The 250,171-nt window shown below is 36.2% G+C and overlaps 1 protein-coding gene and 1 non-coding gene across 3 annotated transcripts; one reads left to right on the top strand and one right to left on the bottom strand.

Annotated features, from left to right (window-relative positions):
* Positions 1 to 15,021: 15,021 nt before the first annotated feature.
* LOC150098289 (PIH1 domain-containing protein 1-like) lies at positions 15,022 to 227,356 on the bottom strand. 2 transcript variants are annotated; one of them, XM_090405512.1, is made up of 9 exons: positions 227,220 to 227,356; positions 214,123 to 214,281; positions 194,004 to 194,121; positions 156,887 to 157,030; positions 103,343 to 103,439; positions 62,543 to 62,678; positions 52,135 to 52,278; positions 46,345 to 46,442; positions 15,022 to 15,391 (listed from the first exon to the last, which is right to left on the bottom strand). In XM_090405512.1, the coding sequence occupies exons 1-8, from the start codon at positions 227,301 to 227,303 to the stop codon at positions 46,380 to 46,382; spliced, it is 945 nt and encodes a 314-aa protein (XP_090261638.1). In that variant the 5' UTR covers positions 227,304 to 227,356; the 3' UTR covers positions 15,022 to 15,391; positions 46,345 to 46,379. The 2 variants fall into 2 exon arrangements, with proteins under 2 accessions (XP_090261638.1, XP_090261640.1); XM_090405514.1 differs by lacking the exon at positions 46,345 to 46,442.
* Positions 90,966 to 91,038, top strand: TRNAI-AAU (transfer RNA isoleucine (anticodon AAU)). Its single transcript has one exon. It is a non-coding gene; the product is annotated as a tRNA-Ile (tRNA).
* Positions 227,357 to 250,171: the final 22,815 nt, after the last annotated feature.

The following is a 250,171-nucleotide window of genomic DNA, read 5'->3' as shown; positions in this document are numbered from 1 at the left end:
CCAGGTCTGGCAAACAGGATGGGTGAGGCAGACATTGAAACCCAAGTAATGTACTATCTGTTGGGTTTCATGAGCTGTGTGAGCTTAGGCCTTCAAAAGCAACATGCTGCTTCTAAGATTATTGCAGCATTTTTCCTTCAGTTCCCTCAGAGCTGTTGAATGAATGGCTGTTGTAACAGAGAAAGTTCTTGAAAGTTTTTCTGCTTGGTTATACTATAAATTAAAGATACCCAGAAATTATATACTTGATTTAATCCCTTATCCAAAACAAGTTTGCACCTGAACTATTTTAAGGACTGGGGCAACTCGTATAAAGAAGCTTATGACTTCACATAATTCTCGTAGACAGGCTTATATGTTGGTTATGCATTATTAAAACACTTATGGAATAGAACAACGTAGTTAAGGATATAAATTAAATTAAACTTTAATAAATATTTTCCGATATTTCGGCAACGTCACGTTGCCATTTTCTAAAGGAACTTACAAAAAAGTTACGTGCACGTAGGCACTACAACACAGAAACTGGGAATGAAGAGATGAAGCTATTGTTCTCCTAACAGTCCTGATGGTGCCCTCTAGCGGGCTAAGTAGGTGTTCTTGGCCGTTGGGCTGAAGGTCTGCAGATGTAGGCCTCCCAAATTTGGGGCAGTCGCATACAACCAAATTTGTTGAGGTTTGGAGAATTTCTTAGGGCTGAGGCTGATTCCATAAAGAGTCTTTCAAATTTGTATTTGCTACGGTGTATTTGTAATACGGTGGAAGAAAGCTACCGTATTCTGTGGTGTGTATCCAGAGCATGGGCCGCAAGCCCAGAATGACTGTATTTGTGAAAACGGATGTAGTCCTTGTGTTCCGAAATTCTGATATTCGCTGTCCTGCCTGTTTGGCCAAAGTAAGACAGTTTACAACTGCAAGGGACCTGGTAAACACCAGGTAGGTCTTTAGTGGAGCAGATAAGGGATGCCAATTTTCTGTAAGGTTTGTAGCAGGAGGTCAAGTCATGTTTTTTTAGGATTTTGGTAATCTTTTCCGAGGTGCCTCGGATGTAGGGAATGGTGATGGATTTAGAGTAATCCTTGTTGTGTGTGTGTGTGGGGGGGGAATCTGTGGTTTGTAGGTTCTAATATTTTTTGGATTTTTTTTGGGGGGGGGGGGGGGTAGCCATTGGCTGAGAAAGTGTTGAGGATGTGATTTAGTTCAGTGTTTAGGGCCAAGTCGTTTGAACAGATTAGTTTAGCCCTGTTGTATAGTGTTTTCACTACTCCATATTGTTGTGGGGGGGGGGATTGTTGGTGAATGTATCTGCCTGTATGGGTGGGTTTTCTGTAAACTGAGAAAACCAAGGATCCATTAGGCTGGCGGGTGACTAGTGTGTCTAGGAAAGGGAGGCTGTTGTTTTCCTCTTTTTCCAGAGTGAATTTGATTCTGGGGTGTTGGTTGTTTAAGTGTGTTAAGAAAGAGAGAAGTGTTTCAGAGCCATGTGGCCAAATAGCGAACACATCATCATCGTAGCGAAGCCATATGGTTGGTTTTTGTGGGGCAGAGGCTAAGGCTTTTTCTTCAAAGGTCTCCATAAAGAAATTGGCCAAGGGTGGGGAGAGTGGTGAACCCATGGCTGTCCCCTCTATTTGTTTGTAGAATTTTCCCTGCCAAACGAAATAGCCTGAGTTCATTGTGAACTGAAATAAGGCTGAGATATCGGGAGAAAATTTAGCTTGGATTAGCTCTAAAGTTTCCTTGAGTGGGATATTTGTAAATAAAGAGGACACATCAAAGTTGACCATTATGTCAGTATGTTGGAGTGTAAGGGTTTTCTATGCTGGCTTTGAAATGGGCTGAGTTTTTTATGTGTGATGGTGTATTGCCAGTATAGTGTGTGAGCTCTTTGGCCAAATGTTTAGCTAATTTGTATGTGGGGGAATCAATGCCATCCACTATGGGACGTAATGGCACATTTTCTTTGTGTATTTTTGGAAGGCAGTAAATACAGGGAGGGGATAGAGTTAAATGGCTTTATCAATGCCATCCACTATGGGACGTAATGGCACATTTTCTTTGTGTATTTTTGGGAGTCAGTAAATACAGGGAGGGGATAGAGTTAAACGGCTTTAATCTGTTGGTAACTTCTACAGGCCAAGAAGTGACTCTCTTAAGGAGCCTGTGAAGTTTTCTAATTTGAGAGTTGGTGGGATTGTAATTGATAGGGAGGTAAGTAGCCCAATCTAATAGAAGAGCATTCAGCTTACCTGTGTAGCCCTTTTGGTTAAGTACTACAGTTGCATTTCCTTTATCCACTTTGGTGATAACTAATTCTTTATTATTCTTCATTTCCTGTAGAGCTTTATATTCCTTGTTTGTTATGTGGGTTTTTGGTGGTCTTGCTTTGGAAAGGACACAGGCTACATCCAGTCTTACACTGTTGGCGACTTGATGTGGAAGGTGGCGGATTCCGTGCTCGATCTGGATCATAATATCCTCACTAGGTATTTTATTGGGAGCAATGGCGAAGTTGTGTCCACGTGACAGCGCATTGAGTGCTTCAGGCTTCAGGGTGACGAAAGAAAGGTTGATTACCGTGTTGGTAGCAGGTTTTGGAAAGACGGTAGAGTTCTTTTTTAATTTTTCGAACTTTTTCATCTGTCGGCCTCGTATTTTTTTAAATTCTTTTTCGGCAGCGGTACATGAGACATCATGTAAAATCGACCAAAGTTCATGGTTCAAAGTGCGTGAAAGCTCATCTTCGACGGCACGAATAGCTTCGTTAATGTCCGCTAAGAGCGACCGCGTGGCGGTGATTTGTTTGCGTAGCAACACGTAGCTAGCGTGGTTATATATTCGGAGAGCTTTTTGTGACACAAACCGGTGCTTAAATAATAAGAGTCTTCCTTTGAATCTTGTTCCTGCGTATTTATATAGTTCTGAACCTAGCTTATCTTCTCCAGGCGATTTTCCGTTTCTTGTTTCTTTCAGGCTGATTTCTAATTCTTCTTCAGTTATTTCCTTTTCATTTTCGTTAATTGTTTGCCAGTTGTCTTTTTTAAAATATTTGTCTGTCCACAGTTCTGTGTGGTAATTTAGAAATTCTTCTAATTTCAATTCAGTGTTTAATTTTATGTTTTCTTTGGTATCTGCATTTAGGTGTTTCAAAATCTTATATACATTGGGTCTTATTTTATATAAATCATGTTCTAAATTAGAAACAAATTTATTCCATGATTCTCTATGTCTTTTTCTGACTTCTCTTTTAGCTATGGCTCTTATTCTTTTATATTCTATTTCATCTTCTAATCTTTTACTGCTTAACCATTTGTGATAGGCTTCTTTTTTCTTTTTGATTATTTCTTTGATTGTATCATCCCAGATCTTCAGTTTTTTTTCTTTTACTGAATTTTTTGGTCTTTCCTAAGCTTTCATTTGCTGCTGCATTTAGTATCGTTTTTATATTAAGCCATTCTATTTCTATTTCTTCATTTTGTTTTATTTTATCTAGATACTGGTTAATTCTTTGTTCATATAGCCATTGTACATTTGTGTCATTCAATAGTCTAGTTTTATAAACAAATGTTTCAATTTTTCTTTCTGTTCTTGTTACTTGTAGCCATTTAGGTGGTAATCTTAATTTTATTTTAACAAGGAAGTGGTCACTGCTTATTTCATATCCTCTGTGAACTCTAACATCTAGTGAAAATTTTGATGTCTTTTCATTTAATATGAAGAAATCTAATATTGATTTCCATCCTCTTGCTGCCCAAGTATATTTATGTATGTCTTTATGTTTATAGAAGGAATTCATTATTTTTAGGTTATTATAAACTACAAAGTCAATTGATTTTTTACCATTTCTGTTTAGAGTGTGTTCTCCATGTATTCCTATATTATTATTAATTTTAACAACGTAGTTAAGAATATAAATTAAATTAAACTTTAATAAATATTTTCCGATATTTCGGCAACATCACGTTGCCATTTTCTAAAAGAACTTACAAAAAAGTTACGTGCACGTAGGCACTACAACACAGAAACTGAGAATGAAGAGATGAAGCTATTGTTCTCCTAACAGTCCTGATGGTGCCCTCTAGCGGGCTAAGTAGGTGTACTTGGCCGTTGGGCTGAAGGTCTGCAGATGTAGGCCTCCCAAATTTGGGGCAGTCGCATACAACCAAAATTTGTTGAGGTTTGGAGAATTTCTTATGGCTGAGGCTGATTCCATAAAGAGTCTTTCAAATACGTATTTGCTACGGTGTATCACTGTAGCTTTCTTCCACCATATTCTGTGGCGTGTATCCAGAGCATGGTCCACAAGCCCAGAATGACTGTATTTGTGAAAACGGATGTAGTCCTTGTGTTCCGAAATTCTGATATTCGCTGTCCTGCCTGTTTGGCCAAAGTAAGACAGTTTACAACTGCAAGGGACCTGGTAAACACCAGGTAGGTCTTTAGTGGAGCGGATAAGGGATGCCAATTTTCTGTAAGGTTTGTTACAGGAGGTCAGGTCACGTTTTTTTTAGGATTTTGGTAATCTTTTCCGAGGTGCCTCGGATGTAGGGAATGGTGATGGATTTAGAGTAATCCTTGTTGTGTGTGTGTGTGTGTGGGGGGGGGAATCTGTGGTTTGTAGGTTCTAATATTTTTTGGATTTTTTTATTTTTTTGGGGGGGTAGCCATTGGCTGAGAAAGTGTTGAGGATGTGATTTAGTTCAGTGTTTAGGGCCAAATTGTTTGAACAGATTAGTTTAGCGCTGTTGTATAATGTTTTCACTACTCCATATTGTTGTGAGGGTGGGGGATTGTTGGTGCCTGTATGGGTGGGTTTTCTGTAAACTGAGAAAACCAAGGATCCATTAGGCTGGCTGGTGACTAGTGTGTCTAGGAAAGGGAGGCTGTTGTTTTCCTCTTTTTCCAGAGTGAATTTGATTCTGGGGTGTTCATCTCTTCATTCCCAGTTTCTGTGTTGTAGTGCCTACGTGCACGTAACTTTTTTGTAAGTTCCTTTAGAAAATGGGAACGTGACGTTGCCGAAATATCGGAAAATATTTATTAAAGTTTAATTTAATTTATATCCTTAACTACGTTGTTCTATTCCTTAAGTGTTTTAATAATGACTTCACATAATACAAGTTGCCCTAGTCCTGAAAATAGTTCAGGTGCAAACTTGTTTGCTTACACTTGGATAATGGATTAAACTAAGTATATAATTTCTTGGTATCTTTAATTTATGCTGCTGTAACAGTTTCACCTTTTTTTGTGGTACCCGGTACCTCATCCTCATCCATATTCGAAAAGACAAATCCAGAAGATATATCCTGTGGAGGCCTTATCTTTTACGATCTCTTGATATTCATCCTCACTTTCCTAACCAAATCCTGATATAAGCAAGCAAAATATCAGTCCCTCATAACCAAAGCTTCAATCACTCTGTTTATTCTCAATCATTGCACCTCTAATAATTCAATCCTCATACATCTGAGGTACTCACAAATCCCTTGTTACCTCTTCCATGCTAATCTATAATTTTTCTCATTTCACTCCTCATGCACTTCATCTCTTGCCAATGCCAATCTGAAATCTTCAATCACTTCTCACTTTCATTCATGCTGTCCTACCATGCCAGTCGCAGTCTCTTTTTCACTGCCTTTCACATCACTATCTGTACTGCATATTATCTTACCATCAGTCCCATATGCTATCACAATGTCAACTACATTCCCTTTTTTCCCCATCAGTCTCACATGCTGTCTTATCATTACTATCAGGTGTATAGTCTTTCTCACATACTATCTTACCATCAACCATTCTTGCTTCTGCTCACAGATACCTCACAGTCCAAAAGCATGTTACACTTCATACATATCTTCAGTCTCTCATCTCTCCTGTTCAACCTCCTCACAGATATTCTCAACAACTCTCTAAGCATATATATTACATTCACAGCACCTTACCAAGTTCGAAAAATCAACACTGCTTACATTCATCTTTTGCACCGATCTACATCTCATTGCCACACACAAAGAAACATACAGAAATTAATTAATATACAATCTGAACTCAACTGTACATAGCTACCAGTCACAACTGTAACACAACAAAATTTAATTAAAAACTACTAATATCACACATAAATATAAAATTTAAACCTATCGTTCTGTAGCACACTGAACAACAATCTTCCTATCTTTGCCACCTGGTGGTTTACTCCTAAACAAATCCATTATACAACTAGGTTCATTAACTAAACTCAATAACTACTGTAACAATTTTGGCATGAAAATCAGTAATAAAAAGATGTAACCATAAAAGAAAAAAAAGAAAAGAAAGTAATAAAAAGATGAAAAATATGAAAACAGGCAGGAACATAAAAAACTTCTGCTGCTGTACTCAAAAGATTCCTATCTATCACCATCCACCCCTTCCAATTCCACTGATTTTGTGAGTGGAAGACTTATTAAAAAAGTAAAATATCTGAACTATTTAGGTACAATTTTTAGCAAAGATGGCAAATGGAATATGGAAATATACAGAACAAGCAAAGCAAGTATGGTGGAGTGTCAGTTGAATAAATTTATACATTGAATAAGAGAAATGAGCCAAAACACTGAAAAGTTATTGTTATTATTATTACGGGCGACTAAAGGGAGTCCTTAGACTCATCGAGGGAGGTCCTAAACATCATGTTCACACAACTATTCGACATTCTCACAGTATCTATCATACCTTGCCTTGAAAGCATTCACTGTCATAGCACCCACAACAGACGCTGGCAGCTTATTCCACTCATTTATCACTCTAAAAGTAAAGAAACCAGCTCTAACACCCTTGCTAACCACACTCTTGCCCACCTTCCATAGATGTCCCCTAATTCTCCCACCACCAGTTGTGATCTCAAAAATATCCTCTGAATTAATCCTATAGAAACCCTTTAGCAATTTGAATGTCTCAATCATATCTCCCCTTTTCCGCCTATCAACTAATTTCTGCAACCCACAAATCTTCAACCTGTTCTCATAAGGTTCATTCCATAGACCTGCTATCATCTTGGTCACTCGCCTCTGGATCCTCTCCACCGCTTCCCCATCAAGAAGAAACCTCGGTGACCAAATCTGGGCACAGTAGTCGAGATGAGGTCTTATCAAGGCTCGGTACAGAGGTACAATAACTTGCTTGTATCTATGCTCATCAAAGTATTTTTCAACAACCAAGTGAGTTGATGAACTGATTTAGCCACTTTTGCAATGTGCCCCCTAAACTTCATCTCCCTATCCACCAACACTCCCAAGTCCCCAGTTTCATCAATCTCATGGAGTACAGTTCTGCCAATGTGGTATACTGCTGCTAATCTTTTCACCCCAAAATGCATAACCTTACATTTTGTCACATTAAATTAACATCCATTCTCCTTAGTCCAGAACTCCAATCTATCCAAGTCTTCCTGCAAGATTTTGACATCTCCTGCATTCACTATTGCTCTACCTAACTTTGCATCATCAGCAAAAAAAATGAACTCTTCCCCTTAGATCCTTCCCTATGTCGTTAATGAACAAATTAAACAGCAGTGGTCCAAGAACAGAACCCTGCGGCACACCACTAGTCACAGGCCATCTTTTGGACTCTAATCCTGAATAAACTACTCTCTGATATCTCTCCATCAACCACCCACCTATCCATCTCACCAACCCTATATCCATTCCCATATGTTGTAGTTTATGGATTAGAATTCCATGCAGTATCCTGTCAAAGGCCTTAGCCAGGTCCAGTAGTATCACTGTAAATCCATTACCCTTATCCAGTTCAGCCATCACTGTGTTATAAAACTTGAGCAAGTTACTGAGGTATGATCTACCCTTCACAAAGCCATGCTGTCCCCTGTACAGTATCTCATTATCATCAATCCATTCCTGTATTTTTCCCTTGACTACTTTCTCCAAGACCTTGACAACGACTTCTGATATGCTGATTGGTCGGTAATTTGCAACAGTAGTCTTGGATCCTCGTTTATGCAGTGGAACTATTTTCCCCCTCTTTCCACACCTTTGGGACTAAACCAGACCCAAGACTCAGATTAAGCAATATAGTCAAGGGCACTGATAAGTTTTTAGCCGCTTCACGTAAGACCCGTGCTGGTATATACCATCCAATCCCACAGAACCTTAATTTCACATTAAGGTTCTGTAAGAGACTATTCACCTCCACTTCATTCATCACAATTCCCATATAAACTAATGGTTCCTTCATTTTTTCGATGTCACCACCTGGATGATATACTCTTACAAAGTGCTCGCTCAGTAATTCCACTATATCGACTGATTCAGTGATCTCCTTATCATCGTCATTCCTTAAAATCATTCTGCTGTGTATGTTTTTTTTTTTTTTTGCTTGCAGCATATTGAAAAAAACTGTTTGGGATTCTCTTTAGCTTACATAGCTAGTTTCCTTTCATAATCTGCTTTTGCTTTTCTTACCACACTCGTTACCCTTCTGGCCTATGCTTTATACTGTTCGTGTGCCTACAGGTCACCTTTCTCTTTAAATTCCCACCACAGTTGTTTCTTTTTTTTGCGGCTCAAGCTTTATGGTGTTATTCATCCATTTAACCCCTACTTTCTAACAGATAAGCTTAGGTGTTGATGGTTATTCATGACTTATTTCTTATTTTTCACGGTATAAACAACACCACAAACACTTTTATCAACAAAGATGTTTGATTAATGCTGATATTGCACTGATTTTCAACTCTGCATCATCAGAGCACAACACACTTGTAAACGCGACAGTGAGTGAGTGAAACAATGTAATTGCAAAAAACAAAAGATCTAAAGTCCTATTTCTTGGCACCCTCTAGCGAAAAAAAAAAAAAAAAAAAAACCAGCAGTTATCCTCGAGTTTTTCTTAGGATAACCGTCTCCCAAATTTTTGGTAAATTAATGCAACCATATTTGTTAAGGTTGGGAGAATTCTTCAAAGCCATTGCATAATCTTTCAGATCTACAACGACTCCTAAATAGCACATTCGTTTTCCTCCATCTAATCCTGTGTGAAGGAGTGTCCAAAGAGTGGTCTGCCAGTCCCGACTTGCCATAGTCATAGTAGCGAATGTATCTTTCTTTCTTTTTTTCTTTTCTTGCTAGAGGGCGCCCAGAAATAGGACTTTAGATCTTTTGTCTTTTGCAATTATATTGTTTCACTCGCTCACTGTCGCGTTTACAAGTGTGTTGTGCTCTGATGATGCTGAGTTGAAAATCAGCGAAATATTAGAGTTAATAAAACATCTTTGTTGATAAAAGTGTTTGTGGTGGTGTTAATACCGTGAAAAATAAGAAATAAGTCATGAATAACATGAATAACCATCAACACCTAAGTTTATCTGTTAGATTGATGATTCTGCATGGAGAAGATATTGTATACAAAGCGCGACGGTTTGGTAAGTTGAAACTGAAATTGTCCAGAAAATTGAACAGGTTAGCCTTCCTTAAACGATGCCGCGACAACGATATAATTCCACCTTTTCTGAAATTCAAAGAAAAGTTGCAATCGGCAAAGGCACATCGTATTTATCGATGGGCGAGTTTAGCGCTTCTTTGAGAACAAATCGCCGCTACTCGCATAGCGCTTAGTAAGCTAAACAGCTCTATCACAGCTCTACAACAAGAACTAATAAACGTGTTAAATCCTGAAATATTGGACTGTCCTACAGCATATCTCCGAAGTTGCAGCAAAAAAAGAATTCACAAAAGTAAAAAGCAAACACCTAAAGAAATTTGAACTCCTACAACAGCACCAACATACGAAGTCCCGACTGCAACTTCAACGAGACCACGAGGTCGTAAACCTATCGTCGGAAACACTCACTGAAGAAGCCAAGAACGCTCTCAGTCTAGGGCATAAATTTGCCATCACGCCCAAACAAATTCCTAAACTAGAAATTATGATGAAAGTAGAACGGGGTATCCACGATCTTCCTCCAGCAATGGCCAATAACGTGCGACTAGTATAGCAAGTATTATAAACAAGGCGCTAAGCCTCCAAAAAGCAATATGCAATGTAAGCAAATAACTGCCCTAAAAAAAGTTATATAATAATAAAAATATTATGATTACACAAGCCGATAAAGGAAATGCAACAGTTATCATGAATAAAGAAGAGTAAAACAGAAAAATGCAAGATCTCATATGTGACAGTTCCACATATCAAATTATACATCGAGACCCTACGATGTCTCAAAAGAAAAAAGTCCGAAAATTACTGAAAAAAGTGACATCATGGCCCAAAGAAATCATTAGGAAAATAAAACCAATTCATGTTAAACCACCTCGTATTTATGGATTACCAAAAATCCACAAAACTAATATTCCCCTACGCCCCATAGTTGATAGCATAGATAGTCCCACATATAAACTGGCCTGGCATTTAGCCAAGTCGCTTGTCCCTTACTGGCAACTCCTCTACTTTTGTAAAAAATTCAATCCATTTCAAAACACTGGTTAAAAATCTAATCCTAAAAGATTCAGACATAATGGTTAGTTTCGATGTCACCTCCTTATTTACCAATGTACCACTTATAGACACTCTTGATTTAATCAAGTCTAAATTTCCCCCAGATATTTTTGTATTATTTCAATTTACCATGAATGCAGGTTACTGTACATGGGGGAGGAGGAGGAAATTCTATAAACAGATTAATGGTACTGCTATGGGTTCGCCCCCCCTCTCTCCCCCATTAGCAAATTTTTACATGGAACACTTTGAAAACAAAGTACTTACCACAGCTACATACAAGCTACAAGTATGGTTACGCTATGTAGATGATGTGTTTGCCATCTGGCCCTATGGACAAGACACTTTGGATGCTTTTGTCACCTACCTAAACAGCCAACATCCCAAAATTCACTTCACAGTAGAAAAAGAATCAAATAACTGTTTACCATTTCTTGACACATTAGTCAGCCGCCATTCAGATGGATCACTATCTTTTTCTATTTACAGAAAGCCTACACACACAGGAAGATACCTACATAAACAATCACATCATCATCCAGTCCAACAGTACGGCATTTTAAAAACACTTACACACAGAGCCATTTGTACTAACGATACAGCTGTGACCACTGAACTCCAATACCTGCGCCATACATTCTTAGCCAACGGCTACAATCCCTACAAAATAGATAAAATACTACATAGGCCCATTACTCTGCCCTCCCCTAATACACAAGAATACAACATGATCATTTCTATTCCCTATATCAGAGGTACATCGGAAAAGATAGCCAAAGTATTGTTGAAACATGGCCTTTGCACCACTTTCAAAGTTCATGTCAAGATGGCAACTCTGATCCGCTCGCCTAAGGATAAACGTCACCCTTTAGCACACCTAGGAGTGTATGAAGTTCCATGTGACTGTGACTTGGCCTATTATGGGCAAACAGGAAGATCAGTGAACATCCACCTGGAAGAACATGAAAGATACATTCGCTACTATTACTATGGCAAGTCGGGACTGGCAGACCATGCTTTGGACACTCCTTCACACAGGATTAGATGGAGGAAAACGAATGTGCTATTTAGGAGTTGTTATAGATCTGAAAGATTATGCAATGGCTTTGAAGAATTCTCCCAACATTAACAAATATGGTTGCATTAATTTACCAAAAATTTGGGAGACGGTTATCCTAAGAAAAACTCCAGGATAACTGCTGTTTTTTTTTTTTTTCTCGATAGAGGGCGCCAAGAAATAGGACTTTAGATCTTTTGTAATTATATTGTTTCACTCACTCACTGTCGCGTTTACAAGTGTGTTGTGCTCTGATGATGCAGAGTTGAAAATCAGTGCAATATCAGCATTAATCAAACATCTTTGTTGATAAAAGTGTTTGTGGTGTTGTTAATACCATGAAAAATAAGAAATAAGTCATGATTAACCCCTACTTGTTTTAATATTTGGACCTTAGGTATACAATCAGCCATAACCTCCTGTAAATTCTCCTTGAACATTTCCCATGCTCTATCGACATCCAGCCCTTGCAGTTTTACATGCCATGGCACTGATCCAAGCAATCTCCTAAGCTTGTCATACTTGCCAGCACGGTAATTCCACCTATACCCTGGCTTAATCGAAAATTTCACACCTTTAGTCACCTCCCAGGTCAAGACTTTATGATCACTCTCACCAATAGGCGGCAACATGGTCATATTCATTACAGTCAAATTCTCAGATGCTATTACCAGGTCAAGCACTCTCAAATCCCTAGTATTTTCACTTACATGCTGTCTCAGATAGTTATCCCTTAATAATTGAATAAAATCCATTTCCTTCCTCACATGTGTCCTCTCCTCCTTCCAATCAATGTTACCATAGTTGAAAATCCCCATAATAATTACCCTCCTTCCACTCATTTCATCAATTTGTTTATGCATACTATCTCCACCATCTATTCCATCACCTGGTCTATAGCAGCATCCAACTATATATTTTGTTCTGCCAGTCTCAATCTCACACCAAATAGCATCAAATGAGCTCTTTTTTTACTATCCTGCAATACAACTTTAATTCTCCTTGGCTGCAGTTCATCAGTTATCATCAATAACACTCCCCCCCCCATTTTATTCTCTCTGTCCCTCCTAAGCACACTAAAACCTACACATTCTATCCCACTAACTATATCATCTTCTGTCAGCCATGTTTCACTAATGCCAATAACCTGTGGCGGAAGAGCCAATCAAGGCAAAAAATTCTTCCTTCTTGTTCCTAATACTCCTAGCATTAGTATACATGAAATGCAGAGGTCCCTTTGTCCCACCCCTATCTTGATGCTTTATTCTAACTATCCCATTCCGATTTCTTGTCCTTAGTACTGGCTTGGGTACATTATATACATTCTTACACTCAACTGTCTCACTGATGTCTGCATATCCACCCCCCCCCTCCTTGGTAGTTCTAGTTTCCCTAGTTCTGCACATCCATTTTCACTTCATTCAGGAACACTTTTTCCAGTCTCCGCACACCAAATCCATTCAGATGCAGGCCATCCATCTCGTATAAATCCTTTCGCCCATCAAACTCATTCCACACGTCCATGAATTCCACACCACACCATCTGCATAACCTGTGCATAAAGTCATTTGCGATTATGGCCCTCCCTCCTAAACTCCTCTCTGTCATATCGCGGCAACAGACTTACCATCCTAACTCTGTCACTCTTTCCTTTCGCTACCTTTAACAATACTTTAAAGTCCTCTCTCATAAAAAATTAATCTCCTTTCAATTCATTCTTACCCACCACAACTATCAATTCTTTCACCCTCTGTTTTTGCGCTCTAATACTCTCACTTACATCCTTAAATTTCGCACCCGGTAAGTACGATTTAGTTAAACTCCCATTTATCACTTCTCTTAATAACAAGTCACCATACAACACTCTTTCCTTCATTTCAGAAACTCTCCCACTCTTATGCTTATTTTTCCTTTCAAACACTTGTTTATTTCCGTTAGCCGAGGCACTCTGGAAAGAGTTTTGCAGGTGCTCTAACTCTCGCTGTGCACTGTGTATCACTGCACACAACCTAGCAATCTCACTCCCTACAAATAATTCCTCATTTTTTTCATCATTTAAACCATTTTTTCTCTCTCTCTCTGTATAGTTGCTTTCACTCTCTCTTTGATCACCACTCTCATTGCCATCTTGTACAACATCGCAATTCCCTAACAAGCCACTATTTTTACTCACATTCTGGCTTTCTTCAAAACCATAACTATCTCATGACCTGACACATACTTCAATTCCTCACTTTGTTTACACTTTCTGCACATTTTTCACTATTTTCATTCACATTCATTCTGGCTTTCTTCAACCATAACTATCTCACGACCTGACACATACTTCAATTCCTCACTTTGCTTACACTTTCTGCACATTCTCCCACCACTATCACTTTCCATCCAAACTCCAGCCTCTTTCTGGAATGCATACATCCCACACACATCACATTGGACAAACTCCCTCACACTGCAGTTTTTGAACAAAGGTGTCGTATTTTTGGATGCCATTACCTTACGTCGCATTGGCGCCATGCGCTATTCTATGAAACGTATTGTTAAAATACTAAGTTTAAATAAAACGTAATTCACACCAAAATCACACAGACACAACAAGCTACCAAAAATAAACACTACTACGTTAAAATTTAAACCAATATTCCCATTTTCACTCAAAATTATACTTAAAATTATATTTAGCTTACGGGCGCTCTCTGAAAACGCTACACACCATGTAGCCCTCTGTTATACACAAGACAGTGTTCAAACTAATTTTAACCTATGAATCTGAGTGCTGGGTTAAAAAGATAGCTGTTAATTGAAGACTTAAAAGCACAGACAAGGAAGGAACTTGATATTGTTAGCATTCGGGAATGCGTGAGTAGAGCTAATCTCAGGTCACTTAAACAAAATGGGGAAAAGAAAGATTAGAATAGCAGATGTCTAATGATAGTATGTAAGGAAGAAGACCAAGATCTAGGTGGACTGATGCAATTAGAAGTGCCTCAGAAGAATCAAATACAAGATCGGACAATACTGGATTCCTGCTAGATAACAGATTTGGAGAAAATCTGTTGATAGAAAGATATGAATAATGTAAATATATTATGTAGTACTCTCATATTATTCCCCCATCTCCACTAACAGCAGGAATCTAATGCTGATGATATCCATATATGAATGAATCAATATTTCATGTAAACACACACACACACACACACATATATATATATTTGAAATTGCATATTTTTAAAACTAATAATTCATATCCATGTGGAAACCACTGTAGTTCTGATTTATTTTATTGCTTTCGTACATTTACAAGTGTAACTGCGTACTTCTTAAGTCTAAAATGCTTAACTTTTCCTAGAATTAAAGAATATGCATATCTTTTTTTATATATATATATATATATATATATAATGCAACTATTTAATAATTTGAGAAATTTCTTAGCTTATCATAAATAAAACATACTGATAATTCTCCAATAAAAAGTATTTATCCTCGTTCTCTGTTTAATTTTTCATCTTATAAATACAAAATGTACTAATGCTGTTTCTTTTCTTTTTTCTTCTGTATATTCTTCTTTATACATATCTATCTGGTTGTAGTTGAACTAAACTGTACACAGCTATACAAACTCATAATAATTTAATACATTTTGCAAATTCATCCAAGTGAAGGTCAAAACATGCAAGTTTTTTCCAAGATGGAATCTACAGAAATTTTGTACACTCCTCATTTTGTTTCGTTGTGTTTTTGGAAATGAAAAGTCTTCTTAAAATGCTTTCACAATACTATCTTCATACAAGCTTATGTTTCAGATTCTTGAATGGTAAGAAGGACAAGTATTAGATGCTAAGAGAAAGAAAGAGAGAGGTTGGAAAAAAATAAATAAATAAACAAAATTTCAAAAAATAATAAGTGTTAAAATACAAATTTAGTGCTATCTATTTGAACAGAAGTTAAGATGTTAAAGAAAATTAAGATTAATCCTTACTAATTGTATTTATTAGTAGTATATTATTATATGATACCTCCAATGAATCCAAGAACTCACTGTGGGAGGGACCTCCCAACTCATCACTTTCTTAGACATTAAAACTGTGTAGAATGCCAAGAATATATATTAAAAAAATTAAAAAAAAACTAAATGGAGAATATTGAAATAAATGGAAAACAACAGTCAAATTTTAAGAGACCATATGACAAAACACGAAGAAAATATGGATTGCCTGAGTCAAAGAAGTAGGTGCTGATTTGTCTGAAAATATAAGAAAATAACTTCAGGACTGACACAGAATGTTAAAGTGTAGTCCACAAAAAGAAGAAGAAGAAGAAAAAATCATATTAAAAATTCTTCTTCTTTCAGACTTCTCCATTTGTCAGCAGCTGTTCTCTGTGTTTTTTCTCAAATTCCACTCTTCAAGATTATGCCAATCCTTATCCCATAAGCCTCTTTTCTCCACTCTCACAATGGTCCCATTTCACATAGCCCTTGGTCTTACTCTTTTTCTCTTTCTGGGAGGCTGGATTTGACCAGTTTATAATTCTCAATGACCATTGTTCTTCTCTCCTTTCTTTTAGTGTTACACGGTGATCAGCATTCATTTTCGAAATTATGGATTTTACAACCGTGTTATAGCTAATTATTTTTATTATCCCGATGTTTCGATCTTCATATCAAGGTCATCATCTGGAGCATACACAAATATACAAGACAAGCTGAGTTACATTACAAACCGTAAGCTAGAGAAACAATGATTTCATCACATTATTCTACTGGCATGACCTCTAGTGAAAAAAAAAAGAAAATTATAAATTACATCAAGCTAGATTTAATTTAAGATAACATCAATAAAAATTTTTTCTTTTAGATAGTTTTCTTTCAGTAACAGTGACATCCTATTTTTAGTATTACAATTGTTATTTTTGATTTAGGATCCTGGATTTTCTAGTCCTGATTATAGTTGTTCTTAGAGAGGAAGGTTCCGTGGGTCGAATATATGCCTTCCATATGTATGAGATTTTTAGACCTTCATTATTGTTCAGATCGGGATGGCTGATAATGATCTCACAGGCTTCTTTAAATTTGCATTCATATCATGTTTTGGAGTGATGTAGACAATTAGTGCTTTTCCAGTCAATTCTATGTAAGGTGTTCAAGGGCATGATCCGAAATTATTATATTTAATGTGTCGTTTATGTTCTTTATGTCTGATGGGAATTGTGTGTCCTGTTTCTCCTATATATAGTATGTTATAGGTGCAATGAATACAGTATACTCCAGGGTGGGCCAGCGGAGGAAGTGGGTCTCTGGATGAGTTGAGTAAGCTTTTTAATTTTGCGGGGGGGTTAAAGGTGGCTTTGAGGTTGTACTTTTGTAGTACTGTTTATTTTGTCTGATGTCCCTTTAATGTAGGGAATGGTTATAGTTTTGTTGTAGTCTGGTTTGTCTTTGTTTTTCATTGAGGTTTTGTAGAGAATTTTGTTAATAGTGTACCCATTTTTTTGGAAAGTATTGCTGATTACTTTAAATTCGTCTTTCAGTGCCTGTTCACTGGAGCAGATTTTCAGAACCTTGTTTTTTAGTGTATTGATGACACCTAGTCTTTGTGTTGGGCAATGGTAGGAGTTTATGTGTGTATATATATATATTGGCCAGTACGTGTTGGTTTTCGGTAAACCATGAAGGAAAGATTGCCAGAAGGAAGACGTGACAAGTGTATCTAGAAACAGAAGTGTGTTTTGTTTTTCAATCTTAATTGTGAACTGTATGCGTTTGTGTTGTTTGTTTAGGTGGCTAAGGAATGTGCCTAGTGTCTGGCGACCATGGTACCAGATCGCGAAAACATTGTCAACGTATATAAGCCAGACTTTGGGTTTTAAAGGGGAAGAACTTAAAGCAAGTTGCTCAAAATGTTCCATGTAAAAGTTAGCAATAGGGGGCGATAATGGCAAGCCCATGGGTGTGCCTTCTTTTTTGTAGGTAGAAAGCATTTTGCCATACAAAATAACCAGAACGTAATACATGCGCAAAGAGTGCCGTGATATCTGGAGGGAAATTGTTCTGTAAAAGAAGGATTGTGTCATTGATTGGGACATTCATAAAGAGGGCAGAGACATCAAAACTGACTAATAAATCATATTTTTCTAGTGTAATGTCTTTGATGATGTTTATGAAGTGTTCTGCATTTTTGAAATAGGAGGGGGAATGGCCTACCAACTCCTTGAGTGTTGCTGCTAATTTTTTGGCTAAGTGATAAGTCGGGCTATCTATCCCTTCAACAATAGGCCTTAGCAGTGTGTTTACTAAGGCCTTTGAAAGAGGGATTGTGATAGGATGCCATGTTTGTTGCAGATCTATCTATTCAGCAATGACATACTGACATGGAAGTGTAGGTAGTAAACTGCAAGTGATACCTACAGTGGATGACACACCACACTCACTGAATATGACCACTGGATGCTATGAAGGTTAATTACGTAAAAATTCATAAAAATTAAATAATTAAATAAATTTATAAAAAAATAAAAATAACCCAAATATTGATTGGTAGCAGTAGAATCTTGAGAAGAATGAAAATGTCTTAATTGAGCTGTTGTGGGACAACTTCCTCCAGCAGCATGTGACAGAAGGAACTCGAGGTCAAAGAGTGTTAGATTTGATTATAGTGTCAGAGGGCGTTTAAGTTAAAGACGTAACTGTTCTGCCTCTGGTGGTGACAGTAATCAAGGGGTACTCACTGGGGAAGTGAATATGAATGTTTCATTTAGAAAAGGTTACATGCTGAACTACAAAGCAACAAATTATGAACAACAACAACCGAGTAGTTTACTGAGTTCATTGGAATTGGATCGGTTGCTGGATGGGAAGAATATCAACAGTGAGTGGGAATCATTTAAACAATACTTAAATGATGCGATATCAGAATGTGCCCTGAGAGTTTGAAGAATAAATAGGGTAGGAGTTGGACGTGTAATCATATTAAGCAAGAGATTCGTAAGAAAAGGATGATGTGAAAGGAATACCATGTGATGATGTCCGTTATGAAAGTTATAAGCAGCAAGCTAGTCACAACTGTTGTACGGAAAGCAAAGTCTGAGTATGAAAAGAAACTGGCTCTGCATGATAAAGACAACCCACAAGAATTCTATCATTATGCTGCAAGTAAAAGAAAAAATGAATATGAAAGAATAACTCTTGTAAATGCAGATGTCGTGAGGGTTACAGACGTAGAAGAGCTTGTTCACAACTAATGAGTGTCCATTTTGTTCAAAGCTATCAACCTGGTGTACATGTCATTGAGTTCGCTGCTACCTCTTCACTGGATGAAGAAATGTAGGTGTATGAGGACGAAGTATTAGAGTTGTTGCACAATCTGAATAAGAATTCAGCAATAGGGACTGATGGGATATCAGCACATGTGCTAAAAGAGTGTTCAGCTGAATTGGCTACTCCTTTGATCAGGCTGTTTAATACGAGTCTCAGAACAGGGAAAGATTTCACAGGAATGGAAAGAATGTATAGTAATTCCATTGCACAAGGCTGGCACAAAGACCGATGTATCCAACTATCAACCAATTAATATCTCATGGGTGGTAGCAGTGAAGATTTTGGAAAAATTGGTTAGGGCTCACATTCAGAAATGGATTCACAGTGAATCTCTGCTTTGCAATGAGCAACATGGGTTTATTAAGGGAAAGTCATGTTTTAGTAACTTACATTCTATAACAATGTTACCATTGAACTAGACAAAGGGAATGGATACACCATGATATTTTGGATTTTGCTAATGCTTTTGACAGAATACAGAATGGTAAACTGTTGCATAATGTGTTATAGAATATTAGCATGGATAAGAGAAAGGCTGACTGACAGATATCAAAAAGTGGTATACAGGGGATGTGAGTCTGCAAGGTTTAAGGTAACAAGTGGTGTACCACAAGGATCAGTGCTTGGTCCACTGTTATTCAAACTGTACACTGTGAAATCTTCCTAATGATATTGGGAAGGATTTGACAAGCGACATACAACTATTTGCTGATGATGCAACGATAGGTAGGGTAACCAGGAATGCTGCTGATATGCAATACTTGCAGAATGATTTGCATAGGCTGGAACTGTGGGCATGGGAAAATGGATGTCAGTAAATGTAAAGTCATTCACTTCAGTGTGATTAGATATCCAATGCCATATTATATTGGTGGGATTATGCTACAAGAAACTGATGAGGCTAGGGATCTTGGATGCCTAAGAAGGGTTTGATGGCAAGATTTTTCTCTCATAGGTGCATGATTGGAATGAATTGCCATTGGATGTTGTGAGTGCAAGCAGTGTGAATGAATTCAAGAATAAGTATGATAGCTGGTGTGTGTAGTATGTGGCCTCCCTTGATGAGTCCCTGACTCCCTGGAGGTCTCTAATAATAATAATAATTTACTAAAATAAAAGAAATAATGCTGGATCTAATATCCACTTGATTTTTATAAATAATAATAATAATAATAATAAAACAACCATTCATCAGCGTACACGTTGAACGTAAAATTCCAATATCAACTGGAACACAAATCTGCACAACACAACAACGTACAGAACCGAGGCTTACAACATGGGATTCTATAGTAGGACTGCAATGTGTAAGCCATACATTAACCAAACTAACATTCAATGTCATCTTAGTAGCACAAAGCGTGTGTACAGTGGGACATGAAAGTTTGAAAAGCTGTGTTATGGAGTGACATATCACACTATACCCTCTACTGAGCAGATGGATAGGTATGGATGTGGCAGATGCCTGGTGAAAGTATCTTAACAGAGTGCATAACTGCAACTATGAAATTTGGAGTTGGTAGTATGATATGGTCCTGTTTTTCCTGGTTTGGGCTTGGACCTCTGTTTGTGGTGCCACAAACACTGAACTCCAAGAGGTATCTGAACATTCTGGATAATGCAATGCAATTCTCCCTGCTTTGTGGCATTTCTACAGAAATGACAATTGTCTCTTTCAGTAAGGCAATACACTGTGTCATAAGGCTGCTGTAACTATGTGGTTGTTATTATTATTATTCATGACACCTTCAAGGAGTCCAAAGACTCATCATGGGAGGACACCTACTGTACAACTCTCTGTGTCCACCCAACACCACACTAGAATTTTTTGTCTGTAAATTGCATGCGTTCTGAAGGGCCAATTTGTCTGTATGTGTTATGTAACGTATCCCCCCGAGTTTCTGGGAGAAAAAGCCCCCTACCTCCGTATGAGATTGTCTAACTCACCTTCAATTGAAAATGTCCATATAAAGATTCCTCCCATCACAATGAGAAAAGAACTTAGGCCTTTTCTAATCAAAGGGCCAACGTACCGTCGTTCTTCCAATTGCACTATGGAGGTGTTTGATTTGTAGACATGGATGTCAATGCAACTGACTGACCTCCACAGAGCCCTGAACTCAATCCCAATGAACATTTGCAGGATGAACTGGAGCATTGGTTGAGGTAAAGGAATGTCCACCCCCACAACAGTCCAGGATCTCATTACATGCCTACAGGAAGAATAGTTCAAAATTCCTATTGATCCATTGCATGCTTGTGGAAAGTATGCCCTGTAGGATTGCTACAGCCACTGCAGTGAAAAGAGGTCATACATCTTATTAAGGCGGGCACCATGGCTATTTGTTCCTCACACTATGGTGTCCATTGATGTCTTTCCAAGCAGCATGTGCATGTATGATGCAATGGATTTTCTCAGTTATATGACATAATTGAAGAAATTTAATAATTACAAAAAATACTATTATTATTTGAAAGCACAACTAGTTTCATCTTCTTATATGACTTCATAGAGTTTATAACATGAAAAGAGAGAAACAAAAAATATACATTACAAGAGAACAGCAGCTGCAAATTAAAGCCAAGGTTATGGAAAAGGTATACTCATCATGATGTTTTCTTAATTTGGAGACATGGACCAGATTCCTTACAGGAGTTCCAGAATGAGCCTCTGTAGATCAGTCAATAAAGACATAGCCTTTCTTTGGTCAGAAAGACCCCGGGTTCGATTTCTGTCAGTGACATGAGGAACCTTTATCTGGGAGACAAATCTACTCCTTCGACTAAAGGTGAGTTAGTTGGTCTCAGGCCAGTAAAGGGTTAAGCAAGTTTGAGTGCAGTTAGTAGTTGGAAGGGGTTCATTTGATGCTGTTGGCACACTCTCCCTCGATAAGTCTTTGGATTCCCTGGAGATGTCACATAATAATAATACGGAGGAAGGGGGTGTTTTCAGCCAGAAACTTGGATTTTTCGTTCCCTAGAACAGGTAAACTGGTCCCATGAACACACACACATGGATTACAGTCATGAATACGTCCTAGCCATGCCCGGATAAAATTGGGGGGGGGGGGGGTTGAGGAAAGCAATGGTGAACTACCCTGTAAAAATCTCACCAGGAATACTTTGTGGGCAATGCCTACAAAGTCACCTACAGTAAGAAACGAATGAAAGGGAAAACCAACCAGTTCCAGGACCATCTCAACAATCAACATTCAAGAATGCAATTTATCTTGGAATTAGAAATTAATAATTCTCTCCCATTCCTGGATTTCAAACTCACTTGTGTGTCAGAAAACTGAAAATCTCTAGTTATAGAAAGCATGTATTGGATTTTCTATAAATATAACTGAAGCTTTTGGGGCAGATAATCATGCACAATCTGACCATTATCTACATCAAAATCTTGGCTTCATTTCTACAATTAGATAAACATGCTTGCTCTCTCATCAGTGAAGAAGAGATCATCAAAGAACTATAGTTTCTTCTTACAACCTTTAAGAAAAATTGTTATCCTAAACAGACTGTTAGTAAGCTGCAATTTAATCCTCCTTTTCACAGTACTGAAAATAGTATTGATGTAAAAGGCTTTATATATCAAAGTGGAGGATTTGAATGGTTTTGAAAGCATATGATGTGAGGTAGAGGTGGCCAGAACGGGACATTTGGTGAGATGTTGCCACAAACCAGGGAGAACAGAGGGTGGGGAGTAGGTGCCTGGGCAGTTGAGCTTGGCAAGTGCAAGAAGAATGATTGTTATGGGAGATTTTAACAACAGTATAAGTTGGGAAGAGGAAAATGCATGTAGTAATAAGGGGAGGGAATTTCTATAATCATTGAGGGACAAATGTCTTAGGCAACATGTAACAGAGGGAACAAGAGGTTCAAGAGTTTTGGATTTGGTCACAGCATCAGAAGAGCTGATAATAAGTGAGATGACATCTCTCCCACCAGTTGGAGAGAGTGACCATGCAGTTTTGATTTGGAAGATGAATAGACATGCAGGTGTATCAAAGAAAAGGAAACGTATGTAGAATTATAAGGCAGGTGATTATAATAGTTTCAGATATCAATTTGGGGCAATTTCATGGAGGGTGAAATTGGAAGGCCAGGATATCATTAGTGCTTTGGAAATTGTGAAGGAATATTTGTTAGCAGCAATAGCAAGCTGTATTACACAAGTGAAGAAGAGGACAGAATTTGGTGTAAAGTGGATGACAAACAATATCAAAGAGGAACTGCAATTGAAAAAGAAATTATGAAAGAGATATAAGGAGAGGGGGGTGGAGAGCAGATACACGAAGAATATAAGACGCAGGCCAGGGGAGTGACCAGTATGGTGAGGAAGGTAAAACTGGAATATGAGAAGAGATTGGAACTAAGATCCAAAGAAAATCCTAGGGAATTTTTTAGCTATGTGGCCAGTAGGAGGAGAAATGATTGTGGAAGAATGACACTATGGGAATAGAGTGACTGATGCAGAGGACACAGTGGAGTTGTTCAATGAGCATTTGAACAACTCCACTGTGTCCTCTTTGTTGGAGTATTTCATCCTGGAGAAGGTTTTAATACTAGATATATAGGGCAGGTTCAGGGTTTAGAGGAGAGTGTATTCCAAATACTGAGTACTCTGGATACCAGTATAGTTGTGGGATTAGATGGTATTTCATCATGGATTTTGAGAGAATGTGCTAAAGAACTGACAGCTCCGTTGACCTGGCTCTTCAATGAAAGTCTGGGTGCAGGAAAGGTAACCGAGGAATGGAAGGAAGATAAGATAGTGCCGCTGCACAAGGGTGGTAGCAGACTGGAAGTGTCTAATTATAGGCCAGTTTGTGAGTCATTAGTAGTTGTTAAGATCTTGGAGAAATTAGTGAGGACTATATACAGTGTCGGGCAGATGAGGGTAATGTTATCTGTGAGAATCAACATGGATTTGTTAAGGGGTGCTCTTGCTTTATAAATATGATTGCCTTTTATAATAAAGTGACAGGAGCAGTTGATGAGGGAAAGGTATATAATGCCATTTTTTTGGATTTTGCAAAGGTGTTTGACAGGGTGCCACATGATAAGCTGATATTTAAGTTGCAGCACATGGGTTTAAATGTCAGGTTAGTCAAATGGATTCAGGATTGGCTGTCTGATAGGTATTAGAGAGTTGCATATGGTGGGGCAATATCAAGGAGGCAGAAGATTACAAGTGGGGTTCCACAGGGCTCAGTACTAGGTCCTGTATTGTTCAAACTTTATATCAATGACATTGTCAATGGGTTGCAAGGGGAGATTCAGTTGTTTGTGTATGATGTGAAGCTGGGATGGGTTATCAGTAATAGTGAACATGTGGCAGCCCTGCAAGAGGATTTGAATAAACTAAACAGGTAGGCAAATGAATGGGGATGTCAGTTTAATGCAGCAAAATGTAAAGTCTTGAAGTTTGGGATCCATCGATGAGAGGATGCATACGCAATTGGAGGAGGTATACTGGGGGAAGTAGGAGAGACATGAGATCTGGGGGCGGTGACTGATAGAAAACTGAAATTCAGGAAGCATATTTCAAAGATGGTGAAGATAATCCCGGGGATTGCTGCAATACTGAGAAGAACACTGACTTGCAGAGATAAAAGAGTTATCATTCCATTGTATAAGACTATTGTGCTCAAATTTCCCCAGGATTTGAAGGGGATAAATTAACTGTGGAAAGGGTACAGAGGCAGATAACAAAGATGGTTTCAGGACTGTACAATGTCAGTTATGAGGATCGACTAAGGGAATGTGGACTGCAGAGTTTGGTGAATAGAAGAAGGAGAGGTGATATGATTGATAATTTAAACTGTTGAGAGGCAGTTACAAGGTAGACATTGGGGGAGTTCTTTCACTTGGTGGAACTGTGGGAAGGAGTGATGACAAGGGGCCATCCCTGGAAGTTACAAAAGGAGGCTGTGAGCAAGAGGGTGAAGAGTGGTTAGAGCAAGAATGGTCAATGAGTTCAAGGAGTGTATGATAAACTTTGTGTTCCCTAAGTAAGATCTCTCACGATGAGTCTTTTGACTCCATGGAGGCCTGGATAATAATAATAATAATAATAATAATAATAATATATCTACCATATGTAAACTCTGTTTCACAAAAGTTAGTTAAAATTCTCAAGAAATTTAAAATCCATACTTTTTTTTACTTCATCATCATCATCATCATCATCAAATTCCTGCCATGTACCCTCAAGGGGTGTACAGGATATGACAGTACTACATGAAAAAATTACATCATTACTAACTTCCTATCTACAATTTTCCTCCAAATCAGTCTGTTACTTGTCAAGACTTCAACATTATCAGATCTTATATTTCTATCGTCTAAGGCACTTTGTACCGTATCAATCCACCTATATCTTGGTCTTCCTCTGGGTCGTTTTCCTGCCAACCTGGCAGAGAACACTTGTTTTGCTAATCTTTCCTCTCCCATTCTATTTAAGTGACCATACCATCTGAGATTAGCTCTGCTAACACATTCCTGGATGCTGACAATGTCAAGTTCTTTCCTAATATCCTCATTTTTAATATGATATTGCCATTGATGCCATCTGTTCACGCCTCTAATCTTTCTCAGAACTCTCATATCTGCGGTCTCTAGTCTTTGGTCAAGTGTTTTACTTCTGACCCAGCTCTCAGATCCATAAGTTAAAATTGGTTTGAACACTGTCTTGTATACAGCTAATTTAGTGTTCCGACTAATTTCTTTCTTATTCCATATGAATTTATTCAATTGACTTCCCACGATACCAGCTTTGCTGATTCTGTTGTCTATTTCTATATTTAGTTTACCATCTTCAGTAAAAATTGTGCCTAAGTAGCTGAAATGTTTTACTTGTTCCACAGGTTCTCCATTCACAACACAGTTGACATTTTCAATGATTCTGCCTATTTTCATTGTCTTTGTCTTTTTATTGCTGACCTTCATACCATATCTATTACAACAGCTATTCAATTTAGTCAGAGAATCTTGCAGACTTGTAGCGGATTTATTTAGAAGTATAACATCATCCGCATAAAGCAAAGAGCTGACATTAACATCTCCAATTTTGATATCAGGTTTAATACCACATTCCTTCATAATGTGATCCATATAGATAATGAATAACAGAGGGGATAATGTACATCCTTGTCTCACACCAGATTTAACATTAAACCATCTTCCTGTACTTCCTTCAATTCTAACTGCTGACTCACAACTCAAATAAAGACTGAGTATTGCTTGATATAATGCCCCATTGACACCATATAACTGCAGCGTATTGAATAGCTTCTCTCTTGGCACCTTGTCATATGCCTTTTCCAAATCGACAAAACTTAAATACAGATCTTTGTTATATTCCCATGCTTTCTCGACTATTTGTCGTAAAGTGAAGATCTGATCCTGACAGCCTCTATTTGGCCCGAATCCAGCTTGTTCTTCACCAAGCTTTTCTTCCACAATTCTTCTCAACCGTTTCTCAAGTATACTTGCATAGATCTTGCCAGGAACACTCAGTAGGGAAATACCTCTGTAATTCTCACATTCAGTTTTATTTCCCTTTTTATATATGGGTACTATGAGAGCTCTACTCCAATCATCGGGAATTCGTCCCTCTGTCCAGGCTTTCTGAACTATGCAGTGCAGCCACTGTAAGACTCTTATACCACCATACTTCAGCATTTCTGGTCGAATATCATCTACTCCTGCTGCCTTTCCACATTTCAAGCCTTTGATGGCTTTTTCTACTTCAAGTATGGATATGTATTCCTGACTGCATGCCTGGTCAGTGTTTTTTATCACTGTGCTGTCATCACTGCTTGTTTCATTTAGCAGTTTTTCAAAGTAATTACTCCATACTTCAAGGATATCTTTTTCTCCTGTTTTCATTTCACCTTTATCATCTCTAATTCCTTTTACAGCACTCTTTCCTCCATTCCTAAGCTTCTTCAACAACCTCCAGAATATTTTGCCACCTTCTTGATATTTATTTTCTATATTCTTGCCAAAGTCCTCCCATGACTTTTGTTTAGCTAGTTTTACACACTGTTTAGCTTTCTTACATTTGTCTCTGTATTCTGTAAGAGTAAAAGCTGACTTATTTGCCAGGAACTTTTGATATGCTTTCTTCTTTTCCTTCACTGCCTCTTTAACTTCCTGTGTCCACCAAATCTTTTTTTTACTTGTCTATTCAAATTCTCTTCCTTATTTGGTACACCTAAACTGAAACATGACAGAATCAAGTATCTCGAAGTTTATCATCTTTAGTGTAACAGCAATATACCCTATTTTGGTCAGACAGAGAAATCCATTGATTTGCATAAGAAAGAGAATGTGAAATATATCATGTATGGCAGAACTAAAGCTAGCACATTATCTACTCACATTCTTAATTCTGCTCAGCTTAATGACAAAGATTCAGAAAATTCAATCAGAAAACATTTTAGTTGCTATGATGAGCATGAAAGAATTGTGGCATACATGATATCATGCCCAAGTGATGTGCCCAACAATATTATGGGATGAAGAATGCCATCATTTGTACGTAACACATTTCCAAGTTAATTTATAACTGTTGTTCTCTTGTCATGTATATTTTTTATATTTCTCTTTTCATGTTATGTACAAGATGAAATCTTCTAAGATGATGAAATTATAAATTAAAGATACTAAGAAATTATATTATTGGTTTTATCCTTTATCCAAGTGTAAGCAAACAAAGCTTGCACCTTAAGTAATTTCACAACCGGACTACGGGGTGCTTAAGGGTCAAAGCTGTATAACTGAGAGGAGACATCCACATAGCCTTTAAAGGAATGTGAAGAACCGACCAGGGCTTCTGACTTAATGTGCAATCCTCACCTTCTCGTGGTACACCCTGTTGGGTATCTACCTGGATACTGAACGAAAGAGGATGGGCTGGCAATTTGGGGATTTAGCTGACCAAATTGTATTCTTATTGGTTAAACCAAAATACAAAATGATGGTACAACATGAAACATTTCACACTGGTTGGGGCTTCACCCGGTTAAACAAGCCCCCCCCGTTGTTTTCTCCAGGGAACCAGGACCAACAGCGAAAAGTCAGCTACTGGAACAAATCTGAAAACACACCCCAACTCAACATCACCAGAGTTAAAGATCGGTACTATCAACATAAGAAGCCTGAATGGCAAAGAAATGGAGTTAACGGAGGAATTAGATAAGTACGATCGACATAATAGGGGTGACTGAAACAAAAAAGACAAAAACTGGTGAGATCTTTCTGAGCAATAAATGCAAAATGTTATATTCAGGAAATGACAATCAAGGAAAAGAAAGAGTAGCCATAGTATTCAACACAAAATACGAGGCTCATCTTCTTGAATGGCAGGCAGTGTCAAGTAGAGTGATTTGGGCAAATACCAGAATGGGGAACTGGCCAATGAGACTTATTTGTGCCTATGGTCCCACGGAAGGTTCTACTAAGGTAGAAGTGGAGGAATTTTTTGATGCTTTAGAAAAGCAACTGACACAATGAAAAAGGAAAAGTTGGTCCTTGTTGGGGATCTAAATAGCAGAGTAGGAAGTGATTGTCAGACATACAAAAATGTTTTGGGAAAATTTGGAGAAAAGAGCAAAGCTAATAATAATGGCAAATACCTGTTGGATTTCTGCTCAGGACATGGACTGGTTATTACTAACACCATGTTCCAACATACGTGTGTAGAGGCTTAAGTGCTGTGAGGACATCATGTTGGAGGCTTAATGGATTTTTTACAACACTCAAAAAGAATTAAAATAGAATTTAATACTTCCTATATTTTGTCCTAGTCACTAGGACATCTACGGGGATTACAAAAACAATTAATGTAACATATACACAAATACCAAACAATACTGAGCCTAACCACGTGGGTGACACTAAAGTCCTATCTAGGTAGAGCGCCCTCTAAGGGCAGTAGTAGGTGGCCTGGAATGTAAGGCGGGAACTCTGGTGATGAGTGTTTCCCAAATCTTCGGAAGCTTGATGCAACCGTATTTATTGAGATTTGGTTGGTTTTTGAGAGCTGCTGCTGATTCTAAGAAAAGTCTCTCTTTCTTGAATTTGCTGTGGTGGAGCATGGTGGTTTTCTTCCATGATACCCCGTGGGTTGGGTCCAAAACATGGTCAGCCAAGCCTGAATGGCCATAGTTGTGTTTGAAGATGTAAGACTTGTGTTCCTCTAGACGGATGGATGCTGATCTGCCTGTCTGTCCAAAGTACGCCAGCTTATAAGAACAGGGTACTTTGTAAACTCCAGGCAAAGAGAGAGGAGGGAGCTGTTCTTTCGTAGAACGGATAAGGGTAGCAAGTTTGCAGTGGGGCTTATATGCTGTGTGTAGGTTGTACTGTTTTAGTATCCTGGCTATTTTTTCGGATGTGCCACGGATGTAGGGTATGGTGATGGCATTTTTAAATTCTTGTTGACGAGAAGGACGGGGAATGGGGGAGGAGTTGATTATTTTTTTGATACTGTGATCGCTGTAGCCATTGGAGAGGAAAGTCCAGTGGAACCGCCCTCACTACTGAGCTTAACCACATACACAGCACTTTCCTCTCCAATGGCTACAGCGATCACAGTATCAAAAAAATAATGTAACAGACTGATTTGGAGGAAAATTGTAGATAGGAAGTTAGTAATGGTGTAAATTTTTCATGTAGTACTATCATATCCTGTATACCCCTTGAGGGTATAAGGCAGGAATTTGATGATGATGATGATGACAACTGGACTACTTATATATAGAGGCTAATGACTTCACATCGATTGCCTTAGTATCCCATAATGCATTGCACATAACCTTACGGATATGTATAATGCTATGCATTATGGGAAGGATCACTACCCAGACCGGTTTTGAACTTTATTGAGGTCCAGAGTATTTTAGTAATAAGGTGTGACACGTTTTGACTACTTATAGATGGAAATATGACTTTTGTTAGATCCTGAATGAAGAACTTGGAAAAGGAAACTATTCATTCAGGATTTAACAAGTTTAATATAAAAGCTGAAGGAAAAACTTGCACTCCAGCAGAAAATAAAAGAAATGATTAAGTCTGTGTAAGAATATATGTTCCCTTCATGTAACATTTTTATGATTCAATGTTGTCTACTCAAAATTGTTAAGTAGAGAATTTATGTGTAAATATTAATTTCATTGAGACAATTTTGTATACAGTAAATCACTGAGTAAGTTGTAAACAGTAGTCCAAAGGTTGCGTGCGAGCCGTGCAGGTTAAGCATAAGGCCTGAGGCAATGGCATACGCGGAAGGTAACTTTAGTTTGCTTTCCGGGAAAAGAGCACTCCTAGAGGAGAAGGAGAATACGGGATCAATCAGGGGGCAAGATCGAGAGGCGGCGTGTGAAAAAACGCAAGAAAAAAGAGGGCACAAGAAGTAGGAATAAAAGGCGTTGCATATCGTTTTTCAAGGCTTTTTACTCCTGGGATTTTGATCTTTTCGGTTCGAGACGTACGTGAGACGGGGCAGCGATGTCGGATGGAGAGCCTATTCCTAAAGCACTGAGCTTTAGGAATAGGCCCTTCGTTAAATATCCCATTGGAAAGGATCAGCGACCGTCTCCTTAGAAGTAGCAGCAGATACGAGTATGTCTGGCAGCTAATCAAGGACAACGCAGAAACAACACCAGGTGCGAAGTATAGCCTAATGAGATGACAACCAGACCCTACATGTGGACGCGATGGAAGTATCGAGTTGTGCTTAACAAAGGTAGACAGAGGGCAGTCCTGATTTCTGGCATAGAGTTGGTAAAGTACAGAAATTTTTTTATATGTTATTCAGTTGCTTTAGAGGAAAGAAAGTAGTTGTGTAATGGTTGAAGTTGGGCTGTTTACTAGTGAACTTTAAGTGATTATTCTAATTTGTAATAGCTGGTCTCCATTAGACAAATTGTCTTGGAACGATAATATATGAGTTTGAAAGAATTCAATATATGAGACTAGTGTAGCAAATAGAATCTGATTGGAATTTCTTTAATGTTAAATCTGTGTATATTAATGAGTAACTTATGGATGAGAATTATTGCTTATATCCTTTGTCTAGTATTGTTTAGTATGACATTAGAATTAACTTAGTATGAACTGATTTTGCATGACCTTGAGTCCATTAAATGTGTGATATATTATAGTTGTAATGTGTCTTAAGATCAAAATAAACATGTTTCATTTTATACCTGAATTTTGCCTGAATATGAGATCAAACTACCACTCATAAAATCTGAACCTAAGCGGGAGGGAATTGAAGGTATATAGAGTTAGATTAGAGGTTACGACTGCTAGCTGAAATTTACATAGCCTTAGTAACGAGTTTTGTTATTGAACATATGCACGAAATTCTGGGAATGTCTCTCTGAATAAGAGTCCCTTCTATTATAGGATATTGGCTGGCACAGCTCAAAAATATAAATTTGTCAATATCCGAAAAGCAGACAGTCCCAAAATAGATAACTCTTAGGTCCGATTGTAAAATAGAAGAATAGTGATAAAAAGGGATAATAAAAGTAAAATATTGGAGAAAGCAACAACATAACACTTCAACCTTTCTTTTAGGCTTGCACGGTGATCCGAATGCATTTTTGGAAATTATGGAGACAACTACCGTGTTTGAATAAAAACTTTAGTTTACTATTACTAAAATTTTACAATTCGACGTTTCGACCTTTATGTCAAGGTCATCTTCTGGAGCGTACAAATATACACAGGAAACAAGCTATACTACAATCAAACTGGTTTGTTAAAGACACTGACCAACCGCTACAACAATTGTTGGCCTGACCTCTGGTGAAAAAAAAAAATAAAATAAAATAAAATAAATAAAAAAATCCAAACATGCTGACCAGTAAGCAAACTACATCAACAAATGGTCAGTGGAAGCTACCCGATTTCAAATTTTTCAACAAATGTGGTAAAAATCTCCCATAATGCAAAACTTATCTCCCATCAGTACTGGGATTTTCTACTTGTCTCTGATAAGGGTCTGTAAAATCTCATATAAATGCCTTGTTTAATATGTTCGCTTTTACAAGTTTTGTTTAGTGAGAAATAAGTTTCTGTTATGCTAAGTTATTCAGTATGCTAATTACATATGCTGTATTATTCAAACTGTCTTGTGACATAAGAATTGTAATAATGGCAGACGTGTGTGATGTGGAGTTTCGCTGTGAATCTCAGGATTGGACATGCATACTGTGCATGGAAAATTTTGTATAAGAACTGTTGTCAGTAAGACAAAGAATGAATTCGGCAGAAAAGTACAAGAAATTGATGGGAAAGTAAGGACATCATCATAGGAAAACAAGAAGAGGCATGCAGGAGAGCAGAGCCAGGTAAGATATGTACCCTGTGCAGTTTAAAGTTTAAAGAATGTCAGAGAACCTTTTGGAGTTACCTTCCAAGAGTAATGAACTGTACAGCAAATGTATGCTGAATAAAAGGCAAGTGAGAAATATTTCTCAGAAGTAATTCGAAATCCGAAGTGAAAGCTCAGGAAATTGTAAATATATTTGGACTGCTCAAGTAATATATTCCTGTTTGTTTGTGATATATTCCCATTGTTTGTGAGACCTTTTTCTATGTCTAATACAGTCAGTCGAAAGACAGATATGTTAAAACTAGCTATTATATGGTCAAGTGAGGTTACACGTGTTGAAAAATGCTAATTCTATTGATTGAATTAATTTGGAGCTATTACTAAAATTTGTATAGAATATGAGAGAGATTTGTTTGAATTCATTAATGTTAACATTTAAAAAATCATCATCATCATCAAATTCCTGCCATGTACCCACAAGGGGTGTACAGGATATGATAGTACTACATAAAAAAATTATATCATTACTAACTTCCTATCTAAAATTTTCCTCCAAATCAGTCTGTTACTTGACAAGACTCCAACATTATCAGATCTTATATTTCTATCGTCTAAGGCACTTTGCACCATATCAATCCACCTATATCTTGGTCTTCCTCTGGGTCGTTTTCCTGCCAACTGGCAGAGAACACTTGTTTTGCTAATCTTTCCTCGCCCATTCTATTTAGGTGACCATACCACCTGAGATTAGCTTTGCTAACGCATTCCTGGATGGTGACAATGTCAAGTTCTTTCCTAATATCCTCGTTTTTAATATGATATCGCCATTGATGCCATCTGTTCACGCCTCTAATCTTTCTCAGGACTCTCATATCTGCGGTCACTAGTCGTTGGTCAAGCGTTTTACTTCTTACCCAGCTCTCAGATCCATAAGTTAAAACTGGTTTGAACACTGTCTTGTATACAGCTAATTTAGTGTTCCGACTAATTTCTCTCTTATTCCATATGAATTTATTCAATTGATTTCCCACCATACCAGCTTTGCTGATTCTGTTGTCTATTTCTATAATTAATTTACCATTTTCAGTAAAAATCGTGCCTAAGTAGCTGAAATGTTTTACTTGTTCCACAGGTTCTCCATTCACAACACAGTTGACATTTTCAATGATTCTGCCTATTTTCATTGTCTTTGTCTTTTTATTGCTAACCTTCATACCACATCTATTACAACAGCTATTCAATTTAGTCAGAGAATCTTGCAGACTTGTAGCAGATTTATTTAAAAGTATAACATCATCCGCATAAAGCAAAGAGCTGACATTAACACCTCCAATTTTGATATCAGGTTTAATACCACTTTCCTTCATAATGTGATCCATATAGATAATAAATAAGAGAGGGGATAATGTACATCCTTGTCTCACGCCAGTTTTAACATTAAACCATCTTCCTGTACTTCCTTCAATTCTAACTGCTGACTTACAACTCAAATAAAGACTAAGTATTGCTTGATATAATGCCCCATTGACACCATATAACCACAGCATATTGAATAGCTTCTCTCTTGGCACCTTGTCATATGCCTTTTCCAAATCGACAAAACTTAAATACAGATCTTTGTTATATTCCCATGCTTTCTCGACTATTTGTCATAAAGTGAAGATCTGAACCTGACAGCCTCTATTTAGCCTGAATCCAGCTTGTTCTTCACCAAGCTTTTCTTCCACAATTCTTCTCAACCGTTTCTCAAGTATACTTGCATAGATCTTGCCAGGAACACTCAGTAGGGAAATACCTCTGTAATTCTCACATTCAGTTTTATTTCCCTTTTTATATATGAGTACTATGAGAGCTCTACTCCAATCATCGGGAATTTGTCCCTCTGTTCAGGCTTTCTGAACTATGCAGTGCAGCCACTGTACGACTTTTATACCACCATACTTCAGCATTTCTGGTCGAATATCATCTACTCCAGCTGCCTTTTCACATTTCAAGCCTTTGATTGCTTTTTCTACTTCAACTATGGGTATGTATTCCTGCTGTATGCCTGGTCAGTGTTTTTTACCACTGTGCTGTCATCACTGCTTGTTTCATTTAGCAGTTTTTCAAGGTAATTACGCCATACTTCAAGGATATCTTTTTCTTCCGTTTTCATGTCACCTTCATCATCTCTAACTCCTTTTACAGCACTCTTTCCTCCATTCCTAAGCTTCTTCAACAACCTCCAGAATATTTTGCCACCTTCTTGATATTTATTTTCTATATTCTTGCCAAAGTCCCCCATGACTTTTGTTTAGCTAGTTTTACATTTTAGCATGTTTTGCATGTTTAGCATTCTTGCATTTGTCTCTATATTCTCTAAGAGCACAAGCTGACTTATTTGCCAGGAACTTTTGATATGCTTTCTTCTTTTCCTTCACTGCCTCTTTAACTTCCTGTGTCCACCACGGAGTTCTGATTTTTTTATCCTTGCAGACAACCTCACCACATGCCTTTCTGGCAGAATCAATTAATGTTTTCTTCAGAGTTTGCCACTGAATCTCCAAGGTTTGATTCCTGTTCTCAAACTATTTCATTTTCTTTTCAATAATCTTTCTGTATTTTAGTCTACAGTTCACATCTGAGAGCTGCTCAACTTTTATTCGCTTTAAAACTTTCTTACATGTTATTCTTTTCAATACGAAATTCAATTTTATCCTGCTCAAGACTAAACAGTGATCACTTCCAATTTCAAATCCTCTGTACACTCTAGTGTCCTGCACCAGGGAGAAAACATCACTATCAACAATAACATAGTCAATGAGACTTTTCTTATACCTAGCGTCTTCTCTCCATGTGAATTTGTGCACATTTGTATGTTGGAACATGGTGTTAGTAATAACCAGTCCATGTCCTGAGCAGAAATCCAACAGGTATTTGCCATTATTATTAGCTTTGCTCTTTTCTCCAAATTTTCCCAAAATATTTTTATATGTCTCATAATCATTTCCTACTCTGCTATTTAGATCCCCAACAAGGACCAACTTTTCCTTTTTCATTGTGTTAGCTGCTTTTTCTAAAGCCTCAAAAAATTCCTCCACTTCTACCTTAGTAGAACCTTCTGTGGGACCATAGGCAGAAATAAGTCTCATTGTCCAGTTCCCCATTCTCATATTTGTCCACATTACTCTACTTGAGACTGACTGCCATTCAAGAAGATTAGCCTCGTATTTTGTGTTGAATACTATGGCTACTCCTTTTTTTCCTTGATTGTCATTGCCTGAATATAACATTTTATATTTATTGCTCAGAAAGATCTCACCAGTTTTGGTCTTTTTTGTTTCAGTCACCCCTATTATGTCGATCTGGTACTTATGTAATTCCTCAGTTAGCTCCATTTCTTTGCCATTCAGGCTTCTTATGTTGATAGTACCGATCTTTAACTCTGGTGATGTTGAGTTGGGGTTTATTTTCAGATTTGTTCCAGTAGCTGACTTTTCGCTGTCGCCCTGGTTTCCTGGCGAAAACAACGGGGGCCTTGTTTAACCGGGCGACGCCCCAGCCGGCATGAAATTTTGTCATGTTGTACCATCATTTTTTATTTTGGTTTAACCAATAAGAATACAATTTGGTCGGCTAAATCTCAAATTGCCAGCCCATCCTCGTTCGTTCAGTATCAAAGTAGATACCCAACAGGGTGCACCACGAGAAGGTGAGGATTGGACATTAGGTCAGAAGCCCTGGTCGGTTCTCTGCATTCCTTTAAAGGCTATGTGGAGGTCTCCTCTCAGTTATACAGCTTTGACCCTTAAGCACCCCTACTTAAGCATGACAGTATACTTGAATTGTATATTTATAAATATCATGTATATTGATGAGAATAATAAACATTGTCAATTAACATTTAAGAAGGATGAAGACTGTTCCAAAGGGCAGCAGTGGAAAGGATAAACAAAGAAGTGGAGGAATTTGTTCTGTAGATTTAGAGTTGAACTGTGAGAGAATGCTGGTTAGCTGCTGCTGTACATGTTTGGATGGACAAGAGGGTGAGAGAATTATTGATGTAAATTATGATGAACAGTTGCTATAGAAGTATTTATAGAAGATGCAGGTTGCAGAGACTGAATGACTGCAAAAGTGAGTGGAGTGTATTAGAGAGAGAGAGAGAGAGAGAGAGAAGATCAATCTAACTGCTCTTTTCTGTAGACTCCAGTATTTTCATGGGGATCCTAGGGGCACCACCCTAGATATGAGAGCAGTATTCAATGGTTGGGTGGATTTGGGATTTGTATAGTGTTAAGAGCTGTTCAAAGTTAAAATAACACTTCAAGCAAAGGAAAATCTAATTTTTTGGATGCAGAGAAGACAACAGCAGTGATATGTTTGTGCCATGAGAGAGATTAGAGGTTAGAGTTATTCCAAGAAAGTGAATCTTATCTTGAATACAGATTTGAGTACTGTCAAGGGTAAAAGTAGAAGAAGAGGGTTCTCTTTTGTGGGAAATAATGCAGATGCAGAGCTGTGTTTTGCTGGCATTGAAGTCAATAATGTTATCCAACACCCCCACTGATGAATGCTTCGAAGGTCAGAATTTAAGGTAGTAGACATTACATTTCTGGTGGTTGTGGTGATTTGTACTTTGCAGGGTTTGTCAAACAAAAAGAAGGAGTGTAATGTGCTGCCATAAGCAAAACTGTGTACTGAATTAGCAGTCAACTGAAGTAGACTGTTTATGTATAGAAGGAAGCGAGCGAATGAGAGAACAGAGCCTTGTGCAACCCCAGCATTACTTTTATAGATGGGAGTTTTCCTAATAGGCCTTTGTGCTAAACGCAGTCAAAAGCCTTGGAGATGTTAAAATAACCACCTGAGATTCACAAAACCTTTCCAAGTGTTTGTCCGAGACGGGTGATATAGGATAGTAGATCCCCTGTTGATCAACAGTAAAGGAATCCATACTATCATTAATTACATGAGAGTCTTCATGTTAGAGTAGGAGTTGATCATTGATAGTTCTTTCCATTACTTGAGAAAGAACTGAAGCGAAAGAAATTGGATGGACGCTTGAAGATAAGGATTTGTTATCCTTCTTAGGAATAGGTTGTATATGGGCTAGTTTCCAGACTGCAGGATAAATGCCGATGGATTAAGAAAGTGTTAATAGGTGACATAAAGTGGGAGTCAGTTCTGGAGCACAGATTGGTATCCAAATGGCGCAAAATTTTCTGATCTCTTTCTGGCAAGAAATCAAATGTGGCATTGAATGTTAGGTGTTTTAAATGGTTGGGAGCCCATTTATCATGATCAGCTATACAAGAGTTGGAGGAGAAGTAGGAAATCAGCTGATAGCTTTTGCTAGAGCCCAGAAGAATGCTTGCCATTTGAGCAGGATGCAAGATTCTTTTTTGCAGCTATTATGGGCTTTGTTGTGGGTTGTATAGGAAGTTTTGGATGCAAGTCAATTGTGGTATGCCTGACTCTTCTTTTTGTACAGCCTTGGCACACTTGTGGGAGAACCAAAGTTTAGATAAGGGAAGAGAATTTAGGGTGGAGCGGGGAATAAATGTTTCCATGCCAATGAGTATTATTTTGTTGATTCTTTCTGCACACAGTTTTGGTTCAGGTATATCAGAAACAGTAATCTGGCCAAGGAAATGAGGAGAAGAAGTTGCAAAGATCATCCTGCTTTGCTTTCTGGTAATGTCATATAACACATCGATGTGAGTGTTTGTGATATTCCATCATCATCATCAAATTCCTGCCATGTACCCTCAAGGGGTGTACAGGATATGACAGTACTACATGAAAAAATTACATCATTACTAACTTCCTATCTACAATTTTCCTCCAAATCAGTCTGTCACTTGTCAAGACTCCAACATTATCAGATCTTATATTTCTATCGTCTAAGGCACTTTGTACCGTATCAATCCACCTATATCGTGGTCTTCCTCTGGGTCGTTTTCCAGGCAACCTGGCAGAGAACACTTGTTTTGCTAATCTTTCCTCTCCCATTCTATTTAAGTGGCCATACCACCTGAGATTAGCTCTGCTAACGCATTCCTGGATGCTGACAATGTCAAGTTCTTTCCTAATATCCTTATTTTTAATATGATATTGCCATTGATGCCATCTGTTCACGCCTCTAATCTTTCTCAGGACTCTCATATCTGCGGTCTCTAGTCTTTAGTCAAGTGTTTTACTTCTGACCCAGCTCTCACATCCATAAGTTAAAACTGGTTTGAACATTGTGTTGTATACAGCTAATTTAGTGTTCCGACTAATTTCTTTCTTATTCCATATGAATTTATTCAATTGACTTCCCACCATACCAGCTTTGCTGATTCTGTTGTCTATTTCTATATTCAATTTACCATCTTCAGTAAAAATCGTGCCTAAATAGCTGAAATGTTTTACTTGTTCCACAGGTTCTCCATTCACAACACAGTTGACATTTTCAATGATTCTGCCTGTTTTCATTGTCTTTGTCTTTTTATTGCTGACCTTCATACCATATCTATTACAACAGCTATTCAATTTAGTCAGAGAATCTTGCAGACTTGTAGCAGATTCATTTAGAAGTATAACATCATCCGCATAAAGCAAAGAGCTGACATTAACATCTCCAATTTTGATATCAGGTTTAATACCACATTCCTTCATAATGTGATCCATATAGATAATGAATAACAGAGGGGATAATGTATATCCTTGTCTCACACCAGATTTAACATTAAACCATCTTCCTGTACTTCCTTCAATTCTAACTGCTGACTTACAACTCAAATAAAGACTAAGTATTGCTTGATATAATGCCCCATTGACACCATATAACTGCAGCGTACTGAATAGCTTCTCTCTTGGCACCTTGTCATATGCCTTTTCCAAATCGACAAAACTTAAATACAGATCTTTGTTATATTCCCATGCTTTCTCGACTATTTGTCGTTCCCTGGGGGAAGAAATCTGCACTACATTGTGATCTCAGCTGCCGAGAGGGCAGACAACATTCACAGTATACTTAGACAGGTCACTGGTGAGGAAGAGATCCCAAGTGTTTGGGGAGTCGTTGCGATTTTCGGTTCTTCTGGTGGGTATGTAGACAAAATTTGTGAGATCATTTCTGATTGCAAAAGCCTAGGCCTAGGAAGCCAAGCTAGTGGTGTGTACATTGAAGTCCCTGAAAAAGATGACTTCACTATTTGGAGAGTGAGATTGAAGAAAATCAACATTTAAGAACTTATGAGAATACAATTCTTTTCATCCCTGAGTTGCCTTAGCTTGTGGTGCATAGTGTAGTGCAAGCTAAGGCAACTCACTGATGCCAAGGATTCTCTTAAGGATTGTATTCTCTTAAGCTCTCAGGTCAACTTACAAAACTTTCATAGTTTCTACAAACATTTGGCTTTGAAATAATGTTGGATCTAGTATCCACTTTGCTTATGCAATTTTACATCACCAAAGTAAAGCCTTATGGCTTGTTGTTTTAGTAAGAAACAATTTATAAGTTTTAAATTGAGCACTGTTCTCAGTAACATGATGAAATCATATGCTGTACCGTACACATTATGGTACAGTCACTTATTAACCGCAGGAATATATCGTCATCATCAAATTCCTGCCATTTACCCTCAAGGGATGTACAGGATATGATAGTACTACATGAAAAATTTACATCATCACTAACTTCCTATCTATAATTTTTCTCCAAATCAGTTTGTTACTTGTCAAGACTCCAACATTATCAGATCTTATATTTCTATCGTCTAAGGCACTTTGTACCGTATCAATCCACCTATATCTTGGTCTTCCTGTGGGTCATTTACTTGACAACCTGACAGACAACACTTGTTTTGCTAATCTTTTCTCGCCCATTCTGTTTTAGTGACCTTACCACCTGAGATTAGCTCTGCTAATGCATTCCTGGATGCTGACAATGTCAAGTTCTTTCCTAATATCCTCGTTTTTAATATGATATTGCCATTGATGCCATCTGTTTACGCCTCTAATCTTTCTCAGGACTGACATATCTGCAGTCTCTAGTTTTTGGTCTTTGGGCAAGTGTTTTATTTCTGGCCCAGCTCTCATATCCATAAGTTAAAACTGGCTTGAACACTGTCTTGTGTACGGGTAATTTAGTGTTCCGACTGATTTCTCTCTTATTCCATATGAATTTATTCAATTGACTTCCTACCATACCAGATTTGTTGATTCTGTTGTCTATTTCCATATTTAATTTACCATCTTCACTAAAGATCGTGCCTAAGTAGCTGAAATGTTCCACAGGTTCTCCATTCACAACAGAGTTGACATTTTCAACGATTCTGCCTATTTTCAATGTGTTAGTCTTTTTATTGCTGGCCTTCATACCATATCTATTACAACAGTTATTCAATTTAGTCAGGGAATCTTGCAGACTTGTAGCAGATTTATTTAGAAGTATAACATCATCCGGTTAAAGCAAAGTGCTGCCAATAACATCTCCAATTTTCATATCATGTTTAATACCACTTTCCTTCATAATGTGATCCATATAGATAATGAATAACAGAGGGGATAATATATACATCCTTGTCTCACACTAGATTTAACATTAAACCATCTTCCTGTACTTCCTTCAATTCTAACTGCTGACTTACAACTCAAATAAAGACTAAGTATTGCTTGATATAATGCCCCATTGACACCATATAACTGTAGCATATTGAATAGCTTCTCTCTTGGCACCTAGTCATATGCCTTTTCCAAATCGACAAAACTGAAATACAGATCTCTGTTATATTCCCATGATTTCTCCACTATTTGTCGTAAAGTGAACATCTCATCCTGATAGCCTCTATTTGGCCTGAATCCAGCTTGTTCTTCACCAAGCTTTTCTTCCATAATTCTTCTCACCAGTTTCTCAAGTATACTTCATAAATCTTACCATGAACACTCAGTAAGGAAACTGCTGTAATTCTCAGATTCAGTTTTATTTCGCTTTTTATATATGGATACGACAGCTCTACTCCAATCATCGGGAATTAGTCCCTCTGTCCAGGCTTTCTGAACTATGCAGTGCAGACACTGTAAGACTTTTATACCACCATACTTCAGCATTTCTAGTTGAATATCATCTACTTCTGCTGCCTTCCCACATTTCAAGCCTTTGATGGCTTTTTCTACTTCAAGTATGGATATGTATTCCTGACTGCATGCCTGGTCAGTGTTTTTTTTACCACTGTGCTGTCATCACTGTTTGTTTCATTTAGCAATTTTTTAAAGTGATTACACCATACTTCAAGGATATTGTTTTCTCACGTTTTCATATCACCTTTATGATCTCTAACTCCTTCAGCACTCTTTTCTCCATTTCTAAGCTTCTTAAACAACTTCCAGAATATTTTACCACCTTCTTGATATTTATTTTCTATGTTCTTGCCAAAGTCCTCCCATGACTTCTGTTTAGCAAGCTTTACACAGTGTTTAGCTTTCTTATACTGTATTTGTCTCTGTATTCTCTAAGAGTACAAGCTGACTTATTTGCCGAGAACTTTTGACATGCTTTCTTCTTTTCCTTCACTGCCTCTTTAACTTCCTGTGTCCACCATGGAGTTCTGATTTTTCTATCCTTGCAGACAACCTTACCACTTGCCTCTCTGGCTGAATCAATTAGGGTTTACTTCAAGGCTTACCACTGAATCTCCAAGGTTTGGTTCCTGTTCTCAAACTTTTTCATTTTTTCTTCAATAATCTTTGTGTATTTTAGTCTACAGTTCACATCGGAGAACAGTTCAACTTTTATTCGCTTTAAAACTTTCTTACATGTTATTCTTTTCAATATGAAATTCAATTTTATCCTGCTCAAGACTAAATAGTGATCACTTCCAATTTCAAATTTTCACCATTTAATATCAGAAAATAATTTCCATTTAATATTTGAAAATATTAAATGGAAATTTCCAGAAATAAATAATTCATAAGTTTCAAATTTGATTCCAATACTGCAATAGTTCTCAGTTATCAGATTGACTATCACAGTATTGGGTTCAAATAACCCTCATTTTACTTAATGATGATCCCAAAGCGCAACAGTAGTGAAGCTGGCAATTCGGATATGCCAAAGAGAAGCCATAAAGTGCTTCCTTTTAAGTGAAAAGGTGAAAGTTCTCGACTTCATAAAATAATGAATAAATAAATAATTTAAAAAAAAAAACAACATATGCTGAGGTTACTAAGATTCCATTCACAGATAACTTTTATGATAGTGTGCTGTTTTATTTAATAGAACATTATATCAAGCAATACCGTGATAGCCAAAGTCGACAGACTTTATTTTAGTTGTAAGTCAACAGTCAGAATTGACTGAAGTACAGGAAGATGGATTCACGTTAAATCTGATATCAGACAAGGATTTATATACATTTTCTCCTCTGTTATTCATTATCTATATGGATCACATTATGAAGGAAAGTGGTTATTAAATCCGATATCAAAATTGGAGATGTTAATAAATCAGCTCTTTACTTTATGCAGATGATGTTATACTTCTAAATAAATCCGATACACGCCTGCAAGATTCCCTGATTAAATTGAATAACTGTTGTAATATATATGGTATGAAGGTCAGCAATAAAAAGACAAAGACAATGAAAATAGACAGAATCATTGAAAATACCAACTGCATTGTGAATGGAGAACCTATAGAACAAGTTAATCATTTCAACTACTTAGGCATGATTTTTAGTGAAGATGGTAAATTAAATACAGAAAAAGACAACAGAATCAATAAAGCTGGTATGATAGGAAGTCAACTGAATAAATTTATATGGAATAAAAGAGAAATTAGTCAAAACACTAAATCAGCTGTATATAAGACTGTGTTCAAACTAATTTTAACTTGTGGATTTGAGAGCTGGGTTAGAAATGAAACACTTGACCAAAGATATGCGAGTCCTAAGAAAGATTAGGGGTTTGAACAGATGGCATCAATGGCAACATTATATTAAAAATGAGGATGTTAGGAAAGAACTTGATATTATTAGCATCACAAAATGTGTTAGCCGAGCTAATCTCAGGTGGTGTGGTCACTTAAACAGAACGAGAGAGGAAAGATTAGCAAAACAAGTGTTCACAGCCAGGTTGGCAGGAAAGAGACCCAGAGGAATACCAAGATATAGGTTGGTAGAAATATAAGATCTGATAATGTTGGAGTCTTGACAGGTAACAGATTGATTTGGAAGAAAATTGTAGATAGGAAGTTTAGTAATGAAGTAAGTTCTTCATGTAGTACTATCATATCTTGCACACCCCTGAGGGTACATATTAGGAATTTGATGATGATGGGTCTTAAACGATTCCTATGCAGTGTTTGGGATTACATTTTCAAAATGGTTGTTTACAGAGTTTGATTTCCTCATTAGTATCCCTTCTCTGTAATTGCCTATCCACGTTTCTTTTCCAGTTTTTTTCTTAACTGCCACCTTTTCGTGCATAGAACAGATCTGGCTGGGTTCATACCTGTGATGTACGCTGATGCTTTCCAACATGCTTTTTACTGTTGATATAAACACTGATCAGCTTGTCAAGGTATTGCAGGTCACGTTTATTAAGTGCAGGAATTTCGTTCAGTATCTCTGTGTGATTGTGGACCTGAAACAGTAACACCTGACATTTTTTTTTTTTTTGGTGAAAATTGCACTGTTCAGCAAGCCTGCAAATGTTGTCATATAATGTTGCATTACTTTCTGAATGAAAGTGTTGTACTTCTTATTTTCTGCATTGTTCATGTCCCAAACTGATGAAGCATGTTAGCTCTGATTGCTTCAAGCTTGTTTTTTTTTGGTTGTATCAATTTCTCTCAAAATGCTCGACTCAATCCAGAAGAGAGCAATTAGACTTATCAATGATCCATCTCTCACCAACTGTCTCTCCCCCCACTTTCACACAGACGTATGGTCTCTGCAGTATGTATATTCTACAAATATTTCCATGGGAAATGCTCATCTGAAATAACATCATTAATTCCTCCGCTCAGTACAAGCTCATTGGAACACGTGCAGCTGCTGCACAACATCCCTTCACAGTACATGTAGAAACAAACAGAACAAGTTTCTTTTCCTCTTCCTTCATCCCTGCAGCTGCTGCACTGTGGAAGTCTCCCACCTGCTGTGTTTCCCAAGGAATACAATTTAAAGTCATTCAAATCAAATGTAAGCAAATTCCTCCTTTCCCAACCCACTACCCATACACAGTACTAATGTACTATAGGTTGACCAACCAACCTCCTGTGTATGGACTCAACATTAAAACAAAAAAAAAAAAAAAAATTCCTGAGAGATGGTTTCATCAAGCATGATAAGGTGCTGTTCCAGGCTTGCCAATTTAGGAGTTATTTAATGGCAGGGAGGCACAGATGACAGAAAAATGGCTGACTGAGGGTGTCTAGGAGTTTGAACGTTGGTTCTTCAATTCTGATATGACCGGCAACAAAAATCGCTAAATAAATTCTTTTTCTTTCCCGTAATGTCTAGTTTGCACCGCTTCAGCATTTCAAAGCTTCAAGAGTTCTACCTGTAGTAACAAGACTTGTAGTGCTTTATTGTCACTCTGTTTTGCTGCTGCCATCTTTTCATCGTGCTGTAAACATGGCTACATATTGGCTGCTAACAAATAAAGTGAAATCACTTTTGAAATGTTATAATAACAGAACACAATTTCCAAGTAAAACAATCCAAAATGCAACCTATGATTTTGTTATTTCTATTCCCTGAGAACTACTTGTTGTTCATTCAATCAGTTTATCCCAAAACGCATAACTTTACTTTTCTTCACATTAAATTGACACCTGTTATCTTTTGTCTACACTTATTTAAATCATCCTACAAGCTCTCCACCTCGTCGTGATTAACTATTACTTTACCTAATTTTGCATCATCAGTAAACAACTGAACATTTCCTATATCATTTATGTACAAATTAAACAGTAGTGGTTCTAGTAAGGAACCTTGCAGCACACCGCTAGTCACCAGCTTTTGCCTGGATTCTGCTCCTCCATATTCAACTTTTTGATATTTGTTCAGCAGCCACCCTATTACCCACATTACCAGGGTCATATCCATCCCCATTTGTTTTAATTTGTGTAACAGAATTCCATATGGTATTTGGTCAAATTCCTTTGCAAAATACAGCAGAATCATCATGTAGCCATTTCCTTTATCTAACTCACCTGTCACTCTATTATAAAAAGTCAGGACCCTTCACAAATCCAAGTTGCCCCACACAGAGTATCATATTCTTATCCATCCATTCTTGAATTCTCTTTTTGATCAATTTTTCCAGTACTTTTACCACCACTCCTGAGATACGGATCAGTCAATAATTTGCTATTGCAGTCTTAGAACCTCCCTTATGCAAAGGTATTATTTTTCCCTCTTTCCAATCCCTGGTACCAGAACTGAGACTTCAGGAACTTAGTCAGAGGCAGTGCCAGACCCCATTGCATATTCTCACAAAAAATGAGTTACTATCTCATCTAATCCCACAGATGTATTTACATTGAGATTCTACAATATCCTAAGAACTACAAATTCATCCATCTCTGTTCCCACATAAGTCTCTGTCACATATGTCATAACATTAACCTTACTTGGTTGATATGCCCTTGCAAGTGGCCACTCAGTAACGTAACAATTTTATCTGTACCTGTAACCTTGTGACCATAAGCAATCATTAAGGTTATTCTTCCATAGTCAGATGTAAGAAAAGAACTCTTTGGGATTTAATTTGGCCTGTTTTCTCATAGTCTGATTTTGCCCTCCTTACCATGCTGATCACCAATCTTGCATGATCCTCGTATTGTTCATGAGCTTGCTTGTCAGCTTTCTCCTTATGCATCCTCGATAACAATTTTTTTTTTTTTGAATCTCATGCTTAAATGATACTACTAATCCATCCAAACAGTACACTTTACCCTACTTACCTTAGGTATCCAATTTAATATTGCTTCCTCTAGATTTCCCTTAACTATCTCCCATACTACTAACATTCTTTCCTTGCAGGGCTATATGCCATGACACAGCTACAAGTCTCTGCCTAAACTTGTCATAATCATCTGCCTTGTAGTTAATTAATACTGAAGAATAGTTTTAAAAGACATACCTGGTTCTATATGTTTGGAAGGCAAAGATGACAAATTATTTGGAGACAAAACTTGAGTGAACCAAGAACACACGAGGGTGGTCAGAAAAGTTCTCGGCCTAACAATGAAAAAACAAATTTATAATTTCAAAATTATTTTTATATTTCAACATAATCTCCCTAAAGACTAATACATTTATTCCAGCAAATCTCCAGCACCATTATCCTGTCCCTGTAGTAGTTCTCAGTAAGATCTGCAAAATACCCCTCTACAGCTGCAATCACCTCTTGATTCGAAGAAAAACACTGACAAGTGAGGAAGTTTTAGTTCTGGGAAGAGATAGAAGTCAGAGGGAGCCAAATCTAGGGAATAGGGTGGATGTTCCAACAATTCTTAGTGCAGATTCCTTAATTTTCCCATTGCCAAAACATCTTTGTGGGCAGGTGCATTGTCCTGATGAAAGATGATTTTTTTCCCTTCTGTAAACCAGGTCTTTTCTCATTAATTTTTTCATCTAGTGTGGTTAAAAGATCGGAATAATATTCTCCGGTTACTGTTTTATCCTTTTCAAGATAATCAATAAACAAAATGCCTTTAGCATCCCAAAGCACCGATGCCCTGACCTTATCCGCTGATGGAACTGACTTTGTCTTCATTGGTGCTGAACAATTGGCTTCTGTCCACTGATTCGACTGCTGTTTGGATTCTGGTGTGTAATGGTGAATCCAAGTCTCATCCATAGTAATAAATTGAAGCACAAAATCAGTTTTATTCTTGTTAAAACACTCCAAGCACTGTTCAGAGATTTTCAGGCGAGTGCGTTTTTGATCTGCTGTGAGCAAGCACGGCACATCTTGTGCAAAGCTTTTTCATTTGCAATTCTTCATGCAAAATATATCCTACACGTTCTTTTGAAATGCCTATAGTCTCAGCAATTTCACACACTTTGGCTTGCTACACTCTTTTGGTTGTTACACTTTTTTAGACTACCTTCACGTGGATCATCTTCAAGGCTGGTACGGCGACGTTTAAATTAGGCAGTCCATTTCTTAATTGTCAAAAACAGAGGAGAAGAGTGCTCATAAACTTTTATGAACTTTGTATGAATTTTTTTTGGCATTAAACCTTCTTTTACAAAGAATTTTATAACCATACGATACTCAATTTTATCCATTTCTAGGGATACAGACAACACTTTTGCTTCCAGCTGTATAAAACAACTTACTTGATAGAATGACTTGCAATTTCACATGGATGCTTATGACAGATGTACCAACTTAGAAAAAAAAAATCTTGCTGATAGTGTTTGCCATCTATAATCGAGGCTGAGAACATTTTTTAGACCACCCTTGTATGGTGAAAGCATGATGATAATGATGCATAAATAAGACTAGTAAACAAGGAAATCGGTTAATCAAATAGATTTACACTTACTTCATCAAAAGAAATTGCGATGATGTAAGCATGTTTCAGACCATAGGATAGTGTGGTCTTTATCTATTCCATGCTGTGACAAGCCAGATTTATTAGATTTACTGTTGCTCTTGTATTCTCTTTTTTACATAGCATCCATTTTGTCCAAAGTAAGAATGATGACAGTCACAAGGAACTTGTCGGACACCAGGGAGAACTAAATGAGACCGTTTATCTTTGGAAGAAGGAAACCATGATGGTAATTTGTGAATACGAAGAAAACAGCCACTAAATTGTATTTTTCTTAAGAATTCTGGAATTCTGAGATGGCAGAAATATATGGGACTGGAACTTGACATACTGTTTCCTTATTGTTTGAGATTTTGAGATCGATTATATGTAAAAAAGAGAATACAAGAGCAACAGTAAATCTAATAAATCTGGCTTGTCACAGCATGGAATAGATAAAAACCACAATATCATATGGTCTGAAACATGCTTACATCATCAAAATTTCTTTTGATGAAAATGGAAAAAGACAAAAAAATTGTCCTCTTCATTTCCATAGTAAATTTAATTCTTGGATGTAGATTGTTTATATTAGATAAAAAAGTAGGTAATGTGTCTTCAATTATAGGGCCAGATAGCCAAAACATCTTCTACATAACAAACCCAAAATGAAGGCTGAGGGTGTATGGATAAGAAAAGGATGCTTGTAAATTCTAAAAAAATGTTGGCAAGTGCAGGGGAGAAGGACTTCCCATTGTGGTTCCTTCCACTTGACTATTACACTTATTTTGACAACAAAATATCCGAATTGCATGACAAAGTCGTATAATTTCACTATATCCAGTGGAAATAATTCTGAAAGTAGATGTAAAGTATCCTCAAGAGACACATTTGTAAAGTAGAGAGAGCTTCTATATCAAAGCTAATCATTACATCAGTAGGCTGGGAAACGTAGAAAATCAGAAGAATTGTTTATGAATGAGCAAGAGTTGCCAATCTGGGCATGCTATAAATTTGGCTCTTTGGTAAGTCAATCTATGCAATTGACAACTGAATAAAGAGGAATGTCTTTCTTATGTATTTTAAGTAAACCATAGAACCTAGGGATTTCTAGCAAAATAAGTTTTTTAAGTTTTTCTATGTTGTCTCCATCAAGGCTTACAACTTCATCTAGTAATGAGTTCAGTTTTCGGAATTGTCTGTTTGTGTGATTGTAATCTGATTTTTGGTACATTGATCAATCCAATAATAAAAGAGCAATTTTTCTTTTATAATTGGCAGAATCCATAATAACTGAAGCATTACCCTTGTCATACTTACTAATAATGAGACTATTGGTTCTTAAGGATTGATGAAGAGATGTGTGTAGGTAGAAGAATGGATTTCAGTAGGATGGATGAAATTTCCAAACAAAGTTTATAAGCATCCTCACTAGATAGAGTGAATAAATTCCATTCAATGTGGAAAAGGAAATCTAAGTAAGGTATCCTTTCATTTGTGTTCTGAAATCCTGACATTTGCTGTCCTTCCTGTTCCTTCCTTTCTGTTCCATATGATGGTACACTACCCCCCCTTTTTGCGGGAGTGTACAGCACCATCTGAGTCCCACCAAATTTTATCCAGGCTCCGGAACTGTAGCCATAGGCCTGAGTCAGTATTCTTGGCTGTAATCCGTGTGTTCAGAAGACCGGTTTGCCTGCTTGCGGGATGAAAACCCCCAGATAACCTGGTGAAAAAAACCCTGCTGTCCATGCCCAAGACCGGCTAACTTGGCTATGGCTGAGGAAGATCTTTGTTCCTCACGTCGTCGATGGGAATCGAACCTAGGACACTCCTTCCCCGGGCATATGGTTGCGAAGCGCAAAGCCACTAGGCTAACCACGTGAACGTTTCACCTGTACAGATGATTAATGCCCTAACCACTGAACTAAACCACATCCTTAACACTTTCTTAGCCAATGGATACAACCCCCCAAAAATATTAAAACCAGTTAACCCCCCCCCTCTTCATAACAAAGACTATACTAAATCCATCACCATTCCTTATATCTGGGGAATCTCTGAAAAGCTAACCAAAATCTTAAAAAATATGACCTGACTTCTTGTTACAAACCATATAAAAATTGGCATCCCTTATCCACTCCACCAAAGACCAAATACTTCCCCTAGACCTACTTGGGGTATACCAGGTCCCTTGTAGCTGTAAACTGTCCTACTTTGGCCAAACAGGCAGGACAGCATATGTCGGATTTTGGAACACAAAGACTACATCCGGTTTCACCAGTACAGCCACTCTGGGCATGCAGACCATGCTCTGGATATCCACTACAGAATATGTTGGAAGAAAGCCAACTTAATACACCGCAGCAAATTAATGGAAGTTTGTTCATGGAATCAGCCTCAGCTGTAAAAAACTTTCCAAACCTCAACAAATTTGGGTGCATGAGACTGCCCCAAATTTGGGAAGTTTGCATCTTGAGAACTTCAGCCCAACAGCCAAGACAACCCAATATAGCCCGCTAGGAGGGCACTTTAGACTCTAGGAACAACAATAGTTTTCTTTCTTCTGACTCAATTGCTTTTTGTAGTGCCTGCATGCACGTATTATAGTTGTATGTTCCCATGAAGATGGCAATGTGACATTGCTGAAATATAAGAGGTATTTATTAAAGTTTCTTTTAATTAATATTCCAGTATACGTTGTAAATTCCTTAAATAATTTTTAGTAAATTGATCAATCCAATGATAAAAGAGCTAAGATAATAAGCCGAAAGGCTATTTTACCGGCGAATTTGTTAATTGAAAGGGAGATGGTAAATCCCGTTTTATTTTATAGCCGGGTCCGAAACTCGGATCAAAATCCATAGAGTTTCATGCCAAAAAAACTATCGGCGGGCCCAAGTGTAAATGATCACTTGTGTAGTACAACACCAGGGCAACTCCATACAAAGGTAGAGCAAGCTCCGTCACTAACTTTAATATTCTCTCATAATGTAAAACCCAGCTCCTAAGAGATGTGTGCATATATATTGTTTTACATTATCTTTTTTTGAGGTCTCATCAGTGAGTAGGTAGACCTGGAATATCAAGGTTTTTAAGTGAACACGAACTTACATACCTCTACTATTGAATTGCTGAAGTGGTGCACTCCTATACTGTTAATTATTGTTAATTCTAAGATAATAGTTTTTTTTGGCATGAAACTCTATGGATTTTGATCCAAGTTTCGGACCTGGCTATAAAATAAAACGGGATTTACTATCTCCCTTTCAATTAACAAATTCGTCGGTAAAATAGCCTTTTGGCTTATTATCTTAGTGATTAACAATATAGGAGTGCACCACTTTGGCAATTCGATAGTAGAGGTATGTAAGTTCGTGTTCACTTAAAAACCTTGATATTCCAGGTCTAACCTACTCACTGATGAGACCTCAAAAAAGGTTGAAACCGGTCTTGGTAGTGACCTCTTCTCATAATGTAAAACAATATATATATATATATATATATATATATATATATATATATATATATACATCTCTTAGGAGCTGGATTTTACATTATGAGAGAATATTAACGATAGTGACGGAGCTTGCTCCACCTTTGCATGGAGTTGCCCTGGTGTTGTACTACCCAAGTGAACATTTACACTTGGGCCGGCCGATAGTTTTTTCGGCATGAAACTCTATAGATTTTGATGGATTTCGATCCGAGTTTCGGACCCGGCTATAAAATAAAACGGGATTTACCATCTCCCTTTCAATTAATAAAAGAGCTATTTTTCTTTTATAATTGGCAGAATGCATAATAACTGAAGCTTTACCCTTGTCATACTTGGTAATAATGAGACAACTGTTGTGTCTTAAGGATTATACCATTCCTTAAGTGATGTTAACATATCCTTATGTTCATAAACTGATATCTGACTTAAGACTTTTTCAACTTATGATGGGATTGTTGGAATGGAACCCTGTCTTAAGTCAAGAACTGACTGTGAATAATTAATAAATAGAGTACACACATGCAAACCAAAAATGGCTCTTATTGCAATGATAATGAATGACATAAAAGAATGCGATGGATGGATGATCTTCCTCAAAAAATAAAATACAATAAAATAATAATAAAATAAAATTAAAATAAATAATTATGAATAAGTACTATTAAATCATACAAAAAATAGCAGCGGTGAAGCAAAAAGAAGTGAAGCAAAAAGCTTTAATTACTGTGCTTCATATGACTAACAAGTGAATTATGTACTATATATATAAACAGTGGGAACACACCATACAGCATGGAAGCAGGTCTATTAACTTACATATATTATTTTAGTATGTAAGTTGAATAATATTTCATTAAACAAAAGTAATAAACAGTTTTCACATATTTACCTGACTCTTAGAATTGTACTGTGCCCTGCTCCTCTCCACTGATATTAAGAATGGCAAGAATATATCTAAACAAAATTTATTATCTTTTGTCTGAAGAATTATTCTGTCTTCACCTATACTGATATTTATCTGATTGCTGGAAACCTAAAAACAAACGAAAGGCATGCAAAAAATAAATAAATACTGTCATGTAAAGTTTGCATGTATTGTATTTTCATTTTGATATTTAATTTTTTTAAGAACACAATAATCCTTAATTAATATATTCAGTAAGATGGTCCTTACATATCCCCCCCCCCCTTCTTCCACACTTGTTTTAAAATAAGTATGAAAGCAACAGTGGCAGCTGGTGAAAATTTAAGTGAGGGTGCTGCATATATATATATATATATATATATATATTAAAAAAAAAAAAAAAAACACTTTTTTTTCTTACCAGTAACGAATTTATTAATAAATAAATTTCATATTAAAAAATTGCTTTATTAAAAATATTTCATCCTCACCATGAACGAACACCAATAATATAAGTTTCGTATCAATAGCAATGACAAGCGCAAACGAATATCGCCATTAGATCGCAGCGCATTTGTTTCGTGTAACGATAATTGTAAAAATATAATTATTTTCATATTTTCAACAGTGACACTTGTCATAATTCAGCCTTGTATCTATAATAAATAAATAATTATATGTTATTTTAATAAAATAAAATAAGATTTACAAAAAATAGTTCACCAAGAACATGCACCGATAATAAACTTTTCATATCTCACAGAAATAACACGTGCAAGCATATGATACACTGCGCAAGCGGCAGTGTATCTAATGACGTAACGTGCATTGACAAATGCAAACGGATATCGGAGTTAGATCGCACTGCATTTGTTTCGTAATCAAAAGCATTAATCGAACAATTCCAATTATTAACTATTCAATCAATGTCAAAACATAAGCTGTAACCTTTAACATGCTGTATTGCATTTACATAATGTTGTAAACATTGTTATTATTTATAAACACAGACAAAATTTAATTTTTTCATCTTTTACTTGGGGGTGCTGCAGTGTCGCAGTGCTTATGTACGAGCCGCCACTGATAAGTAACCCCTCCAGTCCACTTTTTCTTTCTGATGTACAGTATAAGTAACCAGCTTCATGGGTGTGCTAAACACACTGTAAGGATCCCTAATCTCTTTCATTCCCAGGTCATCAGTAATAGATTAATGTTCAGTAGAGAAAACACAAGTCTAGAGGTAATAATCAGTAACTAAATTTATTTAGCTAATAAATTATTATGCCAATATTTTCAATAGGTAATTTCAACAAAGAAATACACTAAGCACATGCACATGACATGGGCATACCAGCAGGAAGGCACGCGCACACGCACACACACACACACACGCACACATAAACTAAGTTAGAGGACCCAAACAGGCCTAACCAGAACTTCTGTGGATGTGGTGATGGAATCCTGAAGTCGCATGATGGCCCAGATTTTTAGTAAATAGATATATCGAATGTTGTAATGCAGTGGCATTACAACATTCGATTTATATCTCTTGGATTTATATCTGCTTCTGTATAAAAGGGAGGTTTTGTTTCCTTGGATCCAGTGATCTATGATAATGGCATGGTCTGTTACTCTAGGATGGTTGTAATGCAGATAACAGACATAATTTCTGCATTCCTCTGTCTAAATGGATATTTGTTGTTCTTCCTGTTTATCCAAAGTAAGATAGTCTGCAGGTCAGGTGCAAGGGATGTTGTCAAATCCAAGGTGGTCTCATCAGGGGGTCAGTAAACTTTTTCTGAGAATAGCCAGATAGTAAATATTTTAGGCTTCATAGGCCAAGAGGAAAAATCAAGGATATTGTGAACTTATAAAATAGAAAACAAAATTTACACAATTCGTGTGTTCTGAATCATCAAAATCAATTGCAAACACTCATCAGATAAGGCTGATCTGTAACAGTATTTCATCTTTGAAAAAAATTGTTTCACACAGGTAGTGCCAAATATTGAAAATAATCCACATACAAAGACATTTATACTGAATATAAACAAATGTGTACCAATAAATTATATACTCAATTTAATCCTTTATCCAATTGTAAGCAAGCAAAATTTGTGCCTGAACTATTTATTTTCAGGCACAAATTTTTCCGACTGGGGCCACTCATATAACAGGAGGGTGATATGACAGAGGCCTATAAACTTTTCAATGGGTGTTATATTATTATTATTATTATTATTATTATTTTGACACCTCCAGGGAGTCCAAAGACTCATCGAGGGAGAGTGTGCCGACAGCATCGAACGATTGGCCCCCTTCCAACTACTAACCGCGCTCAAACTTACTTAACTGAGCCATTAGTAGCAGAGGCTCTACCAATCGACCAATGATTATAGCATTTCAAATGATGAATTTTTCGTTATATGGAAGGTGGGGAGAGAACATGGGAGGCATCCATGGAAATTAAGGTTGTTCTCAGTCAAGAAAGGGTTAAGAGCTAGGTTTTTTCCCCAGAGAGCAGTCAGTGAGTGGAATAATTTGCCTTACGGGTAGTGAGCGCACCTAGTGTGAATGAATTCAATGGTAGGTATGATAGCTGGGTTGGGTAATTTACAGCCTCCCTCAATGAGTCCTTGACTCCCTGGAGATCTTAGATAATAATAATAATAATAATAATAATTTCTTCTCTCAGGGGACCCTGTAAACCCTAGAGAGCGCGTCCCCTGGGTGGCAGATAGGGGAGCCCGCCATATGTGTGTGTGTGTACATGCGTGTGCGTGTGTATATATATGTATATATATATATATGGTGGGGTGGTCCGAATATACTGAATAAGGACTTGTGGGCCAACAGGGCCATAAGGGGCAATCATCTTGATTGTAAGGGAAGCGGCACTCCCATGGACCCCTAGCTGGATCTATCCTCTCCTTCTTCTACTTTGAGGAAGACCCACTTACTTTAATCTTTCCTATAAGGCCTTATCAGCCAACTCTTCTTACTTTATGACCCTTGTGCTATTAGAGTACTCGAGGGTCATGGGGTCTTTTCATTTCTGGCCTTACAACTATGTCCTCTCTATAAACCTTACTATATTTCTTCTATAATCTACCCTTCAATATACCCTATTCCTCCTATGGGTTTAAATTCGGAAGAAGGCGAGTTCAGAAGCCTTAAGGTAGCAGCCCTACCACTGAACTATTCCATCGTCAGGCTAGTCCCCTGACATGGAGAACATAACCATACTTGTAAGCTGACAGAAAAAGATAATCGGATTGAATCTATGGGAAACGACCCTGGAATGGAAAAGGGAAAACAAAAATGGAAATGACAAAATATAATACACATAGCAAACTGGAATGTAAGAGGAATAGCATATAAAGAAATAGAATTAGACCAGTTATTAAATGAAAGAAATTTTAAAATAGCAGTAATCACTGAAACAAAAAAGAAATTAAAAGGAACTATGAGAACTGAAAATTTTAATGTGATATACAGTGGAGTCGACAGAGACCAAAGAGCACAAGCAGGAGTCATGATTTGGATTCATAACTCCCTTTCAAAACAGTTAAAACATTATAAATTATGGAATGAAAGAATAATAGAAGCTAGAATAAAAATAGATAGTAGCTATTTAACAATAATTGGTTTATATGCCCCAGAAGAAGGAAGAGAACAGGATAATGTTGATTTTTATAATCAGCTACAAAACATATATAATAAAATAAATAAAAATGATTACATAATTTAGCAGGAGACTTAAATGCAAGAATTGGAAACACGAAAATTAATAATAACATAGGAATACATGGAGAACACACTCTAAACAGAAATGGTAAAAAATTGATTGACTTTGTAGTTTATAATAACCTAAAAATAATGAATTCCTTCTATAAACATAAAGATATACATAAATATACTTGGGCAGCAAGAGGATGGAAATCAATATTAGATTACTTCATATTAAATGAAAAGACATCAAAATTTTCACTAGATGTTAGAGTTCACAGAGGATATGAAATAAGCAGTGACCACATCCTTGTTAAAATAAAATTAAGATTACCATCTAAATGGCTACAAGTAACAAGAACAAAAAGAAAAATTGAAACATTTGTTTATAAAACTAGACTATTGAATGACACAAATGTACAATGGCTATATGAACAAAGAATTAACCAGTATCTAGATAAAATAAAACAAAATGAAGAAATAGAAATAGAATGGCTTAACACGTTCGCTGCCAACTACGAGTATACTCGAAGTGGGTAAACCTGCTTCACAAGCAAGCTACGAGTATACTCGTATGACGCTTACCGCCGGGAACGAGATTATTGTAAGTGACCTTGAAGAAGTGAAAATACTTGGCTTGTGGGGCTAGCATCAAAACTGTGTATTCTCATAGACCGTATATGCTCTGTACAAGCCAACTACGAGTATACTCGTAGGACGCTTACCTCCGGTAACGAGATTATTGTACTGACCTTGAAGAAATTAAATTGCTTGGCGTAGGGGAACAGACCATGCCGAAGTAGCGTGGCAGCGAACGTGTTAATATAAAAACGATTATAAATGCAGCAGCAAATGAAAGCTTAGGAAAGACCAAAAAATTCAGTAAAAGAAAAAAACTGAAGATCTGGGATGATACAATCAAAGAAATAATCAAAAAGAAAAAAGAAGCCTATCACAAATGGTTAAGCAGTAAAAGATTAGAAGATGAAATAGAATATAAAAGAATAAGAGCCATAGCTAAAAGAGAAGTCAGAAAAAGACATAGAGAATCATGGAATAAATTTGTTTCTAATTTAGAACATGATTTACATAAAATAAGACCCAATGTATATAAGATTTTGAAACACCTAAATGCAGATACCAAAGAAAACATAAAATTAAACACTGAATTGAAATTAGAAGAATTTCTAAATTACTACACAGAACTGTGGACAGACAAATATTTTAAAAAAGACAACTGGCAAACAATTAACGAAAATGAAAAGGAAATAACTGAAGAAGAATTAGAAATCAGCCTGAAAGAAACAAGAAACGGAAAATCACCTGGAGAAGATAAGCTAGGTTCAGAACTATATAAATACGCAAGAACAAGATTCAAAGGAAGACTCTTATTATTTTTAAATAAAATTTACCTAACTGGTATCCCCCCAATAGAACGGAAAAAAGCAATTGTGATTCCTATCTTTAAGAAAGGTAATAGAGATGACCCTAAAAACTATAGAGGTATCAGTATACTAAATTCATGTTACAAAATATACAGCAGAATCTTAAATAACAAACTAATGAAATATTCCGAAAACTTTATTCTAGAGGTACAAAATGGACTTAGAAAAGGACGATCATGTATAGACCCAGCCTTCTGCCTAAAATTAATAATAGAGAAAAGAAGAGAATATAATTTAGAAACACATATTGCATTTATTGACTTTGAAAAAGCATTTGACAAAGTTAAAAGAAACATATTATTTAACATATTAAAAGAAAGACAAATACCAAATAATATCCTAAAAGCTGTCACAAGTACTTATATATGAAAATAATTAAATACAAATAAGATTAAATCATGAGCTATCATATACAAGAGAGATAAACCAAGGGGTCCGACAGGGATGTCCCCTCTCAGCAACTCTTTTTAATATCTACTTAAATGAAATAATAATAAAAGGGAGTAAAAATTTACATCAAGGAATTAAACTTTCACCTACAGTTAGCTTAAACACTCTCCTCTTTGCAGACGACCAAATAATAATTACAAATTCTGATGATAACTTATAGAAAGCTATTTTAAATCTAAATGAGATATCCAAAGATTATGGTATGATAATATCAACAGAAAAATAAAAAACCATGGCCTTTAAAGGACAAGATCCAGCAAGAACTAAAATAGTATTAGATAACAAGATCTTAGAACAGGTGAATTCATTTAACTATCTAGGATGTATGATCACTTATGAAAATGAAAAAGATATAAACATAAAAATTGCAAAATATTTAAAAATAACAGGAGTAATTAACTCTATATTTAAACCAAACCTAGTTCAAAAACAAACCAGACTAAAAGTATACAATACATTAGCCCTACCGGTCTTAATGTATGGAAGTGAAATCTGGACAATAAAACAAAAAGACAAACAAAGATTAGCAACAGCAGAAATGAAGTTTATGAGAAAAACTGCAAAGTATACCCTATTTGATCACAAAAGAAATGAAGATATTATGAAAGAATTAAACCAAGAACCAGTAATTGAAAAAATTAAAAAATATAAACATAGATGGATGGAACACGTTCAAAGAATGAAAACAGAAAGATTACCAAAACAAGCCTTAAAGTACAAGCCATTAGGAAAAAGAAAACCAGGACGTCCTCTTAAACGATTCAACGATGACTTCTAAGGCCGGAACAGGCATACTAGGCCTAAATACTTGATACGTATGATGATGATAATTTCTTTAATTTATAGTATACCAAGTGGAAAAACTTCCAACAAATGTGTATCAATATTCACCAACACATATTTCGGATACATTCAACTAAGAAATATGTGTCACTCAAAACACTAATGAATAATACAGATAGAGTTCAAGCAGCATCAGTGTTAGTGCAGCAACAACAGTACAACATACAGTCACTGCCATAACTACAAGTGGCATGAAAGTAGGAACGCACCATACACAAATGAATGGGAATAGTGACGTCATATTAACAATAGATCTATGTTATACCTTTTTAAAACCTTAAATACAAAGAATACTAATGGATTTTTTTGTGATCTGGATTTTTTGTGTGTGTGTGTGTGGGGGGGGGGGGGAAATGGGCAGAGTGTTCTTTTGATTTTGTGAAGGCAAAAAGCCATCAGCTAAAAAAAAAATGTTGTGGATGACAGTGATTTCAGTGGAGAGACTAGCATGAACTGAAAAAAATGATTCTAGCTCAATTTGTTAAGGTTTTGGTTATCCCAAATTGCTGAGAGTGGTGGCGATATGACAGAAATCCACCTATACTGCAAGGTACGTATATTATTTATCACATCACCATCCTTCCCAGCAATAGGTTGATCAAAACTTTAATAAATCAAGCTAGAACCATTCAAACTCACAAGTCTTGCCACAGAAATCAATCATATCTGCAAAACTTTTTTTAACTAATGACTTCCACTTCACAAAATCAACAAAACACTCTGCCCATGCCCCCCCCCCCAATCCAGAACACAAAAAACCCAGAGGAAGCTCAGAAAAATCTCACAGGTTTTAAAAAAGATATGTCATACAGACTTCTTTCAAGACTACAACTCAGTCCACAGTGAATCCTCTTACTGACAGTGCCCATCTGTTTAGTCTAACCATTTCCAGGGCATTTAATTGGGTCTGGGATAAAGGACTACTGCTCATCATCTGCAAATGGAATGTCAATTTTTTCTCTAGTCATTCCCTATGTGTCATGGTAGATGCCTTGCTTTCTTCATGGAGTATCCCATAGCTCTGTGCTTCTACCCACACTCACTCTCTCCTACTCATAAATTACATTAACTGCAAATTCTATCTATACTTTTCATTTCAGGTTTACGTTTGCCAAACCTGCCAATGCTCATATATCTTAAGCTAAGAGATCTTCCAAATCAATGCCATATTTCAGTGAGGCAAGAACAACCTTGACAACTTCAATCCATCAAAATACAATCTGTCTTATTTCATGCAAGAAAGATTATGCTTCACCTTTCCTCATCTTTATTAATAGCAATATCTCCAAGTAAGATCAGATCTCTCTCTCTTTTCTTGGATGAACTTACCCCTTCACACCAACAGTACACTATATCCAAAGATAACTGTCCTTTTTCTGCTCAAGACATTACTTCACACCTGTACAATTCCTAATGCTGTGTAAATCTTCCTACCTTAGAAAACTGTTTTTACACATGGGAGGTACATCAAACATCAACCTAGAAATGCTATCCAGAAGAAGTTAATCCAGTTAACTCTTGAGCCCTCTCTCAGACACTCACTCCAGTTGTATTCTTATAAATGCTGTTTTTGGTTTATGCCTCATCTAGATTTTTGATGAGCACTGTTCTGCTGAAATGGTTGCCATAATTCCTTCAAGCTTGTAAACATACACTCATGCAGCTACAACATGTGTTCACTGTCCAGATACAAACACAAAAAATCAACTTCTCATCCTCCTCTTTCTTATCTTCCACCTCTGTGTTTTGCCAGTCTTCATCCACGCAGTTTTCATATTTTCCTAAGAACAGCCACTTTTAGTTGTTCAATATATATATATATATATATATATATATATATATGAAAGAATGATCATTAACTTGGTTAACATACATATTTTTATAAAGAATTGAATGACTAGAACTGAGATTTAAGTAAAAAGGTTTTAATATAAAAACACGACTAGTTTCGGCTTGTAACAGCCTTCATCAGGTGACATAATAAAAGAAAGGAAAAAATAAAAAACTAAAACACTGAAGCTTAAATAAACTATGAACATTACAGAGAGTCTCTATACATAACCGACATTAAATCGTTGTGGTTGTATTTAAAGCTGTTCTTTCGTTAGTTGTATTGTTGGGAAAGTGCGTACTAGTAGCATCTCGTGAACGCCAGTACATGATTACAGCTGAATGACAATCTGGAAGGTTGTAGCTCAAGTCATTATTTAGATGAATAGGATTGAAGATGATTTCTCTAGATTTCACGATTTTTCTCTCTAGTTCATCATTGCAACGGAAGATATTAGTAGATTTTTCCCAGCAGACTTTGTGACTTTGGTTTTCATCATTAGGATTAGCCGAGAAAAGGATATGACTAGATAATGCACTGGCTCGCTGTCTCTTGTAATATATTCTCTTGGATATTCCAAGAGAATTGTTGAAAGATTCCTTCTTAATCCTCCTAGACATCACTCAGAAAAAACAAATAGATTCAAAGGCAATACATCTATTCCTTACATAAGTACAGTTTCACATAAATTAGCAAAAGTTCTAAGAAAATACAATATCAGAACCTTGTTCACTCCACTTCTAAAGATCCGTTTCTTAACAAGCCACCCAAAATCTTGTCATCATGAACTGAAATATCCTGGTGTATATAAAATATTGTGTGATTGTGATATTCCTTATTTTGGGCAGACAGACAAATCTGTCGAATTGCATATGGAAGAACACATGAGGGACATTACTTACAAGAGACAGCAAGCCAGTGCATTATCTAGTCATATCCTTTTCTCGGCTAATCCTAACGATGAAAACCAAAGTCACAAAGTCTGCTGGGAAAAATCTACTAACATCTTCTGTTATTAAAATCTACTAACAATGATGAACTAGAGAGAAAAATCGTGTAATCTAGAGAAATCATCTTCAATCCTGTTCATCTAAATAATAACTTGAGCTACAACCTTCCAGATTGTCATTCAGCTGTAATCATGTACTGGCGTTCATGAGATGCTACTAGCACGCACTTTCCCAACAATACAACTAATGAAAGAACAGCTTTAAATACAACTACAACGATTTAATGTCAATTATGTATAGAGACTCTGTATGTTGTTCATAGTTTATTTAAGCTTCAGTGTTTCAGTGTTTTTCTTTCTTTTATTATGTCACCTGATGAAGGCTGTTACAAGCCGAAACTAGTCGTGTTTTTATATTAAAACCTTTTTACTCAAATCTTGGTTCTAGTCATTCAATTCTTTATATATATATAGGTTTCTTCTTTCTTGATCATTTGCTTTTCAAACAAGTTCTGATGTGCTATAGTTTTTGCAACCTTTGCATGTGAAATTAATATTTATAACTTAAAATAAATAAATAATAATAATTTTGTAAAACAGAGTGGTCAATTTGACCTCTGTGCTTTGTTGCGCTGGTTGGCTGAGCAATTAGCTGAGTTATTTGATTAGTTGGTTGAGTGATCAGCGTACCAAGCAAAAAAATTCAGTTCAAATCCCACTGTGGGTATATATGTTTTGTGAATTTCACTGCCTGGTGCAAGATCAAGGCAGTGTGAAACGGTTCAATGTTAGATCTCTAAAGCAGGGTTACAGGACTGTCTTAATCTAAGCTCATTCATATTACTAATATACTGGAAAGTGTTTTCTTGGTACAAACCCTTCTGTATGAAATAACGTAACCTTTAGCTGAATGTTCCTCAAAATCTACATGGAATTTTAATATTGGTCTTGCCAACTAAAAGACCTTTATTGGATTTCAGTTGTGCTATGAAGGTACTTTGGAAAAGAAGTGGGAAGAATTTAGTATAACAATTAATACTGATAAATCTACAAGCAAGAGGTTGCATCAATTTTTTTTTTTTTTTTAGAAATTACTTCAACTAGTAAATAAATAATTATAGGAACTGATTAAGTTCAAAAACTTACCACTCCAGGAAGAGCAATCTTTGCTAGCAGTACTCTTGGATATTCATCATGAGAATCTTTTATAATTGTGTAATCTGGTGTAACAGGCAGTTCTTTCTCTTTTTGAGTTCTGACTTGAGATTCTGGAATGACTGAACTGAAAAAAGAGAAAGAAAAAAAAATAACATGTCGACAAAAAAAAAAAAAAAAAAACTGAAGAAGAAAAATTCTCTGAATCATTAGGAAATGCAACTGACAAACAAAACCAAAAAGTTGGTTCTTGTAGGAGAACTAAACCTTACGCTAACACAACTCACCTCACCTACAGAACAATAACCGCCACCATCAACAACCTCAATTCTGATCTCCAAGCAATCCTCCAATAGGGTTCAGATAACCTCGTCAATTTCAATGCTAATAAAACTCAGTGATGTCTTATTTCTTATAAAAAAGAAAATTTTCTCCCAGTATTATTTTTGACAACACCCAAATTTCCAGACAATCTGAGATTTCACTTCTTGGAATTACCCTGAGATCAAGCCTCTCCTGGCATAAACACATCACAACCACTGCATCCTCAGCATAAAAATCTAGGTTCTCTTTTACTCAAGATGTTACTGCACTCCTGAACAGCTGTTAACCCTATACAAGTCACAAATCTGCCCAGCTATTATTGAATACTGGTCTCACATATCGGATGGGGCTCCTAAAAGCTCCCTCAAAATGCTTTACTCAATACAGAGAAGAGCAATTAAACTTATTAATGACCCATCTCTTACCAACTCCCCCCCCCAACTTTCTCACAGATGTCTGGTTTCTGCAATATGTGTATTCTACAAATATTTCCATTGGAAATGCTCATCTGAAATAGCATCAATAATTCCCCCACTTAATACTAAGCTCGTTAGAACATGTACAGCTGCTGCTCGACATCCCTTTACAGTGCACCCTGAAACAAACAGAACAAAGTTTCTTTTCCTCTTCCTTCATCCCTGAAACTGCTGTATTGCAGAACAATCTTCCCCCCCTGTTGTGTTTCCCAAAGAATACAATATACAGTCTTTCAAATCAAATGTAAACAAGTTCCTCCTTTCCTAATCCACTACCCATATACTAATGTACTATAGGTTGATTAACCAACCTCTTGTGTATGGGCTAAAAAAAAAAAAAAAAAAAAAAAAAAAAAAAAAAACTAGACAGAAGTGGTCGCTCTGCCCCCTTCAATTGGGGAGAGCGACCATGCAGTCTTGTTCTGGGAAGTTGCCAAACATGTAGAATTCTCTGTCAAGAAATGGTTTATGTTGGACTATAATGCTGGTAATTATATCAAACTTACGAGTCATTTTGAAGCGGTGTCATGGCTTGAGAAGCTACAAAGAAAAATGTAAGTAGTGAATGGGAAGTGGTCAGAGTTTGTTTGAAAAAAGCAGTAAGACTGCATATTCAAGATCAGGATAATAAACCAAGTGCGAATTAAGTGTATGAGTAGAGAAAGAAAACAAGAGTTGCAAAAAAAGAAAAAAGGATAAAGGATTGAACTAAATTTATTATATTCTAACCAAGTGAAAAATAAACTTTCAACATCTTTCTCTAAATCCAGAGTAATTTATTAAAAAGGTGGCACACCATTTGGTAACTCCTATAGGTAGAGATGACCTTGCTAATGCTTCTGGCTGGTATCTCCACTTGGGCCTGGCTCCCACTGAAGAGACCTCAATAAAGGTCGAAACTAGTCTGGGTAGTGGCCCTTCCCTTAATGCATAACATTAGACATATCCGCAAGGAGATGTGTTTTGCATTATGGGAGATACTGCGATAGGAGTGATAGTATCTTGCTCCACCTTTGCAAGTATTCGCCCTGGTGTTGCATCACCTTACCCCAGTCCTGAAGATACTTTCAGGCACAAACTTTGTTTGCTCACACTGTGGAGGGAATATAAAGAAAAAGGTGATCAGCATTAGAGATAGTTATCGGAAGTTTTTCCACTTGGTTATACTATAAATTAAAGATACCAAGAAATTATATACTTTTTAATCCTTTATCCAAGTATAAGCAAACAAGTTTGCACCTGAACTATATTCAGGACTGGAGCAACTCGTATATAGAAGCTTATGACTTCACATCAGTTGCTTTAGTATCCCATAATGGGATACTAAGGCAACTAATGGGATACAAGGCACACATCCTTACTGGTATGTATAATCCTATGCATTATGGGAAGCATCGCTACCCAGGCCTGGGTCTGGCTCCCACTGATGAGACCTCAATAAAGGTAGAAACCGGTCTGGATAGTGACCCTTCCCATAATGCATAGCATTATACATACCCTTAAGGATATGTGCTTTGCATTATGGAATACTAAGGCAACTGATGTGAAGTCATAAGCTTCTATAAACGAGTTGCTCCAGTCCTGAAAACAGTTCAGGTGCAAACTTATTTGCTTACACTTGCACCAAAAGATTGCACCAAGTATATAATTTTTTGGTATCTTTAATTTATTTTAAGGTGATCAGCAGTACAAAGTGCAAGCAAAAAAGGGTGAAAAGTTTGCTAAGGCCAAATCAGATTATGAGAGAAAATTAGCTAATCATGGCAAAGTAAATCCAAAAGAGTTTTTTTTGTTATGTACTAAGAAAGAGGAAAAATTACTATGGTAAGAAGGTGACAGAAGCAAAAATAATAATAAATAAATAAAAATAATATAATAATTGAGTTGCTGAGTGATCATTTTGCAAAGGTGTATCATCCAGGCAGAAATTTTGGAGTTGCTGATGTAACAGAGATGCATATTTAAAAATTGAGGTAAATAAAAAGGAGGTGTTAAGCATATTAAAAAAAATATGAATGTGACCACAGCAGTGGGACTGGATGGATGGCATGTAAGACCATGTACTCTATTAATGTGCAAGAGAATTGGTATTGCCTCTGATGAAGTTGTTCAATGTAAGTCTCAGCTCTGGCAGGATTCCAGGGGAATGGAAAGAGGGTAAGATAGTTCCACTGCATAAAGGTGGCTCCAAGACAGAGACAGCAAATTACAGACCAATTAATATATCAGGAGTGGTTGTTGAAGTATTGGAAAAATCTTAAAAATTATGGAAACAACTACCGTGTCAGAGTAAAACTTCAGTTTAATATAAACCCAAATAATTACTCGACGTTTCGACCTTCACATTAAAGTCATCATCTGGAGTATACACATATATACAAAGAAACAAGCTGCACTATAATCTACATGGTATGCTAAAGTTACATTAATTTGGTCAACCGTTAAAACTACTGGCCTGACCTCTGGTGAAAAAAAACCTTACTACATCAAAGCTAGAGTCCTGTTATTAGGTTATAATTATTATCTATTAGGTTACAAAATTAAATTAAGCTAGAGAGCAACATGTTCACCCAAAAAAATTTTACTCATATAAGTATACATATAAATTAAAACAAACCAGCCTGGATGGTGGCCAATAAAAGCAGAAAAATTGCTTAGAGTCCTAAAGTCATGGTTTTGCTGGAAAACTTGAACTTAAGTGGACTGAATGTGTGTCATTCAAATTCTTGGGATTTTTATGCCACCCTTATTGTTTAGATTAGGACAGGTTCATCAAAATTTCACAGGCTTCTTTAAATTTCCATTCAAATCAAGTTTTTGTATGATGTAAAGAACAAGTACTTTCCCAATCAATTTGGTGTAGGGTGAACTGAGAGGCCCGCTTTACCAAAATTATTAAATTTAATGAGTCATTTGTGTTCTTTTTTATGGGTAGGGATTTTATGTCCAGTTTCCCCAATATAAGGTAAGTTACAGGCGCAATGGATACAATAAACTCTAGGGTGAGCCAATGGGGGGGGGGCTTAGAGGAGTAAATGTTTTTAAGTTTTTTAGGTGGTTTAAAAGTGGCATTAAGATTTTAAATGGTGTAGAATTCTATGAATTTTTTCTAATAACCCTTTAATGTATAGGATAGCTATGGTTTTACTGTAATCTATATTATTTTTTGATGAAGTTTTACAAAAAACTTTATTAATAGTATTTTTGCTATAGCCATTATTTATAAATACACTGCTAATAATTTGTAATTCTTAAGATCTTGTTCATTAGCAAATTGTTATAGCTTTTTTGAGGGTTAATGACTCAAAAAAATATGACATAAAAATCTCAGGAGGAGATATATGATGCAATGTAGGAGATGTATTAAGGGTAAATATTAAGATTAGTGATCGGAGCTTATTCTACTTTTACCATGAGTTGCCTTGGTCTTGCACTATGTGCAGGGTCAGTTAGACTTGCAACACATGCAGGTGCAAACTTGACTTGTTTGTCTGTTTGCTTACTTGGGATATGGAGTAAAACCAGGTTTAAAATAGCTTGGTATCTTTAACATTTATTATACTCAAGGCAAAATACTTTCTACATTTATATCTCCTGCTGAGATTTTTATTTAATAAGATTAAAACACCTTATGGTAACTTGTTCTGGTAAAATACTTATAAGCTCTGTATTACTAAAATCTTGGTATTTCTAGCCTGGCTCCCACTGATGAGACCTCAATAAAGGTCGAAACCGGTCTGGGTAGTGGCCCCTTGCCTTTAATACAAAACATCCTACATCTCCTCCAGGAGATGTGCTTTGCATTAAGGGTAAATATTAAGATTAGTGATCGGAGCTTATTCTACTTTTATCATGAGTTGCCTTGGTCTTGCGCTATGTGTAGAGTCAGTTACACTTGCAACACATGCAGACGCAAAATTGACTTGTTTGTCTGTTTGCTTACTTGGGATATGGGGTAAAACCAGGTTTAAAATAGCTTGATATCTTTAACATATATACATAAATGCTTTTTTCCGGTTAACGTGTAGAGGCAAGTACATGTGTCCATGGACTACTACAGCACGAGCACAGTTTAGCCTTTTTGAATTCCTCTCAAGACACCTTGTTGTAAGTGATATTGGCAAACATCAAAATTGGGAATTGGACAATGAAACTCATTTGTTGATTGAGGTCAAGTTGTCTGTATGTTATTCTGGTTCTGCAGGTTGAACTGAAGTAATGTTTTAGCATGACTCTGTAGTGGCATAAATGTTTCACCTTAAATATTTTGTGTTTTGCCTTGCCCATAGAAGTGTGGGTTGTTCTGTTTATTTTCAGAATATCAGTTTTACTATTTTATTTTGCAACAATAGTAGTATGTTAAGTTTGTAGTCTGTGCAGATAATAATAATAATAATAAAATTCAAATTCACAGGGGTACTTAAGGGTCAAAGCTGTATAACTGAGAGGAGACCTAAACATAGCCTTTAAAGGAATGCAGAGAACCGAACAGGGCTTCTGACCTAATGTCCAATCCTCACCTTCTCGTGGTGCACCCTGTTGGGTATCTACTTTGATACTGAACGAACGAGGATGGGCTGGCAATTTGGGATTTAGCCAACCAAATTGTATTCTTATTGGTTAAACCAAAATAAAAAATGATGGTACAACATGACAAAATTTCATGCCGGCTGGGGCGTCGCCCGGTTAAACAAGGCCCCCGTTGTTTTCGCCAGGGAACCAGGGCAAAACAGCGAAAAGTCAGCTACTGGAACAAATCTGAAAACAACCACCAACTCAACATCACCAGAGTTAAAGATCGGTACTATCAACGTAAGAAGCCTGAATGGCAAAGATCTGGTACTTATCTAATTCCTCAGCTAGCTGAGGAATTAGATAAGTACCAGATCGACATAATAGGGGTGACTGAAACAAAAAAGACCAAAACTGGTGAGATCTTTCTGAGCAATAAATACAAAATGTTATATTCAGGCAATGACAATCAAGGAAAAGAAGGAGTAGCCATAGTATTCAACACAAAATACGAGGCTAATCTTCTTGAATGGCAGTCAGTCTCAAGTAGAGTAATGTGGGCAAATATGAGAATTGGGAACTGGACAATGAGACTTATTTGTGCCTATGGCCCCACAGAAGGTTCTACTAAGGTAGAAGTGGAGGAATTTTTTGACGCTTTAGAAAAAGCAACTGACACAATGAAAAAGGAAAAGTTGGTCCTTTTTGGGGATCTAAATAGCAGAGTAGGAAATGATTGTGAGACATACAAAAATATTTTGGGAAAATTTGGAGAAAAGAGCAAAGCTAATAATAATTGCAAATATCTGTTGGATTTCTGCTCAGGACATGGACTGGTTATTACTAACACCATGTTCCAACATAAATATCTGCACAATTCACATGGAGAGAAGCGGCTAGGAATAAGAAAAGTCTCATTGACTATGTTATTGTTGATAATGATGTTTTCTCCCTGGTGCAGGACACCAGAGTGTACAGAGGATTTGAAATTGGAAGTGATCACTATTTAGTCTTGAGCAGGATAAAACTGAATTTCATATTGAAAAGAATAACATGTAAGAAAGTTTTAAAGCGAATAAAAGTTGAGCAGCTCTCAGATGTGAACTGTAAACTAAAATACAGAAAGATTATTGAAAAGAAAATGAAAGAGTTTGAGAATAGGAATCAAACCTTGGAGATTCAGTGGCAAACTCTGAAGAAAACCCTGATTGATTCAGCCAGAGAGGCATGTGGTGAGGTTGTGTGCAAGGATAGAAAAATCAGAACTCCCTGGTGGACACAGGAAGTTAAAGAGGGAGTGAAGGAAAAGAAGAAAGCATATCAAAAGTTCCTGGCAAATAAGTCAGCTTTTACTCTTACAGAATACAGAGACAAATGTAAAAAAGCTAAACAGTGTGTAAAACTAGCTAAACAAAAGTCATGGGAGGACTTTGGCAAGAATATAGAAAATAAATATCAAGAAGGTGGCAAAATATTCTGGAGGTTGTTGAAGAAGCTTAGGAATGGAGGAAAGAGTGCTGTAAAAGGAGTTAGAGATGATGAAGGTGACATGAAAACGGAAGAAAAAGATATCCTTGAAGTATGGCGTAATTACTTTGAAAAACTGCTAAATGAAACAAGCAGTGATGACAGCACAGTGGTTAAAAACACTGACCAGACATGCAGTCAGGAATATATCCATACTTGAAGTAGAAAAAGCCATCAAAGGCTTGAAATGTGGAAAGGCAGCAGGAGTAGATGTTATTCGACCAGAAATGCTGAAGTAATGTGGTATAAAAGTCTTACAGTGGCTGCACTACCTAGTTCAGAAAGCCTGGACAGAGGGACGAATTCCCGATGATTGGAGTAGAGCTCTCATAGTACCCATATATAAAAAGGGAAATAAAACTAAATGTGAGAATTAGAGGTATTTCCCTACTGAGTGTTCCTGGCAAGATCTATGCAAGTATACTTGAGAAACGGTTGAGAAGAATTGTGGAAGAAAAGCTTGGTTAAGAACAAGCTGGATTCAGGCCAAATAGAGGCTGTCAGGATCAGATCTTCACTTTACGACAAACAGTCGAGAAAGCATGGGAATATAACAAAGATCTGTATTTAAGTTTTGTCGATTTGGAAAAGGCATATGACAAGGTGTCAAGAGAGAAGCTATTCAATACGCTGCAGTTATATGGTGTCGATGGGGCATTATATCAAGCAATACTTAGTCCTTATTTGAGTTGTAAGTCAGCAGTTAGAATTGAAGGAAGTACAGGGAGATGGTTTAATGTTAAATCTGGTGTGAGACAAGGATGTACATTATTCCCTCTATTATTCATTATCTACATGGATCACATTATGAAGGAAAGTGGTATTAAACCTGATATCAAAATTGGAGATTAATGTCAGCTCTTTGCTTTATGCGGATGATGTTATACATCTAAATAAATCCGCTACAAGTCTGCAAGATTCTCTGACTAAATTGAATAGCTGTTGTAATAGGTATGGTATGAAGGTCAGCAATAAAAAGACAAAGACAATGAAAACAGGCAGAATCATTGAAAATGTCAACTGTGTTGTGAATGGAGAACCTGTGGAACAAGTAAAACATTTCAGCTATTTAGGCACGATTTTTACTGAAGATGGTAAATTAAATATAGAAATAGACAACAGAATCAGCAAAGCTGGTATGGTGGGGAGTCAATTGAATAAATTCATATGGAATAAGAGAGAAATTAGTCGGAACACTAAATTAGCTGTATACAAGACAGTGTTCAAACCAGTTTTAACTTATTAAAACTGGTTTTAATAAGTTAAAACCAGTTGATGACAAGTATGGATCTGACAGCTGGGTCAGAAGTAAAACACTTGACCAAAGACTAGAGACCGCAGACATGAGAGTCCTGAGAAAGATTAGAGGCGGGAACAGATGGCATCAATGGCAATATCATATTAAAAATGAGGATATTAGGAAAGAACTTGACATTGTCAGCATCCAGGAATGCGTTAGCAGAGCTAATCTCAGGTGGTATGGTCACTTAAATAGAATGGGAGAGGAAAGATTAGCAAAACAAGTGTTCTCTGCCAGGTTGCCTGGAAAACGACCCAGAGGAAGACCACGATATAGGTGGATTGATACGGTACAAAGTGCCTTAGACGGTCGAAATATAAGATCTGATAATTGTGGAGTCTTGACAAGTAATAGACTGATTTGGAGGAAAATTGTAGATAGGAAGTTAGTAATGATGTAATTTTTTCATGTAGTACTGTCATATCCTGTACACCCACTGAGGGTAAATGGCAGGAATTTGATGATGATGATGATAAAATTCACATAAAAAAAAGATAAATGAAAAATTAGAAAAGTCTTATTAATCATGTTAATAGGGACAATGATACCCTCAGAATGGCCTAGAAAATAAGAGTTACAAGGAAATGAACAAAACCAGAGAAGCATTCCTGAAAGTGAAAGAACTTAATGGAAAAGCAAAATGTACACAGTCTAATAACATCAAGGACAAAGATGGAAACATACTCATTAATAAGGAAAAGATAAATGGAAGATGGGTGGAGCACTTATCAGATCTCTATGATGATGATAATGGTAACATGTTAGATGATTCACGACACCTTAAGTTAAACGTAACAACAGATACCACTCTACCCACAAGAAAGGAGGTAGAACATGTAATTAAGAATCTTCCTAATAATAACTCCCCTGGGTGTGATAATATTCCAGCTGAGCTGCTGAAATAACAATAATAACTATTTAGTGGAATCCATTCAGGACATCTATAAAACAATACAATTACCTGAAATTTTTACATCTATCTGCATACCAATTCCAAAGAAACACAATGCACAAAATTGCGAAGATTACAGAACCGTGGGCTTAATATCCCATGCATCTAAAATTATTTTAACCATTGTTAACAAAAAAATTGAAAGAGCCTTAATTGGTGAATTGAGTGAACAACAGAAAGGCTTCAGAAGAGGAATGGGAACCATTCATGCTATACTGAAACTAAAAATACTAATAGAAAAATCACTTGAAAGAAACAGGAACATTTCATTTACATATGCTTAATAGACTTTCAGAAGGTTTTTGACTGGGTAAAACATAATAAAATGTTCAATATATTAGATAAATTAGACATAGAAGATCATGTACTTAAGATTATGAAAATGATTTACACCAAACAGAAAATGCAGCTGTTTAACGATGAGACTTCTTTAGTGAAAATAAAAAGAGGAATTAGATGAGGTTGTATCCTTTCACCAAATCTATTTAATATCTAGAGTGAGACAGGGATGAAAAAGATTGGAAAACAAAAAAATAGGAATTAGTATCAATGGTATAAAATACAACAATCTTAGATATGCTGTGATACCATTCTAATTGCAGAAAACAGAAAAAAATTAATCAAATTACTGTAGCTACAGAATTTGGATTAGATATAAATGCAAAAAAGACCAAATTTATGAAAATCTCAAAAGAAAGCAGATCCAAGCCAGAAAAATTCATAAACAATATGAAAATTGAACATACAATAGAATACAATATTTAGGCACCTACTTTACTGCAGCTGGAAAGCAAGATAAAGAAATAAAAAATAAGAACAGCCATAGCTAAAGATGCATTCTGGAAAAATAAAGATCTGCTCAGAAGTTTTGTGAGTATAGAGACAAAAAAAAAAAATGATAAGAACATTATTGTGGCCAATTTTCACATATGGAAACCTGGATATTCAAAAAAGAGTAAGGCAACAGATAATGGCCTTTGAAATGTGGAGCTATAGGAGAGCTCTGAAAATCCCATGGACAGAACATGTGACAAATACAGGTGCCTTACAGAGAATGAGAACACATATCTTTATTATAATTATTACGGGTAGCTCCACGGAGTCAGTAGCCTCATCGCGGGAGACCCAAACTATCAAAACAATATCTATCATATCTGTTCTTGAATTCATTTACAGACGAAGAACTCACAACTGAATCAGGCAATGCATTCCACTGATTCACCACCCTCCAGGTGAAAAACCTTGTTCTCACACCTTTGTTAACCACACTTTTCCTTAATTTTCAGGGATGACCTCTTGTTCTTCCATCACTATCACACAGCTGAAACATTTCGCTTGCATCAATCTTATAAAAACCTTTCAGTAATTTAAATGTTCCATTCATATCCCCTCTTCTCCACTTATCAACCAACCTCTGTAATCCACAAGCTTTCAATCCATCAATGTAGGGAGCATTTTTTACATCACTCACCAACTTAGTCACTCTCCTCTGAACCCTTTCCACAACCTCTTCATCTCCAAGGAAGCCAGGTGACCAGACCTGAGCACAGTAATCCAAATGTGGAACTATCAACACTTCATAAAGGAGAATAATAACCTCTTTATCTCTGGATGTTAGTGTGTTCCTTAATAACCAAGTAATCCTATGTGCAATCTTGGACACCTTAGCAATGTGTCCCCTAGCCTCATCAATCTCTTGGAGTACTGTTCCATCAATGTAGTACATAGTTGGTAATCTTTTAATCCCAAAATGCATAACTTTATGCTTTTCCACATTGAACTGACATCCATTTCCTTTTGCCCATTTTACCAGCTTATTTAAGTCATTCTGTAAACTCTCAACATCAGCTTGATTTTTTTATTGCATTACCCAACATTGCATCATCAGCAAACAACTGAATATCTCCTTTTAAGCTATTATATTATTTATGTACAAATTAAACAACAATGGCCCAAGCACAGAGCCCTGAAGCACACCACTAGTTACCTGCTTCATCCTGGACTCTGCTCCTCCATAAAACACCTTCTGGTATCTCTCCCTGAGCCATTCTCCTATCCATATCACCAGTTTAGTATCCATCCCCATCTGCTCCAATTTGACAACAGTATTCCATGGGGTATCCTGTCAAAAGCCTTAGCAAAATCCAGAAGTACCACTGTGTAGCCATTTCCTTTGTCCAACTCAGATGTCATTCTATTATAAAAAGCTAATAAATTGCTAAGGCAGGATTGACCTTTAACAAAACCATGTTGGCCCCTATAGAGTATCATATTCTGATCCACCCATTCTCGAATTTTGTCTTTAACCAACTTTTCCAATACTTTTACCACCACTCCCGAGATGGTGATTGGTCTGTAATTAACAACCACAGTTTTAGAGCCACCTTGATGCAAAGAACTACTTTGCCTTCCTTCCACTACCTAGGGACCACACCAGAGTTCAAACTTAAGTTAAATAACCAAGTAAGCGGCATTGACAATTCCTTTGCACATTCACACAACACCCGAAGTGATATTCCATCTAAACCTACAGCAGTATTTGCATTTAAATTTTGCAATATACTAAGTACCTCTGATTTCTTAACTTCAATTCTCAACATTAGTTATTGCTACAGAGATATTCTCACTTGGGTGATAGACTTTTGAAAAGTGATCACTCAGTAACTCTACTATTACATCTGAATTGGTTACCTCGATACCATCAGCACCCACCAAGGTTATCCTTACAAAGTCATTCTTCCTTTTACTTGCCACATAACGGAAGAACTCTTTGGGATTACCCTTGGTCTCCTTGGCTAAGGTCTTCTCATAATCTGATTTAGCTTTCCTTACTATGCTGGTAACCTTCCTAGCTTGAGCCTTGTACTGCTCATGGGTGTACTGATCGCTTTTCTCCTTGTAAATTCTCCATAAATCTTTCTAATGCCTACCTTGTTTGTCTTCCTTACCATGGGGGCACAATCTGATATTGCCTTCCTCAGATACCTGCTGATTTGATTCCATGCACTGCTAACATCTTTCTCCTGCAATATGCTCTGCCATGGGAGTGCTGCAACCTCGCTCTGAAGCTTGTTATAATTGCCTAACCTGTAGTTCTGTATATACCCCTTCTTAAGAGAGAAATCCACAAATTTTGCAACCTCCCAAGTCAATACTACATGATCGTGCTCACCAATCGAAGGTAACAAGGACACCTTACTTATGCATATATCCTCTGAACCAATGACCAGGTCCAACACTCTCACACCACGTGTCCCTTCAGTTATGTGCTGTTTCAAGTAATTATCTCGTACAAGATGTATGAATTCCATTTCCTTTTTGCCACATGATATTTCCTCTTCTAATTGATATCACCAATCCCCCATAATAATCACTAACCTGTACTCATTGCACTAATTTACTGATGCATGAATTCAATATCATCCCCTATACCCCCTGGCCTATAGCAGCAACCAATTATATATTTGGTTGCATTGGTCACTATTTCACTCCAGACCGCCTCAAGTGTACTATCATTCACATGTCTATCATCTTGATATACTAATTTCTTTGGCTGCAACATTTAAAGGAAATGATCCAGAGAAAGATGAGATTGGCAGGATATGTACTGAGAGGTTCAGCAGGAAAGAGGATACTTTTAGAAGGAAAAATTATGGGAAAAGAATCAAGATGCAAAAAACGATATATGTTTTTTGCTATACGTTTTTATACACATGGCTTGAAGATATACGATCATGTGATCGTATATCTTCAAGCCATGTGATCCTGTCTATGCAGAAACAAAACGGAATGCCACCAACAGAGAGAACTCCAAGGACATGGTGCTGCACCCTCTCACTGAGGAAGCTACATGAAGAAGAAGAAAATTAAAGCTAGATAACAGGGATGGAGATCTCCATAGCACCTTTTATGGAATGTAGAGAACTAATCTGTGGTGCTAATCTAATGCCTAATCCTCATCTTCTCGTGGTACCCCATTAATAAGTATCTACCTACTTAATGAATGAACAACAAGCTGGGAATTTTGGATTTGGCTGATCAAAGTGAACTGTGTACTGGCTTAAACGAAAAGATGATGATAGTAACAAGATAAACTGTAATGACAGCTGAGTTGCCATTAAGCTAAACAAAGCCTCCACTGTTTTCATCAGAAAATCAAGAAAAACTACAAAGATTCAACTACTGAAACAAATTCAAGATAGGCACCATCAACACAAGACGTATCAATGGAAAAGAAGTGAAACTAGCAGAAAAATTACAGGAGTATCATGTAACCATAATAGATGTTACTGAAACAAAAATATTCTTCTGAGATCATCATCAAATTCCAGATATGTACAAAGGTTATACAGGATATGATAGTACTACATGAAAAATTTACATCATTACTAACTTCCTATCTACAATTTTCCTCCAAATCAATCTCTTACCTGTCCAGACTCCAACATTAACAGGTCTTATATTTCTATCTTCTAAGGCACTTTTTACCGTAACAATCCATCCATATCTTAGTATTCCTCTGGGTCTTTTTCCTGCCAGCCTAGCAACCTCTCCAATTCTGTTTATGACCATACCACCTGAGATTAACTCTGCTAACACATTCCTGGATGCAATTGTTAAGTTCCTTCCTAATATCCTCATTTTTAATATGATATTGCCATTGATGCCATCTGTTCACATCCCTAATCTTTCTCAGGACTCTCATATCTGTGGTCTCTACTTTGGTCAAGTGTTTTACTTCTAACCGACCTCAGATCCATAAATTAAAACTGATTTGAATACTGTCTTGTATACAGCTAATTTAGTGTTTTGACTAATTTCTCTCTTATTCCATACAAATTTATTCAGTTGACTTCCTACCATACCAGTTTTGTTGACTTTGGTGTCTATTTCTATATTTAATTTACCATCTTCACTAAAAATTGCCTAAGCAGCTGAAATGTTTTACTTGTTCTAGAGATCAACTAATATCAACTGCATTCACAATGCAGTTCTAGCTATTTTCATTGTCTTTGAATTGTTATTGCTGACCTTCATACCATATATATTAACAATTTAGTAAGGGAATCTTACAGACTTGTAGCAGATTTATTTAGAAATATAACATCATCTGCATAAAGCAAAGAGCTGACATTAACATCTTCAATTTTGATATCAGGTTTAATACCACTTTCCTTCATAATTCATAATATCCATATAGATACTGAATAACAGAGGGGATAATGTACATCCTTATCTGACACCAGATTTAACATTAAGTCATCTTCCTGTACTTCCTTCATTTCTAACTGCTGATTTACAAATCAAACAAAGACTAAGTATAGCCTTATATAATGCTCCATTGACACCATACAATGAATCTACAAAACTTAAATACAGATTACTGAGATAAAGAGCCAATAGGTTTCACTTTGGCGAAGTAAATTTATTCAAATTAAGTGGATATCGAATCCAACATTATTTTTTATCCAAATAAGAAAAACTCATAGATAGAAAATCTAAGAGTTTGTGGAACTACTAGTGGTGGTGGTTGGCGATAGATGGCGTTGGTGTAGTTGCGGTCAGTTGTGGAGGACAGTGATCGGCGCTAACTCCACCTTTACTACGAGTTGCCCAAGCATGTACCACTTGTTAGCTTATCCTTGGACTCGCCGAACTTGTACGAGAGCTCTACTCCAATCATCTGGAATTCGTCCTTCTATCCAGGCCTTCTGAACATGCAGTGCACCACTGCAAGACTTTTATACCTCCATACTTCAGCATTTCTGGTTGAATATCTACTCCAGCTGCCTTTTAACATTTCAAGTTTTTGATGGCTTTTTCTACTTCAAGTATGGATATGTATTCCTGATTGTGTGCCTGGCCAGTGTTTTTTTTCCCACCATGCTATCACTAATTATTTAATTTAGCAATTTTTCAAAGTAATTACTCCATAGATATCTTTTTCTCTAGTTTTCATGTCACCTTTATCATCTCTAATTCTTTTACAGCACTCTTTCCTCCATTTCTGATCTTCTTCAACAACCTCCAGAATATCTTGCCACCTTCTTGATATTTATTTTCTATGTTCTTACCAAAATCTTCCCATGAATTTTGTTTAGCAAGTTTTACACAGTGTTTAGCTTTCTTAGCTTTGTCTCTGTATTCTCTAAGAGCACAACCTGACTTATTTGTCACGAACGTTTGATGTACTTTCTTCTTTTCCTTCACTGCCTCCTTAACATCCTGTGTCCACCTTGCAGTTCTGATTTTTCTATCCTTGCAGACAACCTCACCACATGCCTTTCTGGATGAATCAATCAATGTTTTCTTCAGGATTTTCCACTGAATCTCGAAGGTTTGGTTCCTCTTCTCAAATTCTTTCATTTTTTCTTAAATAATGTTGTGTTTTTAGTCTACAATTCACATCGGAGAGCTGCTCAACTTTTATTTGGTTTAAAACTTTCTTAGATGTTCTTCTTTTCAATATGAAATTCAATTTTATCCTGCTCAAGACTAAATGGTGATCACTTACAATTTCAAATCCTCTGTACACTCTAGTGCCCTGCACCAGAACACTAGAGATAGTGCTGAGATATTTCTGACAATTAAGATGTGTTAACACTAAACATCAGACTGATCTTCTCAAATGGTAGGTACAATCAATTAAGTGATATTGGCAAACATCAAAATTGGGAATTGGATAATGAAACTCATTTGTGCTTCTGGTCCCACAAAAAGGTTCTACTAAGAAAGACAGTTGCCATGAAGAAAAGTTTGTCCTCATTGAAAATTTAAACAGCAGAATAGGAAATGAGCACTTCCTCATTTCTACAGACATGTAGAAATATTTTTTTGTAAAATTATAAAAAAGATCAACCTTAATAACAATGATAAGCAGGGATGCGATTTGGCACTATAAAAAAAGAATACCAAATATTTGGTTTCCAATTTGATTAAAGCAGCAAATTTTCAGCTGAAGCATATACCAAATTAAATTATGGATGTGGTAATATTTCATCTAATAACATAAACCACATAAAAAAAAATAAAAAAATTAGTCCTTAAATTTAATGAAAGTGATTTAAATTGAAGAGGAACATTTATTTTTTTTTTATTTAAAAAAGAAAAGAACAAAGCATAAAAATAAGGGGAAAAAAGCATTTCTCTTATTTTCTTAAATAAAAAAATAAACATATATTAATGGAATTTTGATCTTTGAATTGTTAAACATACAGTAATTATGGATTTGATAATCAAAATAAAGTTGCAATAAACTGTGAATATATAAAAAGGTACTGCATCCCCCCCCCCCCCATTTTTTAGAAGAACTCTATTTCTGGTTTCTTCCTAAACATTTCTTTCTGAAAAAAAATTTTTTTTTGTGTATACACTAGTAGTGCGGCCAAAGGAAATTTTCTTGTTATGATACTCAAAATGAGCAATGCAATGTGATTTTCCATTCATGCCTTCATATGGATAAGATCACCAGTTTTTTAAACAGCGTTTTATTGAATTATATATCATCTCATTATTAATGTTTTACTGAAGCTGATTTTGAGTGCATGGATTTCAAACAGGAAGCGTCAAAATGCTGCCATCATTTACATTTACTTTTCACTATTATGATTTTTAACATTTCTGAAAATCAGATTTCTCATTAATTAGAATGCGTTTAATAATCAATTTTTTGTGACTTCAAAAAATGACTAGCTCCAATCTTGGATCTAACTGTAGAAATAATGTAACCTTTTCAAATAAAGTATCAAATAAAGGAAATAAAACTGAATATGAGAATTACAGAGGAATTTTCCTGATGAGTGTTCTTGTTAAGATTTATGCAAACATACTTGAGAAAAAGCTCAGAAAAATTACAGAATGGAGACTTAGAGAAGAACAAGTTGGATTTAGACCAAACAGAGGTTGTTAGGATCAGTTTTTCACTTAAAGACAAAATATTATTGAGAAACCATGGGAATATAACAAGGATCTACGTTTAAGATTCGTAGATCTGGAAAAGGTTTATGAGAAGATGCAAAAATGAAAGCTGCTCAAATCGCTACAGTTATATGGCATAAATGGGACATTATATGAAGGAATTCTTAATCTGTATTCGAATGTAGTTAGAATGGAAAGGGGTACAAGAAAGTTTGATGTTAAATCAGGTATTAGACAAGGGTGTACATTACTTCCACTATTATTCATCATTTATATGGATCACATTATGAAAGAAAGTGGTATAAAACCTCATATGAAAATTGAAAATGTTAATTTCAGTTCTTTACTTTATAAAGATGATGTTTTACTTATAAATAAATCCAGGACACATTTGAAGCATTCGATTTGCTGACTATTTTTTTTTTTTTTTTTCAATGTGGTTCCCACCTATGAAAAATTATTAGTAAACCTATAGTACTTTTGTACTGTTGGTGAGCTATGGATAATTTTTTTCCCATTTTATCAATTTTATATATTTTTTTTTATAATTTTTTACTTATTTTTATATAGTCTGGAAATCCTGCTCTAGAAACAAAATGGAACTTTTCCAAGCTACTTCAGGCCTCCAATAAGTGGGATAATGGTCTCACACTGGGTGATGAAATTCATCTACCACCTAAAGACAATCACAAACATCCATGCCCAAGGCAGAATTTGAACCTGCGACCTGTAGGTCGGAATATGCTAACCACTAGGTCAACTATGCTGGAATTGAATTGAATAACTGTTGTAATAAATTTGCATGAAAATCAATAATAAAAACACAGTGACAATGAAAATAGGCCAAAACACTGAAAACATAAAGTGTTACATGCATCATTATCCATATAACTGAAAATTTTCTGCTTGGCAAGCCGAAGGCTGACTATTTGAAAAATATATTAAACCATCATTATCATCATCATGCGTATCAAGAATTTAGGCCTAGCATGGCCTGTTCCAGCCCTTAGAAGTTATCGTTGAATCGTTTAAGAGGATGTCCTGGTTTTCTTTTTCCCAATGGCTTGAACTTTAAGGCTTGTTTTGGTAAATGTTTTGTGTTTTCATTCTTTGAACGTGTTCTATCCATTTATGTTTATATTTTTATTTTTCTATTACTGGTTCTTGGTTTAATTCTGCCAGAATTTCTTTGTTTCTTTTGTGATCAAATAGGGTATGCTTTGTAGTTTTTTCCTTTGCAATTTTATAAATATATAAAATATATTTAATACTGAAGCAAAACTAAATATTCAGCATATCTCTAATGATAAATCCCTGCCAAATTTCTATTCAGGACATGAATTAGCAATAATTATCATGATCTAAAATAGAGATGTGCATAAATTCACATGGAAAGAAGACACAAGAAATAAGAAATGCCTATATATGCTGATAGTGATGTCTTTTCACTGTAGGCACTACAAGAGATTTCAAACAGGAAGTGAAATTTTATTTTTTTTTTAGTTTTGAGCAGATTAAAATTTCATTCTGAAAGAAAACATATAAAAGTTTTAAGAACAAGGAATTTAACCCCCCCCCCAACTGACCACGATGTCTATTGACGTCCACCTAAATCTGGATACGATTCTGTAACACCTATTGAATAACATGGATAATAGGTGCAATTTGGTCTCACTATTTCATCCACCTTGTCAGGCAGGGAGGTTAAGCAGCTTTCAGACATGAACTATGGACTGACAAATACAAAATTGTTATGTAAGACAAGTTGAAAGGGTTTGAAAACAAAAATAAAACCTTAAAGAGTCAGTAGCAGGATTTAAACAAAACATTGATTGATTTAGCCAGAGGCATGTGAGGAACTTGTTTGTAAGGAAAGCAAAATTAAAACTTCGAAGTGGACTCAGGAAGCAGAGAGGAGTTCTGTAAAGGAAGAAAGTGTATCAAAAGTTCCTAGCAGACATCATGCTTACATTTTTCACCGAGGAGAAAAATGTAAGAAAGTGAAGTAATGTGTGTAAAAATGGGTAACTAACATCAGGTGAAAACTTTTGTCTGGTAAGAACATAAAAGATAAATATCAGGAAGGTGGCAAAACATTCTGAAGGCTATTGAAAAACTTTAGAAATGGAAAAAAGTGCTGTAAAATGCATCAGAGTGAATCCCTCGGCAGATAGTGGAATGGTCTCCAGATATGGAAGTTAGCTGAAACATAAGCAGAGGTCTCTGTGACAAGCAGTCATGGACCAACAGCAGTAGTTGCTACCAGAGTGTGGGGAAACAGAGATGGCAACTCTGCTCAATTTACAACCTCACAAAACCCTAGGTGAGTAGTAATGCTACCAGTACTGGATTGAGCCTTGCTGAATGAAAATTCGGCAAGGCTCAAACCCAGACAAATGCAGGCATGGACAATGGAAATCTTTAATGGCTACATCACTGCAAGGTGAAAGGAAATCGGAATCAAACATTATTTTCCCAAGACTACACAGCATGGAAGCTAACTAAAGGATTGCCAAGTAACGGAACCAGCTCTTCTGAGAATTGGAGGAATGTCCCCAGTAGGAGAGAAATCAGTGCTAGGTGTCTCAGGCTGTCAACCAGAAAAATCCCTGCAAACTAGGTACTTAGAACATGAGATTTACGAAGCAATATGGAAAACTAGAAAACTTAAAGATGGAAATGAGACAATTGAATATTCACATTCTTGAAGTTAGTGAGGTAAGATGGCCAGACAGTGGATATTACAGAATGATCTACTCAGGTTCACCAAATGACATACCAGGTGTTGGATTCGTGGTAAATACGAAATTAGGACATAAGATTAAGACCATTTGGAGATATAATGGCAGATATACAAGTCAACAACAAGATAACACAATGAGGAAATAAAAGGATATGAAGAGAATGAAGAAGTACTGATGAGAATAAATGATTAAGAAAACTTGATCTTGATGGGAGATTGTAATGCAGTTGTTGGAGAGGAAGAAGAGGAAAAGATTATTGGCAAATTTGGACTAGGCAAACAGAATGGCAGAGCGGAAAGACTTGTTGAATTCTGTAATGCCACAACTTAACTATTGCAAATATACTATTTGAATAGCCAAAGAGAAAAAAGATACATGGATTGCAAGGCAACACAACACAGAACGATATCAACCAGACTATGTAATCATCCAAAACAAAATATCATAACCAGGTGAAAATTTATAAAAGTTATCCTTGATTACATGTGAACACTAACCATATCCCAGTCATCATGACATGTTATTTATGATTGAAGAAATCATGCATAAACAAGCCAAACAAAAAATGATATAAATGCCTACAAGACTTTAAAGAAGAAACAGACAAATTGATAATTTCCAGAAGCATCATGGAAACGAAATTAATGAAAAGTGGGAATCTCTAAAGAGAGAAATAAATAAAGCTGTAGAAAAACACTTTTGAAAAGAAGAAAAAATACAATACAAGCTATGGATCACCGGAGAAATATTAGAACTAATGACACAAAGAAGAAAGTGCAGAAATTCAAAAAAACCAAGAAGAGTATAGAAAATATAGAAACATGGTGAACAGAGAAGCCAAGAAGACAAAAGAAAAATGGATTGAACAAACATGCAATGCAATCAATATTAACATGAGTAGAGTCAGAGAACTGATAAAGACACTGAACACAATCAAGAGTAAGGATGGAAAAGTGCTAATTGAAGATTATGAAATAACACAAAGACAGGTGCAATACACTGAAGAACTTTATAGAGGAGAGAAATTAGATAAATTGCTCCAAGAGGAAGATGAGAAAGAACTATTTGTCTTGAAGTCTGAATTTCGTAAGGCTCTTAAAAAACTGAAACACTCCCAGCTCATAACATTCATTGATATCGAAAAATCTTTTGACAACATTGGCTCCAATATAATGTTCAGAGTCCACAAAAATCTGAAGATAGATTACAATAACAGAAGACTAATTTATTGACTATATTAAAATCAAACTGTAGTCATAGGAAAACAAAGGAAAGAAGTTAAAATAAGAAATGGCATTAGACAAGGGTATGGACTCTTGCCATTACTTTTTAACATTTACATTGAAGGGGCTCTGAAGGAATTCAAAGAAAAAAATTAATAACAGACTTTATAATAAAATACGATTTGCAGACAATGTAGTTTTAATAGCAGAAAATGAAAAAGAGCTACAAGAATCACTTGCAGAGATGAATAAACTCTTAAATGAAAGATGCAAAATGAAAATCAATTAGAAATAAAATAAAATAAAATAAAATAAAAGTAATGAAATGTACCAGGGATGAAGAGCTAATCATAATTGTCACAACAGATGGGAAAAGATTATTGCAAGTAAAAGAATTTGCCTACTTTTCTTTCATGCTTATATGGTGATCAGAATACATTATGGAAAATTATGGAGACAACTCCAACGGTGAACAACAAACAAGTGAGACAAGGAGCGACCAACCACCTGCAAGCAATAGTCATGTGATCAATTTATTAAGCCACACCTTAAATAACGGTCAACTTGCATTACTTGATAAAGGCCTTAACTTCACAGTAGCACCTAGAACTGTTAATAAACTGGATTTTATATACCACACAGAAAGAGGCATTAAGTCTCTTCCTATTAATATAGCTGATAAAATTTGGTTAGAAACCAGCAATGTTCTGAATAAAAAGAAAACTTTATATAGCAATCTTACAAAAACAGAACTAGCAGCAATCAAGTCATTAAAAGCTAATCAAGATATAATTATAACAAAATCGGACAAAGATAATGCCACTATCATCCTTGACAGATCAACTTACATCCAACAGATGAATCAACTAGTCTCCAATAACAGCACCTATCAGCTTGTAAACTATAATTCAACTAACAGAATAAAGGAAAAAACCTAAGAAATTACTTAAGTCTGTCACTTCTTGGATGTCAGACACTGTTAAAAAACTTATACCCCATTAGCCCGTTCTCCCAGAATATATAGTGTTCCTAAAGTACACAAACAAAGCGTTCTTCCACTTCGGCCAATAGTTGAAGGAATAGACAGCCCTAATTATCATCTAGCCAAGAAATTAGCGTCAACACTCAAGGAGTTGGTAGGTCATTCCCCCCCCCCCCCCCATATAAAGAACACACAACACTTTATAAACAAAATTAAAAACATAACATTCGGCAAAGATGATTTATTAGTCAGTTTTGACGTTTCTACCCTTTTCACAAATGTCCCAATCAGTGACACAATTCTCCTACCGAACAAATTTCCGCCCAACATTACGGCCCTCTTTGTCCATGTACTACATTCCGGTTACTTTGTGTGGCAAAATAAATTTTAATTACAAAAAGAAGATACGGCCATAGGCTCACCACTACCCCTCCCCCATCAATTGCTTACTTTTATATGGAAGCTTTTGAGCAAAGTGCTCTTGATTCCTTTACGCTAAAACCTACAGTGTGGCTTAGATACGTTGATGATGTTTTCGTTATCTGGCCACACGGTCGACAAACTTTAAACACATTCCTCAGCCACCTGAACAAACAACATGAACGCATACAGTTTACTATCGAAATTGAAAATCAGAATTCGCTCCCGTTCCTGGATGTGCTGGTCACATGTCTTCCCTCAGGCATGATTTACTGCAAACCGACACATACTGGCCAATATATACATGCTAACTCATATCACCACCCATCGCAAAAATTTGGAGTCATTAACATCCTTAAAAACAGAGCTATAACAATTTGCTCTAATCAACAATCTCTTAAACAAGATTATTAGCAACACATTTATAAATAATGGCTATAACAAAAATTATACTATTAATAAAGTTCTTCATAAACCTCATCAAAAAAGAATATAGATTACAGAAAAACCATAGCCATCCCATTCATTAAAGGGTTATCAGAAAAAATCAATAGAATCCTACACCATTATAATCTCAATGCCACTTTTAAACCACCTATAAAATTAAAAAAACATATTCAACTCCTCTAAGGATCCTCTCCTCCCATTGGCACATCCTGGAGTTTATTGCATCTACTGCACCTGTAACTTACCTTATATTGGTAAAACTGGACATACAATCCCTATACATAAAAAAGAACACAAAAGACATTAAATATAACAATTTTGGTGAAGCAGGCCTCTCAGATCATGCTCTCAACACCCTACACCAAACTGAAAAGTATCTGCTCTTTACATCATACAAAAACCTGGTATGAAATAAAATTTAAAGAAGCCAGTGAAATTCAAATTAAGCACCCTAATCTCAACAATAATGGCGGCATAAAAATTCCAAGAATTTAGATGGCACATATTCAGCCTACTTAGTATCTAGTATACCTTAGGACTTTAAGCAATTTTCAGCTTTTAATGAAACTATTCCATACTAATTGGTTGAAATTTATATGTATAATCACAGTTTTTTTATTTGTTTATTTTATATATATATATAAACACGTTGCTCTCCAGCCCAATTTAATTTTGTAACCCAACAGATAATAATAATAATAGGACTCTAGCTTGATGTAGTCAAGGTTTTTTTTCAGGCCAATAATTGTTGTAACAGTTAGTCAGTAACTTTACAAACCATGTAGATTTTAGCATAGCTTGTTTCTCTGTTGTAACGCCCCCCATTATAACAGTTTTCCACGTTGAAGCCGTTTGATAATTTTGACGTAAATAGCAACTAATGATACATTACTGCTTATGGCGTTACATTTTTAAAAAGAAGTGGTCAATATGTGCTTCATCTTGAACACAGTTATTATCGAAATGCAGCCCATATGTAAAGATTGTAAAATGTATGCTCGAATAACATTATGCACAGTTTCATACAATGGTTTAAATATGAAAATGTGGAATACAATTAAGATATTGCATTGAATTAGTAAGAATCTTATTGTAATAATTAAAACACCATTAAATATCTAATTATAATGAAGAGCCAAAAGCTTCAATTAAATATATTACAAAATTGTTTATTTCTAACTTATAAAGTAAAAATACAAAACAAAAATAACAAATTAATGTGAAGTTTCATACAATGGTTTAAATATGAAAATTCAGAATACATATTAAGAGAGTGCATTACATTAGTAAGAATCTTATTGTAATAATTAAAACACCATCAAATGTATTAAATGGTTTATTTCGAACTTACAAAGTAAAAATACAAAGAAAAAATAACAAATTAATGTGAAGGATGAGCCTGGCGCATTTTTAAAAGTTTGTTAATATCGGGTTCAACTTTCATTAAAAACAATCGTAAATCGCCATGCTCAGTTATATGCAATCGGTTCCTTTTGAACCGATTGTATATAACTGATTGTACAGATAGTAAATTCATACAGCACTAAACCCACGCTCAGCCAAATAAGATGGAAATGCAATTATCTGTATATCGTCTCTGTTTTCTAGGAACTCTAGTACTGAATCAAACAAATTGTAAAATCAATTCAGACAAATACCTTTTGAAAGCCAGCAAACTTCTGTGTGAAGCAGCAAACGATTGAAATCTTCATTGTTTTCACTACAAAGTTGGCTAAACAATCTGTCACTCAATGAATTGCTTCTAATCTTGTTGACTACTCTAATAATGTAATGGAGTGACGTGTGCAGTTGTTCACTTAAATTTTTCGCAACCAAATGTTGACGATGAAGAACACAATATATAGCGAGTACATTTGGTACTGCTTGTACCAAATGTACAAGCAATACCAAAATATTATGAATAGGAATGTCTTTTTCTTGAAAAAATTTATTCATGATATTAAACATAGATTCTCCCTTTGTATCCTCTTCCAAGTTTTTAGCAAATAATAATTCTTGACAAACTTTTTCTTCTTTTATGAATCGTATGTATGATAAGAGTAGTGGTTCATTATTTGGGAGAGTTGATTCATCAAGTTGAATGGAAAATTGGCATGTCTTCAAATAATCGCACAATGATTTTTCAACGTCTTCAGCCATTTCATCGATTCTTCTTTGCACTGAATTATTGCTCAAAGGAATTTTCCTGATGATATCCGATGATATTCATTGCTTCATTTGAAAACACTTTTTTGGCAAATCAAGCACATGGGTAATAACTGGTTCATAGGAGACTGAATAAAACCATATTTCAAATACTCAATACTGTACTGTCGACATTTCTTCTTATATTCAGACATAATGAAGTAATAAAATTTGCAAAAATATTCACAAAATAAAAGATTTAATTTACACTTTGTATGACTCCACTTATCTGTCACACTTTTGACTGATGATTGTTGGCAAAGCACACAAAAAATAATGAAACTTATTCCTAAACCACTGGTATTTATAGATTTGAAATCCAGTCCAAATCGACTTGTATGCATTGACTTGTTTGTGATACCATCGTATTCGTGCTTTGAACAAGTCACTGCAAGCACCCATATTCCTGTCAAAACATGCTGAATTGAGTGAATTACCTACGTAACAGTTGACCAACATACTACTAGTTAAGACTTGTCTGCTGCATGGATAGACTAAAGCCTGTATGGCACGATCAATTTTTACAATAGCAAAAATGAATAAATTTTTTAAGTATATAAAAAATAGAAGTTAAAGTATCCTGTATGACACGTTCAATTTTTTATTTTGCATGCAAGCATATTTTGTTCGTCCGACCACGACATTGTCCGAATAATTATAAATAATAATTAATAAATAAAATAATTACACAAGATATAAACAACAAACCTACAAAACATAACCACAGAAAACAGTATAATAAGTTTCAAATAATATTTGCTTTGTTTTTTCTCTCTAGTTAGCAATATAAGTTAGTAATAACTAGGCTAACTAAAATTTACGATTTTATTTCTTTCTTGCCATTATTATTTTTACTCATAATATTAAATTATATAAAATTGGGTTTATTTTTGTACAAATCAATTAGAAAAGTGGTTTTATATATTTTATATATATTTTGAAATGAAATGAAATGAATATATTTGCTACTGTAAACATAATCTATTATATACACTTATATACATGCTCTATTTTCTCATTGACATAGAAAATTGACATCTATTTCTATCTGACATGGTAAATTTTCAAATGATTAAATAATTGAAATAGAAAATTGATAAAAAAATTGATCGTGTAAGACGGGCATAAAATGAATTAAAATGCAATATTTAAATTTTATTTTAAATAATTATCTAATCACAAAATCACAAAAATAATTAATTTTTAAATATATATTATTAATTTCTTCTATAAAGAGCCACCGAACCCTAGACTGCCTGAACGCCCCCAAATGCTTCTGATCCCACTATAGCCCCCCCCCCAGAAGGCTTCAGCGCCCACTTTGGGAACCTATGCTCCAGATGATGACTTTGATATGAAGGTTGAAACGTCGTGTTCATATTAAACTAAAGTTTTGCTCAAACACGGTAGTTGTCTCCATAATTTTCTATAAAGAATTTACCTACCTAGGAAGTCCAATAATATCAGATGGGAGAACAAGAATAGCAGAAGCAAAAACAGCATTTAACAAGAAACAAATACTATTAACATCAAAGAGTATATTGTTCAGAACAAAGAAGCATTTTATTAAAAGCTTTGCCTGGAGTGTGGCCCTCTATGGATCTGAGACACGAATTCTCCAAAAAAGAGACTGCTAGCATTCGAGATGTGGTGTTGATTCTGAATGCTGAAGATTGCATGGAGAGAAAAAGTTACAAATGAAGTATTATTAAAGAAAGGCAGAAGAAAAAAAAGACATACTATATACATTAAAAAAATAAAAAATAACATGACAGGATACTTATTAAGACACTCAGACTGGACTACAAATTTGATTGAGGGAATGATGGAGGGAAGACTAGTAGAAGGAGATCAAGACGCTCAATACATGAGTGACATCAAAAATGGATGAACCCACCAAACAGTTACACTAACAACACAAAACAGAAGACCACTATCAATAGTCCATGCTACTCAACAACCAATAACCTGAGGAAACAGAAGAAGGCCCTTCTGTTTTTCATGTGTGAGAGTAATACGAGAGTAAATGTGATGAAACTCATCTACCAACTATCCAACTCATCTACCATCTACTCATCTGTCAATCAAGAAGGAAACTGATGATCCAATTGCAAAGTTTAGAATATTCACAAATATCCATGCCTACCGCAGAACTGAACAAGCAGCGTCTTCTAATTATTATTATTGGTAACCTTATGGAGTCAGACTCATTGTGGGAGTCCCACTCAATGCAACACATCTATTGTAATGAGTCTGAAGTTATTTACACCACCTGCACTCACAATGCACTCAGGCTCATTCCACTTACTAACAACTCTGTGTAAAAAATCTACTCCTCACTCCCTTCTTCACCACATCCCTATACAACTACCAGGGATGACCCCCTCGTTCTTTTATAATTTCTTTTGTATTAATCTGATAGAATCCTTTAACCAACATGAATGTCCCTATTACATCTCCTTTTTTCTTCCTATCCACCAACCTCTGTAATCCACATTCTCTCAAACGCTCTTCATCATCAACATTCCCGAGTCCCAATATCACTTTGGTTATTTGTCTTTAGACCCTCTCTGGTGTTTCTACATCACAATGAACACTAGATACCAAATCTGAGCACAACAGTCCATATGTGGTCTGATAAAAGCCTTATATAGAATCACCGCCTCCTTATCCCTACATGTTGAAGTACTTTTCATCATAGCAGCAATATAATGTGTAGTCTTTGCAACACATACAATGTGCTCTTGGAACTTTGGTCCACTGTCACCAACACTCCAAGATCACAAATCTCATCTACTTCTGCGGGATTATCGGTTACGAAAGCTTACACAGTAAAATGTGTAGGCCTGCACAAAAGCGTAACATATGATGACTATCATATCCAGTACGCCCCTTGAGGGTACATGTCAGGAATCTGATGATGTTTTAATATGAAAATTATTAACAACGACACTGAGACTAAAACAAATATACCTCAAAAACCAATTCAACAAAAAAGACAGACCAAGCACAAAATATAAAACATGACAGAATCCTCACAAAATAAAAAAAAAAATTAAAAAAAATAACACCACCCTCATATCCACTTTACCAACATCTGTGATAAAATCATTAACATAAATTATGTTATGTTAATGATTAATGTTAACTCATCACTTACCCATGCAATTTGGATTTTTTTTGAGAGAAACCCAAATTTCTCAGACTACTGTCCACCATCAATCCAAATGACAAGATATTTAGTGAAAACAAATGAAAGTGTTCAAAAGAACACTTTCATTTTTAACAGAATGAAAGAAAAACGGTGTGGCCATTTCCATTCATATAAAAAGAATGTTAGAGAAAAATGTGTTAGTGAAAGAGTGTTAGAGAAAAATGTGTTAGTGTGCTTGTGGTGTAGTGGTTATCACATCCACCTAATATGCGGAAGGTCCCAGGTTCAATCCCTGACAAGCACGAATTTGTTTTGCCAGCCTAGTTGGCCGAGTGGTTAGTATATCCTCTCTCCAGCCATGCTTAGGGCGGGATACCAGTTTGAATCCCGACGTAGGCAATGTTTGTGATTGTCTGTGAAATACTAGTGGTGGTGGGAGGTAGATGGCGTCGGTGTTGTTGCGGTTTATTGTAGTTGGTGGATTGAGGGTGGAGACAGGCGAGTTGTAGAGTAGTTGCCCTTTTTCGATGAGTCTTTGGACTCCCTGGAGGTGTCATAATAATAATAATAATAATAATGATAATAAAGAGATGATGAGTGATTCAAGAATAGCAGTGTATTGAGATTCCATGGTTATAGGATTGATCAGTGAGAGAGTCCACAAGGTCTGCTGTCCAGGAGAGAAAATGAACAACATAATTCATGCTTTGGACTTGAGGAGGAAACAAGCAAGAGAATTAATGGTGGTTGTGGGGACACTTATGTTCACTTAAAATGATTTAAGTGAATACAAGGAGAATGTAAGAACGAATATCAGGAGGTTATTGAGAAGAGTGAACGATAACAGTATAGTGGGAAAGGTTGTCAGTGTGTTGCTGAGGAATGATGATGAGTTCAGATGGAGAGTCAGAATCATGAATGGTATGCTAGAGGAACTGTGTAAGGACAAGAGAGTACAGTTTATGGATGTATGACATGTTTTTGAGGGATTATACAGGATGAAAGAATGGAATTATACGGACATGGACTACATTTGAATGGCTTTGGAGTGAGTGAGTGCCCTGGAGCAACTGTTGCTAGATGGAAGAGCAGTGAATGGTGTAAGCAAGAGATCAGAAGGAAGAGATGAAGTGAAAGATCAGTAGAGTGAGTGGTTTTGAAGAGAAGACAACAGAAATGCAAGAGGAATAGGGAAACGGGGGAGGAGATATAAACCCAGGTGGACAGGGAGACATGGCATGGGGGAGAGTAGATGTTGGAAGGAGTAGTGAATGTATATGTATAGGAGTGATCAGCATGGAAATGGAATAGATTGGCATGTGGGTGGGGAAGTTGAGACTGAGGATACACATGGTAAGTGGTGAGGTGATTAGGCAAGGGTAGGTGTGGTGGGGAAATTACAACCACAAGTGGCTTGGGTATGACTGGTTATAGACATAAAGGTGAACTGATATGTTTATTTACAAATGCCAGAAGTATCAGAAATAAGGGAGACGAAATGGTTTCACTGATTCAAGTTCATTTGCCTCAAAAATTGTTGGAATAAGTGAAATATGGTCAAATGAAGATGATATGCTAATGGAAAGAGAAATGGAAGGATACAGTGTTTTTTGTGAGGATAGAAAGGACAAGCAAGAAGGGAGGTGGGGGGGGGGGCTGATAATAGCAGGGGAATTATGTCCACATAAGGTAGACATGAAAGAGGGCAACAGTGGTAATGGTTATGAGGCAGTGTGGTGTAAAGTGCAAGTTTGACAGAAAGACATTTGGAGTTTAGATTACTCACTGAGGAAAGGTTACTGAGTTACAATGGATAACGACTATATGTGTCTTGAACTTGCTGATTTGCTTTTACAGCATCGTAGAGATAGTCATTGTACCATAAATGCAAAAAAGTGGACACAACATGAGGACATAACATAAAAAATATTAACAAAAAAAGTGTTTGGATATATATTGGATTTTATTATTAGGAACAGTTTTCCCCTGTACAAGAAGAAATATAAGTCTACCATATCTAGAAATATAAGTCTAAACATATCTAGATTACAGAGTAGAAATTGCAAAAGCATTGCTACAAATTTATGCTCCTTCTGCAGGAAGCAGGAAAATAGGTAATCCTTTTGTGGTTCAGTACTGCTAACTCTAACCATTATGGCATCAAGAAAACTCTAAGGGGAAATCCAAGCTTATCAGCGGGGGAAAGTTTTTGCAATATGTTGGAGAGACAAAACAAGATGTTTTTCTGCTGTCTTCACTGCACAATCCATCAATGGAATCCACAGAGAAGCATGGCTTCAAGAAAGACAAACTCATTACTGTATGTGCATGCAACAACCTACAGGTGTGATCAGTGGCTATCATTTGTGGTTCAGCACTGCTAACTCTAACCATTTCCCAGAAGCGTTATCACCCACAGCTTAAAAAAAAAAAAAAATATTATGTCTGCTTATAAAAAAAAAAAAAAAAAAATCAGAAAGGAGAGAATAATGTGGAAGTCCTGAATGTAAAACTGCTTTGTGCATTCACCCTTGTTTTAGAGTGTTGCATACTGTTTAAGATATATAAATTTGGAACAGTATGAAAACAAAAATGCCTTCCTTCAGGGCTATCAAAACAGTCCTTTTCCAGATTACAAATACAGATAGAAAGATGCCTGCCTGTACTGTTTCCAATTCCTCTTAGGAATTTAAGTTGTTTTTATAACACACAGAATAATATACTGTTCATCTCGAAGTGGCTAAAAATAGCACTTTGAGGGAATAACGTAAAAATAGGGAGGACCATCAGGACACGTGCCTTCTAGGTGCAAACACTTTCTTCTTCTTTTTTCTGTCCACAACCGTAAGGTTTGGAATTCTATAATGCATTAATGCTATATATAGGGTAATTAACATCAGATATAAGACTAAACGTGCTTTTCAAGCCTCCAATAAACTGGGTGATGTCCTTGCACTATGCTATTTACAGAACTAAATTAATCTACCCACCTAAATATTTTCTTAAGCATTTGTGCCAGTATTGAGGATTCTAATCCACAGCCACTTAGTTAAAAAGAAGCGACCCTCTCCAGTTGGCTACCCAAACTTACTTATCTCAAATCAGGAAAATGATTTCAACTAAAGCCATGATTTTGTTTTGATAGGAATTATGGTAGAAGTAAATATGAGGCTAGGAATAAGAAAAGTCTCATTGACTATGTTATTGTTGATAGTGATGTTTTCTCCCTGGTGCAGGACACCAGAGTGTACAGAGGATTTGAAATTGGAAGTGATCACTATTTAGTCTTGAGCAGGATAAAATTGAATTTCATATTGAAAAGAATAACATGTAAGAAAGTTTTAAAGCGAATAAAAGTTGAGCAGCTCTCAGATGTAAACTGTAGACTAAAATACAGAAATATTATTGAAAAGAAAATGAAAGAGTTTGAGAACAGGAATCAAACCTTGGAGATTCAGTGGCAAACTCTGAAGGAAACATTGATTGATTCTGCCAGAGAGGCATGTGGTGAGGTTGTGTGCAAAGATAAAAAAATCAGAACTCCCTGGTGGACACAGGAAGTTAAAGAGGCAGTGAAGGAAAAGAAGAAAGCATATCAAAAGTTCCTGGCAAATAAGTCAGCTTTTACTCTTACAGAATACAGAGACAAATGTAAGAAAGCTAAACAGTGTGTAAAACTAGCTAAACAAAAGTCATGGGAGGACTTTGGCAAGAATATAGAAAATAAATATCAAGAAGGTGGCAAAATATTCTGGAGGTTGTTGAAGAAGCTTAGGAATGGAGGAAAGAGTGCTGTAAAAGGAATTAGAGATGATAAAGGTGAAATGAAAACAGGAGAAAAAGATATCCTTGAAGTATGGAGTAATTACTTTGAAAAACTGCTAAATGAAACAAGCAGTGATGACAGCACAGTGATAAAAAAACACTGACCAGTCAGGAATACATATCCATACTTGAAGTAGAAAAAGCCATCAAAGGCTTGAAATGTGGAAAGGCAACAGGAGTAGATGATATTCGACCAGAAATGCTGAAGTATGGTGGTATAAGAGTCTTACAGTGGCTGCACTGCATAGTTCAGAAAGCCTGGACAGAGGGACGAATTCCCGATGATTGGAGTAGAGCTCTCATAGTACCCATATATAAAAAGGGAAATAAAACTGAATGTGAGAATTACAGAGGTATTTCCCTACTGAGTGTTCCTGGCAAGATCTATGCAAGTATACTTGAGAAACGGTTGAGAAGAATTGTGGAAGAAAAGCTTGGTGAAGAACAAGCTGGATTCAGGCCAAATAGAGGGTGTCAGGATCAGATCTTCACTTTACGACAAATAGTCGAGAAAGCATGGGAATATAACAAAGATCTGTATTTAAGTTTTGTCGATTTGGAAATGGCATATGACAAGGTGCCAAGAGAGAAGCTATTCAATACGCTGCAGTTATATGGTGTCAATGGGGTATTATATCAAGCAATACTTAGTCTTTATTTGAGTTGTGAGTCAGCAGTTAGAATTGAAGGAAGTACAGGAAAATGGTTTAATGTTAAATCTGGTGTGAGACAAGGATGTACATTATCCCCTCTGTTATTCATTATCTATATGGATCACATTATGAAGGAATGTGGTATTAAACCTGATATCAAAATTGGAGATGTTAATGTCAGCTCTTTGCTTTATGCGGATGATGTTATACTTCTAAATAAATCCGCTACAAGTCTGCAAGATTCTCTGACTAAATTGAATAGCTGTTGTAATAGATATGGTATGAAGGTCAGCAATAAAAAGACAAAGACAATGAAAATAGGCAGAATCATTGAAAATGTCAACTGTGTTGTGAATGGAGAACCTGTGGAACAAGTAAAACATTTCAGCCACTTAGGCACAATTTTTACTGAAGATGGTAAACTAAATATAGAAATAGACAACAGAATCAGCAAAGCTGGTATCGTGGGAAGTCAATTGAATAAATTCATATGGAATAAGAAAGAAATTAGTCGGAACACTAAATTAGCTGTATACAAGACTGTGTTCAAACCAGTTTTAACTTATGGATCTGAGAGCTGGGTCAGAAGTAAAACACTTGACCAAAGACTAGAGACTGCAGATATGAGAGTCCTGAGAAAGATTAGAGGCGTGAACAGATGGCATCAATGGCAATATCATATTAAAAATGAGGATATTAGGAAAGAACTTGACATTGTCAGCATCCAGGAATGCGTTAGCAGAGCTAATCTCAGATGGTATGGTAACTTAAATAGAATGGGAGAGGAAAGATTAGCAAAACAAGTGTTCTCTGCCAGGTTGGCAGGAAAACGACCCAGAGGAAGACCAAGATATAGGTGGATTGATACGGTACAAAGTGCCTTAGATGATAGAAATATAAGATCTGATAATGTTGGAGTCTTGACAAGTAACAGACTGATTTGGAGGAAAATTGTAGATAGGAAGTTAGTAATGATGTAATTTTTTTCATGTAGTACTGTCATATCCTGTACACCCCTTGAGGGTACATGGCAGGAATTTGATGATGATGATGATGATGTAAATATGAGGCAGGTACATTGTGTGTTTGATATTTTCCAGTGTTTTGCCTGTTTGCTGAAAAACATGACTTCCTGGTAAGGGAAAACCATTATCTCAATATGAGACTGTCTAACTAATTTTCAGTTGAAAAGTCGTGATGAAAGTTCTCATAGCACTACATAGCTTTCAAATTTAGGTTTTCTAACAGAAGAAAATTGTTGCACTTGCCTCACATCTGCTTTAGAGGCATAATTATGGACCACATATCTGTGAAACACGTTTGTTTTGCATAGGAAAGAGCTCTAATTTCTAAAAAAGAATGAGATTGGTATATTACTAATTATATGAAGAGCCAAAGGCTTCAATTCGGCGACATGAACTTATTTAAGTTAAGGAATATTACATCCCAATTGTTTCTTAGCTGAATAAGAAACTCAAAGAGTTTTATGCCAAATATAGAAACTATATAAAGTTCGGCGATTCCAAGCGTAAGCAAATACCTGGATAGTGCAGCACCTGACCCATTTGGTAGTACAAGCTGAGGCAACTCATAGTAAGGGTGGAGCAAGCTCCGATAATTATTCTTGGTATTTATCCATAATGTTAACTTAGCTCCTAGGAGCTGTATTACTGTTCTACATTATGAGAGAAGGTCACTACCCAGACCAGTTTCAACCTTGATTGAGGTCTCATCAGTTTGCTACAAACTTGGTATTAACTAGGTCTACCTACTCACTGATGAGACCTCAATAAAAGTTGAAACCAGTCTGGGTAGTGACCTTCTCTCATAATGTAGAACAGTAAACCACAACCCCCCCTCCCCACCTCCACAATAAAGATTACACCAAATCCATCACCATCCCCTATATCCAGAGCACCTCTGAGAAAATAACCAATATCGTCAAAAAATATGACCTGACTTCTTGTTATAAACCATGTTGGATTCTAATTATGTAGAAAATAGAATAAATGTTATTTGATTCAGAATCCAACATGATTTTCCATCACAAAGGCTGCATTTGTAAATATTATTTAATGTAAATAACGTAAATATAATTTGATATCATATAACTACCTTAATTATATCAATTATTTAATTATTTAATCAAAGAAATGTGTTAATGGTAAATAGATTCTGTATTAAATATTATTAAGCTATTTTATTTATTGTTATGTCAATATTATAGAAACTTATATTCGCAATATTAACTATGCATTTATTGAAAAGCAAATATTCCAATTATTCCTATTTGTGTATAAAGCTTAACGGTATGTAATGACTCAATGTAGTAGTATAGCCTTGTCTAACATTGGCAAGAATGTTTATGTTTGTCTGTTGTCATGGAGACACGTGAAATAAATGAGTGCGAGTGGAACAGAGCGTGGGCTAAAGAGAGAATTAAAAAAAAGATATATATAAAAAGTAAGGAGAGAGGACGGAAACATGGAAGTAAAAGGAAGTAAGGTGATAAACTAAAGAAGTAGAAGTAAATAAAAGGTTCTTAAGGGTAGGAGTTAAGTGGATAATTTTTATAAGTGAGCAAGAACGTAACGAATTTTATAGTTAGCTGAAATTGAAATCAGCAGTAATAATAGAAGGAAAATTATAGCTACAATCAGATAAAGTAAAAAGCTGAACATTCAAGGAAAAATTCTGAATAAATCCAGCTGATCTAGTATTGCAGCTTATTTCCGATTTGCCCTAAAGAGAACCTCACAGCGTTTTAATTAATTTATGAGTGGTAATAAGGATAGTTGAAGTGCCCTAAGTGATGTCAAGAATTCTGAAGCGTAATTAATAGTGCTTTAAGTATAACTGCGGATAAGTTTTGTAGATGTGTTTTTATTCTTTAAGTGTGATAAGTAAATTCCAGAAGTTTGCTCACAACATAATAGATGTTCTAGGAACCATTTCTGGTAAGGTCTATCATAGTGAATTATTAACTTTAACTGTGGAAACCCTTCGTGATTGAGAGTTGGAGATAGGAATTGTTTGAAAGATATTTTCAGCTATTAGATCCTGTAATATTTTGAACTTACAGCATGACTGAAAAATGTGTGAAAACTAATTAGATAGGATGTTCTATTATATTCATTAAGTGTAAAAACTTTATAACCCAGAAGCTAAGAAGGTGTATGTGAAGACTTGGAAGATTGTGCTAATGTAATTGACTTGACTTAATGTTTGACTTATTTCTATTGTTTAAAATTAGAAGTAAAATTTAGGTAAGTGTTATATGACCTATATTAAATGCTTTATTTGTTAACCTAACTGTTGTATTTGCCTGAAATTCTTTTTACTGCACAGTTCACAAAAATTCGAATCTAGCGGGAATCCCAAAGAGAGAAAATAAATACTTTGGCCTGAATGAATGAAAAGACTGCTAACTAATTTTGAATGGATCCTACTATTTCATATAGACTTATCTAAGGATAAAGTGGCGCAGTATAATAGAAATTTCTCTACCCTTAGATCAGTGATCAATTTACAATTAGTTTTCCTTTATTTTATCAAAGTGACTTTTAACAAGATGGCGGATTCGAACATCAAGAGAACAATGTCGCGACAACCATATAAAAAGTTGGCAGCCCTTATCTGCTCTACCAAAGACCAACCACTTCCCCTAGACCTACCTGATGTATACCAGGTCCCTTGCAGCTGCAAACTGTCCTACTCTGGCCAAACAGGCAGGACAGCAAATATCAGGATTTCAGAACACAGAGACTACATCCGGTTTCACCAGTACAGCAACTCTGGGCTGGCAGACCATGCCTTAGATACCTACCTACCATAGAATTTGTTGGAACTAAAATAATACACCGCAGCAAGTTTAAGTACGAAAGATTATTCAAGGAATCATCAGCAGCTCTAAAAAACGTTCCAAACCTCAACAAATTTGGGTGCATGAAATACCCCAAATTTGGGAGACTTACATTATGAGAACTTCAGCCCAATGGCCAAGACAACCAAATTAGCCTGCCAGAGGGCACCATTAGGACTTTAGGAACAATATTAGTTTCTTGCCTTCGTCCTCATTTGCTTTTGTTAGTGCCTGCATGCACATACCATATTTTTATGTTCCTGAAGATGGCAATGTGATGTTGCCGAATTGAAGTTATTCATTAAAGTTACCCTTAATTAATATCTTTTATATGCGTTGTTAATTCCGTAAGCTAATTACCAGTTATCAGATGTTCTGTTGGAAAAAATAGCAAGAAAACAATCATGTGCACTTTCTTTTCAAAACACAAAAAGAAAGAACTTTTTGTGTTTTGAAAAGAAAGTGCACATGATTGTTTTCTTGCTATTTTTTCCAACAGAACATCTGATAACCAGTAATTACTTCTTACTATTATTATCTGTTCTTTTTCGTGCAGTAAAAAGAAGAAATCACTGCACATTTTGACAAGACACATTCTTCTAGTTTAGATATGTGGCATTGTTAGAATAGCTATACTTTACAGCTATTTTACACTAAAATGAATGAACATGTTCCCCAAGTGATTTACATTTGTAACAATTGTCCTGTGAACGATTTTGAAAAATTCTCTGATATATCTGCAGGATGAATAGGTCGATAATCCACCCAAAAATTTTAAAAATTATGTAACACATATGCATCTTTTTTTAAAGAATTCACATCCTTTTTTTTCCCAAGATAATTGTATTACATAATTTTTGATAATAAAAGTGAAAGTGTGATTATTATAAATTAAGAAATTATTTTGGCATAAAAACTGTATCAGCCTATAAAAGAAATCAACATTTGAAAATGAAACATGACATTCCAGATGTATTCTGCACTACTGTCTGAGGCTATCTAGTGTGACTTCTGGAGAAGTGTTCTCTCTTGTCTTTCTCAATAGCAGTGAAAATAATTTAAGCCTTTAGCCTTTTCCTCTAGCTGAGAGAATTATTATCAAGTATTTCTAAGATAGGTTATTTCAGAAATAGCAACCAGCAGCAGTAGAAAGAGTATATGTAGATTTAAAAAAGAAAGAAAAAAAAAACACTACTGAATGTTTTTGTATCATAAATATAAACAATTTATTATTATTATTATTATTATTACATGACACCTCCAAGGAGTCCAAATACTCATTGAGGGAAGGCACCTACTCTACAACTCTCTGTCTCTTACAACTCAAACCACCAACTACAGCAAACTGCAACTACTATCATCATCTACACTAATGCCATCTACGACCCACTGCCACTACTGGTATTTTCACAGACAATCAAAAAACATCCATGCCCATGGTGGGATTCAAACCCACAGCATTTTAGCTGGAGAGCAGATACGCTAACCACTCAGCCAACCGCTGGCATTTTACATTTTATAGGTGTTTTTAAAAACATTTTAAGAACTAGTACTACTGAACTTTCTTTTTTGTGGCATCCATATAGAGTTTTACATGCTAAAAATATAGCTAGTGATTCTAAAACTTGGAATAATTTCAGCAGACAGCTAATTTTAGATTACAGAGAATTAGTCTGGAATCGGAAGTACTTGCTTATGGATATGACAATATTATTGCTTTATTTTTTCAAAAACAGTAAAATGAAGTAATAGATTTTGGATATTGTTTGTGAAAACTTTCAAATCAGTAGAAATTCAGACAGAGTAATTATGTAATTCAGTTCCAGGAGAGGAGAAGGAGGGATGTGCAGTTGAAAATCTTCAAACTGAGCATAAATTTTGAAATGGTCCATATAGTCCATATATTTTCAACATATCTACAGTGGTTAAAGACAGGATACTATAGTGATGTGCAGCCAAAAAAAAAAAAGGGGAAAAATCATCTGTTGCAATTTTAAGCAAAAGATGAAGGTGAACAGCCCCTGCTGAAATATCACAGGATATAAATTTTTGATATTAAAAAAAAAAACACTCTCAGAATTTGAAATTAACATCATTTATTTTTCATGAAAACAAACAAACAAAAAAAAAAATTCTAAAACTGAAGTGTGATGATCCATATAATGGTATTTTGCTAGGAAAGAAAGTAAAAGGTCATATTTATTTCAATAAATGTTATTTAAAAAATTATAAATATTTAACAAAATAATTTTCAATGCAAACAAACATTTGAAAATTTCACAAAAAAAAAAAAAAAACTTCTGCATTGTTAGTAAAATGAAAGAACATAAATTATCATCTTCCATTACACTGATATGAAGAATAAAAAGATAGCAAATTTGCTACTACTAAATACACTAACTGAAAAGGCTGATCTCTGGTCATTTCAGGATTGATTATTTATTTTCGCACGAGTGAAATTCATGTTTATTTTTGGGAAGAGACACAATAAACAGTGCAGCAAAAAAAAAGGTCAAATATCAAAGGACAGTAAAGGAAATTACAAGTAACACAGAACACTTTAAGTCAAGTGACAAGAAGGTTGTTTAATTCCAGTTTATCTGCTAATTTCACTGTTAAGGGATTAATAGCAGATGAGGGTAATTATGTGATAAAAGGTAGAATGTTGGTGAGGTTTGATCCATGAAAAATGCTAGGTTGGTCTGACTACTTCATCCACCTTGGTTGGTAGGGAGATTAAAGGAGGTAGAGGAGATGAGAGATCTGGAAGTGGTGGAGGAGGAGGACCTGAAATTTAGGGCCACAAACACTGCATAAGTTGTGAAGACGTCACATTGGATAATGCGGAAATAAAGTGGTCATGATGCTATTGTATAAGGCCTTGATCAGGCTTTATATGGATTATTGTGCACAGATTTCGTCACCAGATTTGCATCGTGACAAGGATATTTTAGAAAGCGTCCAGAGAAGATTCACAAAGGTGGTCAGTGGTTACTGGAATATGGAGTTCAAGAAACAGATTGAGAGAATGTAAATTGCAAAGCCTCATGAATAGGAGGAGGGAAGGGGGGGGGGTTATATGATTGACACATAAAGCTAGGTTATCAGGTTGACATGGAAGAGATTTTTCACAGAATGAGGGGGGGGGGATAGAACAAGAGGCCATCCCTGGAAGCTGTATGAGGGTGTGAACAGAGGAGTGAAGAGTAAGTTCTTTACATGGAGAGTGGTCGTGAGTGCGATACATTGTCATAATGTGTTGCAAATGTGGAGACACTGAACTAGTTTAAGGCAAAGTCGGATGGTCACTATGTATGATAGTCTGTACCCCCCATGATGAGTCTTTGACTCCATGGAGGTCAGATGCTAACAATAATAAAATAATAATAATAATAAAAGGATGGCAAACTCTGCCTTTGTGATATATGACAATGCTTTTCTCTTGCAAAAGGAATTTCAGCTCACTTATCCTACTGTCAACAATACACAAATCACCAGACAGGATCAAATTTCTCTCTCTCTCAGCTTGATCTGACATTTATTTTCAGCTTCTCCTGGCATAAACACATCAGATCAACTGCTTCATTAAAATCTAAAAAAACTATTTTCTTGCCATCAAGAAGCTATTTTTTACCCACCTAACTATAAAACAAATCCCAAACCTGCCCATCCTTAAAATACTATCACGTTTTTGAGGTAGTGTACCTAAACTTCACTAAAAATTCTGGATGCTGTCCAGAGAACAATTTGGCTCATAGATGATCCTTCCCTTATAGACTCACTTCAATTTCTACCTCACAGATGCAATGTTTTGGCACTGTGTCTATTCTACAGGCATTTCCATGGTCACTGCTTAAATGAACTGGCAGCCATCATTCCTCCTTTCTGCTGTACCTGTTTAAACAAAAGCAGTGGCTGCTTAGCATCTCTTTTCAGTGCAACTGTAAACGTAACAAATGTTTCTTCTCTTTCTCTTTTATTTCGTCTATCTCTGAAGCCTTCCATATGAAGTATTCCCAAACAACTACAATCTATAACTCTCTAAAAAAAAATGTCAATAAACTTCTTTTTCAATCCTCATATGGTGCTCAGTGGTTTTTCTAGCCCTTGTGTATGGGATCAGTATAAAAAACATAAAAAGAACACCAAAATTCTTTTGTTGTGATATCAAAAGCAGTGCTTTTAAGTAAACTAATTGAATAAATATAGCAAAATGACTAACTTTCTATTGAATATGTATATTAATAACAGTAATAATAGGCACATACCTTTTTATTTCTGTAATAAGGGGATTTAGCCTTTTCTTAATAAGATGTGGATGCATTTTTCCATGATACTTTTTTCCTTTCAGAATTAAACATAAATCTAGATTGAAAAAAAAAAAAGTATATATATATATATATAATTTAATCTGAGAAAACTTTTTATGAGAAAAAAATTGTTTTATACATACATACATACATAGGTGTCCAAAACCTAAGGACAAACACTATTTCTGAAGATTACAACTGCAAATTCAGATGAATTAGCTTGTGGCAATTTGTATAACTAATGATTCTGAGTAGAAAGAGGGTACAGATTCAAATTTTCAAATTGGTGCGAAAGGGTTGCATGGTAGCACTCAATAGGATAAAAGGCAAAAGGCTATGCTAAGTGAACTGCGTTTGAAGGAAGTTCTTTTCGCAAAGGAATAAATTTGCAAACTTGGGTGTCCTGCAATGTTTCAAAGACATCATCTAGATGCCATCATGTGGGGAAGAATTATTGTATACTTGAAGAAAGCTGCAAAATTACTGATATTGCCAGAGAGTTTGGGATCTCACATTGTATCCAGGCTCTGGGCTACGTATCAAACCAATGGAATGTGTTCCAGACATTTGCTAAGAGGTTGTCCACTCTACCACAGAGTATGAAGATAGATTTTTGATTATAACAGCAAAACATAATTGACACACCACAGGAAGAGAGTTTGCAAGTTGGCTCCATTTAAGCACAGGTACACGGATATCTAGACATACTGTGGCAAGACATCTGCGACAAGTAGGCATATATGTATGAATGCCCGTGTCTCTTTATCTACAATGCATTATAAAGCATGTTTTCAGTGGTTATGTAAAATTAAATATTGGACAAGCCACCAAAGGAATAATGTACTCTTTACAGAGGATGAGAATTTGTTTAGTCATCCCTCCAATTCTAGACGACACTTGATCTGGTGTGAAAGTAGTACTCCTTACCATTGCGAAAATGTTCTTGAAAGGGATAGATATGGCTGTGCTTGGGTTTGATGTGGGGAGGCATTCTGCTTAAAAGACTCGCATAGCTAACAAGTGTTGGGAAAAATAGACTTTGACTAGTGAACAATCATCATCTCATCCAATTGGTAATGGGTTGAGTCCACTAAGAAGAAAGGTTCTCCACTTATCGCGATCTTTAGCCATCTCAATCACGACTCTATAGCTGGGTAGATGTGAATGTTCTTTCAGCAACTTTATCCAAGTACTTCTTGGTCTGCCTCTAGGTCTTTTTCTTCCGATATATCCATTCAGAGCTAAATATGGGAGTCTATGAGGGGGCCATTCTCTGAATATGAAAAAACCATCTCAGCTGATGCTTAATGATTGTGTCTATTATATTATCTGGGAAGTCTAAATCTGTTCTGACTTGATCATTAGTCTTGTGTTGCATCCAGTGGGTGTTATTAATTTTTCTGAGGCATTTCAGATGCTTGAAGTTTCTTGATTGGTTGTTGAGTTAATCTCCAGGCTTCTGAAGCATAAATAGCCACTGGGATAATAATTGTTTTATATAATTTTAATTTTAGACTCGGGATTTTTTTTATTTTTCCATATTTGTTTAGTTTATTCATGTTGGTCCAACCTAGATTTAGCCTGTGTTTTATTGTTTCCATATTGTTGAGGTTACTAGATATAAGACTGCCAAGATAAACATATTTATTAACTTATTCCAGCAAGTGATTTTCAAGATTTATAGAAATATTTTCTTCTTCTCAACCTATCTTCATTATTTTTGTTTTTTGAAGATTTATTTTCATACCATAAGTTTTACAAGAGTCATTTAAAATATTAATAGTTTTTTCTAGCTGTGGTTTAGAATCTTCTAAAATAATGATATCATCCACGTATTTTATGTGATTAATGTTGGTACCATTGATTTTTACACCTGGTTCATCAGCTATGGTTTTACAGGATTCTTCTAGGAAGATGATAAAGAGTTGAGGTGAGAGAGGGCAACCCTGGATTACACCTTTCTCGACTCTGAAATTCTCGGTTTTAATGTTGTTTGTTTTAACAAAAGCTTTGGTGTCTCCATAATAATTTGTAATAAATGTTAAAATATCAGAATCCATTTTTACGTTTTTTAGGATATTAATCAATTGGTTTCTATTAACTGAATCAAAGGCTTGCTTAAAATTTATAAAACAACAGTATATGAGCAGGTTGTATTCCCAATATTTTTCTGCTATATTATTAATGGTGAAGATATGGTCTATAGTGGATCTATGTGACCTATGATTTTTTCTGTAAGCACCTGTGATCTCTTTTGTATAATTTGAATGAATAGTTTATAACTATGACTTAAGAGTGTTATGGGTCTGTAATTTTCACATATTCTTTTGCCTCCTTTTTTGTGAATTGGTATAATAATTCCTGTTTTTCCAGTCAGTTGGAATTACTCCAGTATAAAGAATTTGATTAAATAAATTTATTAAGAAATTAATGGCTTCCTTGTCACCCTATTTCCATAGTTCTATAGATATTTGATCTTTACCCGTAGCTTTTGAAAGTTTCGTTTGGTTTATTGCATTTATAATTTCTGCTGAGGTTATGGGTGGTGCCTTTTCATATATCATCTTTTCTGTTATACTTTCCTCCGCCTGTTCTTTTTGAAATAATGTTTGATAGTAGTCCTTCCAAATTATTTTAATATTTTGTATTGACCCAGTTTCTAGATTGTTTTTATCTTTCATTGTTAATGGTTTATCTTTATAGATCTTAGTTAATTCTTTGATAATTTTGTATACCGTTTTATTATCATTTCTTTTATTAGCTTCTTCGCAGAGTTTTGCTTTTTCCTCCAACCAGTTATTTTTGGCAGATATGCACATTTTATCAATTTTGTTTTTAAGATTCTTATAATGTTGTTTATTTTCTTCTGTATTTTTTATATTTAATATATGCTTTGCTGTTCTTTTTTCTTCTAAAGTATTTAGAATTTCAGGGGTTATCCATTCATGATTTGGTCTTGATGTTGTACCAAGTATGTTTCTTGCAGTACTTGTAACAATTTTTTTATCTTGATTCCATGTATTTTCTATATTGTCATAGGATAATCTTCTAAACTCATTTCCTATTAGTGTCTGATAATTATCTTGCATAGATTTCTCTTTCAGTTTTGACAGGTCCACTTAGTTGATAGGAGCTCGTGATTTACGATACTTGAATTTTAATTTAACTTTTGCTGCTAGCAGTTCATGGTCAGTTTCGAAGTCTGGTAGTTTTTAAAGTTCTAACATTTTGCACTGATGATTTCCAATTGCGTTTGATTAGAATGTAATCAATACAGTTCTTTGTTGTAATGTTGGATTCTGAATATATATAGAGATTTAAGTAATTATTATTTGCTTCAGAATCCAAAATGATCTTCCATCACAAAGACTAGACTTGTAAATATTATTTAATGTAAACAACTTATTTTACAATTTAATATTCATATAACTTTATTCGTTAATTTTATCTGACATTTTATTATTTAATCAAAGATATATGTGTTAATAATGAAAAGACTGTATTAAATATTATTAAGCTATTTTATTTATTACTATGTTAATATTATAAAAGTTTGTATTTGATAATTTAACTGCGCATTAATTGAAATGTAAATATTCTCTATTTATTCCTATTTGTAGAAGTTTAGCGTTATGCAATACCTCGATTTTATTATATTTTGTTTGGTTGTCATGGAAACGTATGCAAGTGAGCGAGCACGTTTTTGGAACAGAACGTGGGGAGAAAGCTGAAAGTTTACTAAAAAGGAATTAGTTAAAGAGATCACGGGAAGAATTTAGGCAGGAAAAACAGAGATATAAGCGAAGAACGCTGAAAATAAGAATAATAAGGAAACAGAGAGAGGATTAGCATTAGGTTGGAATCGGAGCATTCGGGAATCACAGTGTGATAATAGCGAGTCGGCAAGTCACTCAAGCAACTAAATAAAGTCTACTAGTCGAGAGGCGGTTAGCTAATAAATTGTAGAATAACAATTATAGCTACGGAAGACAGCTGAGTGACTACTAATTAGACTAGCGATATTTGAGTTGAGATTCAATTTCAGGGCCGACCTTTCAAGGACATACAGAACCTTGAAGCAAAGCACAGAGTTATTAGGGAATAGTAGAGGCTGTAAAGTTGAAGTTTACCGTTAGCTGTGTTTAGAAATATATTGCCTAAGGAATTAAATGAATGCAGGAAGAATGAACAGCTGTGCATATAAAACCTCAAGTTAAGGAATTATTGTGTATCCTTATTTCATAAGTGATCAGTAGTATTTCATGCAAGAACGTTTGTTTATGTGCATTGTGACTGATGATTAATTCAGTTGTTGCTTAGATTTATTTTAATGAGTGCCGTTTACTGTTTAAAGTGTTTACAGTTATAAAAAGTGTTTGCACATAAGTAGATGAAGAAAGAAGATTATCGGTAAGAATATTCCAACCATTAATATCCCTATGCAGAGATGTGAGTGTGTTTCATCCTAGAATTTCCTTATGTTAACAGTAACTATTGTGAAGATCAACTGAAGTGTAAATTTAAAAGTGTTTGCTTGTAAGAAGGTGTTACTGCGATTTTATTGTAATTGGAACTTAAGGAACTGTGAGAAAACTGTATTAGAGATAACAGATTTACCATTGTATGAGTTGAATGATTGAATTTATCTGAGGAGTTAAAATGTTTGTGATATCTTAATTACTGAATTGAAGTTAAGTGTAAAATTTGTGATTTTAAAATTAAATGTTTGTTTTTGTTAATGAAAAGTTGTATTTTGTCTGAATCTCTTTTACTGCACCATTCATAAAATATTCGAACCAAAGCAGGTGAATTAAGTTAGTTAAATATACTCGGCCAGTATAAATATTAAGGAGAAATAGTTGAGGGTTGATTTATCTTCAATTCTTGAACTAATTCAGATATAGAGTGGCGCCGTCTATAAATATAAATTTTCTCTATATTTGTATTAGAAATCGACTAGCAACTATTTTTTGTTTAAGAACATCGTAGTGACTAACATATAGGATCCAAAGTATAGATTGAGACGAATTAGGATCCAACAGTACCATCTGGTGAGGTCCATGTATATTTGTGGGAAGTCTATGAAAAAAAAGGGTGTTACAGATAAATAGATTATTTGCTTTACCAAATTCTAAAATTCTTTCACCTCTTTCATTTCTGTTATCAACTCCGAACCTGCCCATAACATCCTCCATGCCTGGGGTGAACTTCCCAATTTTGGCATTAAAATCTCCCATCACTATTAATATATCTTTCTTATTGATCGTGTCTATTAGATCTTGCAACTTATCATAAAAGGTATCGATTACTTCATCCTCATATGACTGGTCGGGCGCGTAGATTTAAATAATTGTAAAGTGAACATTTTTTCTTTACCTTTTAATCTGATAGTGATCATTCTTGGGCCATGTGGTTCTATGGCCATGACTGCATTTTGTAGACTATTATTCACTAAAATGACGACTCCTTCTCTATGTATATTGTCCTCTCTACCCGAGTAGAATACTTTTCCGGAATTTAGATTTATAACTCCTTCTCCTGTCCAATGGGTTTCAGCCAAACCTAAAATGTCCCATTTAATCCTAGCTTTTTCCATCAAATTTATTTTCCCAGGTTTTAACAGTGTCCTTATATTTAAGGTTAAGAGATGCGAAATTCTATTGGCTGACCACATACTAAACTTCGACTGCTCCCTGTGATCTAGGATCAGTCACGTCGGTTTCCTCGGATGCAGTAACATTCTCTTGACACAGTGGAGACTCCTGATTCATAGGGTTGAATGGCAGAATAATGCAGCCGGCTTGCCACTCCTCTGCTGCATCCTTTGGTCCACGACTCCTTATTCTTTATTCGAAGCAACCCATTGGGGTTTCCCTCATCCACCACCCGAGGGACACACCTGGTCGGAGTCAGGTCTCCCTCAGGTAGTGAACAATACTGCAACTAAATTCTTCAATGCCATGTTCGATTGTTCCGTAGTGCTGTAGGCAAAGAATTAATTTTTATGGATGACAATGCCACACCACATCGTACACGAGCAGTGCCATGGCTTTGTCATCAATCTCAGTCTCAAGATACTTCTTGAGACTGAGGATATTAATCAAATCAAGTGAATAGCAGACTAACAAGATCTCAACCCCATAGAACATGTTCGGGAAGGAATAGGGTGATGCATTGCTGCTCAAAATTCACCTCCTGAAACAAACAAGGTGTTATATTTGCTCTGAAGAAGGAGTGGGCCAATTTACTTCAAGGACTCCTGAATCACTTGGTGTTAAACATGGTATGATGTTGTGAGAACTGCATCACAGTTCAGGATGGACATATTCCATACCAAAATATCTCTCTGCATAGTTTTCTATAAGTACAGTACATTGATTCCTTAACTACGTTCTTATATTAATTAATTTAACCCAATATATACATTAATTTAATTTAATCTAAAATTTTTTTTTTGCATATACAGGCGGTTCTCACTTTATGAGTTCCATAAAGAGTAGTTGTGATGCTCTAAACTTCTGCTGCCTTATTTCAAATTTCTCCTCCATATTAGTGCCGTCAAGTATGCAAAAATGAACTAATACTATCGAGAGTTATGTTAATAAAAAGAAACAGCAGAAAAAAAAATGCTACTGGAAATAAAATATGAGATCATAAGCAAACATTCAGTCAGAAATTATTGTTAAAGATCTTTGTGTGAAATATTGCATAAGTACTTGAACTGCATGTACTAATGCACACAATTAAACTATTATTACTTAGCTATTTAAATATTACTTTATTTATTTAAACTGTTAACAATAGTTACTTAAAAAAAAAAAAAAGAGCCATATAGCTTCATTTCAGCAATGTAAAAATAAATAGGAAGAGTGGATATTAGATCCAACATTATTTCAAAGCCAAATGTTTGTAGAAACTATGAAAATACAAAACATGTTACAAAAAATACATTTCTCTGACATTTGATTCCTTAATGCTGAATGGGAGTTTTTGTTCTCTTAAGGTTTCTGTCTGGTCTTTGAAGAGAACCAATCAGTTCAAAACAGCTGTCAGGCCAGTGAAACCTTAAAAAAATGTACTAATAAAAGGCGAATATATGAACTTGGGCAGCACTCATGTCTTTTAAGTGGTGCAAGCTAAGGCAAATCTGATGTTGAGGATTGTATTCTCGTAAACTCTCTGGTCAATTTTATGAAACTCTCATAGTTTCTACAAACATTTAACTTTGAAATAATGTTGGATCCAATCTGCCTGTTAACAATAGTTTAAAGAAAAGTTCATCATCATCAAATTCCTGATATGTACCCTCAAGGGGTGTATAGGATATGATAGTACTACATGAAAAATTTACATCATTACTAATTTCCTATCTACAATTTTCCTCCACATCAGTCTGTTACTTGTCAAGACTCCAATATTATCATTATCAGATCTTATATTTCTATCGTTTAAGGCACTTTGTACCGTATCAATCCACCTATATCTTGGTCTTCCTTTGGTTCGTTTTCCTGCCAACCTGGCAGAGAAAACTTGTTTTGCTAATCTTTCCTCTCCCATTCTATTTAAGTGACCATACCACCTGAGATTAGCTCTGCTAACGCATTCCTGGATGTCAACAATGTCAAGTTATTTCCTAATATCCTTGTTTTAATATGATAATGCCATTCATGCCATCTGTTCATGCCTCTAATCTTTCTCAGGACTCTCATATCTGCAGTCTCTAATCTTTGGTCAAGTGTTTTACTTCTGACCAAGCTCTCAGATCCATAAGAACTTTTGATATGCTTTCTTCTTTTCTTTCACTGCCTCTTTAACTTTCTGTGTCCACATGGAGTTCTGATTTTTCTATCCTTTTAGGCATTGTGTCAGTTGCTTTCTCTAAAGCCTCAAAAAAATTCCTCCACTTCTACCTTAGTAGAAGAACCTTCTGTGGGACCATAGGCACAAATAAATCTCATTGTCCAGTTCCCCTTTCTCATATTTGCCCACATCACCCTACTTGAGACTGTCTGCCATTCAAGAAGATTAGCTTTATATTTAGTGTTGAATACTATGGCTGCTACTCCTTTTACTTGATAAGTCATTGCCTGAATATAACATTTTGTATTTATTGCTCAGAAAGAGCTCACCATTTTTTGCCTTTTTTGTTTCAATCACTCACCTCTATTATGTTGATCTGGTACTTATCCAATTCCTCAGCTGTCTCCATTTCTTTGCCATTCAGGATTCTTATGTTTTGATAGTACCGATCCCAAACTCTGGTGAAGTTGAGTTGGGTTTGGGTTTTAGGATTTGTTCCAGTAGCTAACTTTTTGCTTTTGCTCTTGTTCCCTTGCAAAAACAATGAGGGCCTTGTTTAACCAGGCGACGCCACAGCAGCATGAAATTCTGTCGTGTTGTACCATCATTTGAAAATTTGGTCTAAGCCAATAAGAATACAATTTGTTCGGCTAAATCCCAAACTGCCACCCCATCTTCGTCCGTTCAATATCCCGGTAGATACCTAACAGGGTTCACCACGAGAAGGTGAGGGTTGGACATTTTGTCAGAAGCCCTGGTCAGTTCTCTGCATTCCTTTGAAGGCTATGTGGAGGTCTCCCTCTCAGTTATATAGCTTTGACCCTTAAGCCCCCCCCCTGACTGAGTAAGACTGACTTGCTCTCAGTCATCAATAATCCTATACTCATGCTTTGCAGATGTTAGTACCCTGCATTCATCCTACACATTTGACAAACTATCTTTCAGTAGGGTGAGAACATTCTAATCTTCTCCATTGCCACTCTCAGTAATACACAAATCACCAAACAGGATCAGATCTCTCAGATTGGACTCACACTTACTTCAGTCTCCCTTGGCATAAAACACATTGCATTAGTCTCCTCAGATTCTTAAAAACTAGGCATTTTCTTTTATTTACTCCTAACCAACTCTTAACTATATACAAATCCCAATTCTTCCCATCCTTAAAATACTGCTCAAGTCTGTGGAAGTGCACTTAAAACTTCCATGAAAATTCTTGATGCTGTTCAGAGAAAGGCATTTCGACTAATAGGTGAAACCCCCCCCCCTTTACATATTACCCCTATCTCACAGATGCATTGTGTCTATTCTACATATCTCTTAGTAGTCACTGCTCCATGAACTGACAATCATCATTCTTCCACTTTCATTTGCACCTGTTAATACAAGGGCATTGCCTTCTCAGCATCCTTTTACTATGCATCATCAAACACACAGAACCTGCTTCTCATCTTCCTTTTTCATTCATCTACCTTCCTCATGAAGTATTCTGAAACAATTACAACTTGCAATTCGTCAAAAAAAAAAAAAAATGTAAATTCTATCTCAGTCTTTTCTTGCACTGCACACACATGGTTCTGATGTGCTCATAGATCCTTCAGCCTCTTGTGTATGGGATTGAAAAAAAAAAAAACAAAATTGCTGCATACTGCCCCACTATGCATAATACACTAGTAGTAGTGTATGAGGGTTGTTCGATAAGTCCGTGCAAAAATAAAGAAAACATAATTTTTTGGGACCAACATTTTTTATTTTTGAACATGGTCTCCTTTGAGGTCTATGCACTTAGTCCAACAACGCTGGAGTCTTTTGATCCCGTCCGTATAGTATGATTTGTCCAACTCTTCAAAATAGGCAGTTGTTTCGGCAATCACCTCATTGTTTGATGAAAATCTCTTTCCTGCTAGCCATTTTTTCATGTTTGGAAAAAGACAGTAGTCCGAGGAAGCCAAATCTGGAGAGTGGGAGGGGGGGATGCAAAAGGACTTCATAGCAAAAATCACAATTTTGCACTCACAACACGTTGATGCTTTTGATCCAGTGTGAGTAAATGCGCCACCCATCTAGCAGATAATTTTCTCATGTGTAAATGTTCATGTAAAATATTATATACACGGTCATTTGAGGTGCAGACTCACCATGATCTTTATCAAGCTTAGCTTTAGAAAGTTTATTTTTCACTTGGTTAGAGTATAATAAAATTAGTTTAATCCTTTATCCAAGTGTGGGCAAACAAAGTTTGTGCCTGAAAGTATCTTCAGGACTGGGGTAAGGTGGTACAACACCAGGGAAACTCGTTGCAAAGGTAGGTAGAGATGACCTGCTAATACTTCTGCCTGGTATCTCCACTCGGGCCTGGCTCCCACTGAAGAGACCTCAGTAAAAATCGAAACTAGTCTGAATAGTGGCCCTTCCCTTAATGCATAACATTAGACATATCCGCAAGGAGATGTGTTTTGCATTATAGGAGATACTGAGATAGGGGTGTTGGTATCTTTCTCCACCTTTGCAACGAGCTGCCCTGGTGTTGTACCACCTTACCCCAGTCCTGAAGATACTTTCAGGTGCAAACTTTGTTTGCCCACACTTGGATAAAGGATTAAACTAATTTTATTACAAGCTTAGCTTTAGTTTCCTGAGCTGTTTTACCTTTCAAAAAGTAATGTTTAATCACTACATAAAATTCTTCTCATCCATTTTTCACAAATCACGGTACTTGATCGATTCAAATGAACACCAAACACTTGGATAAAGGATTAAACTAATTTTATTACAAGCTTAGCTTTAGTTTCCTGAGCTGTTTTACCTTTCAAAAAGTAATGTTTAATCACTACATAAAATTCTTCTCATTCATTTTTCACAAATCACGGTACTTGATCGATTCAAATGAACACCAAACACAGAGTAATAGATCTATCTGACTGAAACTTAGAATGTGATCCTCCAACAGTTGCCAGCAACTAAAAATAACCTCGATACATACTGGTGGCACCATCTCTCAGACTTTGCATGGACTTATCGAACAGCCCTTGTATACTTCAAATACTGATAATGTGTGAACTTTGTCTTTTTGAGAACAAATAAGGGGAGGTAGTACTTTTAATACTGGTTTATAGGTAGTTTATAACTGGTATGCCTTGAGTTTTTTTTTTTTTTTTTTAATTTGGAGAAACAGTTGTTGCATGGTATAGCAGGCAGAAGAATGAATGAAAAAGTGAATGGAAAAAGTACGATAGCAAGAAACTGGAAATATAGAGATGGTATTGTATGGAAATTCAAAGATAAGAGTATACTTAATGAGAAAGTGATGAAAGCATGTTCCCCAGTTGTGAAAATCGAGGATTTTAGTGAAGCTGTTAGCTTGTAGAAGGGAAAAGTGAAAGAGTTGATTATTTTGACAGGAGAAAATGATTTGAAAGGGAGAAATATGCAATGAAAGAGAGAGAGAGTAATCAGTCAATGAGAAGATTGTGCAGGAGGAATGGTGGGCAGTTTGTAGATGTATGGAATGAATTTGATGGACAGAAGGACTTGTATATGCCTGATGGAGTACATTTGAATGGTTCTGAAGTTAGATGTTTGGAGACAGTGTTGTGTAGCGAGAGTTTGGAAGTGCAAATCTAAAGAAACTAGTTGTTTTAAGGATACTTGCGACATAAGACTGAATGATATAATCACGTAATCACAAGAAAGATATTTATTTAACCAAATATTTCGGTTTGGAAATAGCAGACCATCGTCGGTGGTATTACAAGAACAGTTTAAAAAATATACAAGCTAGAATACTAACAATAGATCGTTGAAATTAGAACATGCCGCGTGATGTTATATCACTAAGTATGAAACGAAATATTAGCCGACCAAATTGTATTCTTATTGGTTAAACCAAAATAAAAAATGATGGTACAACATGACAAAATTTCATGCCGGCTGGGGCGTCGCCCGGTTAAACAAGGCCCCCGTTGTTTTCGCCAGGGAACCAGGGCGAACAGTGAAAAGTCAGCTACTGGAACAAATCTGAAAACAAACCCCAACTCAACATCACCAGAGTTAAAGATCGGTACTATCAACGTAAGAAGCCTGAATGGCAAAGAAATGGAGCTAGCTGAGGAATTAGATAAGTACCAGATCGACATAATAGGGGTGACTGAAACAAAAAAGACCAAAACTGGCGAGATCTTTCTGAGCAATAAATACAAAATGTTATATTCAGGCAATAACAACCAAGGAAAAGAAGGAGTAGCCATAGTATTCAACACAAAATACGAGGCTAATCTTCTTGAATGGCAGTCAGTCTCTAGTAGAGTAATGTGGGCAAATATGAGAATGGGGAATTGGACAATGAGACTTATTTGTGCCTATGGTCCCACAGAAGGTTCTACTAAGGTAGAGGTGGAGGAATTTTTTGAGGCTTTAGAAAAAGCAACTGACACAATGAAAAAGGAAAAGTTGGTCCTTGTTGGGGATCTAAATAGTAGAGTAGGAAATGATTGTGAGACATACAAGAATATTTTGGGAAAATTTGGAGAAAAGAGCAAAGCTAATAATAATGGCAAATATCTGTTGGATTTCTGCTCAGGACATGGACTGGTTATTACTAACACCATGTTCCAACATAAAAATGTGCACAAATTCACATGGAGAGAAGAGGCTAGGAATAAGAAAAGTCTCATTGACTATGTTATTGTTGATAGTGATGTTTTCTCCCTGGTGCAGGACACCAGAGTGTACAGAGGATTTGAAATTGGAAGTGATCACTATTTAGTCTTGAGCAGGATAAAATTGAATTTCATATTGAAAAGAATAACATGTAAGAAAGTTTTAAAGCGAATAAAAGTTGAGCAGCTCTCAGATGTAAACTGTAGACTAAAATACAGAAATATTATTGAAAAGAAAATGAAAGAGTTTGAGAACAGGAATCAAACCTTGGAGATTCAGTGGCAAACTCTGAAGGAAACATTGATTGATTCTGCCAGAGAGGCATGTGGTGAGGTTGTGTGCAAAGATAAAAAAATCAGAACTCCCTGGTGGACACAGGAAGTTAAAGAGGCAGTGAAGGAAAAGAAGAAAGCATATCAAAAGTTCCTGGCAAATAAGTCAGCTTTTACTCTTACAGAATACAGAGACAAATGTAAGAAAGCTAAACAGTGTGTAAAACTAGCTAAACAAAAGTCATGGGAGGACTTTGGCAAGAATATAGAAAATAAATATCAAGAAGGTGGCAAAATATTCTGGAGGTTGTTGAAGAAGCTTAGGAATGGAGGAAAGAGTGCTGTAAAAGGAATTACAGATGATAAAGGTGAAATGAAAACAGGAGAAAAAGATATCCTTGAAGTATGGAGTAATTACTTTGAAAAACTGCTAAATGAAACAAGCAGTGATGACAGCACAGTGATAAAAAACACTGACCAGGCATGCAGTCAGGAATACATATCCATACTTGAAGTAGAAAAAGCCATCAAAGGCTTGAAATGTGGAAAGGCAGCAGGAGTAGATGATATTCGACCAGAAATGCTGAAGTATGGTGGTATAAGAGTCTTACAGTGGCTGCACTGCATAGTTCAGAAAGCCTGGACAGAGGGACGAATTCCCGATGATTGGAGTAGAGCTCTCATAGTACCCATATATAAAAAGGGAAATAAAACTGAATGTGAGAATTACAGAGGTATTTCCCTACTGAGTGTTCCTGGCAAGATCTATGCAAGTATACTTGAGAAACGGTTGAGAAGAATTGTGGAAGAAAAGCTTGGTGAAGAACAAGCTGGATTCAGGTCAAATAGAGGCTGTCAGGATCAGATCTTCACTTTACGACAAATAGTCGAGAAAGCATGGGAATATAACAAAGATCTGTATTTAAGTTTTGTTGATTTGGAAAAGGCATATGACAAGGTGCCAAGAGAGAAGCTATTCAATACGCTGCAGTTATATGGTGTCAATGGGGCATTATATCAAGCAATACTTAGTCTTTATTTGAGTTGTGAGTCAGCAGTTAGAATTGAAGGAAGTACAGGAAGATGGTTTAATGTTAAATCTGGTGTGAGACAAGGATGTACATTATCCCCTCTGTTATTCATTATCTATATGGATCACATTATGAAGGAATGTGGTATTAAACCTGATATCAAAATTGGAGATGTTAATGTCAGCTCTTTGCTTTATGCGGATGATGTTATACTTCTAAATAAATCTGCTACAAGTCTGCAAGATTCTCTGACTAAATTGAATAGCTGTTGTAATAGATATGGTATGAAGGTCAGCAATAAAAAGACAAAGACAATGAAAATAGGCAGAATCATTGAAAATGTCAACTGTGTTGTGAATGGAGAACCTGTGGAACAAGTAAAACATTTCAGCTACTTAGGCACAATTTTTACTGAAGATGGTAAACTAAATACAGAAATAGACAACAGAATCAGCAAAGCTGGTATCGTGGGAAGTCAATTGAATAAATTCATATGGAATAAGAAAGAAATTAGTCGGAACACTAAATTAGCTGTATACAAGACTGTGTTCAAACCAATTTTAACTTATGGATCTGAGAGCTGGGTCAGAAGTAAAACACTTGACCAAAGACTAGAGACCGCAGATATGAGAGTCCTGAGAAAGATTAGAGGCGTGAACAGATGGCATCAATGGCAATATCATATTAAAAATGAGGATATTAGGAAAGAACTTGACATTGTCAGCATCCAGGAATGCGTTAGCAGAGCTAATCTCAGATGGTATGGTCACTTAAATAGAATGGGAGAGGAAAGATTAGCAAAACAAGTGTTCTCTGCCAAGTTGGCAGGAAAACGACCCCGAGGAAGACCAAGATATAGGTGGATTGATACGGTACAAAGTGCCTTAGACGATAGAAATATAAGATCTGATAATGTTGGAGTCTTGACAAGTAACAGACTGATTTGGAGGAAAATTGTAGATAGGAAGTTAGTAATGATGTAATTTTTTTCATGTAGTACTGTCATATCCTGTACACCCCTTGAGGGTACATGGCAGGAATTTGATGATGATGATGATGATGATATGCAGTCATTACGATTCAGGTTGGGATGATGGAGCAAGGCCTCCACGCTTTCCTTGAACAAACGTTCGAACCTGTAACGGGATCTATGTAAGAGGCGTGTCTTGGACCAAAGGATGCTGTGGTCAGTTTCAATCCCGTGTTGAGCCAAACCAGACTTTTCAGGTTTATTGTGAAGAATGGATGATTGATGTTCTTGGATTCTTTTTTCAAGAGAACGTCCAGTCTGTCCAAAGTAAGAGAGATCACAGTTGCAAGGAATTTGATAAACTCCAGGAAGAGATAAAGTTGAGCGTTTGTCTTTAGGAGAAGGAAAATGAGAAGACAATTTGTTAATAGGAGAATACGTAGCTGTTAAATCATATTTCTTCAAAATTCTTGCGATAGGTTCTGAAATACCGGAGATATAAGGAATAGGTACTCGACGTATTGAATCTTTGTTGTTTTGTGGAGGATTATAAGATGTAAGAAGACGTTGAATACTTTTTTCAGAAAAGCCATTGAGTTTCATGTGTTGCTGGATAGTAGAAAGTTCTATCATGTGTTGCTGGATAGTAGATAGTAAAATATTTGGTTAAATAAATATCTTTCTTGTGATTACGTGATTATATCATTCAGTCTTATGTCGCAAGTATCCTTAAAACAACAAATTCTTATCCTTCACGGGGAAAATGCTACCAAAATAACTGGTAAATTAGGAAAACTTTCAGTTATACAAGGTAGGTTACGAGCAAAGATTAATTTCTTAAAAAAGTGCCGCGACAACAAGATTATTCCCAATTTCGCTAAGATTAAAGAAACAATAAAATCTCCTGGAGCTCATAATATTTACCGGAACACAAGTTTATCTCTAATCCGTAATCAACTTAAAGCTGCTAAACGTGATCTTGCTATTCACAGTCATCAGACTTCTGATTTACGCACCTATATATCCACAAATTTGGATCCACATCTTTCTCACATAGTTCTAAATGTAGCTAAACGTTCTACTCAACGTGCTTATAATAAACTAAGTCAACATCTTAACCGTAAATATGAGGCTCTTTCGTCTAAACAATCCAAGCCATTCATAACTCCAGATAATTGGATTGTAAATATATCCGGACGTCCTTTGACTAAAAGCGAAACCCTCATCCTTTCAAAAGGACATGATTTTTCTATTGTTCCAAATAAAATACCATATCTAGATTTCCTAGTTAACATTGAAAGGAATCTTAATCATCTAACCAGCGATAAAGCTAATGCTCTTCGCCTAGAAGTCGCTTCTTCTCTACTTAAGGCTAAACTTCCTCCTTCTAACATATCTCCTTCTGAAATGAAATCTTTACAGTCCTTGAGAAAAAATAATCACCTCATTATCACTAAAGCTGACAAGGGAAAAGCAACAGTAGTTATGGACTCAGTAAATTACAGAAGAAAACTTTCTCTTTTGCTTTGAGATCGCTCCACATATCAAGAAATCGATTATAATCCAACCAACAGACAACTAAAGAAATTAAATTCTCTCCTTGATGAAGTCATCAGTTTGGATAAAGACACAATTGAAAGACTTAAAACTCATTTTGCAAGACCTCCTAGATTTTATGGCCTTCCAAAAATCCATAAGATTGACTATCCTCTTCGTCCAATAGTAGATTGCATTGATTCTCCTACTTACCGTATAGCCAAATATCTAGCTAAATTACTGAAATCTTACATTGGCAACTCAAGTTCTTTTTTAAAAAACTCCTCAGATTTCTTAGAAAAATTAAAAGATGTCTCATTACAACCTACAGATCTTATGGTTAGTTTTGATATAGAATCTTTATACACCAATGTACCTCTTAAGGAAACTTTAAAACTACTTGCTGACATCTTTCCTCAAGATATTATAAAACTATTCGATTTCGTTATACATTCTGGTTATTTCATATGTCAAAACAAATTTTATAGCCAAGTAGAAGGAACAGCCATGGGAAGTCCTCTTTCTCCAGCTTTAGCCAACTTTTATTTAGAACATTTAGAAAAAGTCCTCTTCACATCTAGTTTCCCTCTACCATCTTTTTGGGTAAGGTATATAGATGACATATTTGCTATTTGGCCTCACAGTAAAAACACTTTATCTTCCTTTTTAAACAGTATTAATTCCTTACATCATCGCATAAAGTTTACTATGGAATTAGAAGAAAACAACCAGTTATCTTTTTTAGACGTTCTCCTCATCCGATCATCTTCAAATATTCTTACAACTACAGTATACAGGAAACCAACATTCACAGGTCGTTATATTCTGAAAGAATCAGCCCATCATCCATGTCATAAAACAGGAATTATAAAATGTCTCATCAAAAGAGCCAAAACTAATTGTTCTACTTTTGATTATCTACAGAAAGAACTTTCTACTATCCAGCAACACATGAAACTCAATGGCTTTTCTGAAAAAAGTATTCAACGTCTTCTTACATCTTATAATCCTCCACAAAACAACAAAGATTCAATACGTCGAGTACCTATTCCTTATATCTCCGGTATTTCAGAACCTATCGCAAGAATTTTGAAGAAATATGATTTAACAGCTACGTATTCTCCTATTAACAAATTGTCTTCTCATTTTCCTTCTCCTAAAGACAAACGCTCAACTTTATCTCTTCCTGGAGTTTATCAAATTCCTTGCAACTGTGATCTCTCTTACTTTGGACAGACTGGACGTTCTCTTGAAAAAAGAATCCAAGAACATCAATCATCCATTCTTCACAATAAACCTGAAAAGTCTGGTTTGGCTCAACACGGGATTGAAACTGACCACAGCATCCTTTGGTCCAAGACACGCCTCTTACATAGATCCCGTTACAGGTTCGAACGTTTGTTCAAGGAAAGCGTGGAGGCCTTGCTCCATCATCCCAACCTGAATCGTAATGACTGCATATCTATATCAAAAATCTGGGAAAGCCTAATCAAGATTACTCATTAATTTTTTTTTTTTTTTTTTTTTTTTTTTTAATAGCAAATTCAATCATGTTTCTACTTCAAAATATTTCGTTTCATACTTAGTGATATAACATCACGCGGCATGTTCTAATTTCAACGATCTATTGTTAGTATTCTAGCTTGTATATTTTTTAAACTGTTCTTGTAATACCACCGACGATGGTCTGCTATTTCCAGACCGAAATATTTGGTTAAATAAATATCTTTCTTGTGATTACGTGATTATATCATTCTAAAGAAACTAGAGATATTAGAAAGACTGCAATCGCGCATGTGTCTGGCCACCCCTGGGATAAATTAGTGTATTTACTGAAATGATTATGTAATTCTGAATACAATTTCACAGGTTCCAGATTCAAGTGAATTAGTAATGACATTACACAGTAATTGTGGACCCAAGGAGATGTTGAATGGGGATGTATGAGCCTCCGTAGCGCAAGTGGAAGAACGACAGTACATTGCGCTTCAATTGGAATAAGCCTAAGTTCGATTCTCGTCGTGACGGGAGCAATCTTTATCTAGACGATTTTCAATCGAAGATGAGTTAGCCAAGCTCATATGGAGGTAGCAAGGTTTTTTCTCCCAGAAACTCAGGTTTTTCATCTCGCATACAGACAAATCGGCCCTTCAGAACACACGTAATTTACAGACATAGAATACTTGTTGCAGTGGTGGTGGAGGTGGGCGGTAAATGGCATTGATGGAGATGATTCGTAGTAGAGGTTCGGTGTAGTGGTTGAGACAGTTGTAGGTGTCCTCCAGCAATGAGGCTTCGGACTCCTTGGAGGTGTCAGGAATAATAATAATAATTGAAATGCATGTGCATGAATGCCAGAAATAAGGGAGAGGGGATTTTGGCATTTGTCAGCTTGACTGCCAAAATGTTATAGGCATCAGTGGGACCTTGTTCACAGAAAATGGTATTTATAGGGATAGAGTCTAAAGGGTATTGTATTTTCATGGAGTATGGATGGAGAATATAAACTACCTATAAACCAATATTAAATATTATATAGCTCCCCTTAATCATTCTCCAAAAGATGAGGCTCATTTATTATCACTATTATTATATAATAATAGTTCATCATTATACAGAATTATATAGTTTGTCATCGTATTTTCCCTTCAACTTTATGGTTGGCCAGGTAGCAATATGCTGCTATACTAGGGAGATGATTATGAAGTAAAGTGGTTTCCCTTTGCCTTCCTTGCTATACGGTAAGTATTTCTGACTGTGTTCATGTGACTGGCTTTAGGCTGTTTTGAGGGATGAAAACACAAGTTATCAGGAGAAAAAACTCTCCACCTCTGTATGAGACTGGTTAACTCACCTTTAGTCAAAAAGACCTGATAAAGGTTCCTCACGTCATGAACAGGAATCGAACCAGGTCTTTCCAACCAAGGGCTTCATCTATACTGACTGAGCTACAGAGGCTCCAATTATATAGTTATGAACCAGTAAGTGAATTAATAGACCATGTGTTTCACATTACATACAGTCAGATAAAGAGAAACTATTACCCTTAAATGACTGGATTTCAGAAGGGACAGGTATACTGCTAAGTGCCTGTGCTTTGAATCTGCCTATGCTTTACAGAATATTACTAACTTCAACAAGTAGAATTTAAAAAATTTCAGATATCTGAGATACTATAGCTCTGCATTTAAATCAGCAAAATAAACTCGCTACCTTTGACTGTAATCGGACATCATAATCATATATTTGAATGCTTGTTTAATATTCTCTGTTCTTATTCAGGTGATTTGGTTTACCATATTTGTCCTTGAAAATGTTTCAGTTTCTGTTAGACAAAATATTTGATTAAAATATTCAATTTCTTTTTTATTTTGTATTTTGGGTATTTTTTTAATCAGCCTGTTACTTGTCAAGACTCCAACATTATTAGATCTTATATTTCTAACGTCTAAGGCACTTTGTACAGTATCAATCCATCTATATCTTGGTCTTCCTCTGGGTCGTTTTCCTACCAACCTGGCAGAAAACACTTGTTTTGAGGAAAGATTAGCAAAATTTCATGTTCTCTGCTAGGTCGGCAGGAAAACGACCCAGAGGAAGACTAAGATGTAGGTGGATTGATACTGTACAGAATGCCTTAGATGATAGAAATATAAGATCTGATAATGTTGGAGTCTTGAGGAGTAACAGGCTGATTTGGAGGAAAATTGTAGATAGGAAGTCAGTAATAATGTAAATTTTTCATGTAGTACTATCATATCGTGTACACCCCTTGAGGGTACATGGCAGGGATTTGATGATGATGATGGTTTCTTTTTTATTTCTGTGTGTAACAATCTGATATCTTATACATTGTTATCATTTAATAATGTGTAATGAAATGAACCTTTGTGGTAACAGCAATATTTCCCTACTAATCTGAATTCTCGTGATAATGGGGTTCTGTTATCTCTCTCTCTTTTTCATATACAGATAATTTCCAACTTTACAAGTTAATTCATTCCCAGTTTGTGCTCTTAAAGCAAAAACTAGTTAAGTGGAGTTACAAGGGTTCATTTTTAACAATGAAATTTAACTACAGTAATGTTAAATAAAACTCAACAGTAGTTTAATAGCTTAAACTTTTCTTTAGGGGTGCTTAAGGATCAAAGCTGTATAACTGAGAGGAGACCTGCATACAGCCTTTAAAGGAATGTGGAGAACCGACCAGGGCTTCTGACCTAATGTCCAATCCTCACCTTCTTGTGGTGCATCCTGTTGGGTATCAACCTGGATACTGAACGAACGAGGATGAGCTGGCAATTTGGGATTTAGCAGACCAAATTGTATTCTTATTGGCTTAAACCAATATAGAAAATGATGGTACATGAAAATTTCATGCCGGCTGGAGCTTCACCCGGTTAAACAAGGCCTCCATTGTTTTCGCCATGGAACCAGGGTGAACAGCGAAAAGTCAGCTACTGGAACAAATCTGAAAGCACACCCCAATTCAACATCACCAGAGTTAAAGATCGATACTATCAACATAAGAAGACTGAATGGCAAAGAAATGGAGCTAGCTGAGGAATTAGATAAGTACCAGATCAACATAATAGGGGTGACTGAAACAAAAAAGACAAAAACTGGTGAGATCTTTCTGAGCAATAAATATAAAACGTTATATTCAGGAAATGACAATCAAGGAAAAGAAGGAGTAGCCATAGTATTCAACACAAAATATGACCTAATCTTCTTGAATGCTGGCAGTCTCAAGTAGAGTGATGTGGGCAAATATCAGAATGGGGAACTGGACAATGAGACTTAGTAGAACCTTCTGTGAGACCATAGGTTACACAGAAGGTTCTACTAAGGTAGAAGTTGAGGAATTTTTTGATGCTTTAGAAAAAGCAACTGACACAATGAAAAAGGAAAAGTTGGTCCTTGTTAGGGATCTAAATAGCAGAGTAGGAAATGATTGTGAGACATACAAAAATATTTGGGGAAAATTTGGAGAAAAGAGCAAAGCTAATAATAATGGCAAATACCTGTTGGATTTCTGCTCAGGACATGGACTGGTTATTACTAACACCATGTTCCAACATAAAAATGTGCCCAAATTCACATGGAGAGAAGAGGCAAGGAATAAGAAAAGTCTCATTGACTATGTTATTGTTGATAGTGATGTTTCTCCCTGGTGCAGGACACCAGAGTGTACAGAGGATTTGAAATTGGAAGAAATTATTATTTAGTCTTGAGCAGGATAAAATTGAAGTTCATATTGAAAAGAATAACATGTAAGAAAGTTTTAAAGCGAATAAAAGTTGAGCAGCTCTCAGATGTGAACTGTAGACTAAAATACGCAAAGATTATTGAAGAAAAAACGAAAGAGTTTGAGAACAGGAACCAAACCTTGGAGATTCGGTGGCAAGCCTTGAAGAAAATCCTGATTGATTCAGGCAGAGAGGCATGTGGTGAGGTTGTCTGCAAGGATAGAAAAATCAGAACTCCATTGTGGACACAGGAAGTTAAAGAGGCAGTGAAGGAAAAGAAGAAAGCATATCAAAAGTTCTCGGGAAATAAGTCAGCTTATGCTCTTAGAGAATACAGAGAGAAATGTAAGAAAGCCAAACACTGTGTAAAACTAGCTAAACAAAAGTCATGGGAGGACTTTGGCAAGAACATAAAAAATAAATATAAAGAGGGTTGCAAGATATTCTGAAGGTGGTTGAAGAAGCTCAGAAATAGAGGAAAGAGTGTTGTCAAAGGAATTAGAGATGATAAAGGTGACATGAAAATGGTAGAAAAAGATATCCTCGAAGTATGGAGTAATTACTTCGAAAAATTGCTAAATGAAACAAGCAGTGATGACAGCACAGTGGTAAAAAACACTGACCAGCCATGCAGTCAGTAATACATATCCATACTTGAAGTAGAAAAAGCCATCAAAAGCCTGAAATGTGGAAAGGCATCAGGAGTAGATGATATACGAACAGAAATGCTCAAGCATGGAGGTATAAAAGTCTTATAGTGGCTGCACTGCATAGTTCAGAAGGCCTGCACAGAGGGTCGAAATCCAGATGATTGGAGTAGAGCTCTCATAGTACCCATATATAAAAAGGGGAATAAAACTGAATGTGAGAATTACAAAGGTATTTCATCACTGAGTGTTACTGTTAAGTGTTACTGTTGGGGAAGAACGAGTTGGATTCAGGCCAAATAGAGGCTGTCAGGATCAGATTCTCACTTTATGACAGATAGTTGAGAAATCATGGGAATATAACAAAGATCTGTATTTAAGTTTTGTCGATCTGGAAAAGGCATATGACAAGGTGCCAAGATAGAAGCTATTCAATATGCTACAGTTATATGGTGTCAATGGCGCATTACATCCAGCAATACGTAGTCTTTATTTGAGTTGTAAGTCAGTAGTTAGAATTGAAGGAAGTAAAGGAAGATGGTTTAATGTTGAATGTGGTGTGAGACAAGGATGTACATTATTCCCTCTCTTATTCATTATCTATATGGATTACATGAATGAAGGTGGTATTAAACCTGATATCAAAAATGGAGATGTTAATGTCAGCTCTTTGCTTTATGCGGATGATGCTATACTTCTAAATAAATCCGCTACAAGATTCCCTGACTAAATTGAATAAGTGTTGTAATAGATATGGTATGAAGGTCAGCATTAAAAAGACAAACACAATGAAAATAGGCACAAATATTGAAAATATCAAATACATTGTGAATGGAGAACTTATAGAACAAGTAAAATGTTTCATCTACTTAGGCACGATTTTTAGTGAAGATGGTAAGTTAAATATGGAAATAGACAACAGAATCAACAAAGCTGGTATGGTAGGAAGTCAATTAAATAAATTTATATGGAATAAGAGAGAAATTAGCCAAACCACTAAATACAAGATGGTGTTTAACCCAATTTTTACTTATAGATCTGAGAGCTGGGTCAGAAGTAAAACACTTGACCAAAGACTAGAGACCACAGATATGAGAGTCCTGAGAAAGATTAGGGGCATGAACAGATGGTATCAGCATATTAAAAACGAGGATATTAGGAAATAACTTGATATTGTCAGCATCCAGGAATGCATTAGCAGAGCTAATCTAAAATGATATGGTTACTTAAGCAGAATGGGAGAGGAAAGATTAGGAAAACAATTGTTTTCTGTCAGGTTGGCAGGAAAAAGACCCAGAGGAAGACCGAGATATAGGTGGATTGATACAGTAAAAAGTGCCTTAGAAGACAGAAATATAAGAACTGATAATACTGGAGTCTTGATAGGTAACAGACTGATTTGAAGGAAAATTGTAGATAGGGAGTTAGTAATGATGTAAATTTTTCATGTAATACTATCATATCCTGTATACCCCTTGAGGTTATATATCAGGAATTTGATGATGATGATGATGATGATGATGATAGTAAATCATTTGCATACATTAGAAAGAGAGCAGATGACTGGACAGGGCCCTGAGACACTCCTGCATTGGTGGCGAAGCTCGAATACAGGGAGCCAACCACTATCACACAGTGGACAATTCACGATTACATTCTTCTTCTTTCACTAAGCGTTATTCCCGCTTTGTATGCAGGGTCCATGTGTTACTTAGATGTGACTACTTCTTAGTAGTTCTCCCAACTGACCTGTCGCCTAGTCTGTCCCTGGGGGGAGGGTTTGCCTGCATGCGGGATGAAAAAACGCCAGATAAACTCTCAGGAAAAAACCCTACCGCCCGCACCAAGACTGGCTAACTTGGAAGATCTGAGGAAGATCCTCAAGTTCCTTATGTCTTCAACAGGAATCGAATCTGGGACACTCCTTCCCCAGGCATATGGTTGCAAAGCGCAAAGCCACTAGGCTAACCATGTGGACTACAATTCATGATTACATTCACATAGAGAAATAGAAATTGAACCCCAGAATTATATAGTTATGAACCAATATGGACAAAATGTGGATTAGCAACCTGTGTGCTTGACAACCTACATGCAATTAAACAGAGAAGATTGTTCAAAAGTAAGATTTTCTGGGAATGTGCCTCTGCTTTAATGTAAAAAACTTCAAAATATTTGGGCAATTGTACTTCTACATTTAAGTCAATAATGATAATAATAATAATAAAAAAAAAAAAACGTACCATTGATTGTGCCCACTTGGTACAGCCAAAATATCTAATTCAAAATGTTTTAATTCAAATTACTTTGCTTACCATGTTGTCTTTATTGTTATCCTTGAAAATGCCTCAAATACAAAATAATGGAATCAAATATTCAATATTTTTACTTACATTTTATACTGTGGTTTAAGGCAATAAGAATAAAATCTCGATGGCTAAATTCCAAACTGCCAATCGATCCTCATTTGTTCAGTATCCAAGTAGATACCTAACAGAGTGCACCATGAGAAAGTGAGGATTGGACATTATATCCAAAGTCTTTGATCAGTTCTTCACATTCCTTTAAAGGCAATGTGGAGGTCACTTCTCAGTTACACAGTTTTGACCCTTAAGCACCCCAAGCTGAGGAATTTAATAAGTACCAGGTCAAGATAATAAGAGTGACTGAAAAAAAAAAAAAAAAAAAACTAGTGAGATCTTTCTGAGCAATAAATACAAAAGGTTATATTCAGGCAATGAGAATCAAGGAAAAGCAGGTGTAGCTATAGTATTGAACACAAAATATGAGGGTAATCTTGAATACCAAGAAATATCAAGTAGAGCGATGTGGACAAATATCAGCATGGGGAACTCGACAATGAGGCATAACCTCCACTTCTACCTTCCCACAGAAGGTAGAAGTGGAGGAATTTTTGGTAGTTTTAGAGAAAGCAACTGACACAACAAAAAAAGCAAAAGTTGGTTCTTGTTGGGATCTAAATAGCAGAGTATGAAACAACAGTCATACATACAAAAATATTTTGAGAAAATTTGGAGAAAAGAGCAAACCTAATAATAATGGAAAATACCTGTTGGGTTTCAGCTGAGGACATGGAGTGGTTATTACTAACACAACCATAAAAAATGTGCACACATTCACATGGAGAGATGAGGCAAGGAATAAGAAAAGTCTCATTGAATATGTTATTGTTGATAGTGATGTTTTCTCTCTGTTGCACGACACTAGAGTGCACAGAAGGATTTCAAATTCGAAGTGATCACCATTTAATCTTGAGCAGCATAAAATTTTGAATTGAATTTCATAAACTGAATATGAGAATTACAGAGGTATTTCTCTAATGAGTGTTCCTAGCAATATATATGCAAGTATACTTGAGAAACGGTTCAGAAGGATTGTGGAAGAAAAGCTTGGTGAAGAACAATATGGATTCAGGCCAAATAGAGGTTGTCGGAATCAGATTTTTCACTTTACTACAAATAGTTGAGAAAGCATGGGAATATAAAAGATCTGTATTTAAAAGACTATTACACTTTTTTATAAAATCTTTATCAAGTAGCTTTATTTTGGCCTTCCAAAAATTCAAAAAGAAGGCATACCATTACGTCCAATAGTTGATGGAATCTATTCTCCCACTTACCAACTATCTAAGTATCTTGCGAAGATTTTACAACAACACATTCACGTCTCGGATACTTATATTAAAAACTCAAAACATTTTATAGATAAAATAAAAAACATCCCTATTTTTGAAGAGGATATACTAGCAAGCCTGGATATCACATCTCTGTTTACTAACATTCCAGTGGTTGAAGTCATCAACATCTTAGACAAATTGTTCCCAAGAAACATCACTACTTTGTTCAATCACTGTTTAACTTCTAACTATTTCATTTGGCAAGAAACGATCTACAAACAATTCACTGGATTAGCTATGGGTAGCCCCCTCTCACCTCCTTGTGCTGACTTATTCATGGAAGATCTAGAGAAAAAAATCTTAACCCAGATCTTTCCAAAACCGAAAATTTGGTACAGATATGTAGATGACATCTTTATCATTTGGGATCATACAAAAGAAGAACTAATGAATTACCTCAACCAAATCAATAGTTTCCACAATACCATCAAATTCACATTAGAAATGGAAAAAGATAAAAAACTGCCATTCCTTGACATTTTAATAAAGAAACAATCCAATAATAGTATCAACCTATCTGTATACAGAAAACTTACAAATACTGGACGTTACCTCCATTTCAACTCAGCTCATCACATAGCTCAGAAACTTAGCATTATCCATAGTCTCAAGAAAAGAGCTATACAGTATATGACAGACAAGGATGACCAACTAACGGAATTAACCACAATATCCAGAGAACTTTCTTTAAATGGTTACCCTAAAAGACTCTATAACAAGATTCTATTTACTGATATACCACATCGACAACATGATGACGTCCAATACATCAGTACAATTACAATTCCTTTTGTCAACAACCTTTCCAAAAAATTAGCTAACCTTTTAAAACCATACAAGATCAGAGTGGCATTCAAACCAATCAATACTATTCGGAAATTTTTAAGATCACCGAATGATCCTCACCCATTCTACAAATACTCTGGAGTATATAATATTCCTTGCTCATGTGGTATTAGTTACGTAGGTCAGACATCTAGAAGCTTCAAAACGAGAAAGAAAGAACACATAGGATATGTCAGAAATAACAGACAAGACATTTCAGGCCTTTCATGCCACTTTGCCTCTACTAACCATCACATTGAGTGGGATAAGAGGCTTATGCCATACATAGAAGATAACTACCATTCAAGAACCTTTAAAGAAGCAGCTACAGTCATCCGTAAAACTGAAAACCTAAACAAGAATCAAGGTCTAATTTTACCAGAAATTTGGAAAACTTTTATCAGATCATTAAATATCAAAGAAATGAACTTTCATAACAATTATGTCATGAGTCATCACGAATAAATCACGTTAACGAGACATGCACATTGTCATGCACAATACCAATTTTTGTATGATTTAGAACCATCGGTTATAACCTAGTCTGTAACCTTCATTTTGTGCTTACTGATTTGTATTCCCTGAGGATGCCAATAGAAACAGATTGGCGAAACATGTAGGAGGATAAAAATAAAGCTACTTGATAAAGATTTTATAAAAAAGTGTAATAGTCTTATGAATAATTGTCAAGAAAAAATTCAACATAATGAACAGGATCTGTATTTAAGTTTTGTAGATCTGGAAAAAGCATATGACAGGTGCCAAGAGAGAAGCTACTCAAAACGCTACAGTTATATGGTGTCAATGGGGTATTATGTTAGAATTGAAGGAAGTACAGGAAGGGGATTTAATGTTAAATCTGGTGTCAGGCAAGGATGTATTTTATCCCCTCTGTTATTCATTATCTATATGGATCACATTATGAAGGAAAGTGGTATTAAACATATCAGAATTGGAGACATTAATGTCAGCTCTTTGCTTTATGCGGATGATGTTATACTTCTAAACAAAACTGCTGCAAGATTCCCTGACTAAACTGAATAAATGTTGTAATAGATATGGTATGAAGGTCAGCATTAAAAAGACAAAGACAATGAAAATAGACAGAATCATTGAAAATATCAACTGCATTGTGAATGGAGAACCTATAGAACAAGTTAAACATTTCAACTACTTAGGCATGATTTTTAGTGAAGATGGTAAATTAAATACAGAAATAGACAACAGAATCAACAAAGCTGGTATGGTAGGAAGTCAACTGAATAAATTTATATGGAATAAGAGAGAAATTAGCCAAAACACTAAATACAAGGCATTCTTTAAATCAATTTTAACTTATGGATCTGAGAGCTGGGTTAGAAGTAAAACACTTGACCAAAGACTAGAGATATGAGAGTCCTGAGAAAGATTAGTGGCATGAACAGATGGTATCAATTGCAATATCATATTAAAAATGAGGATATTAGGAAAGAACTTGATAGTGTCAGCATCCAGGAATGCATTAGCAGAGCTAATCTAAGATGATATGGTTACTTAAGCAGAATGGGTGAGGAAAGATCAGCAATACAAGTGTTTTCTGCCAGGTTGGCAGGAAAAAGACGACGAGGAAGACTGAGATATAGGTGGATTGATACAGTAAAAAGTGCCTTAGAAGACAGAAATATAAGACCTGATAATATTGGAGTCTTGACAGGTAACAGACTGATTTGAAGGAAAATTGTAGACAGGGAGTTAGTAATGATGTAAATTTTTCATGTAATACTATCATATCCTGTATACCCCTTGAGGTTATATATCAGGAATTTGATGATGATAGTAAGTCATTTATTTATATTGGAACGGGAGTAGATGACTATACAGAGCCCTGAGACACTCCAACATTGGTGATGAAGCTCGAATACAGGGAGCCAACCACTATGACACAGTGGACAATTCACAATTACATTCAAATAGTGAAATAGAAAGATGAACAGCAGAATTATATAGTTATGAACCAATATGGACAAAGTGTGGATTAGCAAACTGTGTGCTTGACAACCTACATGCAATTAAACAGAGAAGATTGTTCAAAAGTATGATTTTTTTGGGAATGTGCCTCTGCTTTAAAGAACAGGTATGGATGTAAAAAACTTCAAAATATTTAGGCGATTGTAATTCTGCATTTAAATCGATAATAATAAAAAAAAATGTACCGTTGATTGTGCCGGCTTGGTACAGTCAAAATATCTAATTCAAATTACTTTGCTTACCATGTTGTCTTTATTGTTATCCTTGAAAATGCCTCAAATACAAAATAATGGAATCAAATATTCAATGTTTTTACTTACATTTTATATTGCGGTTTAAGGCAATAAGAATAAAATCTTGTTGGCTAAATTCCAAACTGCCAGCCGATCCTCGTTTGTTCAGTATCCAGGTAGATAACTAACAGGGTGCACCATGAGAAAGTGAGGATTGGACATTAGATCAGAAGTCGTGATCGGTTCTTCACATTCCTTTAAAGGCAATGTGGAAGTCTCCCCTCAGGTACACAGTTTTGACCCTTAAGCACCCCAAGTTGAGGAATTTAATAAGTACCAGATCAACATAATAAGAGTGTCGAAAACAAAAAAAAAACAAAAACAAAACAAAACAAAAAAAGACAAAAACTAGTGAGATCTTTCTGAGCAATAAATACAAAAGGTTATATTCAGGCAATGACAATCAGGAAAAAGAAGGTGTAGCTATAGTATTGAACAGAAAATATGAGGGTAATCTTCTTGAATAGCAAGCAATATCAAGTAGAGTGATGTGGACAAATATCAGAATGGGGAACTGGACAATGAGGCATATTTGTTGTATGGTCCCACAGAAGGTAGAAGTGGAGGAATTTTTTGAGGTTTTAGAGAAAGCAACTTACACAACGAAAAAGGAAAAGTTGGTACTTGTTGGGATCTAAATAGGAGTAGGAAATAATTGTCATACATACAAAAATATTTTGAGAAAATTTGGAGAAAAGAGCAAACCTAATAATAATGGAAAATACCTGTTGGGTTTCTGCTGAGGACATGGAGTGGTTATTACTAACACAACCATAAAAAATGTGCACACATTCACATGGAGAGAAGAGGCAAGGAATAAGAAAAGTCTCATTGAATATGTTATTGTTGATAGTGATGTTTTCTCTCTGTTGCACAACACTAGTGCACAGAAGGATTTCAAATTCAAAGTGATCACCATTTAGTCTTGAGCAGAATAAAATTTTGAATTGAATTTCTTAAACTGAATGCGAGAATTACAGAGGTATTTCTCTACTAAGTGTTCCTCGTAATATATGTGCAAGTATACTTGATAAACGGTTCAGAAGGATTGTGGAAGAGAGCTTGGTGAATAACAAGCTGGATTCAGGCCATACAGAGGATGTTAGGATAAGATTTTCACTTTATGACAAATAGTTGAGAAATCATGGGAATATAAAAAAAGATCTGCTTTTAAGTTAAAGATATCAACCAATTTTATAAGGTAGGTTTTTAATCCTTTTTCCCAAGTAAGCAAACAGACAATAAGTCAAGTTTGCGGTTGCACGTAGTGCAACACTAGGCAACTCGTTGTAAAGGTGGAGTAAGCTCCTATCACTTTCACTAGAATTTTCCCTTAATACAAAGCACATTTTCTTATGGAGATGTATGATGCCATGCATTAAGGTAATGGTCACCACCCAGACCAGTTTTGACCTTTATTGAGGTCTCGTCAGTGGGAGTGAGACCTAAAAAATGCCAACTGGTATCTTTAACATAATATATACCCAAGGTAAAAACTTTCCAGATCTGTATTTAAGTTTTGTAGATCAGGAAAAGGCAAATGACAAGATGCCAAGAGAGAAGTTATTCAAAACACTACAGTTGTATGGTGTCAGTGGTGCATTACATCAAGCAATATTTAGTCTTTATTTGAGTTGTAAGTCAGAAGTTAGAATTGAAGGATATACAGGAAGATGGTTTAATGTTAAATCTGGTGTCAGACAAGGATGTACATACATTATTCCCTCTGTTATTCATTATCTATGTGGATTGTATCATGAAGGAAAGTGGTATTAAACCTGATATCAAAATTGGAGATGTTAATCTCAGCTGTTTGCTTTATGTGGATGATGTTATACTTCTAAATAAATCTGCTGTAAGTCTACAAGATTTCCTGACTAAATTGAATAAACAGTAACAGATTGATTGTAATGGATATGGTATGAAGGTCAGCAATAAATAACAAGACAAAGACAATGACAATGATAATAGGAAAAAAATTGAAAATATCAACTGCATTGTGAATGGAGAACATATAGAACAAGTAAAACATTTCAGCTAATTAGGCACAAATTTTAGTGAAGATGGTAAATTAAATATGGAAATAGACAACATAATCAACAAAGCTGGTGTGGTAGGAAGTAACTGAATAAATTTATATAGAATAAGAGAGAAATTATTCAAAACACTAAATTAGCTGTATACAAGAGAGTGTTCAAACTAATTTCAACTTAGAATTTGAGAGCTTATAGAAGTATAATAAGTATAGAGCTTATATAAAACACCTGACCAAAGACTAGAGACTGCAGATATGAGAATCCTGAAAAAGATTAGGGGCATGAACAGATGGCATTAATGGCAATATGATATTAAAAATGAGGATATCAGGAAAGAATTTGACATTGTTAGCATCCAGGAATGTGTTAGCAGAGCTAATCTCAGGTGGTATGGTCACCTAAACAGAATGGGAGAAAAAAAGATTAGCAAAACAAGTGTTCTCTGCTAGGTTGGCAAGAAAAAGATCCAGAGGAAGACCAAGATATAGGTGGATTGATACAGTAAAAATTGCCTTTGAAGACAAAAATATAAGATCTGATAATGTTGGAATCTTGAGAGATAACAGATTGATTTGGAGTGAAATTCTAGATAGGGAGTTATTAATGATGTAAATTTTTCATGTAGTGCTATCATATCCTGTACACCCCTTTGAGGGTACATGCTAGGAATTTGATGATGATGATGATATTTTTAATACATTCTGGCTATGTTCTGGCTATTTTGTGTGGCAAAACACTTTCTACTTACAAAAAGAAGGCATACCCATGGGCTCACCATTATACTTCCCTTCCAATTGCTAACTTTTATATGGAAGCTTTTGAGCTATGTGCTCTAGATTCTATTATTTTAAAACCCAAAGTCTGGCTTAGATACGTTGACGATATTTTTGCTATCTGGTCTCATGGCCACCAGCCACCTAAACAAACAACACAAATGCATACAATTCACAATTGAGAATGAAAGTCAGAACACACTTCCTTTTCTAGATACACTTGTCACATGTCTTCCTTCTTGCAGTCTTTCCTTCACTGTTTACTGGAAGCCTACACATACAGGCCAAAATATACACACAAATTCCTACCACCACACCCAACAGAAAAGCTAGATGTCATTAACACACTAAAAAACAGTTCTTTCTTTCTTTTAAGGTTACATGGTGGTCAGCATTCATGGTGAAGAACTTATGGAGGCACAACACACATGTTAGAAAAATTACTTCACTTAACATTAAGAAAGTAACATTCGATGTTTTGACCTCTGTATTGAGGTCATCATCAGGAAAACATATATCAAAACATATATCTGTACCGAATACAAGCTACATTACAATACACTATACAAAAGTAAGATGCATCTAAATGTTTGTTAATCATTTACCCCTAGCCTGACCTCTGTTTGAAAAAGATTATTATAATAAAATAAAATAAAATAAAATAAAATAATAAAAAAATTAATAAACAAAAAACTTTAACTACATTAAACAATTTCTAAAGTCCTCTCCTATTAAGATTTTCTTCTGTTTAGGGTTGTTTTTGGATACTATACTCCATCTTCAACCAGTATAGCATCCAGAACAACCCCAAACAGAAGAAAATATTAATACAAGAGGACTTTAGAAATTGTTTAATGTAGTTCTATTTTTTTGTTTATTAATTTTTTTATTATTTTTATTTTATTTATTTTATTATAATAATGTTTTTTCCCCCACAACAGGTCAGTCAGGCTATGGTAAATGATTAACAAACATTTATATTCATCTTACTTTTGCGTAGCATATTGTCATGCAGCTTGTATTCTGCACAGATGTGTGTTTTCCTGATAATGACCTCAATACAGATTGAAACATTGAATGCTACTTTCCTATTGCTAAGTTTTTTTTTTCTTTCCAACACATGTGTTGTGTCTCTATAAATTCTTCACTATGAACACTAAAAAACAGAGCTTTGAAGATCTGCTCCAGTCAACAAGCACAAGAATTTAAAGTTATTAGCAATACTTTCCTGAAAAATGGCTACTTCCAAAATACTATCCACAAAATTCTTCACAAGACCTCACTTAAAAACAAAAATAAACTAGATTACAATAAAAACTGAAATTATTGCACACATTAAAGGGACAGATAAAATAAACAGAATACTACAGAAATACAACCTTAATGCCACCTTTAAACCTTCTGCAAAATTAAAGAACTTATTCAATTCATCCAAGGATCCACTTCCTCCACTGGCCCACTCTGGAGTATACTATATTCACTGCACCTGTAATTTGCCCTATCTGAAAAAAGCAACATAAATGGCACATCAAATTTAATAACTATGGTAAATCTGGCCTTTCTGATCATGCCCTGAATATGCTACATAAAATTGACTGGAAAGGCACCTGTTGTTTCTATTACACCAAAACGTGGCATGAACATAAATTTAAGGATTCCTGTGAAATTCTAATCAACCACACTAATCATTAAACAATAATGATGGTCTAAAAATTCCAAATATATGAAAGGCACATATTCTACCCACATAACCTTTTCGTCCAAGAGTTAATTATAAATAGGACTGCAAGTAATCCAGGATCTTAACTCTAATATAACAACTCTCATGTTAAATTAGGACACAACTATTGCTGTGATAAAAACAATCTATATGAATTTGTCCTCTGATAATGTTATAAATAGAGTATAGCTTTGATGTTTTTTTTTTTTTTTCTTGCTAGAGGTCAGGCTAGTAGAATAATGGTTGATCAAATCATTGTCTCTTTGGCATATTGTTTGAAATGTAATATAGCTTGTCTCTGTATGTATGTATGTGTATATATATATATATATATATATATATATATATATATATATATACACAAACACACACACTCCAGATAATGACCTTAATATGAAGGATGAAACATCAGGAAATTAAAGCAATTATTTCTAACACAGTTAAAAATGCAAAATATTTTGTCTTATGTATCATAAGACATCATCAGTACAATTATCAAACAATAATAGGAAATTAATTTTAAAAAAATAGAGGTGTGCATGCTTAAATTGGAATCCCTCTACATATACAGTTGCATGTTAATGCAACTATATATGTAGAGTTTAAAACTAATAAAACGAAATTAAATTAAATTAAAATATAACAGATAAATTTATTTAATACAACTGAGGATAACAATTTCCCAAACTTTTGGAATAGTGAGACAGTCATTCTGATTAAGATTAGGTCTATGAAGTAAGGCTTTAGCACTTTCTTTATATGTATTGCCATTGGATCCTGTGGTTAGTGTTTTCAATGCCATGTTGTGCAAAGCCAGATTTGAAGTTTGATGAGATGGATAGATCCATATAGATCCAAAACATTTATATAAAGAAAGTTCTGAAGTCTTACTTCATAGACCTAATCTTAATCGGAATGTTATCTCAAATATACCAAATTTGGAATCTTATTCCAAAAGTTTGGAAAATTGTTATCCTCAATTGTATTAAATTAATTTATCTGTTATATTTTAATTAAATTTAGTTTTAATTTCAGCCCCTTAGTTTTAACCTATTAACATGCAACTGTATATGTAAAGGGATTCCAATTTAAAAAATTCCAATTCACTGATGTTATCTTATGATACATAAGACAAAATATTTACATAATATAAAAGTTATTCTGTGACATACATGTTATTCTATAACCAGATCAATATAACAGGTGAGATCTTTCTAAACAAAAAATACAGGATTTATATTCAGGTAATAACAATCAGGGCTATAGTGTTCAACACTAAATATGAGAATAAGCTTCTTAAATGGTAGGTACTATCAAGTAAATTGATGTGGGCATATATCAGAATGGGAAACTGCATAATGAGACTTATTAGTGCCTATGGTCCCATAGAAGGTTCTACTAAGGAAGAAGTGGAGGAATTTTTCAATTCATTAGAGAAGGCAGCTGATAAAATGAAAAAGGAAAAGTTAGTTGGCCCTTGCTAGAGATCTAAACAGAAAAGTTTTAGAAAAATTTGGAGAAAAGTATAAAGCTGATAATGGTTAAGTACCTGTTGAATTTCTCCTCTGGATATTGTCAAGTTTTATTCTGTTCCAGAATAAAAATGTGAATAAATTCACATGAAGAGAAGATGCAAGAAATAAGAAAAATCTCATTGACAATGTTATTGTTGATAGCAATGTTTTCTCACTGGTTCAGGACACAAGAATGTAGAGGGGATTTGAAATTGGAAGTGATTATCAATTAGTCTTGAAGATAATAAAATTAATTTCATAATGAATAGACGAGTGTGTAATAAAGTAAATCAAAGTTGAGCAGCTTTCAGAGATGAACTGCAGACAGACTCAAATGCACAAAGATTATTCATGAAAAAAACGACTGAAGAAAACAAGAACCAAATCTTGGACAGTAGCAAACCCTGAAGAAAGCATCGATTGATTCAACCAGAGAGGCATATGATGAGATTGTCTGTAATGACAGAAAAATCAGAATGCCATGTGGATTTAGAAAGAAAAAGAAGTCAAGGAAAAGAAGAACACGTATTGAAAGTTTCAGTAAAAAGTAAGTTGGCTTGTGATCTGAGAGAATAGAGAAAAAACTGTAAGACAGTGAAGTTCTGTGTAAATAGGACTAAACAAACATCACGTGAAGACTTTAGTAATAATATAGAAGATCAGGAAGGTGGTAAGATGTTCAGAACACTATTAAAAAAAAGCTTATAAATGGAGGAAAGAATGCTGTGGAAGGAATTGCAGATGATAAAGGTGGCATAAAAATTGAGTTTGAGGATATTCTAGATGTCTGGAGTAATTACTCTGAAAGACTGTTAAGCAAAACAAGCCGTGACAGAACAGTAGTTGAAAATTTTCAAGAGGAATGCAAACAGGGTACATATCAGAGCAATTTCAGAGTAAATAGAAAAAGCCATCAAAACCTTAAATGTGAAAAGGCAGTAGTTGACGATATTCAATCAGTAATGCTCCAATATGGAGGCATTAAAATTTTACAGTGGCTGCACTGCAAAAGTCAGAATTCCTGCTCAGAGAGCCGAATTCTGGATGGGAGCAGAGCTCTCATATACCTATCTATAAAAAGGGAAATATAACAAATGTAAGAATTACAGAGGAATTTCTCTGCTAAGTGTTCCAGGTAAGATTTATGCAAGTATTCTTGAAAAGAGGTTGAAAAAAATTGTGGAAAAGAAACTTTGTGATGAAAACGAGCTGGGTTCAGGACAAATAGAGATTGTGAAGATAAGATTTATACTTTATGACAAACATTTGAGAAATCATGAGAATATGACAAGGATCTGTAGTCTATGGAAAAGCTTTTCAAAACACAACAATTATATGAAGTAAATGGAACATTATACAGAACCAGGGCCAGCCATCTCGTGGGTGCAATACACCCGGGCCCCACGATCGAGTGGGCACAGTCGGTACACATTTGTGGAAATGTATTTTTTATTTTTATTCTTCTAATTTTGCTAAAGGGATTTCATGACAGGATTTTAGGGCCCCTGGTAATAATAATATCTCTGTGTTTCTCTATTATATTAAAGTTTTTGTTTAACCCTTTTGATGCGTTTATGCAGTGTATAAAAATTAACAAACATGATTTTGTTTTTACCCTAAAATGCCTGATTCATCATTAGTTTTTTCTAATCTGTTACACATTTATATCACTTGGCTCATTATCGAAACCGTTGAAAAAATATTTATTATATTCTTTATATATGGTTAGGCTAGGGCAGGGGTGGACAACCCTTAACATGCCTGCCAAATGTGGCACGCCAATGACTTTTTTCCGGCACGCAACCCAGGGCTCATCTTAAAAAATAATTAAATAAAAAAAATACATTTCAAACATCTTCGTTGACACATTTTAACTTAATATAATACAATTTTATTAAGTACAGCTATACCAAATAAAAATGCAATAATTAATTAAACTCTACCAACTGTTTCATAATAATAAGTAATAAGAAAATTAGAAACAAACATCCTATTTCCAAGCCATCGATATATCTCTGTGATATACTGATGTACGTTTTGTCCAGTTCAGTTGTTGCATTATTCGTCAGGCATCCAGACTTGGCATGATTCCTTTACCATCATTTGATATATCTTTTCATGTTTCGTAAAGAATGTATCCGTTTTCTAAAGTGTATTTGGATTTGGATTTTATTAAATCGTAAGTCATTAAAATATGGATTGGAAGTATTTATTGTCAATTAATATGTTTAACTTATTAGATAAAAAAGCAAATTTCCTTTACATTGATTTTCGGAAACTAAATAAAGTTTTCAGTTTTTTTCGTAAAATCCCCGCATATATTGCAATTGCTATTTCCTGCCTAGAGAGCAGTTTCCTTGTGTGCATCCTACTCAAATAGCACCATCTGCTTTCCCTTTATTTCAAGCAAAAATTAGCAGTAATTTACAAGACTTGAGATACTTAATGAACAATCCTTCACGAATGACTAGTGAACAGACAGCCATGGTACCAGGCCAGTAACGATATGTACATATGATTGGTGCGGTATTAACAAAAGATTGTGCGAGTCAAAGATAAAAGTCAGCAGACAATTTTTGAATTGAAATGCTAATTCTCTTCAACCAAATTTAATATCTGAAAGTGCCATAATAATATTCACTATATATTTCCTAGCTTTACCACGTTTACAAATTTAACACTTTCTGTTGATTTTTATTGTTGCTCTGCATTTAAGCTGGGGGGGGACAGACTCCCACACATCTAGTTTTTAGTGTTTGCCAGTGCAGAATATGGTTTTGCTTGCAGCTAAATAGCATAGTTTTTTGGGGAAGGGACATGCGATTCATTAGTTAGTGCCATTTTTATCCCAGCTGTCTCTAATTGCACTATTTGTTGAGAAATATATTACACAGACTGCAAATGTTTACCTTATTCAGTGATATAATAAAACGACCTGCTTTTACTTGTGCCTGCAGACATATTGATTAGTATGGAGGGCGCGTGGTTTGCCACGGGAAGAGAGTCACTATTACCATGAGGTGAACGTGATTAAACGTTTTTTTTCTGTGTGAGGTTACGCAAAACTTTTCGATTTCTTTTTTTTTTGCAAAGTAAAATCAGGGGTGCGAGTTATATGCAAGGACCAGTCATATTCCAGTAAATACGGTAAGTTATTTTTAAAGCTATGTGAAATGTATTATCAATATTCAGATTTATGAAGTGTTGTCTGCACGTGATTAGATCTCAACTACGTTAATTTCAACTCAGTTAATAGTGATAGATAAGGGTGAAACTGATGTACTGAAGTAAAGAAACGCAAAAAATAAACACATTCCTTGAATGTTTCTAAAATTTTGTAATATTGTAAAAAGTATGTACATATTTAACTTTTTGTTAATTTATGGGATAAAAATATTTAATATTATTTACTTATTCAACAGGCAAAGCCTAATCCATAATGTCCATGACAAGAAAGTATCCCTCTGGATGTCAAAAAAGGAAATCAGCAGAAAAGAAAAAAGAAGAAAAGCAAAATCTCAAAAAGTCACAAGTAGATTTGTTTTGCTTGTTTTCATTTGTTTTCATGGCTACAAAATAAATCTGACAACGAAATTGCTACCACTTCAGCAGTTGCGATTCAAAGTTCAACTGAAGAAGAAAACTCCAAACAAGTACACAACTTTTGAATGAAAATGTAGAAACTGTGGGATTCGTCGAAAAAGACGCATCTGATTATACAAATGTTTTGGATACAGCAGATAACGATGAAAACAATAATAACGACGGTGATCAAGTGAATATAAATGATTCAGGTTTGTGGCCAAATATTATAACTGATAAATTTAGATTATTTTGTGTTAAAACCGAACCTAAACAACAACATCAAGACGCATTTGTTAAGAATGTTGAAGGTAGATTATTTTCTATATCGTACTATTTAAAAAAAATGCCAAATGGTGAAACTCAGCTTCACAGCTGGTTAGTTTACTCAAAAGCTCAAGACTCAGTATTTTGCTTTTGTTGTGTATTATTTTCCAAAAGAAGAGGAAAAGATCAATCAAAACAATTTATATATGGTTTTAATAAATGGAGAAAACTGTCATCTGTAATTCGCGATCATGAGCTTTCTGTTGGTCACTTTATTTCTTTTATTGCTTTGCAAGAATTATTAAAAAGGCTTAATTTATGTTTGACTGTTGACAGAACAAATTAAATTAATATAAATAAAGAAACGGAACGTCAAAATTACTATCCAAAGAATTGTAGTGTAATTCTATTTTTAGCAAGTAATAATCTGTTATTTCGAGGATCCCGTGAAACAATAGGAACGCCGAATAATGGAAACTGTTTAAATTTAATAGAATTATTAAGGAAATATGATCCTGTGCTAATGGATCATGTAAACAGAATTAAAAATACGAAAAAAATACAGCCTGAAGGTGGATTTGAAGCGAGCAGTGGTAGCATTTCTGTTAGATGTTGTGCATGCCACCATCAATATGTAGTCTCACAGACTTAGGGCATGCATGAAGACAAAAGGGGGGGGGAGGCATTGAGTGCTGCTATAAGCACATTATACATGTGGTTTGTATGTGCTGAAAGATGTAAATGATTTACTGATAGATTAAAGGTTTATGTCCTGCTCACGTTGTAACAGTATTTATTGCTAGATTAGGTATGTATGTGTGTGTGTGTGTGTGTATACCAAAAACACCTGTTAGCTATCTGGATGCTGAATTTAAACTATAAAGGATAGAGATGAGTTGGAGGCATAAAAGCTATAGCATGAAGTTTGATTGGGATGAAAAAGAATATTGGGAAAGGTAATGAAGGAATATGCATAAGAATTAGCAATGCCCCTAACAGTTTTTCAATTTAAATCACAACATGAGTACAATTCCTAATTAGTAGAAGGATGGAAGGAGACAAGAGAATTCCATTATACAATGGAATTAGCTGAGGTTAGGACTCAACAGGCTAATCAGTATCCATGCAATGGTCATTAAGGTTTCAGAGAGACCAATTAGAATCTGCATGTAGAGGTGGGTAGATTGCACTTAAATCCTCTATAGAAGACATCATGGTCTGTTAACAGAAAGTCATGATTAAGCAATTGATTATGCAATTTGTCCATGTTTTATAGCAGAGTGATTGCAGAGTTGGATAAGTTGAATAGACATATACCATCATACTTTAAGATTTTTCTAAGGCATTTCACAGGATTCCACACTAAATGTTGTTATACAAAGTCAACAGTGACTAATGGGAGTACCACAGGATTCTCAACTTGTACGATTGTTGTTTAATGACTATATGAATGATGTGGGATTTGGAATGCTGATAATGGACAACTGTGACATAATTCTTGCAAGCTGATATGGACAAACTGGTTCTATGGACAAATAACAATGCTGTCAAGTTAAATACTGCTAAGCACATAGTTATCATTTTAAACTAAGGACCCTGCAGCCACAGCATACCTGTATTAATGGCAAGCTGCTATACATGGTCAATGAAGCAAAAGACTTCAAAATGTTTCAAATGTTTCAAAAGACTTCAAAGTGTTCAAAATCATCACATCAGTAATTTCAATACTGAAGAGAACACTACTTAGGAATAAGCAAGTTATTCTTCAAGTGTAGAAGGCTTTCGTTAGACCACATCTTGATTACTGTGCTCAGATGTGGTCACCTGAATTGAGAGGACACAAGTGAAAACATCCAGTAGAGGATATCAGATCTGGCTATAAGAGTTCGATGTAGTAACTGGAATCAAGAGTAAAGGATATAGTATTTTCAGGAAAGATAGAAGAGATAGAAAGGGGGGGGGAATACTACTTATGATATCAGATGGTCTGTGTCCAGTTAGGACAGAAAGTCAAGAAAGCAATAATTCTAACGTCCCATGCAGTAGTGAGTTTGAACCTATCTGGTGAGAAGGTGAGGCAACAGGATAAAATATATGTGGTGGAGTGTTGTTACAGACATTAGTTCAGTACTGGGGATGATAAAATGCACTGACAATTAACAATGATGAGTGCTAAAGGAATCATAATGGAATGAAAAAGAATTTACTGAGCTGTTGAGACACAACTTTCTCAAGCAGCATGTGAAAGAAGAAACAGTGCTAGATTTGATAGTGTCAGAAGGAGGTTTCAATTAAGAATGACTGTTTTGTCACCAGCTGGTGACAGTGATCATGCTATACTGTAGTGGGAGGTAATTAAGTATATGGATTTCCAATTAGGACAGCTTACATGATGAACTACAAAACTGGAAATTATGACAAACTCACGAGAATTCTATCTTTGGTATCATGATATCACTTACTGAATGATTATTGAAAAGATATCAGCAATGCATGGGAAACTCTGGAAAGGTGCTTCAATGAGGCAAAATGTGAATATGTCTCTAGAGTTTGAAGAACAAATAGGATGGGAGTAAAATGAATGTGCAACCTTATTTGAAGAAGAAGTTGATGTAGAAGAAATATTGTGAGTGAAAGGAGTTATAAAAATAGAAAGCACAAGCCAGAGAAGTTACAAGTATTGTACAGAAAGCTAAATTACAGTATAAAAAAGAAACAGACATCAAGCTAAAGGGTAATTCGAAAGAATTTTATCACTATGCTGCAAATAAAAAAAAAAATGAATGTGAAAGAATAACTTTGGTGAATGTAGATAGCACCTTTGTGTCAGAAATAGATGACATTGTTCAAATAATGAGTGCTCACTTCGCTAAGATATATCAATGAAGTGTATATAACATGGTGCACAATGCTGCCATCACACTGGATGAAGAGATAGACGAAAATAAGAATGAGGTTCTAGAGCTGTTGCATAACCTGGATATCAATTCAACAATAGGGCCAGATAGGATATTAGCATGTGCTAAAAGAATGTTCAACTGAAATGGCTTGTCTCTTGACATGTTAGTCAACTTTAGTCTCAGCACAGGAAAGAGCACACAGTGATAGTTCTGTTTTGTACAAAAGTGGGGCACAAACTGATGTGTCTTATTACCAACCTATCAGTATCTCTGGAGTGTTAGTGAAGATTTTAGAGAAGTTAACAAGAATTCACATACAAAAATGGGTTGACAGACAAGCTATACTTTGCAAAGAACAGCATGGGTTTACTAAAGGGAATTTTTGCTTTAGCAATTTGATCATATTTTATAATATGTTATGGATGAATTGGATAAAGGGAATGAATATTTTATGATACTGTTACTTTGGTCAGGCATTTGATAAAATGCCACATGAATAGTTATTCCGTAAACTGGAAAATATGGGATTGGAATATAAAATTATTAACTTGGATAAGCGGATAGATATCCTGGCTGATGGATAGATATCAGAAAGTGCTATAAGTAGGGTGTGAATCTACCAGATTTAAGGTGACTGATCCTTGGACCATTGTTATTCAATCTATAAAATAATGGTACTAGAACCTGACAGGAGATCAGTGAGGAGCTACTGATATATATATATATATATATATATATATATATATATATATATATACAGGGTGTTCGGGATAAATTTGACAGTTTCGTAAGGAAAAAGAAAATCTTCTTTGTATCTATTAAATTTAATGAATTGACAAAAAAACATTACAGGCAGAGTTAATTATAATACTATCAACAAGATTTACTCAAAATAACCACCATTAGCATCGATCACAGCTTCAATTCTGCTTCGGAACCTCGAACAAGCTGATGCTACAGTCTCCCTGGGAAGGGCCGCAAAAACTGTTTTAATTTTATCCATTAACTGGGCTTTTGTATTACTGGAAGTGCGATTGGTGTCTTTTTCAACTGCGCCCCATACAAAATAATCCATGGGGTTAAGGTCTGGGGAGTTTGGAGGCCAAACATTTGGACTGGTGAAGTCGTAGAAATTTTCAGACAACCATTTTTGACTTTTCCCAGAGGTGTGGCAAGGGGCCGAATCCTGCTGCCATACATACGGCCTACCATTGGCTACCCTTGTTATCCAGGGCTTGACTACAGTTAGCAACTCCACGAACAAAGCCCGAATTCCAATGCCAGGGTTCTTCAACACCTGTTCCTGCAGATTTGCGAGGAATTCTGCTGTACGAACGCAATCAGAGGGGTGCTTAAGGGTCAAAGCTGTATAACTGAGAGGAGACCTCCACATAGCCTTTAAAGGAATGCGGAGAACCGACCAGGGCTTCTGACCTAATGTCCAATCCTCACCTTCTCGTGGTGCACCCTGTTGGGTATCTACTTTGATACTGAACGAACGAGGATGGGCTGGCAATTTGGGATTTAGCCGACCAAATTGTATTCTTATTGGTTAAACCAAAATAAAAAATGATGGTACAACATGACAAAATTTCATGCCGGCTGGGGCGTCGCCCGGTTAAACAAGGCCCCCGTTGTTTTCGCCAGGGAACCAGGGCGAACAGCGAAAAGTCAGCTACTGGAACAAATCTGAAAACAAACCCCAACTCAACATCACCAGAGTTAAAGATCGGTACTATCAACGTAAGAAGCCTGAATGGCAAAGAAATGGAGCTAGCTGAGGAATTAGATAAGTACCAGATCGACATAATAGGGGTGACTGAAACAAAAAAGACCAAAACTGGTGAGATCTTTCTGAGCAATAAATACAAAATGTTATATTCAGGCAATAACAATCAAGGAAAAGAAGGAGTAGTCATAGTATTCAACACAAAATACGAGGCTAATCTTCTTGAATGGCAGTCAGTCTCAAGTAGAGTAATGTGGGCAAATATGAGAATGGGGAACTGGACAATGAGACTTATTTGTGCCTATGGTCCCACAGAAGGTTCTACTAAGGTAGAAGTGGAGGAATTTTTTGAGGCTTTAGAAAAAGCAACAGACACAATGAAAAATGAAAAGTTGGTCCTTGTTGGGGATCTAAATAGCAGAGTAGGAAATGATTGCGAGACATACAAAAATATTTTGGGAAAATTTGGAGAAAAGAGCAAAGCTAATAATAATGGCAAATATCTGTTGGATTTCTGCTCAGGACATGGACTGGTTATTACTAACACCATGTTCCAACATTAAAATGTGCACAAATTCACATGGAGAGAAGAGGCTAGGAATAAGAAAAGTCTCATTGACTATGTTATTGTTGATAGTGATGTTTTCTCCCTGGTGCAGGACACCAGAGTGTACAGAGGATTTGAAATTGGAAGTGATCACTATTTAGTCTTGAGCAGGATAAAATTGAATTTCATATTGAAAAGAATAACATGTAAGAAAGTTTTAAAGCGAATAAAAGTTGAGCAGCTCTCAGATGTAAACTGTAGACTAAAATACAGAAATATTATTGAAAAGAAAATGAAAGAGTTTGAGAACAGGAATCAAACCTTGGAGATTCAGTGGCAAACTCTGAAGGAAACATTGATTGATTCTGCCAGAGAGGCATGTGGTGAGGTTGTGTGCAAAGATAAAAAAATCAGAACTCCCTGGTGGACACAGGAAGTTAAAGAGGCAGTGAAGGAAAAGAAGAAAGCATATCAAAAGTTCCTGGCAAATAAGTCAGCTTTTACTCTTACAGAATACAGAGACAAATGTAAGAAAGCTAAACAGTGTGTAAAACTAGCTAAACAAAAGTCATGGGAGGACTTTGGCAAGAATATAGAAAATAAATATCAAGAAGGTGGCAAAATATTCTGGAGGTTGTTGAAGAAGCTTAGGAATGGAGGAAAGAGTGCTGTAAAAGGAATTAGAGATGATAAAGGTGAAATGAAAACAGGAGAAAAAGATATCCTTGAAGTATGGAGTAATTACTTTGAAAAACTGCTAAATGAAACAAGCAGTGATGACAGCACAGTGATAAAAAACACTGACCAGGCATGCAGTCAGGAATACATATCCATACTTGAAGTAGAAAAAGCCATCAAAGGCTTGAAATGTGGAAAGGCAGCAGGAGTAGATGATATTCAACCAGAAATGCTGAAGTATGGTGGTATAAGAGTCTTACAGTGGCTGCACTGCATAGTTCAGAAAGCCTGGACAGGGGGGCGAATTCCCGATGATTGGAGTAGAGCTCTCATAGTACCCATATATAAAAAGGGAAATAAAACTGAATGTGAGAATTACAGAGGTATTTCCCTACTGAGTGTTCCTGGCAAGATCTATGCAAGTATACTTGAGAAACGGTTGAGAAGAATTGTGGAAGAAAAGCTTGGTGAAGAACAAGCTGGATTCAGGCCAAATAGAGGCTGTCAGGATCAGATCTTCACTTTACGACAAATAGTCGAGAAAGCATGGGAATATAACAAAGATCTGTATTTAAGTTTTGTCGATTTGGAAAAGGCATATGACAAGGTGCCAAGAGAGAAGCTATTCAATATGCTGCAGTTATATGGTGTCAATGGGGCATTATATCAAGCAATACTTAGTCTTTATTTGAGTTGTGAGTCAGCAGTTAGAATTGAAGGAAATACAGGAAGATGGTTTAATGTTAAATCTGGTGTGAGACAAGGATGTACATTATCCCCTCTGTTATTCATTATCTATATGGATCACATTATGAAGGAATGTGGTATTAAACCTGATATCAAAATTGGAGATGTTAATGTCAGCTCTTTGCTTTATGCGGATGATGTTATACTTCTAAATAAATCCGCTACAAGTCTGCAAGATTCTCTGACTAAATTGAATAGCTGTTGTAATAGATATGGTATGAAGGTCAGCAATAAAAAGACAAAGACAATGAAAATAGGCAGAATCATTGAAAATGTCAACTGTGTTGTGAATGGAGAACCTGTGGAACAAGTAAAACATTTCAGCTACTTAGGCACAATTTTTACTGAAGATGGTAAACTAAATATAGAAATAGACAACAGAATCAGCAAAGCTGGTATCGTGGGAAGTCAATTGAATAAATTCATATGGAATAAGAGAGAAATTAGTCGGAACACTAAATTAGCTGTATACAAGACTGTGTTCAAACCAATTTTAACTTATGGATCTGAGAGCTGGGTCAGAAGTAAAACACTTGACCAAAGACTAGAGACCGCAGATATGAGAGTACTGAGAAAGATTAGAGGCGTGAACAGATGGCATCAATGGCAATATCATATTAAAAATGAGGATATTAGGAAAGAACTTGACATTGTCAGCATCCAGGAATGCGTTAGCAGAGCTAATCTCAGATGGTATGGTCACTTAAATAGAATGGGAGAGGAAAGATTAGCAAAACAAGTGTTCTCTGCCAGGTTGGCAGGAAAACGACCCAGAGGAAGACCAAGATATAGGTGGATTGATACGGTGCAAAGTGCCTTAGACGATAGAAATATAAGATCTGATAATGTTGGAGTCTTGACAAGTAACAGACTGATCTGGAGGAAAATTGTAGATAGGAAGTTAGTAATGATGTAATTTTTTCATGTAGTACTGTCATATCCTGTACACCCCTTGAGGGTACATGGCAGGAATTTGATGATGATGAACGCAATCAGATCGTCTGCTAGGGATCTTTCTTCTTGCTACATCCTCGTAGTCACCATTGCAAGTCTCTAGTTCATGCCTGATTGTTTTTACTGTATTCAGGGAGCATTGGGCAGCAGTCGTAATATCCTTATTTTGATGGCGGGCACGAATCATCATGATACAAGTTATTCTCTTCCATGATTCAGGTGTGTTCCAGCTATCCATCCTTTCTGACATCTTGTATATGAATGAAGAAGGGTCCAAACTTTTAAATGAAGAGAAGTGTGTGTTAATACATGTAACTTACGGAAAAATATAATTAATTATAAATATGTGAAATTTATCCCGAACACCCTGTATATATATATAGCACCTACAGAATGATTTGAATAACTTTTAAGTTTTAATAAGGGAATACCCTGAGTAGACATTTGTATTATGCGTTTACGTAAACGTATAATACAAAATTAATAACGGAAAAACTCATGTAAAAAGATTATTTAATACTACAATTTTCACCTGCGTGTCACAGGCATCTTCAGTATATTTTAAGCTGAAAATAAACAATAACTGACAATTCCAAAAAGCGCCACCTAAGTAGCTAATGTAAGATAACTAAAAAGGTCAATAAATTTTCTAACTTAAAAAAAAAAAAAAAAAAAAAAAAATATATATATATATATATATGTGGGCTGTTCAATAAGTAATAACACTAATTTTACTGTGGCGAAACCACTCATCATAATATTAATTTCTGTGAAATAAAGAAATGTTGCTGTCTGTATTAGCAAAAGAGGTTGAGAGATGGCGTATACGGGCTGATGTGCCAGAGTGTCACGTGACTAAACGCAAGCTTGTTTCGGCACGCCTACGAGGTGCAACCAGTCTTCGAAATGGAAGCATCCTTGGAAGCATTATGCGATTAAATTTTTTGTGCGTTTGCAAAAATCGGCATCGGACACTTTTAACATGATACACGAAGCTTTCCACGATGAAGCAATGTCGAGGGCAAGTGTTTTTCGCTGGCATAAAACTTTTAAGGAAGGAAGGCAAAATGTAGAAGATCTTGAATGTGAGGGAAGACCTTTAATGTCCATCACAGAGACAATGATCAACACAGCAGCGATTATCATCAAGCATATCAAAAGGAAGCGTCCATTGCTGAAGAATGGCTTCTTATTGCACCACGATAATGCAAGGCCACATATTGCTGGTTGTGTAGTGGACGTTTTGCAGAAGAACAACACAGATATCTTACCACACCCTCCATACAGTCCTGATCTCGCACCGTGCGATTTCTGGCTGTTTCCTCAGCTCAAGAAACCACTAAGAGGCTGCCATTTCGAAAGCAACAAAGCATGTGTAAAAGCTGCGGAGGCGGTTTTGAAAGAACTCTCAAAAAACGGACTTTCACATGTGTTTAAGAAGTGGATGCAACGTTGGGACAAATGCATCGCATTTCACGGTAGTTACTTTGAAAAAGACATGTAAATGATGACGATTAAAGGTAATTTGTTTTCTATATAAATATAGTCTTATTACTTATTGAATAGCCTACATACAATAAAGAGTTAGGAAAAATTAGCTGATTTATAAAGTACTATCTCCCATAAAGGGGATAGACGTAAAACCATCGGATCTGTTTAAGTTAGGAGAGTGAAGTAAAGTTTCACGTTTCTTTATAAAGCCGTTCCATGAGGAACCAACTAAACAGATAAACCGACTAAACGTAAACAGATCCGATGATCTTTATAATCAGCACAGATTAGCTGATTATAAATCAGCTAATCTTTCCTAACTTTTTATTGTATATATAATTTTTTTTTTTTTTTAGTTAGGAAATTTATTGACCTTTTTAGTTATCTTACATTAGCTACTTAGCTGGCACTTTTTGGAATTGTCAGTTATTGTTTAATTTCAGCTTAAAATGTACTGAAGATACCTGTGACATGCAGGCGAAAATTTTACTATTAAATACTTTTTTTACGTGAATTTTTCCGTTATTAATTTTGTATTTTATGATCTGAATAACCTAGAACTGCAGGCAAATGATAATGGCTGCCAATTCAATGTTAGTAAGTGTAAATTTATGCAATTGGGCATGATGAGATTTCAAATGGCATATTATATTGGTGAGATTATTTTACAAGAAATCAATGTGGCTAGGGATCTTAGAATTATCATGCACAGGAATTTCAAGTTCCAAGGTCCCATTGCAACTAGGAATAATTGTGATGTTAAAACAAAGACTGACATGTGAGGATAAGGAAGTTATTTTGTTTCTTCCCAAGACCTTAATACAAATGCATCTGGACTAATGAGCACAGATTTGAGCACTTGGGTTAGGAAGGGATAAAGAAGATTTGAAAAGAATGCAAAGAAACAAAGATGATATTGAAAACAAATGATATGAAAGTTATTCCTACGTTAGCTTGATTTAGAGAAACGATTCGATCGTCTGTAGCTCAGGCAATTTATATTCACACAAGTTTTTCCTTGATACGGAACTAACTTCGAGCGACTAAAAAAGATTTAGCATCTAATATTCAGTCTATTTTAGATCTTGAAAGAGAATTTCAGCTACCCTGGATGATGAATTACTGGATATTGTTCTATGTGTTTCTAAACAATCTTTAGCCCGTTCTTATGAAAGACATTTCAGCAGACTGAATGCAAAAATATGAATCTTTATACAGTAAGCAGAAAATTACTTCTGACAACGCTCCTACTAATATGGATTCTGAATATATCTGGAAGCCCATTGTCTGATGCTGAAACTAATGTATCAGCTAAAGGCTTTTTTTTACATAATATTGAATGCAATCTGTCAGGACTTTCCAGCAAATATGCTAATAAACTATGCTTTGAAGCTGCTACTTCATTTTTTAAAAGCAAATTATTTCCATGTAATTTATGTAGTGCTGAAACCCATGCACTGTTCAAGAAAAAATCAAGACAAAACAGCAAATCTATTTTAAAAAAGCAGATAAATGAGAAGTGGTAATGGATAAGAACGACTATGAGAGGAAGATAGACTGCCTTTTACAGGATACCTCCGCTTATCAAGAAATTAGTTGTAACCCTACAAAAATGCAAATTAAACAATTAAATGAGCCACTTGATGAAGTTGTTAGTTGGGATCAAAATACTTTCGACAAGTTGCACACTCATTTGGAAGAACTCCTCATTTATATGGCCTCCCAGAAATTCATAAAGAAGATTATCCAGTAAGACCCATCGTGAATTCTACTGATTCTTCCATCTATAGAAATGCTAAAAAAGTCACATTCATTAACTTCCCATACTGTACAATCCAGATCATTGATCAAGAATTCCACACATTTTCTTGAGAAAATCAAGGGTATTCAAAATACAAGAATTGGATTTGTTGGTCAGTTTTGACACTGTTTCCCTCTTTACCAACATTCCATTATCTGACACTGTTAATTTACTATGATGATTACCCTCCTAATATTGCAAAGATTTTTTAATTTCTTATACAATCAGGATATTTCAGCTGGAAAACCAAGATCTATAGACAAGAAGGTGTTGCCGTGGGTAGCCCTCTGTCTCCACCTTTGGCAAACTATTTTCTGAATCATCTGGAAGATACATTGTTCTCATCCATTCATCCCCAACCCTCTCATTGGTTTCATTATGTTGATCATGTCTGCTGTTTGGCCTCATTCTGAAAATGAACTTCTCACTTTCCTGCAACAAATCAATAGCCTTCACCCACACATTAAATTAACCTTTAAAAATGAAAAGGCTGGTAGTTAATCATTCTTGGACATCCTTCTTACATGCAGTCTCTGGTAATTTATCAACCAGTGTTTATTGAAAACCTACCTTTACTGCCAGACACATTCATCAAAAGTCTGCTCACTGCACCTCTCAAAAAATTAGTGTTATCAAATCATTAATTAATAGAGCACATAAGTTGTGCACCTCTCCCTCAAGCTTACAACGCTATCAAATTGTTAATGGAATTTAATGGTCATAACCCTAATCAAATCCAGCAGATAACTGACGCCTATGTTCCAACACCTCAGGATTCTTCAACAGACCGCAGGGTTCCAATCCTTTATATTTCTGGAATCTCTGAACCAATTCATAGAATTCTGAAGAAGTATCATCTCATACCCACATATTTTCCCATCAACAAAATTTCTCATCTATTGCCATCTACAAAAGACAAACTGTCACCTCCATCATTAGGTTGCGTTTACCAGATGAACTAAAACTAAAACACAGGGTGATTCAAAAAGATGGACTCGATTTCGTACAGCTATATTTCCTGAACTATACATCGTATGTGAATGATAGACATAACATTTGAAAGAGCAGATCCTAAAGTTTGAAATACTACCACTAGAGCACTTGTTTAGTGAACAGCAGCGTCAGTTGTGAGCAAAATGGCTACTATGCGGCACAAAATTTTCTGCTTTTGTGAGCTCATTAAAACCGAGTCGCCGACTGTGGTGCAGCGTGCGTTTTGTCATTGTTTTAATATTAAACCTCCAACGAGGAAGAGCATTTGTCGTTGGAATTATCAATTTGAGCAAACAGGTTGTCTGTGTAAGGGAAAAAGCTCGGGCGTGTATAGGAGGAGAACATGAGAACGAATTCAGCTACCATCTTGATGTTATCTGTGCGGCAGGAGGGGGGACACATTGAACATCTATAAACTTTATTGTGAGTATAATCAAATATACTTTACATCATATTTGTCACTAGTTCTATGCTTGATATATAGACTTACAAAATTGAATCCATCTTTTTTGAATCACCATGTACTTTGGGAAAACAGGCCGTTCTGCGAAAAAAATAATTAATGAACATCAATTTATATCGAATACATGAAACTTCAAAAGTCTGGTCTGGAACAACATAGTATTGACACTAAACACAGTATCCAGTGGAATGAAGCTTGTCTTCTCCATAGAAGCAGGTTTAAATATGAACGACTTTTCAAAGTAAGTTGTGAAGCCCTTTTCTTCTTATTGTGCTATCTTCTATCGAAGGTCAGCGACCATCTTGGCGAACAAACTGCAGTCTTGTGCTAATCTGAGCAGTTGTGCACTGCTCTTTCCTGTCCACGTCTTGATGTTGTCAAACTATGATATTCTTTTTCTTCCTCTAGTTCCTTGCCATCAATTCTTCCTACCAAAATAGTTTGTAGAAGTTGGTATTTGCTGTTTCTCATGATGTGGCCAAGATATGATGTTTTTCGTTTCTTGATTATTTGTACAAGATGTTTAGCTTTGCCAATGGATTTTAAGACATCTTCATTGGTAATTTTTTCTGTCCATGATATCTTTAGCATTCTTCTGTATAGCCACATCTCAAAGGCTTCGATTTTCTTGATGGTGTCGCCTTCAATGTCCATGTTTCAATTCCATAGAGCAGAATAGACCACACGTAACATTTCAGCATTCGGCATCTGACTTGCATGTTTAGGTCTTAATTGCAGAATAGTGTTCTCATTTTCATGAAGGACTGCTGTGCAACTTCAATCCTTGTCTTTATATCTATTAGCCCTTTTACATCTGTCAAATCTGAATAATCGGAATGATTGTCTCTCTCTCTCTCTCTCCCCAAAAAGTTTGGGAGATTCTTACCTTATGTAAGAATCTCCCAATTAAAAATTGAAATATTAAAAACCATCAAAAATAGTTTTTATTATTATTATTATTTATTAATATTCATTTCTAGCAAGCAGGAACAGTTTTTAATTGGTAAACCACTGAAGGCTGTATGTACCTTGTATTTCCATTCCTTTGATTTGCTTGTTTCTACACACTGATGATGAACTGTTATTTTCAGTATAAAATATCTGTACTTTCATTTCATTAAAGTTAATTACTGTGGTTATCATGTAATTTATCGTTTATAGTCAAGCCACAGGTACCTTTAAAGATTAAAGATAAAGATGATATTGGGATTATGGAATACACGAGGACAGACCATGAACTGCAGTCATCTGTAAATAGCAGAAAGATGGGTGATAGGGGTCTACAAACTTCTGAAAGGATGTTACAGGTTAATAACTAATGAAAAATTTTCATTATATGGAAGGTGAGGAGAAGAAAAGGAAGTTTGAGTGTGGTTAAGAAAGGGGTGAAAGCTAGATTTTCTCCTGCAGAGCAGTGAACGAGTGGATCAGTTTTCCTGCTAAAGTGTTGCACTAGTGCATCTAGTGTGAATTAGTTTAAGAGAAGGTATGACAATGAAGATATCGTCGTGTGCACATAAAGACCAAGGAAATGTGGTTCAAAGTCTGAGAAACAGATAGAAGAGGAGATATTATAAAAAATATATAAGTTAGTAAGAGATCTTAACTATATAGAACACAAGTGAGACACAACTCAAGACAGGTGGAGAGAGAGAACTCGGAGTCATGTGCAGAAACTGAGTAAGGATGTGATTAGGAAGTACGTGCAGGTTTTCGTGGTTGATCCTTTCATGGCACATGAGCATGCTAATGTGCTGCCAGTGTATGTTGTGAACATATCTTTGGTGAATGTTCTGTAAAGAAAGATGTAATAGTTATTTAGCCATTTTGTGACCTGGAGGAGGCCCTATCTGGATGATAAGGCTTAACTCACAGGGCAGCCTACATAATTATAATCTTTTAATAGGAGTGACATATGCAGTGGGATCTAGATGATAACATGGGCTATTTGGATATTGAAAATGCATTAGATCATTTATTTCATGATAAATTCATTGTCAGATTGAAGGAAATGAAAGTGAATGAACAGTTGGAAAGGTAGATAGCAGTGATGGCTTATAAAGCAGTCTTTAGAAGGAACTAATTAAGGCAAAAGAAAAGTTAAAATAAATTTGAAATAGCAACATAAGAAAATTACTGGGGATGCCATGGTTATCAATTTCGGATGAATTTTTTTTTTTTTTTTTCAGGTGGCTACAAGACTTCTGTTAACCTTGTAATAAAACAGAACACAATGTAACAAAGGACAAAATTTGAGATGCAATTCATTTAGAGTAAAATTTTTATGGAAACATAAAACACACAGCAGTTACAATACAAACCTCTATCTAACTGAAGTTTATATTTTTCTTCAATTCCTTGAAAACTTACTGTGATGAAGAAATTTTTGAATAATTCATTCTTCTGAATAATCTTCATATAATTACTGTTAATAACAACATCATAAGCAGTGCATGGATGGCCACCTATAAGGCAAAAATATTAAGAGACATAAGAACAAAAACAAAGTAATGCAAAAGAGATAAAAGTAAATATACATGTCATTTAAAAGTTCTGAACACTGTATTCCTGTTGTTGAACCAAAACAATTATTTAACAAAATATACTTAGAGGCTTTCAAGAAAATCTCTATTCTGTCTTATTACTGCCTCCCAAGATTTGGGAGGCAGTAATATGACAGATTAGAGATTTTCAAGAGTAAACGACTTGTATGCTTTTTTTTGTTGATGTGTTAATGGCATCTCTCCTATTGTACTCAAACATTGTGCTCCAGAGCTAACACATGTCCTCTACTACCATCCCTTAAATCTTCTATACTCAGCTGGCACCTATCCCATCTCATGGTAGGTGTATTTGGATGGTAGGCTTTTGTCTCCCTTTTTTGACACATATCCAATCCATGCCAAAAAAGGAAGACAAAAGCCTACCATCCAAATACTGACCAACTGCCATCACCTCAATCCTCTCCGAAATAATGGAAAAAGTTATCAATTATCAACTTCACTACCTAGAAGTTCATCAGTAACCACTAGTATAGATTCAGCCAATCCAGATCCATGGCTGATATTTTAGCCTACATCACTCACCACTGAACATGTGGCATGAAAAGCTTCAGAGAAGTGTGTTCTGCTGTGCTTGACATTTTCAAGGCTATTGATTGTATTTGGCATCAAAGCATGCTTTGCAAACTACTTTTCTTCAGTCTACCTGCCACCCTCCGTAACTGGATAGTCAGCTTTCTCTCTGGTCATTCACTGAGTGTCATGGTGGATATACTCTCTCTGTTTGAGCTTTGCCACCAATGCAGGAGTGCTTCAGGACTCTGTTCTCTCACTACCTCTTTCTCTAATCCATAAATGACTACTCTCAATCGCTACAAATCCTATCCACAGCTTTGCTGATGATAGCACTCTCCATTCATCCTACTGCTTTGACAAGCTATGTAGTTCCCAGACATCCCTTACATCAAGATTATCTGCAACCAGTGCCTTAAAAACTGATCTCTAACCATCCTTTGATGGGGTAAGGATAACCTTGTCACCTTCAATGCCTCCAAAATGCAGTCCTACATTTTCTCTTGCAAAAGAATCTCAGATCATCTTCCCTCATCCTCAGTAATACACCCATCACCAGACAGGATGAACTATCTCTCCTTGAACTGACATTTACCTCCAACTTCTCTTGGCACAAAAACATCATATCAATAACTTTCTCAGCATCTATAAAACTAGGAATTCCATTCTGCTCAAAACAGCTATTTTACACCCACTCAGCTATTAACCCTATATAAATCCAAAATCCACCCATTCTTAGAATAGTATTCATACATTTGAAGTAGTGCACCTAAAACCTCCTTAAAATTTCTTGATGCTATCCAGAGGAGAGCAATTCAGCTCATGGATGACCCTTGCCACACAGGCTCATTTCAACCTCTATCCCACAAATGCAATGTTTCAACTCCGTCTCTCTTCTATAGGTATTTCCATGGTAACTGCTCCAGTGAATATGCAAACATCATTCTTCCAATTACTATTAGGCCAGTTAAAACAAGGGCAGCAGTTGCCCAATTACCCTTTACAGTACAACTGCAAATTGATTGAACCTGCTTCTATTCTTCCTCATTTATTCCATCTACCTCTGTCCTTTGGCATAGCCTTCTCCATGATGTGTTTCCCAACAATTTCGATCTACAGCTCTTTAAGAAGAATGTCGACAGTTTTTTTTTTTTCTCAATCCATATCTGCATCTCACACATAGCATTGATGTATTATAGGTTTTTGTACCTCTCATGTCCTGGGATAAATAAATAAATATATATATATATATATATATAAAAAAACTTTGGTTGTTGACATGGTATTTTTTTTTTTTTTTTTGATGAGAAGTGTTTCTATGATAAGAAATGACTTTTCAGTTCTGTTCAAAATCTTATACCTATCCTTTTGTTCTGTCCTAATTCTGTTTGCAAACTGTCCACCTTTAGTGTCACAATGATGAGAAGGACTTCTGCAATGCCATTGTGAGATACTTGCTGGTCATCTTTCAGCTGGTGGGGAATGCACTTGTCAGCAGCTTTTCTCTGCTTCAAAATGTCCAGAACTATAAAAAACAGATAATGTTTGCTTCAACTGTGATTTATTCACAAATTCTGCACTGATTGTCTTTTTAGCAGGTGGATAACAACTGCTAATGAGCCATATGTAGTTGTCAATGCTTACCACTTCTTTGATTGCTTGTCTGACATTCACCAATGCGAGACACCACTATGTCAACGTGTAGTAATTCACCATAACATTTCACTGAACTTTTTAAAAAGTATTGTGAATATCAGTTTGCACAAGCTAAATTAGAAACGTTAAATCTAATTGATGAAATATGCTCAAAAGCATTTCTCCACCTCTTCTACAGACAGCTGTCTGGGATATATCATTAACCCAATTTCAACCAAATTTGGAATATATTTGTTTCTTTTGCTAAAATCATCCAAGATATTCAGCTTCTTATCAAACTAAAAAGAACAGTGGATGGAGAGTAATTCATCTACAAGTCATAACTAGTTTTGACGAAATGTGAAATATATCATTTCATACATGTTTCATTAATGCTCCTAACAATTAGAAACAAAATAAAATGGAGTTATCACAGTGGAAATCACTTTTCAGTTGCAGACACCTCTACAGGGTGAATCATTCATGTGATTTTGTCACAATATGCAACACAGTTTTTCGGATAGTGCTTAAAGTTCTCTGAAAACTTCAGTCCAACAGGACCAAAACAAATGGTAGAAAAAAAAAAAAAAAGAACTGTGGGGGAGATATCACTTCCTCCAAAGAATTCTGTACACTGAATTGTTGAATCTTTATAAACAAGTGGATTTGCAAGGCAGTTACTTTCTTCACAAACAACACTAATCATTATCCGAATTTCTCTAAGAAATTCAGCCTAATCAGAAAAGAAGAATGAAAATATTTTGCATGCAGAAGTAAAGTGTGAAAGCAGATGGATGTTTTTCACTTGGTTACAGAATAAATTATACTTAATAAGAAATTATATGCTTGTTTAATCCTTTATAGAAGTGAACGCAAACAAAGTTTGCACATGAAGTATCTTCCAGACAATGCTACTTGTACGCAGAGGCTGATGACGTTAAATCAATTGCTTTGATATCCCATACTAAGGAAATTGGCACACTTCCTTTCTGATATGTAAAATACAAAGCATTATAGAAGGGTCATTACTGGTTTAAACTTTAATTGAGGTTTCTTTAGTGGAGCCAGATCAAGGTAAATATTAAGGTTGAATTAATCCAGAATTCATATATTTCCTCATATACAAGTAGTGAAAAAAATGAATCATCTTATTATTAAAATCCTCTGAATCAGTGATAGTTGTAAACATTTTTGCTTGGTTACAAAGTAAATTAAATTTAACAAGAAATTATATTTTTTAATTCTTTATCGTAGTTTTGGATGTGAAATATTGTCATGGCAAGGCTATTTGTATATAGAAGGTGATAACTTCACATCAGTTGCCTTAGAATCCTATAATGCAGTGCACACTTCTTCATACACATACATGCATGTTTGAAAGGAAGTGGTCTTTGCATTATGGGATACCAAGAAACTTGTATATGAGAAATATATAACTTCTACATTAATTCAACCTTGATATCTCTTCTGGATCTGGTTCCCACTTGATTTCAGTAAAAGTTGAAACCTGTTTCAGTAGTGACCCTTCCTATTATGCATATCTTTACATAAATCCAAAAGAGTGAGTGCTTTGCATTATGGGATACGAATACAGCTGATGTGAAGTAATCAGCGTCTATATAAAAGTACTGAAAAAATTGGTCAAAAAGAGAATTCAAGAATGGATGGATAAAAATATGATACTGTATGAGGGGCAACATGGCTTTGTGAAGGGTCGGTGACGCCTTAGTAATGTGCTCTTTTTTTACGATAGAGAAACAGCAAAGTTGGATGAAGGAAATGGTTACATGATGATTCTGCTGGATTTTGCAAATCCATTTGACAGAATACCACATGGAACTATGTTATGCAAATTAGAACAAATGGGGATGGATATGACACTGGTTAAGTGGATAAGACGGTGGTTGCTGGACAGATATCAAAAAGTGGTATATGGAGGGAAAGAATCAAAGCGAAAACAGGAGACATTTGCTTCCATGCCTAATCAATCTAATCTATCTAGACACAAAAGTATTCCCTAGTGGGGAATCGAACCCTGGTCTCCCGTGTGACAGGAAGGGATACTTACCACTATACTACCGAGAACTATGAGAGCTCTACTCCAATTATCTGGAATTCGTCCCTCTGTCCAGATCTTCTGAACTATGCAGTGCAGCCCCTGTAAGACTTTTATACCCCCCCCCCACATTTGAGCATTTCTGGTCGAATATCATTCTACTCCTGCTGCTTTTCCACATTTCAGGCTTTTGATGGTTTTTTCTACTTCAAGTACGAATATGTATTCCTGACTGCATGTCTTTTGAGTGATTTTACCACTGTGCTATCATCATTACTTGTTTCAATTAGCAATTTTTTGAAGTAATTACTTCATACATCAAGGATATCTTTTCCATCAGTTTTCATATCACCTTAATCATCTCTAATTCCTTTACAGCACTCTGTCCTCCATTTCTGAGCTTTTTCAACAGCCGCCAGAATATTTTGCCACCTTCCTGATATTCATTTTCTTGTAGAAAGGCTTAAACGCTGGTTAAGCATGATAATTAATACTTAAGGAATTGACAGCATACACTAGAAATATAAATTAAAACAACTTTAATATATACTTTCCGATATTTCGGCAATGTCACGTTGCCATCTTCATGGGAACTTAAGATAAAGACACGTGCACGCAAGTGCTATATAACAGCAAATGAGAAACAAAGTGAGGAAGCTACCGTTTTCCTAACATCCTGATGGTGCACATCCCCCATGGCCACAGTGGCATTCCCCTTATCGGCGTTGGTGATAACTATTTCTTTGTTTTTCTTCATTTCCTGTAGAGACTGATATTCACTAATGGATATGTTGGTTTTTGGTGGTTTTGCTTTTGTGAGAACAGAAGCTACATTCAATCTAATATTGTTGGCGATGTGGTTTGCAAGGTTGTGAATCCCGCATTCAATCCAGATCATTAATTCCTCGGCTGGTAATTTCCTAGGAGCAATGGCGAAGTTGTGATCACATGACAGAGCGTTGAGTGCTTCAGGCTTAATAACTGAAGAAAGGTTAACTACAGTGTTGGTTTGTAGTTTTGGTTTGAACGTCGAGTTCTTTTTCAATTTATCAAACTTGTTGATATGTCGATTCTCGAATTCTTCTTCAGTTATCTTGAAGCCTGAAGCACTCAACGCACTGTCACGTGGTCACAACTTCGCCATTGCTCCAAGGAAATTACCGGCAGAGGAATTAATGATCCGGATTGAACACGGGATTTGCCACCTTCCAAACCACACCTTGGTTTTCTCAGTTTATAGAAAACCCACCCATACAGGCAGATACATTCACAAACAATCCTTCCACCCCCCCCTCACAACAATATGGAGTTATTAAGACACTATTCAATAGGGCTAAACTAATCTGTTCAAATGACCAAGACCTAACCACGGAACTAAATCACATCCTTAACACTTTCTCGGCCAATGGCTAACCCCCCCCCCCCAAAAAAAAAAATTCCAAAAAATACTAAAGCCAGTTATCAGACCGTGCGGTTAGCCTAGTGGCTTTGCGCTTCGCAACCATATGCCTGGGGAAGGAGTGCCCCTGGTTCGATTCCCGTTGTAGACGTGAGGAATTTGAGGATCTTCCTCAGGCATAGCCAAGTTAGCCGGTCTTGGGCACGGTCAGTAGGGTTTTTTCCGCCAGTTTATCTGGCGTTTTTCATCCCGCAAACAGGCAAACCGGCCCCGTGAACATACGCCTCTACAGTCAAAAATATATCCTCCTCCCCCCAGTGGCAGACCAGGCGACGGGTCGGTTGGGAGTAGTACTAACAAGAAGTCGCATATAAGTAACACGCGGACCCTGCATAGGAAGCGGGAATAACGCGTAGAAGAAGAAGAAGACTAAAGCCAGTTATCCACAACCCACCTCCCCCTTTCACAAAAAAGTTTACTCTAAATCCATCACCATTCCCTACATCAGAGGCACCTCGAAAAAAATCAACAAAACCCTAAAAAAACATGACTTGACCACTTGTTACAGACCATATAGAAAATTGGCATCCCTTATCCGCTCCACTAAAGACTAACCACTTCCTCTAGACCTACCTGGTGTATACCAGGTCTCTTGCAGCTGTAAATTGTCCTACTTTTGGCCAAACAGCCAGGACAGCAAATATCAGAATCTCAGAACACAAGGACTACATCCGATTTCACCAGTACAGCCACTCTGGGCTTGCAGACCATGCTCTGGATACTCGCCACAGAATAAGGTGGAAGAACGCCACAGTAATACACAGCAGCAAGTTCAAATATGAAAGACTGTTCATGAAATCAGCCTCAGCCCTTAGGAACATGCCAAACCTCAACAAATTTGGATGCATGAGACTGTACCAAATTTGGGAAACATACATCAGAAGAAGTTCAGCCCAAAGGCTGAGAACACCTAATATAGCCCACCGGGGGGGGGACTTTAGGAAAACGGTAGCTTCCTCGCTTTGTTTCTCATTTGCTGTTATGTAGTACTTGCGTGCACATCATTATTTTAAGTTCCCATGAAAATGGAAACGCGACGTTGCCGAAATATTGTAAAGTATATATTAAAGTTGATTTAATTTATATTACTAGTGTATGCTGTCAATTCCTTAAGTATTAATTATCATATTTTCTATGTTCTCATCAAAGTCTTCCCATGACTTTTGATTAGCTAGTTTTACACAGTGTTTAGCTTTCTTACATTTGTCTCTGTATTCTCTAAGAGCACAAGTTGACTAATTTGCAGAACTTTTGATATGCTTTCTTATTTTCCTTCAATGCTTCTTTAACTTCCTGTGTCCACCATGGAGTTCAGATTTTTCTATCTTTGAAGACAACCTCAGCACATGCCTCTCTGGCTGAATCAATCAATGTTTTCTTCAGGATTTCCCACTGAATCTCCAAGGTTTGGTTCCTATTCTCAAACTCTCATTTTTTCTTGAATAATGTTTGTGTATTTTAGTCTACAGTTCACATCTGAGAGCTACTCAACTTTCATTCACTTTAAAACTTTCTTACATGTTGTTCTTCTTCTTTTCAATATGAAATTCAATTTTATCCTGCTCAAGACTAAATGGTGATCACTTCCAATTTCAAATCCTCTGTACACTCTAGTGTCCTGCACAAGTGAGAAAACATCGCTATCAACAGTGACAGTCAATGAGATTTTTCTTATTCCTTGCATCTTTTCTCCATGTGAATTTGTACACATTTTTATGCTTGAACATAAAAATTATGTTCCAACATAAAATCATGTTCCAAATAATGTGTTGGTAATAACCATTCAATGTTCTGAGCAGAAATCCAACACTGAAATCAATGTTCTGAGCAGAAATCCAGGTATTTGCCATTATTATTAGGTTTGCTCTTTTCTCCAAATTTTCCCAAAATATTTTTGTATGTCTGACAATTATTTCCTACTCTGCTATTTAGATCCCCAACAAGGACCAACTTTTCTATTTTCATTGTGTCAGTTGCTTTTTCTGAAGCCTCAAAAAATTCCTCCACTTCTACCTTAGTAGAGCCTTCTGCGGGACCGTACATACAAATAAGCCTCATTGTCCAGTTCCCAATTCTGATATTTGTCCACATCGCTCTACTTGATATTGCATGCCATTCAAGAAGATTGCCCTTGTGTTTTGTGTTCAATACTATAGCTACACCTTCTTTTCTCTGACTGTCATTGCCTGAATATAACCTTTTGTATTTATTGCTCAGAAAAATTTCACAAGATTTTGTCTTTTTAGTTTCAGTCACTCCTAATATGTCAATCTGGTACTCATCCAATTCCTCAGCTAGCTCCATTTCTTTGACATTCAGGCTTCTTATGTTCATAGTACTGATCTTGAACTCTGGTGATTGTTAGTTAGGATGTGTTTCAGGATTTGTTCCAGTAGCTGACTTTTTGCTGTTTGCTCTGGTTCTCTGGTGAAAACAACAGGGGCCTTGTTTAATCATGCAACATTGTACCATAATTTTATATTTTGGTTTAAGCTATAAGAATATAATTTGTTCAGTTAAATCCCAAATTGCCAACCCATCCTTGTTTGTTCAGTATCCAGATAGATACCTAACAGGGTGCACCGTGAGAAGGTGAGGATTGGACATTAGGCCAAAAAGTCCTGGTTGGTTCTTTGCATTCTTTTAAAGGCTATGTGGAGGTCTCCTCTCAGTTATATAGTTCTGAACCTTATTATGTATGGTTGTTTTGTTGCACTTGATTTTTAGTCATATTATTTATATAATGATATTATAGTATTATAATTAAAGGAAACACAAATTGATGTATGAAATAATGAATGACATTTTATTTATTGAAATCATTAAATTGTTGCATTAATTTATAATAAAATTTTAATCATTGTCATAAAATTTATGATATAATATGCATTTTACTAAAATTAAATGTATATAAAAAAGCATGATCAGTTTCAGATCAGGAAATTTAAATTTATGAAATGTCTCAAGTCTCGAGCTGTTTTTCCCAGGACTCAAGAAGAGAAAGAGTTGAAAATTTCCTAGTCCTTCATTCTATCATTCCTCTGCTTTCTTCAAAAATTGTAAGAGCAAGAAAAGCTACTGGTCAGCATCCATTTACTATCCACTATTAAACTTATCAAACCAATGTCTCATTCTAATTCTCTTTCATTCCATCTACCTCTGTTCTATTGAACGGCCTCCTTCATTCTATCTTCCTCAGCACTACAACTTTCAACTATTCAAAAAACATGTCAACAAATTTCTTCTTTCTTTTCTCCCTCTTACTCACACTTTGTACCAGTGTGCTATAGGTCTGACAACCTATCATGTAGGGTTGACGAAAGTTTTTCCACTTAGTTGTACTATAAATTAAAGATACTAAGAAATTACACTCTTGGTTTAATCCTTCATCCAAGTGTAAGCAAACAAAGTTTTCACCTGAAGCAACTTCAAGACTGGGAAACTCATATCCAGAGGCTAATGACTTCACATCACTTGCCTAAATTTTAGTAATAGTAATTTAAGTTTAATTTTGGTAATAAGGTGTGACACCTTTTGGCTACTTGCATATGGAAATATGACCTCTCCATTATTCCAATCTTGGTATCACTTCTGGGTCTGGCTCCCACTGATGAGACCTCAATAAAGGTCAAAACAGTCTGGGTATGCATAATGCATAGCATTATACATGTCCAAAAGGATATGTGCTTAGCATATATTGTGGGATACTAAGGAAGGTGATGTGAAGTCAGCCTCCAGATTCAAGTTGCCGAGTCCTGAAGTTACTTCAGGTGTAAACTTTGTTTGCTTACACTTGGATAAAGGATTGAACTAATTAAATTAGGTTCCACTCCACGTTGTTCCAACATAAAGATATGCATATATTCACAAAGCAAAAGAGAGAGAGAGAGAGAGATCGAGTATACAAGAAATTAAAAATGTTTTCCTGACTATCTCATTGTTGACAGAGATATCTTTATACAAGTTCAGGATACAACAACAGGATTTGAAATAGAAAGTAATTACTATTTAGTTTTGAATAGGATAAAATTCAATATCATATTGAAAACAAAAATATCATCATCAAATTCCTTATATGTATACCAAGTCTTATACAAGATACTAATAATTATATGGCATGATTAAGTTCACATTATTATTAACTTCTTATTAACATTTTCCTCCAAATTAGTCAGGTGTACAACAATACTTTCAAAATTTATATTCACTCTCCTAAGGGACTTGACTTTGATCTAGCTTATCTATATCTTGAACTTCCTCTGGATCTATTTTCTTGCTTTGCCGTATGGAAACAAAGGATTGGCTCATAATTATAACCTTTCCAAACGGAAAATTCCTCAGTTTGGAAAGGAATAAAATTATACTGGAATAAAATAGTCTCGTCTTTCAGTTAATTTTACATCACACCATCTTCACACACACCTCTTTATCTTCCTGTTTGTCTTAAATGTAGCAATTTGAATAGCTTTCCTAACAACACCTTCTCATATGCCTTTTCCTTGTTACACTGCAATGATTTCTCAGCTATTTGTCATAAAGTGAAAATTTTATCCTGACAATACCTATTTGGCCCAAACCTCTTTTAATTTTTTTTTTTTTTTTTTTTTTTGTCCACTTCTGAAGCACAGAATATTCAGTAGAGTGATTCGTCTATAATTCTCACGCTGTTTTATTTTCCATTTTAAACCCTCTGTCCAAAAAGAAACCGAACTTTTCGAAAATAGAAGAAACTAGTGGGGCCACCTGTTGTATCTTTTTGTTGTCAAAAGTGGCAACCTTCATTAGTGTTGTGTCAACTGTTTATGACATTTGTTTCATTAGAAGCCTAGTTATAGTGCCAAGAGTGACAGTGTGTTTTGGTGAATGGTCGGTCGTCACGATATTCATGCCATATGTGACGAATTCTCGCTATCAATCGCTTCAAAACTTCGAGATAAAACTCACCATTGACCAGGCAGAACAAATTCTTTGCAGATAATGCCCTTGGAATCGTAGAAACAAATTAACATTGTCTTTACTTTTGACTTCTCCAAGCTCGTCACACTTTTTTTCGGATGCCCCTCTTCTGGTGGTTTTCACCCCATACTCTGTTTTGGGCTCATACTCATTTTGAGCCCAAAACAGCTTTGTTTTGGGTTCATATTCAAAACATCATGTTTCGTCACCAGTAATGATCGTTACAAGGAAGTTTTGAGTCCTTACGAGCAGTTTTAATGAGGTCCTTGCAGAGTTCAATTCAATACATTTTTTGGTCGTCGGTCAACTTGTGGGGAACAAATCACGAATTCAATTTACGAAGGCCCAAACTCTCGGTCAAAATGTTGTGCACAGCTGATTTTGGAATCCCCAATTCATCTTCAATCATTCTCACGGACGAGTTCGGGTTTTCTTTGATGAAATCACACACTTTTTGGATGTTAACTTCACTCAGTCCAGTTTTTGGACGGCCCAGCTTTTCATCGTCCTCAAGCGTCTCACGACCACTTTGAGTCACTTAAACCACTCATAAACTTGAGTATGGGATAAGCATTAATGATGGTATGTTGAAGCATTTGATGTTTTGGTAAAACTTTTACCAAGTTTAACACAAAAGTCAATCGCAGCTCTCTGAAAATCATTTTCCGACCGTTTGTCAAAACACAGTCACTTTTGGCACTATAAGTCGGCTTCTAATGAAACAAATGTCATAAACAGTTGACACAACACTAATGAAGGTTGCCGCTTTCGACAACAAAAAGATACATCAGGTAGTGCCACCAGTTTCTTCTATTTTCGAAAAGTTTGGTTTCTTTTTTGGACAGAGAGGATATAGATAGCTATCATTAGTGCTCTACATCAAGCATCTGGAATACAACCTTCTGAATTATGCAGTATAGCTACTTGTAACATTATACCTTGATATTTCAGCATTTCTGATTGAATATCATCTAATCCAGCTATCTTATCACATTTCAGAAAAGGTAGTTGTAAATGATGACATTCTGCTAGAAATACTCAAAAGAAAAAATATGCAAAGTTTTAAGAAAATAATTAAAGTTATGCACCTTTCAGAGGTGAACTGTAGACTTGAATATACATATGTGGTGACGACCTTTTCTGTCATGTTCTAATTTACCATCTAGATTCAAGTCACTTTTATGAATAAAATAACTAATTGAGAAGAGATCACCGATCCAAAAGTAGGGAAATTTATATTTATACTGCGCCACCCTATTCTTAGATTAGTCTATATAAATAGCAGGATCAGTTCTAAATTAAGTTAGCAGTCATCTCATTAGGCCGAATCATCAATTATCATTTTTACTTGGGGTTCCCGCAAGGTTCGAATATTTATGAACGGTGCAATAATAAGGAATTCAGGCAAACACAATATTTAGATCAACTAAATAAAACATTTAATATATGATATGGTTAACAAATACAAGAACTCTATTTTAAAATGGAACTATACAATTAACTTAACACTTCTTCTTAGGTCACTGATGCTAATTTAATGTTCTAACTTTCATATGCTATTCACAGTTTCAAAACACAAATCTTCTTATCTCAAGTTAATATAACAATTTCACATTTAATTCAGTCTTCACAAATCTATCAGCTCAATGTTTATATTCACAGCAGGCAATAAACTACGTAAGCTATATTCCAAGCAAATATATTCCTGGACCTTGAGCATCGGAGATATATTACAGTTAATGCTAGAATAGAGAAACTTATACAACTACTCTTACCAGACAATTTCTTCAATACATCAAATTATTGAGAGAGCACTTATGAATTAACTTAATTAACATTAGCGGAACACACATAACAAATATTCTCCATAGTTTAAACTGTATTACTGTAAGTCGCACTTCACTATTCCAAACAACAGCAATTAGGTACTAATATCTTTTCCTGTTCACTTTTCTCCAAGTAATCAATGTAACCTTTTCCTAGGGCAACATAGAATTTAATCGTAATCCAGATTAACTGGAAATAATCAGAATTTTCACATTGACTGTCCAGTTTCCTTTTATCTGATTACGGTATCAACCTTTCTTCATAACAACAGCAGATTTCGCTTATAACATTAAACTTTATGTTTCACTACTTATAGGTTCACTTCCGAACACTATACTCATAAATTTCTGCCCTGAGGATTTTATAATCTTGGTTCCGCAAAACTCTCTCCTCACTCCTTAATAATAATTCTTCTCTTCCTCTCTATCTCATCTATGACCTTCCTTCTTCTTTACCCTTTTTCTCTATATTCTATATGACCTTCACTCCCACCTTACGTTCGAACGCCACGCTCTCTTCACTCGTGGTTGTTTACGCGTGCGTCTCCATGACAACAGACTGCACATAAACATTTCGCTAATGTAATGTATGGTCTATTATTATTCATGAGTGATTTCATAACATTAAATATTTCACAAAATAAAACAACAGAATATTTAAGCTACTTCTTTAACTTTTTGATTACGTATACAGTTAAATATAAATTAACACTTTACGTTACACCACATATACAGGGTGTTCGGGATAAATTTGACATATTTATAATTAATTATATTTTTCCGTAAGTTACATGTATTAACACACACTTCTCTTCATTTAAAAGTTTGGACCCTTCTTCATTCATATACAAGATGTCAGAAAGGATGGATAGCTGGAACCCACCTGAATCATGGAAGAGAATAACTTGTATCATGATGATTCGTGCCCGCCATCAAAATAAGGATATTACGACTGCTGCCCAATGCTCCCTGAATACAGTAAAAACAATCAGGCATGAACTAGAGACTTGCAATGGTGACTACGAGGATGTAGCAAGAAGAAAGATCCCTAGCAGACGATCTGATTGCGTTCGTACAGCAGAATTCCTCGCAAATCTGCAGGAACAGGTGTTGAAGAACCCTGGCATTGGAATTCGGGCTTTGTTCGTGGAGTTGCTAACTGTAGTCAAGCCCTGGATAACAAGGGTAGCCAATGGTAGGCCGTATGTATGGCAGCAGGATTCGGCCCCTTGCCACACCTCTGGGAAAAGTCAAGAATGGTTGTCTGAAAATTTCTACGACTTCACCAGTCCAAATGTTTGGCCTCCAAACTCCCCAGACCTTAACCCCATGGATTATTTTGTATGGGGCGCAGTTGAAAAAGACACCAATCGCACTTCCAGTAATACATAAGCCCAGTTAATGGATAAAATTAAAACAGTTTTTGCGGCCCTTCCCAGGGAGACTGTAGCATCAGCTTGTTCGAGGTTCCGAAGCAGAATTGAAGCTGTGATCGATGCTAATGGTGGTTATTTTGAGTAAATCTTGTTGATAGTATTGTAATTAACTCTGCCTGTAATGTTTTTTTGTCAATTCATTAAATTTAATAGATACAAAGAAGATTTTCTTTTTCCTTACGAAACTGTCAAATTTATCCCGAACACCCTGTATTTAGTTACACAAAATTCTAAACATATTATTATTTTATAAACTAATAATAGGTCAAGTTTTGAATAAATATTTAATTAGTAATTCTTAATTAAGGGAAAATAAACAATTTTATATAAACCATGATTAATATTTAATAAGCAATGTTAAATGTGAATGAAAAATAATAAATTACATAACATAGCTTCATTCACAATTTAACACATATATTTTTGAAAAAAATCTGAAGAAAACATTAAATGATTCAGCCAGGAAAGTACATGGTGAACTTGTTTTGTAAGGACAGAAAAATCAGAGTTGTTCATGCTGGATGCAAGAATTTAAAGCAGCAGTCCTGGAAAAGGAGAAATCATAATATAAAATTTCCTGGTAAAGAAGTTCAGTAGATGCTTAAAGAATATAGAGGAAAGTATACAACTTAGCTTTCCTACATAAAATTACCTAATTAAAAGTAATGGAAATTGTTTTGGAAACTACTAAAAAGTTTAGTTACGAAGGAAAGAGAACTGTAAAAAAAAGCTGATAAAGCTTACATAAAACTGAACATAATGATGTTTAAAGTTTATTTTTCACTTGGTTAGAGTATAATAAATTTAGTTTAATCCTTTATCCAAGTGTGAGCAAACAAAGTTTGTGCCTGAAAGTATCTTCAGGACTGGGGTAAGGTGGTACTACCACACCAGGGCAACTCGTTGCAAAGGTGGAGCAAGGTACCAACACTCCTGTCTCAGTATCTCCTATAATGCAAAACACATCTCCTTGTGGATATGTCTAATGTTATGCATTAAGGGAAGGGCCACTACCCAAACTAGTTTCGACCTTTATTGAGGCCTCTTGAGTGGGAGCCACCTTACCCCAGTCCTGAAGATACTTTCAAGCACAAACTTTGTTTGCTCACACTTGGATAAAGGATTAAACTAAATTTATTATACTCTAACCAAGTGAAAAATAAACTTTCAACATCTTTCTCTAAATCCAGAGTAATTTATTAAAAAAGGGTGGCACACCATTTGGCAACTCCTATAGGTAAAGATGACCTGCGAATGCTTCTGCCTGGTATCTCAGCTTGGGCCTGGCTCCCACTGAAGAGACCTCAATAAAGGTCAAAACTAGTCTGGGTAGTAGCCCTTCCCTTAATGCATAACATTAGACATATCCACAAGGAGATGTGTTTTGCATTATAGGAGATACTGAGACATTAGTGTTGGTAGCTTGCTCCACCTTTGCAACGAGTTTCCCTGGTGTTGTACCACCTTATCCCAGTCCTGAAGATACTTTCAGGCGCAAACTTTGTTTGCTCACACTTGGATAAAGGATTAAACTAAATTTATTATGAACATGTCCAAACTAATATCATTAATGAGATATATAGCACGGCAAAAAAGACATCAGACTCGAAAGTCAAAATATGGATAAGGAAAACAGAACATCTTAGCTCATCACCTTCAAAATTATCTCCAAGGTACCAATAACACTTGTCTTGGTATTTGTACGAAAGACGAAAGACAGAGAAAACTCATCTACTTGATATTATATTGTTTTGCTGCCATATTCTTTAGAATATCATGAAAACTACCAAACTGGCATCCTTTTAATATCTCAATTTTAACTTGGGAAACGAAAAAAAAAAAAAAAAAAAAAAAGTTTGCTAGAGCAATTTTTCTTATCATGTTGTAGGCTTAATGGAGTATTGACAGCACTAAGAAAGGATTAAAAACTAATTTTAATGCTTCCAATATTTTACCTCAGCCACCGAGACATCTTCAAGGAGTACACATAACACTTGTAACACACACATGCAAAAACAACACAATAATATATGAAATACATGGGTGACTCTAAAGTCCTATCTAGGTGGTGCACATTGTAGACACATTGGTGATGTCAAGTCTGATGTTGTTGTTGACTATTTCCGGAGCAAAGCAACAGATTCCACGTTCTATGTCGCACCTTATGTCTAGCAGTGGCACTTCTTTCTGTGCGATGGCAAAATTTTGGACAAGACTTAGGGTGCTGATGGCTTCTTTGTTGAGACTCTTCAAAGATAGATTTACTACTGTATGGAGTGGCTGAATTTGCAGTTATGGTTTAGATTTACACAGATTGTACATTTTTTGATGCACTTATTTTTTATTTTTAAGAATTCTTTTTGTGCAAATGCGTCTCAGATGTATGAGAGAATGGACCAAAGTTCAGGATTGAGGATTGCTGAGAGCTCCAATTGTAACTGAGCTGGTGATGGCGTTAGCTGTGGAGAGGTGGTGCGCATTGTGGTGATCTGTTCTCTCAGGGATTACAAATAACTCTTGTAACATACACACAAAGACAACACAATGTTTCTTAAATTGTGTTCACAGAATCATAGCGATCCAAGAAAACTTGTATAGGTTTCTTATAATATACAGATATTTATCACTTGTATTAGATGTAGTTTATGAAAACAAATTTTTTTTCAGTGAACTGAAAATAAAAATATATATATATATATATTTTATAATATGTTAAAGATACCAAGTAATTTTAAACCTGGTTTTACTCCATTTCCCAAGTAAGCAAACAGACTAAAAGTCAAGTTTGCGCCTGCAATTGATGCAAGTCTAACTAATCCCACAGGTAGTGCAGGACCAGGGCAACTCGTGGCAAAGGTGGAACAAGCTCCGATCACTAATCTTAATATTTACCCTTAATGCCAAAACACATCTCCAAGAAGGGGATGTATGATGTTTTGTATTAAAGGCAAGGGGCCACTACCCAGACCGGTTTCGACCTTTATTGAGGTCTCGTCAGTGGGAGCTAGGCTAGAATTAGAAATACCAAGATTTAGTAATACAGAGCTTGTAAGTATTTCGCCAAAACAAGTTACCATAAGGTGTTTTAACCTTATTAAATAAAAATCTCTGGAGGAGATATAAATGTAGAAAGTATTTTTACCTTGGGTATAAATATGTTAAAGATACCAAGTAATTTTAAACCTGGTTTTACTCCATTTCAAACTTGACTTTTAGTCTGTTTGCTTACTTGGGAAATGGAGTAAAACCAGGTTTAAAATTACTTGGTATCTTTAACATATTTATACCCAAGGTAAAAATACTTTCTACATTTATATCTCCTCCAGAGATTTTTATTTAATAAGGTTAAAACACCTTATGGTAACTTGTTTTGGCGAAATACTTACAAGCTCTGTATTACTAAATCTTGGTATTTCTAATTCTAGCCTAGCTCCCACTGACGAGACCTCAATAAAGGTCGAAACCGGTCTGGGTAGTGGCCCCTTGCCTTTAATACAAAACATCATACATCCCCTTCTTGGAGATGTGTTTTGGCATTAAGGGTAAATATTAAGATTAGTGATCGGAGCTTGTTCCACCTTTGCCACGAGTTGCCCTGGTCCTGCACTACCTGTGGGATCAGTTAGACTTGCATCAATTGCAGGCGCAAACTTGACTTTTGGTCTGTTTGCTTACTTGGGAAATGGAGTAAAACCAGGTTTAAAATTACTTGGTATCTTTAACATATTTATACCCAAGGTAAAAATACTTTCTACATTTTATAATATACATATATATATATTTATATATATACACACATATAAATATATGTATACATATATATATATATATATATATATACACACACACACATATATATGTATGCCATCCCAAAAAGTTTTAAGAAACACTGTGCTTGAGACAAGTCAGGAGAGTGCAGATGGAGGAGGAACACTGCAACCTACTTATGAGCTAGAAATATCAGCATGTTAATTGCTGTGCAAGAAAACACGCTGTCATTGTAATAGCCACAAACTAGATTGTTTCAAATTGGGTTGCACGTACTTGTTTCTTGCCAATACTTCTAAGAGTAATCACTATTAACAGTTCTTCCTTCTTTTTGCAATTAGCATTGTTTTAATGCACTAGTTCTGGAAATGATTATTTTTTTTTCCCTTTTAGGAAGATCACAAAATAGATATAAAAATAGATTATGGAATAAGTAAAGATGGTAGCAGGAAGAATCCAGTTGAATAAATTTCTGTGGAAGAAAAGACAAATCAGTCCAAAATGAAAAGTATACGGGATAACAGTATTCAAATAAACTTTAGCACACACATCCATGTGTTAAGGCTTAAGTGCTGGGAGGACATCATGTTGGAAGTTTAATGAAATATTTACAGCACTAGGAAAGGATTAAAAATAAATTTTAATGCTACCAATATTTCATCTCAGTCGTTGAGACATCTGCAGGGATTACAATAACTCTTGTAACACGAATATAAAAGAGATGATAATCGTGGCAGGAACAAATGATTTGAAAGAAGACAAAATGGAAATGATAGAGGATGTGAGGGAATTACTTGAGGTAGCAGAAGAGTGGGAGAGTTAGGTTGGTGAGTATTTTACCGCAGTATGACAGTGAAGTGTATAGAAGGGGGGCCATAATTGCTAATGACTTTATGTGTGGGTTATGCATGGAGAGTGGTGTGGAATTTGTGGATGTGTGGAGTGAGTTCGATGGGTGAAAGGATTCATATAAGATGGATGGGTTACATCTGAATGGAGATAGTGTATGGAGACTTGAAAAAGTGTTGATGAATGATGTGGAAGTGGATGTACAGACTTAGGGAAACTCAATCTACCATCAAGAACCCCTAGAAAGGGTTCTTGATGGTAGATTGAGGAAGGAGGTAGAGATTGCAAAGGAACAATTTGGCTTCATGCCTGGTAGATCAACAACAGATGCTATCTTTGGGTTACGACAGATGATGGAAAAATATCGAGAGAAACAAAGGGAGCTACATCTGGTATTTATTATCCAGATAAATAGCATACGACAGAGTGCCAAGGCAGGAAGTCTGGAGGTGTCTGAGGGAGAAGAAGGTGCCAGAGAAATATGTCAGGTTGTGCGGGAAATGTACAGAAATGTGAAGACAAGTGTTCGGACCTGTTTGGGACAGACAGAAAGTTTTCAAGTAACAGTTGGCTTGCATCAAGGGTCAGCATTAAGTCCGTTTCTGTTTAATATTGTGATGGAGGTGGTAACAGAGGAGGTGAGAGAAGATGCGCCTTGGACAATGTTGTATGCAGATGACATCTTGCTGTGTGTAGATTCAAGAGAAGAAGTGGGAACTAAACTGGAAAGATGGAGAAAAGTACTGGAAGAGAGAGGTATGAGACTGAGCAGAAGTAAGACAGAGTATATGTGTTGCGCAGTGGGCGGCCAGGAGACAGATCTGGAGCTGGAAGGAAATGTCATCAGGAAGGTGAGAGACTTTAGATACTTAGGTTCAACAGTGGAAGAAGATGAAGGAGCTGAGAAGGAAGTGGGATGCAGGATACAAGCGGGTGGGAGGAACTGGAGGGAGATGGCTGGAGTGTTATGCGATAAGAGGGTGCCGATCAATCTGAAAGGCAAAATTTATAGGACAGTAGTGAGGCCAGCTATGACATATGCTATAGAAACTGTGGCCCAGAGGAAAAATAACATCAGCAGGATGGAAGTAGCAGAGATGAGAATGCTTAGGTGGATTTGCGGTGTGAGCAGAAAGGATCGTCTGAGAAATGATTATGTCAGGGGAACAGTGAAAGTTACGAACTTAGGAGCGAAAATACAGGAGGCAAGGTTGAGATGGTTTGGTCATGTGATGAGGAGGGAGAACGAATATGTGGGAAGAAGGGTCACGCAGATGGATGTGCAAGGAAGGCGGAAGCTTGGGCGACCAAAGAAGAGATGGAGGAAGCTGGTAGAAGAGGACTTGAAGATGAAGAACTTGGATGTGGTGACAGCCCAAGACAGGAAGGCGTGGAGGAGACTCATTACAAACAGTGACCCCACTTAAGTGGGAGAAGCTGCAGAAAAAGAAGAGGATGGGTTACATCTGAATGGAGATGGTGTACGGAGACTTGAAAAAGTGTTGATGAATGATGTGGAAGTGGATGTACAGACTCAGGGAAACTAGATTAATTAAGGAGGGGGGGGAAAGTAGATATGCAGACTTTAGGGTTGTAGTTGAGTGTATGAATGAGTATAATATGCCCGAGCGAGTACGAAGGACAACAAATCAGAATGGGATAGTTAGTATAAGGCATCAAAGTAGGGATGGGACTAATGGGCTTCTGCAATTCATGTACACTAATGCCAGGAGTATTAGGAACAAGAAGGAAGTTTTTGGCCTTGGTTGGCACTTCCAGGCCACAGGTTGTTGGTATTAGTGAAACATGGCTGACAGAAGATGATAAAGCTAGTGGGATTAAATGCGACAGGTATAGCGTGTTCAGGAGTGACAGGGTGAATAAAAAGGGGGGAGGAGTGTTATTGATGATAGCTGATGAGTTGCAGCCAAGGAGTACAGAAGTTGAACTGCAGGATAGAGAAAAGAGCACATTTGAGGCTGTTTGGTGTGAGATAGAATCTAGCAGAACAAAATATACAATTGGGTGCTGCTATAGACCAGGTGATGGAATAGATGGTGGGATAGTATGCATAGGCAAATAGAAGAAATGAGTGGAAGGAGGGTAATTATTATGGGTGATTTCAATTATGGCAACATTGACTGGAAAGAGGAGAGAGCACATGGGACGAAGGAATTGGATTTTATGTGGTTATTAAGGGACAACTATCTGTAGTGGAAAATACCAGGGGGAAGAGAGTGCTTGACCTAATAATTGCAACTGAGAATGTGACTGTAACGAACATGACTATGTTGCCACCAACTGGTGAGAGTGACCATAAGGTCATGACTAGGGAGGTGGCTAAAGGAGTGGAATTTACAATAAGACAGGGTACATGTGGAATTACTGGGCTGGTAAGTATGACAAGCTTAGGAGTGTGCTTGGCTCAGTGCCATGGCATGTAAAACTGCAAGGGCTGGATGTTGATAGTGCATGGGAGGTGGTTAAGAAGTGTTTGCAGGAGGCAATGGTTGACTGTATACCAAGAATCCAAATAATAAATGAAGTAGGGGTTAAATGGATGAATAACACTATTAAGCTTGAGCTGCAAAAAAAGAAACAATTGTGGAGGGAATTTAAGGAGAAAGGTGACCAGCAGGTGCAGGAACAGTATAAAGCTCAGGCCAGGATAGTAGCAAGGGTGGTAAGAAAAGCAAAAGCGGATTACGAAAGAAAATTTGCCATGCAGGCAAAAGAGAATCCCAAACAGTTTTTTCAATATGTTGCAAGTAAAAGGAAAAATGTTCATGGCAGAATGATCTTAAAAAATGCTGAGGGTAGGGAGGTAACCGAATCAGTCGATATAGTGGAATTACTGAGTGAGCACTTTGAAAGGGTATATCATCCAGGTGGTGACATTGCAGGAATGGAAGAACCAACAGCTTATACTGGAATTGTGATGAATGAAGTAGAGGTAACTAGTCTATTACAGAACTTCAATGTCAATATATCTGTGACATTGGATGGTATACCAGCTCATGTCGTACGTGAAGCGGCTAAAGAATTGTCAGTGCCCTTGACCATTTTGTTTAATTTGAGCCTCGGGTCTGGGTCAGTCACAAGGGGGTGGAAAGAGGGGAAAATAGTTCCACTGCATAAAGGTGGTTCCAAGGCTGCTGTTGAAAATTACCGGCCAATCAGCATAACAGGAATCATTATCAAGGTCTTGGAGAAAATAGTCAAGAGGAAAATACAAGATTGGATAGAAGAAAATGGGATACTGTATCGGGGACAGCATGGTTTTGTGAAGGGTATGTCATGCCTCAGTAACTTGCTCACGTATTATAACGCACTGAATGCTGAACTGGATAAGGGTAATGGGTTTACAGTGATTCTACTGGACCTTGCTAAGGCCTTTGACAGGATACCACATGGAATTCTAATCAGTAAATTGCAGCATATGGGGATGGATATAGGGTTGGTGAGATGGATAGGAGGGTGGTTGATGGAGAGATATCAGAGAGTGGTGTTTATTCAGGAGTAGAGTCCACAAGACGGCCTGTGACTAGTGGTGTCCCACAAGGATCTGTTCTTGGACCACTGCTGTTTAATTTGTTCATTAATGATATAGGAAAGGATCTGAGAGGAACAGTTCATTTGTTTTGCAGATGATGCAAAGTTGGGTAGGGCAATAGCGAATGCAGATGATGTCAAAATTTTGCAAGAAGATTTGGATAGATTGGAGGTCTGCGCTAAGGAGAATGGATGTCAATTTAATGTGGCAAAATGTAAGGTTATACATTTTGGGGTGAAAAGATTAGCAGCAGTTTACTACATTGGTGGAACTGTACTCCAGGAAATTGATGAGGCACGAGATTTAGCAGTGTTGGTGGATAAGGAGTTGAAGTTTAGGGGGCACATTGCAAAAGTGGCCAAATCAGCTCATCAAATCACTTGGTTGCTGAAGAATACGTTGACAAGCAGAGACAAGCAGGTTATTGTTCCTCTGTATCGAGTCAGAGGAAGGGAGATATGATTGAGACATTCAAATTACTGAAGGGTTTCTATAAAATTAATTCAGAAGATATTTTTGAGAACAGGGCTGGTTGTGGGAGGACAAGGGACATCCATGGAAACTGGGCAAAAGTGTGGTTAGCAAAGGTGTTAGAGCTGGGTTCTTTACTTTTAGAGTGGTGAATGAGTGGAATGGGCTGCCAGAGTCTGTGATGGATGCTGTGACAGTGAATGAGTTTAAGGCGAGGTATGATAGATACTGTATGAATGTCGAATAGTTGTGATGAATATGATTTGGGCCTCCTTCGATGAGTCTAATGACTCCCTGGAGTTGCCCGTAATAATAATAATAATAATTATAATAACACACACACACACACACACACACACACAAAGACAACCAATACTAAACGAAACAGGTGGATGATTCTAAAGTCCTTAGTATGGTGTATCTGTGTGTGCTACAAGAGTTAATTGTAATACCTGAAGATGTCTCAATGACTGAGACGAAATATTGGAAGCATTAAAATTAATTTTTAATCCTTTTCTAGTGTGGTAAATATTCAATTAAACCTCCAACATGATAGCATGCAGATCAGAGTTGGATTAGGAATAAAACTTGAAAACAAGAGAAATGAACAAATAATAGATGATAACAAATGGAGGATCATCTTAAAATGAAGGTATCTGAAAAGAACTTGATGTTACTAATATTAAAGAATCTGTAAGCAAAAGTGAATCTTAGCTGGTATGATCACTAAAGCATAACAGGAGATAAAAGATAAGAGGAGATAAGAGAGCAAAACAAGTGTTCAAAGAAAAAAATGGCAAGAAAAGATACAACACCAAAAAAGTAGATGAGCATGTGTGTGGAGATACACTGAGTAATTAAGAAAATCAAAATGTAAGAACCAGTGGTTAAATTCAGCAGGGGCCTTCCAGGGCCCGGTCCTGGAACTTTTTTATGCACCGGGCCCAGACCCAGAACATTTTTCTGTTTTCTGAATTTTCTCCCTTTAAGGTAATTATGCCTACATTATTGTGTTATTATTCAATAATTGCTTACAGTTTTGAATATGTATATAAAGTCAATATCAAGAGTCACCTGATTATGAACGCGTAATGACATGCACGGGGAGGTTTGGAGCTTCCTGTAATGCATTATCTTGCAGCGATTGACAAGCAAACATTATTGCAGCGTAGTATAATGGAATTTTGACAGACTCATAGTGATATTTTGTCTTTCTGGTTGGCAACACTGTCAACAACAACAGTCAGTAACCAACAATAGAACAGCAAATTAGCAGTTATTTATCAGAGCTTATGATTGTGAGAAGCACAAAGAAAATTGTGTAATATTTCTGTGTTTATGTGGGCCTACTACTGTATTTACTCAAATATAACTTGCACGTTTTTTTCCAAAATTAAGGTTAAAAATCGGGGTGTGAGATATATGCAGGCATTTTTGGAAACTAACATTTTCAGGCAGAAACTGAAAATGGGTATGATTTACCAAGAATCTCCTATTCGCTATTGCTATTTTCCGGCCTAGAGAGCGGTTTCCCTGTGTGCATCCTACCCTAATAGCATCATCTTCTTTCCCATTATTTCAAGAAAAAGTTAACAGTAATCAGGGCCATCGTCTGATTAGATCGCACCCTGAGGCAAACAATTAAATATCGCCCCAATGGATTATAAGACAAAAATATCAGAAAATCTTGCAATTGCTATTCTGTTTTTATTACAAGAGAAACATTAATGCAAAACAATTACATGATAATATTAATTAAATGTTTGCTCTACGGGGATATTGCACAATAAAACTGTTTATAAGCTCTTCTAAATTTAAATTATAAGCTATGTCTGCCTCTATCATTGCTAGACCAACCAATCTTTCTTGGGTCATTGCTGTTTGCAAATAAATTTAATTAGTTCAAGCTTGGAAAAACTTCTTTCTGCACTTGTTATGCTAACAAGAATTGTTAACAATATCCTTTAAGGCGGTGGTTAGGTTCGGATAAATTTCTATAAAATTTTGGTTATATATATATATATATATATATATATATATATATATATATGATAAAATTTTGTGAGGACAACTCTTTTCTTGTATTATTTTTGAGAGAATTTTTAATTCTTGAAATAAATCTACTGTATCTACATCAGATGTTGTAAAGCATCTTGTTGCCCTAATACGCTGTCTACCGCAACATGGCTGAAAGAGAACCCTTAATTAAGTGGTGCTGTGAGACAGGCTGCCTCTATGATACACCCTATCGATGGTACTGCCAGTAATTTATAAGACTTGAGATATGTAATGAACAATCCTTCATGAATGACTAGTGAGAAGTGAAAGCAGGGCACGAAACAGACAAGAATGGCAGGTTATTAAGATGTGCGTATGATTGGTGCGGTATTAACAAAAGATCGCGCAATCAAAAGATAAAAGCAAGTCGACAATTGAGTTGAAATGCTAACTCACTTCAACAGAATTCCACAATATGTGAAACCGCCATAACAACATTCACTATATATATACAGGGTGTTCGGGATAAATTTGACATATTTATAATTAATTATATTTTTCCGTAAGTTACATGTATTAACACACACTTCTCTTCACTTAAAAGTTTGGACCCTTCTTCATTCATATACAAGATGTCAGAAAGGATGGATAGCTGGAACCCATCTGAATCATGGAAGAGAATAACTTGTATCATGATGATTCGTGCCCACCATCAAAATAAGGATATTACGACTGCTGCCCAATGCTCCCTGAATACAGTAAAAACAATCAGGCATGAACTAGAGACTTGCAATGGTGACTACGAGGATGTAGCAAGAAGAAAGATCCCTAGCAGACGATCTGATTGCGTTCGTACAGCAGAATTCCTCGCAAATCTGCAGGAACAGGTGTTGAAGAACCCTGGCATTGGAATTCGGGCTTTGTTCGTGGAGTTGCTAACTGTAGTCAAGCCCTGGATAACAAGGGTAGCCAATGGTAGGCCGTATGTATGGCAGCAGGATTCGGCCCCTTGCCACACCTCTGGGAAAAGTCAAAAATGGTTGTCTGAAAATTTCTACGACTTCACCAGTCCAAATGTTTGGCCTCCAAACTCCCCAGACCTTAACCCCATGGATTATTTTGTATGGGGCGCAGTTGAAAAAGACACCAATCACACTTCCAGTAATACAAAAGCCCAGTTAATGGATAAAATTAAAACAGTTTTTGCGGCCCTTCCCAGGGAGACTGTAGCATCAGCTTGTTCGAGGTTCCGAAGCAGAATTGAAGCTGTGATCGATGCTAATGGTGGTTATTTTGAGTAAATCTTGTTGATAGTATTGTAATTAACTCTGCCTGTAATGTTTTTTTGTCAATTCATTAAATTTAATAGATACAAAGAAGATTTTCTTTTTCCTTACGAAACTGTCAAATTTATCCCGAACACCCTGTAAAAGCTTTAATGACTGTTACCGAGAGATAAAAAGATCACAAGATATATTTAAAAAAGAATATTTATAAAGATATATTTATAATATTCCAACCTAGTAAAAATGAATTTTGAAAAAAAAAAAAAAAATATATATATATTTCTTAGTTTTAACACATTCGGTTGAATTTTATTGCTGCTTTGCAATTGGCAGACTCACACACATCTAACTAATAATAGTTTTTAATCAGATACTGTGTTTGCAGGTGCAACACAGTATCTGACTTATGGTTTTGATTGAGTCTATACAGCATAGTTTCTTTATGAAGGGACATGTGATTCATTAATTAGTGTCGTTTTTATCCAGGTTGTCTCTAATTGCGCTATTTGTTGAGAAATATATTACACAGACTGCTCCTACCTTATTCACTGACATAATAAAAGTACTTGTTTTTCTTGCCTCTGCAGTATACTGGCTATTGGGGGAGAGCGTGTTGTTTACCACAGGGAGCAAGTTATTTTCGCCACGACGTGAACGTTTAAGCTTTTTTTCATGTGTGTGGCATATGTGAAACTTTTTCATTTCTTTTTTCGAAAAATAAAATCAGAGATGCAAGTTATATTCAAGTAAGTACAGTATTTCAACTATGGATAATTACACTGGTACCTTCTTTAAATGGAAAAATAGCTTGGATGACAGTGATAATACAAAACTAGTTTGTAATGATAGTTTGTGTGTAGTTTCTGAAGAGAAAGAGGCCTGTAAAGAATCCACAGAAACACAGAATTCCCATCAGTTGCAATGCGATAATATTAATACAAAATATTGATAATATTGAACAAAAGGAAAGATTTGCCGACTTGCTGGACACTCGACCAGTGGATCGCATTCAAAGGCAAATATAATTGGTTATTTTGTATGGACAGTGGTTTGGGCACATATAACATGTGCAGAGGTACAGATCCTAGGCACAAGTTCTTCATATCAGGGTATTCGATTAGCATTTATGCTAATTGAATATTTAATTGAGTGGATAAATGGGTTAATACGTATTAAAGAGGAACTGTCTAAACAAACTCAAATAAATAAATAAATAAAATTTTTAAAAAATGTTGTGACAATTTAGCAATAGCATCACATTTATGATCCTTACTTTAAGGGCCCCGGAGCTTATTCATTTAGAATTTAACCGCTGATCAAACTAGAAACCTCACAAACAGCAGACCAATTGGAATCAAATCACTGATCAGATACTAGTCATGAAATCTTAATTGTACTAGATTACCACGATATCTGGTACATCCCTCAAGGAATATACAAAATATTATGATAATCAGAAAGTTCTGATATCATACCACATTAAGTTTGGCTTTGTGAACAACCTAGCAGACAAACTGTTGAATGACTTTACTTCTGTACTAGCATGGAGGCAATTCTGGGTCTATCTACATAGTTTTTTTAGGCATACCTTTAAAAAATATCATTCATACTATATTTCAGAAGAGGAGGAGGAGGAAGGGAGACTACAGAGGACAAGCTGCTGCTCTTAGTTTAGATATGAAACACATCATAAGACAATCAGAAGCCTTCAATAAGCAAAGTAATGGTTATGGAATGTTTTACTGAGGTGCTGAAGATCATCTACCACCTAAAGATCTAGTGTTATTTCTTCCAACTATGGAAGATATGCTATATTACCAGAGCTCCATTTGTTGGAATGAGCCACTAATGACAAGGCAAGGTTGGCTTGACAGGAAGAGGGTGTATGTTGCACATCGTTACCTCATTAATGACCCTCAGCTACTATTTGTACCCTTTTTTCCTTTTTATTATTATTATATATTTTTTTTTAATGCAGATCTAATATTTTGGTCAGCTTGATTAAAATCTTTCATTATGTTCAGTATTCCAATTTATTAATATTTATTTATTTTAATCTACTAAGTTTTTCTTCTTTCCTTATTCCCAATTACTGTTTAGTCAGCATGCGAATTAAGTTTTGATATTCATATTTTTTTAAAATTTCGTATGGTAATTCAAGTGCCGTGAATCCCCTTTTACGGGAAGGTACAGCACTACCTCAATTCCCCCCCATTCCTATTAATCCCATTCATCCACTAGCCTGACAGTAAGAGGATCTATACATTACAACTGTAACGGTGTGTGTTCACGGATCAGTTTGCCTCTTTTGTGGGATGGTAAGTCTAAATTTTTCAGAAAGTCATTACAAATGTTCTTGGGATACTGTTACGCCCTGATATCTTAAGAATATAGAATTCTCAGCTATCATGGTGTAACATGAAGAATAAATAAAATAAATTAAAAACCCTGCATAAAAGATAATAGTTGAATTAATTAAAAGAAAAAGAAAGATTCTTGCATCCAATAAAATATATAAAAAATAAAGGTGTTTGTTAAACTAACTAACAAAAGAAAGAATATATTAATATTGTGATATGATTTAAAAGAGAAAATTTAACTAAATAAGACAGAAAAGGATTAGTCATAAGAGATGGTATGTGAGAGGCTAGAGATTAAAATATTAAGTGAATTCATAGAAAAAGTTTGGAAAGGGGATTAAGTTAGAGGCTAGCGGAAGAAAAACAACAGACTATCGCAGACAGGGCCGATTCCCGGATTGAGACATCGTTTGGCTCGCCAACCAAAGGACGTTTGGCAGAAAAACGCCACCCTAATTGGTCGGTGAAGTAAAATCAAGAAGGGGTGGAGAAAAGAAGTTAAAAAAGGTGCCGTTAGGAGAGCAGGTATAAAAGGATTGGACCCCCCCCACAAGGCTTTTTGGTTTTTGTTTTGGTTCTGTTCCCGAGGAGTTCTCTACGAGCTCCGTGGCATAGGTTTCACGCAGTTTTCCTGAGTGGAGATTGGGGTTATATCTCCATCGTCACAACATAGAAACAGAGGTGAGCGGGATTTCAAAATGCGTTTGCTAATGGATTTATCTGTTTGTCCATAGTAGGACAATTTACAGGAACATGGGACCTCATACACCCCAAGTAGCATTAGAGGTGAGAGTTTGTCTTTAGAAGAAGGTAACCAATTGTGGATCTAGTTGACTGGTTTGTAGGTAGCAGCCAATTTATATTTCTTCATAATTTTTAAAAGATGTTTGGAAATGCCTTTGACACGAGGTATGGGAATCCTACGGGCTTGTTCTTGTCTAGGTAGATGGGTGGGGAAGTGACTGATGATTTTTTTTTTTTTTTAGTTGTTTTTGGGTTGTATCCATTTTGTATGGCTGTATTTCTGATTGTTTCCATTTCCAATTCTTATTTTAAGATTCTTCAGAGGAGCAGAGTCTGTGTGCTCTGGTTACTAATGATTTAATGATGCCAAATTTTTGAGATGGATAATGAACTGAAGAATTGTGAATGTAGCGACCTGAAAATGTTGGCTTGTGATAGACAGAAGTAGAGATAGAACCATCTTCTTTTCTTTGGTTGTGTACATCCAGGAAGGAGATACCCTGCAGAGATTCTTTTTCTAGCGTGAATTTGATGTGAGAATGAAGAAGGTTGATTTTATCTAGAAACAAGTGTAGTTCTTGTTTCTAGATAACTTCAGTCCAGTTCTTGCTTTCCCTTATCACCAAACTTGGCCAACCTTTTTTTTTCTAGAACACCTTTAAGAAAAAAATTTCACATTTAATCCTAAACCCAAAATCTGGCTACAATATGTCAATGATGTCTTTGCTGTCTGGGGTCATTCTGAACAAGAACTACACTTGACAGGAATACTGATGTAGCCATTTCCCTTATCCAAATCAGATGTCTATTACAGAAAGCAGTAAATTACTAAGAGAAAACTTCCTCTTTGCAAAGCTATGTTATTCACATAAAGAATCATATCCCTCTCCACTCATTCCTTCATTCTGCCCTTAACCAACTTTTCAAATACCTCAACCATCAGGAGATATTGACTGATTTATAATTTGAAACCTGTCTCAGAATCTCCTTTGTGTAATGGAACTATTTTGCCTTCTTTTTATTCTCATAGCACTCTATCTGTACTGAGATAAATTAATCAGTTGTGATCAAGGACACTACCACTTCTTTTGTATTTTCCTATAACACACGGGCTGAAATGTCATTCAACCTTAAGGCTGTATTCCCACTGAGATTTTTTAATATGAAAAACATCATTCATCTACCGGTATTCTTGTATCAATCCCTATCACAATGGTCGGTGCATTATCTTCACCTAGATGATACACAGGCTTACAAAGTAATCATTCAGTAATGTAGTATTTCTTAGGTTTTCATTACCTCCTCATCATCAACTTTCATTAAAGTTATCCTTCCATAGTCGATCTTCCTTTTGCTTGCCACATAGCAAAAAAAACTTCTCTTGGCCTGCTTGGCTAATTTTATTAAAAAGCAGATTTTACCTTCTTCACCATGCAAATCATCCTTTTCCGTGCTTTATATTGCTCAACCTTGCTGATCACCTTTCTCCTTATATGTCCTTCTCTATAAACTTTTTTTCTTTTGCAGCTCCTGCTTGATGCCATCCATTCATTTAACTCCACATGAATTATTTCCTAACTCTAGGCATGTAATCTTAAACTGCTTTCCTTAAATAACCCTTGATTATTTCCCAAGTATTACTACAATCCTTCCTCCTGTTTTTTAAAACATGATACTGCTAAAAGCTACTTCCTTAGTTTGTCAAAATCAGTTTTCAAGTTCCACACACACCTGTTCTTAACTAATAAAAAACTATTTCTTTGGTTCATATGAGTTTGCTACAGCATCATCAGCATATGACCAGAAAACTATAAAATGCAACTGATTATAGCTGCATTCCAGAATTGCCATCATTGTTATAACAGCACGTGTATGTACTGGAGTGAAAGAGGTAAATGCTATGTGGTATGAGGATTCTGGGATAAAAAACATACTTAAGTATGAATTTTTTTTTTTTTTAATATTAATCCCAAACACAAGAGGTCAGGGGACCTATAAACACATCAGTGCTATATGTGGGTTGCAGATGAGGACCGGCCGGCCTGGTCGGCCGAGTGGTTAGCGTGTCCGCTCTCCAGCCAAGAGGCTGTGGTTCAAATCCTGCCGTGGGCATGGATGTTTGTGATTATCCTATAAACCTTGTGTGGAAAGGGAATCTGTGACCCTACCACCACTTATTCTAGCAGAAGACATCATTGCCAAAACCATGTGAGGCACGGCAGTGACCATATGGTGTCTATGGACATCAAATGTGAAATTAAAAAAAAAATAAGATGAGGACCAAGATAGAACTTGACTGATTTTTTTTTTTTTTTTTTTTTTTTTTTTTTTTTTTTTTTTTTTTTTGAAGAGTTTCAGGTTGTCCCAAATTTGTTGTTTGGGAATACTTCACAAGGGAGGCTATTCAAGAGATGGATGGAACAAAAGATGAAGAGTAGAAGTAGGTTTGATGTATGTTTAATTTACAGTTGCACAGTAAATGAGTGATGTGCAGCTGCAGCTCTTGTAAAAACAGGTACAACAGAAAGTGGAGGAATGACGACTGCCAATTCACTGAAGAAGTGGCCTTGGAAGTACCTGTAGAATAGACACAGTGTTGAAGCATTGTACCTGTGAGGGTGAATTTATGGATATATGGTTTAAAAAAAAATAAAATTTTTTACATGACAAATTCCCAAACTTTGGGTATGGAGAATGACCATCATTGAATGATGGTCATTCTCCATAGGTGTGTTAGGATCAAATTCATGCTTTAAAAAGAATCAGGAAGAGTATTAGCTTTCCCCAAATATATGCATCCAGCATAAAAGTCTAGTTCATCACTGTTTACCAAAAACATGCATTTTCACATTGCTATGTATATCAATACTTGTTATAAAGTTATACCTAAAATATGGTTTAATTAAGACTACTGGCAAATGCTCATAGTGGGTATTCTTCTGATACACTTCCCTAACATCAAGTCTGAATACTTAAAGCCATGAATTTAAATGGATATAAAAAAAAAAAAAAAAAAAAAAAAAAAAAAAAAAAAAAAACAGATGCATCCATAAATCCAAATCAAATTGCTTTGAGATACAAAAATTACACATGTCTTATGTGAATGACAGAACCCTCAAAAAGTTCAATTAACTGCCATCTTTAACACAATCAACAAATTACTTCCAGCTCTCTTAAAGCCAATGGATTCTTATCATTACCAGAAGTTTATCGAGTTCCATAACTGCAGCTTATCATATCTGAACATCAAACTGGCCATTCAGCAGAGAAAAAGATCTCTGAACATCAAGGTTATGTTAGTCTTATAAAGTACACAGTGTATTCTTATTTTTAATTTGTTGCATAAAGGCTGAAAGTGCTGTTGAAGATGATTTTTTTAGAATCAGCTGTTAAAACAAACCTACTCTCAATAAACATGGTTGTGTGACACTCCCTAATTTCACAATACAGGCTATCTATCAACACCCATAAAGGGTAGTACTAATAGTAATTCAGGTTTTAGAATAGTACTACTCTTACATAACGTCCAAAAGGACTTAAGAAAGCTAACGCCTTTACATGAAAAGAAAAATTACAAGGGTATCACCTGATGCCAGTTCTTGGCATCCTATTTGTCATGCACTGATGGTAATGCCAGGCCACCAGTGCACCCCTGGAGGGCCCTCAAAGAAATAACTTTAACATCACTCTTGGATAAACCAAGTAAAGACAAGTCTCTATAGCTAGAGGCACTTCACACGGCATTCATAGACATGGTGGCGCTGGTAAAACAAGGAGTGGCCCTAAACTCTTCTATTTGCCTGGCAAGGTCAGCATTTCGCTCGTAGTATTCAACCTTGCTCTTATGGCAATAGGTAAGTGAGCACCCAGTACCCATTATCTGAACATCAATCACCCAAACACCACCATCTCTCTACATTACTATATCTGGCTTTTTAACACCAGAAGTTGTTCTATAGTGTAGTTCAACTGTAGTCTCCCAACCTCATCATCATCATCAAATTCCTGCCATGTACCCTCAAGAGGTGCACAGGATATGATAGTATTACATGAAAAAGTTACATAATTACTAACTTCCTATCTACAATTTTCCTCCAAATCAGTCTGGTACTTCTCAAGACTCCAACATTATCAGATCTTATATTTCTATCGTCTAATGCACTTTGTACTGTATCAATCCATCTACATCTTGGTCTTCCTCTGGGTCATTTTCCTGCCAATCTGGCAGAGAACACTTGTTTTGCTAATCTTTCCTCCCATTCTGTTTAAGGGACCATACCACCTGAGATTAGCTCTGCTCATGCATTCCTGGATGCTGACAATATCAAGTTCTTTCCTAATATCCTTGTTTTTAATATGATAATGCCATTGATGCCATCTGTTCACACCTTTAATCTTTCTCAGAACTCTCATATCCGCGGTCTCTAGTCTTTGATCAAATGTTTTACTTCTGACCCAGCTCTCAGATCCATAAGTTAAAATTCGTTTGAACACTGTCTTGTATACAACTAATTTAGTGTTCAGACTAATTTCTCTCTTATTCCATATGACTTTATTCAATTGACTACCTACCATACCAGCTTTGTTGATTCTGTTGTCTATTTCTATATTTAATTTACCATCTTCACTAAAAATTGTGCCTATGTAGCTGAAATGTTTTACTTGTTCCACAGGTTCTCCGTTCACAACGAATTTGACATTTTCAACGATGCTGCCTATTTTCATTGTCTTTGTCTTTTTATTGCTGACCTTCATACCATATCTATTACAATAGTTATTCAATTTAGTCAGAGAATCTTGCAGACGTGTAGCGGATTTATTTAGAAGTATAACATCGTCTGCATAAAGCATAGAGCTGACATTAACATCTCCAATATTGATATCATGTTTAATACCACTTTCCTTCATAATGTGATCCATATAGATAATGAATAACAGAGGAGATAATGTACATCCTTCTCGCACATCAGATTTAACATTAAACCATCTTCCTTTACTTCCTTCAATTCTAACTGCTGACTTACAATTGCTTGATATAATGTCCCATTGACACCATATAACTGTAGCGTATGGAATAGCTTTTCTCTTGGCACCTTGTTATATGCCTTTTCCAGATCGACAAAACTTAAGTACAGATCTTTGTTATATTCCCATGATTTCTCAACTATTTGTCTTAAAGTGAAGATTTGATCCTGACAGCCTCTATTTGGAGTGAATCCAGCTTGTTCTTCACCAAGCTTTTCTTCTACAATTTTTCTCAACCATTTCTCAAGTATACGTGCATAAATCTTACCAGGAACACTCAGTAGGGAAATACCTCTAATTCTCACATTCAGTTTTATTTCCCATTTTATATATGGGTACTATGAGAGCGCTACTCCAATCATCGGGAATTCGTCCCTCTGTTCAGGCCTTCTGAACTATGCAGTGCAGCCACAGTAAGACTTCAATACCACCATACTTCAGCATTTCTGGTCGAATATCATCTACTACTGCTGCCTTTCCACATTTCAAGCCTTTGATGGCTTTTTTTTTTTATGGATATGTATTCCTGATTGTATGCCTGCTGAGTGTTTTTTACCACTGTACTATCACTGCTTGTCTCCCAACCTTTGTTCTTAAAATGGTTAGCCAATGTGGAGACCATAGCATCATGTCTCTCCACACAGACACCACGTGTCCAGAAACAGCATTGGGAAATATGAGACAAAGTCTCACTGTAACAGCAGCCACCCCTACAGCTAACGTCTTCACTGCCCCATCGGGCGGTGCGGGTCCTAGTGAGCAGGGTGTTACATCGTTGGTTTTCTATAAATTTGCGCTACTATTCTCTTTCCTGTGCAAACTAAGAATAAATCTCTGAACTATCTCTCTGGGACCCATTTCCCTTTTCAAGCTCTTACGATATTTGTTTGTTTCAGCTGCGCCAGTCAGAGCTTTAGGACAGAAAATTCTTGTCCAAAGAAACCTTCCCGGAGGTCAAATATTACCTAACCTTATTAAAAGAATTAAGTAACTTAAAGTAATCTTAGCATACAGTCATGGCCTAAATTGCTCTTAACTTCCTTTATATTCCCCTTATGCATAGGTCCGTGGTCTTATGAGTGGTGAAATCAGTCTCATGCTCAGATAAAACTCAGGCTTACATAGAAAAATATTTTTATTAAGTGGTCAAAGAGATTACAAATAAGTTAACGTCAAAGGCTAATCACATTTTTATCATTACTAAATCACTAGTTAAGCAAGTAAGAAATGTTCAAACTGACAAGTATGCTATTCACATTCCATGGGTAAATTAAATCCACACATAGCTCAAAACATAAATCAAATTCTAAACTAAATATTCTGTCATTTTACTCCTTCACATTAAGGAACTGCACAATCATAAGTTCTCAGATAACCAGTCCAATACAGTCAATAAATCATTGCACATGGTCACTATAAAGTTCTCTTTCCTTCTAGTTAAAGCTCTTGTTCCTTCTTTCATCTAAACTTATTATTACATAGGTAAAAGAAAAGGTTTTAGTACTTTATCACCTTGACGATATCATGATTCTTTCGTCCGTCCTTTGTGTGGGGATATCATTCTGCAACGGTAGGTTGCCACCACGTGAAAATCATGTGCTATTCACAAATGGGGCATTTTTCTTTGCTGGACACACACACTCTTCTCATGGTTTGCTGTCATTAGCTCGACCGCCATCAAGGGGAATCCTTTGCTATCTGACATCGGTAAAACCTTTACCGATGGCCCAAATTGGAAAACTACCGTCATCTAGTGTATAGCCTTGCCCGACTCACGTCAGACAGCAACAGGGAAAGGTTGCAGCTCGTCGTTATCAAGCATCCTTCCGATCCTCAGCATCACTGGTGCACACAAGAAAACAGGAACAGGCAACAACAAGAGAGAGAGAGCTTCAAAAACACTTGAACTCGCTTTTATCCTCCTTCACAGCACCCCCTTTCCGCCTTCGAATCTTATTCACGGCGCCTCACTATTCACTCTCACAAAGTGGCGTCACATTTCTGCTCCTCAATGAGCACTCTTTTCGTGGAACACGAATTCCGTTCGCTTTCCACGAATGCCTCTGCCTCGGGGTTTACGTCATCGGTGGAGGTCAGCAAGTAACCTTTGGACTTTTGTTAGCACTTAGATACACGTTCTTGTATAGAGCACAATTTTACATTAAAGCTTTAAACAATATATTTTATGTTTAGACATGCAAATTTTTCTAATTTTCATTTTCTAAAGAAAATGTGACATGTTCTCTCATATGCTTACTTTGCCAACAGTACAAGTATTTTCTTACTTAGCATTGTGTTTTAGTTAAATATTGAATGAATGATTCTTTTCTTGAAAGAGTCCTCATTCAAGATCTAACAAGGGTATTTATTCTAGTCCTTATTAAATCAATAAACTCAAACCCTGGAATCAATCTAGTCCCGTCACGTACCCACTGATGTTGGGGGAAGTACCAAGTGTGACTCTACTGAGGCACCGTCTACAGAATTGTAAAGCAAAGAACACCCGTCTTTTATACTCATCTCTTGCTGTCTCAATCTGGGTCCATCCCTTTACACTTCTAAAGTCCTCTTGGATACTAAGGCTATCAGGTTTATACTTGTCCCATCTTACATAATGTCCAAAACGACTTAAGAAAGCCTTTACAATAGGCCAAAGCATGTTATATCATTCTTATATTGTATCTCCAAAGTTATCTTTTGACAGCAATGAAATATTAGGATCCTTAAAGCTTTGTTTAATTAATTTCCAGTGCCTGTTCATTCGCATGAAATCACATTAGCAAAAACATACTGCTTTTGTATTTCCATAGATTTCTGTTACAACAATGAAACTATTACAAGAAACTTGCAGCAAAACATGTCTTAATTTTTTATATGGTTATCAATGAATTACTCATCTCATAAGCTGTTAATTACTGTATTCGAAGCTAATACATACTTACTTTTATCAGTTTCTCTGTGAGGTTCACCAAGGCTCATAGGAACACGATATGATGAAGGTTCTTCTGATTGAATTATCTCAAGAAGTTCTGCTTCTGTGATAGCTTCTGGTTCTGGTAGCTAAATTATTTCATTATTATTAATAATGATATTATTAACAATATAAATATTTTTAGAAGATATACTAATATTTACTTAAGGCTAAGATTAGTCTTATAAAAGGATATATTCTCGGAAATTATTAGATTTATAGAGTGTAAGCAGGACATTCTATTCAAATTATAAGTAAAATTCAGATAAACAACAATTAGAACTGAAAGGTGTATAGGAAGATGGTATATTATCATATCAGGTATTACAAGAGTGCAAGCTATCTGCAATGTTATACATAATCAGGTTTAAATCGCATTAAACCTGATATCAAAATCAAGTATATTAAATTCAAGTCATCATTTTAAACTGATGGCTTGAGTTTAATATATTTAAATACACATCCATACTTGAAGTAGAAAAAGCTATCAAAAGCATGAAATGTGGAAAGGCAGTGGGAGTAGAAGATATTCAACCAGAAATGCTCATGTGTGAAGGTATAAAAAGTCTTGTAGTGGCTGCACTGCATAGTTCAGAAGGCCTGGACAGCGGGGAGAATTCCAGATGATTGGAGTAGAGCTCTCATAGTACTCATACAGGGTGTCCCAAAATTCACGCAAAAAGTAATTTTGATAGAAAACACAGGTTTTTAATTAAAAATTGTAATATCTTATTCATTCATAAAGTATATAGTATAGGGTTATGCATGGAAGAGCATATCGGGTAAATGACCTCCATGGCTTTGCTGGCACATACATACTTGAAATTTTCCATAACTGTTTTGCATAAATGTGGCTGAATTTCGCTGATACAGTGCTCAATTTCCTCCTTCAAGGCGTGGGTGGTCGTGAGCTTGTTGGCATAAACCTTAGACTTCAAAAAACCCCACAGAAAAAAGTCCAACTGCATTAAGTCACATGATCTGGGCAGCCAATTCTGATCACCAAAACGGGAAATTACATGACCAGGAAATGACTCTCATGCAGTAATTGATGTGGCATGTGGCACCATCTTGTGGAAATCACATATCATCCACATCCATATCATGCAATTTAGGCACAAAAAATTGGATTATCATGTCGCAATAGCGAGCACCATTAACTGTTATGCCTTACCAGCCGCATTTTCTAAGAAGAATGGACCGATGATGCCGCCAGCCCAAAATCCGCACCAAACAGTGACACGTTGTCGATGCATTTGTTTCTCAACAATCACTCGTGGATTTTCTGAACCCCAAATGCGACAATTTTGTCGATTAACAAAGCCATCAAGATGAAAATGAGCCTCATCGCTGAAGATGATTTGTTCGAAAAATAAGCATCCACTTGTTGTTGTTCCATAATCCATTCAACGAACTCTCTTCGCTGTGTGTGGTCAGTAGGCTTCAGTTCTTGAGTCAATTGAACTTTGTAAGCATAAAGATGCAAATCTTTCGTGAGAATATGCTGTAGAGAGCTTCTCGAAATGCCCAATTCAAGACCACAGTGCCGAATAGATGTTCCTGGACTCTCAGCAACACTCTCACGAACTGCTTCGATGTTTTCTGTTGAACGACTTGTTGAAGGATGGCCAAAGTGTATAAGATCACTAATTGATCCAGTTTCCTTGAATTTTTTAATTAATCTTTTCACAGTTGATGAAGTTAAATCACTATTCCAACCATATTTTGTATCAAAATTGCGAACTGTAGCTGCCAAACCTTCATTATTTTTAAAATATTGATCAACAATGAAAATGCGTTGTTTTTTTGTGTAGTGCTCCATTTTTAATAACCCTGAACTGTCAGCTGTCTTTTTTTTCTCGTTGGCAACACTTTACCACACAAATGGCACTAAAAGGGACTTAAGTGTTTAATTTTGGTATATTATTGGAGCTTTATTAGCGTGGTTAGTGTACTAAAGTGTTTTATAACATAATCTATGTCGGGAAGTCGCCGCTAGATGAATTCGTAATGTGTAGTGTTCGTGCAAGCTTCAGATAAGATAAGTAACATTTTCAGTTATCGATACAAATAACTTAATATTGTTTAGTTTTCTTTTGTTTGCCTTGCGTATTTTAGTGCGTCTATTTTTGGTGTGTTATAACGTATAATTTGACAAAACACGTTACAGATATGGCACCTGTGCGAAGGAAAATGGCGGCCAGTAATGAAGGTTCGCCATCGTTATCAAAGAACGGTAGCATAAAAGAAATGAGTCAGTGTACTAGCTGTGAAATATTCGCTTTGCAGAGTGTGGTCGGAGTGTGGTTAGATGATAATAAAGGATTGAATGTGTGTAGAAAATGTAGGGAGAATGCGGAATTGAAGTGTATTTCGGATCGTGAGTGTGATATTTTTGTCAACCTTCAGAATGAAGGAAATAGGGATATGACAAGAAACGGCAAGGTTGTACATGAAAATTGTGAGAGTGTGAATGTAGAAAGTGTGAATGATAGTATAAATGGTTTCTCAGAGAACAAAAAAAATGAGTTAGATGCATTGAGTGAGATCGCGTTGTTGAATAGTGCGATAGAAAGAGCAAAACAACAGCTAGAGTGCATGAACAAAAGTAGACTGAATGAACCAACCAATAATAAAAGGTATGACAGCAAAAATAGACGTATGAATGTGAACATGAACAAAATGAAGGATAGAGTGCTGTATGGAGACTCGTTAGTACGAGGTGTGTTAGTAGAGGATTTGACAAAATCGTACCAACCTGGTGCGACCATAAAGGACGTAACTGCGTCTATTAGAGAGCAAAAGGAAAGGGTAAAAGAAATGATTGTTGTGGCAGGTACGAATGATTTGAAAGGAGATAAAATGGAAATGATAGAAGACCTGAATGAATTGTTTGAGGTAGCAAAAGAAAAGAGTGAGAGAGTTAGAATGATTAGTCTTTTGCCACGGTATGACAGTGAAATGTTTAAAAGGAGGGCTATAATTGCAAATGACTTTATGCGTGGGTTATGTATGACGAATGGTGTGGAATTTGTGGATGTGTGGAGTGAGTTTGATGGGCGAAAGGATCTATATAAGATGGATGGCTTGCATTTGAATGGTTATGGTGTAAGAAGACTTGAGAAAGTGTTGCTCAATGTAGTGGATGTGCAAATTCAGGGAAACTAGATTTGTTAGGGGGGGGAGTAGAGATACAGTCCTTATGGAGGCAGTTGAATGTAAGAATGAATATAATATGCCAGAGCAAATAAGGACAACAAATCTGAGTGGGATAGTTAATATAAGGCATCAAGGTAGGGTTGGGGCTAATGGGGGTCTTAAATTCATGTACACTAATACTAGGAGTATTAGGAACAAGAAGGAAGAGTTTTTGGCCATGGTTGGCACTTCCAGACCACAGGTTATAGGTATTAGTGAAACATGGCTGACTGTAGATGATATAACTAGTGGGATTGAATGTGATGGGTATAGTGTGTTCAGGAATGACAGAGAGAATAAAATGGGGGGAGGAGTATTGTTGATGATAGCTGATGAGCTACAGCCAAGGAGAATAGAAGTTGAATTGCAGGATAGAGAAAAGAGCACATTTGAGGCCATTTGGTGTGAGATTGTGGCTAGCAGAACTAAATATACAATTGGGTGCTGCTATAGACCAGGTGATGGAAAAGATGGTGGTGACAGTATGCACAAACAAATAGAAGAAATGGGTGGAAGGAGGGTGATTATTATGGGAGATTTCAACTATGGTCGCATTGATTGGAGTGAGGAGAGGACACACGGGAGGAAGGAACTGGATTTTATGTGGTTATTAAGGGATAACTATCTGCGACAGCATGTAATGGAAAATACTAGGGGTCAGAGAGTGCTTGACCTAGTAATTACATCTGAGGATTTGGCTGTAACAAATATGACCACATTGCCACCAATTGGTGAGAGTGATCATAGGGTCTTAACTTGGGAGGTGGCTAAAGGTGCAGAATTTTCAATTAAGAGAGGGTACATGTGGAATTATCGGGCTGGAAAGTATGACAAGCTTAGGAGTTTGATTGGTTCAGTGCCATGGCATGTACAACTGCAAGGATTAGAAGTTGATAGTGCATGGGAGGTAGTTAAGAAGTGCTTGCATGAAGCAATGGCTGACTGTATACCTAGGTACTGTATACACTAAAGCCAAACCTCCAAAATCCAACTTATCCAAAAACGAATATACAGCCCTACAAGAATTAAAAAACAACAAAAAAATAGTAATCACCAAAGCTGATAAGGGAAGCGCCACTGTGGTACTTAACCAAAAAGACTACAAAGGTAAGCTAAATTCTTTAATACGAGACCGTACTACTTACCTCCCCATTGAATATAATCCGACCAACTCTCAGATTAGAACTATCCACAGACTCCTTAAGAAAGTCACTTCTTGGCCTGTGGAAGTCACCAACAAACTTAAACCTTATAACTCTAGACCCCCCCGATTATATGGACTCCCAAAAATACATAAACAAAATGTGCCATTACGTCCCATAGTGGATGGCATTGATTCCCCCACATATAAATTAGCCAAACATTTAGCCAAAACGCTCACACACTACACTGGCAACACACCATCACACATAAAAAACTCGGCCCACTTTAAAGCCAGTATAGAAAACCTCACACTCCAACACACTGACATAATGGTCAGTTTTGACGTCTCCTCCCTATTCACTAATGTCCCACTCAAAGAAACCTTTGAGCTCATCCAAGCCAAGTTTCCTCCCGATATCTCAGCCCTATTTCAGTTCACAATGAACTCAGGCTATTTCGTTTGGCAAGGAAAGTTCTACAAACAGATAGAGGGGACAGCCATGGGTTCACCACTTTCCCCACCCTTGGCCAATTCTTTATGGAGACATTTGAAGAGAAAGCCTTAAACTCCGCCCCACAAAAATCCACTATTTGGCTTCGTTATGTGGATGATGTGTTTGCTATTTGGCCACATGGCTCAGATACACTCCACTCCTTCCTAACACACTTAAACAATCAACATCCCAGAGTCCAGTTCACCTTAGAAAAAGAGGAAAACAACACCCTCCCCTTCCTAGACACTTTAATCACCCGCCAGCTTGATGGATCTTTGGTTTTCCCTGTTTACAGAAAACCCACCCACACTGGCAGATACATTCACCAGCAATCCCCCCCCCCTCACAACAATATGGGGTGATAAAAACACTATATAACAGGGCAAAATTAATCTGCTCAGATGACAAGGCCCTGACTATGGAACTAAACCACATCCTCAACACTTTCTTAGCCAATGGCTACAACCCCAAAAAAATCCAAAAAATACTAAAACCTATAAACCACAACCCCCCTCCACAATAAAGACTACTCCAAGTCTACCACTATCCCCTACATCCAGGGCACCTCTGAAAAAATAACTAATATCCTCAAAAAATATGACCTTACTTCCTGTTACAGACCATATAAAAAGTTGGCATCCCTTATCCGCTCTACCAAAGACCAACCACTTCCCCTAGACCTACCTGGTGTATACCAGGTCCCTTGCAGCTGCAAATTGTCCTACTTTGGCCAAACAGGCAGAACAACAAATATCAGGATTTCAGAACACCAAGACTACATCCAGTTTCACCAGTACAGCCGCTCTGGACTGGCAGACCATGCCTTAGATACCCACTATAAAATTCGTGGTAAGAAGACAAAAATAATCCATCGCAGCAAGTTTAAATACGAAAGACTATTCAAAGAATCTTCAGCAGCTCTAAAAAACGTTCCTAACCTCAACAAAACATGAAACTGCCCCAAATTTGGGAGACTTTCATTTTGAGAACTTCAGCCCAACTGCCAAGACTACCAAATTAGCCCGCAAGAGGGCACCATTAGGACTTTAGGAACAAAATTAGTTCTTATTTTCTTCCTCATTTGCTTTGTTAGTTCCTTAGTGCACATACCATATCTTTATGTTCCCGAAGATTGCAATGTGACATTGCCGAAATATAGAAGTGATTCATTAAAGTTATCTTTAATTTATTTACTTTATATACGTTGTCAATTCCGTAAATTAATTACCAGTTATGTCTAACCAACGTATAAGTCTTACTACTAGAATCATGTATACCTAGAGTCCGAATAATAAATCAAGTAGGGGTTAAATGGATGAATAACACCATTAAGCTTGAGTTGCAAAAAAAGAAACAACTATGGAGGGAATTTAAGGAGAATGGTGACCGGCAGGAACGGTATAAAGCGCAGGCCAGAAGGGTGACGAGTGTGGTAAGAAAAGCAAAAAAGGATTACGAAAGAACATTGGCCATGCAGGCTAAAGAGAATCCTAAACAGTTTTTTAGATATGTAGCAAGTAAAAGGAAAAATGTACATGGCAGATTGATTTTAAAGAATGCCGATGGTAGGGAGGTAACTGAATCAGTTGAAATAGTTGAGTTACTGAGTGAGCAGTTTGCAAAAGTATATCATCCAGGTGGTGACATTGCAGAAACGAATAAACCAGTAGATTATAAGGGAATTGTGGTTAATGAAGTGGAGGTGAGTAGTCTATTGCATAACCTCAATGTCAATACATCTGTGGGATAGGATGGTATACCAGCTCGTGTTGTACGAGAAGCAGCTAAAGAATTGTCAGTACCCTTGACCATTTTGTTTAATTTGAGTCTCGGGTCTGGGTTAGTCCCGAGCGGGTGGAAAGAGGGGAAAATAGTTCCACTGCATAAAGATGGTTCCAAGACTGCTGTTGTAAATTACCGACTGATTAGCATATCAGGAATCATTGTCAAGGTCTTAGAGAAAATAGTCAAGAGGAAAATACAAGATTGGATAGAAGAAAATGGGATACTGTATCGGGGACAGCATGGTTTTGTGAAGGGTAGGTCATGCCTCAGTAACTTGCTCACGTATTATAACACAGTGACGGCTGAACTGGATAAGGGTAATGGGTTTACGGTGATTCTACTGGACCTTGCTAAGGCCTTTGACAGGATTCCACATGGAATTCTAATCAGTAAATTGCAGCATATGGGAATGGACATAGGGTTGGTGAGATGGATAGGAGGGTGGTTGACGGAGAGATATCAGAGAGTGGTTTACTCGGGAGTAGAGTCCACAAGACGGCCTGTGACTAGTGGTGTGCCACAAGGATCTGTTCTTGGACCACTGCTGTTTAATTTGTTCATAAATGATATAGGAAATGATCTGAGAGGAACAGTTCTTTTGTTTGCGGATGATGCGAAGTTGGGTAGGGCAATAGTGAATGCAGATGACGTCAAAATTTTGCAGGATGATTTGGATAGATTGGAGATCTGGGCTAAGGAGAATGGATGTCAGTTTAATGTGGCAAAATGTAAGGTTATGCATTTTGGGGTGAAAAGATTAGCAGTTTACTACACTGGTGGAACTGTACTCCAGGAAATTGATGAGGCACGAGACTTAGGAGTGTTGGTAGATAAGGAATTGAAATTTAGGGGACACATTGCAAAAGTGACCAAAACAGCTCATCAATTCACTTGGTTGCTGAAGAATATGTTGACAAGCAGGTTATTGTTCCTCTGTATCGAGCCTTGATAAGACCCCATCTAGACTACTGTGCTCAGATTTGGTCACCTAGGTTTCTTCTTGATGGGGAGGAAGTGGAGAGGATCCAGAGGCGAGTGACCAAGATGATAGCAGGTCTGTGGAATGAACCGTATGAGAACAGGCTGAGGATTTGTCGGTTGCAAAAATTGGTTGATAGGCAGAGAAGGGGAGATATGATTGAGACATTCAAATTACTGAAGGGTTTCTATAAAATTAATTCAGAAGATATTTTTGAGAACAGGGCTGGTTGTGGGAGGACTAGGGGACATCCATGGAAACTGGGCAAAAGTGTGGTTAGTAAAGGTGTTAGAGCTGGGTTCTTTACTTTTAGAGTAGTGAATGAGTGGAATGCGCTCCCTGAGTCTGTGGTGGATGCTGTGACAGTGAATGAGTTTAAGGCGAGGTATGATAGATACTGTATGAATGTCAAATAGTTGTGATGAATATGATTCGGGGCCTCCCTCGATGAGTCTAATGACTCCCTGGAGTTTCCCGTAATAATAATAATAATAATAATAATTTAAATCTTGCGTGAATTTTGGGACAACACTTTATATAAAAACGGAACGTGAGAATTATAGAGGTATTTCACTACTGAGTGCTCCTGATAAGATTTATTCTTACCAGGAGAATAAGATTTATTCTTACCTGGTAAGAATAAGATTTATTCTTACCAGGTTGAGAAGGGTTTCACAACCCTTCATAACCATTTCTCAAGTATACTTGAGAAACGGTTGAGAAGGATTGTGAAAGGGAAGCTTGGGGAAGAACAAGCTGGATTCAGGACAGATTTTCACTTTATGAGAAATAGTTGAGAAATCGTGGGAAAATAACAAAGATCTATATTTAAGTTTTGCAGACCTGCAAAAGGCATATGACAAGATGCCAAGAGGAAAGCTATTCAAAACGCTACAGTTATACGGTGTCAATGAGGCATTATATCAAGCAATACTTAGTCTTTATTTGAAGTGCAAGTCAGCAGTTAGAATTGAATGAAGTACAGGAAGATGGTCTGATATTTAATCTGGTGTCAGACAAGGATGTACATTATTTCCCTCTGCTATTCGTTATCTATATGGATCACATTATGAAGGAAAGTGGTATTAAACCTGATATCAAAATTGGAGATGTTAATCTCAGCTCTTTACTTTATTCAGATGATGTTATACTTTTAAAATAAATCCAGTACAAGTCAGCAAAATTCCCTCACTGAATGGAGAACCTATAGAACAAGTAAAACATTTCAGCTACTTAGGTACGATTTTTAGTGAAGATGGTAAATTAAATATGGAAATAGCCAACAGAATTAGTACAGCTGATACTGTAGGGGAGTGAATAGATGGCATTAATGGCAATATCATATAAAAATGAGGATATTAGAAAAGAATTTGACATTATTAGCAGAGCTAATCTCAGGTGGTATGGTCACTCATACAGAATGGGAGAGGATAGATTAGCAAAACAAGCGTTCTCTGTCAGGTTGGCAGATAAAAGACTCAGAGGAAAACCAAGATATAGCTGGATTGTTACATATCAGATCTTATATTTCTGCCTTAGAAGACAGAAATATAAGATCTGATATGTTGGAGTCTTGAGAGATAATAGATTGATTTGGAGGAAAATTGTTGATAGGAAGTTAATAATAATGTAAGTTTTTCATGTAGTACTATTATAATATCCTGTACACCCCTTGAGGGCACATGCCATTCAGGAATTTGATGATGTGCCCTCAAGGATTTTCCATATCATTTCTTGATTTGGAAAAAGCTTGGGAAACTCTGGAAAAGATAGGCATAGATAAAGAATGGACTGCAACAGGGAAGTGTGCTATCTCCATTGCTATTCAATATGGCAATGAATAGTGTCTCAGATATGGTTAATGACAAGAAAAGAAACACAGCTGTATTTGATGTATTAATTTAGGCATATTCAGAAGAACTACAGAAGAAATGGGAAAAATGGAACAGTGTGACAGAATTATGGATTGTTTATTAATAGTGGGAAGAGTGAAATCACGGTTTTAAATAGTAGTAGAAATATAATCATTAATGGGGTTAAACTCAATGGAAGGATTTGATGAGTAGTGCAAACTTCAAATATCTTGGAAGTATACTTTCTAGTGATGGAAGATTAGAGCAGGAGATAATGAAGAAGATTTCACTAGGTCAAACTTTTTTAACAGCATAAGTAGCCTACTTTGGGACAGTGAGGTCTCAAATGTGTAAGCTCTTGATTAAGAAAAGTTACTTGTTTCCCCATTTTGACTTATGAAGCAGAGACATGGAGACTGATATAACGAAACATGAATAAAATACAAGCAATGGAAATGAAAGTTGTAAGAACAGTGTTGGCACAAACAAGGAAAGCCAGAATAAAATTATTAAAAACAACACATAAAGTCCACAGTAATAACTTTAATTAATAAATAAGGTAGATATTTCATACTAAAAATAATAGTACATCTTCAGTGTTACAAACAGATAGGAATAGAATACAAGTAACGAATATTCGGTGGATCACCTATTAAAATACGATGTTGTCGCGAGCTAGGAAATGAAAGAAATTAATAAATAATATTTAAGATAATTAGTTTTTTTAATGCTTACATAAAATAAAAGTCTCCCAGATCTTCGAGAGAGAGAGAGAGAGAGAGAGGAAATCATTCCGATTTAAATTCGGGCAGTGTAAAAAAGCTTCACAACTTTCTTTAAAGAGGCGTTCATATTTGAACCTGCATCTATGAAGTAGAATAGCTTTATCCCACTGGATATTATGGGTAGTGGTAATACTGTGCTGTGCTAGACCAGACTTCTGAGGTTTGTTGTAATCAATATAATATTGATGTTCTTTAATTCTTTTTTCCACAGAACGGCCAGTTTGTCCAAATTAAGAAACATCGCATTCACAAGGAATTTTGTAAACGCCAGCCAAAGACAGAGATGACAGTTTATCTTTTGTAGAAGGCAATAAGGAAGAAATTTTGTTGATAGGAATGTAAGTGGGAATCAATTGGTACCTTTTTAAAATTCTACCTATAGGTACTGATTCCTGGAATGTAGGGGACTGGAATTCTGCAAACTGTTGAAGAAACCTTAGGTAATGGAACATAAGATTCAATTATCTGTTGGATTTGATTAGGGTGGTAATTATTAGATACCATTAACTTTTTAATGATGGAAAGTTCTTGTTGTAAGATTTCTGGAGAAGAGCAAACTTTATGTGCCCTATTAATTAGAGATTTAAGAATGCCAAATTTTTGAGATGTATGGTGAGCAGACATTTTATGAATATCTGCCAGTAAATGTGGGCTTTTGAAAGACGCTTGTAGATAAGGTACCAGAAGAAGTTCGAGTAAGCAGGATGTCCAAAAATGATAAAGTACCAGAATTTTCCTTTTCCATGGTGAATTGGATACGAGGATGAAAGCTATTTATCTGTTGTAGAAAGGTGGAAAGCTCAACTTCAGTATGTGACTAAATGACAAAAACATCATCGACATAATGATACCAAAGAGATGGTTGAGGGTGAATGGATGAAAACATAGTCTCTTCGAATTGTTTCAAAAAATAGTTAGCCAAAGGTGGAGACAAAGGACTACCCATGGCAGTACCTTCAACTTGTTTGTAGAACTTATTTGTCCAACTAAAATAACCTGAATGGATAACAAATTCGAAAATTTTTGCGATATCTGGAGGGTAATCTTCATATAATAAATTGACTGTGTCGGCTAATGGGATATTGGTAAACAGAGATACAATGCCAAAACTGACTAACAACTCAGACTCTTTTTAATTTTTAAATCCTTGATTTTTTCCAGGAAATCTGTTGAATTTTTTATGTAGGATCTTGAATGTCCAGTGAGAGCACTTAAAGAACGAGGCAAGACTTTTGCAATTTGGTAAGTAGGAGAATCAATGCAATTCACAATTGGTCATACTGGATAGCCTTCTTTATGGATTTTCGGGAGACCATATTATATGAAGATTACCCTCCAGATATCGCAAAAAGTTTTGAATTTTTGCGATATCTGGAGTACTAAAGAAGAATACAGAAATAAAATCTGAGGGGAAGAGACCAAGAGAAAGACAACTGAAAAGGTGGAAAGACTAGATAAGAGAATATCTAAAAAAGAGAAGCCTGAATTGGCATAGTGTTCATGAATTTGGGAGGACAGAAAGAAATGGAGAGATTTGATCTGCCTAACCTGACAGTTTTTGTCAGAGCAGTTGTTTCCAAAGAAGAAGCACAAGTAAAAATGGCCTTTTATTTATGACAAAGAAAAGAAGGATGATTATAATTAAATTTCACATTTCAAAAGGCTGTAACTGGTAACTACTCAGCAGAATGATTTAATATTTAACATGATGATGTGTGCGGCAATGGAATTTTATTTTGTGCAAAAACCAACATTAGTTCTAATAGTTAAATATAAGTAAAATATAAGCAGCAGAAATGATTTATAAAAACAATTAAAGGATGCACAAAACTAGACTATATAAGAAATGAAGACATTAGAAGAGAGCTAGATATTTACAACGCAAATAAAAAGTTCAAGGAATATATAGAGAAATGGAAAGAGAATTTGTATAGAATAGAAGGATATCAGCAATCAAAAGAAGTGGATAAATCTTATTATTATTATAGGAGCACATCCATGGAGTCCGAAGACTCATCGTGGAAGACCCAAACTATCAACACAATTTATCATACCGCTCCTTGAACCCAATAACAGACAAAGCACTCACAACTGACTCTGGCAACCCATTCCACTCATTTACAACTCTCCAAGCAAAAAAATCTAATCCTGACACCCCTACTAACCACATCTTTATTCAACTTCCAGGGATGGTCCCTTGTTCTGGTCCCTCTGGCCAAGTGCTCAAATATTTCCACTGCATCTATCCTATAACAATCCTTTAAGCAACTTAAACGTTTCTATCATATCCCTCTTTTTCTCCTCTCATCCAACTTCTGCAATCCACACACCCTCAATCTATCATCATAGAGAATATTCCACAGACCACTCACCTCTGAATCCTCTCCATTGCTTCCTAATTCCCAAGAAACCCAGGGGACCAGAGTTGGGCACAGTACTCCAGATGTGAGCATATCAAGGCCTTATAAAGAGGAATGACAATTTCCTTACCTCCTTATTAATAGCCATATAATCTTATGGGCTACCTTAGCAATATATCTCTAAACTTTAACTCTCTGTCTAACCACCACCCCTAAATCTCTAGCTTCACCTATTTCTTGGAGTACCATGCCATCTGTACTTCAAGTACAGATGGCATAATTTGGGATAAGCTATTTATCTCAAAATGCATAACTTTACATTTCTCGACGTTAAACTGATACCTATTAACTTTTGCCTATACTGACAGCCTATTTAAATCGTCCCACAGGCTATCCATATCACCTTAATTAACTATTACCCTACCTAATTTTGCATCATCAGCAAACAACTGAATGTTTCCATTCAGGTTATTTCCTATATCATTTATGTGCAAATTAAACAGCAGTGGTCCCAGCATTGAACCTTGCGGCACATCACTAGTCACCTGTTTTCGTCTTGATTCTTTCTCTCCATATACCACTTTTTGATATCTGTCCAGCAGCAACCTTCTTATCCACTTAACCAGTGTCATATCCATCCTCATTTGTTCTAATTTGCATAACATAGTTCCATGTGTTATTCTGTCAAATGCATTTGCAAAATCCAACAGATTCATTATGTAACCATTTCCTTCATCCGACTTTGCAGTTTCTCTATCGTAAAAAAAGATAGCAAATTATTAAAGCATCACTGACCCTTCACAAAGCCATGTTGCTCCTCATACAGTATCATATTTTTATCCATTCATTCTTGAATTCTCTTTTTGACCAATTTTTTCAGTACTTTTATATAGAGGCTAATGACTTCACATAAGTTGTATTCGTATTCCATAATGCAAAGCACTCACTCTTTTGGATTTATGTAAAGATATGCATAATAGGAAGGGTCACTACTGAAACAGGTTTCAACTTTTACTGAGATCTCATCAGTGGGAGCCACACTCACATGAGATAACAAGGTTGAATTAGTGTAGAAGTCATATATTTCTCATATACAAGTTCCTTGGTATCCCATAATGCAAAGAACACTTCCTTCCAAACATGCATGTGTGTATATGTGTGAGGAAATGTGCACTGCATTATGGGATTCTAAGGCAACTAATGTGAAGCTATCACCTTCTATATACAAATAGCCTTGCCATGACAATAGTTCACATCCAAAACTTCGATAAAGAATTAAAAAATATAATTTCTTGTTAAATATAATTTACTTTGTAACCAAGCAAAAATGTTTACAATTATCACTGATCCAGAGTATTTTACTAATAAGGTAATTCATGTTTTTTACTACTCATATATGAGAAAAATATATGAATTGTGGATTAATTCACCCTTAATATCTTCCTTGATCTTCCTCCACTAAAGATTGAAACCAGTAATGACCCTTCTATAAATCTCTAGCTTCATCCATTGCTTGGAGTACAGTGCCATCAATGTGAAACATGGCTTGTAATCTATTTATCCCAAAATGCATAATTTTACATTTCTCGACATTAAACTGATACCCATTAACTTTTGTCTGTACTGACTGCCTATTTAAATTGTCCTGCAAGTTCTCTACATCACCTAATAACTATTACTCTACCTAATTTCGCATCATCAGCAAATAACTGAATGTTTCCTTTCAGGTTATTTTCTATATTATTTATGTATAAATTAAACAGTAAAGGTTCCAGCATTGAACCTTGCACCACACCACTAGTCACCAGTTTTTGCCTTGATTCTGCTCCTATACACCACTTTTTGATATCTGTCCACCCTTGTGGACAGATATCAAAAAGTGTTGAGGCTTAAGTGCTGTGAAGAATTCATGTTGGAGATTTAATGGAATATTACCAGCACTGAGAAAGGATTAAAACTATTTTTAATGCTTCCAATATTTCATCTCAGTCACAGAGACATCTTCAGGGATTACAAAGATAAGTAAAACAAGTGAGTGAAACTAAAGTCCTATCTAGGTGGTGCACCCTCTATGGGTGTTTGCAGGTGGCCTCTGTTAATGTTTCCCAAATTTTGGGAAGTTTTATGCAACCATATATGTTTAAATTAGGTTGATTCTCGAGTGCAGATTCAAAAAACAGTCTTTCTTTTTTGAATTCACTATGCTGTAGCATGGTGATTTTTTTTCCAGGAGAGTTTCTTCCCCATTTCCCAACCATCTCTTCAGGACTTCAGAAATGCCATCACCATTCCTTACATCTGTGGCACATCAGAAAAAATAGCCAGATCGTTAAAAAAGTACAACCTCCATACAGCGTTTAAGCCCCACTGTAAACTTACTACCCTTATCCGTTCCACCAAAGATCGGCTCCCTCCTCTCTGTGCCTGGAGTATATAGAGTACCTTGTTCCTGTAAGCTGGCTTACTTCGGACAGACAGGCAGATCAGCAACCATTCAGTTAGAAGAACACAAGTCACTGCATTCATGATTATGGTCAATGTGGTCTTCCAGACCATGTTTTGGATACAACCCACAGGATCTCCTGGAAAAAAACCACCACCATGCTACACCATAGTAAATTCAAAAAAGAAAGACTGTTTTTTGAATCTGCATCTGCACTCAGGAATCAACTTAATTTAAACAAATACGGTTGCATAAAACTTCCCAAATGGGAAACATTAATTATCAGAGATCCGTCTTTACATCCTAGGCCACCTGCATGGGCCCATAGAGGGTGCAAAACCCAGATAGGACTTTAGTTTCACTCACTTGTTTTACTTATCATTGTATTGTATTTGTGTGTGTTGTTACAAAAAGTTATTTGTAATCCCTGAAGATGTCTCTGTGACTGAGGCAAAATATGGGAAGCATTAAAATTAGTTTTAATCCTTTCTCAGTACTGATAATATTCCATTAAATCTCCAACATGAATCTGTCCATCCTCTTTAGATGAAGATCAGCTGCAAAGATCCTTGATAATAATAAGAAGAATATTTTGTACCATTCAAGCAAATGGCTTCCAACAATACAAAACAGATACAGAATTTGCAGTGAAAATAGCATGCCATGTTGTTTTGAAGATGCGACCATTCTGCAGAATTTCAGCCTGTTCTGAACAATGTGGAAGATACCCAGATCAGCCAACCTTATCATCAGTTAGTTTGCTATCCCCCTCAGTTTCCCCATTCATCATGGAATTGTTGTGACACTACTTGAGAGAGTTATCAAAAACAAGCAACTTGCGTTAAGGTTTGCATCATGCAGTTAGTGAATCAATTGTTTTTGATCCAACAATATGGAATTTTCTGAAAACCTTGACAGATGAGTAAATTAGACAAAAATATATTACTTACATAAGTTATACTATACACTGAGATTCATATTTATATGAAAAAATTTCTTTTAATCACTTTTTTTTGACTCAACTGAATAATCATATTCAATACAAAATTTAACATTTATATTTTGATATATGTAAATTATTTCAATATCTTAAAATGATATAAGAATCAGTTCATGAAAAGTAATCACTGCGAAGAATTTTCTCACAAGAATTTTCCTGTGAAGAAATTTCTGAATACAAAGCTGAACTATGTATGAATATTGACTAGCAATCAGTCATGATTTTACCTGACTGATTGTTTTTACATAAGTGCTTGCTAGTCAACCACTCGTAAGATGTTATTGAACAGTAGCTGCTCATGTTTTTATGTGCTTAGAAGAAATTGGGGGAAATGATGGGGTAGAATCCATGAAAAGTACTAAAAAAATGCATAAAAAAGAAAGAGAATCTATGAGAGTGAGTCTATATGAGAAGTCAGCTGTCCTCTTCTGGAAAGCATCAAGCATGTTAAATTTCTTTGGTAGTTGTCATCGTATTTTACATGTTTAGAGGAAAAATGGAAGAGTAATGGTAGTTGGTTCATCAGGATTAGTCATGAAAATATCTCCAGAAAAGGGATGAGACAAACAGAACGTCTATGAGAGGGTGAGTGATTGACGTGAGCTTGTGTGAGAGAGAGGATCAACTTAGATAACTTAGTATAAAATAATTGCAGTTTAAAATAATAAAATAAAATTAAATTAAAATTAAATAATTGCCATATAAAATAGTATAAAAATAATAAATAATAATTCTATAAATAATTAGTATAAAAAAAATTTGCCACACTGGTATGCCAAGTGGTTAGTGTATCTGCTCTCCAGCAAAAAGGCTGTGGGTTCAAATCCTGCCATGAGCAATGATGTTTGTGATTGTCTGTGAAAATACTAGTGGTGGTGGTGGGCAGTAGATGGCGATGGTGTAGATCAGGCATGGCCAACTTCATTTCTATATGAGGGCCAATATATGATGACTGGTAGTGTCACAGGCCGCACACTTTTAGACAGAACTTAAATTAAAATAAACTCTGCATTTTTTCAAGGCAATAGTTATATGTATTGAATTACTATATTTGTTAAATAATTTTACTACAGGGAGAACAATATAAAATACTTATCTTTATATATATTTATATAAAATACTTGATTTAAATATAAGTTGTTAAATTAAATTTAATTACATATTTCTGTTTTTTTTTTACATGTAACACAACTTAATGAGAACACTGTCACCGTTCATGTGCGGCAACAAGTTCATCAAAGTCGATTGTCAATGATCATCATCATGCATATCAAGGATTTAGGCCTAGCTTGGCCTGTTCTGGCCTGTTCCTCGTGATGTGTAATGCAGTGCAATACAGGGCAACTGATTCAAGCCTTCCTTAGTAAGCCAACTAAGCCTGTTTTGAGTACCACACATTGATTTGGTGGCATCTGTCACAATAGTTATGAGATTTTTGATGTCACCAGTACATTTACAATCTTCATAATTGCATCATAAATGTCTTGACCTTTGGCTGTGTTATGGAATGACTCTAATGCTAGTAGCTCTTCATTAATAACAAAGTCTTTGGAAACAGTTCGAATGAAAATTAGAAGTTGAGCTGTATCTGTTATGTCAGTTGATTCATCCAGAGCCAATGAGAAGTAAGCTGAATCTGTAATAACACTTTTTAATTTATTTAATATGTGAGAACCTATTTCCTCAACTCTTTTTTGTTACAGTTTATTTTGATAGTGGGGCGCTTTCAAACTCACTGGCAATTATTTTCCCCAAATGCATGTGCCATTTTCACAGAACAGTGTTTTACAAATTCACCATTAGATAATGATTTTTTTGCTTTTGCTATCTCTGCGCTTACAACAAATGATGCCAAGAGTGAGCTTTTTTGTAGTGATGTTGATTTAGTAAAAATAGATTTCTGAGCACTAACCTTTCTCTTCAAATAATGTACAATTTTAGTACGTACTTGTCCAACGTATTCTTGGTATTTAGTAGCATGGTGCTGTATGAGGTTATATTCCTTGTGCACAGACAATACTTGCAAACACACAAGGCACTGTGGTTTGTTGTCGTTATTGTGTATAAACAGAAATTCATTTTCCCATTTCTCCTGAAATGACCTGTTTTCTTCACAGATCTTACGTTTCTTACTCATAGTACACAAAGGCTGAAGTAACTCACCAGGGGGGACAAACTACAACAATAACAGTGTTATGTGTGAAACTGAGTCTCTGAAATTGATCACTGTAACTCATCATTGAAAGTCACTTGCTCTGCTCTGGTTACCAGAGCAGAGCAAGTGACTTTCAATGATGCGTTACTCTGGAGCACATAGAAATCTACTGCTCCCACAGAGAAGCAGTAGATTTTATAAATTAAGTAATCTTTTTAAAGCAATTTTGATTTTGCGTTGAGAATATAAATTGTTTCCATCATCAGAAATAATGAATATAATTAGTATATTAATCAGAAAATCTGCGGTCAAAACTAAAATAATACATATAATTTAATATAGTTTTTATCCTGCCATGGGTTGCACAAAATCATGTTACAGGCCACATGCGGCCTGCGGGCATGCTGTTGGCCACCTATGGTGTGTAGATCAGTGTTTCCGAACTTTTTTGATGTCGCGGACCCCTGTAACGAATGTTATTTCACATAGAGTAGGTGCCCTCCCTTGATGAGTCTTGGGACTCCTTGGAGGTGCCACATAATAATAATAATAATAAATCAATCCTCTAACTTTTTGCCAGCCTGGTTGGCCAAGCGGTTAGGATATCCACTCTCCAATCAAAAGGCTGCAGGTTCGAATCCCACTGTGGGCATGGATGTTTGTGACTGTCTGTGGAAATACTAGTGATGGTGGTAGGCGGTAGATGTCATTGGTGTAGTTGCAGTTGTAGTTGGTGGTGGATTGAATGGTGGAGACAGATAGATGTAGAGTAGGTGTCTTCCCTCAATGAGTCTTTGGACTCTCTCTGGAGGTACCACGTAATAATAATAAAATAATTATGGATATTTACTACTGCCTCTTTTAATGACATTTATTGATTGCCAAGTTAAAATCTTCAAAGCAATCACAGTTCTACTTGAATGAGCCAGCTAGGCATAGGAAAGTCATTATTTGAAGGAATTATTGGTTCTGGTTCAAATCTGAGTCCAGTGGTGGGAATGTGGGAGAAGTCATCAGGGAATCTCGTGTTATTCCAGAAACAATTTTCTTTTCAGTTTTATGAAAATAAAACTGAAAAGAAAAAGATTTAATGAAATATACAAAACTTTCAAGGGATCAACAAAATTAAAATAATAACACTATTTTACTATAAAGCCCATAAACATTCAATCAAAATTGAATGTTTATGGGCTTACAAAGTAGGAACATTATAAGATACAGTACATCTGATGAAATGTTTAAATAAAGAAGAAGTGGCACTGTATAGCACAAAACATAAAGTTCTTTAAAACTTCAAGAAACAAAACTGTAAATCTTGATGAATGCCTGCCAGCTATAAATTCTTCTGATGCAAAATTTCACTGAAATTTCATTCTGCTTACAACCTAACTTGTTTTCTATGAAAACATATATCTTCAATAATAATAATAAAGTTCCAAGTCTAATCCTTGAAGGTACATTTTCATCAAGAAATATCTAAAATAAACAAGAGATACTGGAGCAAGTGAAGCTCCAACAACTGGAAAGAGATGTCTAACAAAATACATAAATAAATCTATTTTGTAGACTAGCCTAAACGATTTCCTAGAGCATTAAACATGCAAATCAGCTGCACAAAAATAAACCTTCAGCTTAACACAAGGCAACATCAATATGCAGGATTTATTTTGATAATACTATTAAGTGATTAAATTAGTTCAGATTTCATGTTCGATTTCCAAAAACTTTTGAGGTCACTTTGGTATATGCAAAAGAAAAGTGTTAAAAAAATCAATGAAAGCTACACATTTTAATACACATAAGAAAACAAAAGTTTATTTATTTTATTATTTATTTATTTATTTTTGGAATCCAATGTAATAAAAAAATTAATCTAAAGAATAAGATGCACAAACCTCGTTGCAATGGCATATATTTATGAACACTTTCTGTCCATCTACCTCTTTTGTTTTAATGCAGAAACCTGGCCAAGGAGTAACTGCTATATATGAGGAAGGATCTGGTTGAGGTTGCTCTGCATAGGGATTAGCATACATATCTAGCTCTTCTGATGCCTGAAAATTTTACAATTATACTACTGTACAAGTTTTTATTTCAAATTTAACATTATATATATATATATATATTATTACCCAAAGACCTCATGGAGTCAAAGACTCATCTGGGAGGTCCTTTTATCACACACAGCTCATCATACCATGCCTTGAACACATTCAAACTCCTTGCAAACACCACACTCTCAGGCAAGGCATTACAATTATTCACAACTCTGCATGAAAACAACCCACCTCTCACTCCCCTTCTCACACCCTCTTTATACAGTTTCCAGGGATAACCTCTAGTTCTCCCCCGATCTCCCACTATTTTCTGTAGAACTTCTCCAGCATTGATTCTATAACAACCCCTTACCAACTTATAGGTCTCTATCATATCTCCCCTCTTCTTCCTGTCCACCAGACTCTGCAAATTACATCTTCTCAATCTTTCCTCATACTCGACATTCCAGAGGTCAGAAACTACTTTAGTTAGTCGCCTTTGGACCCTTTCCAACATCTCATCATCTTTCTGAAAACCAGGTGATCAAATCTGGGCACAATAGTCCATGTGTGGCCTAATCAAAGCCTTATACAACGGAACAAGAATCTCCCTACTTCTACACGTCAGAGTCCTCCGCATCATTCCCAGAAGCCTTTGTGTTGCCTTCACAATTATGGCTATGTGTCCCCTAAATTTCAGATCCTTATCCACTATCACCCCCAGATCTCTCATTTCTTCCACTTCCAACAATATATCCCTCACGAAGCATAAATTCTGCATCCCATCTTTGTTTTCCAAATTTTAAAACCTTACATTTTGCAACATTGAACTCACATCCCCATTTCCGTGCCCAATCACTCAATTTATTCAAGTCTTCTTGTAAGGCCACAACATCTTCACTACTCTTCATGGTTCGTCCCAACTTTGCATCATCTGCAAACAACTGAATATTTCCATCCAAATCTTCACCAATATATATATGTGTGTGTGTGATTTATATGTAACAAGAGAGAAATTAGCCAAAACCTTAAACCAGCAGTATACAAGACAGTGTTCAAACCAAGTTTAATTATGAATCTCAAAGTTGGGTTAAAAATAAAGCACTTGACCAAAGATTAGAAACCACACATATGAGAGTCCATAGAAAAATTGCATCAGTGGAAGAATCATATTAAAACTGAAGATATTTGGAAGAAACTTGACACTGTTTGCATTCAAGAATGTGTGAGCAGGGCTAATCTATGGTTGTATGGTCATGTATATAGAACAGGAGATGAAAGGTTAGCAAAACAGGTGTTTGATGCCAAGATGGCAGGAAAAAGACCTAGAGAAAGACCAAGGACTAGGTGGATCGATTCAGTCAGAAGTTCTTAGAAAAACGAAATGCTAGATATGACAATATTGGAATGCTGACAAGTAATAGACTGATTTGTAGGAAAAAATGTGGATAGAGGTTAATAAAATTAAACATAATCATGCACTCATAGTAACCTGAACACCCATTGGGGGTACATATAAAGAAACTGATGATGATTATGAACTTTTGTTAGATCTTTATTTTTCCATAGAGTGCTCACATTTTATTATTTTATTGGACTTCAGGGATCGTTCTTTTATTTCAAGTAAAAGAATTAGAACCCTGTTCCAATATCTGTCCATTTAGTTCCAATTTACATCTTACTGGTTCTTTTGCAATTGCTATTGTTTCCAATAGCAATTGGAAATGTTTAGAGCCTTCCTAGATGGGCTCATCAGACTCCATGAATGCATCTGTGTAATAATAATAACAATATTAATAATACAATATCAACAGGTGCTTTCATGGAGTCTGATGAGCTCATCTAGGAAGGCTCTAAACGTTTCACCAAGCAATAACTAGCATTTGCACAATATATGTTATACCTCACTTTGAACTCATTCCCTGACAAGGCATCTAACAACTGACTCTGCAACCCATTCCAACCATCCATCATTCTCTGTACAAAAAATCTAGTTCTCACATCCTTGCTAGTCACACACACCATTGTTCAATTTCCAGGAAGGACACCCACCCACACACACACATACTGGAAAATTTCTTCTGTATTAGTCCACAAAAAATCTAAAGTTTTTGTTTCTATCACATTTTCTGTTTTCTACTTATCAACCAATTTCTCATAATCAATTTCCTGATACTGAAGGGATATCGGGGCTAGTATGAGAGAACTACGCGATTAAGTTCACCTTAATCACCTATCAACAATTTTCCTCTAAATTAGCCTATTACTTGTCAGCACTCCAATATTGAGGCATCTAACATTTTGTGCTTCTAGAGCAGTGCTTCCCAAACTTCTGGATGTTAGGGCCCCCTTTGCAAAAATTAAAATATTTCATGGGCCCCCCCTCAAAAAAAATTGTAATAGAGATATATTATTATAATATTTATTGTATTTATATTCAATACAAAACATACACAGCGAATATTGCAAAAATCAAATGCATATATTACATTTTTTGCCTCTTACTGTTTGGTTCTGAAGACGATGCGGGCTGTTCTGGTAAAATATGAAATACTGTCCTTTTTTTTTTTTTTTTTTTTTTGAGTCTGTTTCTGCTTCTTCTGATTGTTCACGGGATTTTTTTTATTTTTTTATCAGCCACTTATCCATCTCAGGGTTAAATTTTTTAACGTAGAATAGATCAAATAATAGCACCACTTACCGATAATGGCACACCATAGACTGACAACATGAAATTAGTGAATATTACCTGAATAAGGGAATCCTCGGACCAGGAACATTTTTCTCTTTTGTGACTTTTCTCCCTTTACAGTAATCAAGCCTAACGCGAAACAGACAGCAAAGGCAGGTTATTAAAACGTGCATATGATTGGTGCGGTATTAACAAAAGATCGCGCAACCGAAAGATAAAAGCATAGCTGACAATTGAGTTGAAATGCTAACTCTCTTCAACCGAATTCCATATGTAAACTGCCATAACATTCATTATATATATATATATATATATATATATATATATATATATATATATATATTACTTAGTTTTAACACTTTTACGAATTTTAACACGTTCAGTTGAATTTTATTGCTGCCTTGGGATATCGAACTCACACACACACACCTAATTAATAACAATAGTTTTTAGTTAGATACTGTGTTTGCCCATGCAACATATGGTTTTGTTTCAGTCTATACAGCATAGTTCTGTATGAAGGACCATGTGATTCATTAATTAGTGTGTTTTTATCCCAGTTGTCTCTAATTGCACTATTTGTTGATAAATATATTACACAGACTGCTCATACCTTATTCACTGCCATAATAAAAGTACTTGTTTTTATTGCCTTTGCAGTATAGTGGCTGTTTGTTTACCACTGCAAGCAAGTTACTATCTCCCAACATGAACTTGTTTAAGCTTTTTTTTATGTGTGAAGTATATGCGAAACTTTTATTGGTAACAGAAAACTAGCTCGGATGAGAGTGATAATATAAAACGAGTTTAGATATGTATATAAAGTCAATATCAACAGTCCCTGATTATGAATGCGTGATGAAAGGGACAGGAAGATTTGGAGCTTTCCTGGAGAGCATTCAAAGTAAATACAATTAATCACTGCTTTGAAATGAAAACATATGAATAAGCAATATTTACTAATATTCATTAAGCGCCGAAATATGCAGGAAGCAAAGTTTGTGAACCAACACCAATGCGTAAATTTTTCCATTAAAATATAAAAAATAACAAAAAAGAAATAATAAAAGTTAACTACGTTTCGTTTAAAATAAAATAAAATCTACTTAGTCTTAAAACATTTTAAATTTGTTTTCATTATTTCACGCCCCTCCCCCTCAACAAAACCTACGGCCCCCAAGGGAGCCGTGGCCCACAGTTTGGGAAGCGCTGTTCTAGAACATTTCTGACTAAATCAATCCATGTAGAACTTGGTCTACCTCTGGGTCTTTTTCCTGCCATCAGGAAAGATTACAAACATCTGTTTTGTAATCTTTCCTCTCACATTTTGTCATCATCATCAAATTCCTGACATGTACCCTCTAGGAGTGTACAGGATATGATAGTACTACATGAAAAATTTACACCGTTACTAACTTTCTATCTACAATTTTCCTCCAAATCAGTCTATTACTTGTCAAGACTCCAATATTATCATTATCAGATCTTATATTTCTATCGTCTAAGGCACTTTGTACCGTATCAATCCATCTACATCTTGGTCTTCCTCTGGGTCATTTTCATGCCGACCTGGCAGAGAACACTTGTTTTGCTAATCTTTCCTCGCCCATTCTGTTTAAGTGACCATACCACCTGAGATTAGCTCCGCTAACACATTCCTGGATGTCGACAATGTCAAGTTCTTTCCTAATATCCTCGTTTTTAATATGATATTGCCATTGACGCCATATGTTTACGCCTCTAATCTTTCTCAGGACTCTCATATCTGCAGTCTCTAGTCTTTGGTCAAGTTTTACTTCAAACCCAGCTACCAGATCCATAAGTTAAAACTGGTTTTAACACTGTCTTGTATAGCTAATTTATTGTTTGGACTAATTTCTCTTTTCTTCCATATGAATTTATTCAACTGACTTCCTACCATACCAGCTTTGTTGATTTTGTTGTCTATTTCCATATTTAATTTACCATCTTCACTAAAAATCATGCCTAAGTAGCTGAGATGTTTTACTTGTTCCACAGGTTCCCTGTTCACAACACAGTTGACATTTTCAACACTTCTACCTATTTTCATTGTCTTTTAAATGCCGACCTTCATACCATATCTATTACAACAGTTATTCAACTTAGTCAGGGAATCTTGCAAACTTGTAGTGGATTTATTTAGAAGTATAACATCGTCCACATAAAGCAAAGAGCTGACATTAACATCTCCAATTCCAATATCATGTTTAATACCACTTTCCTTCATAATGTGATCCATATAGATAATGAACAACAGAGGGGACAATGTACATCCTTGTCTCACATCACATTTAACCATCTTCCTGTACTTCCTTCAATTCTAACTACTGACTTACAACTCAAATAAAGACTAAGTATTGCTTGATATAATGCCCCATTGACACCATATAACTGTAGCATATTGAATAGCTTCTATCTTGGCACCTTGTCATATGCCTTTTCCAGATCGACAAAACTTAAATACAGATCTTTGTTATATTCCCATGCTTTCTCAACTATTTGTTGTAAAGTGAAGATCTGAACCTGACAGCTTCTATTTGGCCATCAGGATCAGATCTGTTTAAAATGACAATACTGCCTCAGGTGAGCTCGGCTCACACATTCTTTAATGCTAACAATGTCAAGTTCCTTCCTAATGCCTTCATTTTTAATGATTCTGCCAATGATGTCATCTATTCAGGTCCCTAATTTTTCTCAGAACTCTCATATTTGTGGTCTCTAATCTATTTCCAACCCAACTCTCGGATCCATATTTTAAACCTCGTTTGAACATTGTCATGTATACTGCTAGTTTAGTGTTTTTGCTAATTTCTCTCTTATTAGATATAAATCACTGGGAATTGATGGTGTTACAATGGAACTGATACACGAAAGAGGTGACATCATCATAGACACCTTGCTAAATTTATTCCAGGACGTATGGAACACAGAGACTTGGCCTTCTGATTGGCAGACTTCTGTCCTTGTACCTATTCTTAAAATGGGAAACTACATTTATTGCTGTTTCCCATTTACCACGCAACTACAGAACAATAAGCTTTATTAGTCATCCAAGCAAAATCCTGTTAAAAATACTATTGTCAAGAATTGAAAAGAAAATAGAAAGCAAACTATCAGATGAACAAGCGGGTTTCCGGAATTCCAGAAGTACAATCGACTATATTTTTACAATACACATACTAGGCGAAAAATACATAGAACATAATAAAATAATCTGTCACAACTTTTTAGACCTTCAAAAAGCTTTTGACTCAATATGGCATGAGGCATTATGGAAAATTTTAGAACATTATGGTATTGACAACATAATCATTAGGATTATTAAATGTCTTTATTCCTCATCTGATATGAGAATTAAAATTAAAAATTACACAGCAGTGAACCATTCTGGGCAGAAAGGGGGGGGGGAAGACAGGGATGCATCTTATCCCCTCTTCTTTTTAACTGTTTTCTGGAATATGTCGTAGATGAAGCTCTTCATGAATATGACACTGGAATAGTATCTGGTGGACTAAGAATAAATAACTTACATTTTGCAGACGATATTGATCTTCTGGCAGAAAGTGAAGAAGAATTACAAAAGATAACTAGCCACGTTTTCAGAACATTAAAAAAATGTGGATTATACATAAACCTACAAAAAACAAAAATAATGATAACCTCAAAATCAGACATTGAATTCTTAAAGATACAAATTGGCAATAAACAAATTGAAAATGTAAACAAGTTCACTTATCTAGGAAGCACGTTGAGTCAAGATGGTCATTCAAAAACTGACATTAAATACTGAATTGCTAAGGCAACAGTGGCCTTACAGAAGTTAAAACCAGTGTGGGGAGATAACAGAATAGCAATCACAATCAGACTAAGACTAATTGACACCTTGGTGAATTCTATCCTTTTGTATGGTTGTGAGACCTGGATTTTATTGAGGGAAGATGAGAGGAGACTCCTGTCTTTTGAAATGAAAACTTACAGAAGACTTTTGAGAATTCCCTATACCACTCACGAAACCAATGAAAATGTCTGAAAACTGATTGATTCAATAGACAGGAGAAGAAGGGAAAATATTCTGACAGTCATCAGAAGAAGACAGATGAAATCGTTTGGACATGTGGAAAGGGCTAATGGCATTCCAAAATATGCACTAGAAGGAATCGTTCCGGGACCAAGGGTTAGGGGCCGACCTCGATTAAAATGGACTGATAACATCAAAAAATGGACAAATTCTTCCCTTTCTCAACTGACATCAAGAACAAGATACCGAGATGATTGGAGGAGGCTAACAAAGAATATCACCTACCAGCCATGAATGACCCAATGGTCCATTTAGGACTACGGGAGAGAAGGAGATATAAATTTATTCAACTGGCTGCCCACCATACCAGCCTTCCTTATTCTATTGTCTATTTTCAGATTTAATTTGACATCTTCACTAAAAATTGTGCCTAAATTGATGAAATATTTTACTTGTTCTATAAGTTTTCCATTGAAAATGCTGCTGAAGTTTTATTTTTCTATGTTCCAGCCTATTTGATAGGTTTGGTCTTTTTATTGCTGATTTTCATGCCAAATTCATTGCAGCTGTTATTCAATTTAGTCAGAGAATCTTGGAAACTTGCACTGGATCTGTTTAGGAATATAACATAATTTGCATCAAGCAAAAAGTTAAGTTTGATATCTTGGATTCTAATATCAGGTTTAATGTCACTTTCTTGCAGGATGTGATCTATATAGATGAATAAAAAGAATGGAGATAATGTGCATCCTTGTCTTACACCTGATTTTACATCAAACCATCTTCCTATATTTCCTTCAATTCTAATTACTAACTTAAAACTTAAATACAGATTATGTACTACTCTGCATAATGTTTCGTTTATTTATAATTGTAGTGTTTTGAAAAGCTTTTCCATGGGCACCTTGTCACATACCTTTTTCAGATCTACAAAACTTAAGTACAGATCCTTGTTATATTCTCAACTATTTGTCATAAAGTAAGAACATGACAACCTCTTTTTGGCATGATATTACTATTCCACAATTTTTCTCAGTCTCTTCTCAAGTATGCTTACCTGCATAAATCTTACCTGGAACACTTATTAGAGAAATTCCTCTTTACTTCTCAAATTCAGATTTTTTTTTTTCCCTACAGTTAGGGAACTATAAGAGCTGTACTCCAGTCATCTGGAATTTGACCACCTGACCAGGTCTTCTGGATTATGCAGTTGAGCAACTGCAAAACTTTTATTATTACTATTACTATTATTACGGGCAACTCCAGGGAGTCATTAGACTCATCGAGGGAGGCCCCAAATAATATTCATCACAACTATTTGACATTCATACAGTATCTATCATACCTCGCCTTAAACTCATTCACTGTCACAGCATCCACCACAGACTCAGGGAGCGCATTCCACTCATTCACTACTCTAAAAGTAAAGAACCCAGCTCTAACACCTTTACTAACCACACTTTTGCCCAGTTTCCATGGATGTCCCCTAGTCCTCCCACAACCAGCCCTGTTCTCAAAAATATCTTCTGAATTAATTTTATAGAAACCCTTCAGTAATTTGAATGTCTCAATCATATCTCCCCTCCTCCGCCTATCAACCAATTTTTGCAACCCACAAATCCTCAACCTTTATCTCCTATATTCTTACCAAAATCTTCCTGCAACTTTTGTTTAGCCACTTTTACACAGGGCTTAGCACTCTTACTTTTTTCTGTATTGTTTTAGTGCATCTGCCAACTTATTTTATAGCAAATTTTAGTAAGCTGTCTTTTTTCCAGGACCTAACTTCCTAAGCTGTTATTTTTCAATACTTGTAAAAAACTTAACATCCCTCCCTAGCTGAATCAATCAATATTTTCTTCAGTTTACTACTGAGACTCAAAGGTCTGGGTCTTGTTTATGAACTCTTTAATTTTTTCTTTAATAATGTTTGCATCTTGGGGGGGGGGGGGGGACCACACCCCTATGCATCCCTCAGGTGATGGATGAGGGAAGCCCAAGTGTGTCACTCTGAATAATGAATAAGAAAACATGGACCAAAGGTGCACTTCAGAACCATGATCAGAAGTGCTGTAGAGCACTGTAAAGATGCCAGCAAGTAGAAGAAGAAAAAACGTCCCCAGTCCTGTGTGGCTCTTTGCAATCCTACCAAGGTAGTGGTGAAGAATCTGCAAGAGAAGGGGGTACTAAGAATCTCGCAAAGGAAGGTAGACTATCATCTGGAAATTCAATCCTATTTATTGGTTCTTTTAACACTCGAACCCTGTCTTCAGACTCCCATATTGATTTCCTGTTTCGAGAACTGCAAAATATAAAGTTTGATGTTCTTGCTATTTGTGAAACCCAAAGAAGCTCTGAATTAACAGCAAAATGGAACAATGGGGACCATATTTGGGAGCTTCAGATAATGATAATTGAAGGAGTTGGCTTCATCATAAAGGAAACTTAACTAAAAATATTATTTCCTGCACAATCCATTCTGAATGACTAGGAACGCTAAAATTAAAAATAGGAGAATCAGTAATAATAAAAATAATAGTAGTCTATGCACCTGCTTCAACAGCTAACAATAGAAAACTTCTATGAATACCTACAAAGAACATTATAGAAGAAAACAACATGCACTATAGTGTGTGGAGATTTCAATGCAAAGATTGGTACAGGATCTAGTGAAGAAAAATACATTGGACCATGGAGGTAAAGGGGAAAGAGATGAATGAGGTGAACTCCTAGTAGAATTTGTTGAAGAAGAACGGCTTTACATTATAATTTTTTTTTAAAAAGAGAACTAGAAAAAGATGGACTTGACAATCTCCAAATGGAGAGACAAGAAATGAAACTGATTTCATTCTAACAAATTGCAAAAGAATAGTAAAAAATGTTGAAGTCATTGGAAAAAACCTACTGTGATAATCATTCAGACCACCGCTCAATAAGAGCCACCCTCAAAATACATAGAAAAAATGAAGAACACATATGAGAACAGTCCAACCATAAAAAATGCTCAAAACATATAAATTCAGAAGAATTTAGAAAAAAAAGTGGAAGAAACTAACAGGAAATTTAAAAAAAAAAAAAAGACATAGACGAAGATTTAACATATTTTAATAATCACTTATTGAATTGCAAAGAAAGAGCCTCCTATGACCTTTCTCCTGAGACCAGGGAACGCTTATCAGCAAGAATGATAGAACTATTGCAGAAAAGAAGAAAACTGAAAGATACAGGAAAAGATTGTTTAGAATATAAAATTATCTGTAAACAACTGAGGCAGAATATCAGACAACTATAATATATATATATATATATATATATATATATATAGAATGGGAAAATTGGCAGAAGCAGCTAGGCTCTGCAGTAGCCTAAAAAATTTAGAAAAAGAAATAAGTCTAAAGCAGCCACTACCATCAGCCTTCATAGACAATCAAAGAAACAGGCATACAAACAGAGGTGAAATGGAAAAAATAATAAAATAATTTTATGAGAACCTTTATTCATCTAAACAAGTAGTCACTGCTCCAGTACTAGATGAAAATTTGGAAATACCATTTATCCTACCTGAAGAAGTAAAAATGGCTATTCACCATATGAAAACTGACTGATCACCAGGAACTGATGGTATAAAATCTGATGAATTAAAAATGGGTGGACAAGTACTCTTCTAGCAGAAAGATTTACTCGATGTATACAATTAAGGAAAGCACCTACTGGATGGAAAACATCAAAGACCATAATTCTGCATAAAAAAGGTAATAAAGAAGCCATTAGTAATTACAGACCCATCTGTCTATTATTACATATATATAAAATATTTGCCAGAGTGATTAGAATGATTAACAGAAGAGTGGTACTCTTCTGTTAATCATTCTAAATGGAATACAAACCTCCATCAACGAAAATAGCTGCAAAAAGGCTGGTTTCAAAGAAAAGCTTTTCGACAATAGACCACATTCAAACTATTACTCATCTAATAGAAAGATGAAGAGAATGTCAGATGCCACTTTTTCTTTTATAAATTTTAAAAAGGCATTTGATATTGTTGAACATTATGCGGTATTCCAAGCTTTAATAGAACAAGGAGTAGAAATAGCACATATCCAGCTCATAAAATATATTTATAAAGAAGACACAACAAATATCACTCTTTTCAATCACCCGATTAAAATTAACTAAGTAGAGGGGTACATTAGGGTGATATCTTATCATCTAATCTCTCCACATCTACTCTGGACAGCATCATTCAAAAACCTGACATGAAAGGTGGAATAAACATTGATGGTGAAATGTTAAATATTCTATTATTCGCCGATGATGTGGTATTAATATCTCACTTCCCCAAACTCTTAGAATCAATGCTGAATGACATAAGCCAAAACTGCCAAAAAATTGGATTGGAAATACATCCAGGCAAAACATGATGGATGAAAAACGAATATGATTATATAATCACTCTAGAATCCCACACCATCAAAAAAGTTGAAGATTACATCTACCTCAGACAGCCCATAAAAATGAATAATGACATATCAAATGAAATGCAAGGAGAAAATGAGCTGCTTGGATGGTCTTCAACCAAATAAAATCAACAATTACCAACCAAAACATAGATATAGAAATAAGAGTCCATCTTTTCAATAGTCACATCCTACCAGCATTAACTTGTGGCAGTGAAACATGGAACACAAAGGTGAATCATTCTGGTGGTGATTTTACAGTTGCTGATGTTACAGAGATGCATATCAACATTGAGGTATATGAACAGGAGGTGTTCAGCATATTAAAAAATATGAATGTGAACACAGCAGTGGAACTGGATGGAATACCAGCCTGTGTAGCACATGAATGTGCAAGAGAACTGGCATTGCCTCTGACAAAGTTGTTCAATCCAAGTCTCAGCTCTGGCATGGTTCCAAGGGAGTGGAAAAGGGTAAGATAGTAATTGCATAAAGGTGGCTCTAAGACAGAGGCAGCAAACTACAGATCAATTAATATATCGGGAGTAATTGTTAAAGTATTGGAAAAGTTGGTGAAATACAACAGTGGGTGGGATGTGACACTCTATAGTGGGCATCATGGCTTTGTAAAGGGTAAGTCCTGTCTTAGTAACTTATTCATGTTTTATAATAGTGATGCAGAATTGGATAAAGGTAATGGCTACACCATGAGGGGAGAGGTACATATACACCTAAACATATATACTGGCTATGGTATATCCATTTATTACAAATGTGAACAAAACAAAGATATTACTCTAGATAAATTATATTCCATGTTCTGTGTAAAATAACTTAAATTTGTGATAAGCTTGAAAAACTCTGAATAGCCAAACTATTTTTATATTGGGTTTGAATAACTATTATGTTATTAAGATCTAATCTAACCTAAAACCACTAATTTTATGCTGACAACAGAATATTTGCTGTTTTGCTAGAAAGATTTGGTCTGAATACTGTCTAGCAAGAAACTATTCAAACAACTTTATGGCTAAAGGTGAGAGAGTATCAAATCAGGTTTCTACTCCCACAAAGTGGAGAATCCATGTGGAGAACCATAGGTCACCAAACACAATTTGTTGATATTACAATTGAGTGCTACAAAGATTTCAATACACAGGTCTCAGCACTGCTAACTCCAATGTTGATTCTTTTTATACATGCCCTAAGGTCTCAGAACTCAAGCACAATAATCAGAATCACAGGAGATAGCCGTATAAATGCCGTGGTTTTGCCAACTATGGATGCAGGTGCACAAAGTGCATTCTGAATATAAACTTGAGAGAAATGAAGCACTGGAAACTGCTGCATTTCTCTCATACTGGAAAAATATGCACTTTGTGATATATATTATCACACTTGATTTTTCAATGCTGATCTATCATTTTTTTACATGAAAGAATTTATTCATGAATCATAAATACTTATCCCCACAGTTTTATATAACTTTCAGGCAGGACTCTACTACAGGGGAAGGGATAGATATATGAGTGATCGGAAGAGTAGCTTTAAACCAAATATACAAATCTCCAATTTGAAGAGGGAGTTCATAATTCGTTTATTTTTCTAGGTATAGCATGTGTTATGTTATTAACTTCCTATCCTTTGAAAGAGCTCAGTGGTACTCTTCTGTTAATATTTATTTTATGCATTATATTTACAAATCAGCAGTGACACCGCCAGTATAAAGAATATTTACACATTTAATATTATTGCAACTTAAACAAACCTCTAGAAGTAATTCCGCTAAAGGCTTATTGTTTTCATTATTATTTAACTCTAGAATATTTCTCTTATCATTTAACAATTCCATTTTACACGTTAGAATTGATGCCTCACTTTCGAACACAACATGTATTTTTAGAAGTTCTAAATAACTACGTTAGGTGGAGGCACAAAATTCGACCAGACTTTGGGGATAAAAATACATTTTAGTAACCGTGTTTAAAAGACGAAACTATTTCTAGTTTTACATACATTTTAGTGGCCAGCATTTATGACGATAATTTTCCCTCCCTAATATACAATGCTTACAGTGAATGTAAAAACGTACAACGATTTCCCCGATAAACGGTAAAACTTAATAGTCCCGACTTCTAATGTACGAAGCATTCATTAGATAAAAATCCTCTAAAGTTTTTTTCTTCTTTTTATTATCTAAATGGAGTAGGTGAAAATCTTTTTTCCCAAAAAAATTTTCAAAAGGGGGAACATCCAGTTCCCATCCCTTTAATCCATGATAGCTGAGTTCATGGCGGATTTGAATCCGGTATACACAGTCTGAAAAGAAGTCAACGGACACCATAGTGTGAGGAACAAACAGCCTTTGCACCCACCTTAATACGATGTAGAACTCCCTATCGCGGTAATAATGACTGCAGCAATCCTAACGACATACTTTCCATAAGCATAACATGGAAATCAATGGGGATTTTGGACTCTTTCTGTAGTTATGTAATTCAGTTCAGGACCTAGTTACATGCTTACAGGAAGAATGGTCTAAAATTCCCATTGATTTTCATCGTATGCTTCTGGAAAGTATGTCCGTGGAATTGCTGCAGTCATCGCCACGACAGAGAGTCCATTTGCGGCGATGACCGTGGGGCGGACATCAATTGACCTTACTTCACTTTCAAGTTCGTCCACAGATGCTCAATAGGGTTGAGATCAGAGCTCTGTGGAGGCCAGTCATGTGTGATGATGTTCATGTCCACAAACCACAGTTACAGAAGCTCCTTATGTCATTGTGCATTGTAGGAAGTAGGAAGCATTGCAGTGTCCAGAATGTTCAGATACCTCTTGAAGTTCAATAGTGATGGCACTACAAAGAGAGAGGTCCGAGGCAAAACTATGAAAAACAGGACCATACCATCACACCGACACCTTCAAATTTCATAGTTCGGCTACGCACTCTTGTAAAAGACTTTCACTGGGTATCTGTCACACCCACCCGTCTATCTGTTCGGTAGAGGATGTAGTGTGATTGGTTGCTCCCTAACACAGTTTCCCAAGCTTCTACGTCGCACTGTACACGCTCTTTGCACCACTAAAGACGACGCTGCATGTAGGTTCGGTAATGTAGGGTTTGCATATTGTAGTCCTACAAGGAAAATCCATGTTGTGAGCCAGGGTTCTGAATGTTTTTGTGCAAAATCCTGTTCCACTCGATGCCCGGAACTCCGCATCCAACATTTCGGCTGACAAATGATGGTTTTTACATATTATCCTTCATAGTACTCTACGGTCACGATCGGTGGATATGGTGGGCAACACATGCATTTGATTCCCTGCACTTCCATCTTAGCATGGTGTCACTGATTGTTGACTGCAGATGGCCCAATTTTTTAAAAATTTGCTGACCAGATAGGCCTGTAACATGACATCCTATCACAACGCCTCTTTCAAGCACTGTCAGTTCCCTTTTTGCAGCTATTTCACGCGGATACCATTGAGCTGAAGTGGGAGCATCATATTCCTCTAATTTACACTGGTTACAAGCACGTGACTGATTACATGGCATGATGCTCCTTGTCCATGGGAGGAAATGTACATACATTGTATATACAGAAAAAAAATCACCTAACGCCTGTTTATACCCGTATAGGGAGTAGGCGAGACCGTTTAGCCCTCTCTAACTTTTTGGAGACTGAATGGGCAGTTCAATCTCCACTGGCAGCCAATCAGAGAGAGCTGATTGGCTGAGCTTGGGCCATCACTTAATTAGTGATGGCCCATGGCTATCACTAATTAAGTGGCACTCAGTGAAGAGAGACATCTCAACAAGTGCCGCAATCTCGTGGTCCCTGACCCTAACACAATATGTTTAATGTCTGAAATAATGTAGGTTCTACAGTCGATTTTCTTGAGTTTATGGGAGGACGAAAAACCCAAGGTTCCAGGAGAAAAAACCCGCTTGCCCGTTCCAGAGATCGACTAACCGGGAACTGGTCGAAAAAAGGCTTAGAAAAATTTCCTCTAGTCGATTCGAAAGTCGACTAGATTTGAAACAATGTCTTACTTTGCACCGTGGTGTGCAAACGCCACATCCACTGAGCTACACAGGCTTGCATATTGCAGTCCTACAATGAAAACCCATGTTGCGAGCCTGGGTTCTGAATGTTTTTGTGCAAAATCGTGTTCAAATCGATGCCCGGAACTCCGCATTCGACATTTCGGCTGACAAATGATAGTTTTTACATATTATCCTTCGTAGCACCCTACGGTCACGATCGGTGGATGTTGTGGGTAGCGCTTGCATTTGACTCCCTGTGCTTCCATCTTAGTATGGTGTCCCTGATTGTTGTAGATACAGTAGAAACAAAAATTATGTAATTTCAATTTTCAGTAACAAACAACATTTTTTTAAAAAAAAATCACCTTTATTTCTCAACATAGCGTTCATCGAGGGCCACACATTTGGTTCAGTGAGTTTCCAATTTTTTCGTCCCATCTAAAAACTAAGATTTGTCAAATGGTGCAGAATAGTCATTGATAGCCTTGATAATATCCACGTTCGAAGAAAATTTTTTCCCACTGAGTCACATGTTTAAGTTTGGGAACAAGAAGTCAAATAGGACAAGTCAGGAAAATAAGGTGGATGTGGAACCAATTCGAGCCTCCATGCGTGCAATTTTGCCATTGTGACGGCCGATGTGTAGTACGGTGCATTGTCTTGATGAAAGAGCACTTTTTTGTGCTCCAATCTTGGCCGTTTTTGCTTCCGTTCTTCTTTTAAACGGTCCAACAATGATGCATAATAGACTCCTGTTATTGTCTTACCTTTTCCCAAATAGTCTATCATGATAAATCCTTGGCAATTCCAAAAAACAGTGGCCATAACCTTCCCAGCTGACAAAACTGTCTTCACTTTTTTCGGCTCTTTCACCAGGCATTATCCACTGTTCTGACTGCTGCTTGGACTCAGGTGTGTAGTGGTGGATCCAAGTTTCGTACAGTCACGAATCGACGCAAAAACTCCTGTGAATTGCGAATTAAACATCGCCAGACGCTGCGCTGAAATGTCTTTTCGCAGTTTTTGATCGACAGTCAACAATCGCTGCACCCATCGTGCACAGAGCTTTTTCGTGCAGGATGTTATACATCCATTTAGTTGAAATGCCTACAATCTGAGCAATCTCACGCACTTCCACTCGACGGGTCTTCTATAACGATAACATCGATTTTGTCAGTCATTTCCTTCGTAGTTACTTCAGTCAGGCGTCCGGAGCGCGCTTCATCTTATTTGGAATTACGACCACGTTTAAACTCATTTATTCAAAAAATAAATAGTCCTAATGCTGGTGAAGAGTCACCGTGAACTAACACGCCTTTGATCTGCACAGCCGTCCACTTCTTCAAATAAAAGTGTTTTATGACACCGCAAGAAACTCGTTTTTCTCCATTTTTATGAAAAATGCGAAAACGGTCGTTTTAAATGTTTGCCAAACAAGAATTACATGTCGCACGTGGCTAAAATTTTGCCAGGGGTTATGAAAAAGATGATACGTGCCGACACTGGTATGAATGAACGAATTGTCTCACCGCCTATTGGAAATTTACCAAACTTTTCAAACAGCATTCGTATATTATGTGAAATAAGGTACAAAAGGCCTTACCTAGTCCCTATAAAGGAATAAAAAGACGTTAGCTTATTATTATTATTATTATTATTATTATTATTATTATCAAAAAAAAAAAAAATCAGCTAACGCCTTTTTATTCCCGTATATACGGGAGTAGGCGAAGCCATTTAGCCCTATCTAACTTTTGGAGACTGAGTGGGCAGTTCAATCTCCACTGGCAGCCAATCAGAGAGAGCTGATTGGCTGAGCTTGGGCCATCACTTAATTAGTGATGGCCCATGGCTATCACTAATTAAGTGGCACTCAGTGAAGAGAGACATCTCAACAAGTGCCGCAATCTCGTGGTCCCTGACCCTAACACAATATGTTTAATGTCTGAAATAATGTAGGTTCTACAGTCGATTTTCTTGAGTTTATGGGAGGACGAAAAACCCAAGGTTCCAGGAGAAAAAACCCGCTTGCCCGTTCCAGAGATCGACTAACCGGGAACTGGTCGAAAAAAGGCTTAGAAAAATTTCCTCTAGTCGATTCGAAAGTCGACTAGATTTGAAACAATGTCTTACTTTGCACCGTGGTGTGCAAACGCCACATCCACTGAGCTACACAGGCTTGCATATTGCACTCCTACAATGAAAACCCATGTTGCGAGCCTGGGTTCTGAATGTTTTTGTGCAAAATCGTGTTCAAATCGATGCCCGGAACTCCGCATTCGACATTTCGGCTGACAAATGATAGTTTTTACATATTATCCTTCGTAGCACCCTACGGTCACGATCGGTGGATGTTGTGGGTAGCGCTTGCATTTGACTCCCTGTGCTTCCATCTTAGTATGGTGTCCCTGATTGTTGTAGATACAGTAGAAACAAAAATTTTGTAATTTCAATTTTCAGTAACAAACAAAATTTAATAAAATGAATGAAATTTAGCGGAGAGTTTGAACGTCATGATTCGAATTTAAACTTACAATGCAAACAAGGGCTCATTTCTAGTGAGTGATGAACCCGAGATAGCTGATGTTGGACTATACTTATTTTACATAATATAGTTATGTTATCTGTTGACTAGTCCTTCCTCTCATTTATCTCCATTTCTTTTCATCTTGTTCATTTCTTTTAATAGGGAGGAAAAAAAAAAAAAAAAAAAAAAAAATCAGCTAACGCCTTTTTATTCCCGTATATACGGGAGTAGGCGAGGCCATTTAGCCCTATCTAACTTTTGGAGACTGAGTGGGCAGTTCAATCTCCACTGGTACCCAATCAGAGACAGATGGCCCAAGCCTATCACTAATTAAGCGGTACGCAGTGAAGAGAGACGGCTCAAATGTGCCGCCATCTCGTGGTCTCTAAACCTAACACAATATATTTTAATGTCTGAAATAATGTGGGTTCTACGGTCGATTTTCTTGAGTTTACAGGACGAAAAACCCGAGTTTCCGGGAGGAAAAACCTGCTTGCCCGTGCCAGAGATCGACTAACTCGGGAACCGGTCGAAAAAAGGCTTAGAAAAATTTCCTCTAGTCCCCGACTAGACTCGAAACCAAGACTTCCTTCATGCGGCCTAGCGCGATGGTGTGCAAACGCCACATCCACTGAGCTAAGGAGGAAGTAGCAAGATGAAAATGAGATAGAGAAATAAGAGGAAGGACTAGTCAACAGATAACATAGCATAACATATCTACGAGGGTTATTTGAAAAGTTTGGTAAAAACGTAAGTCAAACACATTTTTTTTAAAAAAAATCACCTTTATTTCTCAACATAGCGTTCATCGAGGGCCACACATTTGGTTCAGTGAGTTTCCAATTTTTTCGTCCCATCTAAAAACTAAGATTTGTCAAATGGTGCAGAATAGTCATTGATAGCCTTGATAATATCCACGTTCGAAGAAAATTTTTTCCCACTGAGTCACATGTTTAAGTTTGGGAACAAGAAGTCAAATAGGACAAGTCAGGAAAATAAGGTGGATGTGGAACCAATTCGAGCCTCCATGCGTGCAATTTTGCCATTGTGACGGCCGATGTGTAGTACGGTGCATTGTCTTGATGAAAGAGCACTTTTTTGTGCTCCAATCTTGGCCGTTTTTGCTTCCGTTCTTCTTTTAAACGGTCCAACAATGATGCATAATAGACTCCTGTTATTGTCTTACCTTTTCCCAAATAGTCTATCATGATAAATCCTTGGCAATTCCAAAAAACAGTGGCCATAACCTTCCCAGCTGACAAAACTGTCTTCACTTTTTTCGGCTCTTTCACCAGGCATTATCCACTGTTCTGACTGCTGCTTGGACTCAGGTGTGTAGTGGTGGATCCAAGTTTCGTACAGTCACGAATCGACGCAAAAACTCCTGTGAATTGCGAATTAAACATCGCCAGACGCTGCGCTGAAATGTCTTTTCGCAGTTTTTGATCGACAGTCAACAATCGCTGCACCCATCGTGCACAGAGCTTTTTCGTGCAGGATGTTATACATCCATTTAGTTGAAATGCCTACAATCTGAGCAATCTCACGCACTTCCACTCGACGGGTCTTCTATAACGATACCATCGATTTTGTCAGTCATTTCCTTCGTAGTTACTTCAGTCAGGCGTCCGGAGCGCGCTTCATCTTATTTGGAATTACGACCACGTTTAAACTCATTTATTCAAAAAATAAATAGTCCTAATGCTGGTGAAGAGTCACCGTGAACTAACACGCCTTTGATCTGCACAGCCGTCCACTTCTTCAAATAAAAGTGTTTTATGACACCGCAAGAAACTCGTTTTTCTCCATTTTTATGAAAAATGCGAAAACGGTCGTTTTAAATGTTTGCCAAACAAGAATTACATGTCGCACGTGGCTAAAATTTTGCCAGGGGTTATGAAAAAGATGATACGTGCCGACACTGGTATGAATGAACGAATTGTCTCACCGCCTATTGGAAATTTACCAAACTTTTCAAACAGCATTCGTATATTATGTGAAATAAGGTACAAAAGGCCTTACCTAGTCCCTATAAAGGAATAAAAAGACGTTAGCTTATTATTATTATTATTATTATTATTATTATTATTATCAAAAAAAAAAAAAATCAGCTAACGCCTTTTTATTCCCGTATATACGGGAGTAGGCGAAGCCATTTAGCCCTATCTAACTTTTGGAGACTGAGTGGGCAGTTCAATCTCCACTGGCAGCCAATCAGAGAGAGCTGATTGGCTGAGCTTGGGCCATCACTTAATTAGTGATGGCCCATGGCTATCACTAATTAAGTGCCACTCAGTGAAGAGAGACATCTCAACAAGTGCCGCAATCTCGTGGTCCCTGACCCTAACACAATATGTTTAATGTCTGAAATAATGTAGGTTCTACAGTCGATTTTCTTGAGTTTATGGGAGGACGAAAAACCCAAGGTTCCAGGAGAAAAAACCCGCTTGCCCGTTCCAGAGATCGACTAACCGGGAACTGGTCGAAAAAAGGCTTAGAAAAATTTCCTCTAGTCGATTCGAAAGTCGACTAGATTTGAAACAATGTCTTACTTTGCACCGTGGTGTGCAAACGCCACATCCACTGAGCTACACAGGCTTGCATATTGCAGTCCTACAATGAAAACCCATGTTGCGAGCCTGGGTTCTGAATGTTTTTGTGCAAAATCGTGTTCAAATCGATGCCCGGAACTCCGCATTCGACATTTCGGCTGACAAATGATAGTTTTTACATATTATCCTTCGTAGCACCCTACGGTCACGATCGGTGGATGTTGTGGGTAGCGCTTGCATTTGACTCCCTGTGCTTCCATCTTAGTATGGTGTCCCTGATTGTTGTAGATACAGTAGAAACAAAAATTTTGTAATTTCAATTTTCAGTAACAAACAAAATTTAATAAAATGAATGAAATTTAGCGGAGAGTTTGAACGTCATGATTCGAATTTAAACTTACAATGCAAACAAGGGCTCATTTCTAGTGAGTGATGAACCCGAGATAGCTGATGTTGGACTATACTTATTTTACATAATATAGTTATGTTATCTGTTGACTAGTCCTTCCTCTCATTTATCTCCATTTCTTTTCATCTTGTTCATTTCTTTTAATAGGGAGGAAAAAAAAAAAAAAAAAAAAAAAAAAATCAGCTAACGCCTTTTTATTCCCGTATATACGGGAGTAGGCGAGGCCATTTAGCCCTATCTAACTTTTGGAGACTGAGTGGGCAGTTCAATCTCCACTGGTACCCAATCAGAGACAGATGGCCCAAGCCTATCACTAATTAAGCGGTACGCAGTGAAGAGAGACGGCTCAAATGTGCCGCCATCTCGTGGTCTCTAAACCTAACACAATATATTTTAATGTCTGAAATAATGTGGGTTCTACGGTCGATTTTCTTGAGTTTACAGGACGAAAAACCCGAGTTTCCGGGAGGAAAAACCTGCTTGCCCGTGCCAGAGATCGACTAACTCGGGAACCGGTCGAAAAAAGGCTTAGAAAAATTTCCTCTAGTCCCCGACTAGACTCGAAACCAAGACTTCCTTCATGCGGCCTAGCGCGATGGTGTGCAAACGCCACATCCACTGAGCTAAGGAGGAAGTAGCAAGATGAAAATGAGATAGAGAAATAAGAGGAAGGACTAGTCAACAGATAACATAGCATAACATATCTACGAGGGTTATTTGAAAAGTTTGGTAAAAACGTAAGTCAAACACATTTTTTTTAAAAAAAATCACCTTTATTTCTCAACATAGCGTTCATCGAGGGCCACACATTTGGTTCAGTGAGTTTCCAATTTTTTCGTCCCATCTAAAAACTAAGATTTGTCAAATGGTGCAGAATAGTCATTGATAGCCTTGATAATATCCACGTTCGAAGAAAATTTTTTCCCACTGAGTCACATGTTTAAGTTTGGGAACAAGAAGTCAAATAGGACAAGTCAGGAAAATAAGGTGGATGTGGAACCAATTCGAGCCTCCATGCGTGCAATTTTGCCATTGTGACGGCCGATGTGTAGTACGGTGCATTGTCTTGATGAAAGAGCACTTTTTTGTGCTCCAATCTTGGCCGTTTTTGCTTCCGTTCTTCTTTTAAACGGTCCAACAATGATGCATAATAGACTCCTGTTATTGTCTTACCTTTTCCCAAATAGTCTATCATGATAAATCCTTGGCAATTCCAAAAAACAGTGGCCATAACCTTCCCAGCTGACAAAACTGTCTTCACTTTTTTCGGCTCTTTCACCAGGCATTATCCACTGTTCTGACTGCTGCTTGGACTCAGGTGTGTAGTGGTGGATCCAAGTTTCGTACAGTCACGAATCGACGCAAAAACTCCTGTGAATTGCGAATTAAACATCGCCAGACGCTGCGCTGAAATGTCTTTTCGCAGTTTTTGATCGACAGTCAACAATCGCTGCACCCATCGTGCACAGAGCTTTTTCGTGCAGGATGTTATACATCCATTTAGTTGAAATGCCTACAATCTGAGCAATCTCACGCACTTCCACTCGACGGGTCTTCTATAACGATACCATCGATTTTGTCAGTCATTTCCTTCGTAGTTACTTCAGTCAGGCGTCCGGAGCGCGCTTCATCTTATTTGGAATTACGACCACGTTTAAACTCATTTATTCAAAAAATAAATAGTCCTAATGCTGGTGAAGAGTCACCGTGAACTAACACGCCTTTGATCTGCACAGCCGTCCACTTCTTCAAATAAAAGTGTTTTATGACACCGCAAGAAACTCGTTTTTCTCCATTTTTATGAAAAATGCGAAAACGGTCGTTTTAAATGTTTGCCAAACAAGAATTACATGTCGCACGTGGCTAAAATTTTGCCAGGGGTTATGAAAAAGATGATACGTGCCGACACTGGTATGAATGAACGAATTGTCTCCCCGCCTATTGGAAATTTACCAAACTTTTCAAACAGCATTCGTATATTATGTGAAATAAGGTACAAAAGGCCTTACCTAGTCCCTATAAAGGAATAAAAAGACGTTAGCTTATTATTATTATTATTATTATTATTATTATTATTATTATTATTATTATTATTATTATTATTATTGCCCCAACTCACATTAAAATACTAATCTATAAAGCATTATGTGAAAACATTTTGAGATACGCAATCACATCATATGCATTCTGCACAGACTACAGACTTAACTGGCTACAATGGTTGCGAGATAAAATGGTAAAACTGATTTTCTGGGAACAACCCACTCTTATGCAGGAAGCACGGACAAAACACAAATTATTTAAGGTGAAACACTTATGCCACTACACAGTCATGTTAAAACGCTACTACAGCCCAACATATAGAGTAACCAGAACAACATATGAAATAACATGACCACAGTCAACAAACTACATAACATATAAGTACAACAATCACGACGGCAAAGCCACCCGAAACTTCTATGTACCTGACATGTTAAACAAACTGCCTTTCGACAACAGAAACCTAGGAACATACAGAGAGCTGAAACAGGCACTATATAAATATTATAACGAGAATGAAAATTAGAGCAATTCCTGTTTCTCTCTCCCCCACCACACATGCACAACACACACAAACCTATGACAACCCCCCCCTCTCAAAAACTATCACTACAAGAACACAAAGAAACAAACACACCATGTCTAAATTCCAACCCTATTTGCACAAAAAAAAGAAAAAAAGAAAAGTTAAACTGTAATAGCAGTCGAAGTCTTCCAAGCACATACCAACAAACAGTAAAATCAACACCTGGCTTGTGACCAGTATAAGAACATAACCATGAAACCACCACCCTCCATCATCTATTATCTACCTCAGATAAGCTCTGCTAAGCTTCGAGGAAGAAAATTATTAACTTGCAAGTATCTGTTATACACAATTGTAATGCGTTATAAATATTACATATATGTAATTACTACAGCAACTATGTATGCAATTCACTTGAGACATAAAAAAATAATAATAAATAAATAAATAAATAAAATAAATTATTATTATTATTATTATTATTATTATTATTATTATGTATATTGTAAATTCAAAAATTCTGTATAATCCTTATTGTAAATATTAGAAGAACATGTGTTGTAAATACATAATATAGAGGCAAAAAGTATTTTGTAAAAAAAAAAAAAAATTCTAATTGAAATCCAATGTAGAAAATATAGCACTTTGTGCTGAATTCTCTAAAATTATAAGTCGCAATGTCATTCAAGATGTTCATTGTAAGTGTAAATATTTTAGCAGATCAATAAAAATATTATCATATCAAAAAAAAAATTATTATCGCTCCTTCCTCCCAATGCTATTAGAGTATTCGAAGGCTGAAGGTATATCTTCTCACTGAACTTTGTTCTTCCCTGAAAGAGAAGTGTGCCTTTTCACCCAGGTGTTTCTTACTCACGTAGGCTGCCCTTCTACGACACCTGGTAAGCAAGGAAGATTCCTTCAAATGATAGAAAATAAGTATAAATTAGGCCATAAAGCCTGAAGCCACAAAGGGTAGAATGTGATTATTTCTTAACCATATTACAGACCAGACTTAAACCTATCGGGGAAGACTACTCTTGATAAGCAACGTGAGAAGCATATAACCAAGCGAAGAACATAAATCCTAATAGCATTATTATTATTATTATTATTATTATTATTATTATTATTATTATTATTATTATTATTATTATATGACACCTCCAGGGAGTCCAAAGATTCATCGAGGAGAGTGTACAACAGCATCGAACGATGGAAACCCTTCCAACTACTAACCGCTCTAAAACTTGCTTAACTTTTTGCGTGAGCCATTAGTAGCAGAGGCTCTACCAATCGACCAACCTTTGCCGGCATTAATAGCAGGTTGTAGGTACACAGATATAATTAATAGAAAATTATTATCTATGTACCCACAACCTGCAGGTCCTCACTAGAACAGACAACACCAGAAGAGTTATTTCTAGACAGAGAAGATAAAATGGCACATCATCGGATTGAGTGAATCTAGATGAAAACAGTATACGTTTAAGAAATGACATCCAATGTATAGTTGTGGTGGCAATCCTAGATTCCAGGGAGGAATTGGCTTTCTAATTTACCGCTCCAGAAAAGATAAAATATAAGAAATATAATCATCACAAACAGGATTGAAGAATTCTACCTCAAAATAAATAAACATTACAAATTGAGAATTATACAAGTTTATGCATCAACCACAAATCACACTGAGTAAAAAAATGAATGATGTTTATTAAAAAAATAGAAAATAATATGAGTCTAAAAGGAATGAGAGGATTGCTGACCATAAGACAAAAAAACCAATAGGATTTAATAATGAAAATGGAGAACTAATTCAAGATAAAGAACAAATAATCAGATGAACAGATTCTTTGTATGACAATTTATATGATGTATCCGAAATATTAATATGAAATACTCCATATGGAAGAAAAAGAAATATTCACGGATAATTTAAAAGAAGCTCAGTAAGCAAAGGGAAGCATCAGTCATGGAAAGGCACAACTGGTGAAGTTCAGATACCGATAGAAGTTGGAAAGCAGGTGGTGAATAAGTCATGAATGTGCCTGGTAAAATTTATATATCCTGCCTAACCAGAAGAGGGTACAAAAGAATTGGATTAATTCTATTATTGTTATAGATTTTGAAATGGGAGTCAGAGAAGATATTAAAAATTACTACCCAATCAGCCTCCTTTCACCAATATGCAAAATTTTTACAAAAATTATAAGCGACGGAATACAAAACAAAACAAACTATTTTTGTAATGAAGGATTATTTTCTTGATCTTGAGAATTAGTAATAATATTTTTTGCTTTACAGATCCAGTGTTGATCAGTTTTATGGAGTTTATAATATTCTATGCTCGTGTGGCTCTAGTTACATCGGACAGACTTCTAGAAGCCTTGAAATCAGGCAAAAATGAGCACATTGGCTATGTCAAAAACAACAGACAGGATATTTCTGGCCTATCGTCTCATTTCTCTACAACTAACCATGTCATCGAGAGGGACAAATGTTGTTTCCCTTACTTAGAGGAAGATTACCATTCAAGAATTTTCAAAGAAGCAGCCACAGTCGCCCGTTCTAATGTCAACCTTAACAGAAATCAAGGCCTAATACTCTCAGAGATATGGAAAACCCTAATCAAATATTTAAAAACAAAAGAAATGAACTTTAATACAAACTACAGAAAGTTCCTTAGCAACAGCTAGCTAATCTTGTACACGCGATACGTGTTTCACGCACGTTCGATACTATTTTATTTGTAATTATTCTAGTCAGTTTTTTTTACAGTTATTCTTGTCAGTTTTATAGTTACACATAATTGTGAGTTTGTTTCAGACTATATGTAAGTGCCCTGAAGACGCCAACAGTTAAGGTTTGGCGAAACTAGTTGGTTAAGTTAATAAAATTGATCAACACTTCATCTGTAAACCAAAAAATATCATTACTAAAACTATATTTGTTTTGTATTCTCTTGTTTCAAAGATTTTCACGGACCTGCAGAACACACAGAATTCAGAAAAAATACATCACTATTGTTCACATAAATGGAATAAGACTAATCATTGAAAATACAAAAGAATACCAGGAATCTATACGTTTGGGCTTTAATGATTTTGAATGTGTTTGATTCAATCTCAACGTTAGCTCTTATAGAAACCCTAAAGGATCGACGAATTAAAGAAATAATGATAAACGTATATTGGTGTACTTAGTCATATATTTACAAATTAAATTGCTTCTATAAAATCAAGAACCAATATGAAAGTTCCTGTAAAAAAGTAAGTTACAGAGAGATGCCATTTCATTGAATTTATCGATAGCAGCCTCTAGAGTAAATTTTTAAAAATATGGAATGGAAGAACAGAGGAAATATAGTAAATGGGAAAGAACTAAATCGCTTACGAATTGCTGATGACAATGTTCTTTTAGGAAACTCTGCAGAAGAACTTCAACAAATGATCAATGAATTGAATGCAGAAAGTAAAAAGAAAGGATAACCTAAAACAACGATAAAACAAAAATACGTAAGAAAAAAGTCAATGTATATATTAGAGAGAGAGAGAGAGCAAGAAATTATACAGAGAATTCAACTTGGTTGAATAGCCTTTGGAAAACCTTGAAGCACTCCAAGCAAGTATAAAATGCCTTAAAAGATACGTTCTGTATTTAGTGACTACAGTTTAACCTATAATAATCTTTCTTTATTATTATTAATTATTCCTGCGAGGCAACACGATCTTTAAGTAAATTTAGTCAATCTCACACTGAGATTGGCTAATTAGCAGGATTTTTTTCTCCGTAAGACTTGCATTCTGCATACTGACAAATCAACCAGAGCACACAAGCAGTTTACAGAAAAAAATATTATTAGTGGGCGGTAAATGGAATTGTGTGTATACGATGGGTAGTGGATGGAATGCAGATGGAAGATAGCGGAGTTGTATATAGATGGAGGATTAAGTGATGCTGGCAGCAGATTGCAGAGAATTGATTGCCCTCCCATGATGAGTCCTTGGATTCCTTAAACGTGTCACGAGATAACTCATAATAATAATAATAATTTTGAAAATAATTCGAATTGACTTTCTTTAAAAATAGTTTAACTTATTTATTTAAGTTAAGGGATATTGCATCCCATATTGTTTCCTAGTCGAATAAGAAACTCAAAGAGTTTCATGCCGAATATAGGAACTATATAAAGTTCGGCGAGTCCAAGGGTAAGCAAATACCTGGATAATGCAATATCTAACCCATTTGGTAGTGCAACACTGAGGCAATTCGTAGTAAAGGAGTTGCCTTACTATGAGTTGCCTCAATGTTGCACTACCAAATGGGTTAAATGTTGCACTGTCCAGGTATTTGCTTACGCTTGGACTCGCCGAACTTTATCTAGTTTCTATATTCGGCATGAAACTCTTTGAGTTTCTATATTCGGCATGAAACTCTTTGAGTTTCTTATTCGGCTAGGAAACAACATGGGATGTAATATCCCTTAACTTAAATAAGTTCATGTCGCCGAAGCCTTTGGCTCTTCATATAATTAGTAGTTTAACTTATGTCGTGTAATAATACTAAAATGATACTTAAATGGTGGATTTAATACTAAAATGCTGAACTTTTGATAAGACGTTTGACAGAATACAACATGGAAGTCTATTGCATTAATTGGAGAACGTGGGATTTGGATTATAAAATATTACCGTGGATAAAACAGTGGTATGCGGGGGAAGATATGCGTCTGCAAAATTTAAGATAACCAGTGGTGTACCGCAAGGATCAGTCCTTGGTCCACTGTTATTCAATCTGTACATTAATGATATTGGGAAGGATTTGACAGGAGACATACAGTTGTTTGCTGACAATGCAAAGCTAAGTAGGGTAATCACGAATTAGGCTTATATACATGCAGAATGATTTAAATAGGCCGGAATTGTGGGCATGGGAAAACTGATGTCAGTTCAATGGCAGAATAGACATTCGTGATTAGATATTCGATGTCATATTATTTTGAATGGATTATGGTAGAAGAAACTTATAAGGCTAGGGATCTTGGAGGGTAAGTGGATAGGAATTTGATGTTAGTTTAGGGGCCATGTAGCCAAGATTGCAAATACAACACAAAAATAATTGCAATGCTGAAACGAATTTTCACATTTAAGAATAAGATTGGGAATTTGTAGGCAGCAGGCACTACAAAACAGGAGTAAGAGGAGTGAGATGATTGAGACTTACAAACTTCTAAAAGAGTCATACAGGGTATCAGTTGATAAAATTTTTCATTTTATGAGGGGTAAGGGCAAGAGGGGACATCCTTCGAAGCTGAGAATGAATGACGCAAAGAAGAGAGCGAGATATAGATTTTTTTTTCTCATAGAGTCGCGTGATTAGAATGGAATGTCATTGGAATTGTGTGTGTGTGTGTGTGTGAAAGCAGTGGGAATGAATTCAAAAACAAGCACGATAGACGGTGCGTGTAATATGTGGCTTCACTCTATTCCTTGACTACATGGAGGTCTCTCTTAGTAATGCTACTACTACTAATAATAATACTTATGGAATCCTGTGGAAAGTATTTTTTCGTAACTAGGGCGCCTATAAATAGATCATTATAGGTTAAATACTATTTGTCGACTTTTCTTTCTTTCTTTCTTTTCTTTTTCTTTTTCTTCTTCTTCTTTTTTTTTTTTTTGGAAAGAGAGAATTAAAAAAAAAAAACTCGCACTACTACATGCGATAATAAAAGTACTATGGTTTCAGCCACAAGATGACGGCAGTTGTCTGTAGAACTGCTCTCCTTCAAGCCATGTTTCATTAGTGGTTTAGCCTCACTATCAGTGAAGGCTGAAACATGAAGACCGGCTGCTCACTGTGTTCAAAAAGTTAGTTAGGGCCAAAGGATTTCTGTCTACTCCCGTTGGAGGATAAAACCTGCAAGAGGAGACAAGCTCCATAAAATCAGAGTATCATGCTCGTTTTCAGAAGGGTTTTACAAGCATGCCTGCCCAAGGTAGGATTCCAACTCACAGTATGGTAAGTTGGGTGAAGAGCCGGTATCCTATCCACTTAACACGGGCTTGCGCCCAATTAAGACGCCTATTAAGACACCTGTATAGCCTTTTCATAAGCTGAATGATAGATGCATACATTCTTTGCGATCCTTGTTTTGTAAGAGTGCATGCAACTAACAGCTGCTTTATTGTATCTCGTAATGGACAGCACATTTTTGTATCTATTATGGCGAGTGTATCAGAAGATACTGAAAGTTATCTTGATATCAGTAATCTTATTTTCCATATACCACATAAGGGAAAATAGTATATCGCCATCTTATTACAGTTTTCTAAATGAGAAATAGTTCTACGAAGTTGTTTTTGCTCCCCTGGAAGTATTTTATACTCGACAAGAAATTAAGTTCTTGTTTGCTCATCTTTTATTTCTTTTCATCCCAAGCAGAGACATGTTTGTATATAAAATGTTTTCATTAGCATGCTGCTTGATGAAATTCACATCCATTTGCTTGTATACCATGATGCAACCAGATTTCAGCCACGTGTAATTCCATGCAATATGATAAGAGTAGCTCGCCAGACTGCTTTCTATATTGGTACCACATATACTAACTTCCTTGGGTTTTATTTCCTTCCATCCCAGGAAGCAAAGAACAACTGTCATCGCTTTCCAAATGAAGGTGATTTAACAGTATTGTACAGTGGAGGGAGAAATGTTTTCTTCCGTACGGAAACTCGGGTTTTCCATCCTGCTAACCAAGCAAACCAGCCTGAAAACACACACACACACACACACACACACACACACACACACACACACACACACACACACACACACACACACACACACACACACACACACACACACACACACACACACACACACACACACACACACACACACACACACACACACACACACACAGGAAAAACAACTTCTTCATAACCTTAATTGCTTGGGCAGTAATTCTGAACAACATATCCTTCCCCGTGCTCCTCTTTATAATTTGATGTCTTGTAGTTAATGTGAAGGGAAAAATACCTCCTCCTAAGACAGTAATAATTGCCTGTTTGAATGGTTTCTTGTTTTCTTTTTAATTCTTTTCGGTGCATTCTCCTCTGAACAGTTTTAACACATAGCGAATATTGAACAGTTTTTTAAATGTCGAATAAATTGAGATTTTGATTTCAACAGCAAAGTAAGAAGGTGTTTGCCTGGTAACCGTGACTCTGGATAGGTGTCATAGATGGTATCAAATCCATGAGTAAGAATTGTATTCATTCCATTACATTCACCAACATTTACTTCCTTTTATTGCAAGTTAATTTATTTAACTGATACACCGGGTTTTTTTTTTTTTTTTTTTACACATAACAAGGTGACTGATGGCGTACATATAATTTCAATAATGCCGTCCGTTAGATCTTCCACTTCGTAATTTTTCTACAAAATACAATTATCATTCATTCATTCATTCATTCATTTTCAAGGCCCACCTTTCCTAATTGGGTTGTGAGGGCAACAGCCGCAAGAGGAACTTCCATTGGTCACGATCCTCCGCCACCAAGCTCAGGTGTTCTGGAGGGACTCCTAAACGTGTCCACACAAGGTTTTGGATATAATCTATCCAGCGAGTCCTTGGCTTCCACGTGGCTTCCCACCCTCTGGCTTGGCAAAGAGAGCCTGCTGGGGGAGCCAGTCTTGTGGCATTCTGATCAGGTGCCCGTACCAACGTAACTGTGATCTCTCAACACGGAGAAGCAGCGGTTGAGTATTGAGGGTTTCCCGAATTGCAGATTTTCTGACTCTGTCGAGTCTTCTCAGCCCCGCAACCGCTCGAAGGAACCTCATTTGAGCCGCTTGAATTCGTGTCCACATTCTTTCAGTCATTACTCAACTCTCATGACCATGGGTGAGGATGGGGACATAGACTATATTGAAGACAGCCAGTTTTGCCTTCTGGCTTAACTCCCACTTCAATACTACCGAACGGCCAAGCTCCCGCAATATTGCTGAGCCAATCCGAGTATCTAGCTTTTCGTCCCACTTTCCATCACTCGTTAATATGGACCCAAGATATTTAAACCTCCACCTGCCCCTCAGTGAGATTCCACTCGCATGTAGAGTGCATTGGGATGATTGTCTTGAGACCACAAATGTTTAAGGTTTGGCCAAACTGATCTTCATTCCGGTTCTGCACAAACAGCTATAAACCTATCTAGGGTCCTCTGGAGGTCATCTGTGGAAGAACTAAGCAGAACTAGGTCATTTGCAAAAAGTAGACGTCCAATGCTTCATCTTCCAATTCTGACACACTCACCGCCTCGGCTGTGCCTATCAATCCAGTCCATAAATATAATGAAAAGGAGGGGGGGTGACAGAACCTTGGCAGAGGCCAATGGAGACTGTGAAAGTTTCAGACTTTGTGCTGTTTACCCTGACACAAAATTCATACGGGGACTTGATGGCAGCTAATAGTTGGCCATCCACTACATACTCCTGTACTACTTGCCAAAGCTTATCCCGAGGAACCCAGTCATATGCCTTCTCCAAGTCTACAAAACATGTGTAGACATTCTTGGCATATTCCCAAGATTTCTCAAAGACTTGCCTTAAAGTGAAGATTTGGTCAGTTGTGCTTCTATCAGGACGAAAGCCACATTGTTCTTCCTGGAACGTTGACTCAACTATGCTCCTGCACCTTCTTTCCAAACACCTAGCATATACTTTCCCAGGCAGGCTGAGCAGAGAGATGCCACGAAAGTTGCTGCAATCTCTCTGGTCTCCTTTCTTGAAGACTGGTATTATTGTGCCTGTCTGTCATTGCTTTGGTGCTCGCCCAGATATCCAAGCAGCCTGACACACTCGAGTCAGCCAGAGAATCCCGTCTTGATTTAAGGCTTTTAGCATTTCGGACCGAATTTCATCATCACCAGCAGCCTTGCCCGATTTTAGCGATTTTATTGCTAAATGGACCTCTTCTGCTGTGACATTAGTCATCGCCCGGAACTGCTCCTATTGGATGTCCACAATGGGCTATCTGGTTTAAGAAGGCTCTCAAAGTATTCTCTGTGGAGGATATCCGTCTCGGTTGTTAAAAGTGCACCATCAGAGGCCTTAATTGCCCTTGCTCTGCACGATGTCGTCCCTCGAAGGCGGCGGATGGTCTGCCAGAATAATTTGTTTGCATTTACATAGGATGAGTCTAATCTTTCTCCAAAGGATTCCCAAGCCATCTGTTTTGCTGTCTTTACTGCCTCCGCAGCAGCTTTTCGTGCCTCAGTGTACCGGAAAACGCATCTCAGGTGACCTGACTCTAAGCCATGTTAGGTAGGCCTCCTTTTTTTGCTCAGACAGCTTTTTGGACCCCTTGGTTCCACCAAGGTGTCCTTTTCTCACTGCCGGTCGCTACGCCGAGCCGCTTTCTGCCACAGCATGAGAGTGCAGAGGCAGTGACAGCAGTTCTGAACAGCTCCCACTCCTCCTCAACATCTGCAGTATGCTTGGGAATCTCTTTGAACCTGGAGGAAATGTCATCTGCAAAATTCTTCCTCGCAGTCTCATTTTCCAGTGCCTCCCATTTCACTCAGTATAGTTGCTTAGGCCTACCATCGTTAATGGTAGCATCTGGTTTCTGAAGCGGTACAGTGCAGACAAGATGGTGGTCAGTTGACAGTTCTGCCCCTCTCCTCACACGAACGTCCGGCATTGAGGGAAATAGGTCTGCTGAAACTATAAAGAAGTCAATCAGAGACCTTTGTCCAAGTGTATCCCTGTACCATGTATATTTATAGACTTCTCGGTGCTGAAAGAAGGTATTCATTATGGACAAGCTGTTAGTACAGCAGAAGACCAATAATTTCACCCCATTCGCGTTAATGTCAGGGTCTCCGTTCCTTCCTACCACACCCCTCCACGTCTGGTCATCTGTTCCAACATGTGCATTGAAGTCACCCATTAGCAGGACTGATTCCATGTCTGCCACCCTGTCAAATACAATTATGATTATTTTTTTAAATATTTTATTATATTTTAATTGCACATGTGTAAATACTGTAGTATAATCACTCTTTCTCAAACTTCGAAAAAAAAATAGTAAACTACATGTAATAGTATAACTTGTGTATTATATTATATAATATTATAATATTATATTATAAAATATTATATACCTTGTGTAACTCTGAACTATATAATTCTAAATTATTACTGTGATTGTTATTTTAAAAGATAGCAAAAAACTATGTTATCATCACTATTATTGATTCATTATATATAGTACTCGGTGCTGAACCTTCTAAAATAATATACTGAATGTTACTCAAGATGATAATTGTATATATCTAAATATTTGAGAGATTATGTGTCAAAATTATATGTATAAACAGTTTAGAAATTAATAATAATAATAATAATAATAATTATTATTATTATTATTACTGTTGTTCTTGTTGTTGTTGCTGTACAGACACTCCTATGGAGTCCAAGGAGTCATTGCGGGAGACCCAATCTATCCACACACACCTCTCCTCTTCCATTAACAGAAAAAGCACTCACAAATGACTCCGATAACCCATTCCATGCATTCACAACTCTCCAAGTAAAAAATCTAGTCCTCACATCCCTGACTAACAACACTAACGGTGTTGTTAGTCAGGGATGTGAGGACCCTTCAAGCAACTTAAATGTTACTATCATATCCCCCTCTTTTTCGCCTATCAACCAACTTCTGCAATCCACACACCTTCAATCTATCCTCGTAGAGAACATTCCACAGATCACTCACCATCTTGGTCGCTCGCCTCTGAATTCTGTCCATCACTTCTTCATCCCCAAGAAACACACACAGGAGACTAGACCTGAGCACAATAATCCAGATGTGGGCGTATCAAGCCTTATAAAGAGGTCTAACAACTTCCTTATCTCTAACTGTTAGTGTGTTACTATGCTACTGCAAATTACTATATTTTGTTTAAACTCTATATAGTACTCCTGATCTTTCTTGCCTATCTAAATCTAAATCTGAATTTTATCATAGAATGGAGTTCAAGTAGTTCTTTCTTGCGAGAAATAGCATACGGAAGTGCTTTGGTAGCCTTGACGTTTATGAGGTTGTCTCATCCTATTGGCGATCAGTGTTCAAAACTTAGTTATAGAGCATCTTGAACTTTGAATCATTTAACTGCCGCAAAGTTTGTAAAACATCTGTAGAAACAGACTTCTTACAGACTTTACAGACAAATTTTGTAACAACGCGAGTCAAGTGTTGTATCATCAACAAAACTATCGATGAGATTTTTGATTACGGAAAGAAATTCATTTGTTTAAGGCGATTAGTGTGGGCAAAAGTACAAATCCCTGAGGTTCTGTGGAGCTGGTGAAGTAATTGAGAAAGGGGCGAACCACCCAATATAACTCGTAATTAATAGCTAGATGAAGGGGAAACTGGCGACCTAATTGCAAATAATGTCAAGGGAAACATGGTACTGTAGTCTGGTAAGTAGGTCTCTGTGCCAGACCTGATCTGATATTGGAAATCTTAAGTGTGACCATAATTCACCAAACCCTTTTGGTGGCTTGTGTCTAAAGGTAAATAAGGTGGGCTAGAGTATCTTGATATCTGCTGTGGAATAAGAGGGAGGAACCATACTTTTTGGTCTTATTTGGTTGCGAGGCCTCGAGGTAGTGAATAAGTTGGCTGTTTGGGATTTATTCCATTGGTCGAGTGAACAGAGGTGAGTGAAAAACTACAGTAGTATGACGTTCGATTTTCTCTTCCTTTTGTTGGGATGGGATGAACATAGCTTGCTTCTGCCGTTCGGTTCATATCACACAAGTATGAAAGATCGTAAAGACAATATTAGAACAATTTACAGTACATATACAATGTTAATTCGATAGTAGAAATTTTGACGCAACTGCACGGGTGGTATACCATCAGGTATTTCAGCTATTAAAGATTAATATGTTGATCCTTAATATTGTATGTACAGCTATATACCACTGATTTTCTGGCCCCCTTCGTTTCGTAAATTGTCAGATTAGCTATTTAGCTGGATCAACGAAGGACACGTAATAATAATTCATGAGTACACCTCTGATCCAATAATTATATCTGTCGCGTGTCTCTAAAGCACCATGGATCGCTAGAAACTTAAAATATTAAACGTAAATTAAATGTGAATTAAGTAATTAAATGAAATGCATTGTATAAATGATACAGTGCAAGTGGACATGGACTTGTACTTATGTCTGACACTAATACTGTGAACTGGCCCTTGCTTAGAAGTCCTAGCTATAGCATATCAGTGCTGAGGGTGAGTAAGAAAATAAACCGTAAGAAAAATATGTTCACATGTTTTTGAATAGCTGAAGATTGTGGTGTTGGGCGAAGAGAGAGAGAGATTTTCAAAGAACAAAAGTAGATGTCATGAAGAATAGAAGATTGAAGATGGATGGTAAATGGATGCTGAATGGCAGTTTAATAGTTGCTCTTGTTCTTGGAATTTTAAAAGAAAGTGAAAGAATGATAGTCAGTTCAGCATAGAATTGACCATGGAAATAGAAGAGGAAGGAAGAAATTGAATGTCTACGAGAGGAGCGGAGTGGTTC

This window comes from Typopeltis vanoorti, chromosome 15 (assembly GCF_054136105.1).
Source record: "Typopeltis vanoorti isolate ZY-2024b chromosome 15, IOZ_Tvanoo_1.0, whole genome shotgun sequence".
Taxonomy (NCBI): Eukaryota; Metazoa; Arthropoda; class Arachnida; order Uropygi; family Thelyphonidae; genus Typopeltis; species Typopeltis vanoorti.
The sequence above is the reverse complement of the archived record's forward strand: the minus strand, read 5'-3'. Positions and strand labels throughout refer to the sequence as shown.

Bases quoted from the DNA above. Each gene is read 5' to 3' on its own strand.
- LOC150098289 (XM_090405512.1), bottom strand. From the start codon at position 227,303: ATGGAATTGTTAAATGATAAGAGAAATATTCTAGAGTTAAATAATAAT. The intron at 194,122-214,122 runs GTTTGTGCATCT...GAAATAATTTAG, and splicing joins ATATATGCCATTGCAACGAG to CTACCAGAACCAGAAGCTAT. The intron at 103,440-156,886 runs GTTTGTATTGTA...TTTTCAATCTAG, and splicing joins TAAACTTCAGTTAGATAGAG to ATTTATGTTTAATTCTGAAA.